The sequence below is a fragment of the Bos indicus x Bos taurus genome, chromosome 10, assembly GCF_003369695.1.
Source record: "Bos indicus x Bos taurus breed Angus x Brahman F1 hybrid chromosome 10, Bos_hybrid_MaternalHap_v2.0, whole genome shotgun sequence".
NCBI classification, from domain to species: domain Eukaryota; kingdom Metazoa; phylum Chordata; class Mammalia; order Artiodactyla; family Bovidae; genus Bos; species Bos indicus x Bos taurus.
The window spans coordinates 102,627,861-102,916,218 of NC_040085.1; the positions used below are offsets into that span (position 1 = coordinate 102,627,861).

Sequence of the window (288,358 nt, forward strand, 5' to 3'; positions counted from 1 at the left end):
GGTGTGTGCTGTGTGCTCAGGCTGTGATAAGCACTTCGGGCCCAGAGGAAGAGTCCTAAAGTGTAGTTTTGTCCTCTCGGCACTTGGGGGTCTCCCTGGGAGAGAAAAGCAGGATTCAGAGGCAAGTAGAACATCTGGCCAATTGCACCTGCAGACCGGAACTGGTGGCTTGCAGAATGCTTCGGCGGCAAGACAGCCCAGCAGGAGGTAGTGAGAGCCTGTGGATGCTTCCTGGAGGCGGGAGATTCCAAACCCATTCTGAGGAACAGAAAGGCCTTCTGGAGAGAGGCAGGGAGGACATTCCAGTTCAGGCCAGGGCACAAGCAAAGCTCTCGAAGTGTCAGGAGTTCCTCCTGAGATATGAGGGGATAGCGTGGGGGGACTTGCTGCAGACTCAGGTGTGAAGTCTCGCTCTTGAAGTGTCAGGAGTTCCTCCTGAGATATGAGGGGATAGCGCAGGGGGACTTGCTGCAGACAGCTGCCATCCCAGAGCAGCGCCAGGGGCAGCCCTGGGCGGGCTGCACAGTGCTCCTGATGCTGGCTCTGCCCCTTCCGGGGAGCGGTGGGCTCTCCTCTGTTCCTCTCTGTCCGTGCCTTGGGTCCTCCATGGCCCATTCAGGGACGGCATAACAACCTTCACAGTCCACCTGAAATCCTGCCTTCCCTCTGCCATAGTTTGATTCTACAAAAGAAACTAAACATCAGAAATATGCCCATCATGAGTAGGGGTTAGTGGTGCTAAGTGTTAAAAAAAATTCCCTGGAAACACCAGCCATGTCCGTTCCCAGGAACCGTCAAGACTCCCAGCTTCCAACCGGGAGACAGAAAGTCAAAGCAGAAGGAGATTCTCCTTGGTCACTGCTTAACTTTCTAGAAGGAGCTGATACCTTGGACCAGACTCAGGTGTGAAGTCTCGTACCACCCAGCTCTGCTCGGGGCCCACAGATCCACGGGGAGAAAGAACCCCCATGGCTTCTGATGATAAGGTTTTCCCTCCTGGGAGAAGTTTCCCCAGATTAGGCTACATTTTAGTTTAGTTTTGACTGAGACCACATCTCCCCATGTGGACTGGTCTTCCCTATGCCAGGAGTGACACTTGAGGCTCCAAAAGTTCCAGCAACAGCTGGAAAACAGATGTTTTCTCCAACCTAAGTCCCAGCAAAGTTTCACAATAAGAAAGACGTTTCTGGTTAGGGTGGAACCGCGAGCAATACAGATTAAAATACTAAAGTGGGACAATGTTCATTGTTTATGGACATATCTGTCCTCTGTTGCTATTTTTGGGCCAACAGAACCTATTGTTGCCTATCAAAGCACCCCCAAACCTGGTGGCTTCAGCTGTAATTCTCATAATCTACAGAGGCTGGGCTCAGCGGCGTGGTTCCTCTGCTGCACATGGTGTCTCCTGGGCTAGCCCACCAAGCTGGTATCTCCCGTCTGGAGTGTCCACTGACATGGCTGGGACCAGCCTCACATTCCTCTCTCTAGGAAGCCTCTCCAGCAGTGGAGGCCAGAATTCTTTTAAGAGTAGCTCAGGCCTCCATGGGAGACATTCCAGGAGAACAAACCCTAATGCATAAGCACGTGTCCAGCCTCTGCTTGCATCACACCTCCTAACGTCCCACTAGCAACAGGAGTCACGTGGCCCAGACCCGCCTCACGGTGGAGGGGCTCGGGGTGAGCACTGGGAAGCTTGCTTTAGAGTCGGCACGTAGCAGTGGACCCCAGCCCTCCTCGGACACGACGGGCCAACAAACAGCAGCTGCACCAGGTCGACCTCCACCCACTGGAGCCCGGAGGAGGGGGGCCAAGCGAACAGCGTTGCTCCTTACTGGCCGCCTCTGGGGGCAGATCGTCCGACCTCTCTAAGCCTCCCCTGCTAGAAAGTAACCACAGAACCTTGCCCATGGAGCTGATGTGGTGCTGGACCCACTTACCGCCACCTAGGCAGATTCTCCATGAGGAAAGTGGCTGTTTCTGTGGGCCAGCGAGAGCTCTCCAGCTTGGGACTATGTCTCCCAAGGGTTTAAATCAAATTAGGAATGTTTAAAGGCTTTTGCTTCTTCCATTTTTCTCTCTCTCATTATTAAATTAAAAAAAAAAAGGAAAACATTGCTCTTTGGGTAAAAGGACCCAGAGGACTCATTTCATTCCTCTCTGCAAAGAAAAGGCTGTCATGACCTTAGATGGAGCCCGAGAGGGCAGACCTGAGCACCCCTGCCTCGCGTGTCCACGGCTCCTCCAAAAGGGCATCGCGGAGACCTCTGTTCCATGTCCTGTTACTGACGGGGACGACGCAGGGACTTGCTGTGACTGGCAGTCGAGGTGAACAGAACCAAAACACCAAGCCTTCAGAAATTCACTTAATTAAAAAGGAAACAGAGAAGCTTTGTGTGCATTTATTTACCTCATGATTTATGGTAGTCATCCAGTTTGCTCTGGAAACAGGCTTCAGAGGTAAGAAAGGGGTGGCTAGGGGCTGGGAGGCCTCCAGGCTGGCTGAATTCCCTTCCACTCACTCTAGATTATTTTTGGAACATGCTGGGCTTGCTCGAGCCATGCAGCCAGCTTCCTTGGGCTTTCAGCAGCAGGGGGTGTCCTTGTCCTCCTTTGGAAAGTCTAGCATTGGCAGGCACTGCAGGCTTTGAAGTAATGAGTTCCAGGCAGTCAGTGGGAGCCAGTCCCAGACTCTCCCTGCAGAGGACTGCATCTGCCTCATGACTCCATCCCCGAGGAGGAAGGTGCCCGAGGTGGTGGTGGACCCGTGTGTGTGTGTGTGGCGGGGGGGGGGGGTGGGGGGGGTGGGGTGGGCGGCGCGTGCCCACAGCCCAGCGGTGACCTGCGAGGGACTCAGGGGTCACCTGTCTGAGGCATGACCCTCCACATACCAGCTGTGTGACCCTGGGAGAGTCCCTCCATCTCTCTGAGCCTTACTCGCTTCTTGTATAAAGTACAGATGAGTCCACACATAAATTTCTTAACACAGAGAGTCTGGCATATACTAAGCATTCAGAAAATAGTAACTGATAGATTCTACTGCAAAAAGAAATGTCCACACGTTGATAGAGCAAGTCGGGCATTTAGGAGATTTGTCACCAAGATTATCTCTCCAAGAGTACAATTATGTTTTTCTTTGGGGTGATCTTTTTAAACGAAATAGCCTTTTTTGAGAAACGTAACTTTTCTTGTTTGTTTTTCCTCCAGTTACAGATTGATACTTGTTTATTGCATAATTTTTAGCATATTAAGGAAAGCACAAAAAAGAAAATTAAAATCACCCACAATCTTGTCAGTGGAGATAACCGTGATGAACATGAAGATGTATTTCCTTCCAGTTCTTTCTCTTATCTTTAAAAAGGAGAATATGCTGAGACTACTATTTTCTTAGCTAGTAATATTCCTTTAATGATACATCCCAAACTTCTTTTAATATCATTAAATATTTCTACTGTACCTTGAAAATGTGCGAGTTGCTCAGTCGTGTCTGACTCTGTGCAACCCTATGGGCTGTAGCCTGCCAGGCTTCTCTGTCCATGGGATTCTCCAGGCAAGAATACTGGAGTGGATAGCCATTTTGTTCTTCAGGGGATCTTCCCAACCCAGGGATCAAACCCAGGTCTCCCGCATTGCAGGCGGTTCTTTACCGCCTTAGCCACCAGGGACGCTGCTTCTGTGCCCTATTTTATTGTATTGGCCATGCCATGTGGCAGGTGGGATCTTAGTTCCCTGAGTAGGGATTGAACCTGCACCCCCTGCACTGGACCCACTGGACCCCCAGGGAAATCCCTATATACTAATTTTAAATGTCTTCACAAGATTTGCTGAATGAATCTAACTCCAACCCCTACTTTCTGAAGCCCTGTGTGTTGGGTAATTTATGTATAGGAAAGGACTCACGGAGTTCTCTTTGAGGTAGGTATGATTACTGCCATCTAATCCATGGCAAAACCAAGCCCAGGGTCATTATACTGGTCAGAGGCAGAACTGGGATTCAAACCCAGTTTGTTTGCCTCCAGAACCAAAGGACTTCCCATTCCAGAGATGGGCTGGTTGTCCCCAGAGGAGAATGTGGCCTGCACGTGGTAGGCATGGCGGGGCGATCTTCCCCTAAGACTGTCTCTTTGGAGGGAGTCAAGGCTTCACGAGCCCGCTCAGTTAAGAACCTGCCTAGACAAAAAATGTGAACCATCTCTTTCCCAGAAAGGATACCCAAATGGGCAAAAAAAAAAAAAAAAACATACAAAAAGGCACTCATTTGCATTACTCATCAGGGCAATGCAAATTAAAATCGCCATTTGATGCCACCGGGAAGGCTGGAATGAAAAAGGCAGGCAATACTAAGTGTTGAAGAGGATACGGAGCAACCAGGAACTCACACGCCCCTGGTGGGAATGTCAATCAGTAAAACCGAGACAGGCTGGGACCTGGGACCCTGTGCTGGAGTGCTGGACTGCTTCAGATCAGATCAGTCACTCAGTCGTGTCCGACTCTTTGCGACCCCATGAATCGCAGCACGCCAGGCCTCCCTGTCCATCATCAACTCCTGGAGTTCACTCAGACTCACATCCATAGAGTCAGTGATGCCATCCAGCCATCTCATCCTCTCTCGTCCCCTTCTCCTCTTGCCCCCAATCCCTCCCAGCATCAGTCTTTTCCAATGAGTCAACTGTTCGCATGAGGTGGCCGAAGTACTGGAGTTTCAGCTTTAGCATCATTCCTTCCAAAGAAATCCCAGGGCTGACCTCCTTCAGAATGGACTGGTTGGATCTCCTTGCAGTCCAAGGGACTCTCAAGAGTCTTCTCCAACACCACAGTTCAAAAGCATGAGTTCTTCGGCGCTCAGCCTTCTTCACAGTCCAACTCTCACATCCATACATGACCACAGGAAAAACCATAGCCTTGACTAGACGGACCTTTGTGGGCAAAGTAATGTCTCTGCTTCTGAATATGCTGTCTAGGTTGGTCATAACTTTTCTTCCAAGGAGTAAGCATCTTTTAATTTCATGGCTGCAATCACCATCTGTAGTGATTTTGGAGCCCCGAAAAATAAAGTCTGACACTGTTTCCCCATCTATTTCCCGTGAAGTGATGGGACCGGATGCCATGATCTTCGTCTTCCGAATGTTGAGCTTTAAGCCAACTTTTGGACTCTCCAATTTCACTTTCATCAAGAGGCTTTTTAGTTCCTCTTCGCTTTCTGCCATAAGGGTGGTGTCATCTGCATATCCGAGGTTATTGATATTTCTCCTAGCAATCTTGATTCCAGCTTGTGTTTCTTCCAGTCCAGCGCTTCTCATGATGTACTCTGCATATAAGTTAACTAAAGAGGGTGACAATATACAGCCTTGATGTACTCATTTTCCTATTTGGAACCAGTTTGTTGTTCCATGTCCAGTTCTAACTGTTGCTTCCTGACCTGCATAGAAATTTCTCAAGAGGCAGGTCAGGTGGTCTGATATTCCCATATCTTTCAGAATTTTCCACAGTTGATTGTGATCCACACAGTCAAAGGCTTTGGCATAGTCAATAAAGCAGAAATAGATGCTTTTCTGGAACTCTCTTGCTTTTTCCATGATCCAGCGGATGTTGGCAATTTGATCTCTGGTTCCTCTGCCTTTTCTAAAACCAGCTTGAACATCAGGAAGTTCACGGTTCACGTATTGCTGAAGCCTGGCTTGGAGAATTTTGAGCATTACTTTACTAGCGTATGAGATGAGTGCAATTGTGTGGTAGTTTGAGCATTCTTTGGCATTGCCTTTCTTTGGGATTGGGATGAAAACTGACCTTTTCCAGTCCTGTGGCCACTGCTGAGTTTTCCAAATTTGCTGGCATATTGAGTGCAGCACTTTCACAGCATCATCTTTCAGGATTTGGAATAGCTCAGCTGGAATTCCATCACCTCCACTAGCTTTGTTCATAGTGCTGCTTTCTAAGGCCCACTGGACTTCACATTCCAGGATGTCTGGCTCTAGGTCAGTGATCACACCATTGTGATTATCTGGGTCGTGAAGATCTTTTTTGTACAGTTCTTCTGTGTATTCTTGCCGTCTCTTCTTAATATCTTCTGCTTCTGTTAGGTCCATACCATTTCTGTCCTTTATCGAGCCCATCTTTGCACGAAATGTTCCTTTGGTATCTCTGATTTTCTTGAAGAGATCCCTAGTCTTTCCCATTCTGTTGTTTTCCTCTATTTCTTTGCATTGATCGTTGAGGAAGGCTTTCTTATCTCTTCTTGCTATTCTTTGGAACTCTGCATTCAGATGTTTATATCTTTCCTTTTCTCCTTTGCTTTTCACTTCTCTTCTTTTCACAGCTATTTATAAGGCCTCCCCAGCCATTTTGCTTTTTTGCATTTTCCATGGGGATGTTCCTGATCCCTGTCTCCTGTACAGTGTCAGGTCTTGATCCCTGTCTCCTGTACAAAGCGCAGGTGGCTGCGACGGGCGCGCTAAGCACGGCCAAGAGGAGCCACCCCACGTCCGAGTCAGGGGCAGAAGCCGGGAGGACCCCATGCCTGAAGGGCGGCGGCCAAGAGGAGTTACCCCACATCCAAGGTCGGGGCAGCGGCCGAGAGTACCAGCCTGCGACGGCGCAGGAACGGCGGAGAGGAGCTACCCTGCCTCTGAGGTCAGGGGTGGCGACGAGAGGAGTTACCTCACATCTGAGGACAGGGGCAACGGCCGGGAGGTGCTACCCCATGCCCCTACACCCGAGGCCAAGGGCGGCGGGCGGGAGGAGCAACCCCACGTCCAAGGAGCCGTGGCTGTGCGGGTGCAGGAGGGCCTAGAGGAGCTATCCCACATTGAAGGTCAGGAAGGGCGGTGGTGAGGGGATACCCCTCGTCCAAGGTAAGGAGCAATGGCTGCGTTTTGCTGGAGCAGCCGTGAAGAGATACCCCACGCCCAAGGTAAGAGAAACCCAAGGAAGACGGTAGGTGTTGCAAGAGGGCATCAGAGGGCAAACACACTGAAACTATACTCACAGAAAACTAGTCAATCTAATCACACTAGGACCACAGCCTTGTCTAACTCAATGAGACTAAGCCATGCCCGTGGGGCAACCCAGGATGGGCAGGTCATGGTGGAGAGATCTGACAGAATGTGGTCCACTGGAGAAGGGAATGGCAAATCACTTCAGTATTCTGGCCTTGAGAACCCCATGAACAGTATGAAAAGGCAAAATGATAGGATACTGAAAGAGGAACTCCCCAGGTCAGTAGGTGCCCAATATGCTACTGGAGATCAGTGGAGAAATAACTCCAGAAAGAATGAAGGGATGGAGCCAAAGCAAAAACAATACCCAGCTGTGGATGTGACTGGTGATAGAAGCAAGGTCCGATGCTGTAAAGAGCAATATTTCATAGGAACCTGGCATGTCAGGTCCATGAATCAAGGCAAATTGGAAGTGGTCAAACAAGAGATGGCAAGAGTGAATGTCGACATTCTAGGAATCAGCGAACTGAAATGGACTGGAATGGGTGAATTTTTAACTCAGATGACCATTATATCTACTACTGCGGGCAGGAATCCCTCAGAAGAAATGGAGTGGCCATCATGGTCAACAAAAGAGTCCGAAATGCAGTACTTGGATGCAATCTCAAAAACGACAGAATGATCTCTGTTCGTTTCCAAGGCAAACCATTCAATATCACAGTAATCCAAGTCTATGCCCCAACCAGTAATGCTGAAGAAGCTGAAGTTGAACGGTTCTATGAAGACCTACAAGACCTTGTAGAACACCCAAAAAAGATGTCCTTTTCATTATAGGGGACTGGAATGCAAAAGTAGGAAGTCAAGAAACACCTGGAGTAACAGGCAAATTTGGCCTTGGAATACGGAATGAAGCAGGGCAAAGGCTAATAGAGTTCTGCCAAGAGAACGCACTGGTCATAGCAAGCACCCTCTTCCAACAACACAAGAGAAGACTCTACACTTGGACATCACCAGATGGTCAACACCAAAATCAAATTGATTATAGTCAGACAAAGATGGAGAAGCTCTCTACAGTCAGCAAAAGCAAGACAGGAGCTGACTGTGGCTCAGACCATATACTCCTTGTGGCCAAATTCAGACTTTAACTGAAGAAAGTAGCAAAAACCACTAGACCATTCAGGTATGACCTAAATCAAACCCCTTATGACGATACAGTGGAAGTGAGAAATAGATTTAAGGGGCTAGATCTAACAGATAGAGTGCCTGATGCTGGACTGCTTGCACCTGGACAAACGTCTCCTCAAGCAGCCAGATGCAAAGAAACTACATGGGACTAAAAATAACTGCGTGCATGCGCAGCTGGGGCAAATTCTGGGCAAAAAATAGAAGACGAAAAACCCAACTGCCACTTCTAAAAAGCTGGGAGCAAAAATTTTGTGTCGGGAGCAAAAGCAGGGTACTTCACATGCCCCCTGCACTCAACACCATAAAGAGGTGGGCAAAACAATGAAGCCACCGTACTGCTGACCCCTGGACACACCCCCACCCTCACCCCATACAAGGAACCAGCTCACCCGGCCTCAGGGAGCAAGCAAAGGGACCTGTTACTTGTCTTTGCTCCCTCCTGCAACCACAGGAACCCCAATACAGCTTTGCCTGAATGTCTTGGCCTGACCTCATCAATTTCTGTTGACTGGGGAAGGCCAAGAACCCTGGTCAGATCACTGCTGCTTAGCAGTATCTACTAAAGCTGAGCAAGTATATTTCTTACAACTGTAGGTGTGTGCCACACAGCACCAGGATGTGTGTGCCCAAAACTCACGTATTAAGTGTTCTCCATGGCACCATTTGTAAAAACCCTATGCTGGAAAGGATTCTGACATCCGTCAGCAATAGTTTGAGATAAAAGCAGTGAGATAAGGAGAGTGAAAAGTTGGCTTAAAGCTCAACATTCAGAAAACTAAGATCATGGCATCTGTCCCATCACTTCATGGGAAATAGGGAAGCAGTGGAAATAGTGTCAGACTTAATTTTTTGGGGGCTTCAAAATCACTGTAGATGGTGATTGCAGCCATCTTGTAAGCCAAGATGCTTACTCCTTGGAAGGAAAGTTATGACCAACCTAGATAGCATAATCAAAAGCAGAGACATTACTTTGCCCACAAAGGTCCGTCTAGTCAAGGCTATGGTTTTTCCAGTGGTCATGTATGGATATGAGAGTTGGACTGTGAAGAAAGCTGAGTGCCGAAGAATTGATGCTTTTGAACTGTGGTGTTGGAAAAGACTCGAGAGTCCCTTGGACTGCAAGATCCAACCAGTCCATCCTAAAGTAGACCAGTCCTGGTGTTCATTGGAAGGACTGATACTGAGGCTGAAACTCCAGTACTTTGGCCACCTGATGCGAAGAGTTGACTCATTGGAAAAGACCCTGATGCTGGGAAAGATTGAAGCTAACAAGAGAAGGGGACGACAGAGGATGAGAAGGTTAGATGGCATCACGGACTCGATGGACATGAGTCTGAGTAAACCCCGGGAGTTGGTGATGGACAGGGAGGCCTGGCGTGCTGCAGTCCATGGGGTTACAAACAGTTGAACACAACTGAGCAACTGAACAAGGAGTATACCACATATCAGTGGTGAACAAAGAAACGTAGCCTTAAAAGACACATACTGTATGATTCACAGGATGAAAACGCATGAAGAACAGGCAAATGTAATCTGTGGTTTTAGAAGTTATGGTAGTGGTGACTCTCATGGGGGGTGTGGAGGGTATAACTGGAAGGGACATGGCAGGGGAGGCTCTGGGATGCTGGTAATACTCTGTGTCTTGACCAGGATGCTGCTTCCACGGGTCTGTTCATCTTATGAAAGTTCATTAAGCTGTACACGTAGGTGCATTTTTCTGTGTGTATTATGCTTCAATTAAAAGTTGAATTATAAAGGCTCTACAAAAAGGAATAGACTGCATTCTTCCCTTTTCTCAGCAAACCCAAGGATCCAGCCAGCTAGTGTGGTGCTTCTGCCCAGGTCCCTTGCTCCGGGCTTTGAAAAGTTCTGCCGGGCCTCCCAGATGGCGCTAGTGGTAAAGAACCCACCTGCCATTGGAGGAGACACAGGAGACACGGGTTCAATCCCTGGGTCAGGAAGATTCCCTGGAGGGGAGCATGGTGACCCACTCCAGTATTCTTTCCTGGAGAATCCCATGGACAGAGGAGCCTAGAGGGCTACAGTCCATGGGGTCGCAAAGAGTCAGACGTGACTTAGCACGTATGCCAGGCCAACAGTGGCCCCCTGCCGCTGCGGGGCCAAAGCTAGCGAGACAAGTGGACACTGCGCACCCTGGCCACTGTTCCAGGCACCAGGTAAATCGTGTCTGATTCTTTGCAACCCCATGGACTGGAGCCCGCCAGGCTCCTCTGTCCATGATATTCTCCAGGCGAGAATACTGGAAGGGGTTTCCATGACCTCTTCCAGGGGATCTTCCAAATCTGGGGATCAAACCCGTGTCTCTTATGTCTCCTGCATCGGCAAGCAAGTTCTTTACTATTAGCGCTACCTGGGAAGCCCCTGGTATGTATATATGTGCATATATACAATGGAATATTACTCAGCATAAAAAATGAAATATTGCCATTTGCAGAAACATGGATGGACTTAGGGAATATTATAGTGAAGTAAGTCAGACACCACCCTTATGGCATAAAGTGAAGAGGAACTAAAAAGCCTCTTGATGAAAGTGAAAGTGGAGAGTGAAAAAGTTGGCTTAAAGCTCAGCATTCAGAAAACGAAGATCATGGCATCCGGTCCCATCACTTCATGGGAAATACATGGGGAAACAGTGGAAACAGTGTCAGACTTTATTTTTCTGGGCTCCAAAATCACTGCAGATGGTGATTGCAGCCATGAAATTAAAAGACGCTTACTCCTTGGAAGGAAAGTTATGACCAACCTAGACAGCATATTCAAAAGCACAGACATTACTTTGCCCACAAAGGTCCATCTAGTCAAGGCTATGGTTTTTCCAGTGGTCATGTATGGATGCGAGAGTTGGACTGTGAAGAAAGCTGAGCACTGAAGAATTGATGCTTTTGAACTGTAGTGTTGGAGAAGACTCTTGAGAGTCCCTTGGACTGCAAGGAGATCCAACCAGTCCATTCTGAAGGAGATCAGCCCTGGGATTTCTTTGGAAGGAATGATGCTAAAGCTGAAACTCCAGTACTTTGGCCACCTCATGCGAAGAGTTGACTCATTGGCAAAGACTCTGATGCTGGGAGGGATTGGGGGCAGGAGGAGAAGGGGACGCCAGAGGATGAGATGGCTGGATGGCATCACTGACTCTATGGACGTGAGTCTGAGTGAACTCCAGGAGTTGGTGATGGACAGGGAGGCCTGGCGTGCTGCGATTCATGGGGTCGAAAAGAGTCAGACACGACTGAGTGACTGAACTGAACTGAAGTCAGACAAAGACAAATACTATGTGGTATCATTTATACATGGAATCTAAAAAATAATACAAATGAATCTATATACAAAACAGACAGACTCATAGACACAGAAAGCAAACTTAGGGTTACCAAAGGGAAAGGGAAGGAGAAACAAATTAGGAGCATGGGATTAATAGATACAAACTTCTATACATCAAATAGATAAGCAACAAGGATTTACTGTATAACACAGGGAATTACATTCAATATCTTGTAATAACCTGTAACATAATATAATCTGAAAAATACATATAACTGAATCACGTTGCTGTATACCTTCAGTTCAATTCAGTTCAGTGGCTCAGTCATGTCCGACTCTTTGTGACCCCATGAATTGCAGCACGCCAGGCCTCCCTGTCCATCACCAACTCCCGGAGTTCACTCAAACTCATGTCCATTGAGTCAGTGATGCCATCCAGCCATCTCATCTCTGTTGTCCCCTTCTCTTCCTGCCCCAATCCCTCCCAGCATCAGGGTCTTTTCCAGTGAGTCAACTCTTCGCATGAGTTGGCCAAAGTATTAGAGTTTCAGTTTCAGTATCAGTCCTCCCAATGAATATCCAGGACTGATCTCCTTTAGAATGGACTGGTTGGATCTCCTTGCAGTCCAAGGGACTCTCAAGAGCCTTCTCCAACACCACAGTTCAAAAGCATCAATCCTTCGGCACTCAGCTTTCTTCACAGTCCAACTCTCACATCCATACATGACCACTGGAAAAACCATAGCCTTGACTAGACAGACCTTTGTGGGCAAAGTAATGTCTCCGCTTTCGAATATGCTGTCTAGGTTGGTCATAACTTTCCTTCCAAGGAGTACGCGTCTTTTAATTTCATGGCGGCAGTCACCATCTGCAGTGATTTTGGAGCCCAAAGAAATAAAGTCTGACACTATTTCTACTGTTTCCCCATCTATTTTCCATGAAGTGATGGGACTGATGCCATGATCTTAGCTTTCTGAATGTTGAGCTTTAAGCCAAGTTTTTCACTCTCCTATTTCACTTTCATCAAGAGGCTTTTTAGTTCCTCTTTCCTTTCTGCCATAAGGGTAGTGTCATCTGCATATCTGAGGTTAGTGATATTTCTCCCAGCAATCTTGATTCCAGCTTGTGCTTCTTCCAGCCCAGCATGTCTCATGATGTACTCTGCATATAAGTTAAATAAGCAGGGTGACAATATACAGCCTTGATGTACTCCTTTTCCTATTTGGAACCAGTCTGTTGTTCCATGTCCAGTTCTAACTGTTGCTTCCTGACCTGCATACAGGTTTCTTAAGAGGCAGGTCAGGTGGTCTGGTATTCCTATCTCTTTCAGAATTTTCCACAGTTTATTGTGATCCACACAGTCAAAGGCTTTAGCATAGTCAATAAAGCAGAAATAGATATTTTTCTGGAACTCTCTTGCTTTTTCGATGATCCAGCGGATGTTGGCAATTTGATCTCTAGTTTCTCTACCTTTTCTAAAACCAGCTTGAACATGTGGAATTTCACAGTTCAGGTACTGCTGAAGCCTGGCTTGCAGAATTTTAAGCATTAGTTTACTAGTGTGTGAGATGAGTGCAACTGTGTGGTAGTTTCAGCATTCTTTGGCATTACCTTTCTTTGGGATTGAAATGAACACTGACCTTTTCCAGTCCTGTGGCCACTGCTGAGTTTTCCAAATTTGCTGGCATATTGAGTGCAGCACTTTAACAGCATCATCTTTCAGGATTTGGAATACCTTAAACTAATGCAATGTTACGAATCAACTACACTTCAGTAAAAAAATTATTTTCATTTAGATTACTCACTTCCTAATAAAATTTTCAAATGAGTATTTTCTCAATCAACAACTATAGTAATAATATAATTGTGATCATATGGGTGTCTGAGAGATTTGTATTACTATTATTAATAATGGAGAAATTTATCAATAAATGTTAATGAAAAAAGAAAGTAAGATGGGGAAGCGTTCCAATATGTAATAGTCAAACAAAGGGTTAGAGACATGATATAGTTTGAAAAACAGGATATCCTTAGAGCTAGGGCATACGATCGGAGAAGGCAATGGCACCCCACTCCAGTACTCTTGCCTGGAAAATCCTATGGATGGAGGAGCCTGGTGGGCTGAAGTCCATGGGGTCGCTAAGAGTCGGACACGACTGAGCGACTTCACTTTCACTTTTCACTTTCACTCATTGAAGAAGGAAATGGCAACCCACTCCAGTGTTCTTGCCTGGAGAATCCCAGGGACAGCGGAGCCTGCTGGGCTGCCGTCTATGGGGTTGCATAGAGTCGGACACGACTGAAGTGACTTATCAACAAGGGCATAGGATACAGGGAAAAAATGAGGATGGAAAGGGTGGTAGATGCTGGGTTGCAGTCTTACTAAAACCACTGCCCTTTAGGTTTAAGTTTACCAATATTTTGACTCTAAGAACATCTTTTATGATGTCAGAATCTGTACAGATAGTTTATACTCATGTGATAGTAATTGTATGTTTAGTGTTCACTGATTAAGAAAATATATAATGGAAAAGGTTATGCTGCTAAGTCACTTCAGTCATGTCCGACTCTCACCAGTAATTTTAAATAAGTTTTTTTAAAATTCTAATTGGAAGCTAAGTACTTTACAATATTGTGATGGTTTTTGCCATACATTCACATGAATCAGCCATGGGTGTACATGTGTTCCCCATCCTGACCATAAATAAGTTTTTATTTTATTCAGCACCATAGCACCTCAGAAGTGGTGAGATTATACAGAAATTATTTATTCAATATATAGACAAACATTAGTGAACAAATAGATTCATTCCTGCCCCCACCACAAACTGAAAACCACTGCTACAGTAATAGCAACAGTAGTGGCAACATTATTTTTATTAATTTTTATTGGGTTATAGTTGCTTTACAAGGTTGTTAGTTTCTACTGTACAGCAGTTAACTAGCTATACATATGCATATATCCCCTTTTTTGACTTCCCTTGCATTTAAGTCACCAGAGTATCAAGTAGAGTTCCCTGTGCTCTACTGTACATTCTCATTAGTTATCTATTTTATACATACTGTCAATAATGTATGTATGTCAATCCCAATCTCCTGATTGCTCCCACCCCTCCTTTCCCTTGTGATATCCATACATTTGTTCTCTACATCTGTGTTTCTACTTCTGCTTTGCAAATAAGATCATCTATATCATTTTTCTAGATTCCTCATATATGCATTAATGTATGGTATTTGTTTTTCTCTTTCTTACTTCACTCTGTCTCTAGGTCCATCCATGTCTCTACAAAAAAATTATGGAACGGTTCACGAATTTACGTGTCATTCTTGCAGAGGCCAGGCTAATCTCTGCATTGTTCCAATTTTAGTATGTGTGTTGCCAAAGTGGGCACAGTAGTGGCTACATTTACTGAATATGTGCTAAGTGCCTGTTCTAAGCACTGCTGTATTAACTCATTTAATTCACACAATGACCATATGAGATAAACCTTATGATTACCCTATTTATAAGCTTGTTTTTGCTTCCTTATACTTTTTCTTCTTTTCTTTTACTAAAAGAGTCAGAACTACTAACCTAAACTGTCAGATCATAGACTTTCAAGAGACTTGTGATCTGTGCTGTTACTGTGTACTGTTACTTAGGTCCCAAACTTGGATGGATAGTCAGGAAGTGCAGAGCCTTGCTAGGAGTCGGAAGCTAGATGGAGCTCTAGCTCCAAGAGAATCTCTCAGGTTAAAGCTTACTCAGGAAGTACAGCAGGCTTCTTCCTTTGGTAACGCTAGCTCTCAGTGGACCAGAGAAGGCTCTCCAATGGCTTTTGTCCCAACTCCTTAGATAGTCTTTCTGTGGAATCTGTGGGAGTGAACCGGAAGAACTGGCCCTAATAACTTCAGGACAAAATCGCTGTTTTCCTCACTGGCCAGCCCCTCACCATCTCTTTTGCTATCGCTTATACTGGCGTGGTGACGCTCAGAAGGGACATCTTAGTTGCTGCTCATCCCTTTATGACTCACCACTTCTCCTGTGTTCAGGACTGTACTCAGGAATGTGCACAGGCACATGTAAGATGGACACTTCCCCTAGAAGTCCTAGCTTGGGACGGGAAAGCTACTCTGCTCTGCCCCGGGTGGCATCAGAGAAAAGGACAAATCAAACAAAGTTCTCTGTGCTAAGAAACTAGAAATCAACCTGGGATGCCATCAGGTCTACCCCGGTGCATCTCCACCCCGCCTCGGTGGTAGAACCGGGAGGGACGATTACAGTACCTGCGCCGGTAAGGTACAGACTAAGTCCGACCAGGGAAGGAAAGCTTCGGTGGAGAGTCTGTCTACATCCCCATTTAGAGCAGGGAGGGATGCCTGCAGTGGACAAAAGCCATGGCTGTGGATGCCACTTTTTTCTTCTTACAGATGGGAGCTAACAGTTCTAGAACCACTCCTTTAAAATGCATTTTAAAACACTGGGACAACTCTGATCTGCAGAATTTAAAAAGACACGCCTGATCTTCTTCTGTGACACTGAATGGCCACAGTATCCTTTGGAAGATGGGGGACACTGGCCGGTTGAAGGGTCTTAATTATGACACTGTTTTACAACTAGGGTTGTTCTACAACTACAGTTTTGTAGAAAACAAGAGAAATGGGCAGAAGTGCCCTATGTGGTGCTCTGTGAGACATGCCAGACTTGTGTCCTAAGGGTGCAGATTTGGATGTAAAAACTTCAGCTGCCTCCTGTGCTCTTACTTTGCCCCTGTATCTGGGGCTCCCAACTGAACAGGCTGAAAATCAGGGCACCCTTCTAGGAGTGGTTGCCTCAGTCTCGGTAGAATTTCAAATAGTCCCAATTGTGGTCAAGACTATCTAGAGGATCCAAAAAGTACATAGAAGCCTTTACAGGACTAACTCTATGAGTTTATTGGGAGAAATGTAATGACTCCTGACTTGAGAGCTCTAGTTTTAGGGAAGCTCCTACTTTTGAAGATGAATGGCTTGACTGTGAGACAAGGGAAAAGAGAGGACATGAAATAGCCTTCCTTCCTCCTGGGAGCCAAGCGATTCCCATAACAAGAGCCACTTTGTCAGATGTATTCTTTTGCAACCCCCATGGACTGTAGCCTGCCAGGCTCCTCTGTCCATGTAATTCTCCAGGTAAGAATATTGGCCTGGGTGGCCATTTTCTTCTTCAGGGCATCTGCTTGACCCAGGGATCCAACCTTCATCTCCTGCAATGCACAAGGATTTCTATCACTGAGCCACCTGGAAAGCACTCAATACAGCACTTATACACTGTCTTGATGACATCTGGTTTGGGCTCTTTAATAGGGAGAAGAGCTTGAAGAGGTAACCATCAAAGCAGATTATTAAAAAAGTTTTTTTTACCTGAGGGATGGGTGGAAAGAGGATTGGTTTTCCAGCTTCACCCCTGCCACTTACTAGATGTATGACTCTGGGCAAGTTACTTCCACATCTAGCAAAGAGTTAAGCACCTGATGAAAAAAGGTATGTGAATGTGAAAGTAATAACATACTTTTATATGCCAGAATCTCATATAAAAATGAAAACACTTTCTATAAAGAAAGAGTAACATCTTAAGCAGTTAACACCACTTTACAGATTAATTTTCAATTGCTAGGCTAAGCAAAGCAAGGCCAATACGCAATTGAGGAAAGGATAGGTGAATCCATTATAATCAAGGATTTCCCATTTTTGTCTTGTTTTTTTTTTTTGCCAAAGTACGGTTGTCCTTAGAGGTTGTCCTTTCTTGGATCTTATGAAACCAGAGCAAAGGACTCAAGCTTGATGTGAAGTAAATATTAATAATTTTGGTGTTTTTAGTTTTTGTATCTGTGGGAGAGAAATCATCACTCTTTGACGGTTCAATAGTTTTTCCAGTCTACTCTAGAACTATTAGGCAGGTAACTTTATTTTTTAAATGGATAGGAAGCACAGAATAATTATTCTATGACAAGTCTTCCTGCATCAGAATCATACCACTCTGATCTCAATGAAAATACCAAAGTTTTTGCATTTGGGGGGTTTTATGCTCATGTATGTTCTTGATCCTGAGGTCTGAAAAAAATAAATCAGCACCACCTTCTCCTTAAACAGGATAGAGCCAATAACTTTCATGCAAGGGCAAAGTAAATATGCAGAAAAAAACAAAAAATAGGGGCTTGTTCTGCATCCCTTTAATTAAAGCTGAACATATAGCAACAGTTAGCCTGGAAGCCTATTATAACGTAAAAAACAATGATATTAGACACCAATGATCCGAATTCAAGCCTAATTCTGGCTCAAGATACAGGACTTTGAGAAAGTTTCTAGGACACCTTTGTGTTTTCTATTCCTCATCCCTAAAACTGTGCTGCTGAGAGAATAACACGGAAAAGGGTTTCCCTTGGGACTCAAAAGATAAAGCATCTGTCTGCCAATGCAGGGGATACTGGTTCAGTCCCTGGGTCAGGAAGGTTCCCTGCAGAAGGAGATGGCAACCCACTCCCAATATTCTTGCCTGGAAAATTCCATGGACAGAGGAGCCTGGAGGGCTACAGTCCATGGGGTCCCAAAGAATGGGACATGAATTGGCGACTAAACAACAAAGCATGCAGAACCAATCTGTAAGAGAGCTATTATTTCTCTCCTAGAATGTGCTTGCTATCAGTAACAGCAAGAGTTATTATTCATTGCGAGCAGCTTCTGGACTTTCTACTTGGAAGCCTAGCTCGAGGCAAAAGCAGCGGCGAGTTTAGGGACAGTTTCTAAAAGCTCACCCTTTCTGAAGTTCTTTCCCTCAGTGTGAAAGCAGTAACCTTGGAAACCAGGCTGGCAGCACCTCTTTCAGTCAAAAAGCTTAGTTCTAGTTCTTCTTGCTTATCTCCGTAATACTTGGGACACTGCTATTTCATGGTCGTTTTCTTTTGGTGGTGGTTTTCTCTTCACAATGTCGGCACAAGAGAGAAAATCTACTGAAGCAGTACAAGAGCCTTCTTGTCGCCCCTTCTGCCCGCAACTCACCTAAGTTTTCCCTACATAGCGGTCGCAGCCTCAAACGTCCTCAAAACCGAAAACTCAGAGGGCCTTGACCATGGGTCAAGGGTACTGACCAGGTAAAAGCCGAAGGGATTCCGGTTCAACTACAAGAGCTCACCCAGACAGCCCAAACAACCACACACTTCCACAGACATAACCCTCGCGAGACAAGACTGCGGGCAGCGAGAGAAGTCCAGTTTCTCGCGAGAAGAGGAGGCGTCGACGGAAACTAGGAAATGGCTCCCTTGGCGACCCGGACAAGCCGATGGGCGGGACCAGAATTAAGCCCACCCTCTTCCGGCTTCTTTCCCCGCCTCCTAACCCTGAGGTGTCCGGCCTGCGGTGCGGGCGCCGGGTTCTCCGGGTTCCGCCCCGCTGGTGCAGGGTCTGGAGGAAAGCCTAGGGAACGCGCCTCGGCCGGCTTTGAAGGGGGGGGCGGGGAGGGGCCTGCGGCTGGCGGCCCCGCCCCCTTCTCCGGCTCGCGGGCGGGCGCGTCGGCCGGCCTCCCGCGTCCGCCGGCCCTGGGGCCGCGTCCCCCGGGCGACTCCTCAGCTGCGGCCTGAGCTTCTGCCCGCAGGTGTCGGCGCCGAGGCTCCCGGGCGCGGCCTGCTTCGGCCCCATGGTGGGCTTTGGGGCGAACCGGCGGGCCGGCCGCCTGCCCTCCCTGGTTCTGGCGGTCCTGCTGGTGGTGATCGCGGTGCTCGCCTTCAATTACTGGAGCATCTCCTCACGCCACGTCCTGCTGCAGGAGGAGGTGGCGGAGCTGCAGGGCCAGGTCCAGCGCACCGAGGTGGCCCGCGGGCGCCTGGAGAAGCGCAATTCGGACCTCCTGCTCTTGGTGGACTCGCACAAGAAACAGATTGACCAGAAGGAGGCCGATTACGGCCGCCTTAGCAGCCGGCTGCAGGCCCGGGAGGGCCTGGGGAAGAGATGCGAAGATGACAAGGTAAGCACGAAGCCGCCTCCGCCAGCCCCCATAGTTTCCTTCAGCTCCGTGGCGGGGGTGTTTGCGCGGCCGTGGCTGCCTCTGCCTTCCAGAGTCGCAGCCTTGGAGGCTCCCTTTGCCGCTAACAACCCTGTTTCTGTCAGACTTTAACTGGTTCGCCACGGCCACGTTTTCTGGTCCCTGCCAGACGAAACTGTAAGTGTTTGGTTCTCAAGGGTGGCCTCTCCGTGGATGCCGCCTTTTCCCCAAGCCGGGCTGCTGAGCTGGCAGTCGTGATGATCTGGCCGGTCTATGTGGCCGGCCGCCTTACGTCTACGGATACACAGGGCTGGAGACTGCCGGATTTGGTGTGAGCATTGTTGCCCTATCCTTTATTCCATGCTCACTGATCGTTATTAATTTCTTTATTTAAACAATGTGGCCTCCTCTAACCCATCTACTTACGGCGATCACTATATATTTTTTAAGCAGTCTAACTTCTCTTAAATCTCTATAGGGCTATGTATTAAGCAGTTAAAGAATCCGAATTACTGCCTTTTTTTGTGATCAAAATATTTTTATAGGTGGGCCGTGGAGCCATATATGAACCACACTTGTGACTTGGACATAGGTAATCCAAAATTATGTACTCAGTTTGAATTGTTAGTGAAATTAACCCAAAAGATAGACTCTAAAAATAACATTCTAAGCAACAGAATCTCATGTCATTGTCCTAATTGATCTTGAAAGGAAATAAAAGTACAATTTTGTATGCTTAACTTTTAGGGTTAGTTGTTGGAAAGCCATACTAAGTTTAAATTGTGAAAGTTTAAAGCTAGACTGTAACTAGACTGGTGCTGAGTAGTCTTTGTTCTCACCAGTATACTGGGAACTATATTATTAATTTATACCTATGCAGTTTTTGTTGATATACCAGACCTATGGAAATTTCTGGATGGGATAAGCATAATAGATACCTTTCTTTTGGACCCTCTTTTGGTAATCTTCACAGTGTTTTTGTGTGTCAGTGTGTGTTCCCATTATAAGTTTTTATTTTGTATGTCAATTATTTATAGATAATCATTATAAATTAAAATCTCCTGAGCTCCCAATTTCCTTATTGTCACCAGCCACTACTTTGTTTCTTATTTCATGAGGATTGAGGCCCACAAAAGCACTTGAGGTGAGTGCTTCTCAGTAGCCTACCCTTCACCACAGCATAGCTTCTGAGAGGAGCAACAGATCAGCAAACTTACACTACATACTCAACTCTATAGACTGAAAAGTTCTCTGGGGTGGAATAAACAGATATCCATGAAATTTTGGAGTGTTAAAAGGAGATTGTCAGACTTGAATGGTGAGGCATTACTATTCAAGTTCTCTACCATCTGGAAAGAAAGATAAGTCTTTTCTAGTGATTTATACTCTGGATTCCATTTCTTACGTCTACTGGACTGTGATTATCAGTTTCTTTCCGTAGGTTTTCGCTTTTACTTTCAACCACATGTAGGTGTTCGCTGTTCTAAAATTTTTGGTATTCTTCCATATACTCCATTCTCCCAGTCAACCAATGTCTTTGTTTTTACTTTCACTGCTAAACTCTAGTTATTGGTGGTCTGTAAATGTTTCATGCATTTCTTTTTTCATCCCCATTCTAATTTTTTTTCATTCTGTATACCATCCTTCTTTCCTCCTCTTTTCTGAAGCTATTGTCTTGAAGGTCACAAATGGCAGTCTTCCTGGTCAAATCAAAAAGCATTTTTATTCTTATTCTGTTCAATTTCTCAATAATTGATGGTCTCTAACATTTTGGGAACTGTATCCTTTCTCACTTCTTTATCATTGAATTCTCTGGATTTGCTTCCTACCTTCTTCAGCATACTTATTTTTCGCTGATTCCCCCCCCCCAAATGTCTAATAATAATAAACTATATTCTTGAGTCTTTGCTTTCCTCTTACAGCAGTATTTCTCAAGGTGGTGTTAAACAGAATACTGTCTTAGAAATTGCTCATAGATGGTCAGGACAAAAAAGGAAAACCTTCTTTTTTGGAGGAAAATGTTAAACAGTGTAAGTAGTATATCCTCCTCTTCAAATATATAATCTTGCTAGCATATAAAGGCTCTGAGAGATGTGTTAGTAAAGAAGCCTGTTTAATTTTGTTTAACTTAGTCTCTATCAGTTAATTTGATCACAGATTACTATTTTCATGGCCTACTTGTTACCATGGTACAGAAGAATGTAGGAAAGCACACTAGTTTGGAAAATGTTGCCATAGGTATCTAGATGAGCTGAAGATGAAATTTGTCTTTTAGAGGTGTTTCCTTTATTCCTGCTACTCCCTCAAGAGCTGAGAAGAGAGATTTATCATGTGTAAATGATCTAAAATCCTTCTGGATGGTGATAATGTTGGAGAAACAAATAAATTGAGAATTAAAAGTGTCTTCCTTTTAAAACTAGACCTGTTTTGATGTTTATTCATGTTAGTGCAGTCTCTTTAAGGGCACTCTGCCTTTCAGGACTTTTGCCCATAGTGCACACTGGTGCTGACCCTGCAGCAGTCATTTGTACCCCTTGGTTTGGTATACATCCTTCCTGATGACTCAGGGCTGTGTCCTGATTGGTCTGAACTGATTCCGGTAATTTCATTATTCCCAGTGCTTAGTTTAGGAAGGGGCTGGCTAGTGAATTGTGAGGGGAAGCTTCCTTGCTCCTTAAAAGAGTAGTACTTGCACCTCAGTGATATTCTTCCCCCAAATCAAAAATCTCCAGTCTAATCATAAAAAAGCATCGGACGAGCTCACATTCAGGGACATTCTACAAAGTACCTGAGCAGTACTCTTCAGAGGGTCACACTTGAAGAAGCGGTCGGTCTCTTTTGCCAGCTGTCATTGCTTCACTACGTGATACCTGAAATCAGGGTAACCAGAGTGCCAGAAAAGTTAGCTAAGAAATGGCTGAGGCACTGAAGTTGGTAGAATGGAGTGTTACAATAGTTTATTGGACTTGTTATGTGAAATAAAGAAACATTCCTGGGGCTTCCCTGCTTCCCTGGTGCCTCAGTGGTAGACAGTCTGCCTGCCAATGCAGGAGACAGGGGTTCTGTCTCCTGGGAAGACATGACCTGGGAACATCCCACATGCTTCGGAGAAACTCAGCCCGTGCAACCACAACCACTGAGCCTGTCTTCTGGAGCCCAGGAGGGGCGACTACCGAGACCACGTGCTGCAGCTGCTGAGACCTCTAGGTGCGCCCAGAGCCTGCGCTCCGCAGCGGGAGAAGCCGGCACAGTGCGAGGCCCGAGCACTGCAACGGGAAGGTGGCCCCGCCACTGGGGAAAAGCCAGAGCAGCACTGAAGACCCAGCACAGCCAAAAATAAATAGACAAAGTTTTAAAAATTCCTATTGTGTAAGCCAGTCACGTTGAGAGTTCCTTAGTTACAACCTATCTAAGGTATCCTGACTATTAAGATTCTCATTGTCACAGTCATGTCTGAGATGTAAGTTAAATCTTCTATGTCCCCAGGGCAATGTGGACAGTCACCCCACTCCAGAACTCTTGCCTGGAAAATCGCCTGGAAAATCCCATGGACGGAGGAGCCTGGTAGGCTGCAGTCCATGGGGTCACTAAGAGTTGCACACGACTGAGCGACTTCACTTTCACTTTTCATTTTCATGCATTGGAGAAGGAAATGGCAACCCACTCCGGTGTTCTTGCCTTGAGAATCCCAGGGACGGGGGAGCCTGCTGGGCTGCCGTCTATGGGGTCACACACAGTCGGACATGACTGAAGTGACTTAGCAGCAGCAGCAAGGACTTTGTCTTAAGATCAATAGTGGTGTTTGGATGCCTGACTCAGTCGGTACTTGCTTCACAGTCTTTTGGAGATCAGGATCCCTAGGTGTCATCACCTCCCTATATACATTTGCCCACTCTATGGATGTTCCCAGCCAAAACTCCCTTTGCCCTGATGAAATAGCTGCCTTAGGTATGATGTGTGTGAAGGGAATTTTGGTAAGGCAGCCTTTTTTCAAGTTCAGTTCAGTTCAGTTGCTCAGTCGTGTTTGACTCCCTGCGACCCCATGCACTGCAGCACACCAGGCCTCCCTGTCCATCACCAACTCCTGGAGCCTACTCAAACTCATGTCCATTGAGTCAGTGATGCCATCCAACCATCTTACCCTCTGTCGTCCCCTTCTCCTCCTGCCTTCAATCTTTCCTAGCATCAAGGTCTTTTCCAAATGAGTTGGTTCTTCAAATCAGGTGTTGGGATGGGACCGGATGCCATGATCTTCATTTTCTGAATGTTGAGCTTTAAGCCAACTTCTTCACTCTCCTCTTTCACTTTCATCAAGAAGCTCTTTAGTTCTTCTTTGCTTTCTGCCATAAGGGTGGTGTCATCTGCGTATCTGAGGTTATTGATTGTTCAAGTTACCCTTTTTTTTAAAAAAAGTTATTTTAGAACATTTAAGATCTATGGGATTATTGCAAAGATAGTACAGACAGTTTCTTCATATGCCACACCTAGTTTTTCCTGTTATTAAATGGCACATTTGTCATAATTAATCAACCCCTACTGATGCATTAAAAAATCATGGCATCGGGTCCCATCACTTCATGGCAAATAGATGGAGAAACAATGGAAACAGTGACAGATTTTATTTTCTTGGGCTCCAAAATCACTGCAGACAGAGACTGCAGCCATGAAATTAAAAGACGCTTATTCCTTGGAAGAAAAGCTATGAGAAACCTAAACAGCATATTAAAAAGCAGAGGCATCACTTTGCTGACAAAGGTCCATCTAGTCAAAGCTATGGTTTTTCCAGTAGTCATGTATGGATGTGAGAGTTGGACCATAAAGAAGGCTGACCGCCGAAGAATTGATGCTTTTGAACTGTGGTGCTAAAGAAGACTCTTGAGAGTCCCTTGGACTGCAAGGAGATCCAACCAGTCCATTCTGAAGGAGATCAGTCCTGAATATTTATTTGAGGGACTGATGCTGAGGCTGAAGCTCTAAATCTTTGACCACCTGATTTGAAGAGCTGACTCACTGCAGAAGACCCTGGTGCTGGGAAGTACTGAAGGCAGGAGGAGAAGGGGACGACAGAGGATGAGATGGTTGGATGGCATTGCCTATTCAATGGACATGAGTTTGAGTAAACTCTAGGAGATGGTGAAGGACAGGGGAGCCTGGTGTGCTGCAGTCCATGGGGCGGCAAAGAGTTGGACACAACCGAGTGACTGAGCAACCACAATTGATGCATTAGTAATAACTGAAGTCCATAGTTTGTATTTTCTCAGTTTTTCCCTAATGCCCTTTTTCTGTTCCAGGATCCCCTCTAAGATTCCACATTACATTTAGTTGTCATGTCTCTATAGGCTTCTTGTAGTCGTGATAGTTTTTCAGACTTCGTTTTTTATGATCTCGACAGTTTTTGCTTTTTTCCATGATTTTCATTACTTTTGGCTGTGCTGGGTCTTCGTTGTTGCATGAGCTTTTCTCCAGTCGCAGCGAATGGGGGCTTCTCTCTAACTGCAGCGCTCAGACTTCTCGTTGCAGTGGCTTCTCTTATTGTGGAGCCTGGGCTCCAGGGTGTGTGGGCTCAGCAGGTGTGGCTCCCAGGCTCTAGAGCTCAGGCTTAGTTGCTCCGTGGCATGTGGGATCTTCCCGGATCAGGGATCAGACCTATGTCTCCTGCATGGGCAGGCGGCTTCTTTACCACTGAGCCACTAGGGAAGCCCTGATCTTGGCAGTTTTGAGGATTACTGGTCAGGGTTTTGTAGAATGCCACTCTGTTGGCATTTGTTTGATGCGTTTCTCAGGATTAGACTCAGGTTATGGTTTGTGGGAGGAAGGCTGCCGAGGAAAGCGCCTTTCTCATCATATCAGGGCGTCTCTCAAAGTGACTTCCCGCTCAGTGCTGACCTTGATCGCCTGGCTTGAGGTAGTGTTTGTCAGGTCTCTTCACTGTAAAGTTACCGTAAAGGAAAAGAATGCATTTTTTTCTTCCTTTTCTGTGCTGTACTCTTTTGAAAGGAGGTTGCTATGTACAGCCAATGCTTAATGACTTGGGAGTTGTGTTCTGTCTCTTTAAGGGCAGAGTGTCTATGTAAATTACTTGCAGTTTTTCTGCATGGACCTTAGTCTTTTCTCCCTTATTTATCATTCAGTTATTTATTTATATCATATGAACTCATGGATATTTATTTTATACGTTAATTTATAATCCACTGCCACTCTTTTTATGTTGCTGCTCAGATTGTTTCAGCTTTGGCCGTTGGGAGCTGTTTCATTTACCTCGGGGCATAATACCCCATCATTGTCACAGACCCCTTCCTTAGCTTCTGTCACTACAAGATGCTCTGACTTTACTGTGTACTTCCTGCCCCAGGCCTAGAATCCTTCTCCACAGAGCCGTAGGTCCTTTTATTGGAAAATGGTGTTGGAGACCAAAGTCTAGGTGAGAGGTATACTCATTGCTACGTCAGACTAACTTTGGAAATCTTGAAATCCCTGCTCTACAGGTATCAGGAGGCTGACGTTGGATATCTTCCAATTTATCATTCTGTCCTCCCATTTTCAGTTTGTTACCGGGGCTGTTAGAACACAGAAATTCTTTTTTTTTTCCTACACTTCGAACTTTTCATTTTGTATCGAGGTATAGCCGATTAGCAGTGTTGTGACAGTTTCAGGTGAGCCGTGAAGGGACTCAGCCCTACGTACGTGTGTATCCATTCTTCCTCAAACCTCTCCTGTCCAGGCTGCCACAGAACACTGAGCAGAGTTTCCTGTACTCTACAGCAGGTCCTTGTTGGTTATCCGTTTCAAATATGGCAGTGTGTACATGTCCTTCCCAAACTCCCTCACTGTCCCTTCCCTCCAGCAAGCATAAGAACACAGAAATTCTTTAAGGGAGCCTGAAATTGTCTTTGGAAGTGAGAAACAGGCTCCACTTCTCTGGGATTCCCCCCACATTTACCTTGGTTTTTTTTTTTTTTTTTTTTAAACCTTCCTCCCTAACGGGTTTCAGTCTAGAGGGGTGTGTTAGTTGTCTACAGCTGCCGTACAAAATCCCACACACTGGCTGGGTAAAAACAGCAGAAATTCGTGTCCCGATGGTCCTGGAGTCTAGAAGTCCAAGGCTGACGTACCGGCAGGCTATTTCTTTGGAGCCTCTCTCCTTGGCTGGCGGAGGGCCACCTTCTTGCTGCCTTGTCGTCACATGCTTTCCTTCTGTGTTCCTGCCTCTCTGGGTTCTTTCTCTTATAAGGGCACCAGTAGTGTTGGGTTAGGGTGCCACCCCAATGGCCTCATTTTAACTTACTTACCTCTTTAAAGACCTTGGTTCCAAATGGGTCACATTCTGAGGTACTGGGTGTTGAGACTTCAGTGTGTGGGTTTGTGGGAACACAGTTCAGCCCATGCCAAGAGGGAATCTGACACACACGCTGCCTTTTCTTTCCCCTTTCTGTGAGAAAGACCCTTTCCCCCATTTCCTGGGTGGGGTTATTTCTCCTATCCTAACTTGAATTCTTCCTGCCTGTACCTTGTACCAGTTATGGTGGGCCAAGGCAAGCGCTTGATAAATCAGAGCTGTTTGAATATAGAAAAAGCCCTTCCCAAAACCGTTGTTTTGTTACAAATGGATTAAAAAAAAGAATCAGTTTTGAGGTTTGAAGCCGAAAATGACTGCCCTCTTTTCCCTTTACCATCCTCCTTGAGGCGGTACGTACGTCTGCTTGAACAGAGAAAAGGTCATGTACCAGAAAGGAGGGTGGGAAACATCCTGCTTTTTTCCCCCAAAATAACCTCATTGTGTGTGTATGTACACAGCGCTCATACACATACCAAATGCATATATGTAAAACCGTGGCACGGAATAAGGGTTCACTACCATGATCTCAGAGCTTCCCTGCTGGCTCAGTTGGTAAAGAATCCGCCTGCAATGCTGAGACCCTGGTTCGATTCCTGGGTGGAGAAGATCCCCTGGAGAAGGGAAAGGCTGCCCACGCCAGTATTCTGGCCTGGAGAATTCTACGGACTGTATAGTCCCTGGGGTTGAAAGAGTCGGACACGGCTGAGCGACTTGCACTCACCGTGATCTCAAGTCCTGGCTCTGCCATTTAATGTGTGTGGAACCTTGGGCAAGCCTTCGTTCCACATCTGTAAAATGAGGACAGTAATGGTCACCTCTCTCATTCTTGTGAAGTTTCAATGGATAAAGTCATTTATATGCTTTGAACATACCATATTGTTAAAAAAAAAACGTTTAGTGTTACGTTAGCTATTATTCCACAACTGCTTCCTTATTTCTGACCGGCCTTCTTTCCAGGATGGGATTCCGTCCGTGTTCCTGCTTAAGGCCCGGTCCCAGCTCCAGCCGGCCTGCCTTGCCCTTTGCCCCGCTGTCTGACTCCACCCTTGCCACCTTTCCTGGTCCTTTTCTGAACAGGCCTAGTTGACTCCTCTCATGCCTGTCTCAGCTGACTCGCCAACACCTGCCTTTTTTTTGGTGTTTAGTCACAAAGGGTCCGACTCTTTGTGACCCCATGGACTGTGGTCCACCAGGCTCCTCCATCCATAGGATTTCCCAGACAAGAATACTGGAGTGGGTTGCCATTTCCTCCTCCACTGATGCCTGCCTCTGGAATTTGAAGAGCAGCCTTGTGCAGTTTTTCTAACACTCTACACATGAATATTCCTGCCTTTGCCTTCCCCATCATAACCTGGCCAAATTCTAGCTGTCATTTAATTGCTACCTCAAATTATTCATAAACCATACAGAGCTAATGCCTCCTTTCCAGACTGTATCCCTTTCCTGCCTTCCTGGTCCCTGTAACGCTCATGCAGCCATTATTGAGACTGGGGTTAGACATTTTGGTATCATCTTTGATTCCTTGAGCATCTCAGACTCAGTGATTCAACATGCAGAGGAGATACTTGGTCAAATTGAATTTTTAAAAAAAATCACCCTGGTTGCAGAATAGAGAACTGATTGGAAAGGAAGCAGGAGCTCCCTCACCAGCCTCCTTGCTCCGAGCTCTGTTTTTTCAGTGCGTCCTGCCCTCTTGAGCAAACCAGCTCTGCCTCCTGCCTGACTTCTGGGGTAGTGGTGTCCCTCCCTGTGGCAAATCAGACCTCTGCTGTCCAGCCTTCACGGCCTCCATGGAGGCCTCTGTCGACTTTGTCCCGCTGTCTCCTGACCTGGACTGTTGCAGATGTGCTGCTTTGCTCACCTTTCTATGTCAGTCCCTGCTTCTGCACTTCTGCTCCTGTTTCCAAACTCTTAGCCTCTTGCCTCTTTTCTGTTACACCAGCCTTTCGGTACGTCGACCATGAAGCCCTCTGACTTCTGACCTGGCGCGTGCTTTTTTTATACACAGTTAACATTTATTGTTTGAAGCACTCTAAATTATAATTTTGTTTTTCATTTTTCACTGATAGCTTCCTAAATGTTAACTTTGTCTTCTCAACAAAATTTTTAAGTTACTTGAGGAAGGACCATATTTAAAATTTTTTTCCAGTGAGTTCTTGATAGTCATTAGTGCTGATACAAAGTGTTACGGGTTATAGGATTAGAGTGGACTCTAATCCAGTTTCTTATGTCCTTATAAGAAGAGGAAATTTGGATACATAGAGAGACACAGGGAAGAAGGCCCCATGTAGATGGAGGCCTTGACTAGAGTGATGCATTTATAAGCCAAGGAATGCCGAGGATTGTCAGCAGCCACGAGAAGCTAAGAAAAGGGCAAAGAAGAATCCTCCTTTAGGGCCTTCAAATAGAGAACACGGTCCTATAGACAACTCAGTTTTGGACTTCTAGACTGCAGAACTGCGAGAATATTTTTGGTTGTTTCAGTCATTGGGCCTGTGGTTTATTTTGTTGGTGTTTAGTTGCTAAGGCGTGTCCAACTCTTTTTCGACCCCAGGACTATGGACTATAGGACTGTAGTCCCCCAGGCTCCTCTGACCTTTGGTTTTCCCAGGCAAGAATACTGGTACTTTGCTATAATGGCTCTAGGAAACTGATATTGGATTCACTAAAAACTCTGGCAGACTTTTGAAGGTTATTTTATTTTTTTTTGTAGAAACTGACAAGCTGATACCGAAATGTGTGGAAATACAAATAACCTAGAATAGCCAAAACAATTTTTCAAAGAACAAAGTAGGAGAGTTTATACTCCCTGATTTCAAGGCTTGTATATAGTAATGTAATACTATATAGATACAGTAATCAAGACTGTGGAGTTATTGAAAAGAATGGGCATATAAATCACTGGGATGGAGCAGAGTCACAAATGGACCCACAGATATATGGTCGATTAATTTTTGGCAAAAGTGCCAAGGCAGTTTAATGAGGAAAGGGAAGTCTTCTCAACAAAAGATATTAAAGCAACTGGATATCTTTATGGTGGTGGGGTGGGTGGTGGTGTTATATAACTTGTGCTACTTCAGAACATAAACAAATAAAATTAACTTGGCTCATGGACCTAAACGTAAAAGGTAAAGCTATAAATTTTTTAGACGACAACACAGGAGAAAATATTTGTGACTTTGGATTTGTGTGGGTTTTTGAGGACATAAAAAGCATGAACCATAAAGAGAAAAATAGATAAATTTGACTATCGAAATTAAAAGCTTTGTTCTTCAAAAGGCACTATTTTTTTTAAAAAATGAAAGAAAAAGCAAGTCATGGGTTGGAAGACATATTTAGAAGAGATGTATCAGATAGAGAATTGTATCAGTGCAGCCCCCTGTACCAGGACCCAGCCCACCTACCAACAGGCCAGCACCAGTCCCGGAGCCCCAGCCCTGCCGAGCATCAGGCCACCACCAGCCCTAAGACCCCCAGGGCCCTACAGTCAGAGCCCCGGGAACCCTGCTCAGCCTACCAGCAGGTTATCACTAGCCCCAGGGACCTCTTGGGCCCCAGACTTACCTCCCAGCAGGCCAGCACCACCTTCAGCCCCTTAGCTAGCTACCCCGGTGTCCAGCCCCACCCAGTAGCGGGCCAGCACCAGCCCTCGGGTCCCGGGGCCCTCAGCCTCACCAACCAGGGGCCAGCAGCCTCCACACAAGGAACAGCCTGGCAACCGATGGAACTGGGGCCAGCCGCACCTGTCAGACGGCCCCCAGTAGACCACCACCACGACCCACATGGCCCGGACAGGGGGTCCCCTCGAGCACATGGCTCTGATGACCAGAGGGCAGTGTCCTGCTGGGATGCAGAGGACATCTCCAGAAGCCCACTTTTCCAAGGTTGGGAAATGAAACCAACCTACCAGATACTTAGAAATAAAAACAGTAAATTAGGCAAAATGAGGCAACAGACGAGTATCTTCCAAATGAAGGAGCAAGATAAAACCCGAAAAGAGCTCAGTGAAGTGGAGATGGGCAACCTGCCCAGTACAGGGTTCAAGGTAACGAGCATAAAGACATTCAGAGAACTCGGGAGAAGATTGAACGAGCATAGTGAGAAGCTAGAAGTTCTTAACAAAGAGTGAGAAAATATAAAAAAAGAACCAGATGAAGAATACAATAACTGAAATGAAAAACACACTAGAAGGAATCAGCAGTAGATTCGATGATACAGAGGAACGGATCTGTGAGCGGAAGGCAGAGTAGTGGGAATCACTGAAGTTGAACAGAAAAAGGGAAACACTTTAGAGAAATTTAAAGCATCATGAGAAACTAAAATTACTGCCTGCCTTGCCTGTGCCAAGAGGAGCACAAACTTCAGTCAAACGGAACGTTAATTCTCTTTCAAGGAAGCCAAAATGCGGAAACCTGTGGTCTTCATTCACAAACATCGTTCCTTGCGTAATGAAGTTACAGTTCAAGTATTTCCTGTTGTATTAGAGGACATATACCGCATCACCACATATTATGAATTGTTTCTTTCCTCTCTGGGGTGGGTGGAAGGAATCTCCTTGAATGTTCTTTTAGGTTTTTCTCTGTTTAAATTGTAACCAACATTCTTCAAGAATCAGTTTTATGATCTTCATGGAACCTCCTGAGATTACTCTGACCCTTATCGTGTGAGCAAGAAGCAGCAGAGAAATAAGGAAATAAGAAAGGAAGATGAAAGAAATGCGGGGACATGTGTCTAAGATCTTTGTAGTACAAAGTACATTGTGTGATCAATATATTTTTGTCAATTAAAATGTTCCGGTTTTACTGTAAGATCAGAGACTTCCCCGTTGTTAGGACTCCACGCTTCCGCTGAAGGGAACACAGATTCCATCCCTGGATGGGGAGCTAAGACCCCACAAGCCACTTGGCACGGCAAAAGAAAAAAAAAACTCTTCAAGGTTAACTCTTCCAGTACAGGAAATAAAGGAACTAACATTATTAAATGTCAGTCTGTAGTAGACAGGCTTTTATGTATTTCCATTAATTCTTCTCATTTTATGGTTGAAGAAACAGGGTTAGGTGAGAAAATGGCAGAATCCTAAACTCAGATCTGCTTGATTCCATAAATCCTTTCCACTAAACTGCATTGCCACACATTGTGTACCTATATATAGTTTTAAAAGATATAAAATTATATATAGAGAGCAAAATTATGTATGATTATATAAGAACAGTTATCTTGCCAACAAATCAAATAACTTTTGAGTAGTCACTGTGTGTATTAGTTTCTTAGGGCTACTGTAACAAAGAACCACAAACTGGATAGCTTAAAAACAACTTGATTGTCTTGCGGTTTTGGAGAGTAGACGTCCAGAATTAAGGTTTTGGCAAGACTGTGCTTCCACTGGAGCCTCTAGGGGAAGATTCTTCTAGCTTCTGATAACCTCAACTGTTCTTTGGCTTAAGGCAGCGTAACTTCAGTCTCTGTCACCGTCATGCATGGTTGTCTTCCCAACATGCCTGTGTATCTCCGTCTCTTCATGTGGAGTTCTCTTCCTAGCTCTGTTTTATTTTCTTACAAGGACTAGTAATTTCGAATTGATCGAGGATTGCACGTGTGTGCTCTGTGCTGAGCCACGTTGGTTGTTTGTGTTCGACTCTGAGACTCCATGGACTGTGGCCGCCAGGCTCCTCTGTCCATGGGATTCTCCAGGCAAGAGTACTGGAGTGGGCTGCCATGCCCTCCTCTGGGGATCTTCATGACCCAGGAAATGAACCCATGTTTCTTATGTCTGCCGCATTAGCAGGCAGATTCTTTATCATTAGCACCACCTGGGAAGCCCACGTTGGATTAAGGCCTACCCTGATTCAGTATGACTGCATCTTGATTACATCTGCAATGACACGATCTCCAAGTAAGGTCACAGTCACAGTATTGGGGGCGGCGGCTGTTAGGACTTCAACATAACCTTTTAGGGAATACAACTCAACCCATAATCAGTCTCTGTAAATCAATTTGGAGTGAACTGAATCTTCACCGTATTGATTATTGCAGTCCACGAACACGGAGTATCTCTGTGTTGTAGATCTTCTCTGTGTTCCTGCAGCACATTTGACACTTTTCACGGGTTCAAGACTCACATATTTTATTACATTTATTTCATGTATTTGATGCTATAAAAATGGAATTGTGCTTATTCCATTTTCCACTTCTTCTTTGCAGGTGTATAAATAGTGCTGTTAATTTTTGTATATTGATCGTTTCCCTGCTCTAGGACTTAGTTCTAGCACTAATGGCATCTCAGGAATTCTAAGGATTCTACAAAAAGCCATTAGAACTCAGTAGTAGTGGTTTTTCCAGTAGATTCTTTAAAATTATTTCGGGACAAGGTCATGTCATCTGCACATAAAAACAGTTTTCCCCCCTTTCCAGTTGGTTGCTTTTTATTTTTCTTCCCCATACTGTTCTGGCTAGGACCTCCAGTATAATGTTAAATAGAAGTAGTGAGATTGAATATCCTTGGAGAGAGAGTATTTAACAAAGTTGAACACGCATTCATGGTAAAAACTCTCAGCAAAGTAGCAATAGAAGGAAACTTCCTCATATTCATCAGAGGTCTCTATCAAAACCCCACAGCTAACATTGTATTTAATGGCAAGAGACTAAATGCTTTCTCCTACAATTGGAAACATGGAAGGACTTTAAATAGAGGAGTTACTTTAGCAGATTGAGCTTAAAACCTCTGGCTGCAGAATAGAGAAGTGATTAGAGAGGCGAAAAAGTAGATATAGGAAAAATAAATATAGGTTTTTATTTAAAAACTTTTTTTCAGTAGTACAGTTGGAGGATAATGGAGTCTTCAACTAAGCACATTGTGTAATTCTGTGCTTACCAGCCTCAGGAGGCATTTTTGTTAGTATTGATGGCTGGGGAGTGGTAATGGGTTTAGGTGTAGAGCCAGGAATGGTAGGAGCTCTGTATTGCAGAGCAGAGTCCCGACAATGAAGGGCTGCTGCTAAGTCGCTTCAGTTGTGTCCGACTCTGTGCGACCCCACAGACGGAAGCCCACGAGGCTCCCCCGTCCCTGGGATTCTCCAGGCAAGAACACTGGAGTGGGTTGCCATTTCCTTCTCCAATGCATGAAACTGAGAAGTGCAAGTGAAGTCACCCAGTCGAGCCCGACTCTCGTTGACCCCATGGACTGCAGCCTACCAGGCTCCTCCGTCCATGGGATTCTCCAGGCAAGAGTGCTGGAGTGGGGTGCCATCGCCTACTCCCAATGAAGGGCTGCTCTACTGCAAATGCTAGCGGCACCGTGATGGAGAAGCACTGGGCCGTTAAGACAGAGAAGCGGAGAGAAGTAGAATTAACAAGAGTTTGTAATGCGTTTGGTGTGTGACTGGGGAGGCAAAGATGAATCCCATGACACTGGTGATACTGATGGTGGCGCTGTGACCTGAGGTAGGAACTTGAGATTAGAAGTTAGTTTGAGAAGAGTGCAAGTTTAAGTCGAGTTTGAGGAATCTGAAATATTTAGTAGGTAGTTGAAAATGCCCTTTTGGAATTCAGTAGAAAGGACAACCTAGGAAAAGATTTTGGTTGTTGAAATCATAGGAATGGCCTAGGTTATAGAGTGAGATGAATGTGTAAGATGGAGCTTTGCAGCGTGGCAGGGCACAGCAGAGGAGAAGCAGGTTTGAATGACCGACAGCAGGAAGAGAGGAAAAGAAAAGGCTGCCTGGTGTGGTGGTGTGTCGGCCAAGGGGAAAGTTTGGAGGAAGAGTCATCAGTGTTAATTGCTGTAATTACCTACTTAGGATTACCTCTCCATAACTTGATTGTGGTCCAGATAGGGCTTATGTGTTTTGTTCATCTTTGTATTCCCACAGTTCCTGGCATGACGTTACTTAATTCTTGAGCAGAGTCCATGTTTCTTAATCCGTGTATGTTTTAAGTACCTGGTTTATGCCTGGTTAATGAATGTTGAGTGTATAACCATATCTGTACATTTATGCTGGATCTATTTTTTCATGTCTTCCAATTTTATATTGTGAATTTCTTGACTCTGAAAATAATCTAGTCTAAATTTTGTAAGCACCTAACATATTTGGTATTATGCCCTACGTGTGGACTCAGTAAATATTTGGTGATTGATTCAGCAATTTGCAGTGGCTCTTAAAGCATGTCTTTATATGTGCTGGGCTACCAGCGGTATATCCACATATCTGATTATACTACTTTTCTGGAAGACATAATTGAAATATTCTTATGTAAAGGCAGTCATTATCAACTCATTATCTTTTTGGCTTTATTGAATGTATCTCTTCCTTGAAACATGTAATAGTACATCTAGATTAGTATTTTGTTTAGTTAGAAACTCAAAAATATTTTCCTGGTTCAATAGCATTTATATGAAGAGAAGAAAACCTTAGAATTAGTTAATGGGAACATAATGAAAAAATTAATTTGTCTTATGTACTGCATATCATCAGGGACTTGTTTCATAAACTGAAAACTATTAATAACTTAAGTTCATAAAGGGTAGAACTAAATAAGTTCTTTTCCTGATACAGTGCTTTATGATTTATCAAAGTACACGGTATACATAAGTCACTTGTTTGGGAAAGTTGAGTGTTTACCATGTACTAGGTGCTAGGAATAGAAAGATAAGATTCAACGCTAATCCTCAAGGAACTTGATCTAATGGTGGAGACACACAGAGAAATGATCCACAATGTGTGATTAAATGCCACGTTAGAACTGTCTACAAAGGGATTTGAGAGTATAGAGGAACAATTGATTTAACTGCTTCAGGAGGTCAGGAAAGAAAGGACTCGCTAAAGATGAGTCCTCATGGATGAAGAGTAGCTCACCAACCAAACTTAGAAAGCAGTGAGCACAGTGAAGCCAGGAAGCTTGAAAGGGAGTTGTCCCTCCAAGGGCAGTTCAATAGGAGAGTGGAATGCCGGGTACATGCGGTGGGAAAGGAAGGGAATTTGTGGCTGCAGATAAAGCTGTTTAGGACCGGACTCTTCATTATTAATTTTTTTATTGTGGTAAAATTTACATAACATAAAATTTACTGTTTTAACCATGTTTAAGTTTACAATTTTTTGGTATTGAGTACATTCACAGTGTTGTATGACCATCACCACTATTTCCAGAACTTTTCACCATCCTAAGCAAAAATTCCTTACTCATTCAGCAATAACTGTCCACCTCTCCCAGACCCTGGTACCCTGTATTCTCGTCTTTTGTCTCCATGAATCTGTCTATTCTCGATTCTTCATGTGAGTGGAATAATACTGCATTTGTCCTTTGTGTATGGCTTATCTCACTGACATAATGCTTTCAAGGTTTATCTGCGTTGTAGCATATATCTGAACTTCATTCCTCTTTAGGACTTAATACATTCCGTTGTATGTGTATACTACATTCTCTTTATCCATTCTTCTGGCTTGAGTTGTTTCTACCTTTTAACTGCTGTGATTAATACTCCTTTGAACACTGGTATATAATTCTGTCTTTGAGTCTCTATTTTCTGTTCTTTTGGGTACATACCTAGAAGTGGAATTGCTGGCTCATATGGTAATCTTACGTTTACTTTTTTGAGGAAGCACCAAACTGTTTTCCACAGTGGCTGTACCATTTTAGACTCCTACCAGCAATGTACAGGGGTTCCAGTTTCCCTATATCCTTGTCAACACATGTTATTCAACGCCCTGTTTTGAAATGATAGCCCATCCTCATGGTATCCCATTTGTGGTTTTGATTTGCTTTTCTCTAAGAACTAATGAAGTTTAATCTGTTTTCATGTGTTTCTTGACCATTTTTATCTTCTTCCGAGAAATCTCTGTCCAAGTCCTTTGCTCATTTTTGAAGCGTTTTCTGTTGAGTTGTAGGAATTCTTTATGTAGTCTAGATAGTAAATCCTTGTCAGATAAATGACTTGAAAATATTTCCTCCCTCTGTGGGCTGTTTTCTCACTGTTGATAGTGTCCTGTGATGTACAAAAGTTTAATAAATAAAATTTAATTTATTAAATTAAACTTTAATAAAGTGTAATTTTATTTATTTATTTCTTTTGTTGCCTGTGCTTTTTGTGTCATATTTAAAAAACTGTTACCAAATCAAAGGTCATAAAGGTTTTCCCTTATGTTTTCTTCTAAGAGTTTTATAGTTTTAGCTCTTAAATTTAGGTTTTGATCTATTTGAGTTAATCTTCCTGTATTGTGCAGGGGAAGGGTCCACCTTCATTCTTTTGCTCTGTGAACGTTTTCTAGATCATTCATTAAAAAGGTTAACTATGACCAGTTGCAAAACTAATCTCTTGTTCTCTGCTGTTTATTATCCTCCACCTGAGAAGTAACTGTGGTATAGTGGAAAAAATACTGGATTGGAAATCAGAAGACCTAGGTTTTAGTTTTAACATTTGGTATGAGATCAGAGGAAAATCACTTTTAAAAAGTTTAGCTTTCCCTATAAAATGGGAAGTGCAGGCCCCGTCTGCCTTACAGTTTCATGATAAATATCAAACTAATCAGCCTTTCAGATCTATTATTCTCTATTCTTGCTGCTGTTATTTTAAGTTTTAAGAAAGATCCAGAGAAGAGCAGCTAAAATCAAGGGATGAAAGAGAGTTACTAGAGAATCAAGTAAAAAGACCTGGGGAAAACCTTGAAAGACTATATGACTAAAGAATATAAAGTAAACTTTCATACCAAGTTCTGCAAGGTAGTTTGTGCTTGTACATAATCTGCTTATAAATGACCCCTTCCTGTAGCGTGTGCTGCGCTGATGCTGTCCAGCATCTCTTACCTTAACTGCAGGGAAATAGGAAACTATTTTACAGCTTAGTGAGAAAAGTTTCGTAACGTTTTACTTCCTTAAATGGCGCCCCTCCCACAAACAAAGCACATTTTACTCCGCAAATATTGTTATGGTATCTGCCGTGCCTCCAGTTATTTATTATTTTAGATTTATTTGCCAGCAGGATGTGATGTCTGTAAAAGAATTTTTTACTTGTGATTTAAAAACCCCACATAATGTAAAATTTACATCTTAATCATTTTTAATCAAGTTTAATTAAATTTACATCATAATCATTTTAAATAGTAATGTTAGCTGGTGGCTCAGATGGTAAAGAATCCCCTGGCAATGCGTGAGACCTGGGTTCAATCCCTGGGTTGGGAAGATCCCCTGGAGAAGGGAATGGCTGCCCAGTATTCTTGCCTGGGGAATCCCATGAACAAAGACCTGGCAGGTTACAGTCCTGGGGGTTGCAAAGAGCTGGACACGACTGAGCGGCTTTCACTTTCAGTGTTAGCTGCGTGTTGTGCAACAGATCCCTAGAACTTTTTCATCTCGTAGACCTGAAATGCTATACCTACTCAACAACGTTCTCCACTTCCTTTCTTCCCAGCCCATAGAGGAAAATGAGTTGGTTTTTTTCAATATGAGAAAAACTTTAATGTAAAAGTTCCTGTAGTGGCATAAAATTAAACCACATTTAATTGCACGTAGAAAAAATTCCCTTCATTAACAGAACAAAATTCTGTTAAATTGGAACCTTAGAAAATTGAGGATGTACTCACTCTAGGTGCTAAGAACTGAAGTGAGCTTTCTAATACAGTTATTTCTGGAAAAATCCATGTCAGAGGACCAAGGACTAATTCTGTGATCAGTTTTTTTACTTGAAAATAATGAGTGTAGCTGAGATAACTTTCACAGAGAGTGAGCTCAAACCCTATTGGCCTCCTGCTAAGTAGAAGGATTACTGTTGAAAGTAAATTCTTCTGGTAGCCTATGCTGGAGACAGCCCAGATATATTCCCCTTAAATCCTCTCTTACCAGGTTTTTGCCCCTGCCCATAGCACCAGTGTCCTCTTCAAGGTACCAATGATTTCAGTGTTGTTTAATCCACTTGTTAATTCATAGTCATCACCTTACTTACCTATAAACAGCATTTGATAAGTTGGCCACTCCCTCCTCCTCTTCCTTGAATTAGGCTTTCAGGAAATCAAGCTTTTCTTCTGCATTTTATCCATTCCTTCTTTTCCATTTTTTTTATTCCTTTTTCTCCTCAAAGGAAATGCCCCAAGACTTAGTCCTGTGACATCTTCCTTATCTATACTCAGTCTCTTGGAGAGCTCCTATTGACATTTACTTAAATACTACCTATATACTATCTATTTAAAGAAGTCTGAGCACCGAAGAATTGAGGCTTTCGAACTGTGGTGCTGGAGAAGACTCTTGAGAGTCCCTTGAACTGCAAGGAGATCTAACCAGTCCATCCTAAAGGAAATCAGTCCTGAATATTCATTGGAAAGACTGATGCTGAAGCTCCAGTAGTTTGGCCCCCTGATACCATGAGCTGATTGATTGGAAAAGACCCTGATGCTGGGAGAGATTGCAGGCAGGAAGAGAAGGGGGTGACAGAGAATGAGGGTTGAATGACATCACCAAATGAGTCATGAGTTTGAGCAAACTCCAGGAGCTAGTGAGGGACAGGGAAGCCTGGCGTGCTGCAGTCCATGGGGTTACAAGGAGTTGAACACTGCTTAGCAACTAAACAACAAACTGTTCTCTTGAATTCTGGGCTTGATATCTCTAGATATCCCTTGATTTCATCTTGAACTCCCTACTCATTTTCTGTTGAGTGCAGCTGGGGTTTTGGACTTACCTGTCCAAAGCCAAAGCCCTGGTATTTCCCCAATCCCAGAACGTCTACTCATAGCCATTCCCAAAGAAGTTAGTGGTGACCCCTTCGTTTATCAGACCAGAAACTTGGGTGTTGTTCTTGACTCCTCCTTTCTCACCCCTACTTCCAGCTTATCAGCAAATTCTGTTGGCTTAGCTTCACAATCCATATATCCAGAACCCAGACAGTTCTCCTGACCCCCGTTACTACTATCTGCTGATATAAACAGACATAGGAAAGAGGAATCTAGTCATTATAGATGGTTAAAACTAACTTGACTATGTCAAAGAGACCATTTCTGATAACTGGATAGAGAAAGTGGTACCCACTTTGTGGAAGGCATTAAATCTTCAGTAGCAGAATTTTATACTCTACACACTAGGAATAATAGTATTCTGTTGTTGGATCTTGACTAGTGGAAAGACTTGATGGAAAACAAAGTTTTTCCAAAGATGTTTCTCGCTTCTGTTAGGAAATAAATAAAATTGGGAAGAGACAGATGATAGATTAGATATCTTCATTTATTTATGCAGTAATAATGCTGAGCTTATGTTCTAGTGCAGCTATATGAAAATGGTCCCTGTAGGTAGTTGGCATGAACATAGAATAAGTTAAGGGTCAGATCTGAGAGACAGGGCAGAAGAACTGGCAGACCTTGGTGATAATTTGTATTTATTTAATTGTGTTTGGCCATACCACACAGCTTATGGAATCTTAGTTCCCCATCAAGGGATCGAACATGGGCCCATGGCCGTGAAAACACTGAATCTTAACCAGGGGACCACCAGGGAATTCCCCGAACTTGGTGCTAGCTGTACCATATAGTTACAGGCACTAATGACTGGTGGACAGGATGAGAAGAGGTAAGAGGCAGGAGAGCCAAAGGACGAAGAAGCCCCTGAAAGTAATGGGAAAGTTGAGAAAGGGTGCTAACTTGTCGAGAAACTTCTGATTTTTTTTTTTTTACATTTCAAGTTTCAGAGATTAGTGAAATGTGCAAATGGAAATGCCTTTTGGGCTTGATGTTAAGAAGGAGACTTGCTCTCATACTTTCCAGTGTGGTCTGCCTTGCATTCCTTACCCACCTGTCATTCTCACCTACCCTTTCTTAGTCCTTCATCTGCACTCTCTTGTGCTCAGTCGTGTCCCACTCTTTGCGACACCATGGACTGCACCCGCCAGGCTCCTCTGTCCGTGGGATTCTCCAGGAAAGAACACTGGAGGGGGTTGCCACGCCCTCCTCCAGGGGATCTTCCTGATCCAAGGATCGAACTGAACTAGTGTCTCTTACGTCTCCTGCTTTCACAGGCGGGTTCTTTACCGCTGGTGCTCCCTGGGAAGCCCTTGGCACCCTCTGATGTGGCTTAAAATTGATATTCAGCATGCCCTTTGGGGGTCGACTGGAGGCATTGCCCCGTGTCTTTGTCATTTTAGGACCCTAGAGGATCGAGCAGCCACCATCTGAAACGTTGGTGGCTTTGGTAAAATGAGAGAGTGGTGAATTGTGCTCCCTGTAACTACTATGCCTGGAAGCGATTCCTGTCACTTTGCTCACATTTCATTACACGCTTGCAGGTTCAGTTGTGTCCGACTCTCTGTGACCCCGTGGACTTGTAGCCCGCCAGGCTCCTCTGTCCGTGGCATTCTCCAGTCAAGAATACTGGAGTGGGTTGACATCCACTGCTTCAGGGGATCTTCCGACCCAGGGATCACACCCGGATCTCTGCCTTGTGGCAGGTTCTTTACAGTCTGAGCCTCCAGGAAGGCCCTCATTGTCCCCCCTTAACCCAGTTTTGGAAGAATCGGGGAGGAGCAGTCCTACAAAGTACCTGGGATGAGAGTTAGAAATATTACCCTACATTAGTGAGACAAACAGCCTATTATTTCATTCTAACATGAACCTGACATAAGATTTCAAATCCTTGAAAGTTTATAAACTTCAAACATGTGTATTCTTGGGAGAATATATTAAAAAAAAAAAAGATTAGAACTGCCAAACTATCCTTGTTTTTCAGTTTCACCTAGAGTGCTGATCCTTTTTTCTTCCTTTCCAGAATCCTTGTTTATTCTTTCCTTTCCTCTCTATGCAGCTAAGATTCCATGGTCTATTGTTTTAGTGTCTTGCCATTTTTTTTTACATGTCTACTTCAAGTGCAGCTGGAGAAATTCTTACAACCAGACTGGTACTTATAGAAATTTATGATCCGCTACCTCAGGTGGGTTTTCAGCAGCGCCTTACAAATACGTATCTCTAGTCAACACACTCATTCCAACAACTTTCAAACTTCTGCCCTCCTCAGACCCTGCTGCTGCTGCTGTTGCTGCTAAGTCGCTTCAGTCGTGTCCGACTCTGTGTGACCCCAGAGACGGCAGCCCACCAGGCTCCCCCGTCCCTGGGATTCTCCAGGCAAGAACACTGGAGTGGGTTGCCATTTCCTTCTCCAGTGCATGAAAGTGAAAAGTGAAAGTGAAATCACTCAGTCGTGTCCGACTCTTAGCGACCCCATGGACTGCAGCCTACCAGGCTCCTCCATCCATGGGATTTTCTAGGCAAGAGTGCTGGAGTAGGGTGCCATTGCCTTCTCGGCCTCAGACCCTGAGTCTCTTTAAATTCCTCTTCTCCTTGACCTCAACAGATAATCTTGTTTCCTGCTTGACCAAGAATTGAACAGGAGCTACCACACTAACAAATCTGCAGGCATACCTACATCTCCACCCATATCTCTTTCCTCCTTGTTAGAATAAAAAAGGGTTCATTCTTCCTCCAAGACCAGCCTCTCCACCTGTTCTATGGATCCAGTCTCCTTTACATTTTTCAAAGACTCTTTTCTGTTACTAATCCGGTCTCCCTGTTACATTCAATCCTTTTATCTATACTTGTTCCTCAGCACTTAAAATATACTTGAGTCTTTCTTGCCCTCCCCAGTCACATTTCTTGAACAGAAAATTGCCTTTGCTCACATCTGCATTTTTCTCCTCCTGCTCCTAATATCTCGACGTCTTTGCCCAGCGCTGCGCTCTTGTCCCGCATGGCACAGACGCTCCTGTTTTCCTCTTCTCGGCTCTCAGTCTCCTTTGCTGGCTTCTCTCCTATTAAGTATTAAAGTTCATAGTTTTATATTTGAGATCCTCTTCTCTTATTCTGTCCTTTTCTGAAGTAATCATATCTGTGCAGAACACTTCAGTTATGCTGATGACTCCAAAATGTTTATCCTTTATCCAGACCTCTGTCCTGTTTCTTATATATTGCTGTATCTCTAGGCCTTCTACGGTGTTGTTCACTTATTAGGTGTTCAGTTAATGCTTTCCTTAAGGCTGCCTGACAGAATGAATGAATAAACAAAATTTAATGATTCTTTGTGACCAAAACCAAATCCTGCATATCCTCAGGCCTAGCACATAGTGGATGCTCAGTAAATGCTTTATAAATGACTTATCAAAAAAAGAATGAGTAAATAAAAACCTTTGTAATGATTCATTATAGCCAACCAAGACCAAAGACCTTATCTTATTCTCTTTAAAAATGTAACTTAGTATAGCTTAAACTAAAACTTGCTTCATGAGAGATTAATTCTTTAACAGATCAAGTATCAATAAAAGTTGCAGATGTGTTTGGAATGTTGACTGAATTATATGTGTGCAATGTATGAGGAATAAGAAATCAAAAGGTTATAGATACCTACTAACTATTGATCTAGTGTATATGTGGTGGTCACGAACACAGACTTTGGTTTGGGACTACTAGAAAGAGTACTCAGAACCTACTGTAGTTGTGTGACGCATCTGCGAAATGCAGAACCCACCTCAGAGGACTAACCACAATAATATTTGTATTATTGCATTTAGCTTAGCACAAGGCCTGGCACTGAATAAGTATTAAGTACTTATTATTAATAATTTTCCATTTTGATCCAGTTCATATAGGTGCCAGTCAAAGACATACTGTAGATGAGTAATTGCTGAATATGGTTATTTATCAGAATCACTTCAGCTTAAAAAAAAAAAAGATTCTGAGGCCCATCCCCAGGCTGCTGAGTCAGACTGGAGTTGGGGAGGGGAGAGAGCAGTAGGGGAGGGGAGTCACTGTATGTATTTCTTAAAGCTCCCAGGAGGTTGTTAGCGTCAGGTTTGGCAGTTATAATACTAAAGATAGAATTGTTTCTAGAAATCATCTGAGTGTGAGATATGATCAGGAAAAATGGTTCTAGTGTGAAGGAAAAGGAGCCAGAAATGACATCTCTAAAAAGCCTTTGGGATCAGTGGTCATATAGTTGAGCTGATTTGCCTAAGAACAGGTCATAATGAAAGTGAAGCAGGCACATTCATTATGCCTGTGAAACAGCTGAGCCATTTTCAAGGTCCCAGAATGAAAAGGAAAGCAGAGCAAGTGAGCTGTTAACAGCTGCCAAAATTAATTCAGAGTAGCCATGTGGGATGGGGAGGCATTAAGAGAGCTTCAGCAGGAGATGGTAGAAATATAAAGATTAAGTTTTAGGTATTGGAGGAAGAAAGGTTAGAGGGAAATAGATGAAGTAGCTGGGGTGAGCAAGAAAGACTATGAGAAAATAGGAGGAGATAATTCTTACTGGAAAAAGACATAGAGAACACATGCCTCAGAAGAAGAAGAAGAGGAAAAAGCCTTAAGAAGAATCGGGAACACATTTTGAGAGATTAACATGGAAAAGGCCAAAGGGAGCATGGATAAACGACCTGTTATAAATGCACTCCAATGCCAGACACACCAGTACTACGGAAGGAGAGAGGTGCCATGACCTAACCAAGGGAAATGCATGAGGGGGTTCAGAAGCGTTGAAGGAAGGAGAGAGGTGCCATGACCTAACCAAGGGAAATGCATGAGGGGGTTCAGAAGCGTTGAAGGAAGGAGAGAGGTGCCATGACCTAACCAAGGGAAATGCATGAGGGGGTTCAGAAGCGTTGAAGGAAGGAGAGAGGTGCCATGACCTAACCAAGGGAAATGCATGAGGGAGTTCAGAAGCGTTGAAGGAAGGACAGAGGTGCCATGACCTAACCAAGGGACATGCATGAGGGAGTTCAGAAGCGTTGAAGGAAGGAGAGAGGTGCCATGACCTAACCAAGGGAAATGCATGAGGGAGTTCAGAAGCGTTGAAGGAAGGAGAGAGGTGCCATGACCTAACCAAGGGAAATGCATGAGGGAGTTCAGAAGCGTTGAAGGAAGGAGAGAGGTGCCATGACCTAACCAAGGGACATGCATGAGGGAGTTCAGAAGCGTTGAAGGAAGGACAGAGGTGCCATGACCTAACCAAGGGAAATGCATGAGGGAGTTCAGAAGCGTTGAAGGAAGGAGAGAGGTGCCATGACCTAACCAAGGGAAATGCATGAGGGAGTTCAGAAGCGTTGAAGGAAGGAGAGAGGTGCCATGACCTAACCAAGGGAAATGCATGAGGGAGTTCAGAAGCATTGAAGGATAATTGGAATCACACAAGTAGGGATAAAGTCCAGCGCAGGGTAGGAAAGCATGTAGTGCAAAGAAACGGAACATTGAAGTCTAAGGAGGCTTTCAGCGGACACTTCCCGTTTTCACCGGGGTCGGGCCGTGCGCCAGACCTGGGCAGGGAATGCACTGCGGGACAGCTTCTGTTCTCATGGATGCTCATTTCTGATAAACCTTGAGGGCAGAAAGAGACAAAGTGACACTCTGGTTAGAGATACGACTGCCTGTGAACTGAGGGAATGCTTTGTTTTTTAAAAGACCCAATAGACCCTGAAGCCGGGCAAGGCATTTTGAGCACTGAGGGAGTTTGGAGGGTGTGTTCAAATCTGGGTTGGAGTCTATCTGACCATAGGTGTAAATTAAACAAAGAGATGGGGCTGGGTTTGTCAATATATGTGTGCATGTGTGTCTATCTACACACATCTGTCTCTCATCCCCAAAGAAATTTGAAAAAAGAAAATTATTATTTGGTGTCTTTCTTTCATATTGTAAATAACGACGTTGTGGGAAAAGTCTGAAAGTAACCAAAAAGAACCCAAGAAGCCAGACAATGAGAATCCATTTATAAAATAAGAATTAAATAATCCTTCTTAAGGTTTATACACTGTTACTGGTCTAAAATATATTTAGAAAGAAAAGTCGTCCGCTAGTACCGAAGGGATTGGTTCCAGAAGCCCCTGTGCAGAGATGGATGCTCAAATTCTTTATATAAAATGGTGGGTGCAGAGGACCATCTGTATTTTATAGCATTGCCAGGTCAACAGAATATATGGCAAAGTGAAATACCTTTTTTCCAATCATGCAGTAGTAAGAACTCAAATTAATTTCTCAACAGCTGAGAGGTTTTGATAGAATCATTTCAAAGATAAACAAATTCCTGTTGGAACGCAAGAAAATTAAAAATATGAGGAGAAATAATCAACTTCCTATTGAAGGTGAGGAGGTGGTGGAAGTATTAAGGGAAGGCTCCCCGAGGGTTAAAAACCAAAGAAGTTAAAGGACTAAAGAGACCTATCTGTAGGCAGAAATGATTAATGAAAAGCATAAAAGTAAAGAAAAACAGATTGAAGACACTGAAGGAAACATTAAAAATCAGAAACCAAGTGGGAGAAGCCTTTGTGCAGACCCAGGATAGTAGAAAACATAAGATTAAAGCTAAAATTAAGTCACTGCTTTACATGCTTGGATTTTGCAAAAACACAAAGGAGTGCACAGTAGGTAAAAAACACATTCAGATTGCCTTAAAAGGATAAGATTGGAAGTTAGAAGAATTCTTTGTCAAACTGTTTTAGGAGCTGCATAAGGATTTGGGGGGTTGCGGGGTGTATGTGGAGCAAGAGGCATCAGATGCCCATAGTAGCGCAGTGTCTAAAAATGAACAGATGGTTTAGCAGCAGACATCTAGATTCTGAAACTAAACAACATAATAAAATACTGTAGAAGGAAGAGAACTTCTGGGTTTAATGATCTACCAGAGACCTCTGAGTAGATCTTTGGCAGCTCTGTTCAAAGGCACATGGAAGGCGAGATAAGCAGCCCTATGGAACTGGTGTTAACAGGAAGTGAGACAAATTGGGAACTGGTACCTGCTGCTAATACTAAATACTGAATATAAGATTTTTGTGAGAATCCTGCTGGAAAGACTGAGAGGAACAATAGAGAACATGAGATGTGCCGTAAAGGGGGTCTGAGAAGCTAACTGGAAAATCTTTACCCGGCCAAAGAATGAGGTGGGAAATAAGTTCATTCTGTTTGAATTAAGAAAGGCTTTTGTTTAGACAAGCTGTGGTTTTCTCTTTAATTGTTCCAGAGCAGCTTTTGAAATATGAGGACTGTATATATGAGCTGTTGGGATCAGCGTCTCCATCCTCAATTAAAGATTGAAGGGAAAATTAAACTGATTAGAATAAAGTAGCACTGCTCATAATATCCTTTAGTACTTTCGTAGTCTATAGATTGAACTTCCTCTTCTCTATTAAAATTTTTTTAAGAGTTTTAGGATATAAAAGAGACAGTCCAGGAAGCTGAGGCCACTCATAGGCTAGTATTCAAAAATAGCATCTCTCTAGCTGTTTCAAGAGTAGAATTTAAAAGAGAGTACAGAGAAGCTGGAATAGCATCATAAAAATGAATAAAAAAAACAAAGTAATGAAAACTTATAAAGAAAAATAAAGGATAGCTATGTTCTTTGGAGGGGTAAAGAATGCAAAAGGAAAGTGCATCATGAAAATACAGTAATCCCCCCTTATCCACAGGAGATGTATACCTAGAACCCCCACTGTATACCTGAAACCACAGGTAGTCTAAACCCTAGACTTACTTAGGTTTTTACATACATACATACCTATGATAAATTTTAATTTCTAAATTAGGCCCAGTAAGAAATTAGCAACAGTAATAATAAAATAGAACAGTTACAACAATATCCTGAAATCAGAGTTATATGAATGTGTTCTCTCTCTCCCAGAATGTCTCTTACTTGACTCACCTTGTGATGATGTGAGATGATGAAATGCCTGTGTGATCAGATGAGATGAGATGAATGACCTAGCGTTAGGCTGCTCTTGACCTTCTGGCGATAGGTTAGGAGGAGAAGCACTTGCTTTGGGTGATCTTGGGTCGTTGAGCCGTGATGCTGTGAGTTGGCTGTTAGCAGCAGGTGATGACGATGGTTAGGGATCCCAGGCAGAACAGAGCATGTCAGCCCAAATTCCACCACGTTACTCATTCAGTTCAGTTCAGTCGCTCAGTCGTGTCCGACTCTTTGCGACCCCATGAACCACAGCACACCAGGCCTCCCTGTCCATCACCAACTCCCGGAGTTCACTCAGACTCATGTCCATCGAGTCAGTGATGCCATCCAGCCATCTCATCCTCTGTCATCCCCTTCTCCTCCTGCCCCCAATCCCTCCCAGCATCAGAGTCTTTGCCAATGAGTCAACTCTTCGCATGAGGTGGCCAAAGTACTGGAGTTTCAGCTTTAGCATCATTCTTTCCAAAGAAATCCCAGGGCTGATCTCCTTCAGAATGGACTGGTTGGATCTCCTTGCAGTCCAAGGGACTCTCAAGAGTCTTCTCCAACACCACAGTTCAGAAGCATCAATTCTTCGGCGCTCAGCGTTCTTCATAGTCCAACTCTCACATCCATACATGACCACAGGAAAAACCATAGCCTTGACTAGATGGACCTTTGTTGGCAAAGTAAAGTCTCTGCTTTTGAATATGCTATCTAGGTTGGTCATAACTTTCCTTCCAAGGAGTAAGCGTCTTTTAATTTCATGGCTACAGTCACCATCTGCAGTGATTTTGGAGCCCAAAAAATAAAGTCTGACATTGTTTCCACTGTTTCCCCATCTATTTGCCATGAAGTGATGGGACCAGATGCCATGATCTTCGTTTTCTGAATGTTGAGTTTTAAGCCAACTTTTTCACTCTCCTCTTTCACCTTCATCAAGAGGCTTTTTAGTTCCTCTTCACTTTCTGCCATAAGGGTAGTGTCATCTGCATATCTGAGGTTATTGATATTTCTCCCGGCAATCTTTAGTAAAAGGCGAAAGATTTATACGCTTTGAGGAGAAACCAGAGTATCTCTCCCGGCAGTCTTGATTCCAGCTTGTGCTTCTTCCAGTCCAGCGTTTCTCATGATGTACTCTGCATAGAAGTTAAAGAAGCAGGGTGACAATATACAGCCTTGATGTACTCCTTTTCCTCTTTGGAACCAGTCTGTTGTTCCATGTCCAGTTCTAACTGTTGCTTCCTGACCTGCATACAAATTTCTCAAGAGGCAGGTCAGGTGGTCTGGTATTCCCATCTCTCTCAGAAATTTCCACAGTTTATTGTGATCCACATAGTCAAAGGCTTTGGCATAGTCAATAAAGCAGAAATAGATGCTTTTCTGGAACTCTCTTGCTTTTTCCATGATCCAGCGGATGTTGGCAATTTGGTCTCTGGTTCCTCTGCCTTTTCTAAAACCAGCTTGAACATCAGGAAGTTCACGGTTCGCGTATTGCTGAAGGGCTGGCTTGGAGAATTTTGAGCATCACTTTACTAGCGTGTGAGATGAGTGCAATTGTGCGGTAGTTTGAGCATTCTTTGGCATTGCCTTTCTTTGGGATTGGAGTGAAAACTGACCTTTTCCAGTCCTGTGGCCACTGCTGAATTTTCCAAATTTGCTGGCACATTGAGTGGAGTCCTTTCACAGCATCATCTTTCAGGATTTGAAATAGCTCCACTGGAATTCCATCACCTCCACTAGCTTTGTTTATAGAGATGCTTTCTAAGGCCCACTTGACTTCACATTCCAGGATATCTGGCTCTAGGTGAGTGATCATACCATCGTGATTATCTGGGTCGTGAAGATCTTTTTTGTACAGTTCTGTACAGTTCTTCTGTGTATTCTTGCCACCTCTTAATATCTTCTGCTTCTGTTAGGTCCATACCATTTCTGTCCTTTATCGAGCCCATCTTTGCATGAAATGTTCCCTTGGTATCTCTAATTTTCTTAAAGAGATCTCTAGTCTTTCCCATTCTGTTGTTTTCCTCTATTTCTTTGCATTGATCACTGAGGAAGGCTTTCTTATCTCTTCTTGCTATTCTTTGGAACTCTACACTCAGATGCTTATATCTTTCCTTTTCTCCTTTGCTTTTTGCTTCTCTTCTTTTCACAGCTATTTGTAAGGCCTCCCCAGACAGCCATTTTGCTTTTTTGCATTTCTTTTCCATGGAGATGGTCTTGATCCCTGTCTCCTGTACAGTGTCACAAACCTCATTCCATAGTTCATCAGGCACTCTATCAGATCTAGTCCCTTAAATCTATTTCTCACTTCCACTGTATAATCATAAGGGATTTGATTTAGGTCATACCTGAATGGTCTAGTGGTTTTCCCTACTTTCTTCAATTTAAGAATTTGGCAATAAGGAGTTCATGATCTGAGCCACAGTCAGCTCCCGGTCTTGTTTTTGTTGACTGAATAGAGCTTCTCCATCTTTGGCTGCAAAGAATATAATCAATCTGATTTTGGTGTTGACCATCTGGTGATGTCCATGTGTAGAGTCTTCTTTTGTGTTGTTGGAAGAGGGTGTTTGCTACGACCAATGCATTTTCTTGGCAAAACTCTATTAGTCTTTGCCCTGCTTCATTCTGTATTCCAAAGCCAAATTTTCCTGTTACTCCAGGTGTTTCTTGACTTTGTACTTTTGCATTCCAGTCCCCTATAATGAAAAGGACATCTTCATAACAGCACACAACTTAAAACTTAAGAATTGTTTCTTTCCGGAATTTTCAGACCACAGTTGACTGCTGGTAACTGGAACCACAGAAAGCAAAATCACAGATTGGAGAGGGGCTACTGAAAAAGAAGTGGGAAAGAAAATAGAGGCTAATTAGAAGTTATTAGAGAGCAGTCCTTCGATCTCAGACCACACAGCTGTTGATGTCAGCTTTTCCTGCTGCCTCTTGCAGCTTTTCATCAGTGAGCTCATTCCCATGGTTTTAATTGCGATTTGTATGCTATTAACTCTCACATCAGTTCAGTTCAGTCATTCAGCCTAGTCCAACTCTTTGCGACCCCATGGACTGCAGCATGCCAGGCCTCCCTGTCCAGTCCATCACCAACTCCCGGAGTTTACTCAAACTCAGTCCATCGAGTTGGTGATGCCATCCAGCCATCTCATCCTCTGTCGTCCCCTTCTCCTCCTCCCTTCAATCTTTCCCAGCATCGGCGTCTTTTCAAATGAGTCAGCTCTTCGCATTAGGTGGCCAAAGTATTAGAGCTTCAGCTTCAGCATCAGTCCTTCCAGTGAATATTCAGGACTGATTTCCTTTAGGATGGACTGGTTGGATCTCCTTGCAGTCCTAGGAACTCTCAAGAGTCTTCTCCAACACCACAGTTCAAAAGCATCAGTTCTTCGGTGCTCAGCTTTCTTCACAGTCCAACTTTCACATCCATACATGACCACTGGAAGAACCATAGCCTTGCTAGGCGGACCTTTGTTGACAAATTAATGTCTCTGCTTTTTAATATGGTGTCTAGGTTGGTCATAGCTCTCAGATCAACTCCAAACTAGTATATCCCACTTCCTATTAAAGATCTCTTCTTAGATGTGTCACAAGTGCTTCAAATTCAGTGGGTTCGGATCTGAACAACGTCATCTCCCCATGTCTTCCTCCCATCCCAGCCTGCTTCCCCTGTGTCTCCCTGTGGTGGAGCACTGTAGTCTCACTCACCTTAGTCCCCTCACTCTAGAAACTGAAACATCACCCTAAGGCTTCCTCTTTTACTCCTCAGTCTAATCAACTGGTCAGACTATTCGTTGTTCCCCTTTAGTCTCTCTCACATGCATTTATCTCTTGTCCTCATTCTGTTAGTTCAGAGTAGGGATTGGCAAACTTTCTCTATAAAGGGCCAGCTGGTAAATACTTGGACCTCCCAGGTGGCTCAGTAGTAAAGAATCTACCTGCAACATAGGAGCTGCAGGAGACGTGGGTTTGATCCCTGGGTTGGGAAGATCCCCTGGAGAAGGGAATGGCTACCCACTCCAGTATTCTGGCCTGGAGAATTCCATGGACTGTATAGTCCATGGGGTTGCAAAGAGTCGGACGTGAATGAGTGACCAAGCATGGAATATTATTCAGCAATAAAAAGGAATGAACTATTGATGTACGCTAAGTTGCTTCAGTTGTGTCCGACTCTTTGCAACCCCATCGACTGTAGCCCACCAGGCTTCTCTGTCCATGGGGTTCTCCAGGCAAGAATACTCAAGTGAGTGGCCATCTCCTCCTCCAGGGGATCTTCCCCACCCGGGGATCGACCCCAGTCTCTTATGTCTCCTGTATTGGCAGGTAGGTCCTTTACCACTAGTGCCGCCTGGGACGCCCAGGTACATTATGCTGATTGGAAAGAGTCTCAAAAGGTCACATACCATATGATTACACTTAACATTCTTGAAATGATAAAATTACAGAGATGGAGAACAAATTAGTGGTTACCTGGGATCAGGAACAGTGTGGAAGGAGGATGGGTTTGACTGCAAAGGATAGCATGAGGGAGATATTTGTGATGATAGCATAGTTCTGTATCTTGTGTTGATGGTGTTTACATGAATCTATACGTGTGATAAGACAGCACAGAACTGTACATGTTGTATCAATGTCAATTTCCTGGTTTTGAAGTTGTGTAGTTATATAAGATGTACCCACTGGGGGAAATTGTGGGAAGGGTATATGGGACTTCTCTGTACTATCTTTGCAATTTCCTATGAACCTAAAATTATTTCAAGATGAAAAATTAAAAATTTTTTTCTTTAGAGATTTAAGTGGTATTTAGTGTAATCATTTGCCACTCATGGTACTGCATTTGATCAACTTAAATCAATCTGTGCCTTTCAAAATAATATTACTATTGAGATTGACAAGAGAACTGTTTGTAGTGATAACTTTAGTTGGATTTACAATTAGCTGAAACCTATTTAAACAAGAACTGAGACACTGTAGTTCTTTGCTTGTTATCCTAAGACATTCCTTGTCTTAGTTTTTAACTTAAGTGGTAAGGCTTAGTCTGAGTCTTTGGGTACACTTTCAGTTCCCAGAGCTCCTGTATACTGGCTTCTAGAGGACAATGACTGCAGCAGTGAGTCCTGTATAAAAATAATATCTGTCCTCTTGGGGGAGCTTGATGAACAATAAGTACTTCCGACTTGGCATTAATTCTTTTCTTAATATAGAGTTGAAAATCTTCTGGTAAGATTTTGGAAAACATCTGATTTTTTTTTTTCAAAAAAGCAATATTCACCTCAAACTTTCAAACAATGTCGTACTATATATTAAATTAAATTAATATTCTTATGCAACTTTAAAATGAATATTACAAAATCAGAACTTACAATTCTCTTTGGAAAATGTGGCATACGTAACTTAAATATTTTTCTTTTGTACTTATTATCAAGCTCAAAGTGAATATGAGGGGGAAAAGGTAAATATAAGCAAAACTACATATTCTTTAGTAAAATTAAGACAATTTTTTTTCAGGTTAAACTGCAGAACAACATATCATATCAGATGGCAGACATACATCATTTAAAGGGTAAGAAACTTACTTACAAATTAAAGTTCACTAAATGTCTAAAATCCTGAAGAGTTAAGAAATCCTCAAGTCAGATAGCTAAATGAAATAGAGTTTTGAACAAAGCTCCTCTGATGGCAAAACATGTTTCCTTTTGTCTTAAGAGATAATAAAAATTTTAATGTTGTTTTATATATAATAAGTACAAGTTAAAATTTGAGATCTGCATTTTACTCTTGTGCTGTGGACAGATTTCATACAATGAAACGTTAAAAGAATCTTTAAAGAAAACTGAGGTGTTGCTTCGGAGACTGTCAGATTACCAGGGAAAGGGTTAGGAGTGACCCCTCTGTACTGTGTCCAGCCTGCTGAAATAATCCATTCAGTTCTGGGAATGCTTTGGGCAGGTCCCCCAAGCTCAATATTGTAGATACCCGGGGAACAAAGAAGCTTGGAACAGAAGCCAGGGAGCCTGGAGGTAGATTAGATAGATGAAGAGTTTTTTTTGTTTCATTTTGATGAAGTGATTGTTGTTATTCAGTTGCTGAGTCATGTGTGACTCCTTACGACCCCATGGACTGCGGCACACCAGGCTCCTCTCTCTTCCACTGTCTCCTGGAGTTTGCTCAAAGTCATGTCCGTTGAGTCAGTGATGCTAACCATCTGCCGCCCTCTTCTCCTTTTGCCTTCAGTATTTCCCAGCATCAGGGTCTTTTCCCACTGAGTCGGCTCTTCACATCAGGTGGCCAAAGTAAGAGCTTCAGCTTCAGCATCAGTCCTTCCAGTGAATATTTGGGGTTGGTGAAGTGATAGGAGATGTCTAAAGCTCTTATGAAAAATAATAGTTAAAGAGAACAAGCTCTATACTCTGCTTGCGTTACTTCACGCTATCCCTGGCCTTTGGAATTTGAGGTCTAAGGACCATCCCTCTTTTCCCTCATACCCTTTGATTACAACACTACGTATTTTAAAACTTTGCATGAAGTTTCTCTGAATTTATCTATGTGGGTAGTACTTGCTCTCTGATTTCATAAATTTTTCTTTATAACCATTTTGAACCTCTGTAGGATTAGGTAATATATTGTTAACACTCTCTTTTAGAAGCCAACCTACGCTGGCTAATTTATGCAAGCTTTGTCCCTCACCAAGCAAAACCATTAGGGGGCAGCCTTGGTGGATTACAGCCCAAACACAGGGGCTACTCGCGTTGTGCTGTGTACGATTTTGAACAGCTCCGGTTTTCTGTGAGGAGTTCGCTTTCCGGGCGGCCACAGTTGTCGCTGTGGCGTTTGTGCCGTGCTGTCCTCTTTTTGGCTCACAGGCGTGCACGGGATGGCGCAGAAGGCGGCGCCCTGCCAGTGCTGATTCTGCTTGTCGTCAGAGTGATTTCTTACTAAATAGTAATAGACTGGGGCTTTTCCTTGTATATGTCAGAGAAAATGACAGCCCATGTTCCTGAGTAAAAATCTTTATTATACTGTGTGCATCCACAGTTGAAGTAGATCCTGAGATGTTTTGAAATTTAGGTGATAGACTTCAGCAAAGAAAAAAGATTTGATTTGAGCTCATAACTGTGCAACTCTTGGCTTTAGTGCAGTTACTGAAGCTGGGACTCTTGAAATTGAGTTTCATTAATGTGACTTTTGCACCTTAGGAACTGTTTCTACTGAAACTAACTTCTTGACAAGTTGACAGTACAATGCACATTTGCCTGTTTTCATTGACATTAATGTCAGATATATTGGAGTTAATATACATCAGATTCTTAAAAAAAAAAAAACCCTTATGGTAATTAATATTTTCTTGGAAATAAAAAGATTGGAGTTGTTTTCAGTGCCTGAGAAAGTAAATTAACATCCTAGTATACATTGACTTATTTAGACTAACTTCCCTTTTTTTATGCCTGTTACTGAAAGAAAATTTGAAATAAAAATGTTTGAAAAGTAAGAGTTTTTTTTTTTTTGGCTGTAAAAGCTCATCCTAGGCAACCCCTTTCTCAACCATATCCCTAATCTTTTGAAGTTAAATTGAGGGATTATGGCCATGCCCTCTATAGCATGCCCTGCTGTTGCTGTTATTGCTCGGCTGCACAGTTGGCCTTGGGTCTGACGCCCTCTAAGTTACGCGGAGCATTCTGCTGTGCTGACCTTGAGCAGCCTACTAGACAGAGTATCTTTGGGTTCAAATCAGCTGAAAGTAAAACTGTGATACAGAAAACTTTTATCTTTACTTTTGCTTTTTGATCTGTTTTCTACCCCACCCCACCCCCGCTCTTTTTGGCCTTGCCGTGTGGCTTGTGGGATATCAGTTTCCTGACCAGGGACTGAACCCGGCCGCAGCAGTGAAAATGTAGAACCCTAAGCACCAGACCCGCAGGCAGCTCTACTTTTACCCCTTTCAAGTCTTTAACTATTCAAAGCACCAATCAGCTCCATGCTTTATATTCCTTGCCCTGTATTCAAATAGGTTCAGTTCAGTCGCTCAGTCGTGTCCGACTCTTTGCGACCCCATGAAACGCAGCACGCCAGGCCTCCCTGTCCATCACCAACTCCCGGAGTCCACCCAAACCCATGTCCATTGAGTCGTTGATGCCATCCAACCATCTCATCCACTGTTGTCTCCTTCTCTTCCTGCCTTCAATCTTTCCCAGCATCAGGGTCTTTTCAAATGAGTCAGCTCTCTGCATCAGGTGGCCAAAGTATTGGAGTTTCAGCTTCAACATCAGTCCTTCCAATGAACACCCAGGACTGATGCCCTTCAGGATGGACTGGTTGGATCTGCTTGCAGTCCAAGGGACTCTGAAGAGTCTTATCCAACACCACAGTTCAAAAGCATCAGTTCTTCGGTGCTCAGCTTTCTTCACAGTCCAACTTTCACATGCATACATGATCACTGGAAAAACCATACCCTTAGAACCTGGTATTTTACATGCACTGAAATTCATACTGTTTTATTTTTTTGTCAATTGAATTTTAAACCTTTTATCTCCATTTAAAAATGGAAGACTTTATTTCCTGATAAAGATATTTCAAATACTGTTAGTGAGAAGCATTTTGGGGAAGCAGAGAAGCAATTTCAAATCTTGAAATCATACATGCCTTACGTTCATTCTGAAGGTAAACTTAGCTGTTTAGTGAGTTTACTGTATAGGAAAAAGAAGCCTGAAGGGGTCCTGTAGATCAGCAGTTGAGATCCATTACCCTAGTAACTGTGAGGTTATACTGGTTTGACTTTTTTTTTTTAATTGCAGTAACTTTTCAGTTCTGGAATCTTTGCTGGCTAAGTCTATCTATAAGCTACGAGACTTCTTTGTTCTTTAGAATCAACATCCATAGCTGAGGCTAGAGCTCTGCTCCCTCTTGCCCTCTGCTTCTTAGTAGGTGGGGCCAGGGAGCGGGTTACAAGCTGAATATTGTTTCATGGATACCTGGCCTCAGATTTGTTACTTTTATCTGAGGTAGGGGAAATGACTGAAAAACTACAGAGATCAGCCATGTTTGCATATTGTAGAGTTAATAGAGCAAGTAGAGAAAAGTAAAATGTGACTTGACTAAACTCATAGAAACAGGGAGTAGAATGGTGGTTACCAGGGTTTGGGAGATGTGTGGGGAAAATGAGACGTTGGCTAAAGGGTACAAACTGTTAGTTACAGGACGAGTACGGTTTGGTGATCTATGATGATTATAGTTAACAATATTGTGTTATAACAATACTGTACTATATACTTGGAAGTTGCTGAAAGAGTAGATCTTAAATGTTCTCACCACACACAAAAAAGTAGTAATTATGTGAGATAGTGGAGGTGTTGGCTAATGTGATGGTAATCATTTTACAATATGTTAGTGAATCAAATCAACATGTATGCCTTGAACTCACATAGTGTTAATATCTCAATTAAAATTTTAAAAATAATAAAAAATGTAGCTTGAATAGGCAAGCATAATTATCAACTACAAGCATTTTATGTAAATCATTTACATTTCATATTTGATTATTAATCTTATATAATAGCTATTACATGCATATTGTTAAACTTTATATACCTCATCAAGCGTTCATGTGAATTGAACATTTTTATTTGTTGTTGTTACTGTAGTTATGATTCCACAATACAAGTTATAGAGAAAAAAAATGTGCTCAGAATCCCACCAGTAAGCTTAATCACTGATAGCATTTTGATGTAATTTTATTCTTGTCTATTTTTTTACATGCATAAATTTATACTATAAATTTATGTTTATACCTGCTTTTTAAAAACTTACATCACACACAAAAAAACTTACATCACAAGGATTTCTGGGTGCCTTTAAAGTAACAAGACTAATTTGTTAAGCCTTCTGTGAAAAGCAGATGTTATAATATTGGCATATTATAGTTAGAAATTATATTTTAGTCTTAATAAGTAGATGTTGCTTACATAGAATAGACCTCTGTTCCCATTTATGAAAATTAAGACTTTCTTAATTACTGCTTTTGCGTAACTGATAAGGCTGTTGGCAAATTTTTTTATCCTCTGTCCAAGAAACTGACATTTCTCTTCCTTGGCTGAATTTTTTTTTGTAGGATTAGATGGAGTGACTCTAGAAAATGTGGGGCCAGTGATTATAGATTAAATGTTCACAAAAGAGCATCTGGCTCAGCTTTTAATTTACTATCCAGTTTGAAATTTCATATTATTCATTACAACTAAAACTTTTAGCTCTGGTCCAGAGATTATAAGCTTTGGAAATGGAATTTTGGTGTATGTGGATGTAATTCAGTAGTGGAACTAGAAGTCAGATCTAAAGAGATTGGTACCTAAGTTGAGAATCAAATGTGATTTTAAAATGAATTCTGCATCCATAGCCAACACATCTAAAAAATATGATTTCCCCCCTACTTTTTGTAAAGCAGTTAGGTTTAGAGAGATAGGCAGCTCTTCATGTTCTGTTTCCACAACTTAGCATATGGTCTATATAATGTGTAAAGATGTATAATTTTTAAATATTTCTGGTCGATGTGAAAGCCACTGAGGCTATCTTGTTTTAAAAATAAATTTTATTGTGCATACATGTGTATGAAAAGCAGTTAAATATGGTACTAGTCATGTAATTTAACTTCTTGAGAGTATGAATAAATAGAGAACTGTATATAATTTTAGAAATCCCATGCCTTCTTAACAGGAAGTAGCAGAGTACGTAAACTTCGTTCCTTTGCTTTTGTTTTGCTTCCGTTTTGTGGATAGAGCAACTTGCTGAGCTTCGTCAGGAGTTCCTTCGACAGGAAGACCAACTTCAAGACTATAGGAAGAACAATACTTACCTTGTGAAGAGGTTAGAATATGAGAGGTAAGACTGCACGCAGTAAGTATTTACGAATCTTGAATATTTGTCCAACATTCAGTCAAGTCATTTCTTCCTTTCTGGAGTCTGTTTTTCTTCTCTTCTTTCATTTTACTAAGTCTTTTAAATTCCTTTTCCAAAAAAAAAAAAGGAAAATAAATTCCTTTTCTATTGTCTTTGTCTGTGAAATCTATTTTATTTTGATAGCTTGAAGAACATGGAAATATCTCATACAAGGCACGTTGAATCTACCCCTGTAGACATTGTAAGACATTGTAGACATTGTAAGACAGAAAATCATGTAAGAAATCAGTTTTAAAGTAAAAGGTATTTTTTAGGTCTGCATACCAAAAATTAGAAAGAGTCAACATATTTTAAACTGTTTATCCATTTCTGACATCTTACTCTTGTAGGTTGTCAATATGCATCTACTACATATATGTTTTTTAATCTAATAGTGTTCAGTAATTTTCTGTGTATCTTTCGGATTAAAGATTGACATACTTAGAGGTAATAAATTATTCCAGTGTATTAGTATGCTAGAGCTTGTTTAATCTCTCCCAATTGCTGGACCACTGTAGGAGTTTTCCTTTTCTCACTGTTACGATTATCAACTATAAAAATCTTTGTGCAAAAAGGATTTTTTTTCCTCTTATGTTATTTCACTGATTATATTCTCAAATACAGAACTTCTGAGATAGAATGTTTATTGATCTTATCACATATGAAAATTGCTTTGTAAAATGACTATACTAATTTATACTGTAAATGTTTCCCTGTGGCCCCACCAACATTGACTTTTATAATTCTGACTTAATTTCACTAGTATAGGAATAAGGAAAGCACTATATATACATATAGGAAGCTTAATTTGCATTTTAAATGGTAGAAGGCAACACTTTTCTATGTATTTATTATTTGTTTCTTTTTACATGAATGATCTTTTTGTATGCTTTGCCTGCTTGTCCAGTTGAAATTCATAATTTTATCTGTTTGTGCCTTTACATTTTGTCTTGCTGGTTGCATTCTGTCTTTTTTATTAGTTTCTTCTGTTCTTGCTCTTTTTATGGTTTAGGCTTTTATTATTGTGTTGAAAGTATTGGGTTGGCTAAGAAATTAGTTCGAGTTTTTCATAACATCTTACAGAAAAACCCAAACGAACTTTTTGGATAACTCAATACTGTTTGATGACTCATCTGCTGCAACTGCTTAAAATTTCTTTTTAAAAATTCATCTTTCTAATTTCTGTTTTTTTAATTAGCTTTATCAATATTTTTATCCTCTATTAAAGATTCAGGTATTTTAAGGATTTTGACTGTGAGCTATTTTCATGTCTGCTCTTTGTCCTCTCCTATCCACTCTCCTGCTGACTGAATGCTTTATCCATATAGATGTATGTTTTCAGCTTCTAAACATCTTTGAGATCAACTCAAGATATTATAGTCTAAAAGAATGACTTTCTAATTTAGTTTTCAGTGTGGACAACAGATCAAGGAGTTAAGAGCTCAGCATGAAGAAAATATTAAAAAGTTAGCAGACCAGTTTTTGCAGGAACAAAAGGTAAATTTTAAAAATACTTAAAATATGTTCTTGTTATAAATCTTATAATTTAGAAGTTAAATTTTGTATTTTTGTTATAAAACATTATATTTTTAAGTATTTTAGCCTATGTAATTCTAAAAATGACTTCAGTGGCTTTAGTACTGAGTAAATTAAACATTTGCAAAAATATAACCTCAGCTCTTAAAACTAATTTTGAGCTATATAACTTTTGCCTGACTTTTAAAAGTAATTTTTGCTGTTTATTTCTCAGTTTGTAAGTGGATAATCATGTTACTGAAAAATCAGTTACTTCGTATTTTTTTTTTCTAATTTTATTTTATTTTTAAACTTTACATAATTGCATTAGTTTTGCCAAATATCAAAATGAATCCGCCACACTTTTGAGAAATAGGAAAAAAAATTGAGAAACTTTTACTTATCAATCTTTGTTGTTTCTAATTCCTTTCTTAAAATACAGAAATGAAATGCTAGCGACTATTTTCATATTTTGGGGGTGGCAAATTCTTTTATTAAGTCATACAGTTCCAGTAGATAAATATTATGGAAGTCCTGCTAGAAATAGAAGGAATTTGAAATTTACAAGTCATGAAGACATTCATTTTTCACACCCTGTAGTCTAGTCTGACTAGCTATAGTTTGTATACAGTCTTGTGATTTAGAGTAAAGAGAGATTGAATAGTGAAAAGTATTTTTCTTGGTCTCTGGTAGTCTCTCACCTAAAGGACTAGAAGCTCAGGAAACCAGGTTTTCGTGCTCTGTTTTTTCACCATTTTGCAACATGATATTGAGGGCATCTTTTTTTTACCCATAAAGTGAAACAGCTGCTGTCTGTCTTCAGCCTTACTTGCAGACATGGGGTAGGTTACGGGGAGATGGCAGGCACAAGTGAGCTGCCTTAGTGGGGCTGAGGCCCCGGGGCAGCCAGCAGACACTGCCGGGACCCTGCGTGCGCAGAGGGGCATAGCAGTGGTTTGGCCAAAAGTTTGTTCGCTTTTTCTGTAAGATCTTAACAGAAAAACCTGAACGAGCCTTTTGACCAACCCTATAGAACACAAATGGAGAAGGCAATGGCACCCCACTCCAGTACTCTTGCCCGGAAAATCCCATGGACAGAGGAGCCTGGTAGGCTGCAGTCCATGGGGTCGCTAAGAGTCGGACACGACTGAGCGACTTCACTTTGACTTTTCACTTTCATGCATTGGAGAAGGAAATGGCAACCCACTCCAGTGTTCTTGCCTAGAGAATTCCAGGGATGGGGGAGCCTGGTGGGCTGCCATCTATGGGGTCTCACAGAGTCGGACACAACTGAAGCGACTTAGCAGCAGGAGCAGCATAGAACACAAAAGGAAGAGGACCAGAGGCTTGCTGATGGAACTGTGGTATTATGAGCCCATCATATAAATGGGATAAGTTTGTTCTCTTCTCCCAAGAAGTGTATATATCAGCTTTTTCCTTTCTCTTGGCAAGTGTAGTTCTCTCTTTCTGCTCTTCTATTTTAGCCTATTTTTATATTGTTAATTAACTAATATCCTGTCCCATTCTTTGCCCTTATGCTGCCCTAAATGGAACAAGGTGGAGAGAAATGGAGGTGCTTAACCTTAAGTTCTCTTAAGAGAACGTCTTTCTAGGATGACACACCAGCGCCTCGTTCTGCTCCTCACCCTCAGTTCCTACCCTTCAGCTACCACGACTTGATTCTGTGAAATCTGAGTTGTTTTTCATAGGAACAAATCCATTATAAGCTATAAGAAACAAGCATAAGGTGTGTTCAGGGATTTTTTTTAACCAAGTACATGCCTGTCTTAGAAATTACTCTAAGGAGGGGGTCAGCAAACTAACTGCAACCTCCTGCCTTTTTTTTCCATACTGCCCATCGGCCAAAAAAAGTGGTTATTGCATTTTTAAAATGGTTAAAAAAATCAAAAGAATATTCTATGACATGGGAAAGCTGTAAGAAACTGAAATCTTAATGTCTAGAGATACAGTTTATTAGAACACAGCCACAGTCATTTGTTTACTGCTTTCATGCTATCACAAAGGAAGCTAAGTTGTCACAGACCAGAGGAGACTTGGGTTTCCCAGGTGGCTCAGTGGTAGAGAATCCTCCTGCCAACACAGGACGCGTGGAAGACACAGGTTCTGTCCCTGGTTTGGGAAGATCCCCTGGAGAAGGAAATGGCAGTCCACTCCAGTATACTTGCTTGGGAAATCCCCTGGACAGAGGTGCCTGGCAGGTTACAGTCCCTGGGGTCGCAAAAAGTTGGACACGACTGAGCACAGAGAAGACTTAAGAAGACCTGAGTATTTAAATGTAATGTAGTAAAAATGTAAGTAAATAAATTAATTAAATAAATGCAGTATAATATCCTGGATTGGATGCTGGAACGGAAAAAGGCCTTAATGGAAAAAGTAGTGAAATCTAAATAAAGGCTGGAGTTTAGTTAATAATGTACTAATGTTGTTTTCTTAGTTTTGCAAATGTATCATGCTAATGTGATGTTAACACTAAGGGAAATTGAGTGATTGGTAATTACTTTTCTATAAATTTAAATTATTTCAGAGTAAAAACTATATTTAAAAAAGAACTAGGTGGCCCCTTTACCAAATCAACAATATTGAATTTAGAAAGCCATCCTATTTTATTAATTGTATTTATTATTGTCCATTCACAGAAAACTATTGCATTAATAATGAATCAAAGGACAATATCTTTGCTAATTGTTTTAAACGGAGAAGTATTTTGGACGAGTAGTTTGTTGACTTTTAAGTTTTGTTTCTTTGCTTTATCCATATCATAAAGCTGTGGAGTACTTACTATGGAAGTTGCCTTATAATGTGGCATTATAGCGAAAATGCACAGAGATGCAGGATGGCTTAGGTTGTGTACCTCACAGATTTTCTCACCTTTGGCCTTTATACCGATATGTTCAGAAATTTCAGTTTATCATTTCCCACATCAGCAGTTAAGCTCTGAAAATTGGCTATAGCTTATCAAGTTCCCAAATCCTGTGGGAGTAAGAAAGATGGTTTGAATCCCTTTCCATACTTCTCCAGCTTTGTAATCTTGAACAAACTATATAACTTCTTTAAGCCTCAGTTTTATTTTGTTTTCCTTAAAACTATTCATTTATCTGTACTAGAGGACAGGCTTGAAAACAAGTTGCAAACTAGGAGACATGGCAGAAGTATTGCCTGGTACACTGGAATACCTACACTTGATGGTCAAAGTGCCCATTCTTCTTTATTATGACAAATTCTTACCGTTTGGCTCCTATGTTTCTAGAGTTCCTGTAGATCTTTTAGTACTGTTGTTTTTTTATAATGTTACCAGTGATTACATTGCATAGCGTTTTAGAGTTGGCAAAGCATTTAACGCTAATATTATTATGCATTAAATATTAATATGGCAACCCAAGCGTGTGTACTTGATTCCGTCCCTCTCCCAGTTTTCCGTGAGACAGCTCAACCAGTTAAGAGAAAACTGGGACCCACAGGATTGAATCAGGCTTAATCATAACCTGCACCCAACTCCAGTACTGTTGCCTGGAAAATCCCATGGACGGAGGAGCCTGATAGGCTGCAGTCCATGGGGTCGCGAAGAGTCGAACATGACCGACCACTTCACTTCAACTTTTCACTTTCATGCATTGGAGAAGGAAATGGCAACCCACTCCAGTGTTCTTGCCTGGAACACCCCAGGGACGGGGGAGCCTGGTGGGCTGCCGTCTATGGGGTCACACAGAGTCGGACACAACTGAAGCGACTTAGCAGCAGCAGCAGCAGCAGCAATCATAAACTGAAGATTCAGGTTTCCCAGAAGGCGATATGGTCAGGTGAGGTAGGTTACAGGGAGCACTGGCTTGTGTACTGTTCTGCCATCCTTCTGTGCTTGAGTGGCCGGTGCACCTGGCAAGACTTTGCCTGTTTTCCACCTTGCTGTTTCTGCTGGGAGAAGAACCTGCCAGTGTCGACAGCCATCGATCGCACTTGAGGGGTCCCTGGGTGCCGGCCTCCTGCTGTCTGCCCTCCTGCTTGGTTAAAACATGCCGTACAGAACCCATGCTCCCCCAGGCCTCTGCAGCCAGCGCTCAGCAAGACTCTTCTGACTGAGTCACTCCCTCAGCATAGCCAAAGGGCATTACCTCTGCCTAACATTTTAGGCCATTTGTTGTAATTAGAGACTTAAAAAAAAAAAAACTTATTCTTTGACTTCATGTTAGGTATAAAAACTGAACAAAAAAATAATATTACATCCCATATCTCTTAAGTGTTTGGAATTTGGACCCATGGTATGTATTTCAGAATATTTAGTTTATTTCAAAATATTTAGTCAAAAAAAATGAACTGTTTCAGAATATTTAGTTAATATTAACTAAATATTAACATTTAGTTAATAAAATGAACTGTTTCAAAATATTAAGTATTTGGAATTTGGACCCATGGTATGTATTTCAAAAAAAATGAACTGTTTCAGAATATTTAATTAACACAACTAATATTTAGTTGTGTCAATAGTTTAACATTTTGAGCTGAAAAATACTTACTGTTAGCAAATCTTAATCTCACAGCAAGAGGCCCACAAGTTTGAATCAAAAGGTGGAAATGAATTGGATACGGACAATCATGCAGTGCCTAAAAACATTCCAGAAGTTGCTGAGAACGGTGCAGGCAAGAATGAAGAACCCTCAAGCCATCATATTCCACATGGGAAAGGTATTACTATTATTTTGTGTTAAGAGGGGATTGACTTCTTCTCACTTTGAAGTGAACATTTTCATTCATAAAGAATATTGTTTGATTTTTCTTCCATTATGTTTAGGTATCTGTTTCAAATTTGAATCCTTTAACAGAGAAGAAAAAAATAATAAGTCTATAGAGTTATAGCTGTATCATAGAAAGATTTATAGATACTCATTCGATGTGGCCCGTTGCTTTACAAACTGATTGTTACATTCCTTCATTGTATGTAAGGAAAAATACAGAATTATGTTTTTATTACTTGAGCAGAACAAATCAAACGAGGTGGTGATGCAGGCATGCCTGGAATAGAAGAGAATGACCTTGCAAAAGCTGAAGATGTTCCTGTTGGTAAGTAAAAGTTACTAGATTTTAACTGAAGCAATCATCTTATTTTTCATGTGACTGTTGTTTTTTTGAGTAACATCTGAGAAAAGTCATATGTATCTTGGGGACCACTATTTTTAGTTAACTAACTACCTATTAATTCCCAGAATATAATTGTTTTAGATATAATTTTTATGGAAAATTTTGCTAAAGTGTATAAAATACTTGTTTTTGCCTGAAGAGTCAAACATATTTGAACTTTTTCTTGATGACTCAAGAGTTATTGCTCATGACAGTTATGCTATATGTTCAAGCTGCTTATGTTTACTAAAAGTATATGTGGTTTCTTTCCTTCAGGCTAAATGTTCCCAGGTTGTGGTGGTGTTGGTATTCTTTAATATGGCAGAATAAAACCCTTATATAGGTTTTTAGGACTTGGCATGTCTTTTCAGTTAATCACCCTACAATTTAAGTAGCTTATTCACTTTTTTCCTTCTCTTACGGCCACTTCTGCTCAGTGTATGTCTCTTCATTAGTATGTCTGCTGCTTTCTTTCTGTTTGGTCTGTGTCACTGCTGCTGCCCTAATCCCATGCAGTTTTTTCATGTCTCTCTGTTTCCTTACCATTCCTATGTTTGTTTCTTAGCTATCGTAGATACCCTTCCATGCTGACTCCAGTTTATTATGAAAAATAGGAAGTAACAGCATATCTTTGGTTCTTCTTTGCTGTTTTCATTCCTTTGCAATCTCCGTGATTATTTCTGTAGTTTTAGCTCATTGTTTGTGGCTGAAATTGCTGAGTGTCTAAGGTCCAAATGAATGAATGAATATCAACAGCACTGCAATCTAGGAACATTTAGCTTGAAAGAAATAAACTACTTATACTTTTAATAAACATAAGTAGCTTGAACACAGCATGACTATCATGAACAATAACTCTGAGCCATCAAGAAAAAGTTCAAATATGTTTGACTCTTAAGGCAAAAGCAGTTAGTCCTTTCCTTTGCATAGTTTCGCCGTCTTCTCAAATTCTTTCATATCTGTATTCTTTTGAGTTGCCAGTTCACAGTGTATTCCCTCCAAGTAAAGTTCAGGGCAAGAGCAAGAACATGAGTTGATAAATAAGGAGTAAGGATGAGCATGTTTTTTTTGTAAGGCCATGAAGTAATCCAGTGATTCTTAAAGTTGGTTCTTGAACCAGCAGTGTCAGCCTTACCCAGGAACTTATTTAATAGAAACACATATTCTTAGGTCCCATTCCAGACGGACAGCATAAGAAATTCTTGGAATGTAGCCGAACAGTCTGCATTTTAACAAGCTCTCCAGGTGGTTTTGGTCTTTGCCAATGTTTTAGAACCACTGGCTTAGATGTTAAAGAAATATTGAGGGCGAGGACCATGTATTCTTCTGAATTTTTGCAGTACTTACCCTAGTCCTAGATTCACTGAGGTTTAGGTTGATTAATCTCTTTATATTGTGCTTACTTTTTAAAAATTAAATGAAAGGTTCTTTAAATTCTATAGTGCTTTATAATTTTCATAAGTTTCACCCACATGATTGCATATAATTCCATAAAATAGCTATCTTGTCCCACCTACCCTGGTATGCCCCCTTTCTTCCCTGTCCCCACTGGTGACCACTAGAGTGTTCTCTGTATCTCTGAGTCTGCTTCTCTGCTTCTTTTTTGTTTTCGTCACTGGTTTGTTGTAATTTTTATATCCCACATGTAAGTGACATCACCCAGTATTTCTCTTTCTCTGGCTTCATTTGGTGCCCTCCAAGTCCATCCACGTTGCTGCGGATGCAAAACGTTCACTCTTTTTCACGCTGAGTAGTGTTCCTGCGTGTGTGTGTGTGTGTGTGTGTGTGTGCACGCGCGCGCTCCACATTTTCTCTGTCTGTCATCTGGTTTTGGACGCTTAGGCTGCTTCCGTATCTTGGCACTTGTGAATAATGCTGCTGTGAACGTTAGGGTGCATGTCTCTCTTCAGTCCGTGGTTCTGCTGTTTGTGTGTCTGCCCTGGAGTGCGCTGCTGGGTCGCCTGCGAGCTCTGCTCTTGGTGTTGAGAAGCCGCCACTGTTTCCCACGTGGCTGCGCCAGTTTATGTTCCCACCAAAGTGCACCAGTGGGTTAGTTTTTCTTTATCTTTGATTTTCTGTAATTTGAAAATGATGTGCTGTGAAGTAGTCTTTTTGTTTGTGTGTTTGGGCATTTATCTTGCTCTGTGTTCTCTGAGCTTCCTGGATCTGTAGTTTCGTGTTTGACATTAATTTGGCAGAAATTCTGTCATTATATGTCAGATATTTCTTCTGTTCTTTTCTCTCTTCTCCTTCTGGTATTCTCGTTACACTTTTTATAGTTGTCTTAGGTATTTGGTTCTGTTTTTTTCCAGTCTTTGTCCTGTTTGCTTTTCTGTTTTTGAGGATGCTATCAATAAATCCTTTAACTCAGAGCTTCTTTCCTCAGTTTTGTCCAGTCTACTAATAATCCCATCAGAGGCATTCTTCATCTCTGTTACAGTGTTTTTGATCTCTAGTATTTCTTTTTTATTCTTTCTAGGATTTCTATCTCTGTACTTTGATTGCCCATCTATTCTTGCTTGCTGTCTACTTTATCTGATGGAGTTCTTAGCGTCGTACTTGCAGTTCTTTTGCGTTCCCGGGCTGATAGCCCCGCCATTCCTGCCATGTCTGTTCTGAAGCTCGCAGAGCGTTCCGTGCCTTTCAGTGTGCCTTGTGGGTTTTCTTGATGCCTCAGCGTGGCACACACGCCAGGGGCGCAGCCCTGCTGGTGAGCTGTGGGGAGGGGACGCTCTCTCTTGTTCTGCGGTTGGCTCTCAGCCTTTCAGTGAGCCTGTGCCTCTGGATTCTGAACTTCACAAGGGCTTCTCAGTTTTTTCCTTCCCCTCTCAGGTGGGACAGGGTGGCTCGAGGGAGCTAGAGTTGGGTATTTTCCTTCGGTAGGTCACTTAGACTCTGATAATGCCCTAGCAAGTTAGGTGCTGTTTAATTGGTTTCTGCAAAGAGCAGACTTTATTAGGAACAGAATGCTTTGTTTCCTTTTGCCCTCCCCCAACCCTCAGGGGGTTTTCTCCACTATTTACCTGGGAATCTACTTGAACTCCTGGAGTAAATTCCCTAACTTTGTGGGAGCCCCCTATGTGACTGGGCCCCCTAGAGTTTTAACTCTGAGCTATCCATACTGAACCTCTGGCAATTAACCAGGTACAGTTCAGATTTCCCTGCCCTGACACTGGCTTCTGTGGCGGTTTCTGTTCACTAGTCTCTCCTGTAAGCCAAGACTCCCTGTATTTGCCTGTCTCTCTTATATGATGGTTGCAATTTGCCCTGTGTCTTCCTCTTTCTTATGGACCCAGAAGAGCTGTTGATTTTTCCGCCTGTTTTAGCTGTTTCCTTGTTGTTAGGCTAGAGTGGCAACTTCTAAGCTCCGTATATGCAGACCCAGGAACCAGAAGTCTTCTGGATTAATTTTGAATCTCTGGACTGTTGGTGCTTTTACAGAAGTATTTTGAGTATAAAGACTATTTTAATACAGTCACTGGTGAAAAGAAACTCTGAGCCGTACAGTCCGTCAGAGCAAACACAAAGGAAAGCTGTGCTGTGTCTTTGTGCCTTGAGCGTGCAGTATGCTCATGCCTTGCACATCCAAGGTCCCAATGAATGTGTATGGTTGAATTTCCAGAATATGCTTAGCGGCGGGGCAGTGGTCTCTAGAGTCAAACTGCTGGCTTCAAACCCTTGGCTCTGTATTTTCAAAGGCATGTGACCATTTATTTGCCCTTATCCTTATCAGTGAGATAGGATGGTAACAGTTTCAACCTCACAGGGTGGATGTGAGGTTTAAATGCAAAGCACCACAAGAGGCTTGGTGGTAAAGAATCCCCCTGCCAAGCAGGAGACAAAGGTTCGATCCCTTGATTGGGAAGATCCCCTGCATAAGGAAATGGCAATCCACTCCAGTACTTTTGCCTGGGAAATCCCATAGACAGAGGAGGCTGGCGGCTACAGTCCATGGGGTTGCAGGGAGTCAGACACGACTGAGCAACTAAACCACCGCCACCAAGAGTAGTGCCTGGTGTGCAGCCTGTGCTGCATTTATCAGTCCCAACCGCCACTGTTATGGCCCCGAGTGTTTATATCATTAGAAACATATTTTTATCTCCTTGTCACTCCTTTTATTGAGTATTGTCTTTTCTCCCTGAAGTAATCTATGTAATAATTCTTTACACCAGTACAAGTTCTGGTGTGTATGTGGAGTCCCTAAAGACTACAGAGCAGTAACCCCACAGAGGGAAGTGGAGAAAAGAGCATATCCTTGTAAATTAAAAGCCGACTCTTAGGTGTGGGTGGCGGTTTTGTTCACGACAGCCAGGGCTGCACTAGAGACCACAGCAGAGCACTGCTGAGCCGCCCTAAGATGCAGCTCTGCAGCGGCCCCGGGGGTGTCGCACACGCCTGTGCTCAGCGTGATGCCTGCTGCTTCAGCCTCTCAGCTTCCAGAGGCAGGGAGCCAGATCTTAATGGGCTTGGTTTGTTTTTCATGTTGGTTTGGAGCTAGTCACAAGATTTTACAGGAGTCTTGTAGTTTAGATTTAGAAACGTTTCAAACATACAGAAAAGCATAGAGAATAATATAATGAATAGTCAAGGATCTACTGCCTCTAAAAATTAAAAAACAAAAAAATGATGTAACATCTTGCCACATTTGTTTCAGATATTTCTGTTATTGGTATTATTGTTAAAGGAAAAAGACATAAGCGATAAATTGAAGCCTCCCTTTGTCCCCTCCAGATCCCAATCCTGTCTCTTTTCCCCAGATACACTATGATATCCATTTCCCAGATATCTATTCTCCAGACACACTATATACATAGAAGATATACTATGCTGAGATTTGTCATTTCAGTTCAGTTCAGTCGCTCAGTCGTGTCCGACTCTTTGCGACCCCATGAATTGCAGCACGCTAGGCCTCCCTGTCCATCACCAACTCCCGGAGTTCACTGAGACTCACGTCCATCAAGTCAGTGATGCCATCCAGCCATCTCATCCTCTGTCGTCCCCTTCTCCTCCTACCCCCAATCCCTCCCAGCATCAGAGTCTTTTCCAATGAGTCAACTCTTCGCATGAGGTGGCCAAAGTCCTGGAGTTTCAGCTTTAGCATCGTTCCTTCCAAAGAAATCCCAGGGCTGATCTCCTTCAGAATGAACTGGTTGGATCTCCTTGCAGTCCAAGGGACTCTCAAAGAGTCTTCTCCAACACCACAGTTCAGAAGCATCAATTCTTTGGCGCTCAGCTTTCTTCATAGTCCAGCTCTCACATCCATACATGACCACTGGAAAAACCATAGCCTTGACTAGACTTTAGGTAGAGCTACTCTATTTAAAAAATAAGTGATTTTCTAGAACAGAAGACTTCTACCTTGGCCATATACTGGAATCATGGTAAGGTAAAAAAAAAGTAATGACCCATGTCTGAGTCCCACTCCAGAGACATTTATTGTGATCTGATGTGAGATGCAGCTTCATAAGTGACTGTATTGTGTAGCCAACCTAGAAGACTGCTGGTCTCAGAGGATTCTCTAGATGTGCACTGCCCAATACACTAGCCGCTGATCACATGTACCTGTTTAAATTCAGTAAACTGAGTAACGGGCTTCCCTGGTGGCTCAGGGGTTAAAGTGTCTGCCCACAATGCGGGAGACCCGGGTTCGATCCCTGGGTTGGGAAGAGCTGCTGGAGAAGATAGCAGAAATGGCAACCCACTCCAAGATTCTTGCCTGGAGAATCCCATGGACAGAGAAGCCTGGTGGGCTACAGTCCATGGGGTCGCAAAGAGTCAGACACGACTGAATGTGTTTTAGTTTACTTACACTGAGTGAAACTACACTTCCACTTCCTCGGTCATACTAGCCACGCGTCAAGTAGTTAGCAGTCGCCGTGGCTCCTGGCTATTGTATCAGCGTGGGTATGGGACATTTCCATCACTGCAGAAAATCCTGTTGGTTAGTGCTGATCGAAACTGGTAATTGGGTTTGTTTCTGTGGAAGAAGACTGAGGGCAGCGATAGAAAGGTGTCTTTCCCTTACATAACCTTTTGAAAACGTTTTGAATGTTGGTTTCAAAATTTCATAAGGTAATTTTATAAAATATGTATTTAAAAAATAAATATTTTTAGAATATTAAAAAGAGAGCATGAAAAAAAAAGAGATCATTACAGTGATGTTTGAGAGGAGAAGAAGGGCAGGTAAGTGTTGAATTTGTTATTTGAGGACACGGCCTTTGACTCTGAGCTGTGATCTCTACTTTGTTTTTTTTTTTTTTTCTTTTTTTCTCTGTGCTATTCTTTGGAACTCGGCCTTCCCCTTCTTTGTTTTTCTCTTCTCAGCTATTTGCAAGGCTGGGAGATACCCTTGGTCTATGTTCCACACGACTAAGGGAGCCTAAGAGAAGTTTCAGTGCCCTTGTTGTAAAGTTAGTAATAATATTGATAGTTGTACATTTTTCTGTTATGTTACAGAGAATACATATTCTCGTGTTCTGTTTTGTGAGTGGGAAACTGTGGTCATGGAATTTGTGAGGAAAAGCTTACATTCGTGGTAGTACATGAGGGGCAGTATACATACATATTCATATTCATCCTGGGTTTTATATATATACACACACACACATACACATATATACGGATATGTTTATATAGACATGCATTTAAATAGTTGAGACCAAAACAGGGCTAAATTAGGGATTTTTGCAAATACTTTCTTGATCCTCACAACTGCCCTGGGAGAGAGTATTGCTTCTTTATTGTAACTGCAATATACTTGATTTATAGTGTTAATTTCTGCAATACAGCAAAGTGATTCAGTTATACACATATGTATTATTTTCCATTATGTTTTATCAGAGGATATTTTTTTTTTTTAATTTTTTATTCCTTTATTTCTCATGTGTTCCCCATCCTGAACCCTCCTCCCTCCTCCCTCTCCATACCATCCCTCTGGGTTGTCCCAGTGCACCAGCCCCAAGCATCCAGCATCATGCATTGAACCTGGACTGGCATCTCGTTTCATACATGACATTTCACATGTTTCAATGCCATTCTCCCAAATCTTCCCACCCTCTCCCTCTCCCACAGAGTCCATAAGCCTGTTCTATACATCAGTGTCTCTTTTGCTGTCTCGTATACAGGGTTATCGTTACCATCTTTCTAAATTCCATATATATGCGTTAGTATACTGTATTGGTGTTTTTCCTTCTGGCTTACTTCACTCTGTATAATAGGCTCCAGTTTCATCCACCTCATTAGAACTGATTCAAATGTATTCTTTTTAATGGCTGAGTAATACTCCATTGTGTATATGTACCACAGCTTTCTTATCCATTCATCTGCTGATGGACATCTAGGTTGCTTCCATGTCCTGGCTATTATAAACAGTGCTGCAATGAACATTGGGGTACACGTGTCTCTTTCCCTTCTGGTTTCCTCAGTGTGTATGCCCAGCAGTGGGATTGCTGGATCATAAGGCAGTTCTATTTCCAGTTTTTTAAGGAATCTCCACACTGTTCTCCATAGTGGCTGTACTAGTTTGCATTCCCACCAACAGTGTAAGAGGGTTCCCTTTTCTCCACACCCTCTCCAGCATTTATTATTTGTAGACTTTTGGATCGCAGCCATTCTGACTGGTGTGAAATGGTATCTCATAGTGGTTTTGATTTGCATTTCTCTGATAATGAGTGATGTTGAGCATCTTTTCATGTGTTTGTTAGCCATCTGTATGTCTTCTTTGGAGAAATGTCTATTTAGATCTTTGGCCCATTTTTTGATTGGGTCATTTATTTTTCTGGAGTTGAGCTGTAGGAGTTGCTTGTATATTTTTGAGATTAGTTGTTTGTCAGTTGCTTCATTTGCTATTATTTTCTCCCATTCTGAAGGCTGTCTTTTCACCTTGCTAATAGTTTCCTTTGATGTGCAGAAGCTTTTAAGTTTAATTAGGTCCCATTTGTTTATTTTTGCTTTTATTTCCAATATTCTGGGAGGTGGGTCATAGAGGATCCTGCTGTGATGTATGTCAGAGAGTGTTTTGCCTATGTTCTCCTCTAGGAGTTTTATAGTTTCTGGTCTTACGTTGAGATCTTTAATCCATTTTGAGTTTATTTTTGTATATGGTGTTAGAAAGTGTTCTAGTTTCATTCTTTTACAAGTGGTTGACCAGATTTCCCAGCACCACTTGTTAAAGAGATTGTCTTTAATCCATTGTATATTCTTGCCTCCTTTGTCAAAGATAAGGTGTCCATATGTGCGTGGATTTATCTCTGGGCTTTCTATTTTGTTCCATTGATCTATATTTCTGTCTTTGTGCCAATACCATACTGTCTTGATAACTGTGGCTTTGTAGTAGAGCCTGAAGTCAGGTAGGTTGATTCCTCCAGTTCCATTTTTCTTTCTCAAGATCGCTTTGGCTATTCGAGGTTTTTTGTATTTCCATACAAATTGTGAAATTATTTGTTCTAGCTCTGTGAAGAATACTGTTGGTAGCTTGATAGGGATTGCATTGAATCTATAAATTGCTTTGGGTAGTATACTCATTTTCACTATATTGATTCTTCCAATCCATGAACATGGTATATTTCTCCATCTATTAGTGTCCTCTTTGATTTCTTTTACCAGTGTTTTATAGTTTTCTATATATAGGTCTTTAGTTTCTTTAGGTAGATATATTCCTAAGTATTTTATTCTTTCCGTTGCAATGGTGAATGGAATTGTTTCCTTAATTTCTCTTTCTGTTTTCTCATTATTAGTGTATAGGAATGCAAGGGATTTCTGTGTGTTGATTTTATATCCTGCAACTTTACTGTAATCATTGATTAGTTCTAGTAATTTTCTGGTGGAGTCTTTAGGGTTTTCTATGTAGAGGATCATGTCATCTGCAAATAGTGAGAGTTTTACTTCTTCTTTGATCTCTACTTTGAAAGTAGGACTTGTAGCATCTCATTTGAATGTGTCTGATGCTCAGTGAAGACCCTGCACTGTGGCTGGCTCAGAGATCCGGTTGGCTCCAAGCACTCCTTGACCTCTGTTAGTTTTTGTTCAGCTCTCAACCATGCAGCAGGCACTGTATGTTAGGTCTGATAGAGTTTCACACTGTGTAGTCACGGCCCAGGCCTTGGTCAGAGACCCAAGGGGAGTATCCCTGCAGATTTCTGTCCCTGTCTCACCGCTCACCACTCCTTTTTCTATAGTGTTTTGTCCTACAAATTCCAGCCACCTCAGCAACCCAGTTTGCCTCCTCTACTGACTGAGACTGTTCACCTCATGTATACCCCTTCTTTCAAGGATTGGTTTTATGCTGCTGGTTGTCCAGTGCCTGAAAACAGTAGGCTTATCTATTTTGTCTATATTAAGAATTGTTCAGGATGTGAGAGAGGATAAGTCCAATACTAGTTATTATGTCACGGGTAGCAGTAGAAATTCATATTCAGTTCAATTCAGTCGCTCAGTCGTGTCCGACTCTTTGCGACCCCATGAACCGCAGCACACCAGGCCTCCCTGTCCATCACCAACTTCCGGAGTCCACCCAAACCTACGTCCATTGAGTCAGTGATGGCATCCAACCATCTCATCCTCTGTCGTCCCCTTCTCCTCCTGCCCTCAATCTTTCCCAGCATCAGGGTCTTTTCCAATGAGTCAGCTCTTCCCATCAGGTAGCCAAAGTATTGGAGTTTCAGCTTCAACATCAGTCCTTCCAATGAACACCCAGGACTGATCTCCTTTAGGATGGACTGGTTGGCTCTCCTTGCAGTCCACGGGACTCTCAAGAGCCTTCTCCAACACTACAGTTCAAAAGCATCAATTCTTCTGCACTCAGCTGTCTTTATAGTCCAACTCTCACATCCATACATGACCATAGCCTTGACTAGATGGACCTTTGTTGACAACGTGATGTCTCTGCTTTTTAATATGCTGTCTAGGTTGGTCATAACTTTCCTTCCAAGGAGTAAGCATCTTTTAATTTCATGGCCACAGTCACCATCTGCAGTGATTTTGGAGTCCAAAAAAATAAAGTCTGACACTGTTTCCACTGTTTCCCCATCTATTTGCCATGAATTGATGGGACTGGATGCCATGATCTTCGTTTTCTGAATGTTGAGCTTTAAGCCAACTTTTTCACTGTCCTTTTTCACTTTCATCAAGAGGCTATTTAGTTCCTCTTCACTTCCTGCCATAAGGGTGGTGTCATCTGCATATCTGAGGTTATTGATATTTCTCCCGGCAGTCTTGATTCCAGCTTGTGCTTCTTCCAGCCCAGCATTCCTCATGATGTACTCTGTATAGAAGTTAAATAAGCAGGGTGACAATTTACAGCCTTGACGTACTCCTTTTCCTATTTGGAACCAGTTTGTTGTTCTATGTCCAGTTCTAACTGTTGCTTCCTGACCTGCATACAGGTTTCTCAAGAGGCAGGTCAGGTGGTCTGGTATTCCCATCTCTTTCAGAATTTTCCATAGTTTATGGTGATCCACACAGTCTAAGGCTTTGGCATAGTCAATAAAGCAGAAATAGATGTTTTTCTGGAACTGTCTTCCTTTTTCCATGATCCAGTGGATGTTGGCAATTTGATCTCTGGTTCCTCTGCTTTTCTAAAACCAGCTTGAACATCTGGAAGTTCACAGTTCATGTATTGCTGAAGCCTGGCTTGGAGAATTTTAAGCATTACCTTACTAGTGTGTAAGATGAGTGCAATTGTGTGGTAGTTTGAGCACTCTTTGGCATTGCCTTTCTTTGGGATTGGAATGAAAACTGACCTTTTCCAGTCCTGTGGCCACTGCTGAGTTTTCCAAATTTGCTGGCATATTGAGTGTAGCACTTGCACAGCATCATTTTTCAGGATTTGAAATGGCTCTACTGGAATTCCGTCACCTCCACTAGCTTTGTTCGTAGTGATGATTCCTAAGGCTCACTTGACTTCACATTCCAGGATGTCTGGCTCTAGGTCAGTGATCACACCATCGTGATTATCTGGGTCATGAAGATCTTTTTTGTACAATTCTTCTGTGTATTCTTGCCACCTCTTCTTAATATCGTCTGCTTCTGTTAGGTCCATACCATTTCTGTCCTTTACTGTGCTCATCTTTGCATGAAATGTTCCCTTGGTATATCTAATTTTCCTGAAGAGATCTCTAGTCTTTCCCATTCTGTTGTTTTCCTCTATTTCTTTGCATTGATTGCTGAGGAAGGCTTTCTTATCTCTCCTTGCTATTCTTTGGAACTCTGCATTCAAATGGGTATATCTTTCCTTTTCTCTTTTGCTTTTTGCTTTTCTTTTCACAGCTATTTGTAAGGCTTCCTCAGACAGCCATTTTGCTTTTTTGCATCTATTTTTCTTGGGACTGGTCTTGATCCTTGTCTCCTGTACAATGTCATGAACCTCCATCCATAGTTCATCAGACACTCTGTCTGTTAGATCTAGCCCCTTAAATCTATTTCTCCCTTCCACTGTATCGTCATAAGGGGTTTGATTTAGGTCATACCTGAATGGTCTAGTGGTTTTTGCTACTTTCTTCAGTTAAAGTCTGAATTTGGCGATAAGGAGTTCATGATCTGAGCCACAGTCAGCTCCTGGTCTTGTTTTTGCTGACTGTAGAGAGCTTCTCCATCTTTGTCTGACTATAATCAATTTGATTTCGGTGTTGACCATCTGGTGATGTCCAAGTGTAGAGTCTTCTCTTGTGTTGTTGGAAGAGGGTGCTTGCTATGACCAGTGTGTTCTCTTGGCAGAACTCTATTAGCCTTTGCCCTGCTTCATTCTGTAGTCCAAGGCCAAATTTGCCTGTTACTCCAGGTGTTTCTTGACTTCCTACTTTTGCATTCCAGTCCCCTATAATGAAAAGGACATCTCTTTTGGGTGTTAGTTCTAAAAAGTCTTGTAGGTCTTCGTAGAGCTGTTCAACTTCAGCTTCTTCAGCGTTACTGGTCGGGGCATAGACTTGGATTACTGTGATATTGAATGATTTGCCTTGGAAACGAACAGAGATCATTCTGTCGTTTTTGAGATTGAAATTCATATTACTTTTTAAAATTGTATAAATGGATTTTTCAATGTGAAAGAATTTCAGTTCATAGGCCAGGTCTGCAGAGCCTTATGAGAACATCATTTTATTAGTCTCTGTAGACATGTACGTATGTTTCTTAGAGGGCTGAGATGGCCTCACTGGCCAATATTTCAGCAGTTACAGGCATGTTATATCTGTTCATGTACAGAGAACAAGATAAGGATGTTACATCAGTGTTTTGTATTTAATGTTCATGCTTCAGAATTACTATTTTAATGGGTAATTATTGATCAGAGTTTCTTGAAGTTCCAAAAACGTTACTATAAGTAAACATTCATCAAGATTCCTAAGTGTATGCAAGCTATGTAATCAGCAGGTCAATAATTTGGTTAGGGATGATAGTTTTACATTTAAATGTTTTTGTTTCCTTCAACTTGAATCTCGAATTCTTTTTTTCATTTTAATGATAAAGCTTAACTTTGACAACTCTAAATACTTAGTATATGTTGAACACCTATTTTCTAGGCATCTGTCATAATATACTAGCAAATACTCTGACTTATCCTTCACTTTAATCATGTAGGGCAAATAGCATTATTCCTTTTTTTCAGATGAAACCTCAAGCTTTAAGAAACTAGGCACTTGAGTCTTACAGTTAATAAATTATAGAGCCATGATTTGAACCCTGGTCTAACTCCAGAGCCCATGCTTTTTATGCTGTCTTTTATTCTCTTAGTTGTGCAACAGAACCACCTTTGGAACAATTAATAGATACGACTTCCTGGGTACCATCCCTGTATTCAGTATATTCAGGGTTGTTGTATTAGTTACTCAGTCATGTCCAACTCTTTTGCGACTCCATGGACTGTAGCCCACCAGGCTCCTCTGTCCATGGGATTTCCCAGGCAAGAATCCTGGAGGGGGTTGCCATTTCCTTCTCCAGGGGATCTTCCCAACCCAGGGATCCAACTCGCGTCTTCTGCACTGGTAGGCAGATTCTCTGCCCCTGAGCCGCGGGGACGCCCGTGTCAGGGTGATCGCTGTAACACTGTGGTGTTGCTAGAGCTGAGCTCCACTGCCTCCTAGCGCCCTTCCTCCTGCGGAGTCACAGGCACTGGCCTGTGAAGCCTGTCAGTCAGGAGACGAGAAAGATTGTTGCTCTGCCATTGAAATAAGAAAATGAGAGTGAAAAGCAAAGCCAGTTTCTTTTTGACTCTCCCAGTAGAGGCTGCAGCTGAGAGCTAGCAGAGAAGTCGAGGAGGATTAACCCTAAACTTCCTGTTAATTTTTTTTTCCTATTCCTATTTGGGCTTCCCTGGTGGCTCAGAGGTTAAAGTGTCTGCCTGCAATGTGGGAGACCTGGGTTCGATCCCTGGGTTGGGAAGATCCCCTGGAGAAGGAAATGGCAACTCACTCCAGGATTCTTGCCTGGAGAACCCCATGGACAGAGAAGCCTGGTGGGCTACAGTCCATGGGGTTGCAAAGAGTCAGACACAACTGAGCGACTTCACTTACTTACTTGGTAAGCTTATCAGCCAGGTTCTCCAGAAATGACTGCTTTGAATTTTTAAGTCAAGTAGGAGGTGTGTCTCATCTCTGCTGTCCTGAGTTTCCGTCCCTCATCTGTGAAAGGCACTACCTGCCTCACGTGGCTCTGAGAGCGACATGAGATTAGAGCCTGATTCACACTAAGCTTTCAGAAAATGGGAGCTACTCTTGTCATAAGTAGTAGTGCTGTTGCTTCCCTTGAAATTGCCATTTCATCCCAGCCCTCAGTCCCTGCTCCCCTATCTGACGTTTGTTTACTGTTCTGGGCTCTGATGCGGGCCCTGCTCTCCTCTCTGCCTTCGTTGCTGTGCTTTCCTCTCAGGGCTTTCCCTGCGTTTCCTCAGAGCTGCTGCACATGCTTCTGTCTCAGGACCTCTGTACTTGCTGATCTCTGCTTGAGATAGTCTTCACATTTCACTCCCACCTCTGCCCAAAGAGGTCTTCAGAAATGCCTCCCCTGACCAAGCATCTAAAATAGAACATCCACTACTCTTTTTTAAAAAATTAATGAATTTATTTTAATTGGAGGCTAATTACTTTACCGTATTGTGGTGGTTTTTGCTGTACGTTGATGTGAATCACCCACAGGTGCATGTGTCCCCCGTCCTGAACGCCCCTCCTCCCCCCCGCACCCCGTCTTGCGATTGTCCAGAGCGCCGGTTTTGAGCGTCCTGCTTCAGGCATAGAACTTGCACTGGTCATCGATTTTGCACATGGTAATATACATGTTTCGGTGCTTTCTCTCAGATCATCGCACCGTCGCCGTCTCCCACAGAGTCCAGAAGTCTGTTCTTTGCATCTGTGTGTCTTTTGCTGCCTTGCATGTAGGGTCGTCATTACATATCCCTTTATCACATGTCCCTATTTTACTTCATGCATAACATTTTTACTCTGACATTTGCATTATCTATTGCTATAGATACTTATTAATTCATTTGTTGTTTTATAACTTGGTCTGTTTTGTCTACCACTAAGTCATTCCAGCTCTTCTACAACCCCATGGACTGTAGCCAGCCAGGGTCCTCTGTCCATGGGATTTCCCAGGCAAGAATACTGAAGTGGGTTGCCATTTCCTTCTCCAGGGGATCTTCCTAACCCAGGGATTGAACCTGCATCTTCTGCATTGGTAGGGGGATTCTTTACCACTGAGCCACCAGGGAGACCCTGCATATAGTAGACACTTAATAACTATTGTTGAATGATTGAATTTCCAAATCAATAGCTCTCCTTTATTAAAAAAAATACAAAACCCAGTATCATAGTGGTAGGATAAAAGCTATCTGCTCTAGGGGCTTTGTATCCTGTCTTTATGGTTAAACAAGTTTTATCATTTTTATGTTGTTCAGTCACTCAGTCATGTCTGACTCTTTGTGACCCCATGGACTGCAGCATGCCAGGCTCCCCTCCCTTCACCATCTCCTGGAGTTTGCTTAAACTCATCTCCACTGAGTCGGTGATGCCATCCAACCATCTCATCCTCTGTTGTCCCCTTCTCGTCCTGCCTTCAATCTTTCCCAGCATCAGGGTCTTTTGCAGTGAGTCAGCTCTTCAAATCAGGTGGTCAAAATATTAGAACTTCAGCCTCAGCATCAGTCCCTCCAATAAATATTCAGGACTGATTTCCTTTAGGATGGACTGGTTTGATCTCCCTTCAGTCCAAGGGACTCTCAAGAGTCTTTTCCAACACCACAGTTCAAAAGCATCAGTTCTTTGGTGCTCAGTCTTCTTTATAGTCCAACTTTCACATCCATACGTGACTACTGGAAAAACCATAGCTTTGACTAGACGGACCTTTGTGGGCAGAGTAATGCCTCTGCTTTTGAATACGCTATGTAGGTTGGTCATAGCTTTCCTTCCAAGGAGTAAGCGTCCTAGTCCATGGCTGCGTCACCGTCTGCAGTGACTTTGGAGCCCAGAAGTAGTTTGTCACCATTTCCACTGTTTCCTCCTCTCTTTGCCATGAAGTGAAGGGACTGGATGCCATGATCTTAGTTCTTTGCATGTTGAGTATTAAGCCAACTGTTTCCACTCTCCTCTTTCACTTTCATCAAGAGGCTGTTTAGTTCCTCTTTGCTTCTGTTTATCTTTGGTAATCTTCCTTGATAATGGTCTTCTCAGTGATGTATATTTAGCAGTGTAGTAATGGCATTACCTGGTGGCAGCAGTGCTCTCTTGCCTTCTGTATTTTCCCCTGGCTCTTTGTGGTCCCCTGTGGAGAGGTCCTGGGTAAAATATATCGTAATATATGAAGTGAAGTAAAAGTTGCTCAGTTGTGTCTGACTCTGCCACCCCATACCATACAGTCCTTGGAATTCTCCAGGCCAGAATACTGGAGTGGGTAGCCGTTCCCTTCTCCAAGGATCGTAATGTACAAATAACTTTAATATTATATGTAATTCTTTTCAGTCTTTCAATGTCTGATTTTTTCCCCATACTTTAGCTCACATTTATTTCAAGCTCACATTTATTTAGTTTTTCTTAATTTTTTAAAGAAGTGCACATAGTCATCAACCTAGTGCTTAGTGGGAGTGAACTCGCTCAGTCGTGTCTGACTCTTTGTGACCCCATGGACCATAGCCTACCAGGCTTCTCCATCCATGGGATTTTCCAAGCAAGAATACCAGAGTGGGTTGCCATTTCCTTCTCCAGGGGATCTTCCCAATCCAGGGGTTGAACCTGGGTCTCCTGTATTGCAGGCAGACGCTTTATCCTCTGAGCCACCAGGGAAGCTAAGAATTTACTCTATCTAGTTACAAGAATGCTCACCATAAAATACAAGAATGCTCACCATAAAATTATTTATCATGATAAATTTAAAACCATATAAATGTTACAGATAAGCTTATTAGGTCATTAAATGTGTTCTATCCATAAAATGTGGTATATAGTCCTGAAAAAAATGATGTTGACTAGTTTTAATTAACGTATAACTATGCTTGCTTTTGGCCGTACTGTGTAGCATGTGGGATCTTAGTTCCCCAACCAGGGACTGAACCTGGGCCCTCGGCAGTGAAAGTGTGGAGTCCTGGCTACTGGGCTGCCAGGGAATTCCCAATATATCTATGATTTTTTTTTTTCATGAAAAAAAGCAGGTTACAAGGGAGCAAGTACAATAGAATCTCATTTTTGTGATTACAATTAGATACTTGTATATGTGTAGAAAAAATATCTGAAACTCTATACAAAACTGCAGAGCAAGATTAGTAGTCCAGGTCCACTAGTAATTTTTTGGATCTTCACTTTTTTTTGGTACCACTAACTGTAGCTATTAGTTCTGGCTCCTGGGAAAGCCTCTATCTTGTCTTGGGTGTAAATAAATCACCTTTCCCCTAAAAAAAGCAAGACTAGAGTGTTTTTTTGAAGGAACTTTTCTAGGAGAGCAAAAAAAGTCAAAGCAAAAGCATAGAACCCAAAGTATTTACAGAACGCACATTACTTTTTCCTCAGTAGTAAAAAGTCTGTCCACCAATTAGCTTACTGATGCAGATGGCCCTGTGAAGTACTGTGGCAATCCTTGACCCAGATCTTTCAAGTCAAACCTGTGAAGTTGGAAGTTTTGATTCAGTACTATGATACCATTTAGGAATGTTATAGAAGAAATTGAGATGGCACAGAAAAATATGTATAAAATATTAAACAACCCAATTATAAAATAGTATATTTAATAGTATCATAATTTTAAGGTATATTGTGTAATGTACAGGAAAAAACAAAACAGATAATCTTGAAAGGGTAGCAGTGCTTATCTTTAAGTGGGGGAATTGCAGCTCATTTTACATCTCTTCCTGCTTCTCTACTTTTCTGAACTTTTATGGAAATGTAGTATTCGCATCACACTCACAAGGCTCCATAGGACCACAGTTGTGTCCTTGAACTCCTCGTCGATGGAGCCACCCTGCCCGGGATTGTGTGCTGCCTACACTCTGGTCGTGTGAACCCTCCGATAGAGGGCCGTGGATAAAGAGAACTCAGGGACTTGAGCATGGGGTAGGGGTGTCCTGAGCTAGTCCCCCACGGATACCGAGGGATGACTGTGTGGTTTCTAGTACAGACAAGCCATGTTTTAGTGTGCTTAGCTTTACTGCACTTCACAGATTGTTTTTTTTACAAATTGATTGTTTGTGGCAACCCTGTGTCAAGCAAATCTGTGAGTGCCATTTTCCCGACAGCATTTGCTCACTTCATGTCTCTGTGTCGCATTTTGGTACCTCTTGCAATATTTCAAACCCTGTACCAGCAAAAAGATTACAACTTGCTCAAGGCTCAGGTAACGGTTAATGTTTTTTAGCAATGAAGTGTTTTAAAATTAAGGTGTGTAAATAAATAAATTAAAAAAAAAATGCCAACAAAAATAAATAAAATTAAGGTGTGTACATTGATTTTTTTAGACATAACACAACTGAACATTTAATAGACTACTGTATCATGTAAACATAGCTTTTATACGTCCTAGGAAACCAAAAAACTGCATGTGACTCGCTTTATTGCTGTAATCGCTTTATTGCAGTGGTGTGGAGGTGAACAGGCAGTACCTGCAGATACGCCTGTCTATCGGTTCTGAACACTGGCGGATGGGGATGGTGTATAAAGGCTGGGTTTTGTTTTTGGGCTGCGCTGCACCGCAGAGTTGCCCAACCAGGTATCAAATCCATATGTAAAGGCTCTTTTTAATCCCGCTCTTTCTACCTATGTAAATTTGCGTAGTTTCTCCTCCAAATAGTCAGCTTGCTCTTGAGCAGGAGGGATTATTGCATAACCTAAGAACATGTAACATGTATGATCACTTCTTGTTTAATCTTGAAAGTACCTCTTTTGTCTTTGGTTTATATAGTACTGAGGCCAGCTGGGGTCCAGCACTGATCGACAGATTTGCAGATTGTGACTGACTCCTCCTCCCAGTATATCTACTAGATGCTTAGTGTCCTCAGAGGCAGTTAGCAAGTCAAAATTGTGTTGTTAGGCCTTCAAAGTACTGCTCTTTAAAGGTGTCAGCTGCTCAGTTGCCTTATGTACAGATGTGGGTGTTGAGCATTGCAGCTGGGAATACAAACAAGGAAAGGGCAGCCAGTGAGATACAGAAAACCTCAGCTTTCTGTAACTTTGAATGGGTTGCTGTATTAGGGTGCATTTTAAGCTTCTTGGGCCCTTAAATTTGGAAATCTATATAATAATAAATACACAATAAATAATGAAAAAAATGATGAAATACAGTCACTGAAACAAACTTTGAGGATTATAAAAATAACCCAAGCATACTAGATGGGATTGACAAGGCGGTGGTGTATTAACAAATAATGTCCAAATTGCAGTTGCTTAAAGCAATAAAGTTTTGTTTATGTAAATGTTCACTTTGCGGTCTGATGCAGGTTGGATGACTCTCGTTGCAGCTCTCCTCCAAGCTATGTCTCCTTACATTATTTGATGCCACCATTTTCATAGGTAGCCTCCAAATTTGTGGCAGAAGGGAAGAGAGATTGTAGTTGATTTGCACAGGAGATTTTATTGGCACACTTAGAAGAGGCACATTCAATTTCACTTACATTCTCATGACTGGAACCCAGTTTCATGGCCTGTAACCATAAGGAAGGCTAATCTTCCTCTATGCCTAGGAAAAATATAATGAAATAGGGTCATGAAGCATCGTATCTGCCACACCAAAGTTTTAGAAGAATAAAATGGGCCATAACTGTATCTTATAGATCAGTTCAGTTCAGTCTCTCAGTCGTGTCCAACTCTTTGCGATCCCATGGACTGCAGCACGCCAGAACTCCCTGTCCATCACCAGCTCCCGGAGTTTACCCAAACTAATGTCCATTGAGTCGGTGATGCCATCCAACCATCTCATCCTCTGTCATCCCCTTCTCTTCCCACCTTCAGTCTTCCCCAGCATTGGTGTCTTTTCCAATGAGTCAGTTCTTCGCATCAGGTGGCCAAAGTATTGGAGTTTTGGCTTCAACATCAGTTACTCCAATAAACATTTTGGACTGATTTCCTTTAGGATTGACTGGTTTGATCTCCTTGCAGTCCAAGGGACTCTCAAGAGTCTTCTCCAGCACCACAGTTCAAAAGCATCAATTCTTCGGCACACAGCCTTCTTTATGGTCTAACTCTCACATCCATACATGACTACTGGAAAAACCATAGCTTTGACTAGACAGAGCTTTGTCGGCAAAGTAATGTCTCTGCTTTTTAATATGCTGTCTAGGTTGGTCATAACTTTCCTTCCAAGGAGTAAGCATCTTTTAATTTCATGGCTGCAGTCACCATCTGCAGTGATTTTGGAGCCCAAGAAAATAAAGTCTGTCACTGTTTCCACTGTTTCCCCATCTGTTTTCCATCAAGTGATGGGACCAGATGCCATGATCTTAGTTTTCTGAATGTTGAGTTTTAAGCCAACTTTTTCACTCTCCTCTTTCACTTTAATCAAGAGGCTCTATTTCTTCGCTTTCTGCTATAAGGGTGGTGTCATCTGCATATCTGAGGTTATTGATATTTCTCCCAACAGTCTTGATTCCAGCTTGTGCTTCATCAAGCCCAGCATTTCACATGATGTACTCAGCATATAAGTTAAATAAGCAGGCTGACAATATACAGCCTTGACGTACTCCTTTCCCAATTTGGAACCAGTCTGTTGTTCCATGTCCAGTTCTAATTGTTGCTTCTTGAACTGCATACAGCTTTCTCAGGAGGCAGGTCAGGTGGTCTGGTACTCCCATCTCTTTCAGAATTTTCCACAGTTTATTGTGATCCACACAGTCAAAGGCTTTGGTGTAGTCAATAAGCAGAAGTAGATGGTTTTTTGGAACTCTCTTGCTTTCTCAATGATCCAACAGATGTTGGCAATTTGGTCTCTTGTTCCTCTGCCTTTCCTAAGTCCAGCTTGAACATCTGGGTGTTCATAGATGACTTTCAGTTCTCCCCTCTTTATCTGTTTCCCTTCTCTGTAGTTTTCATCTTGTTCTCTGCCTTTCTGTCACATTAAGCTGCCCAAGGTTGTGGTGCAATGAGTGAAAATTAACCTGTTTGCCTGTTGCCTTCATTTCTTACAGGAGAAGAGAATCCCAACAAGTTTTCACTATATCTGAAGAGACTCATTTATTTATTCATTCATCAAATTTTAATTGAGCTCCTGTTATATGCCAGGCACTATTCTAGGTATTGAGAAGGTAGTGGTGAACAAGACAGATTTCCTGTCTTGTATTCTGGTCAGATTTATTGATCACCAAAATCTGTTATGGATGGTACAATATTCCAATTAGTAACCATAAATTGTTAATATACCAACTATAAGGATTACAAAATTAGAATAAGCATCATAGGATTAATGCAGTGTAAATACATTCATGGTGGTTGGTTTTATAAACCATAATATTACTGGGGATAATATGGATCTCTTTTTTTTTTTTTCTTTTAGCTTTAAAGAAACCCCCTGTTTCCTTTTCTCAATATGAAAGTCATCAAGTAATCTCCCATCTTCCAACTGGACAACCTCTCTCCCCAAATATGGTTCCAGGTATGAAGTCTTATTCTTAAAATTCCATTTGAAAATCAGTGTACTGGTTACATATTGTTATATAGGGAATAAAACATGTCATTCAGGAGCACAGTGAAGTATCATTCATTCTTCTAGTTAACATTATGTATTGTCAAATGACTGATAAAAGCTCAGGGAGAAATCATTATAAAATTAACTTTGTCTAATGGACTATTAAGAGCAGAAGAGTTGTCTGTCCTGCCGCTCTGGACTGCCTTCCCTTTCAACACTCCTGGTGTGCGTGCATGTACCTTCTTCAGAATGTGTTCAAGTGTGTCTCCCAGAGGCCTTCTAAAGTTAAGAGATCCATCTATATTCAGCTCCCTACTCTCTACTTTTCTATTTGTTTTCTACTGAATACTTAGTTTTACAGGAATGTTCCCCTAAAATGAGAATTGATATGAATAAAATTCATTGTAATAAAGATCTAAATCAATTATTTGATGAGTTAAAAAGAGAAGTGAAGGAAAGAAAAGATATATCCAGGAGATACTAATAAGAATCAGGAGTGTGTCACTGTGTAGATGAAAATGGCTTTGAGAATAGAAGTTCTAAAAGCCTTATGGATTTTGGAGATTTCTGACAGCTATTTGGAATTTGGAGGGAAGATACAGATATCGCTGCCTTTCCGTTGGTCCCTGAGGTCTCAGAGAGTGAGTGACTGAGAAACAATGTATACAGTTGGCGAATGAGTTTATAATCAGCACTAAAGATATCTACCTGGGAATGGTCAGTAAACATCACACAACTAAAATCACATTGGTTATAAGCTTTGATTAAAGAAATAAAATAAAGCTTAAAAAAAAAAAACCTACCTGCTAACCCAGTATCAGATAACAGTGTGTCTTACTTTTCTCAAGTAGGTCTTATGAAATTTTTATGCAAAATATGACCTTAATTTGATTATTTTTGCCTTAGATTCTCATATAAACCACAATGGAAACTCTAGAACTTCAAAACAGAATCCTTCCAATCCTCTCCAGCGTTTAATTCCAGGCCCTAACTTGGAGAATGAACCCAGAATTCAAGCAGAAGTTCTAAAGCAGGCTACTAAGGATCGAGCTGGTGATTTCCATAAATTGAAGCAAAGTAAGAATCAGTTGATAAGTATTATGCTGAAAAGATTTCTTTAAATATATTTATTTACAAGGCTCAATTTGCATCTTCATTATTATAATCTCTAACAAATGAATATATAGTAAAGTTTTACACATATAAAGAGAAAGTATAATGGTGGTAAAATTTTAAAGAAAAGTAGATTTTACATATTCTAAAGAACACATTCAAAAGCTTCTTTTGTTCTCCATTAAAAATAAATTTAGGTGAGTTGATTTTTTAAAATGCTATCAGTTCTTACGAATGTTAAAATTTTTTGAGAAGTGAGAAAAGATAATATTTTGTTAAACTAGTAAATGAAACTTTGATTAGAAGAGAGGGAAGATCAAGATTTGAAAAATGGGTTCTGGAAGTAATAAAGACTGCGCGGTAGAAGGCTCAGTGCTGCTTGCTTTTCCGTTCCTTCCAGTTGCAATTTGCTTCATTTAGGTTTTAGGAGGGAATTGAAAAAAAAATGGAACAGATTCATAGTACTGGGTAATAAGGTTTGACTGCTTAATTGTTTCAGAGATATTGATTATGATAAGTGGAAATACCTGTTTATTTGCATAACCCTCTAATTGGTAGATTTTCAAGTTGTAGAAGAAAACATTTTGGTAGTTGACAGAATTAGGAACTGGCCGGCTCTCCTAAACTGTACTTTGCACTGCCTCTGCTGTTTAAACCTCCCTGCCTCAACTCCTGAACACACAGAATGTCTGGGAGCTCCACTTTGCTTTTGTTTACTTGTAAGGACGGCTTCCATGGCAGCAGCTCTTCAGAGCAGCGTTTAGGCGTTTACTCGTGCACGGGTTGTTTGTATGGTGAGATCTGCACAGTGTTATATTTTAAAATCGGTCTTATGACAATTATTCGTATTTCTGCATCTATATGAACATATAGTTTATTTACATTTAATTGATTTTCCTTCCTTGATGTTTTAAAGCCTATCCGTGTACCTTGACTTAAATACTATGTAAAACTGTTTGTGTTTACAAGGATATGGCTAATACTTTAAATACAGTGAAAAAATATTTCCTCCAAATCTTGTTGGAGGATTGGCTTCAAAACTTTTTAGCTCAACAAAAAGATGTGTATGGTAAGGTCAGAATCTTACTAAGATAAAATATCTTAATTTGATCACTTAAGATTTTCTTCTACTTACAGTTTATTCTGTAAAAATTGTTATCACTCTCTTACCTCCCAACCAGTCTTTGGGTAGATGTGACTGGAAAATTACTACTTTCTACAAGTTTTTTTCTTGGCCATGTTATGTGGCATGCAGGTTCCTAGTTCGCCGAACAGGGATCAAACCCATGCCCATCCCATGCCCCCTGCAGTGGAAGCACAGAGTCCTAACCTCTGGACTGCCAGGGAATTCCCTACAATTCCTTTTTAAAAGAGTTTTAAAATCTTATTCTGAATTCTTTTCAATATATACACAGAGAGTTGAAATCAGTGTGAGCACTGTTTTGTGATTTACTTTGACATTATTTCTTACATGTGTTTTAACTTATTAAATGGTTATGTAGTTGTCATTAAAATATATATATACACATACATATACACATAAAGATATATACATATATTCCATTGTATTTAGGTAATAATAATAGTTCATCTAGCTCTGCTCTTTAATTGATTTTTAAATTAGTTCGTAGTGTCTGACGTTAGCAGTCATGACTATGATTATCTTTTATTTCAAATTATTTCCTGCTTCTACTCTGAGTGTTCTTTTATAAGTATAATCTCCTGACTGAATTTGCAAAGTACTTGACTAACTTTATAGCTCCTGTTACAAATTGCCAGATTTTTCTCTAGAACAGTTTCACAGTGTCACTAGAGATGTTTACCCAGGTAATCACGATGGTGTGATCACTGACCTAGAGCCAGACATCCTGGAATGTGAAGTCAAGTGGGCCTTAGAAAGCATCACTACGAACAAAGCTAGTGGAGGTGATGGAATTCCAGTTGAGCTATTCCAAATCCTGAAAGATGATGCTGTGAAAGTGCTGCACTCAATATGCCAGCAAATCTGGAAAACTCAGCAATGGCCACAGGACTGGAAAAAGTCAGTTTTCATTCCAATCCCAAAGAAAGGCAATGCCAAAGAATGCTCAAACTACCACACAATTGCACTCATCTCACATGCTAGTAAAGTAAAGCTCAAAATTCTCCAAGCCAGGCTTCAGCAATACATGAACCATGAACTTCCTGATGTTCAAGCTGGTTTTAGAAAAGGCAGAGGAACCAGAGATCAAATTGCCAACATCCACTGGATCATGGAAAAAGCAAGAGTTCCAGAAAAACATCTATTTCTGCTTTATTGACTATGTCAAAGCCTTTGACTGTGTGGATCACAATAAACTGTGGGAAATTCTGAAAGAGATGGGAATACCAGACCACCTGACCTGCCTCTTGAGAAATTTGTATGCAGGTCAGGAAGCAACAGTTAGAACTGGACATGGAACAACAGACTGGTTCCAAATAGGAAAAGAAGTACGTCAAGGCTGTATATTGTCACCCTGTTTATTTAACTTATATGCAGAGTACATCATGAGAAGCGCTGGACTGGAAGAAACACAAGCTGGAATCAAGATTTCCGGGAGAAATATCAATAACCTCAGATATGCAGATGACACCACCCTTATGGCAGAAAGTGAAGAGGAACTAAAAAGCCTCTTGATGAAAGTGAGAGCGGAGAGTGAAAAAGTTGGCTTTCATTCAGAAAACGAAGATCATGGCATCCAGTCCCACCACTTCATGGGAAATAGATGGGGAAACAGTGGAAACAGTGTCAGACTTTATTTTTCTGGGCTCCAAAACCACTGCAGATGGTGACTGCAGCCATGAAATTAACAGGCGCTTACTCCTTGGAAGGAAAGTTATGACCAACCTAGATAGCACATTCAAAAGCAGAGACATTACTTTGCCAACAAAGGTCCGTCTAGTCAAGGCTATGGTTTTTCCTGTGGTCATGTATGGATGTGAGAGTTGGACTGTGAAGAAGGCTGAGCGCCGAAGAATTGATGCTTTTGAACTGTGGTGTTGGAGAAGACTCTTGAGAGTCCCTTGGACTGCAAGGAGATCCAACCAGTCCATTCTGAAGGAGATCAGCCCTGGGATTTCTTTGGAAGGAACGATGCTAAAGCTGAAACTCCATTACTTTGGCCACCTCATGAGAAGAGTTGACTCATTGGAAAAGACTCTGATGCTGGGAGGGATTGGGGGCAGGAGGAGAAGGGGACGCCAGAGGATGAGATGGCTGGATGGCATCACTGACTCGATGGACACGAGTCTGAGTGAACTCCGGGAGTTGGTGATGGACAGGGAGGCCTGGTGTGCTGCGATTCATGGGGTCACAAAGAGTCGGACACGACTGAGCAACTGATCTGATTTGAAAATTCACCAGAGTGCACAATTCAGTGGTATTTAGTACAGTCGTAAAGTTGTACAGTCATCATGACTGCTTTCTAGTTCCAGAAAGTGCTCATTGATACAGAAGAGAGCCTGCGCCCATTACACAGTCACTCCCCATTTGCTGACACCCACCGTCCTTGGCAACAACTGACCTTATTTCTGACTATGGATTCACCTATCCTGGATATTTCATGTAAATGCAGTCATGAAGTATGTAGCCTTTTTTGTCTGGCTTCTTTTTCTGAGCATAATGTTTTCCAGGCTCAGTCACGTGATCCTTTGTCCCTCTGACGGCTGGCTGTCGTCAGTTGTATGAATGCAGTCTGTTTGTCCCTCAGCCATAGATGGCATTTGGATCGTTCCCACGTTTTGGCTGTTGTGACTAGTGTTGCTCTGAACATTTATTTACAAGTTTTTCTTGAATACTCGTTTTCCATTTCTTAAAGTGTTGTTATATACATAGGTGTAGAATCGCTGGGTTATCAGTAATTCTATGCTGAGCTTTATGAGGAACTGCCAGACTGTTTTCCACGGCAGCTGCACCATTTTACAGTTCCTCAGCAATGCTCGAGAGGTCCAGTTTCTCGACATCCTTGTCAGCTCTTAATATTTTCCATTATCGTTGTTTTCACGTTGCCATCCTAGCATGTGTGAAGTCGTATCTCACTGTGACCTTCCTTTGCATTTCCCTAGTGACTGATGACAGTGATCATCTTTTCATATATTTGTTGGCCATTTGTATATCCTATTTGGAGAAATGTCTATTCAAGTCCTTTTTAAAATTGGGTTGTTTTCTTTGCTGTTGAGTTTTAAGCATTATTTATATGTTCTGGATACTAGATCCTTTATCAGATATATGATTTGCAAATGCTTTTGCCCATTCTAGTGTTTGCCTTTTCACACTTTGATAGTCCTGCAATGCACGAAGTGTTAATTTTGATGGAGTCCAATACATCTATTTTTCTTTTGTGGTTCATGCTTTTGGTGTCGTGTCTAAGAAATCTTTGCCAAATCACAGGTCATGTTTTCTTCTAAGGACTGTATAGTTTTTGGTCTTTTTTTTGACTTGAGGTACAGTTGACTTACCATGTTCTGTTAGTTTCAGGTGTACAACGTGATGACTCAGCGTTTGTACACATTGCAAAACGGTCACCACAGCACTGGTTTCCGCTTTCATATGTAGGTTTTTTGGTGTATTTTAAGTTAATGTTTATATATGGCGTGAGGTAAGGATCCAATTATACTCTGTATACAGGTATCCCAGCACTATTTGTTGAAGAGACCGTCTTTCTCCATTGAGCAGTCTTGGCATTCTTGTCAAAACTCAGCTGATGACACATGTGTGGGTTTGTTCTGGACTTGCAGTTCCGTCCCACTGATCCCGGCTGCCAGCACACTGTTGTGATCACTGTCACTTTGTAGCAAGTTTTGCAATTGGGAAGTGTGAGTTTTCCAACTTTGCCCTTCGTTATAAGATTATTCTGACTTTTGGAATCTCTGACAATCCCATCTGAATTTTAGGATCTGCTTGTTTATTTCTACTAAAGAGACAGTTAGGATTTTAATAGGAATTGTATGAAATCTGTAGATTGCTTTGGGGAGGATTGTCTTCTGAACAATATTAGGTCTATTAATCCATGAAGATACGATGTCTTTCCATTAATTTAGGGTATCTTAATTTTTTTCAGCAATTTTTGTAGTTTTCAGTGACAAATCTTGTGCCTCCTTGGTTAAATTTATTCCTAAGCATTGTATTCTTTTTTATGTTACTGTAAATCAAGTTCTCCTCTTAATTTCCTTTTCAGATTGTTTATTGTTAATGCATAGAAATATGACTGATTTTTTTTTTCCTTTGGCTTTTGGTTTTAAAATTTTTAATGCAAATTTCTAAGAATATGCTAATATTTGGGTTCATTTCAAAGATTTAGAATGTATTTTATTTTCACTCTTTTAGAATAATAGGTATGAATTATTGTTTTTAAATATACTATTAAAAAAATTTTTTTTAATTTAATATACTATAAAATATACCTATGTCATATATATTAATGTATATAAACATACTTATTAGCATATATAAAGATACTTAAGTCAATATTTTGAATATGATTCAAAAATTTTATGGGTATTTTACATCAAATACACTTTTTCTTTTTGCTTTTGTCCTGCGTTCAGCCATTTCTCCTATGTCCCCACCGCAGCCTCTGCCAACTATCAATCTGTTCTTTGTATTATGATTTTTATTTTTGTTTGTTTTACTTTTTTTTTTAGATTCTACGTAGAAGAAAGATTATATGGTACTTAGTGATTATATATGGTACTTACTGAGATTATATGGTACTTACTCTCGCCTGGAAAATCCCATGGATGGAGGCGCCTGGTGGGCTGCAGTCCATGGGGTCGCTGAGGGTTGGACACGACTGAGCGACTTCACTTTGACTTTTCACTTTCACGCATTGGAGAAGGAAATGGCAACCCATTCCAGTGCTCTTGCCTGGAGAATCCCAGGGACGGGGAGCCTGGCGGCTGCCGTCTGTGGGGTCACACAGAGTCGGACTCGACTGAGTGACTCAGCAGCAGCAGCAGCAGCGCTGATTGACTTGGCATAATGCCATCAAGCTTCAATCATGTTGCAGATGACAGGATTTCATTCTTTCTTATGGCTGAATAATACTTCATCACACATATATACCACACTCTCTTTATCCATTCATTCACCCATGGACGCTTGGGTTGTCCCCGTGTCTTGGCTCTTGTAAATAATGCTAATGCAGCATGGAGGTACTTGTATCTTTTCAAGTTTGTGTTTTCATTTTCTTCAGATAAATACCCAAAATGGAATTGCTGGATCATAGAATATTTTTTTAATTTTTGGGAACCTCCGTAATGTTTTCTATGAAGCCACAGGGGTAGCACTAGTTCACTTTCCCACCAGGAGTGCTTAGGGTTCCCTTTCCTCCACATTTCTCCAATTATGACTGATTTTTGTTTGTTGATCTTGTATCCTACAACTTAGCTGAATTTAACACAGCAGGTTTTTATTTGTGTATATTCAAGCATATCCATCTTGACTTATGAGAATCATTTCTTTTATAGAAAATCATCTATCTTATTTGGCCATATGTATACTACTAAATTTTCACTTTTTTTTTTTTTTTAACCACTAGTGGATTATTTGATCTCTTTGGAATATGCTGTGCTGTGGTAAGTCGCTTCGGTGTCTTGACTGTTTGTGACCCCCCAGGCTCTTCTGTCCAGGCAAGAACACTGGAGTGGGTTGCCGTGCCCTCCTCCAGGGGATCTGCCCCGCCCAGAGATCACACCCGCGTCTCTAATGTCTCCCGCTTTGGCAGGGAGCAGCTTTACCACTGGCGCCACCTGGGAAGCCTGAGCTTGTGTCTAGCACTCGGAAACAGATGGTCTGAGAAGATGCAGGCACTGACAAGCAAAAGACTTTATTGGAAAGAGGAGCTCAAGCAGAGAGCAGCAGGGTAAGGGAGCCCAGGAGAAGTGCTCTGCCACGTGGTTCTTAGTCTCAGGTTTTAGGTGGTACTGTTAGCTTTCTAGTTATTTCTGGCTGATGATCTTGCCCATGCCCATATTTGGTCTGATCCAGGGCCTTTCCTGATGGCGCGTGCATCTTTCAGTCAAGCTGGTTTCTAGCAGGAGGGTTTCTGGAAGGTTGGCAGGACATATTATAAACTGGTTGTCACCTCCCTTCTCTTGGCCGCTCCCCAAATCTTCCGGTTAGTCTTCGGTTATTGGACCTTCTGGTGGTGAGACTGCTCGTGCCAGCTGTTATCACCATGCCTGGCCACGGTGGGTGGTTTTGGTGAACGGTTTCCTAACAGACCATTCAGTTCAGTTCAGTGGCTCAGTCGTGTCTGATTCTTTGCGACCCCATGAATCGAAGCACGCCAGGCCTCCCTGTCCATCACCAACTCCCAGAGTTCACTCAGACTCATGTCCATCAAGTCAGTGATGCCATTCAACCATCTCATCCTCTGTCGTCCCCTTCTCCTCCTGCCCTCAATCTTTCCCAGCATCAGGGTCTTTTCAGATGAGTCAGCTCTTCACATCAGGTGGCCAAAGTATTAAGGAAATTCAGCATGTATTTGTTAAAAACAGCAAGCTCTAAGCAAACTAGGATTAGAAGGTAATTTCCTTAATCTGATAGAGTATCTGCCAAGATCCTGTCACAAACATCATACTTCAGGGTGAATTGTCAGAAACTTTCCTCTGAAATCCAGAAGACTAGGATAACCACTGTCGTCACTTCTGTCCAGCTTTTCACAGTAGGTCCTGCTCAACAAAACAAAGTACAAGAAAGGAAAATAAACAGTACAGAGATGAGAAAGGAAGAAATAAAACCGATAAGCCAATATTAAGATGATTTTATATGTAGAAAATTCAAAAACAGTATGTAAACTATTAAATATATTTAGCAAAGTTATTAGATAGGGGATTAAAAGTTAATTGCATTTTTATATGTCAGCAGTAAACATATAAAATGAAAATTTTAAAAAGAAACTTTTTAAGATTTTTGTAAGTTATTTTTTAAAAAAATTTCCACCTAACAAAAACAAACGTTCACCATAAATCACTTTGTCGGGATGAATTTGTCCAATCACACTGGAATAGCATGGCTCGAGGGCTCAGAAGGGATCTCCCAGAGTCAAGGCGAGAACCAGTGCTGAAGACAGGACTTTCTCTGGAATGTACCATGAGATAGGTATAGGAAGCCCCTTAAAATCTCTGACTTCACAGGTCTTCCATAATTATTCCCAATTTGCTTATCCAAACTTCCTCTACTTTCTAATTTAAATCCAGTCAAATTAGTCTCTTTACTGTCTCTTGAATACTCTGTCTTCATTCTTCCTTATTTGAATGCTCCTTTCTTTCTTTCTGTCACAGTATAATATATTTGCCTCTTTCGAGGTGAACATGATAACCATTACACTACAGAAACCTGATTGCCTCTTTTTTTGAAACCTTCCTTTCTAGCTCTTAACTCACATTGATTTCTTCTTGTATAACTTTTTGTAAGTATATTGCCCGATAACTATATAATTTATACATTTATACAAATTAATACATTTATATGGAGAAGGCAGTGGCATCCCACTCCAGTATTCTTGCCTGGAGAATCCCACGGACAGAGGAGCCTGGTAGGCTATAGTCCATGGGGCGGCTAAAAGTCGGACACGACTGAGCGACTTCACTTTCACTTGACTGGCAAGTAGCGAGTTTATGCCCTTAACTCTGTTTTTTTTCCCTCTCTTGTTGTTTATCATACTGTATATATGATAACATGAATTACTATTGTGGTCATACATTCTTGTTATTAATTTTCTTATTATCTCTTGAGTGTTACTGTAGTTGTATGAAAATTTTATGAGTGAATTCAAGCTAGTCAGAACATCAAACACCTTTAAAATAAAAAGAGAGAAGAGACTTTGTGAATTGTCCTGTTGGAATATTATAATAGGAGCAGGTTGACCAATTCTTTGATTAATATGCCATGTTTGATAATATTAGTTAAATTAATCTTATTTTGCAATAACCTTTTAGACTAATTTTTGGTCTCTATTTCATAATTCTGATTAAAAAATGAAAATATTTTCTTGGAGGAAACCTTGAGAAACTCACTTGGTAACTACCAGGTTAAAATGTTTATGTATTTAAAACAGCAATTTCACATTACATAAAGATGATTTAAGTGCTCCAGGCATTTTGTCCATAATATTACATATTAAGAAAAACAAAATATAGTTTTCTGTAAATCTCTCTTTTTTCCTTCTTAGGTTGGCATCTTTTATTTTATCATTAGAGAAAGAGATAATAATAGATACCAGATTTTTCTTTTTTGCATCACTTCCATTAGAAGACAGGTTGTCTTTCTCACAAAGAGCGTCGTTTCTCACGGTACTCTTTTTTCCTTCTTAACTCTTGTATATCCATCTATTTTCTCTCCCTCTCTTTTGATCAGTGTACGTGTTTTTTGTATATGCCCAGCTCTATTCTGGAATAGATTTAAGATGATCGTCTGTGCCCTCCTGGTAGCCCCCTTTACTTCAGTTTCCTGCTGTAAACTGCTCCCCTCAAAAACCTATGAGTATGATTTGTTCTTTAACTGTGTTTAGTTAAAAGAAAAATTGACTCTTTTTATTTGCTGTATAGCTGTTACAGTATTATATTATTTTCACATGTACAACATGCTAATCCAAAATTTTTATAGATTATACTCCATTTGAAATTCTCATAAAACGTTGGCTGTATCCCCTGTGGCGGACAGCATGCCCTCGTGGCGTATTCACTGCACTCGTGACAGTCCGTACTTCTTAGTCCCTGTCTTGTACTCCCCTCCGCGCTGCCCCCCTGGCGGCCACTCATTTGCTCTCTGTGTCTGTGCGTCTGTTTCTGTTCTCTCATATTCTTTAGTTTGTTCTGATTCCTAGATTCCACATATAAGTGATAACACAGAGTATGTATCTTTCTCTGACTTATTTCACGAAGCACAATGTCCTCCAGGGCCATCCATGTTGTCGCAAATGGCAAAAATCCCTTCCTTTTTATAGTTAAGTATATATCTTATATATACACCACATCTGCTTTATCCATTTATCCTTTGACGGACACTTAGGTTGCTTCCATATCATGACTACTGTAAATAATACTGCTATGAACATTAGGCTCCATATATCTTTTTGACTCAGTGTTTGCGTTTTCCTCAGATACACACCCAAGAGTGAAACTGCTGGATCATGTGGCCATTCTGTTTTTAGTTGCTTATGGAACTTCCATGGTGGCTGCACCAATCTACAGTCCCATCAGCAGTGTGCAAGGATCCCTTTTTCTCCACACCCTTTCCAGCCTTTATTATTTATAGGCTTCTTATGATAGCCATTCTGATCAGTGTGAGATGACACCTCATTGTGGTTTTGATTTGCATTTCCCTAATTAGCATTGTTGAGCATCTCTTCATGTGCCTGTTGGCCATCTGTATGTGTTCAGAAAAATGTTTATTCAGTTCATTTTTTAATCAGGTTGTTTGTGGTTTTGATATTGAGTTATAGAAGCTGTTTACGTATTTTGGATATTTTCTGATTGACTCTCTATTCAGCAGTTAGAAATATATTGGCCTGATGACATGGTGAGCCATCTGTGGAATTGACCAATACCTCCATAATTCTTTCTGTTTGAACTTAACCTTACTTTCCAAGCAGAGGAAGTTTGTCTCATTGCAATGTGAATTTTAAAAATATAATTCCCCCAATTTTAAACCTATCACAGAGTTTTTATAATTTCTAAAAATCTTAAATCATCAGTAAGTTAATGATATCCATATTTTGGGGATTGGAATAAAATTTACTTTTATGCTACTTAAATTTAATGTCAGAGTTTAACTTGTGTTTGGGAGTCAGATCTTAGTTTGCATAACATTTTTATTTTTGATGTCCATTTATTGAATAGCTTTTTACAGTACATGTTATATCTATTGCTCTTCTTGATTCTAGTTACTATGAATGTGTGCAATATAATAGCCTTGTGTAGGTCAACTTTTCTAAGTTTCCTCTGTCATTGACTTTTAGAAGTCTGGTTTGGGAGATGAGAAAGAATAAATCAGAATTACTTGGGATGTTTTTCAAAACACACACTACTAGGGATTCTGATAATTTACTCTTTGCCGTACCTCCTTGGAAACCCATGGCTATGGTGAATCATGGTCACTGAAGAAACTTAAGATAGCCCACCAGTATGTTAGTTTGTCTTATTTTCCAAAAAGAAACTGCATGGTTTCTACAAGCCTACATGGTACTCATTTATTCTGATAAGAAAAGTTATCAAAATTATTCCTGGAAAGTAATATTTTATAAAACAATAAATGACTACAGGTTTCATATATGTATATCTACTCATAAAATTTTTGATTCTCCTCCTAAAGTGTTAAGTTAGACAAATACTTCTATCAGAAAAGTTGTTGGTTATTAGGAAAATAGTTTTGAAAATTGTGCCCTTTTCTTTAAGAAAACATTCAAACCTTAAGTAGCAAGTACTGAAATTAATACACAGGAGAAATTCTCAAAATTATTTTCGGTCTTCATTCTTATTTCCTTTTATCTTAAATAACCTTCAGAAAATGTATCTTTTTTTTATAACCAGTATCCTGAAAGTTGCCAGGTTTCACTTGTCTGCTTTCTGATCTACCTCCAATATAGGTCCCTTCTTTTCTTCTCTCTTCACTCTTGATTTAATCCTCTGCCTACTTCACAGGCCGATTCTTTGATGAGAATGAATCCCCTGTTGATCCGCAGCATGGCTCTAAACTGGCGGATTATAATGGGGATGATGGTAACGTAGGTGAGTATGAGGCAGACAAGCAGGCCGAGCTGGCTTACAATGAGGAAGAAGATGGTGATGGCGGAGAGGAAGACGTGCAAGGTGAGCGTGGGCCTGGCCTCCGTGCCGTGACCGTGACACCCACCTCCTCAAGTTTTTGGTTGAATTTGTGTAGAATTTTCCCCACTTATTAGCAGTACGATCTTCATACAGAGAGGTATTCTGTGCAGTTTTTCAATTCTGTTTTGAAAACCATTTTGTGATAGTTGTATTTACAGATCTTTAAACAGATCATTTTAATTGTTTTCATTTTTAGTTATTATGTTACATGTTTTAGTGACTACAGTTAATTTGAAACTCAAACACTTCAGAAATTTTAGCACTAAATTAATTGTTTAAACTGTCTCTAGACTTTACCTAAGGCAAATACTCCCAGAAGATAATTCTATTCCCATTTCTCATCTGAAAACATTTCATCATTCTAGGTACAGATTTTGACCAGACAGCCACAAAGGGAATGGTCTCTTCCACACTGAAGATAAGATTATTTCACTAATGATTCAGCAGAGGAAGTCTGTTTTTAAAATTTTTCTGAGAGGTTTAAGGTTTATCCTTAACAGTTTTGTGAAGATTTGTCTGTTTTATGTTTAATACACAGATTCAACATATTTTCCCTGTTAACTGTGTTCCTTCTGAGTTTTTAACTTAGTGAAAGTTCAGAACCCACGTGTGTGCATGCACCCTACCCGTGCATGCGTATCAGAGTATGTTGCTTTATTGCAAGTTCTTAGGCCTGCTTTCTGCCTGCTTATCATTTAGTAGTATTTCTGGAGCTTTTTCTCTTTATAAAAATTATGAACTTAATGTGTGATGTATTCAATTTTATAATACATTGCATGAAGTATTTTTCAATGTAACCTGTCTTGATTTCTTTCATAACTTTTTAAAGTAATTAAATTTTATTTCGGTTTCTGACAAGAATTATCTCTGTAAAACTCAAGAAAATATAGTTGTCCTAGAATGTTACATTTTTGATAGAAAAAGGGGAACTAGTGACTCTGACTTCCACCTAGGCATTATTTTGATAGTACATTCTAGTGTTAGAAGAATGGTTATTGGGAATAGAAAGAGATTTATAGTTGTATAAGGATATATTAATGAGAACTTCTCAAACACTTTTTGGTATCATTGAGAAAATTGTACTCATCCATTTTTCTAGTCTCATCCATTTTTCATGAATCTTACCATTTCTTTCTCATTGCTTTTGTAATTTGTTTGGATTATATTTATTTGCAATTATTATAATGTTGTTTTACGGCTTTCTCATGCATGTATATCGTAATCACCAATTAGACTGTAAGCTCTTGGAGGGCAGGAATTTTGATTTATTTTTCCTTCTATTTTGTTTGCATCATTTTCTACCTTCATTTTCACACCACCCCTGCCCCCCCCCAATAGCCCTTAGCATCCACAGGACCCTTGGTAAATATTGTTAACTGATCATTTTGTGCCTGTCCCATTGAGCGTTTATTCTTACAACTGTGACTAGGTTAATAACCCATTAACTTCTGGTCTTATAATCTTGCTTGGTTTAAGCTTTAAACATTCTCTATTTTTCTTTCATAGAAGCTTCTGTCATCTCATTGGGTAATTCTGACGTTTTTATTAGTGCAATTTATTTCAATGATAATTGGAAATCATCTCTTACATTTTGGCTGCCTAAGGTTGAGGGCTTTTTGCTGCTGACGGCCGCAGGACTCTCGTTGGCCGCTTTCCTGCCTTCTGTGCGCGCTGCGCTTGTCCCCAGTGCCTCCCTGCTCTCCTGCCTCCCACCGCTGCTCCTCACGGCCGCTTCCACGTTAGCTGCCGGCCCTCGTGGCACCCCTGCCTTTCCCTTCACCACAAAACCAGTCCACTGATTCTAGTGCACACGAGGAGACGACCTGAGGTGATACCGCAGTTACGTAGGGAGGGGATGGTGGTTTCAGGGGCTTGCTCGTCTGCACGTGAATGTTACTTGAGCAGGGGGTTGCCATTTGGCTTTTTTTACCCCGTTTTGAGGTTCACTAGATGAGAGCCGCAGCAGCATAGGGCAGCTTCCCAGGGACCCTTTACCACAGGGACAGAGATTTGCAGGACATCTGCTCCAGCAAACAGAGGGAGAAGTTTGTGTGAACTGACTAAAAAGGAATATACTGGAAACCCAGATCATTTAAAATGTTTCAGAGATTCTTGAGATACAGTATTAACTGTCTAAAACGTGGGGAGGGAAAATTATGGTTCTTCTCTGGCTTATCAACAGTATGTACTTCAAATGATTATTATTACAGTAGTTAAAAGAATTATTCATAGATTCTATGTAGAAATAATAGTTGGGTTCCCAGGTCAGGCTGCACGTGAAGCCAAAGCAGGCAGTAGACGGAAAAAACGATTAGCCGCAGGGCCAGGAGCCAGGCCGCTGCTCCTTCCGGTATTTTGTACCCTCTCGGCCACCGTTTCTTCATCCGCAGTGTAAGGGTGTTGAACTAAAATAAACAGATGGTCCTTCTCAGTTCTAAAATGTTGTGGTCACATTCACGGTGGAATCACAATATACAAGTGTTAGGGACAAACGTGTTTCATATTTCAGCATACCTAAAACAACATCTTTCCCCAAACCCTGGAAAGAAAGTGGAAACTATGCCACCACCAAAACTCTGCAGGCAGAGATGTCACAAATTGAAGCTTGCACTTTATTTTTTTGACTTCATGGAAGTTTATTTCTAGAAGTAGGTGTTCCAGAGCAGATGTGGTGCTCCTCAGTGTTAAAGTTCCTGATTCCTTCCATCTGCCACTTCTTCTTCTTTTTTTTTTTTGATTAGCTTTATTTATTTATTTTTACTTTATAATATTGTATTGGTTTTGCCATACATCAACATGAATCCGCCATGGATGTACACATGTTCCCCATCCTGAACCCCCCTCCCACCTCCCTCCCGGTACCATCCCTCTGGGTCATCCCAGTGCACCAGCCCGGAGCATCCTGTATCATGCATCAAACCTGGACTGGCGATTCATTTCATATATTATACATGTTTCAATGCCATTCTCCCAAATCATCCCACCCTCTCCCTCTCCCACAGAGTCCATAGGGGTCTGCTCTATTCTCCATAGGATTAGGAGCAGGGGTTCTTTGTTTTGTTTTTCCTCAAGCTGTTGTTGAGTCCCTTGTATTTGAGATTCTACCTGTGGGACTAAGGTTCTAGCTTCAGCTAAGGACACCGACTTTGGTCTCTGAAATTCTTAATTATGAAATGCAGGCTTTGACAGCATCTCTAGCTCAGCTGGTAAAGAATCATCCTGCAGTGCAGGAGACCTGGGTTTGATCCCTGGATTGGGAAGATTCCCTGGAGAAGGGTTAGGCTACCCACGCCAGTATTCTTGGGCTTCCCTTGTGGCTCAACTGGTAAAGAATCCGCCTGCAGTGCAGGAGACCTGGGTTCGATCCCTTGGTTGGGAAGACCCCTGGAGAAGGGAATGGCTACCCACTCCAGTATTCTGGCCTGGAGAATTCCATGGACTGTATAGTCCATGGGAGTCGCAAAGAGTCAGACACGACTGAGCGGCCTTCACTTTCAGTAAGTCCAGATTTCTCACTGATGCCTGTTTATGCACGTTGGTCATTTGGGTCAGTCCTGCCTGCAGTGTTTCCTGCAGAATTAAGTGCAGCCTGTTTTTCCTGTATTTACAGTCCTGGTTTGATTTTTAATTCCTGGTTTTCTGAAACATCCTGACTGAGAGAAATATTTTTTAATTTACAGTGCTATAAACATTTTTTCCCAATGAAACAACAATGAAAAAGTTAACTACAAGATGAAATCTGGAAACACTACACATCTGATGGATGTATCTTTTTTTAAGTCATTTTTGATTATAATAAGGATATGGATGTTTACAAATTCCGTGTACTCTTATCTTTAACCCTATAGAAGCTCCATGTTTGCCAAATAGAAGATGGAGCGCATATCACTGAGTATAATCCATGGAGGGGAGTCTAGCATAGGGCCCAAATCCCTGGATTCTGGAGCCAGACTGCTTCTGAACTGCAGCTCCGCCACTTACTAGCTGTGTGACCTTGTGAATTACCTATACTTTCGTGCCTCAGAATCCTCAACTGTAAGACAGGGATAAATATAGTTACCTAACTCAACAATTGTTATGTGGATTATATGATTTAAATATTTATTCAGCACTTAGAATAGGATCTTTCATACTGTAAGTACTATATAAGTGTTTGTTGAATAAAATAATTAAAAAAAAAATAAAGCAATTACAGAATTTTTTCCCCTGGTTTGCATGCTTTACAGGATAATTGCACTTTGGCCTGTGCATTAACCTGTACATTTTAATGGAGACTCACTGCCTATTTCCCCAAGGCATTCTTGCTTGGTAGAGCTTGCTTTTTGGAGGTGGTCCTTTCTTGACTCAAGAGCGAGTTTAGAAATTATTTGATAAATTATAAATATCTTTATATTTAATAGTCATTTTATGTTGCTGAGTTATTTACAGATTTTGCTGCTTTATAAAATGAAATAAAATATTAGACCATATAATTATATATAGTGGCTGTTCTCCTATATCAGATTTGGCTAGGTAATTTCATTGTGTTTATAGATAAATGCAAAGAAGTTGTTGGTAGAACTTGAATTCTGGTTAGAACAGCTACACTGGGAGTGGGCTCTAGCTCATGCAGATGATACACAGTGTAAGAAAAAGGCAAGCAGAAGTACTATGAAAAGCAGTGTGAAGACCCCGTATTAAAATTTGCTGTAAAGCATAAATTGGTAAAACCAACAGATTCCTCCTTGAGTTTACACAGGACTTGCAGAAGTAAAGGCTGCCTTCCTATCCATTAATATACTTTGAAGTAGGAAAAATAGTTGTTATCCCTATTCTACCAAGAAGGTAATTAGAAGTCTAAAGAGGTTTAGGAACAAGATCAAGTTTGTTAAATGCCTCAGCCAGGACTAGAATTCAGTTTTTCTATTCCCATAACTTTGCTCTTGTTTTCTCTTTACAATTATTTATTTTAAAGTCTCAAAGGTAATCTCATTTTTCCTTTTCACAATTTTCCTGTTAATTTGCTAGAAATTCTCCTTTATATAGTAGCTTTTCCCACTGCTCTGTGGTGATTGTCTTCGTCTAGTTACTAAAGTCCTGAAAGATGTGTTTATAGCCACGTAGCGAGTTCCCATAACATGGGTCCTAAGGAGAGCTTTCCATAGAGGTGCCTGTGATTATTTCCCTTTCAAAACCAAGATAATTTCTTAAAGTACAAAGAGTTCTTTAATAAGAGAGTGATTAGTATATTTTTAAAATACAAATGTGATTATGGATATAATTTCAGCCTTTGCAAATAACAGATTTGGGGTTATCATTCCTATTGAATTACAGTATTAAAAATATGAGATCAATTTGCACTTCTAAAAGAGAATTTCTATAAATTTAACAGGAAAGTTATTGAAGGGTAAGAGAAAGCTGGTTTGTTTGGCATTGTTAATGACTAACTGTAAAGAAGAAATAAGAACATGTCATTATGGGAAGTTAATACATAGCACATGCACTACTTGGGGAGCAGGAAATGGCACCCACTCCAGTGTTCTTGCCTGGAGAGTCCCATGGACAGAGGCGCCTGGGGGCTGCAGTGCATGAGGTCGCAGAGTCGGACCCGACCGAGCAGTCACTGCTTGGCACACTACTTGGCACATTACATGCATAGCTCCTACACCTCATGGCATCTTTCCGGAGCAAAGCGTTGCCACAGATGATGCTGGAGAAGCTGAGAGGAGAGGACCTGTCAAACCGCAAAGAACAGAGTGGAGACAGCTACAGTGTACACATGAATTTGGAATCCAACATATAACCTTCTTTAAATTTTTATTTCCCAGTTATGATAGTAATACTTTCAGTCTGTCAAAAACTAACCTATTGGGTAATTGTAACTGAACCAAAAGGTAATGAAAGTTATTTTTAAGGCTGTGGAGGAGCCAAAAGATGTCATTAAAAACCATGTACTAAAAAATATAGAGCCTCTTAAGCTCTAATTAAAATACTAATTTTAATACTCTGAGCAGTCTTATTTCAAAACCTGAAGATAGAAATAACTGTAAAACTAGAAGGAAGAATTGTTATTGCTAGTTAAGCTGAGAGTAGTGACGTGATAGGTGATAGCCAAGGACCCAGAAAAACCTGACAATAGCCAAATAAGTCAAACTCTGAAGCACTATATGAAGTCGTTTAATATAGCTACTAAAAGTGACTTTGAGGATGTTAGTGTCTAGTGATATTGTATAATAGTTTTTTCTCTCTTTTTTGGTCAAGAAAAGTTTTTTTTTTAGTTAATATACTCCATTTTGCAAGTTGCTGGTAAGCTATTTGCAGAAGAGCAAAGGAATTCACTAAAATATTAAATACGGGGGTTATGAGTAACTTTAATTTTCCTCTTATTTTCTAATTTTTACATGATGGTTATGGATTAATTGTATTATTAGAAAAAATGTTTGTTTTTTAAAGGTATGAAAGTGTATAAAGAACAATTTCCATCAAAGCGTTAAAGGACCGGCTTCCATCTACATGCGAATAATACCTCCATATAGAAGGATCAGCTCCTCAGTGCTTACGGGACCCTACAGCTTTGCTCACTGTCCAGCTCTGCTTCTTTCTTTCATCCTCTTTCTTCTTTCCCCATCTTTCTTTCTTCCTTTCTCTCTGTCCCCTTCCCCTCTTTTCCCTTCCTTTCTTCCCTTCCTTTGCTTTTTTCTTCTCTATCATCAAAAGATTTGTTAAAATTAAGTGATCTTCTAAAACAGTTACAGACTTTTCACTCATTAACCAAGCATCTTAAGAAACAGAACACTATTTCCAGGTGTAAGATAAGGAGTAGACTGAAGGGAAAAAAAAGATATTTGATTGGATTTTTGCAAGTGATTTTAAAAATAATATTCTTGATACCTGATTGTTTTCCTTATAGACGATGAAGAACGAGAACTTCAAATGGATCCTGCAGACTATGGAAAGCAACGTTTCAATGATGCCCTTTAAGCCGTGAAGGAAAACTTCAGATAACCTAAAGTGCTGTAAAATGGAACCATTTCTACTTTGTTGATTTTGACTTTTGTTGTAAAGATCAGTTGTATCAGTTGTAAAGATACATTGAGATAGATTTAAGGAAAAATTTAATGACAGAATGTACCCATGTACATATGTGAACTTTTCATATTGTATTATTAAAGCAGAGACTTCTGGGGTTATGTTACAGTTGAGCCAAAAACAAAGTAAGAAAAACTTTAATCCTTGCATTTAAAGCAAACTAATGTATATTTTACATTTTATTGAGCCTAATTCTTTCCACAAAGAGACAAACAGGAAAAATGGTTGTACAGTTTATATGTTGCACATAGCAGAACCACAGTGAGAACAATTATTCAGCTGAAAACCTTTTTATACACGAGTACATTCTTGTTAGCCCAACAGGTGTTCTGTTCTGTCCACTCTTTACTCACGCTGTTCAAGGAGTTATACCTAGAATAGTTTCATGAAAGAGAGGGGCACCTGCAGCCAAACTCTGGGCAGCGACGTGCAAAATCACCCCTCCTGTTCTTACTCCACGTGAGTGCCAGTGCGTGTGGTAGACAAGCTTTCAGCTGAGGCCTGATGTGAGCGGAGAAAACCTGCAAAGACGTAACAGTATTTATGAGTTATACTTACCTTACTTCATGAAATTGTGAAATGCATGATTGATGACCTATTTTCTATTTTTATTTTTTCACATAATATCAATACTGTTTAACTGTAACTGTTACTGGCTAAAATTTTTATATTTTCAGAGTTAAAGTTGATGAAGATATTAATGATTTAAATGCCAGATTCCGAAATAGGCTAAATCAACCTTGAAATGAATTTTCAGTCAGTATTTCAAAGCTTCTCTGGTAGTTTTAGTGACCTTATTTGACTAGACTTTTTCAGAAGTATTAAATAAGCGGTTTTAACAGGTTTTTATTAATGCACAGATAAACAGAAGTACAGTGAGGTCTACAGCCATTTTATTAAAATAGCTGAAAAGTTTGTAATGAAGATGAAGAATCTTTCTATCTACTTAATATGTTAGTTAAGAGCCCATAAACCTCATATTTGCTAGACTTAAAAATTATTTTAAATGCATTTGTCTTTTTTGACACCCTTCAGTAGAATATGTAAGCTAGCTAATCCTTATTTTCTGATTGAAAGCACTTTTAAATCTTATCCCCCACCCCCTAAATAAAAGGTTTTGATCATGAGAATTTAAACTTGTTAACTGTTTTTCAGAAGGGCTACTGTTAATTGCAGGTGAACGTGAGATGCTTTTCTTTTACCCCCTGTAACTCAGGTTCTAGTCAGAATTCAAACTTACAGAGGTTAAATAAAAAGGTTGTTCACTTATTGGAGGTGTAAAAATTATTAGATCTCTGTTTAAAATTATTTAGCAACCAAGAAAAGATGTAGTGATTTACTAAAATTGTTTTTTCTACCCTATCAAAGTAAGTAATTCATGCTTTTGCTGTGAGTAGTCAGGCCTATAATGATAGTTTACAGCATTTTTTAAAATGGAATTAAAGGGAAGTGATGTGTACCTTTTGGAAGTTAGGGTGGGAAGACGAATCTGAAACATATTCCTAGTAACACTTTATATTTAAACACTGTAAAACCTTCACAAATGAAAACCGTGAACTTCCTGCCTTAGCTCCTTTGTCATAGAAATAGTCACTTGGTCGTATGGTGGCTGTTACTCACACAGCAAAACGCCTTCAATCAGCAGTCTAGACATTTTATAAACGGAGAAATCTTGGATCAATTGATATTTCTGACTGTATTAACATTTTAGTGCTATAAAATACTATGTGAATCTCTTAAAATTCTGACATTCTACAGTCTGTATTAGACATCCTGGTTTTATAATGTTTTACTTCTGCCTTACAGTTTATGTTTTTTAAATGTATTTTTGCCCTGAATTCAGTGTTAATTTGATGGAAACTCTGCTTTTAAAATCATCACTTACTGGGTTCTAATAAATTAAAAATTAAACTTGTTTTTTCCATTTTTCTGATTCTTATTCATATACAACACATTAATTCCATTATAAATTAAACAAAAGTTCCAAGGCCTATAAAGTTCCAGACAATCAGATTCTCATGTACCTGAAACAGTGCAGCTGTGAGGCTAGAGTCTCATGAGCAAGGATCATAGAAATGAGGCTAAAAGTAGTATGGAAGGGGTAAGATAGGGAGAACCGCGTAAGTTCGGGTTATTTGCTGCTGCTGCTGCTGCTGCTAAGTCACTTCAGTCGTGTCCGGCTCTGTGCGACCCCGGAGACGGCAGCCCACCAGGCTCCCCCGTCCCTGGGATTCTCCAGGCAAGAACACTGGAGTGGGTTGCCATTTCCTTCTCCACTGCATGAAAGGGAGAAGTGAAAGTGAAGTCGCTCAGTCGTGTCCGACTCTTCGTGACCCCATGGACTGCAGCCTACCAGACTCCTCCATCCATGGGATTTTCCAGCCAAGAGTACTGGAGTGGGGTGCCATTGCCTTCTCCGGGGTTATTTGCTACTGTCCCAATAAAGAGAAAATGCAGATATAAAATATACATGAAAAAAATGGTTCCAGAGAAAATGTGAATATGACTTGCAAAGTCATTTCTCAAACATATCCCTTTATTTAAAAGTCTTAAGATTATATGCTTTTTTGACTTCTCATTTGTATCATCTTAGAACGAAATTTGCTAGAATATGAGGGTAGAGAATTAAAAAAAAAAACAACCCAACATATTTATGAGGCAGACAGTCACTTCCCACAATGGCTGACCTTGGAAACGTCTCTCACATATTTTACCATACGCTCCAATAAGACAATGTGACATGAATTCATTTTCAAAGTTTAGGTTATTGAGTCTTAACATCACATGTGGGCCATTAACATTCAATTCTAATTGGACTACATCTAATTGCTTTTAAAAGGTACCCCTCGCTAAGGGTTCTAGATGAAAATTAGACCAACTATCCCAGAAAAAAAGATGGGGCTGGAGGGGGAAATGCATACAGGGTAAACTCCTCCTGGCTTGAGGACAGCTGAAACGGGGCCTTGAATGCTGGCAGCTCTCCACTCTGATTGCTGCTGCTCTCCACTTGTTCGTCATTCTCTCAGGCCAGCTCCACCCCAAAGCTCCAACCAAGATTTCCAGTAGGCCAGGGTTTCTGTTTTGCCCCCTGAGAGACGCTGCTCCTCCTTCCTTAGATCCACATCAAAAACTCTGAGGGAAGGCCGACTTCTGCTTCTGGCTATGATTTAGTAACTTACCTAGCCCTCCTGGATTAGTAGCAACTATAAAATTGGACAAGATATTGATACATTAAGCACCTGTTTTCAGGTAGCACAAAACTGAAACTTCTCAGAGAGGGGAAACTTGAGCACTTGAGCCCCACAGTCAGCCTGCTCCCTGAGGTGTAAAGAGGCTGAGTGCAAGCCAAGATGGAGATCACGTGGGGAGCAGCTGAGATGCTGGAATCTGTGGGGTGGGGCGTCAGAGAAGGAAGCTATTTAGAGAGGTGGCCTCAGAAATCCATAAAGGGGTCCCCACAAGTCCATGCCTGAGGACAGGGTATATAACCACAGCAAGACCACCGGATACTTAACCGAACAGCAGTTGCGACACCGATGAGAACGGAACAGAGATACCCAGGTCAAGCAGTGCTGGCAGAAAAACAGTGCTGAGGGACCCTGGGTGTCTGGGCCTCCGAAGGTGGAACACTCCTTAACAACAGTGTAGCCAGCTAAAACACTAGAAAGACTGTACTTCAGGAGTATGAAGACCATACCCCGGAGTGACACCTACTGTAGACGGCCCTAACATGCTCTGACTCGAATGGCAGGGGAGTCAGAGTGTGGAGACCCGAGTCCTCCTTGCTTTCCACAGATATGAGCTAATGGAGCACAAAGCCAAGCCTACACTAGTGTAAGGTGACCGCCCAGGAACTGACGTGCTGGCTAGAGTAAGAATCATCAATTTTCAGGAGGTGACAGAATTCAGAATCTCTACAAGAGATACACAGTACTCAGTATTCAATTTAAAAAATTACTGGATATACAAAGACAAAAGAAATTGTGGTCCATAGTTGGAAAAATTGAGATGGTCTCTTTTACTGTTGTTATATTGTTATTTGCTAATGCAGGTGTTAAAAATATGTTCAAAGATTAAATGAAAATATGAGTGAACAGGGAATCTTAGCACAGAAACAAAAGCTATAAAAACCTAATGATAGAGCCTATTAGAGTGAAGTCGGAAAGGGAAAAACTATCGTATATTAACGCATATATATGGACTCTAGAAAGACGGCACTGATGAACCTATCTGCAGGGCAGCGCTGGAGACGGCAGACAGAGACCAGACTTGTGGACACAGGGCGAGAAGGAGAGGGTGGGATGAACGCAGTGAGCAACATGGAAACATGCACATTACCATATGTAATATTAGAGAGCCAGTGGAGACTTGCTCTGTGACAGAGTTCAGCCCGGTACTCCGTGACAACCTAGAAGGGTGGGGTGGGCTGGGAGGTGGGACAGAGGCTCAGGGAGGAGGCAACACAATGTATTATACCTGTGGCTGATTCATGTGGGCAGAAAGCAACACAATAATGTAAAGCAATTATCCTCAAATTAAAAATAAATACGTTTAAATAAACACCTAATGAGAATTCTAGAATTGCAAAGTGCAATAACTGAAATGAAAAATCACTGGATGGGTTAAATAGCAGATCGGAGGTGGCAGCAGAATGAACTTGAAGACATACACATGTAGTTTTCTGTATTTGGAAATGGAGGGCTGAAATGCTGAGACCCTGAAATGTGAATTTGGAATTCATTCTTCAAATGTTTATTAAGTCCTCAAGATGCTGTCCACCCCACTCCTTAACACATAAGCCTAAAGAATCCATCATGAAAGAACACGGATCGTTCTTTCAACTCCTTCCTGAGTAGAGAACTGTTTTGAGTACTAGGGATACAACAGCAACAGCTGCTGCCTTCATGGAACTTGCGCGGCAGAGGAAGCAATAACTATTTTCTATACTCAGTGATAAATGCTATGAGAAAAATTAGATCTGAATAAATAAATGTTGATGGAAGATGGAATAGGATACAATAAATGTTGTATCCTATTTCAAATAGGATAACCACGGAGGGCCTTTCTGAAGATGCAGTGTGAGAACAAGCCCTGTGAATATCCTGTGCAACACTATTTAATAGAAATATAATGCAAGCTACCTGTGTAACTTAAAGATTTTCTAGTAGCCTCCTTTAAAAAATAGGTGAGAGAATTCCCTGGCAGTGGTTAGGACTCCATGCCTTCACTGCCAAGGGCCCAGGTTTGATCCCTGGTCAGGAAACTTAAGATCCCACAAGCTGCATGAAACTGTCAAAAAAAAAAAAAGAAAGTGAAATTCTGATATTTAACCAATATGTCAAAAATATTACCATTTCAACATGTAATCAGTAGAGAATGTTGAGATGTTTTATATTCTTTTGTACTAAATCTGAAATCTAGCATATATTTTATATTTACAGTACATCTCGTTTTGGACACTAAATTGTCACTGGAAATATTTGATTGGTATTTAGAGTTTATAAAACTTATAGTTGAATGAGTGTATCTATGTATTCATGCCCAAGCATACTTACAGTAGACTTTACTTTTTAGGGAACTTTCAGGTCAATAGCAAAATTGAATACAACATAGCAGAGACCCAATATACCCTATTCCCACACACATACACAGACACACACACACAGTTTTCCTCACCATCAACACCCTGCACCAGTGCAGAATTGTTGCAATTGATAAACCAACACTGATGCATAATTATTAACTAAAGTCCTGAGTTTATGTTAGGATTCGCACTTTGTATTGTAAATTCTGAGTTTGGACAAATGTATAATGATATGTAGTCAAAACTACAGTATCATATAGAATAAACTCACAGCTCTAAAAATCCCTATGTTGCACTTATTCTTCCCTTACCCCTAAACTCCTGGAAATCACATATCTTTTTTACTGTCTCCAAAGTTTCGAGTTTTCCGTAATGTCATATAATTGGAATCATACAGTATATAGCCTTTTCAGATTGGTTTCTTTAACTTAGTAATATGCATTAAGATTCCCCCAAACCTTTCCAGGTATATCCAGTGGATCATTGAAAAAGCAAGAAAGTTCCAGAAAAACATCTATTTCTGTTTTATTGACTACACCAAAGCCTTTGACTGTGTGGATCACAATGAACTGTGGAAAATTCTGAAAGAGATGGGAATACCAGACCACCTGACCTGCCTCTTGAGAAATCTGTATGCAGGTCAGGAAGCAACAGTTAGAACTGGACATGGAACAACAGACTGGTTCCAAATAGAAAAAGGAGTACGTTAAGGCTGTATATTGTCACCGTGCTTCTTTAACTTCTATGCAGAGTACATCATGAGAAACGCTGGGCTGGAAGAAGCACAAGCTGGAATCAAGATTGCCGGCAGAAATATTAATAACCTCATATATGCAGATGACACCACCATTATGGCAGAAAGTGAAGAACTAAACAGCCTCTTGATGAAAGTGAAAGAGAAGAGTGAAAAAGTTGGCTTAAAGCTCAACATTCAGAAAACAAAGGTCATAGCATCTGGTCCCATAACTTCGTGGCAAATAGATGGGGAAACAGTGGCAGACTTTATTTTCTTGGGCTCCAAAATCACTGCAGAAGGTGACTGCAGCCATGAAATTAAGACACTTACTCCTTGGAAGGAAAGTTATGACCAACCTAGATAGCATACTAAAAAGCTGAGACATTACTTTGCCAACAAAGGTCTGTCTAGTCAAGGCTATGGTTTTTCCAGTAGTCACGAATGGATGTGAGAGTTGGACCATAAAACTGAGCGCCGAAGAATTGATGCTTTTGAACTGTGGTGTTGGAGAAGACTCTTGAGAGTCCCTTGGACTGCAAGGAGATCCAACCAGTCCATCCTAAAGGAGATCAGTCCTGAATGTTCATTGGAAGGACTGATGTTGAAGCTGAAACTTCAATACTTTGGCCTGATGTGAAGGGCTGACTCATTTGAAAAGACTGTGATGCTGGGAAAGATTGAAGGCAGGAGGAGAAGGGGATGACAGAGGATGAGATGGTTGGATGGCATCACTGACTCGATGGACATGAGTTTGAGTAAACTCCGGGAGTTGGTGATGGACAGGGAGGCCTGGCGTGCTGCAGTCCATGGGGTCGCAAAGAGTCGGACACGACTTAACTGAACTGAAACCTTTTCAGGGATTCCCCGGTGGCTCAAACGGTAAGAATTCACCTATAGTGCAGTAGACCTGGGTTTGATTGCTGGGTTGGGAAGATCCCCTGGACGAGGGCATGGCAAACCACTCCAGTATTGTAGCCTGGAGAATCCTCATGGCCAGAGGAGCCTGGTGGGCTACAGTGCATGGTGTCACAAAGAGTCAGACAAGACTGAGCAACTAAGCATATATCTTTTCATGGCTTGATTCCATTTTATGGATGTACCACAGTTTTTTTTATACATTTACCTACTGAAGGACATCTAGGTTGCCCCAAGTTTTGGCAATTAAGAATAAAGCTAGTATAAACATTTGTGAGCAGGTATTTGTGTGGACACATGTTTTTAGCTCCTTGTAGTAAAAATCATAAAATTCACTGTTATACGCTCACACTTAAGGGGGCTTAAAATGTGTAACTCAGGACTTCCTTGGTGGTCCAAGGAAGTCTTAACCTTGGTGGTTAAGAATCCGCTTATCGATGCAGGGGACATGGGTTCAATTCCTGGTCAAGGAACAAAGATCCTGCATGCACGTTGATCAACTAAACCCAAGCGCCTCAACTACTGAACCTGCGTGCCACAACGCAGGCTAGAGTCTGTCGCAGCAGTGAAAGATCCCGCGTGATGCAACAAAGATTCCATGTGCTGCAACTAAGATGCAATGCAGCCAAACAAATATATTTTAAAAAGGTAAATATATATTCCATATACTCTGGAATAAGGGATCTACTGAAAGACTGTTGAAGATTCAAGATACTTGTATTACATAACTTAGTGAACATGTCAGTTTATTGTTTTCATATAACATAGTTTTGAAGAGTTTAAACAGTATACACGCCACTGGCTTTCTCCATTTTTTCCCCTGTGGCTAATGCTGTGCATCTAAATATACTTCACATTTTTTAAAAGTCCAAAATTTTAAACTTTTATTCTAAAATCTTCACCAGTATTGGTATTGAAGCTTAATCACATTGACAACTACCACTTAAGGAGAAAGAAAAACACCATAATCTCATTTGATCTTTAAATATTCCAGAAAAAGGACCAGTAGAAAGAGACCACTGTATGTAAATGATGTTGAAATGTTAACATAAGTTAACAAATAAATTATAAAACTGATCGTTAAATAAATTGCAAAAGTATTTAGGTTTACTACCATCAACCTTTCTAACCTTAACATCTAAACAATAGTAATACTGCCACAGAACACAGTAGGATATGGTATAGTGAGTAGGAGGAGGACATGGATCCTCATGGTATTTCTTATTAGCTGACTGCACTCATCTTTGGATATGGTGTCTGTTTTTCCCTTTCTCTTCCTTGCTTTAAAAAAAAATTTCAGTGTTTTCAACTAAAGAATGGAGGGACTAATATCACCTGCCTATCTCTGCTGGGAGAATCAAAATGCATATACAAAACTTTGTAAATACCATATAGTATCAATATTTAAGTTTTAAGAGTGAAGATATGAAATAATTACTACTTGAAATTGTTTCAGAAATATTTCCAATTCTAACTCGGTGTAATAGTTATTTTATTAATCAATTGGGGTAATTGCTTATATTCTGTTGCTTTTCATGTACACACTAGATAATCAACAACTATTTGTTGATTTTCAATTCGTTTTTCAGGAATCTGTTATATTGCGGAGTATTACCAGTTCTGCACGCTGTATACCACCGCTCTCAATAAACGTCGCATTCAGAGCATTCTGGTACCGGGAAGATTTAGGATCCAAATGAATCCTGAGTTCTAACAGACATGATCTGTAGAATCTAAGGCTTTCAGAAGACAACCCACCTGCTCCACACTTTGAAACAGCACCAACCAGATTCACAAAGTTCTCTGCCTACCTCTCACCATCTTCCCGGCAACTCCTGTATCCCTGTGGCATAGAACAACCTCCCCAAGTGCTCAATGCGACCGCGTCTTTCGACTTTTCCATCTCGTTTCCTTTACTTAGGTATTCTTCCTTCGTTACATCGGCTCTTCACGTGTCACTCAGACGTCGTCTTAAAACCTTTCCAGACCTCCTACCCCGTGTCTCCCCCGTGCTCTTACGGCACCCGTCAAGAACTCATTGTGGTCATTTTTTCACAACGCATCTCAATTCTGTTTCCTTGTCGGTCTTCTTCAACAGACTGTGAACTCTCGAAGTGCCTGCCTTGTTCTCTGTCGCATCCCTTGCGTCTGGTACGGTGCTAACAAATGAAGAGTTTACAGGACATATTTCTTGACGGAATAACGACAGCGACCCGGAGTTTTACGCACAGACCATGCTCCTCCCGTCAGCACGCTTGGTTTCCTGCCTCTCCACTGGAACTGGACGCCCCGGACGGGTCCATGCTCAGCCGCGAGTCTGTCAGCCCTCTGACTCGGGCCCGCGGTAGGAGGAGGCCCTTTATCAGAACGGCCCGACACGCGAGGCGTGGGTTCACGTGACCCCCGAACGACGGCTGCGCCCTCGAGGCGGCGCGCGGGAAAAGAAGACCTTCCGGGACCGGCCGGACGCGGCCCCGCAGCGGTCCGCGCCCCGCCTCCCCGCGCGCCGGGCCGGCCCCGCCCGCCGCGGCCCGGGACTGCGCCTCAGCCGCCAGGGGGCGCAGCCCGAGCCCCGCCCCCGAGCCGAGCGCCCCCCCGCTGCGCTGAGGCAGTTCCGTTAGCCGCGGGGGGGAACCGTCCTCGGGTCCCCGCCTCTCCACTCCCTACTCCCCCTGCGACCGCCGCTACGGAGGCCCCTCACGCTCAAACATCCCGCGCTCCGGCGGAGCCCGGCGGATTTTGTCCTTGTGGCTGCATCCGGCCCCAAGGCCCTGCCGTCTGTTTTCGTCAGGAACTCGGGCTCCTGAGTTTCTTCCGGCCGCAGGAACTCTAGCGCTCTTTACGGAAGTAAAGTTGTTTCTTGGTTTTTTTTTTTTTTTCCGGCTGTTTTTTTTTTTTTTTTGCCGCCGGAGCCGCCCGCATTCCTTCCCTCCCTCCGCGCGGGGTCGCGGCGGGAGGGGGAGCGGGGAGGCAGGGCGCCTGCGCGGGGCAGCCGCGTTCCATCCGGGTCCCCGTCCGTGCGGTGCCGCAGGTCGGTAGGCGGGAAATGGCGACTGGCTGAAGGAGCTGGTTCTGTTGCTGCTGCGGGCGAAGCGGGAAAGACACCACACGCTGCGCAGCCGGGGCCGGCGCCGGAGCCCGAGGACACTTCTCTGTCGTCACAGTTAGGTAATCCCCCTCGCCCAGACGCTGCCGCTGCGCCCTGCCGTAGTCCGCCGCCTCTTCGGGGCCGTCTGCCGGGCTCTCCTCCCCTTCGCGCCCGGGCTCGCCAGCGGCTCCGGCGCCTGGGTAGGCATGCCCCGTGGGCGCGCGTCCGACCGCGGTGTGGAGCCGCTCGCCTCTTCACTCCCCCGGGAACGGAGCGGAGCTCACTTCCCGCCAGCTTCAGCTCTCAGGCTGCGGCCTGTGTTGTGATTTCTGGGGTTGGATTTCACTTTGCTCCCCCCCGCACACACATCCCGATCTCACGTCTCTAGTCCCCAGACCTGCGGTCCCTCCCGGGTATCGGCTTGGATCTGCTTATCTAACCTGGACCCGTCTGATGTTCTCGTTATTTCATTCTTTACGGTAGGGTGCCTTTAGAGGGGGCGTTGCTCTCTCTCTCAGTTTTTAGATTCACCTTGTGAGGACCTGGAAGAAGTGATTTCACGAAGCACTGTTTGTCTGCTGTTAAAATGGGGAGTTGACATTGTTACTTTTTGAAATCCAGAGTGAAGGCCTCTGGTTTCTATAGTGGTCAGTTAAGGGTGAATCTTAGTGTACGGAGCATTCTATGCTTTCTTTGGGTAGTAAATGCCTGTGTAGATACTTACTTTTGCACTCTTGACTAGAATTCCGTGATGAATAATTGCATAAGTCGGTCGTGTTTATTTACTTCTCACTCTTGTCGTGGCTGGATGTATGAAGGATGTTAGGTACTTTAGAGTACCTTAGGGAAACCTACCAAGATACTGCTCGTAAACTGCACTAAGATCTTGAGATGTACTTAGTAGATGTTCCTCCAAGGCAGGGATTTACCTTTCCAATGCTAATAAGACAATACCAAGATTACTGCCCAACGTATGTATACAATTAGTGACTTCAAAGATAGGTTATCTTCGTAATTTTCAGGTTGTAGGTTTCTTTATATACCGTCTTCCCGTTCTTTGCCAAGTTTTCGTTTGCTGTCCAGCTGTTAACGCTTACAAAGCAAGGAAATGGCTAGTTAAAGCTACTTTTATTCCTTCTTGTTATTTTCCACATTGCAAATCAGTTGTCCCTAAAGAGAAATAATAGGAGGCTGTTGGTGTTTCTCAGAATTGTTTTTCAATCTTGTTTAATTTGGGGCCTTTGTAATTTTTTTAACTAGTCAAATTAAGTTTTAAAAATGTGGTTTACATTACACATCATTTGATATTTGTAACTCAAAGGCTTTCAGCTCTCTAGGTTCAAAGATTCACTATTGTTTGCATATTAGAATTGAATTTCATTAATAAGCAGGAACACACAAATGGTATTATAATTGTCATTTGGTAGATTTCCTCCCAAGGTCATAAAGAAAGTCAAGGTAAAATGTAGCTCCTAGGTGAAGCAGTCTTTTAGGATTGAGTTGAACTTCATGCTTACCTTCAAAGCAAAAAGAATAGGGGGTGGGAAGTGGAGGTGAGGGCAATTGGATGGTTGCTTAGTCGGTTTGTTTAAACAGTAGGGCCAGATATGTCACTTAAAAGGATATAAAATAAATTATTGGTTTAGTGTAGATTTTATCTGGTCACTTTAGTGACCTTTATTGTAGTTTATAAAGCATTAATGTTTTCAATAAAGTTTGTTTTACAGATAGGTGAGTGTGAGTTGTGTGTACACTTTGTCTTCAAGAACTCTTCCAAATTGTTCTAGCTCTTCATTCATTCAATTCTTTTAATAATCTTTTCAGTATAGGTTGAAAGGCTGTGAAAGTTCTTAAGCGGTGTAGTCCTTAACCTTTGTGGGCTTGAAACTGTACAGAAATTCTAAATAGGATTGCATAGAAAAACCAAATAGGATCGGTTTTAATATTTGTTTATAATACAATGTTCATAGTATTCTACATAGTGTCTCTTGGACATTCCACCTGAGCTAGTAATGCTACTCTTTTTTTCGTGGTTAAGAAATTCAGAATTAGGGGTGTTTTATCTTTCCTCAATTCATCTAGCTGATCCAGTGTTTGAGATTTTAGGTCAAGAGGATTCTTCATGAGATTATTATACAGCAGAATCCATCCAAGGCCGGTTTTTAAAAAAACCTTCGATCTGTTGTTCAGAAAGGATGTTCTAGACTCTAGACTTGTAACTGTAGGATTAATTGCAGATTGAATGAACTGGTATAAGATTACCTCATTCATAGAGTTTTGGATTAATGTGATAGAGAAAAAAGTGGTTTGTCAGAATTGGGAATAAACCGTATCTAATTATATTTGTAATTTACCAAATTGTTGTGAATGCATAAACTAGAAAAGACACTTTAGTCATAAATACCAGGTGTGCTGAGAAGACCTCGTATATGATATGCTCTAAGTAATTCTTTTGGGTGCTTACCTGACAATTTTAACTGGATTGACTGCAGGGGTCATTTGCTCTTTGAAGATGAGAAGATTTAACAGAGGTGGGACTTAAGATGAATCCATCTAGCTTTTAGTTTCCACTTTACATTTGCTATGACATATCTATGCCAGACATACATTCACTACTGGTGTATGCCCACATTCGTTTTTACTTGCACAGCTAGACTCTGTGGTTGACTGTGAGGTTTAACTTGAGAATAGCCAATGCCAAACTCTGTGTCTCTCCTTTGTGGTACGGAATTCTTTCTACAGTGTTTTGTTTAAAATTACAAATTCTCTGGAAGAGATGCTTTATAAACTATTGCCTTTTATTGACAGTATTAGCACAGATTAGTTATCAAAGAAATTTGCTGATACCACAAACAGTCGAGGATTCAGAGGCAATGGAACATAGAAGTAAGCTGTGATCAGGAAAGGTGTAGTGTGTAGGAACATTAAGGAAGACGGCCGTGGTGGAAGTAGGGTGATAGTGAGAAACTTGGGCTTCTTGGGGTCTTTTGAAAATCTTGTGAGTCTGATAGTAATGAGTGAGACTAAGTGTGGTCCCAGGAAGAATTGTGAGACCTTAAGGACAAGCATGGATTATAGATTTGGCTGGCCCTTTTATTTACATCTGCAGGTCCCCCATTTATTATGGTATTTTTAGAAAAGGATGGAGGAAAACACTAAAATACCATTGGAAAAAAATTAGTGTTGTAAAACATTTACATTAAAAAGTCTTTAATGTAACTTTAAAATAAGGTCACAGTAGACCATTTAACTCTATTAGTGACCCCATGTTTTGTGGTAATTGTAGGCTCTCCTGTTTTCATTTCGAGAAATTATAGAAAAGGAAGTTTATCTAGGTAAAACATGAATCATCAACTGTGCTTTGACTTTAGGTTCTAGCAGTCAGGTTTTCATAATAGCATAATAATCATAGAACAAGGAAATGTGTTTATTACTTGGATTAAAGAAACATAAAATTGTACTAGTAGAAGGCATTTGAATACTTCAGAAATAATTGGGATTATATTTAGTAATAGTGGCTTATATATGGTTTAGGAAGAATATTTTCTTTGGAATAAATACTTCTATATGGAGAAATTGAAAACTAAAAAAGCAGAGCCATTGCTAAAAATAAATAAGAAAGGGAGATTAAGAATCTGTTAGTATCATAACATGACATTTTAAGTTTCTCATGTTGACCAGTTACTGTTTAAGTAGAAATTTAAAATACATTTTGTTAAAAGAGTGTAATATTTGTTAAAAATATACAGAACCAGTAAGTATCTTTTCAGTTGAGAAAAACTATGATTATATGTTTCAGTAATAATTGCTTTCTTCCTGATGTTCCCCAAATATGTATGATTATTCTATTGAGTTGAAAATGATTAACTTCTTACTGACCTTACAAGTACCTGCTTTAGTGTATTTTGTTAAATAAGGTAATTATAAAATATAATCCTTTAGTTTTCTGATGTACTGATAAAAATTGTTTGAAAAATATAATCACACTGCAAACTCTCATGCTTTTCCCCCTCATTTGTAATATTTGTTGTTCAGTTGCCAGGTTGTGTCCCGCTCTTTGCGACCCCATGGGTCACAGCACGCCGTGTTCACCTGCCCTTTACTGTCTCCTGGAGTTTGCTCAGATTCATGTTCATTGAGTCAGTGATGCTGTCTAACCATCTCATCCTCTGCCACCCTCTTCTCCTTCTGCCTTTAATCTTTCCCGTTTTGTTTTATCCTGTTTTTTAGTAGTAGCAAACAAGAGGATATTTTCCGTAGAGAATTATGATCATACCTCATCTTTGACTAGTAATTTTTATAAAAATTCGCTCTTCTTAAAACTTTAAAATTACGTATATTATTTTTGACTGTGCTGGGCCCTTGTTGAAGATGCAGGCGTTTTCTAGTTGGGGTGAGCGGGGCTACTCTCTAGCTGCGGTCCACGGGCTTCTCATCGTGGTGGCTTCTCTCGTTGTGGAGCCTGGGCTCTTGGGTGACGGGCTCAGTAGTGGGGCCCATGGGCTTAGCTGCCCCACAGCATGTGGGGTCTTCCCAGGCCAGGAATTGAACCTGGATCTCCTGCATTGGCAGGTGAGCCACCAGGGAAGTTTTAACTTTTTGTCTTCAGTTTATCTCAGTCATAAAGATTAATTTTTCTTTGGTAGGTAGTAATATGAATAGTAGGAAATTATTTCAGGTACTCAAAGATTTTTAGTTAAAAACTAATTTTCGTATTTGCTAACGTCTCATTGATTCTTTTCTTACTATCAAATTACTGTGGTCTGAGAGTTTCATATTTCTACTGACCTGAGTGTAAGTTGAATATAAGTTTAAAACTGTCTTTAAATAGAAGTTTTTATTAAAAAAGTATAAATAGTTGTATCCCTCTCCTTGCACAGTTTTGGTGAGAACTACTTAAAAAGTACTTGTAGGAAAATTTTGCCAAAATTGACTTTACTTTGTAACTCTCCAAAATTTTCTTTGTTAATGTATCCAGTAAGTGCATTGTAACTTGCATGCATACAGGTAACTCTAGTAAATTTAAAACATTATATATGTTGGAATATATGTATATTCCATAGAAAGGATAGAAATATGATGAAAAGTAATAGACTGGAGTGACAGATTTCCCATGTGCTTTTCTCATGAGTATTGTAGTACTCAGTTCTTAGGAATTCATAATTTTGTATCTTTCCTAGAATAGCACATCTTGTTGTAAAGTTTCACTGGTATGAATTCTTTTCATGCTGTGTAACGGAACGCTCTGTTTACAACATGTGTAAGTTATGTTGCAGGTAGTTAAAATTACAACAGTCTTCAAATTGCTATTCCTTAAAGCTTAGGTGAAAGAAGTACCAGTCTGTCCTCAGCAGAAGTACATGCTGTCTCATTTTGTACATAACAAATACTGATTTTTGCCCTAATGGTATTTCTGTGGAGTATATACAAAGTTTTAAGTTGGGGTCCTGAAATAGTGTTACTTTAAAAATCATTTTCCCTTTTCATCACCTTGTCCTCTCTCCCCAGCTTTGTAAAAAGTTATTGATTTCAGTTGCGCTGGGCCTTCGTGGCTGTGCCGGGGCTTTCTGCAGTTGCTGTTGAGGTGCCTGGGCTTCCTACTGTGATGGCTTCTCTGGCTGCAGAACGTGGCTCTAGACGCACGGGCTTCAGTCATTGGGACACACGGGTCCCCAGTTGTGGCCCATGGGCTTAGTTGCTCTGTAGCATGTGGAACCTTCCCGGACCAGGGATCGAACCTGTATCCCCTGCATTGGCAGGCAGATTCTTACCCACTGTACCACCAGGGAAGCCCCAGTCGTATTTTAAAACACATATGTCAGTGGCTGTGCCTTAGTGATCAACAAACTGAATAATGCCATCTAAAAAAGTCAGGTCAGGGACTTCCCTGGTGGTCCAGTGGTTAGGCATCTGCCTTCCAGTGCAGGAGGCTCAGGCTCCATCCCTGGTTGGGCAGCTAAGATCCCACTTGCCGCCAGTAACTAAGCCTGTATCCAGTGGCGAAAGGTCCCATGTGCCACCATGAACACCCAACACAGCCCAAAATAAATAAATGTTTTAAAAAATAGTTTATATTTTCATTGAGCATTTACTCATCAATAATCGAACAACCCATATGTTTTGTTTCTGTAGAAAAATTGATCATGGTTTTAGAGAAAGCATTTTTAAAAAATTTTGGTTGTTCATTGAAGAAAACTTTAAAGAGTCTTAATTTCATCAACCTAACTCAGCAGCTCCTTTATTTTTTGTACATTTCCCCGAGTTTTTCAGCTTTTTATTATGTTTTTTATTTAGTAGTTTTTGAAGAATTCTATAATGTTATATAGTTTTAAAACAGAAAATTACATATCAAGTAATAATAACCTAAAAAGACCACTTTATCACACACTTTGTTGGGAAGGGCTCAATGAAAAGAATCTCCCTGTTGAAGTTGATGATTCATATAATACTTCTTAATCTTCCTGCTCTGGTTGACTTTTGACTTTTGTTGGATGATAAGTGGGAGAGACTAAGAAATCTCTTCCTTCTGTAAAATCTTTTAAGGAAGGGCTTGGGACGGTAGTGGAGAATAAAAGTGGACAGTTGTAGTATCTGAACCTGTTAATTTAAGATTATACAACTGGAAGAGACAGTGAAAACAGATGCTGATATTTTTGTCATGGGGTGTAACTAAGGCAGTGATTTTTTTTTTTAGCATTTTCTTTCTCAAGTGTAAATTGAGTAGTGCTACTGTTTGTAATAGAGTAGCTAGAGGAGACCAAAGGGGTCATCTAGTCTTTGTTTCCTTAATGATGAACCATCTGAAGACTTTTTAAGGTGTAGTAAATGTTTGTCTTAATTAGGGTGCTTCTAGATGAGTTGTATGTGATAGAAGAATAAAAACAGCTCAGATTAATGACTCATCTCTTGTTTTGATAGATGTTTTTTAAGGTAAAATTTACATGTAGTAAATGCCATAGATATGATGTTCAATAACTTCTTTTGCTGTTGAGGAGATGAAATGATTGCTAGAATGATTACATGTCTTAATCAATGTCTAATCAGTGTTACAGCTAACATGGTAGATTCAGGACTGATGCCTACCAGTCCAGGGGCTATTCCTCTAGTAACTCACTCAGGAGCCTACTTCAGAACTTTGCAATTATATAAGTAATTTTAAGTATATGTAAGCAGTTTATAGGTTACATATACCTATATTTTATGGGGAAACCCAAAACTGTTGCCTTTAACATTTGATTTATGGTCTTTTTAATAGTTTTCTTTTTTATATCTTTTGGCCCACTTTTGTTTCCCTTTTCTTTTATTCAGCAAAAATTTGTTTGAAAGAACACACATTAGGTTAGCGTTAGATAATTTGTTAAGAATCCTTCGAATACAATATACTATTTTGTTGTTGATAGAAATTTGTGTAGTTAAGACCTCTGTAGCAAATTATCAACTGAGATTATGCTCATATCATTATTGTAATCTTGTTCACACAAGACTATTTGCAACCATAATTGTTGGCATCCAGTATTGCTTGGGGTCAGGGATATTGTTGGCATCCAGTATTGCTTGGGGTCAGGGATTTTAAGAGGAAGGAAATCTTATGAGGAAGGGATATTTTTAGTTTTATTTGTAGACCTTTTTGTGAGCAAGAATTGATTACTGCAGTGAGGATTTTGTGTTTCGGTGATACAGTTTTTTCTCCAATCTGTAGTCTGTTTGAGGGAAATGAAAAAAAATTACAATTCAAGTCAACAGAGATTGCGCTGTTATGTTTGCCAGGTGGTTGGAGTTTTAAGATCTCTGCCTTCAGCTCTCTTACGATCGAGTGCAGTCAAAGATGCATAAACAGATTATTTTAATACGATGTTTTAAGAGCTACGGATAGATAGTCGCAGGTTTATACTGGCATGCGCGTGTGGGAGTGGTTACTTATTGGGGTGTATGATACTTGGGCTGAGCTGTAAATGATGAGGATAAGAATCAGCTGAAAGGAGGGAATGTGAAGTAAGAGAAGGAGAAGTAGGATGCAGCAGCCTGTGCAGGACACTTATCACTGGATCAAAGGGGGAGGCGGCGGACGGCAGTGAAGGAAGGTGTGGAGAGGTAGCTCTCGGAGGGCTTTACATATATTGCTAGGGTTCAGTCTTTATTTTGAAGGGAATTGGTGGGCAGGAACAGGCAGATTTGTGGAGTGCAGAGGATGGATTTAAAGCGGACAGACAGAAATATTTTAGAGGTAGAATCCTCAGGATTTGGTGACTGACTGTAGGGGACAAGGGAGAGAAGAATGATGAAGTGTTTAGGATGACTTCTGGCTTGATTGATTAGGCAGATAACTTGTGATCAAGAATAGAGTAGGGGCTTCCCTGGTGGACCAGTGGTAAAGACTGTGTTTCCAATGCAGGGGGTGTGGGTTTGATCCCACGTGTCACACAGTGCGGCAGAAAAAAACCAAGAATAGAGTAGCAAAAATACAAAAGGAATAGGGCTGAGATAGGAAAGGGGAATTAAGCTTTCGGTAAGTTGAATTTGAGGTGCAGAGTGGAAGTGTTGAGAAGGCTGTTAGATGAGAGTCTGAAATTTTAAAGATGATGGAGAAGCTAGAAGAAGAATTAATGATGCAATTTGGAAGAGCCCCCACCCCCACCCCCAAAGACTGCAAATACTTAGAAAGCAGACTTAATTGCCTTGTTTTAGATTGCCGAACAATCAACTTTTTCTATTCCTGAAATGAGATCTGGTTCAAATGTTGAAAAGTGGGAATGTTTTCTATTCTATACTTTTCCCTCCAGTGTCATGAATCCTTAAGCTTGAAATGTTGTTCCACTCCGTGCTATATTTGTTTTGTGATATAATCTACTTAAATTTTATCTGTTTCAGTGGTAGATTTATTTTCCCGATCTACTCATTTAAAAATCCTAAAAAGTAAGTGCTGCATTCAGTATGTAAGCAAATTTGGAAAACTGAGCAGTGACCACGGGATTGGAAAAGGTCAAGTTCTCGTTTCAATCCCGAAGAAAGGCAATGCCAAAGAATGCTCAGATTACTGTATACTTGCATTCATTTCATATACTAGCGAGGTAGTGCTCAACATCCTTCAAGCTAGGCTTCAGCACTTTGTGAACCAAGAACTTCCAGATGTACAAGCTGGATTTAGAAAAGGCAGAGCAACCAGAAATCAAATTGCCAACATTTGTTGGATCATAGAGAAAGCAAGAGAATTCTAGAAAAACATCTACTTCTGCTTCATTGACTGAGCTAAAACTTGACTGCGTGGATCACAACAGACTGAAATACTCTTAAAAGAGATGGGATACCAGACCACCTTGTCTGTCTTCTGAGAAACCTATGTGCAGGTCAAGAGTAACACCTAGAATCAGACAGAACAACAGCCAAGTTCAAAATTGGGAAAGGAGTGTGACAAGACTGTATATTGTCACCCTGTTTATTTAACTTATATGTAGAGTACATCATACGAAATTCCGGGCTGGATGAAGCACAAGCTGGAATCAAGATTACTGGGAGAAATAATCTAAAACCTCAGATATGCAGATGATACTACTGTAATGGCAGAAAGTGAAATAGAACTAAAGAGCCTCTTGATGAGGCTGAAAGAGGAGAGTGAAAAAGCTGGCTTGAAACTCAACACTCAAAAAAATAAGATCATGGTATCTAGTCCCATCACTTCATGGCAAATAGATGGAGAAAAAATGCAAACAGTGACAGACTTTATTTTCTTGGGCTCCGGAATCACTGTGGATGGTGACTGCAGCCATGAAATTCAAAGACACTTGCTCTTTGGAAGGAAAGCTATGACAAACCTAGACAGCGTATCACTTTGCCAAAAAAGGTCCATATAGTCAAAGCTATGGTTTTTCCAGTAGTCATTTACAGATTTGAGAGTTGGACCATAAAGAAAGCTGAGTGCTGAAGAATTGATGCTTTCGAATTGTGATGCTGGCGAAGACTTTTGAGAGTCCCCTGGACAGCAAGGAGATCAACCAGTCAATCCTAAAGGAACTCAACCTGGAATATTCGTTGAAAGGACTGATGCTGAAACTGCAGTACTTTGGCCAGCTGATGCTAAGAGCTGGATCGTTGGAAAAGACCCTGATGCTGAGAAGGGTTGAGGGCAGGAGGAGAAGGGGACGACAGAGGATGAGATGGTTGGATGGCATCATCGACACAATGGACATGAGTTTGAGCAAACTCTGGCATGTGGTGAAGGACAGGGAAGCCTGGTGTGTTGCAGTCCATGGGGTCGCAAAGAGTTGGGCACAACTTACCCTTGAACAACAGCTTATTTTCCAGTCTTGTATTATTTCATAATTGCTGAGAATGGAGAATTTAACTTAGTGACGGAACTCTAAAGTGCTTAGAAGACAGTTAATTTGTAATGTAAATGGTAGAATTACCAACATCAGGCTGTATATGTATGTGTAGAACTTTTTTAAGTGAAGGTAATGAAGTTGGATTATTGCAGATACTATGTAGGTAATTTCTGGCAGTACTTGGCGCAATTAATATGTATGGTCTTTGGTTATGATGAGGAAATGTCGGCCTCTTAAAATAAGTTGGAAACTTCCCTTCTCTTTTCTGGAGGAGTTTTGTTTATTAGATTTGGGTTTTGCTGGGGTTAGTGTGGGGGAATTGGTTTGTTTGGGTTTTTGTTTGTGTTTTTTTTTTTTAATTTTTTGGTAGAATTCTTCAGTGAAGTTGAAGTCAACCAGAGTTCTTAACCTTTCCCAATTGATAGAAATTGGCCAGAGGCCAAGTAAGAAACTCAGGCAAGGCTTTATTGGGGCCCTGCTGCAACAGATGGGAGTGAGACCAGGGAACAGGTTCCCTTGTTGGCTTGCTCCCTGTGGGGAAGCGGGCTTGTTCCTTGTACGGGGTGAGTGCGGGGTGTGTCCAGGGCCAGAGGGGTGGCTTAGGAGGTTTGCCCACCCCTCAGGCGGTGTTGAGTGCAGAGGGCATGTTTAGTGCCTTGCCTTTCCTCCCGACTCCCTGCTTTTGTTCCAGGCTCTTCAAAAGTGGCTTTTGGGGTTTTTTGGTCTCTTTGTATCTTTTGTCCAGAATTCGCCCCAACTGCTCAGGCAGGTAGTTATTTTTAGTCCCATAGAGTTTCTTTGTGATTTTGTTGCTAGAAGAGAGGTTTGTCCAGGTGCAAGCTTTGCAGTACTACAGCAAAAGGGTCCTGGGTCCCAGCCTGTCAGAGCCGTCTGGGTCTGGAACTTTTTTTTGTTTTGAGACTTTCTCTGCAATTTCAGTTTTTTAAAATATGGGCTGATCAGGTTACCTTTGAGCTTTGGTGGTACTTTTTTTTTTTTAGAGGTTTGAGCATTCCATCTGAATTGCTGAATGTGTGGCATAAAATTGTAGTAGTCGTGGTGCTCACTAAACTACTCTCAGTATTGGTAATTTGTGTGTTCTCTCTTTTTTTCCCCATTCTTGCTAGAGGTTTATCAATTTATTGATTAAAAAAAAACAACAACCAACTTTTGGTTTTACTGAGTTTTCTGTTTTTAACTTCATTGATTTTCTATTGCTTTTTGACGGTGGTATTTTCTTCTTTTTGAGTGTGTGTTCTGCAGTATTTTATTGAATTCTGAATATTATAAATAGGACAGTAAAGACTGACTAGTGTTTATACCTGGAAAGTTGCATATCCTGTGGCATAGTCTAGGGGGTTTCATTAGGCTGAGTTTTGGTTTTGTTGTTTCATAGGATACCTCAAGTGCACCGTTGGCTTCAGATTTCTCCAGTGTTACTTTGTGCTTGAGCTAGAAGTGGAGGTATGAGAAAGTGTTCCTCAGTTTTCCCAATTGACTCTCGGATTTTGGCTTTCCCTGTGTGCCTGTAGCTCTGTGGAATCGAAGCGCCCCTAACCCTTTCCCAGAGGTAAGTGCAGTTGGTGCTTGTTACACGGTGCTGGAGTCCGGAAGTCCTTTGTCCTCATCCAGTCTCAGTCCTGGATAGGCTCTGTATGTCTGGGCGTCAGAGCTGGTGGGCTTTCAGTGATGTTGCCCTGGTATGCCAAACTGGGCCTTGTATCTTTACACATCTTGTTTGGAAAAACCTGCCTTAGGTGGTCTGAGATCCGGGCCCGAGACCTGCCCCTGCAGTCGTGCAGAGGGATCAGTAGAGGGCTTTGCTTACACTCTGCCCCATCCTAGTGGGGCACTGCCCCTGCTGCTCCTCCTCCTGCCTTCCAGTGTTTGTTCCTTAGAGAAGGAGGGTCTGGTAGGGCGCCCCCGGCTGCTCCAGGCTTCAGCTCTCTCCAGCCTCGTGCGCCCCCATGGGGAGCACTGCTGGTGGTCTCTGGCGGAGGGCCTGAAGACGGGCCTGGGTTCCCATCGCGTCTGCTGCTCCCAGGAGCGCCATAGGCCTGTGCTGGCCTGCACTTCGCGTTTAGTAGTTTGTGTTAACAATCGAGATGAATTCTTTTTACCTGCTTTTATAGCACCACTGTCTCTCTGCTTGCTCTGCCACAGGTAAGCCAGTGCTTATATCCTGTCTCCTGGAAAGGGCTTGTCTTGTCTTGTATCTTTGTTTGGTTGGCCTGGGTCCTCAGCTCTCTCTCTTCAAGAAAAGTTTAATTCTGTAGTTTTTGTTATGCTGGTAGTGGCATTTTCCCCAGCTTTTTCCTTTCCATAGGCAGAACCCTATTAATGCATAAAAATGAATCTTTAGGTGAAACTCCAATTACTAGTCAGGGGAGCTCTCTTTTCTGGAAGCTGTAGTTTGTAACTCCAGGACTTCTTAGGTCTCAAGTTGCTTGGGATAACTCCCTTGCTTTCTCTTTGGTTTGGACCAAAGGAAAGGGTTCAAACTGGGTAAACTGGCACTAGAGAAAGAGATCAATTTCTTAACTGGCCCTAGGTTACTTTTTTTCACCTAGACACTGATTCCCCCAAAACTGTCTTGTGGTCAGCACCTCCTCTGTAGTTTCCCTTATCTTTTCCCAGAACCCCTCTTTCTCTTAACCTGCTTAACCCTTTGTTTGCGGTAAAATCACCCATTGTGAATAACTGTTAGAAAAAGAGCAGAAGTAAAAAATAAAACAGGATATAGCAAATTGAAAAATTTGATAATTTTTTAATTAATTAAAATTTTTGTTAATGATAGACTGTTTTTACATTGCTGGTTATTTTTATTGAAATTATCTGAAGAGTAACACACTTTTGCCATTGTCTCCATCTTATTTTCTTTCTGTCATAAAATGGAAATAATGAAAAAAATGAAATGGAAATAATGAGTACTACTTTTTAAAGGACAGCTATTCATTATATATCACTTTAACCTTTTCTGTAGCTGAAGCAGTTACTTTATGTTTGGAAAGAATAGGTTGATGGTTGGGTCTTCCGAAGTCAGCCTACCAGAAAACTAACACAGTAGTTTTTACACAGTGCTTTGGTTGTGTGTAATATTTGGTTGGATTATGTTTCTGTATTCAGATAAGCATTGACATTTAAACCTTTATTTTAAAGTATTAAATACAGTTCTGTTATTTTGGGGAGTTGGGGGAAAATATTGCAAATATCTAAACTCAAAATTAGGCCTTAATTGGCAAACTAAAAACGATAATATAATTTTTAAACTTTGTGTTTAAAACAGGGAAAATTATGGCTAACCAAATTGCTAGAGTTAAATTCTTAGACATTTATTAAATGAGGAGAGTGACAGTACATATTTGCAGGATTTACTCAGTTTAAAAATGGTTTTTTGTTTAGAGTTCATTTAATATTCTTAGTATTTGCATTATTATGCAGTAAACTCTGTCTCTTTCAGCATTCTAGCAGATTCTAGATTACCTTTAGACAGGAATGCTACCTAAGAGGTTTCTGCTTTGGTTGGGACGGTTGAACCAAAGGTTTTTTCAACCTTAGTATTTTAGATTCTTAGGAAAAAAATGAGAAAAGAGCATCCATAGGCATTTTAAAAAATGTGAAATGTTGGTAACCTATAAATAGAATTAAAATGTTTAGTTTTATTAGTTATGATTATTTAAAATATTTTTACTTTTAATAAGCCAACATTTTGAAAATTAAAAATAAATTCTGATGTTTATTTAGTCAGATTCTTTATATCCTGCTGGTTGAAACCATCTTTCCAAAAAATACTTTGTTAGATTTTCCAGGCAAGAGTACTAGAGTGGGTTGCCATTCCCTTCTCCAGGGGATCTTCCCGACCCAGGGATTGAACCCGGGTCTCCCACATTGTAGGCAGATGCTTTACCATCTGCACCACCAGGGAAGTCTAGTATTTCTAGAAGTGCTACCAAATGTTAACAATTTTTGACCTAATGAATTCCCTTCTAAGAAATTAAGAATCAGATATTTGGACTGAAATTTGTATATAAGGTTATTACATTTGAAGTGATATTAGTGAGTAATTATGAACAGTTTAATTTTCTGACAGGTCAGTGGCCATATAAATTGTAGAACATTTATCTGAATGTTGGAATATTATGTGGCCATTAAAAATTATGTTCTCAGATTTTTCAGAGAATATTAGTAGGGAGTTAACAGAATAAAATGGAGGAGGAAATGGCAACCCACCCCAGTATTCTTGTCTGGAAAATTCCATGGGGTTGCAAAGAGTTGTACACTACTGAGCTACTGAGCAATAGTATAAAAGGGGAAGAAATAGGTCAGGTCATAACTGTAGTATAACTGTATTGATTAAAATATTTATATGTGTTTAAACAGTCAGTAATGCATATCCACATTTCAGTCATCTCTGGACTGAGGAATTATGTGAGTTCTTTTCGTATTTTTGTGCTTTTAAAGACTTCTAACAACATATGTTTTAGATAAAAAATATGTCCAGTTGAAATAGAGAATATTTTAAACTTGTAAGGGATCAAGAGTGAATTTTGTCTTTCATACACTAAATACTTATCCATTCCTTGGATTGTTGTAAGCCTGGCATATAATACATATTCACGGCTTCCCCCTCCCCCCCAAGTTTGGGTTATTTTTTTCCTGTTGCTTTGCATGTCTCATACTTTTTTGTTGAAAACCAGTCCCTTAGATAACAGATAGCCACTCTGGATTCAGAATTTTTTCCCTGAAGGTTGGTTGTTTTGTAATTCCCATAGGCAAAATCTGTGGAATATGCCTTCCTGCAGGATATAGCTACTGATGACTTTGCTTAGTTTGTTGGTTGGTGTTGTTTTGTTTTGTTTTGTTTTAATTTTTGTTTTAATTTTGAAGCTTTACTAAGGCACACCCTGGTGTCTGCATTGCCTTATGGTAAGCTAATGATTGAACAAATATCATGCCTAAACATCTTGCGCAGTAATGCTTCTGTCTCTTACCTGTGGACTCGTGTGCGGTGCACATTCAAAGTTCAGGCCTTTTGCAGGCCTTTTCAAGCTTTTATTCTCACCGGTTCACTTTGTATCTCCTGTGTTCTTCCATGCAGCTGCAGAGTTGGCCAGGAGAGTGTGGGAGCTTGTGCCTCTGTAGTTGCTGCTGTGTGTGTATGCTGCCTCTGCCAGGAATATTGTCCCAGCAGCCCCAGAGCTCAAGGATGGGGAAGTCTCGGTCCTCCTAGCTCTGCCACAGAAGTTATCACTTAGACCAGGATTGTCACTTACACTGATGCTACCACCAGAATGTGGTCATTGTCCAACTGCTCTCAATCATGTGAGCCTTTTTTTATGGTAACCTCAAAGCTACCAGTCATTTCAGCCTGCCAGACTTTGGGTGCTTGCGGATGGGTGTAGAATGGAGCAGCCCCGAACAAGAATGACACAGGCTCTCAATGTTTTGTTTTGTTTTCAGACACTTCAGTGTTTTTACTAATAGTTGAATGTTTTTTAAAGTACTCTCAGATTGTTGTTTGCTTTTGGTTGATTTCCATAGTGCTGATATGGTATGAACAGTATGATATGCTATGAACAGTATGAAAAGGCAAAAAGATAGGACGCTGAAAGATGAACTCCCCAGGTCTACTACTGTGGGAAAGAATCCCTTAGAAGAAATGGAGTAGCCATCGTAATCAACAGAAGAGTCCGAAATGCAGTACTTGGATGCAATCTCAAAAATGACAGAATGATCTCTGTTCGTTTCCAAGGCAAACCATATCATGATAATCCAAGTCTGTGCCCTGACAGTAATGCTGAAGAAGCTGAAGTTGAACGGTTTTATGAAGACTTACAAGACCTTCTAGAACTAACACCCAAAAAAGATGTCCGTTTCATTATGGGGGACTGGAATGCAAAGGTAGGAAATCAAGAAACACCTGGAGTAACAGGCAAATTTGGCCTTGGAGTACAGAATGAAGCAGGGCAAAGGCTAACAGAGTTTTGCCAAGAGAAGGCACTGGTCATAGCGAACACCTTCTTCCAACAAAACAAGACTCTACACATGGACATCACCAGATGGTCAACACTGAAATCAGATTGATTATATTCTTTGAAGCCAAAGATGGAGAAGCTCTATACAGTCAGGAAAATCAAGACTGGGAGCTGACTGTGGCTCAGATCGTGAACTCCTTATTGCCAAATTCAGACTTTAATTGAAGGAAGTAGGGAAAACCACGAGACCATTCAGGTATGATCTGAATCAGATCCCTTGTGATTATACAGTGGAAGTGAGAAATAGATTTAAGGGACTAGATCTGATAGAGTGCCTGATGAACTATGGACTGAGGTTGGTGACACTGTACAGGAGACAGGGATCAAAACCATCCCCAAGAAAAAGAAATGCAAAACCCAAATGGCTGTCTGAGGAGGCCTTACAAATAACTGTGAAAAGGAGAGAAGTGAAAAGCAAAAGAGAAAAGGAAGGATACGGTCATTTGAATGCAGAGTTTTGAAGAATAGCAAGGAGAGATAAGAAAGCCTTCCTCAGCGATCAATCGAAAGAAATAGAGGACAACAAAATGGGAAAGAATAGAGATCTCTTCAAGAAAATTAGGGATACCAAGGGAACATTTCATGCAAAGATGGGCTCAGTAAAGGGCAGAAATCGTACGGACCTAACAGAAGCAGAAGGTACTAAGAAGTGGCAAGAATACACAGAAGAACTATACAAAAAAGATCTTCACGACCAAGATAATCACGATGGTGTGATCACTCACCTAGAGCCAGACAACCTGGAATGTGAAGTCAGGTGGGCCTTAGAAAGCACCAGTATGAACTAAGCTAGTGGAGATGATGGAATTCCAGCTGAGCTATTTCAAATCCTGAAAGATGATGCTGTGAAAGTGCTGCACTCAATATGCCAGCAAATCTGGAAAACAGCAATGGCCACAGGACTGGAAAAGGTCAGTTTTCGTTCCAATCCCAAAGAAAGGCAATGCCAAAGAATGCTCAAACTATTGCATAATTGCACTCATCTCACACGCTAGTAAAGTAATGCTCAAAATTCTCCAAGCCAGGCTTCAATAATATGTGAACTGTGGACTTCCAGATGTTCAAGCTGGTTTTAGAAAAGCAGAGGAACCAGAGATCAAATTGCAAACATCCGCTGGATCATGGAAAAAGGAAGAGAGTTCCAGAAAAACATCTATTTCTGCTTTGTTGACTATGCTAAAGCCTTTGACTGTGTGGATCACAATAAACTGTGGAAAACAATGAAAGAGATGAGACTACCAGACCACCTGACCTGCCTCTTGAGAAACCTATATGCAGATCAGGAAGCAACAGTTAGAACTGGACATGGAACAACAGACTGGTTCCAAATAGGAAAAGGAGTATGTCAAGGCTGTATATTGCCACCCTACTTATTTAACTTAAATGCAGAGTACATCATGAGAAACACTGGGCTGGAAGAAACACAAGCTGGAATCAAGATTGCTGGAAGAGATATCAGTAACGTCAGATATGCAGATGACACCATCCTTATGGCAGAAAATGAAGAAGAACTAAAGAGCCTCTTGATGAAAGTGAAAGAAGAGAGGGAAAAAGTTGGCTTAAAGCTCAACATTTAGAAAACTAAGATCATGGCATCTGGTCCCATCATTTCATGGCAAATAGATGAGGAAAATAGTGGAAACAGCGACAGACTTTTTTTTTTTTTTTTTTTGGCTCCAGAATCACTGCAGATGGTGATTGCAGCCATGAAATTAAAAGACGGTTACTCCTTGGAAGGAAAATTATGACCTATCTGGACAGCATATTAAAAAGCAGAGACATTACTTTGCCAACAAAGGTCCATATAGTCAGGGCTATGGTTTTTCCAAGTAGTCATGTATGGATGTGAGAGTTGGACTGTGAAGAAAGCTGACCGCCGAAGAATTGATGCTTTTGAACTGTGGTGTTGGAGAAGACTCTTGAGAGTCCCTTGGACTGCAAGGAGATCCAACCAGTCCATCCTAAAGGAGATCAGTCCTGGGTGTTCATTGGAAGGACTAATATTGAAGCTGAAACTCCCAATACTGTGGCCACCTGATGCGAAGAGCTGACTCATCCGAAAAGACCCTAATTCTGGGAAGGATTAAAGGCAGGCAGAGAAGGGGACGACAGAGGATGAGATTGTTGGATGGCATCACCGACTCAATGGACATGAGTTTGGGTGAACTGCGGGAGTTGGTGATGGACAGGGAGGCCTGGCGTGCTGCGGTCCATGTGGTTGCAAAGGGTCGGACACGACTGCGCGACTGAAGTGAACTGCTAACGGTGGTTTTTGTCGTTTGTCGAGTTGTACTGTTGCTTTTTGAGGACAGGGTTTGTTGGCGTCCTCACTGGTCGTGGTCAGGCTCTGATGGGGCTGTATTCTGGCTCTCCATCCTGCTTCCCTGTTGTTTTGCTCAATGCCGTGTCTTGGCTCTCAGGAACCTGGTAGATGACAGATGTGGGCTTAGAAACGGAAATATTAATAAATTACTCCCACAGTAGTTTCAGAGGAGCAGTACCAGTACTGGAAGATTTGAAGATAATATGTATGACTACCGAAGCACTATATACCTTTTTCTTGGCAGTGCTCTCCCCACTCTTGCCTACTTTCTTTCTGTTTTGGCCGTGCTGGGTGGCACGTGGGATCCTGGTTTCCCTACCATGGATCAAATCGGTGCCCCTTGCAGTGGAAGTGTGAAGTCCTAACTACCGGGGAAGTCTCTCCCTCACTTGTAAAAGGTTGAGTGAATCTACATTTATATAGAATATAGCTATTACATGATAACTGTTTGTAGCTATATGTTTTATGTTTGACAATCACCATTGGTTCTAAAGGAATACCTGTAGTCAATTTGGTTTTCTGAAATGCTCATTTAAGTTTTTCAGGAAGGATTCCCTGAGCACAGTATTCACCGAATTCTTACACATTGGTAATAGTTTGTCCATAGCCGTTATTTTTGCAAGTTATTTCTGTTGGATATAAAATCTTTGGTTTGTATGTTCTTCCCTTGATTATTTTATTTTAAATATATTACTCCATTTTTCATCTGGCGTGAACCATTGCTATTGAAAAATTTAGAATAGTCTAATTGGGTTATAAAGTCACTTAGTGCATGTCTGCAGACTACTGCCCGTGGACTGACTGCTTCTAAACACTTGTTTGTTTGCTTTGTACACAACTGTGTCCATTCATTTGCATGTTGTCTTAGGCTGCTTTTGCTATACTGTGCCATAGACGGTACAGAAACCAGTGAGCATGGTGGCCGACAGTGATGTCAGAATTTCATTTTCTTTGAATGATTCTGGACTTAAGATAGGTTCATTCATAGATATTTTTGAAAATATTTTTAAAAATTTAAATCAAATACAAACAGCTTTCTTTGTGAAAAATTCCCCTATGCATTTGCTATATGGGAATTTTCCTTTTCTAAGGAGTGCTGTGCTGAAGAACAAAAAATTAAACTTTTTACACTGTAGAGTTTTTAGTAATACATGCCTTGAGTAAATCCCTTAGAAGTTCATATTGACTCTTTAGGAAAAAAGGCAGTATTTATTTTATTTGGGGATGACAGCTTAAAAACTGAGCACCATTTGGTGATGAAAAACAATGGAAAGATATTTTAGTACTCTTCTGGTGAAGCCTTTGAGTTTGGGTTTTTGGTTGAAATAGATTTTGTGTGTGTGCGTGTGTGCACTTTCTGTATTTTAAAAAAGGGAGGCATCCTAACTCTTCTTCTGTGGACATTGTGTTGGGTTATTAAAGACATCACTTCAGCTTCCTCATTTGTCTGTAAGACCCTGCTCTTTGCCAAGAATTCCTGTACCTTTAGGAGTTTAGCGTGCCTAACAGGTCAGACCTTTCTGGGACTGTGCTCACTGCTGTGAGTAGTTGTATGTCCTCTGCACTTTACAGCCTTTTCTAAATCCATTTCCATTTTGAGCGTCAAGATGAATGTATTCAATATACAGGGGAAAAAATAGTTAAGGGGCTATAGTTTAGTGATGATTGAAGTAGGATTAGAAGTAACATCTCTTGATTCTTAGTATAGTAGTTTTCACTCTTTTCTCAGTTGTCTCTTTAACAGATTCTAATTCGGGGAATATTCTCAACTACTGAGTCTTGGGACAACTTTGCCAGTCATTACTTTTCTCACCAGTAAAATGAGAGTTCAGACTGATGCCCTCGTCTTTTCTTTGTGGTGCTAGCTTTTTCCTTTGTACGTGTCACTGGCGCAGTAGGTTCACAGTGTTCCCGGTGCGCAGCTGGTGATTCAGGTACACATGTATATTATTTTCCATTATAAGTTGTTACAAGATTCGTCCCTTAGACATGCACTCTCTAATATGATAGCCACTAGGCACAGGTGGCTATTTAAAATTAAATTAATAAAAACTAAGTGAAATTAAAAATTCAATTCCTCAGTCACACTAATTACATGTTAAGCACTTGGTTTCCACCCACGTCTAGTGGCTGCCGTATGGGACAGTGCAGACACAGAGTATTTCCATTGTTGCAGAAAGTTCTATTGGATAATGCTGTGCCTGGATGTTTTCCGTTCGGATTTGCCGCTGAAGCAGTGATAGCCATCTGAAAAACACTGAAAGGGGCTAGGAATTGCAAGTGCAAATGGAGATAACCTGAGATTTTGAAAGGTTGGCTTCCTGATAAGTTGGTAAAGAATCTGCCTGCAATGCAGGAGACCCCAGTTCAATTCCTGGGTCAGGAAGATCTGCTGGAGAAGGGATAGGCTACGCACTCCAGTATTCTTGGGCTTCCGTTGTGGATCAGCTGGTAAAGAATCAGTCTGCAGTGCAGGAGACCTGGGTTCGATCTCTGGGTTGGGAAGATCCCCCGGAGAAGGGAAAGGCTACCCAAGCCAGTATTCTGGCCTGGAGAATTCCATGGACTGTATAGTCCATTGGGTCACAAAGAGTCAGACACGACTGAGCGACTTTTACTTCACTTCACAAGATACTGACTGTAGTTCCCTGTGGTGTACAATAAACCTTTGTTGCTTGATGCATATCTGTTTTTTTTTTAAATTAGAAGTTTAGCATTCTATTCATACTAAATCAAACAAGTGGAATCAAAATGTCATAAAGTTTTAGTTAGGCAAAAATTCGTAAGTTTCTAAAATACATGTGTTGTATATACTATTTATATATATCTGTGCAAAGCTTTTCTACTATGCTTGATAAAGGTTGAGAAGGAACATCAAAAAAAAAAAAAGAGATGGAAAAATTGGAAAACATAAACTAAGTGAAATGGGAACTGCTGCTGCTGCTAAGTCGCTTCAGTCGTGTCTGACTCTGTGCAGCCCCATAGACGGCAGCCCACCAGGCTCCCCCGTCCCTGGGATTCTCCCGGCAAGAGCACTGGAGTGGGTTGCCATTTCCTTCTCCAGTGCATGAAAGTGAAAAGTGAAAGTGAAGTCACTTAGTCGTGTCCGACTCTTAGCGACCCCATGGACTGCAGCCTACCAGGCTCCTCCGTCCATGGGATTTTCCAGGCAAGAGTACTGGAGTGGGGTGCCATTGCCTTCTCCGAAATGGGAACACTGAGTATGAAATAGGGAAAGGGAAACAGGCCAGATCAAAGATCATCATATAGTCCAGGTGCTTTAAACACGGCTGCTCGTTAGAAGCATGTCCGGAGCTCTGGAGGAAAAAATCAATACTTGGGCATTTGTATTTTTCAAAAAATGTCAAGATAATTCTGATATGCATCTGGATTTTAAAAAGTGATTACAGGTGTTTCTATTAAATAGTAGTTCTGGATGATACAGAGTTCTATCATTGTTCTGTTGACCAATCATGATGCAGTAGTATTAAGTGAGTAATAGTTACATAATCACGATAGTAAAAGATATTTGTCAGTTTTCACAATCAACAGCCTGACAAAAAATAAAAATTACAATTGCAAGCCATAATGGGAACATGATTAACAGTATAAAATAATTACAAACAATGGGGGGAGGGGTCAAGCAGAGTGACGTGGTGAGTGGAAGTGCATGCATGCACATGTTTTCATCTCCCAGCCAGCCTCTGTCTTTTGGTTGGTTTATTTGATCCTATTACAGTTTTCTTAATTGTTTTGGGTTTATTTTCTGTAGGTAGGTCTTTTCCTTCGCTTGTTTCCTGTCTAGAGACGTTCCTTTAGCGTTTGCTATAAAGGTGGTTTGATGGTGCTGAATTCTCTTAGCTTTTGCTTGACTGGAAAGCTTTTGATTTCTCCATCAAATCTGAGTCTTGCTGGGTAGAGTATTCTTGGCTATAGGTTCTTCCCTTTCATCACTTTAAATATATCATGCCATTCCCTTCTGGCTTGTAGAGTTACTGTTGAAAAATCAGCTAATAGCCTCATGGGAGTTCCCTTGTATGTTATTTGTCGTTTTTCCATTGTTATTTTTAGTATTTTATCTCTGTCTTTAACTTTTGTCAGTTTGGTTATTATGCATCTTGTTGTGTTTCTTCTTGGGTTTATCCTGCCTGGGACTCTGTGCTTCCTGAACTTGGTTGACTATTTCCTTTCCCATGTTAGGGAAGTTTTTAGCTATTATCTCTTTAGGTGTTTTCTCAGGTCCTTTCTCTCTCTCTCCTCCTTCTGGGACCCTGTGATGTGAATGTTGTTGTGTTGAACGTTGTTCTAGAGGTCTGTTAGGCTGTCTTCTTTTTTTGCCGCCTTCTTCCTATATTATGTTGTGTGGCGGTGGTTTCCACTTTTCTGTCCTGCAGTCATTTACCTGTTCTTCTGCCTCAGTTATCCTGTTCCTTCTAGGGTACTGTTCACTTCTGTTCTTTGGTTCTTGCTGGTCTTTGGTAAATATTTCTTGCATCTTCTCCATTGTTTTCCCAAGATCCTGGATCATCTTCACTATGATTATTCTGAATTCTTTTTCTGGAAAGTTGCATATCTCCACTTCATTTAGATTTTCTGGGGTTTTATCTTGTCCTTTCATCTGGGACATAACTTTCTGCTTTTTCTTCCTAATTAAATTTCGATAATGTGGTTTCTGTTTAAGCCACTGTGGGACTGTGGTTCTTACTTCTTCTAATGGAGAAGATGCAGAGGCAGGAACTGGTGGTGGGAAAAACTGGGTCTTGCTCTGGTGGGCAGGGCCTTGCTCAGTAAAACTTTAACCCAGTTATCTGCCGATGGGTGGGGTTTCACTCCCTCCCTGGTAGTCGTTTGGCCCTGGGTTCTACAGGCTCTGTGGTAGGGTTAATGGGGACTTCCAAGAGGGTTTATGCCGAGGGGGCCTGCCCCACCTGCTGCCGCCAGCACCCCATCTCTGTGCTGAGCCCCTGCCGACCTCCACACCCACAGGAGACTCTTCAATGCCAGTTGGTGTCTCTGCTCTGTCTCCTGTGGGGTCCTGCTCCTTTCCTCTGGGTCTTGGTGTGTGCAGGAGTGTTTGTGCCCTCCAAGACTGCAGCTTCTGTTTCCCCCAGTCCTGTGGAAGTCCTGTAAACAAATCCTGCTGGCCTTCAAGGCCAGATTCCCTGGGGATTCTCAGTCCCTTTGTCGGATCCCCAGGCTGGGAAGCCTGACGTGGGGTTCAGAACCTTTACAACAGTGGGAGAACTTCTTTGGTATTACTGTTCTCCAGTTTGTGGGTCACCCAGCCGGTGGGCATGGGATTTGATTTTATTGTGATTGTGCCCCTCCCGTCATCTCACTGAGGCTGCTTCTTTGTCTTTGGACGTGGGGTGTCTTTTTCTGGTGGGTTCCAGTGTCCTCCTGTCCTTGGTTGTTCAGCGGCTAGTTGGAGTTTTGTGCTCTCGCAGAAGATGAGCACCATCCTTCTACTCCGGCAGCTTGAGCCAGATGAGTTTGGTTTTTAAAGGATCGACACATGTGGTAAGATCAAATCCTGTAAAATGATTGACTCAATCTTGCCACACTTTTGTACTTGTTGATTATTAGAATTGTGTTCTTGGAACTAATTCATTCAATGACTTAAGGGTTTTTTCCACTACATTGTGATCTCCTGAGGGTAAAAACCTTCTCTCTCTTGTTTTACCAGGTACTTACTTACCCAGTAAATACTTGTTGAACTAATGAGTGATTAAATGAATGATAGTGTCAGCAAGGATGGAGGCACTACAGTATTCTGAAAGGGACGTGCACACTCTATTAGATCACAGGGTGTAATATTTCAGAAGTTGTGGGAAGGTTATTTGGGAGAATGTAATAAAATTCAAAGCACTATGCCTTTCAGTTAAAAAGTTAGTTTCTTGGGAATTCTCTGGTGCTCTAGAGGTTAGGACTCTGCACTGTCCGTGCTGAGGGCCTGGTTTTGATCCCCATCAGGGAAACTAAGATTCTACAAACCTAGGTAAACTGGGCACACGTGGGTACACTAGGCTTAATTTTAATAACCTGATTATTTTTCTTTTATAGTTTTACATGTGGCACCCATAAAAGATGAGGCTGAGAACACGGAAGGCTTCTCAGCAATCAAATCAAATCCAAACACAACGCACTGCCAGAGCAAAGAGGAAATACTCAGAAGTTGATGACAGCCTGCCTTCAGGAGGAGAAAAACCACCGAAGAATGAAACCGGCTTGTTGTCTTCAATTAAAAAATTCATTAAAGGAAGCACACCCAAGGTAATGGTTTTACCTGATAATTATATCATTAAAAAGGAAACTTAGATTGTGTTCTTTAAGCTTATGAAGATGAGAAATCTAATATTGCTAGAGCCCCATTTAACGAAGTGTGTCTCCATTTTGGTGTTGAGTATTTACATGTAAAATATTTAATGGTTGGTCAAGAAAACAGTATTCTACTTAACTGATCCTGTTAGCCTTCTGTTTTTTCAGCTTAGTATTTTGGGAAGTAAAAGAAATTTTTTCTTAGTCATTTATTTGAGTTATTTCTTTTTTATTCATTTCAAACATAAGTTAAAGTTTCTTGTTAATATTGATACGTTGTCTAATTAGGAAGATGATTTATCTGAATTCTAACCGTTGTACAATGAAAATGTCGTATTCATTGAAGGGAGAACAAAGTTATTAAAGAAAGAATGGGGAATTCCCTGGGGGTCCATGGTCAAGACTTGGCACTCCCACTGCCGTGGGCCTGGATTCAGTTTCTGGTCAGGGAACTAAGACCCCACTGGCCATGTGGCAAAAGAAAGAAAGAAGGGGCACTAACCAGGAGGCATGAGCTCTAGATTCATACTTCCTCCTGTGGACCAACTTGAATTCTGAGGAAAGTCATTTTCCCCTCTTAGCCTCAAGAAGACAGTAAAATGGGACTCATACTAACTGCCTTGTCTGCCTCAGAGTTGTTTTCAGATTAGATGGCAAACAGGTGGAAAAGCAGTTTGAGAAGTTCTAATGTACTCTGTAAATAATAGTGTTATCATTCATTTTTCGTTGATTTTATTATCACTGTTGACTACTGTTGTGTTCTTACTTCGGATTATTATATATAATAAGTTGCTTATAGTGTAAATTTGTCACTTTGGTAGAAAAGTAAAGTGTTATTTTTTCGTAATGATGGATTTCTTTTGCTAATTTTAAGTATAATTTTTAAAAGTTTCTATGAGTTAATTTACATAGGCCTATAAATATTGTAGTATTATTGTATAAAAAAGATGAAATTCCTTCCAGAAACAAGAATTCTTGAATCTTTAAGTTTCTGTTGGGTTGTCCTTAGCCCTGTTGATGAGAACATCACTGTGTCAAGTTCATTCTCTGAACAGCTCTGAATATTGTGAAGTTCTTCCTCATCTTGAAGAAAGTATACCTACCCTTTCCTTGCCTCACATGTTCTTTTTCTCCTTGTGCAAGTGCAAACACTCAGTCACCGTCCTGGCTAAATAGTTCTAGTTTTCATTATATGGCATTATATGATAATAGGTTAGCATCTTGGTCAGCTTTTTCTTGGTTACCTTGTTCCTGAAAGGTAACAACCAGAAATGAAAATAGGTTTTTGGGTTTTTTTTCTTCCCTGTGTCTTCTGACTTCTGTTCATGTTAGTCATGCTTTCTTTTTTTTTTTTTTTTCATTTAGTAGTTTTCGTTCTTTGTTGGTCAGCAGATTTTTGCCCATGTCAGTTAATGTTTATTCAGGGTTGTCGGTTATTTTTTTTTAAGCAAAAAACTAAAATTTTGTTATTAATGCCTATCCATTAGTGGATTAGGCCAATAAAAACCTGTTTGCAAGCTAATATCTTATTCATTAATTAATATTTTTGAGCAAGGTTTTCACCACAGCTATAAATTCATTTAATTCATCCCAGATTTCATTCTTATATTCAGTAAGATTATTGTGATAATTAGGATTTGAATGCCTTACTGAAATCAGAGTATACTGTTTCTTTTCCTGTCTACTGTCCTTTTGTTAGAAGTAAATTAAAAGATGATTTTGTCATTTATTATCCTAATGATGTTATGCTGTTGTGTTGCTTATTTGCTAAGTTGTGTTGACTCTTTGCAACCCCATGGACTGTAGCCCGCCAGACTTTGTGTCCCTGGGATTTCCCGGCAGGAATACTGGAGCAGGTTGCCATTTCCTTTTACGTGGGATCATCCCAACCTTGGGATTGAACCTGCACCTCTTGCATTGGCAGGGAGACTTTTTACCAGTGAGCCACCTGGGAAGCTTATACTGGCTTCTAATTGTTAATTCTTTCTTATCTAAATTGTTATTAAACCATCTTCTTAATAATGCATTATTCTTAATAATAGGTTTTACTATGTATTTATGTTAATAGTACACTAATACACACCTCTTAAATGAACAATATATGTTTATTAAATTATCTAAGTATTCTAATGACCTTTATATCAAGTTAGAGCTAGAATACAGATTAAAACTTATTAGCAAAATGTTAATAAAAATGGATCAGTGATACTAAACTGGAAAGAATACCAGCAGCCGTTGAAACTAGAAGTTGAGTTCAGTTCAGTCGCTCAGTTGTGTCCGACTCTTTACGACGCCATGGACTGCAGCACGCCAGGCCTCCCTGTCCATCACCAACTCCCGGAATTTACCCAGACTCATGTCCATTGAGTCGGTGATGCCATCCAACCATCTCATCCTTTGCCGTGCCCTTCTCCTCCTGCCTTCAGTCTTTCCAAGCATCAGGGTCTTTTCAAATGAGTCAGCTCCTTGCATCAGGTGGCCAAAGTATTGGAGTTTCAACTTCAACATCAGTCCTTCAATGAACACCCAGGACTGATCTCCTTTAGAATGGACTGGTTAGATCTCTTGCAGTCCAAGGGACTCCCAAGAGTCTTCTCCAACACAACAGTTCAAAAGCATCAATTCTTTGGCACTCAGCTTTCTTTATAGTCCAACTCTCACATCCATACACGACTACTGGAAAAACCATAAGCTTGACTAGACGGACCTTTGTTGGCAAAGTAATGTCTCTGCTTTTTAATATGCTGTCTAGGTTGGTCATAACTTTCCTTCCAAGGAGTAAGCATCTTTTAATTTCACAGCTGCAGTCACCATCTGTAGTGATTTTGGAGCCCCCAGAAATAAAGTCAGCCACTGTTTCCACTGTTTCCCCATCTGTTTGCCATGAAGTGATGGGACTGGATGCCATGATCTTAGTTTTCTGAATGTTGAGCTTTAAGCCAACTTTTTCACTCTCCTCTTTCACTTTCATCAAGAGGCTTTTTAGTTCCTCTTCACTTTCTGCCATAGAGTGGTGTCATCTGCATATCTGAGGTTATTGATATTTCTCCTGGCAACCTTGATTCCAACTTGTGCTTCTTCCAGCCCAGTGTTTCTCATGATGTGCTCTGCATATAAGTTAAATAAGCAGGGTAACAATCTACAGCCTTGATGTACTCCTTTTCCTATTTGGAACCAATGTGTTGTTCCATGTCCAGTTTCAACTGTTACTTCAAACTAGAAATCATAACAGTAAAGAAGAGCAGAAAGCCTAGTTGATATTCAGAGACCAAGTTTCAAAAAGCCAGAGTCATAAGACAAGCATGAGAGCAATATCAGACACCTGAGAAAGAAGACAGCTCAAAAGAGAAAGCAAGACCTGTCTATAAAGTTCCATTTTAACCATATACTTTTAAAAGTTCAAAAGAAGAGAAAGAAAAGGAACCAAAGAAGCCAGTGGCTGCATAAGAAATTTTCTAACTAACTTGGATTTAAAAAAGACCCTTGTAGAAATAAGAGTAGTCTGTCACCCAGTCAGAAAAACTGAAGACAGAGGATGATGATTCATGAAAAAATACTAGGGTAAAGGTTTTTCCTAGACAAAATAAGCTTCAACTTTGATAGAATATAAATAAATGACCAAGTCAGGAGCATAGAAAGACTCAATTCTTTGTTTCTTTCATCAAGAAAATTTTCAGTCCTTACATAAAGTAGGTCATGCTATGAAGATACCATGTGACTGCTTTGAGACAGTCGAATTGTACCTGGGTTAGATCCCAGCTTGTCCCTTGTTGGAGAGGCAGTCGTGCACAGCAGTCACGGGCTCAGGGTCTGAAACCAGGCGCATCAGTTTCAGTGCCAGTGTTGCTGGTGAAAGCTGTGTAACCCTGGCCGAGTTATTTAACTCTCCTGTGCTTATTTAACTGAGTTATTTAACTCTCAGTTTCCTCTCCTGTAATACAGAGATGCTAGTAACAACGTCATGTGGTTTGAAAGCTTAAGTGTTTGTAAGAGCGTGTTAACTGGAAGCGCTGAGAATGACACGGGGCACACAGCAGTGCCCAGCGACGGGTGATTGACTGTGATACTTGCTTTTAATTTTTCTAATCTTGGACAAGCTATTTATTATAGTCATTATTGTTATAATTAACATTGTAAGTTGTCTAAATTCATTGAGCCTAAGTTTTTTTTTAATCTGTAAAATACCAAATGATGGTTGTAAAGTACCTGATACTCAATAAACACTAGCTGCCAACCCCTACCCAAATTTTGAAAAAGACAACACCACTGTATTTAAGATACTGAGATAAAAGATAGCATTTTAAACACTACTTTAGATCCCTTATACTTACATGTCAGTTTTAGAATTAGCTTGTCTATTTCTCCAAAGAAAACCTACTGGGATTATAATACTGTATCACATGTATATATCATTTGGTGAGACTGTACGTCTTAGCTGTATTGAGTCTGCCAGTTCGTGATCATGATAAATCTCAGTGTTAATATAAGTGTTTTTAATTTTTTTGTGCTAATGTGAGGGTGTTACACATACTAATTAGTTCTGTTCTCAGGTATTTGATGTTTTATGGTGCTGTTTTAAATGATATAATACATTTAAAGTTTTTACTTTGTTTGTTGTAATATATATAAATATAATTAATTTTTCTGTGTTGACTGGGATACTGTGTAAAATTGCTAGGTTTACTTAATCATTCTAGTCTTTAAGATTTCATAGGGTTTTATACATATATAATCATATTATATACCAGATATGATTTCCTTTTCTGATTTCTAGACCTTGTATTTCTTTTTCTTCATTATTGCATTGGTTAGGACCTCTAGGACATTTAGTCGAAGTGGTAAAAGCAAACATTTGTCTTGTTACTGGTCTTAGGGGAAGAGAGTTTGTTTACATTAGGTATGTATGTCTGTCATAGTTATCTTCTGTCTGTTTGAGGAAGTTCCCTTCTGTTCCTAGTTTGCTGTAAGATTTTATTATATTGGATTGAGATGTTCTCCAGATTTTGCTCTTTTAATGTGGAGTAGGACATGAATTTTTTTAACTGAAAATTAAACTTGTATGGCTGGATACAGTTTGCTGCCGTGTTTTGTTGTTGTTCTTAAAGATGTTTTGTGTCTGTGCTCATGAGGGTTTGGTCTGTAGTTTTGATTTGTAATACTTTTGAGATTCTGAGGGTCAGAGTTATGCATCAGATCATGACCCAGGAACTGTCCGTCTGCTTCTCTGTTTCTGAAAGAGCTTGTAGTGACGGAGTATTATCTCAACCTTAAATTATTAGTAGAATTCAGTGGTGAATTCTGGAGAGGGATTTTTGGAATGTGACTTGGATTTCTTTGTGTGATAACTTTTTACTATAAATTTGATTTCTTTAATACATATGAACTTCTTTAGCTTCTCTATTTCTGTTTGAATTTTGGTCATACGTGTTTTCCAGGGAATTTGTCTATTCGTTGAAGTTGTCAAGTTATTAGATATAAAGTCTTTGCAGTATTTCTCTATTAACCTAATAGTCTCTGTAGGATCTATAATGATGTTCTTCTTTTCACTCCTGATGTGAACAATTTATTTTTGTTTTGATCCCTTTGCAACTGGAGCTTTATCAGTTCTATTACTTTTTCAAAGAACCAACATCTGCCTTTGTACATTTTCTCTTTTCTTTCCACTGTCTATTTGATTTCTACTTGTTATTTTTAATATTTCTTTCTACTTTATGTTTGGTTTACTCTTACTTTTCCAGCTTATACAAGCGAGAACTTAGATTAGGAATTAGTAAACTTTTTCTGTAAATATTTCAGATAAGTAATATTTAAGTCTTTGCAGACTGTCTTGTCTGAAATTGCAGTTACTACTCGACTCTCCCATTGTAGATAATGCATAAATGAATGAGTATGACTTTGGTTGTTGATATTTGATTTTCATGCAATTTTCATGAGTCATAAAATAGTGTCATTTGTTTGATTCCCACCTCCCCCTACCACCATATTAAAATATAAAAACTACTTTTGGTTTGCTGGTCATACAAAAACAATGTGTTAGGCTTGGCGTTTGTACTGTAGTTTCCCAGCCCCTTGCTTAGATCAGTAATACTACACTTCAGTTTTTTTCTAATTCAAATACTTACAGCTATGCAGTTTCAAAATACTGCTTTCCCATACATTCTGACTGTATTTTTATTACCTTTTGGTTCATGGATTATTTAGAAATACGTTATTTAGTTGTCAGATCAGATATTTGGGCATTTATTAGATGTCTTTTAATTGTTTATATCTAATTTAATATTATTGTGACCTAAGAACATATACTGTATGACTTCACTTCTTTGGTGTCTTTTGATATTTTTTAACATATGGACTATTTTGGTAAATGTCCCATGTGTTTGAAAAAAATATGCACATTCTGGAATTGATTAGTACAGTTCTGTAAATATCAGTTAATCAGATAGTTTGATAGTATTCAAATACTCTGTGTCTTCTTTTAAGTCTCCGTCTCTTAATTATGAACTCTCCACCTTCCGTTCTGTCAGCTCTCACTGCGTGTGTTGTGAAGCTCTCTTGTTAGGGGCGTACACGTTTGTGAGTGTTGGGTGTAAGTTTCCACCACTGTGAAATGTCTCTTATCTCTGGTGCTACTGTTTGCCTTGAGATTTACTTGGCCTGATATTGATAAAACCACACAGCTTTCTTTCTTATCATTTGCCTGATACACCTTTCCCCACCCTATGTGTTTGTATTTAAATTGGCTTGTTTAGTCTGTTTACATTTAATGTAGTTATTAATAGTGAGTGATAGTGAAGTCGCTCAGTCGTGTCCGACTCTTTGTGACCCCATGGACAGTAGCCAACCAATCTCCTCCGTCCATGGGATTTTCCAGGCACGAATACTGGAGTGGGGTGCCATTTCCTTCTCCAGGGGATCTTCCTGACCCAGGGATCGAACCCGGGTCTCCCGCACTGTAGGCAGACGCTTTAGTTTCCCATCCTGTAATTTATTCTGTATTTATCCCATTTGTTATTTTTTACTCTGTTTCATCTTGCCTTCTTTTTGATGAACTAGTTATCTTTAGGATTCTACCTTAAAAAAAAAAAAAGAATTGTACTTTATCTCTGTTGACTTTTTAACAATTAATTTTATGGGGTATAATGAAACATAGTAAGACACACTGATTTAAATTATATGTTTTCATGAATTTTAACAGAATTATACACCCATGACTAAAAAGTATCCTTGGAGTATTGCAGACCATCTCAGCATCATCCTAGACAACCATTGATCTTCTGTTATTATAGATTGTATAAGTCTTCCCTAAAGTTACTGTGCATATAACATGTCTTGCTTCCTTCATTCATCGTAAAGTTTTTAGATTCATTTGTGTTCCTGCATGTATCTGTAATTGACCCCTTCTCTCTCCTGTGCCCCAAACACTATTCTATTGTGTGAGTATACCACGTACCACAGGACTTCCCAGGTGGTGCTAGTGGTAAAGAGCCTTCCTGCTAATGCAGTAGACATTCTGCAAGTTCAGTCCCTGGGTCGGGAAGATCCCCTGGAGGAGGGCATGGCAACCCACTCCGGTGTTCTTGCCTGGAGAATCCCGTGGACAGGGGACCCTGGCCGGCTGCCGTCCATAGGATCGCAAAGCGACGGACACGACTGAAGTGACTTGGCACGCACGCACCACATACCGTGACTTGTTAGCCACTTGAGATATTTCTGGGTTTTGGCTGTTGTGAACGAAGTTGCTGTGAATGTTTCTGTTTTGAATCCTTGTGTGGACATTTGTTTATGTTAAACCTGGGTGAATAACTAAGATTGATATTGTTGGATTATATGATAGATACATATAGTGTAACATTATGGAGATATGATTTACATGGCGTAAAACTCGCCCAATTCAGTAGGCTTTAATATATGCACAGAGTTATGCAGTCATTACCACAGTTAATTTTAAACCACTTATATCCTCCCCTAAAGAAACTCTGTACCCTTTGACTGCCACTTGGCAGCTTTCCCTTCCAGGTCAAATTTTCTCCCCATTTATTGGGAGTGAATTTTTACATTTTGTCTTGTGAATTCATTAGTGGTCTCTCTTAAGCAAGTGGTTCTTAAACTTTTTGAACCTAGAATCCTTTACCATCTTATAAATTATTAGAAACCCTAAAGAACTTTTTGTTTATGGGGATAATATCTATCTATATCTCATTAGATACTAACTGAGGAATTTTGAAAATATCAAAATTTTAATTCTAAACCCATTACATGTTGATGTTGGTACAATTAATATTTTAACTATTTGCTAAAGAAAAAGGGAATTAGTGGGAAACAGGACAATATTTACAGTTTTATAAACCCCTTTTTCCTTTAACATTTTCTCTCTTTTAAAGTTTATTTTTGGCTGTGCTGGCTCGTTATGGCCATGCAGGGGCCTCCTCCGGCTGCGACGGGTGGGCCACCCTCCAGTTGTGTGGGCTTCTCACTGCAGGGCTTCCTCTGTTGAGGAGCACAGACTCCAGGCTCAGGCGCGAGGGCTTCAGTAGTCGCCCTTTGTGGGCTGTAGGGCTCGGGCTCATCAGCTGTGGTGCTTTTGCAACCAGGGATCGAACCGGTGTCCCTCGCATTGCAAGGCAGGTTTCTTAACCGCTGGACCACCAAGGGAGCCCCGTAGACCTCTTTAACGGTCGCTTCACAGAGCGTAGTTTGTGGTTATCATTGACACACAAAAAGAAAATTACACATGTATTTAGAAAACGAAAGAGTCTTTTAATATACTTTTTAGATAATTGCAGATTTTATACCAAAACTTGACAAGTGGTGTGGTATCTTAAGTTCTTGTTCCAATATTGACTTTGAAAGAAAGCTCGACAGTGATCTTTTTATTGGTCTGTCTTGTACTTGCAATGAATCTTTTTACCTACATCTGATTTTGTAACATCATGTACTGTTTTTTTGGTTGGGAAAATAATGGTTTGCTTTATTATGTAAATCTTCCACATATGTATCCATATTGACATATTTCATTATTTATTTAATGTTTAGAAATCACATTTCTGAACAACCCCACTGATCTCAATAGAACAATATTGGGAAACTCTTGAGTCTTACAATGCGTTGTCCAGGTTTCCTAAAATCCCAGTTTTTAGCTGAATGCTCAAATTTTATTGTTCGCAACAAAATGTGTTAGTTTTTTCTTGAGTTGCTTTGTTCATTTTTCAGAAAATAAACTGCTTCAAGTGAAGATAGTTTTCTATCAGAAAAAGTGATCTACACTTGATCTTAGCCAAAAGGCCGAGAAGTGATCAAAAAAAGTGATCTAATTCAGCTTACAACTCAACAGTCAGTCAGATGCTTTTCCTCAAGACGACTGTGGAAGCACAGTGTGCAGCAGAAGCGTTTGTGTGCTTCCCATCTTGTCATGTAGGATTTAACACGTATTTAAGGGTTGAGATTTAATTAATTTTACAGCTTCATCAGGGACATTCTTAAGTATAGCTGACTTTTTTCCCCCATGCAAGTGCATGGCTGTGAAAAATACAATAACTTTGGATGTCCACGTTTTGATTTGTGCTAAGGTGGCAGTAATCATAAACCTTTTTTTTTTATTTTGCATCACAAAATAGTCATCACAGACATTGACACAGTTGTTCCAGGATAAACTGAGATGCAAAAAATTAATTCACTTGTGTTTGTTACCGTGCATTCATGGTAAAGAAGATCTTTGATGATTAGTTGATACTAGTATCAGATATGGAGAAGGCAATGGCACCCCACTCCAGCACTCTTGCCTGGAAAATCCCATGGATTGAGGAGCCTGGTGCGCTGCAGTCCACGGGGTCGCGAAGGGTCGGACAAGACTGAGCGACTTCCCTTTCACTTTTCTTTTTTTTAAAAATAATTTTTTTTTCCCTTTCACTTTTCACTTTCCTGCATTGGAGAAGGAAATGGCAACCCACTCCAGTGTTCTTGCCTGGAGAATCCCAGGGACCGGGGAGCCTCGTGGGCTGCCGTCTGTGGGGTCGCACAGTCGGACACGACTGAAGCAGCAGACAAGTACAAGTCACATACCAGTGTTAGCTCATTTTCTGTGTTCACAGTTAAGTCTCCCAGTGATTTACTTTATCACTAGAAAGTGGAAACGTCTGTTTCTTTCTTTCTTTCTTGCCTGCTAGTCTGTCTGTCTATGTTTGATGGTGCTGCGCGCAGGCTTTCTCTGGTTGTGGCAGGAGGGGCCAGTCTCTGTTGCAGCTCTTGGGCTTCTCGTTGCGGTGGCTTCTCCTCTTGTAGAGCACAGGCTGTAGAGCTCAGTTGTTGTGGCCGAGGAGATTAGTTGCTCCACGGCACATGGGATCTTCCCGGATCAGTATCGAACCAGTTTCCTGCACTGGCAGATGGACTCCTAATCACTGGACCACCAGGAAAGCCTCTGCTTGTTTCTTTTACTGACTTAGTAGGTTTTCAGCACTAACTACTGTGTAAGAGTTTGTAAGTCTCTCATAAGTATATACCTTTTTTCAGCCAAAGCAATATAACCAACTTTGTTTCTGAGACACCTCATTGGGTTTTGCAATTTAAGTTGGAAAGGCTATAACTATTTTGGCTTTTAAAGATTTCATCCTGTACATCTAAAATAGTTTCTTTTTTAAAAACTGAATGATTGTTCTCAAACGACAGTGCAACTGAATTGGCACTATAATTCTATTTGAATATGTTCTGTTGCATAAGACAATTTTGAAGCCAAAGGGACACTAACTTTATCTTATTTTCATTTGTGATTTACAGTTGTATTTAGTTCCCTTGGAGTGCATTTCCTCCTTTCATGGGCTATAGAAGTTTATGTCAGTTTCATCACTAAGAGTGGTGGATTGAAATCACAGATCGCCCAGCTCCCTTTTTCAACCCAGTAATCCATTCTTAATTATAAATTATAAATTTTATTTAAAGAATTACTAAATTCTAAAATAACTTTAGAGTAAATTTTGAAGACCAAATTTAATAATATTGCAAAGCAATGAGAGTACCTTTATTGTGTTTCCATATATATATGTAGAGAGAGAGAGAAGCAGCTCGGAGACTTGAGAATACTTTATTGGATTATAATGAGGCTGCAGAGATTGTAGCAGGTATCAGTGTTGAAGACAGCTGGAAAGACCGTATTAGAACTATTGAACACAAAGATCTTTTGAATTTACTCATGTTTGCCTTAGTGGTATCCATTCCTTATTGCAGATTTAGAATCCCATCTGGTATTATTTCTTTTATGCCTAGATAACTTCATTTGTTATTTCTTACCAGCTAAAAATGAATTCTGTCAGCTTTACTCAGAATGTCTTTAAAGTGAACAATTTTTAAAATTTATATCTCTTACCAGTTTTTACTGTCGTGTATATGTTCTGAGCCTGTAGCCATTACACGTGATCTCTAACCCTCGTTCATCTTGCACAGGTCCTGTGTGCGTTCAGCGTGTTTAATGCTTTCCCCAGTCCTCTGGTTGTTGTCTGTAGTCATTTTTTGGTAGATGCCACATGAAGCAGACACAGAAACAATGTTCTGAGTTCTGTGCTTTAAAACCACTTTTACTGCATATGATATCCTTGTCTCACAGTTTCTCTTCTTGATTTTTAAAAGTGTTATTCCATTTTCTTCCAGCATTAAATGCACTGCTTTCAAAGTTTGATGACAGTCTAATTTTCTCTTTTTAAACGAACACTTTTCCTTGTTCTCCAAAGGATTTTTTCTTTAACTTGTGGTAAGTTTAGGGCCTGTCTTGTCGATTTTCTGGGTTTACGGCTGTGGTCCAGCGGCGCACTCTCAGAGCCCCGCAGCCCAGTGCTTAGGTGAGAACTGAGCCCTCCCTGCCGTGAGCCCGATCCAGTCCCTGGTGGGGACTTCGAGGACTGTGAAGCTGAGTCACACAGACCAAAAAAAAAAGGCCCGTGTACTCTTTGAGTATGTAATTTCAGATGTTTCATTTGAGGAAAACTTCATGATGCTCATTCTTCCGCCTTGTTCTTGGCTCTGGCTTCCTGCTCAGGGACCACTTACTGTTTTCTGTCTGTCGGATCTTCCTCAGTATTTGTTACATTTTGATGTCTTAACCTCCCCTCCCCTCTATTTTACCGTCTAATTCTCATAAAGGCACATAGTCTATCCTATTTACTAACTTTTATGTCTATCCTAGTCTTTATTTCTAAAATATTTTTCTCTTTTATTTCTATTTTGTTCTGTCTTTTCATTAGTGAGTTTTTTCTAACTCTGATGTATGTGTCATATCCCTTTCTTAATGTTATTTGTCTTTTTTGAAATAAAGATCTAATTTTAATCTGTTCTCTTAATGCATTTTGGGGGGAGTTTGCACCACAGGGCTCTTAGTTTCTTGACCAGGGATCAGCCCCCCACCCCTTACAGTGGAAACATGCAATCTTAACCACTGGACAGCCAGGGAAGGCTCTCTCACGCATATTTTTCCGAGATGCTTTCTTTTACTTCTCCTGTGTTTTATTATGGGCTTCCCAGGTACCTCAGTGGTAAAGAATCTGCCTGCAAATGCAGGAGACACAGGTTGGATCCCTGGGTTGGGAAGGTCCCTGGAGAAGGAAATGGCAACCCACTCCAGTATTCTTGCCTGGGAAATCCCATGGACAGAGGAGTCTGGCAGCTACAGTCCATGGAGTTGCAAAAGAGAAGGACAGACTTAGCTACTAAGCAACATTTTATTACAATGATTTTGTGTGGAATTTGAGATCTATGCTTTCTTTTCTCTCATTCTTACATGAGTTTTTCTAAATTTTTAGAAGATTGTATGGTTCGGGGTATCTTTTCTAATCAATTTTGTTGTTTTTGAATAGTGTTAAAAATACAATGATTGCGTTTCGAGTTTTGCTATATGTTTATTCCTGTTTATTTTTGTTTAGTTGATAAGTTGTGTCTGACTCTTTTGCAACCCCATGGACTGTAGCCTGCCAGGCTCCTCTGTCCATGGAATGCTCCAGGCAAGAATACTGGAGTGGGTTGCCATTTCCTTTTCCAGGGGATCTTCCTGACCCAGGGATTGAACCTGAGTCTCTTGCTTGGCAGGTGGAGTCTTTACCACTGAGCCACCTAGGAAGCCTTCTTTATCCCTATTCATTGTTTATCTGGAACTTTTCTTTGCTTTTCTGTTGTGCCTTTTTTTGCAATGAAATTTCGATTCCATTCCTAGCAGTTTCCCTTCATATGCAGCTCTGTTCTGAAGAGAGCTGTAGTTGGTCGGTGTCAAGAGTTCCTAGGAGCTACGCTGCTCCCATTTCAGTTGTGGATCCCTTTGCTATTGGATTGAGCAGCAGTGTCCTCTGCCCCGTTTCATCTGCTGTCGTCAGACTGGCCTGCCGTGCTCTCCACTGAATACCTACCGTGTTGGCAGTTTGGGGTGGCTTCTCCTGGCCTCAGATGGGTCCCGTTCTGTGTTGCTTTGCTTTGCTTTCTCCAGCACTGATAAAGATGATTCCTTCAGTATTACAGCTGTTGGTTTGTCCTCATCTGCTTGGAGTTGGGGGAGAAACCTTGTTTCCTGGTTTTGTTATAAATGTGCTCTTGGGTTTTTGTTGCTTCTTTAGTTCTCTGTATTTCCTTTGGGATTCAGAGATTTAAGAATGCTACCTTCCCAAGCTTTCCCCTTAAAAGCATGTCTTAGAGGCAGCTTTGAAAAATGAAGATTCCAGAAAAGACATCATAGGGTTATTAAAAAATTTTTAAATAACCTGTACAGTAATGTAGAAATGTTATTTTTCCTAGTTCCTCTTCTAAAACGCATCCTATATCCAAAAATGCCCCCAAATTATATACATGAGTGTTTAAAAAAGATGAGGATTTGGTGACAAATTTCAGAATTGAAGCTTCATCAGACATTTAAATGCTTTATTCTGAAGAATAGAATATTATTGTCAGTGACTGCAGAAGTTTAACCCTGATCTTAATAGTTTTCTATTTCTCTTTAGAGATGTAAACTGAAGTATTTGAATGTATTCTCAACTGACCACAGTATAGCTGTTTCTGCTGTGTGTGTGGTACCTCCACACTAACAGTTAGCTTATGTGCTGTTGTTTAGTCACTCAGTCGTGTCCGGCTCTTTTGCAACCCCATGGACTGTAGCCCACCAGGCTCCTCTGTCCGTGGGATTTCCCAGGCAAGAATCCTGGAGTGAGTTGCCATTTCCTTCTCCAGGGGATCTTCCCGACCCAGGGATCGAACTCTCATCTCCTTCGTTGCAGGTGGATTCTTTACCACTGAGCTGCCGGGGATGTCTGTTAGCTCTTATACGTTAATGTTGATTTATATTGTTAAATAGGGAGATAGTTTCAATATAACATGAGTGGGTTTTCGTTTATGTATGATTTTTTCTAAACTGGACAAGGGAATCCTGTATAATGGTGGTGGAATTTTATCCTACACACAGTTTTTAATTAAAACTAGTGACCTGTATCAGGGACTCTCTCCTGGAGATGTAGCCCCCTGGTCTGTCATGGACTCCTGTCCTCATCTGGCAGTTTGCATTTCCTTTCGTGTCCGTGTTTGCAGTCTTCCTGCCTTAAAGCTCCACTTTTCAGCTCCCATAAACCTTTGTTTTTACTTCTGTTTTAAATCCCTTTTATTAAACTCTGAGGTAGCATTTTAGCTGCTCTTAGCTGCTCACCTGGGGCGTGCAGGTCATTTCTGGAAGTCCCCATCATTGGTTTTCTTAGTGCTGTGGTTACAGATTTACAGGGGCTTTGGCTGATCTGCCTCCCATGTACCCTTCTCTACCCTCGTGGACCCATTTTTCCCCATAAACCTTGTTATTTTCAGGGTTGCAGAGTGAAAATTTTCCAGGAATGCATGTATGTATTTACATTATAGCAGATGTACTAAGAGACTTCTTCAAGAAAATGCTGGAGCTTAGAGTAGTAAGTGTAATAAGGCTTTGCAGCATTATTTCTGTTCTTGAGGACTTTATGATAAGAGCCCCTCTGTAATGAAGACCCAGTGTTTCGGATTCGAGGCTTCCTGGTCGTCATTTTTAAGTGCAGGGGAATAGTAAACAGTAGAGGAATTACATTGTGGGTCACTGACACAGTATTTTGTGCTAAGGAGATTGTCTTGGTGAACTTACCTAAAATTAGAGAAACTGGTGAGAAAAGTAAAATTCTATATTGAGTGATATTTGCAGTATTATCTTTTTTCATTTTGATCCAGATAGGGAATTGTGGAATTGTAATTTTGGCTATTTGCAATACCAAAGTTTGTTTCGGAGACAGTAAAATAATATTCAACTTTTAGAAAATGCACAATAGTATATTATTATTTGCTGTGGAAAAATCTAATCCTTAACAGAAGATTTCAGGTACTTTCATTGAAACAGCAAGAAATTATAGGCCAGTATTACAGTAATGTAAGAAAATTGCTCATGTAGGAGATGACTGGAAGAATTGTACTAATGACAAAAAAATGGAGGTACAGATGGAAAAAATTCAGGTTATTGCATGGAGTATACTATTTTAGTTGGTAATACAGATCTTCCTTAATTTATGGTGGGGTTATGTCCTGATAAACCCATTGTAAATTGAAAATGTAAGCTGAAAACGCACTTAGTACACTTAACCTACCTGACATCCGGAGAAGGCGATGGCACCCACTCCAGTGTTCTTGCCTGGAAAATCCATGGACGGAGGAGCCAGGTAGGCTGCAGTCCATGGGGTTGCTAAGAGTCGGACACGACTGAGTGACTTCACTTTCACTTTTCACCTTCATGCATTGGAGAAGGAAATGGCAACCCACTCCAGTGTTCTTGCCTGGAGAATCCCAGGGACAGGGGAGCCTGGTGGGCTGATGTCTGTGGGGTTGCACAGAGTCGGACACGACTGAAGCGACTTAGCAGCAGCTGCCTGACATCATAGCTTATCCTAGCCTACCTTTAACATGCTTGTAACACTTTTTAAGTTTTGAATATCTTATTTGACTTACTGAATACTGTACTGAAAGTGAAAATGGCTGTATGGATACAGAATGTTGTGAGTGATCGTGATCAAGTGGCTGGCTATAGCCCAGCATCACATGAGAGCGGAGTGCCTGCATGTTGCTGGTCAGGGGAAAAAACAGACTCCAAAACAGACTCCGGGGGAAAAAACAGACTCCAAAGCACAGTTGCTTTCACATTCTGACTTGTAAAAGTCAGAAAATCTTTAAGTCAAACTATCATAACTCTGTGGAGAAGACTCTTGAGAGTCCCTTGGACTGCAAGGAGATCCAACCAGTCCATTCTGAAGGAGATCAGCCCTTGGATTTCTTTGGAAGGACTGATGCTAAAGCTGAAACTCCAGTACTTTGGCCACCTCATGCGAAGAGTTGACTCATTGGAAAAGACTCTGATGCTGGGGGGGATTGGGGGCAGGAGGAGAAGGGGACGACAGAGGGTGAGATATGGCTGGATGGCATCACTGACTCGATGGACGTGAGTCTGAGTGAACTCTGGGAGGCCTGGCGTGCTGCGATTCATGGGGTCCCAAAGAGTCGGACACGACTGAGCGACTGATCTGATCGTAACTCTGTATTACAAAATAGTGTAAACTGGTAATGTAGATTTGCCCCCCACATAAGGAAACTAATAGAGAACTTTGTTAAAGAATAGACTCCTTAGTGTTGATTGGGACCTTTTGAAGATTGAGGTTGGCATTAGATGGATAGCGGTGGACAAGCCCTGTTATTTTTATGTCATTTTTGGTTATATGTAATATGCCAGCAGATTCCCGTGGGGTTCACTCGAGGAAATGACCCCTGTTCTTGTGAGTAATTGTGAGGTGTTTGTGTAGTATAATGACATTAATGAATACTTTCATGACTCTTGTCAGATTTTTTTCTGTTTTCTTCTGTTGTTAGATATTTCTGTTTGTTTCTCCTTGATACGAAGAAAAGAGAATAAAGCTTTTACAACATATTTTATCTTCTTAAAAATCTGAGAGAAGTGACATATATTAGTTTCAGGCATATAGCCTGACTCAGTATTTTTATATATTGCAAAATGATCACCACAATAAGTCGAATTAATATCTGTCACCATTCTTGGTTACAGAATTTTTCTTGTGATCAAAACTTTGAAGCTTTACTCTTTTTTTTTTAATTTATTTTATCTTATTTTTTAACTTTACACCATGGTGTTGTAACGGCAGCTTTCACGTGTGCAGTGCAGTGTGCACGCGTGGTCGCCATGCTGTGCGCTGTGTCACGGTGACTCGCAGTATTTTATCACCCTCTGTACCCTTTGATGATACTTGTCATCCACTTCCTTCATCCCCATCCCCCTGCCTCTGGCAACCACCAGTCTGCCCTCTGTGAGCTTGGTGTTTTTCATTTGTTCTTGGTTTTTAATTCCACATGTAAGTGAGATCATATGGTATAAGTCTTTCTCTGTCTGACTTTTTTTACTTAATGAAATGCCTGTTAGGTTCATCCATGTTGTCACTAGTGACAGGAGTTCAGTTTTTTATGGCTGAATAATCCGTTGTTTGTGTACATGCATCTATATTCACTGCATTATCTCTAATAGCCAAGATATGGACACAACCTAAGTGTCCATCAGTTGATAACAGATAACATTGGCTGTTGTAAATAATGTAGTGAACACATTTTATCATTTTAAAAGTGTGTGACATGTAGAGAATTCCCTGGTGGCCCAGTGGTTAGGACTTGGCGCTTGCATCACTGTGGCCTAGGTTCAGTTCCTGATTGGGGAACTAAGATCCAGTAAGTTGCATAGAGTGGCCCCCAAAAATGTGACTTATCCAGCAGAATGACTCTGTTCAATGCATGTTTTTTCCTCTTATATCTTAAGGAAGAGAGAGAAAATCCTTCAAAACGGAGTAGAATTGAACGTGATATAGATAATAATTTGATCACATCAACACCAAGAGCAGGAGAAAAGCCTAACAAACAGATATCTCGAGTAAGACGGAAAAGTCAAGTAAATGGAGGTTTGTTAATGTTTACCTGTTGCTTTTAAGCAGAGATCACTTGATATGTTTTTTCTCTGTTTTAAAAAAATCTACTTTGAGCCATTTCTGCCTTTTTATAATCTTTGTATTAAGTATGAATAGCATGAAGTAAATAGAAATTTACCTTCCTAATGTATACATCTGCTTTGATGAGCTAAAGTGACAGTTAAAGGCAGAGCAACTAGCTTTATACTGTTTGGCAGGAAAATATATATGAAATTTCTTAAAGCAGTAATAATTTTTATTATGAATAATAATATATATGAATAATATATGTTATATATAATATGTTATGAATGATATAATAAATTTTTTGAAATGTGTATAAAGAATTTGTTTCTGGATTATGAAATTTTAAAGCTCAGAGGCGGCTTGGAGCTCTCAGGTCAGTGTTTCTCAAGTAGGGGTGTCTCTGTTCGCCAATGGACATTTTTCAGTGTCTGGAGGCCTTTTGGTTTGCCGCAGCCTGTGGAGAGGTTGCTTCTTGCATCTAGCAGGTAAAGGTCAGGATACTGTTAAACATCATGCAGTGCACAGGACATCCCATAACACAGAATTACCCAGCCCAGAGCCAGTAGTGTTACTGTTTATAAACCCTCTTCTAGGTCAGTACCTTTGAGGAGCTGACAAGCTCCTCAGCATCAAAAAGGAGTGGAACAAGATGGACAAGCAGAGAAAGCGTGAATAGCACTTTAGAGCATGGAGTGCTGCCTTTTAACCAATGCAATTTTAAACACAACAGTAGTAATAATTCCTCAGTCTCTTTCCTCGTTTTTTTATGATTTTTTTTTCTCAACTTCTTTCCTCTTAATGCAGTGATTTATCTCTAGAATTGACCATCAGGGAGAAAAGGGATACACAAGTTAACAGTTCTCTAGCAAAGAAAGAAGAAAAGAAATGTGGTAAAGTTGTGGAGGGTTGAGGATGATTTATTTAAACATTTCCAACTTACGTTTTCCCAAAACCCATTAAATTTTTTATTTATAAGAAACTTAGGGAAAACACTGGCTGTTCTTCCTAAGTACTCTGAAATGGTGCTGCAGTATCCATAAGTAACATTTGACACTGCTGTATGTGTAGTCTTTTTCAGTAAAACTGGTTGCCTCTATTTTTTAGCTGTTATTTGTTAGACATAGAGGGTAAATTTTGTGAAGTAGACAGCATCCCAAAATGTAAATAAGCCAAGGCAGAATCTTACATTTATGTTTTTCATAGTGTAACTTGCTTGCTTTACTTACAAAGAGTTTATTTCATTTTCTTTTAAACAATGTTGAATTTAAGACTTCCAGACTATATAATTCCAGATATAAATCTGCTTTGTAAAAACTCAGTAAATTTAGCATTTACAAAGCATTATAAATAAACTTATTATAAAGATCATTTGATTTGCAAGTGACTTAACTCAAGATTTCTTTAAACAATAAGGTTTTAAAAATTAATGTTAATCAATTTTCATTATTTTGAGGGAAAAAGTTTCTTAATGGTTTAGAACACATTTGTGAAAGTTATGTTTTCTAGATTGCAACTTTTTTCTTTTGTTTCTTTCTTAGAAGCTGGTAGTTATGAAATGACAAACCAACATGTAAAACAAAATGGAAAATTGGAAGATAACCCTTCCTCTGGCAGTCCTCCAAGGACTACATTGTTGGGGACCATATTTTCTCCTGTCTTCAACTTTTTTTCACCAGCAAATAAAAATGGTAAATATAAATCATTAACCATAATTTGGGCTTAAAAATTGTTTTCCTGGTTTTTTAAAAGGTCTATTTTTTTTTTTTTTTTGGCATATTTTTGTTAGCATCTTATGTTTGTTTTCAGCTTCATTAAAAATACAGAGTTTCTAAAATGTACTTTATTTTTTGTAGTGACTGAAATAAATGTAGGTTATGTTTAATTTTGTGTAAGTTAATGAGCTCTGCTTTAACTAGCTGAAAAGCTAGATGATAAACTTAGGGCTGAATGGAAAGTATTATTTTTTATGTGTTGGAATGACTTTTACATCTTTAGAGTGTGTACAGGAGAGAACTGAGAAGCATTTTCTGTATTCTAGAGATCAGTAAAGTAGAATTTGTTGAATATTTTAAGTGCATTGAGACCAGGTTATTTTTTGTAATACAATTTATTTTTATTATCCTTTGCTTGGTTTTTTTCCCACCTCTAAGAATCCTCAGTTTAGACAAACAGTAAAACTACCCTAATTCAAATGAATTTAAGATTTCCATTGTATAATGCCTTGGCAAAAAAATGGCCTTCTCAACATATTTTTCAAATATTTTCTGATGTCCTATCTTTTCTAATATTAGTATTTAATTTCATACATGAAATTATTTGAGGGTAAGAGGTAGTGTCTTTATTTTTGCATCTACCATGTTGTTTGATGTATTATTCGGCTCATGGGAAATAGCCATTAAATACTTGTTGCCTGATTATTTAAATTCTAATTTGAATTATGTTTCTGGATGATAAAGCAGTTTTTAAAAGGCACAGTGTACACTATAAAATCAAGATACTGTACGGGCATAAAAATGTATTAGCACGTTAAAGGACTGTGAAGTCTTAGACTAGAAACAAAACAAAAAACTACATTTAGGGACTTCCCTGGCAGTCCAGTGGTATGATTCTATGCTTCTGAAGCAGAGGACATGGGTTTGATCTCTGGTTGGGAAACTAAAATTCCACATACCTCACGGTGCAGCCAAAAGAAAAAAACCACCCCCCAAAAAACCCTACCTTTAAATTTAACCCAATATACCCTAGACATTTCTTTTCAAAATTTATTTATAATTGTATTGTTGCCTATCCCAGGCTGGGTCTAGTGCCTGAGAAATCTGTCAGATTGATTGAAGAGGGATTTCTATGGTGAATGACAGTGGAAAGACAAGGAAGCAAGGACAGAGGCTGCTGGCATGAGAGTGGTTTAAATGATGCAGCATGAAGGCTAACTAGGTGAGGCAGGTGGGGAGGAAGCCACTGAGAGGTGCGTTTGGATAAAGAGACTGGTTTTTATCAGACATGAAGATCACATGTAATAGAAATACATGAGAGAGACGCTAATTAGAAGATTAGGAGGTTGTTGTAGGAGATTAATTATTTGAATTTTAGGTTTCAGAGGGGAATGGTTTCTCAGTGATAGTGTCCAGGCTGTGGCCATGGTAGTAACTACTAAAGAGCATCACAAGGGTAGATAGAGCCGAAGAGGGCAAGACCTTTGAGGTTGGTTATTGGATGAGTCGCTGACATCTCCTATAACAACAACTCTATAGGTATTTAATAGAGCAGTAAACTTGTAGCTAGGTGTTAGATTGCTCTGTGATTAAGAGGATGCTGGCAGTAGGTGGTAGGTGACAGCACCGGGGATAAGAGAAGAATTGGGTAGTCAGGTGACATCAGTCTCAGAGGAGCAAACATTTTTACACATTAGGGAAAAACCAGTGATCTGGCAGCAGCAATGGAGGTAGATGAATTCTGATTGAGTAACAAGTATGAGACAGCACACAGCTTTCAGGGAAGGGTAATAGGAAGAGAGACTTTTTTTTTGAAAGAGGTTAAAATTAAGGCAGTGGAGGGAGAAAGAATATTCTTTGAGAAAGTTGAGAGTTACTGGAGGTTCATTTTGTTGTTGAAAATGATATTTGGAGGATTCCAGAAAGAAATGGAGAGTTGGGGTTGGTCAGTCCATAGTGGGAGAAAGACTGGGCAGCAGGTTCATCTCAGTGATGGATGAATGTAACGAGGAAATTGACTTCTTTGTTAACGAGGTGGAATCTTGTTGAGAAATTGTTCCTGTACCTTGGAATAAAAAGCTTCTTATGGTTACGGAAACAGTTGACTCATTTTTAGAGAACTATCTCTAGTTTTAAAAAATCAGAAGCTGTTTGAGGATAGTGGAAAAGTGTGTATGTGTGTATTGCCCAACATGTAGTAGGCCCTTAATAAACAACACTTACTTTAATGAAAAGAAGTTCTGTGGTCAGCAATACTGTATTACACTTGACCCTTGAACAACATGGGTTTGAACTGTATAGGTCCACTTATACAAGGATTGTTTTCAATATAAATACTACAGTAGTACACAGTCTGGTTGGTTGAACCTGAGGATTTGGAACTGTGGATGCACAGGGCTCACTGTAAAATTATTCTCAGGTTTCTGACTGCATGGGGTTCAGTGCCTCCAGCCCCCGTGTTGTTCAGAAGTCAACAGTATATATTGATACTTCAAAGTTGCTAAGAGACTAGATCGTAAATGTTCTCACCACAAAAAAGAAATAATTATGTGGCAGGATAGAGGTTTTAGCTAATGCTCAGTTGGTAATCACATTTCATTATATAAAGTTAATTATATCAATAAAATATTTTAAAGTTCTGAATTGACTCATTTAACTATACATGGGTATTTCTAAGCTATTTGAAATAGCTTAAGCTACTCTTAAGAAAAACCGTTCACAAATACCACTCTAGCTTATAATAGTCTTTATTCCTTATTGTTTGAAATGTCCAGTGAAGACTCACTGAATAATGGTGTCCTTGGCTTTGTTTCTGTTCCAGTTAGTTTTTCTAAATATTGATGAATTTTTATTTTTATTAAATATATCTGACATAAAACATTGTGAAAATTTCAAGTTGTACAATGTGTTGATCTTACAATTTATATATTGTCCTGTGATCATCAGCTGATTACACAATCAGCTAGCTTAAAACTCAACATTCAGAAAACTAAGATCATGGCATCCAGTCCCATCACTTCATGGCAAATAGATGGGGAAACAATGGAAACAGTGAGAGACTTTATTTTGGGGGGCTCCCAAATCACTGCAGATGGTGACTGTAGCCATAAAATTAAAAGACGCTTGCTCCTTGGAAGAAAAGCTATGACTAACCTTAGATAGCATATTAAAAGGCAGAGATATTACTTTGCTGATAAAGATCCATCTAGTCAAGGCTATGGTTTTTCCAGTAGTCATGTATGGATGTGAGAGTTGGACCATAAAGCTGAGCGCCGAAGAATTGATGCTTTTGAACTGTGGTGTTGGAGACTTGAGAGTCCCTTGGACTGCAAGGAGATCCAACCAGTCCATCCTAAAGGAGACCAGTCCTGGCTGTTCATTGGAAGGACTGATGTTGAAGCTGAAACTCCAGTACTTTGGCCACCTGATGTGAAGAGTTGACTCATTGGGAAAGACCCTGATGCTGAGAAAGATTGAGGGCAGGAGGAGAAGGGGACGACAGAGAATGAGATGGTTGGATGGCATCACCGACTCGATGGACATGAGTTTGGGTAAACTCCAGGAGCTGGTGATGGACAGGGAGGCCTGGCGTGCTGCGGTTCATGGGGTCACAAAGAGTCGGACACGACTGAGCAACTGAACTGAACTGTGATCATCATAGTGATGATTAGCATGTGCTATTATATTATATAATTATTTTTTTTAGTGGTTGGATTAATTGACTTCTAATCTCTTAGCAGGTTTGATGATTTCAGTAGTGTTGTCTATATTCACTATACTGTGCATTTGTCTCTAAAGCTTATTTATTACTCATTTTAAATTTGTCTCTGTCTTTCCTCTCCCACTATGAGCTGTTAAGTAATGATTAATGTACACTGAATCATAATTTCAGGAACATCAGGATCCGATTCCCCAGGACAGGCTGTGGAAGCTGAGGAGATAGTAAAGCAGCTTGATATGGAACAGGTGGATGAGATCACTACCAGTACTACTACATCAGCTAATGGAGCAGCTTACTCAAATCAAGCGGTTCAAGTGAGGCCATCAATAAATAATGGTTTAGAAGAAGCAGAGGAAACAGTTAATCGTGATATACCACCCCTTACAGGTGAAAAATATTTTTTTTCTTATACATTTTCATAAATAGTTTGTAAAAATGCAGTACTTCATATTTTTCTTAAATAGGCAGATTAAATGCATAAATTTTTCTTCCTTGAAATTAATAAAATTAAAATTGGAAATAAAGCGTTTCCTCCCAAATCTAGTCATTTTGAAATTGAATTTTTTTAAAGGTTATTTTACCATTTTAGTCACTTACAGTTTAATTATTTGTACCAATCTAAATCTAACACAGCTAACAAAATAATATGCTTACATTTATGAACATATTTATTAGAAATGCATGAGTTTTACTTAAGATCTGAAGTTCCTGTGTAGAGGTAATCTCATACCTTCAGATTTGTTTCATATATGGATAACATCCCCAAAGAAGAAACTTCTGTTCTCGGGTCTTTCTGTATACAGACTTTGCAGCCCAGTCTGGATGCCTTGAAAGGCCTACCATAACTGGTAGGTCCCTGAGCCAGTTGGAAATATAGAACCATGTGGGGTCAGCATATATTACCTAACTTAAGAGTAATACTGAACTTAACAAGCAAATCAGCATGAATTATGCACATAATTTATTCCTGGGTGGATAAGACTTGTAGATGACCTTAATGTTGACCCGTCATTTAATGCTGATTGCTTTCCCCCGTGTTACAGGCTTGTGAATGATAAGATACAGACTGAAGCCAAGGCTCTTGACTTTTTGTTTGACATTTTTCTGTTTTTGTGGTTCTTTATTAACCTTTGTACTTATTTTTTCTGACAACTATGGCGACAAAAGGGATTTCTAAAACTTTAGTTTCTAGTGGAGAATAGTAAGATTTACTCCATTTCCCATTCATTATTTGTTCCTTTAACACTTGTATAATTGAACACCTGCTTTTTGTGATGGACACTGTTTATAAAGATGAATAAGATATGCTCATTGACCCTGAAGAGTATATGATTTAATAGATGAGCCAGGTATACACAAAAATTACTACACAGTGTGATGAGTGCTGTTACAAATAAATGAGCGAAATGTGGAGGTGGCATGTTGCAGTTCCTTTGGGAGGATTAGGAGAGGAAAACAAGTGAAAGTCCTGCTGACCTTAAAAGATGAGCATGAGTGGCAGAAGCGTGGCTTTCCCTCAGCTTCAGGAAGGTCGCCAAAGAGAGCAAGAAGGAAGGAGGCTGGCTGCACCGTTTACGTAGCTGTGTGACTTTAGATAACCTGAGCTCTCTGAGGTGGTTTTATTAGCTTTAAAATGGCAATAATAATTTAGAGCTTTGGAGACTGAGATGAAATGTGAAAAATGCTTTAGCATGAGGTGTTTGAATACTGTGAATCCTCCCTCTCCCCCTTTTTCTGCGGGTAATAAGGACGTGAAGCAGTGAAGTGGCAGAAGGTGTGTTCTCCTTTTTGTCCCTTTGTGCTCATGAACCATTAACTGGCATAAAGTTGTTGGAGGTGAACAAAATTCTGCCTTACATCTGTTGTCATTTATTGAGCATACACACTGTATTGACTCTGAGAAGGTATTAATACATGAAAATAGTTTAAAAAAAAAAAAAAAGTTTTTGTCCTGAAAGGCTATTATCCACCAGTATTCCATTCCTGGGGCTTCCCTCATAGCTCAGTCGGTTAAGAATCTGCCTGTGATGCAGGCGACCCAGGTTAATTCCTAGGTCGGTAAGATCCCCTGGAGAAGGAAATGACAACCACTCCACTATTCTTGCCTGGAGAATCCCATGGACAGAGGAGCCTAGCAGGCTACATGCAGTCTATGGGGTCGCAAGAGTCGGACACAACTTAGTGACTCAACCACCACCATTCCATCCCTGTAGGTAGCTCACAGCAATTTCTGTTTCGGCCCATTAGTTCTTTCAGGCTATTGTAATAACAGACTACCATTAGACTAGGTGACATATAAACAACAAATATATCTCATAGTTCAGGAGTTTAGGAAATCTAAGACCAAAACCCCAACAGATTCAGTGTCTGGTAAAGATCTGCTTTCTGGTTCATAGACAGCCGTCTTCTTGCTGTGTCCTCATCTGCCAGAAGCTGTGTGAGCTCTTTGGGGTGTCTCTTTTTAAGGTCATTGATCTCGTCCATGAGGGCTCCACTCTCATGACCTAATGACTTCCCAAAGACTCCATCTCCAGACACCATCACTTTGAGGATTAGATTTCAGTACATGAATTTTGGGGAAACAAAAACACTCAGTCTCTAGCCCACCTTAAACTTTCATCTTTGAGACATTACCTGTTTAGCTTGTAGGTCATCTTTGTCCTCTCATTGAATTTAAGTTATAAATATTAGAAAATTCTCAACGTAATTTCTGAAGCTCTATCAATTGGTTGCATTTTATAGAATTTTTCCTTGATTATTTTTAAATTACTTGTAAGTGAGAAGTGAAATAATGGGTCATCTAAAGCGCTGATTTCTATGTAGAGCATTGTTTCCTAACCCTTGAGATCCTGTATAAATCTTTAGGAGTTTGTGGACCTCTTTAAAGACTGTTCATGGATCTTAAGTTGAAACTACCTTCGAGTCTTTTTTCAGCACACACATACACATATTAATGTTTAATTTTTGGCTGTGTCAGTTCTTAGTTGCGGCACACAGGCTTAATAGTTGCAAGATGTTAGTTCCCTGACCAGGGATTGAACCTGTATTTCCTGCATTGAAAAGCAGATTCTTAACCCCTGCACCACCAGGGAAATCCCAGCATATATACTGACTGCCTGTATGTACAGTGTACTTTGTGAAGTATTACTGCTATAAGAGCACCATGAAATTCTTCTTATACATACAAACATCATTCAGTTAGAAATGGAAATTTTGTGGCATGTAGTTTCCTAATAATAAGTAGTAAATTTTCTCTTAGTTGTTAGGGATTTAAATTTTGTTAGCCATGATACAGCTTGCCACTTTGTCTGTAATGGTATTTTTTTCCTTTGGATCCAGAGTTAGATCTCTGTGTTAATCAAGTTACTTTTAAATTATTAATAATAATTTGTTATAATTTGTAATAATGATTACATAATAATAATTATAATTTATTAGATATTATTTGTATATTATATTTATATAATATATATTATTGTATATTGCATAATAATAATGTATGTTTGTAATAATAATTACAAATTATTTCTGTCTTATCTTTAACCTAAAATGCACAGGGCTTCAGGACAATCTTAATAAAAGCAGTAAATATGTATACTTCATGGAATCATTGAGTAAAAGCATCATTTTGTTTTTCTCTTTATTAAATAGCACCAGTAACACCAGATAGTGGATATTCATCCGCCCACGCAGAGGCCACCTATGAAGAAGACTGGGAAGTATTTGACCCGTGAGTTTTTTTTTTTTCCTTTTCCTCTTGGGACGGAAAGAAAGTACATGTGTACAGGGGTGGCTGAATGGTATAGTGCAAGGAGCATCTTACCTGTAGGTATTAATACTTCTACTGAGTTACTGAAATACTAATTTTCAGTTTTACTTACATGTTTTATAATTTTGGTTTACTAGGTTAAATATGTATTATTTAATTAAAACTTAAAGATGGGCTGAGTTTAATAAGATGTTTTATATTTACAAAAAATATAAATGTTGACATTTTCTTAAAATTTGATTTATAGCTATTATTTCATCAAACATGTTCCACCACTGACAGAAGAACAACTAAATAGGAAGCCCGCTCTTCCATTGAAGACAAGAAGCACACCAGAATTCTCCCTAGTTTTAGACTTGGTAAGTATATTGTTTCTAGAGTTAGGAAAAATAAAGGAGTTAAATTCTTATTAAAAAATATTAGCCAAAATATCTAAAAGAATCCAAGAGAGTGAGCCACCTCACACACACATTGACTGTAGTAGCTTGTCTTAGGTGCTCTGAAATGGTTTTCCTTTAAGCGCCATCTAATGCCAGGGCCTCCTCCCATTGCACTGGTATCCAGTACCTTTTGAAAATAAATTAGGCTTCTTTTTTTCTCTCCCCACACTGTTGCTACTTTGCTATTTAAATTCAATTATTTTTCCAACACTCCTATACCTTTTGTTTTGTTTTTTAATCTTCCAGTTAATTATAATTTCATGCCTAGATTTCAGTTTAGGGAGACCACAGTCATGTCCCTCTGAGGACCTGGGTCTTGATGAGTTAACCTTATGCAAGACCATACTCCTTTTCCTGTTTTGTTTTTTTTTTTGCATATTATCTCATACCAATAACTTCATTAATAGACTTCTTGGTGTGATTTTAAATTTATATTTTAGGGTACCAAGAGAGCTTTGAAAACTGAATATCTCTTACCTTTTCCTAACCAAATTTAATATATAGTCACCATTATTTACATCTGCCAGCAATTTCTTGATATTAGCAATTCATTAAGTAGTGTTGGAAAACATTTTACTATTTAGTCTTTGTTACTAGTAACCTATAATTGGAGATGTAGTTTAGTTCTCATTAATTTGTTTCTTATCTTATGAAAAGGTTATTCTTTTAAATCTTGACTAACATGGACAGTTCTGAGAGTTCAGCACCTTAGCCTTTGCCTAGCCAAAGAGAGAAGCTAGGTATCCAGAAGTCCTAAGTATTTAATGTGTATTAGAGGATTAAGTAGGAAAAAAGAAAGAAAAGTATTGAAACTGAGTGTGAGTAATTAAGATTTGATATGCAAGTTAGTGGAGAAACTGAAAAAGATTTTGCTAGATTTTTATGTTAGTAGTTGATATCATGATAGCAAGCTTGGCCGTAATATTTTTAAACCAATATGAAGGGTAAAAAGAGAAGGAAAGATAAGAATTGGTGAGCATAAATGAGTAATTTTACAGAAGTATATAAAGAAGAATGATCAAAATTTAGATAGGCTATAGATGAAGTAGTAGAATTAGTTATGATTCAATTATAGGAAAGAGAATACCTTTTTAAAAGATACTAAGAATATCTTAATTTGTGTATTCTAATATGCTATTAAAAGAAAATGAGGCATATCTAGAGTATTTTTTGCTCTTTGCCTCCACCGAGTTTAACTTTAGGTTCAAAGAAACACTGCAGCTAATAAAACATGGAATTCATAAGGTGTGAACATTTGTATTTCATTTTAATTCATTTTAAGCATAAAGTGTTGTCAGTTTCTGCAAGTGGAAGCCCTCTTGTTTTTCCTTCAGGATTTGAGAAATACAGATATTTACACATACCTTAGATGAATGATCCTCACTTTCGTTTCCTCACAATGAGAAAAGAGGGTAAAGATGAGAAGTCTTGATTAACCGCTAATTTAGTTTACAGATAAGGAGCTATAGATATATATTTTTAAATAATTAGATGCTAAACTTCTATTGCTGAGTTGTAAAAATAATAATAAGAAGAAAGTACATATGTGGTTTAACAGAAAGTGGGCAATTGCAGGACTGAGAACAGTGATTCTCAGACTCGCCCTATCACCCTAACCCCTGAAAGATTTACTGGAGCACAGACTGCTGAGCTCCGCTCTCTGCTCCTTGCTGAATTTGAGTTATCAGAAGAGCTGGGGATCTTTCATTTCTCATTGGCGGTCCCCAGATAACACCGATGCCACATGCTGTCCTAGTGGCCACCACCGGAGAACCAGTGGCTTAGAAAACCCAGCCCCTGACTACTGTGCCATGCACGCACAGGAAGGTGTTATAAACATGAAAGTCATGTATTAAAGGATGCTTTAATAAATGTTTTTGGTGATCATGAATACATACAATTATCATTTGAAATATCTCAGTATCTTAGTTCATTCAATATGTGCTTTTTATTTTAAGGATGAAACACTAGTACACTGTAGTTTAAATGAGCTAGAAGATGCAGCACTTACTTTTCCAGTCCTTTTCCAAGATGTCATTTATCAGGTAATTAAAACTTTTTAACTTGAATTTTGGCCTGTTAGATATTCTGAATCAAGAAATCCTTTGTAAATATATATATATATATATATATTTTTTTTTTTTTTTTTTTTTGCTAAAGTTTAAAGTGTTTATTCCCAATGGATTTCATCTCTATTTTAATGATTTAGTAACACAAGGTAGCATGGTGCTAAAGGACTACATTTAAACATTGTTACCAGAAAAATGTGAACTTTTTCTACCCCATTGATTTCTACTAGTTTCATAACCTGTTTGCCAGCAGGTGGAGGCAGGAACACTGACACCTTAGGGCTCCAGGAACTGTGCAAGGTTAACATCTGACATTATTGTTGTTTTTCCAAAACGCAGTTCATATGAAGAAAGCTTCCTTGTTGGTCATTTTTATTGCCTTTTGTAGTAATGTGGTCTGTAGGTTGCAGTGTAGTAAATCTAGTTTATTTTAATTTGGAATTCCAGGACACTCTTCCAGTTACTCCTAGTTACTCTGCTTTTACTTTAAAAAATTAGAGTGTATCTCCCTCATTTGTGTCGATGGACAGGAAACAGTGCAGAGTACAAATATCAGTTACAAATATCACTGCGAATTACCTGTTGACCATAGTTCTTACTTTGTTAGAGATTTTCCTATCATAAAATTTGAATTAAGATGTGTGAATACATTTTGAAAACTACAAAGCACCTTTCTGTCCTGGGCGTTGTTACCAGCATTGCCTTGTATCCCAGTTTTTGAAAGGTTGGCAGAGGGTCCAGAACCTTGTTGTCTGTCAGATAGAAGCCCACCCAAGGGCTAACTGAGTGAAGTCACAGCACGTTTACAAGGAGCGGTGAGGAGGTGCTTACGGTTGCTTATGTGCTCTTAATAGGCGGGATATTGTTGTAGAGTTCTTGGCACGTGATAGTTATTAGATCTTAGGAATCATAAGATTTTAGAGTTAGTTTGTGGTTCAGGATCTACTTTACAGTTAGTCATAAGAGGATTTATTTAAGCGGTTATTGTCAGTTCTAGTTTAACCTAGAGAGGAATTGTAGGTATGGTAATACCTGGATTGTATTTATTTCCCTTTTATGTAAACTGATTTTAGTTCTGATATATGATCAGAGGATGAACAAAGTATACATAAAAATAAGGAATTTTAAGATTTGTAATAACTGGATGTTATTTAAGGTAAATCTTTTTCTTAAGACATTTTCTGCCAAATAGGTTGTTCTTGTTTAGTGTACTTCAAAGACAGGAATCTTGTGGCAAATATAAATAGTATAGCATTATGTTCTCTGTTTTTAGCTTGATAACCTTGTTTTTATGTTCAAAATTGCCCTTAAAAACAATGGCTTTCAATCTTTGAGTTTGGAAAAGAAAGCTATTACTGAAAAATACAAATTATTTTGATGTGATTTCTTAAGCTTTCCAGATTTGAAATTTATTTCTTACAGTTGGTTTGTCTGTTTGCATAATTTTTAGTAGTGAAATAAAAAACTTGAAGAGTGGATAAGTTTGATTTTTCTTTCACGAGGATTTCTTTTCAGTGTGACCATAAAGTTGAATTTTTTTCTTACTGCTTTCACCATTTCTTCTTTAGTTCTCTTCTATGTAAAATCCTTATTATTTCATGTGGATCCGGATAGTTGTCTTATTTTGAATAAAAGGCTTTTAGCAGTGCATATAATACTTTAAAAATAATCTTCATATGTACTGCATCTACCTCTGTGGAATTCAAAGAACTCCTTCTTATATACCTGAGTTCTGCTTTCTGAAACAGGAAAACTAAATGGTCTAGCCTAAGTCAGGAAAAATGAGCAGGAAGTTTAAATCTAAGTTACAGAGATGACTGCATTTTAATATGATTTAGTTACTACATCATGTACAGAATTTAGTTCCCTTTCAGTAAGTTGTTGAGGATGTCCATAGTTATATTAGGTTTCTGGTGTTGGCATAGCCATTCTGTCTACTTTTTAAAAATAACTTTGTGGAAATCTTGGGTTAGGGTTCCCCCAGTTTTCAGACCAGCAAGCTCCCTTTAAACAGGGAATGATGTCTTTTAAACTTTCAGTGGTGTTGTCTCCATCTACTGGCAAAGAAGACATATACACAAGGGTCTGGGATGATCTAAGAGATTTTGGAGAAACCACAGTATTAGGTAAGATGGAACTTACATGTTTAACAACTGCAGTGTAATGTGGCCCGCTTAAAGGGAGACATCTGTAAAAGACTGTATATACTCTTAAAAAATAATTGGTTGAGATTTAAATTCACAACATAAAATTAACCATTTTTAAGGGAACAGTTTAATGGCATTTATCTGTATACTCTTGGATATGTCAGTTCCATAGCATTTACATATATATGCTTTAAAATAAAATGGTAATGTTAAGATAGGATCAGAATTCTTCATCTGAATCAAAGCCAGATAAAGTGTCCTCTTGGGACTTCTGTTACTTTTGCTTTCTTTTTATGGTAAGTTTGTTGAGGTAGAACTGTATCTAATTTTAATTCTGTTTGCTGTTCTCTTTCAGAACAATTTAAAATGTAATTTGTCTTCTGTATGTTTTAATAATTGTCTGTATCAGGAGTTGGCAAACTTTTTCCTATAAAGGGCCAGTTGTTGCTATTTTAGGTTTGCAGTCTGTGTCACAACTGCTTTTTCTGCCATTGTAGCATGAAGGTGGTCATAGATGGCGCATAATGAATAAGCCTGACTGCATTCCAGTAAAACTTTACTTAACAAAAATAAGTGATGATCTGGATTTGGCTCAAAGGCCATAGTTTGCTGACCCTTGGTCTAATAATTATGAGAGTATATGCAGTAAATTTATATATTCAAATTCTAAATGGAAGTAAGTAATCAGATGTTCATCAAAATTCTTGTTAATATATAGAGAGATTTAGAATTAGATCCACTATACCCTGATGACAGGCTTTCTAAGGTTTTTGCAGATGAAAGTTTGAGGGAAATTTTAAGGTGGTCACTACTCAATGTTTAAAGATTGCCTTGCTTCTTTTGATTGATAAGTAGGGATCAGCTTAGTTAATGCAAGACTTAGAACAATGAAGACTTAGATTATTCAAGCCTCAATTTAGTACCTGGAGTGTATTTGAATTTCCATTTCTCTAGGGGATAAACCTAAAAGATCCAACTCAAATGAAAATTTTGATATATGTTACCACTGACACTATATAGATTAGACAGATTATAGTTTGTGAAAAAGTCATTTGAAAGAGTAACTGAGTGTTTAAAATGAGGGTGTGGCATTCACTAAGGCAAAGTTGATAGATTTTTTTGTTTGAATGTATTTTTTCTTTTCCCTTAATTGATAGTTTTTCCATGAATTGTTTTACAGTTAGATACTGGAAAACATATTTATTCGTAGAATGGTACAAATGCATTTGCTATCTGGAAAACCAAGTGCATGATCAGTTCCAATGCACATGTTTTCATTTTTATATTTAGCTTATATTGACACATTGTCAGGAAATCCGTCTCGTGGTGTTACTCAGTTAAGAGGTCTCCACTGTATTTAGTTTCTGTTCCTGCAGATCCACCAATTCAAGACTCTAGGTCATCTCACTCCCTCTTCCATCCAGAAGATGACTTCTATCCACAAGCAGGACTGAATCAAAAGACAGATTTTTCACTTAGCTCTTGAGCTGAACCACCTCCTCAATGACCTTCCTCTGTCTCCATCAAGAACTGGAGCTCAGTTTTTTGAAGATGTAATAGAGCTACCCAGCCCAAACGTGGCTAATTGAAGACAAAAAGAAGATGCCTCATATGTTTCACCACAGTGCCACCAAACGTAACTGTGTTGTCCAACTCCTCATTCTGTAAAGTATGGCAGGGGCATCTGATTTTTGACTCTGTTCACCAATAAGACTTTAGCCAGTCAGTGGCTTTCTGAAGATCAGTAAAATCAACAAACTTTGGGTCAGCTGTCCAGAAATCAGATTGTGGTAAGCACTCAAGGAGAGATAGGATCCTATAGGGAGCTACTTGCTAAAGTATGCTTTGTTTTAATAGTAGAGGTTGCTTTTATGGGAAGCGTTGGGGGGAAAGGTGGGTGGGAAACCCCATGTTTAGCAAAGCTCAGCCTCTTCCTCTTTATTGTAGTTTGTTTTCTGGGAGGCTTACAGCCTAGGATAATTTTTGTAAGGATTTCAAATATTTTATACTACAGAAAAATAGAAGTAGAAGGTCGGTGGCATCTATCTCTTTTCTGCAATCTTTCCTAGAAAAGTCAGCATTTTTGCTTGATGAAGAAAAAAAGCAATTATTTAAATGAAGAGTTCTGTTAGTAGATACTTAATCAAACTTTTCCTCCCCTCATGCTCTGACTTAAATTGATACTAAACAGGAGGCATTTTGTTTTGACATTCATAAAGCATAATTTTATTATCTAAAAGTAGTATGTATACTTGTTCCTTAAAACATCCGGGACCATGGACACAGTATTGAGGATGAAAGTAATATTTTATATCTGATAGGGAATAATATTTTTGATAATGAGTTGTAAGTCAGCATTTAAAATAATTTTTCCATCCTTATTAGTAAGTATAGTCAGTCATTGGTACTAATTTTTTCATCATGGCTTTTGTATTCTTTATAAATGTATCTTAAAATTAGAAGTAGTTCATTTAAAAATACACAGAAAATTCTTATTCAGTAGCTGAAAATATTTTGCAGGTTTAGGAGAGGTGACAGTTGACTATTAAACATATTAAATTGGAGACTTAAGAATTTAGAATTTGGTTTTGAAGGCTATGTGGGCTTTTGGGTTTTTTTTTTTTTTTTGCTTTTAAAGTCAGTAAACTTGATTTTAAGAAACACATTAAACCTTATATATATATATATACATACACACATATGTGTACATACATACTCAAATTGAAAAATTGTGTGTGTGTGTGTGTGTGTGTATGTAAATGGCCATGACTTGTGTGTGTGTGTGTGTGTAAATGGCCATGACTTGAAAAGTATGCTTCATTGCTAATTTTTAATATACCTTCTGTATGAATACATGAAACATTTTATCCCGTTTGGACTCCATAAGAAAATATCTTTTCAAATTTATTTCTATTTAATACAGTGTAAGATTTTACAGAAGGTTTTAGTTTGAGAGTTTCATTTGTGTTGGTTATGATGTTTCAGTATTTACCTATTCATTCTCAGATTGATCCACCTGCAGATACTATCCCCAGCAGCAGTCTGCCTTTTATTGAAACTGTGTGAAGCAAAAGATGACTTTTAAATCACCTATGGATTATGAAGTTGAGGCCTCCTGCACAGGGTGTATCTGAGCAACCCTCTTTCTATGGGAAAGATTTGGGTTTTGTCTCTATGATCTGGTATTGATGCAAAGACAATGTTAACCAAGTTAAATAATTAGTAATCCGTTGACTTACTTTACTTCTTCTACAAGTGAAGATAGAGCTTTCTCTTTGAGTGTGGTTGCCCGGTCCTACCCCCATAAAATCCTGCTCTTTCCAGGTGTTCTCCTTATGGCTGATAACTTAAATAATCACATGGATAGTAATAATTCCTATTGAGGGTCTTGATGTGCTGGTAGTGTTCTAGGTGCTTTATATGTATTAACTTATTTACTACAGTAACCTTATGTAGGTACTGTTATTATACCGATTTTATAGATGAAGAAACTGAGGTGTACAGAAGGTTTGAAAAAATTGGCAGAGCCTCTTACATCCCTGTGGTGTACATTGGTGTATGTGTGCTGAACTCGACCTTCTTCAGTGTTCTTGGTTTTCTGTTGTTTAAATAAGTAGCATCCACCAACCATCTTTTTATTTAAAGGTGCCATACTCTTAAGTGGGTGAATACCACCGAATTTGATCTTTTCTTTTCCTTCCTGCAACAGTGTAGCAATAAGTTCAAAGGATTTCATGGAAAAAATATTAAAAGATACTTTTTTTCAAAATATATTAGGGTCATATTATCTGTGCTTAAAACTAGAAGTATTTTTCCTAAAAAGATCTACATGTAAGAATTTTTTTTCCAGTTTTGCCTGCAAATTGAGATTGTTGGGTGTCCCCTTGCTTTTTTTGGTCATGCTCATAAAGTCACCTAGATAACTAAGATAATAGTTTAGTTACAGAAATCAGTATATATAACTGACATTGCACACGTAGACATAAATTTGAGTTTAGATAGACTTTCACAAAATATAGTCAATTTGTGACTGGATAGCTATTTTAATGACTTTTTATTAAATCTATTTCTGTTAACCATTTATAACCTATTAGCATCGTCTTCAGAGAAGGCAGTGGCACCCCACTCCAGTACTCTTGCCTGGAAAATCCCATGGACGGAGGAGCCTGGTGGGCTGCAGTCCATGGGGTCATGACTGAGCAACTTCACTTTCACTTTTCACTTTCCTGCATTGGAGAAGGAAATGGCAACCCTCTCCAGTGTTCTTGCCTGGAAAATCCCATGGACGGAGGAGCCTGGTGGGCTGCAGTCCATGGGGTCATGACTGAGCAACTTCACTTTCACTTTTCACTTTCCTGCATTGGAGAAGGAAATGGCAACCCTCTCCAGTGTTCTTGCCTGGAGAATCCCAGGGACGGGGGAGCCTGGTGGGCTGCCGTCTATGGGGTCGCACAGTCAGACACGACTGAAGCGACATAGCAGCAACAGCAGCAGCAGCATCTTGTATGCACAGTTACAGAACATTCTCTTGTCTTAGTACTAAAGAAAGTATAGGCTGACTGTCAGATATCATCTAAGTTTTGGTAAAATCAGTTCACAATATATCACACAAGATTAGTTATCATTATTTTTACAGATATTATTCTAGTAGATTTTGTTGTAAAAGTTTACAGCGTGAACATATAATGAAATAAGTGAGGGGAATTAAGAGGTACAAACTTCCAGTTCCAAAATAAATTGAGTCATGAGTAAGAAATGTACAAAAGTTCTGTATAATAAACATTTCATAGCATGAACATCTCTGGGTAGTGGGCAGTCTTATTTCAGACATGTCTTTGTGTGTGCTGTTCTTATATCATAATTGTTCACTATTATAGCATTATGCATTAAGACTTTGACTTTTTCAAAATATATTTGGTTTAGTGATTAAAACTATTTGTTCTGTACCTAGAATAATTGCTGTATAGTTAAAGGAGCATATATACACCAGCCTGAAATGAAACTTACGGCATAGTCTTACATTTGGGTGACTAAATGACTTTGAAGAGTTGCAAGTGTAAAGGAGGATGATTTCTGAAATACTAAGTAGTGGAAGAATGTAGAAAATAGGAAGTAAGTAACTCGGGACGGGAATCTTTGTTAGGAGACGGTTAGGAGAAGAAAAGGGCATCTGTGGAATTGATTCTGAAGCCTTCAGAGGCGTGTCCGTGTATCTGTATGGTTGTGTCTCTGACCTAACACAGTAGAGGGTGTAGTCTGTTGATTGTGCATCCCGTACAGCTCTTCTGCTCTCCTGCTGGACAGTGCTTAGTGCTTCTTGACTTCTGTATATTTCTGCTTCAGTATATCCATCCGAATGACTTAGGTCCTGCTGGCCTTGTGACTCTGTTTCTATTTTTCTCCCTGAGATGTTTGCCTTTTCACAAGTGACAGAGCCTCGCGTGGTCCCATCCCATTCCTGCTCGCTGCTGCTGTGTTCCTTTCAGCACCTTTTCCCTAACTGTCTGTTTCTGCTTATGTCTTTTAATCCGGAAACACCTTCCTGTGTTTCAAATAGTGAGTCTGCTCTGAGAGTAGGAACATCTACAGTGAACAGTTTCTATTCTTGTGCTAAGAAAACACTCTTGTGCTCTGTTCCCCCATCTCAGCGCTGCCTTCATCCCCAGTAAACAGGCACATTTTGAAAGTAATGTCAGATTCTAAGATGTGTGTTACATTTCTCAGCATAGTCAGCGTCGTAGAATCATAGTGAAGCCACAGTTTTGCCTAATCCCCAAGTGCAAGCAGTGGGACACGTCCCCTTTGAACCGTGGCCACTGACTGTGCTTAGATAATGCTGTTTAAATGGAAGTGTTCCTCTACAGTGGAAGTATTTTAGGTTTCAGAGGAGACAAACCCCAAATTGTAGAGGCCCTGCTTATTTTAATTTATAGTATGAGCAAGTGATAGGGATATTGAAAGCAAATGGAAGCATTTATACACATGCAGAAATGAAGTATTTTTGGTTGTTAAGTGCATTTAACTGCTTCTTAGCAGCAAACAGAGGTCTCTGATGGTTCATGGTTTATCATCTTCCATGAGATAAGGTTGACTGAAAAAAAGTATCGACTGAATTGATAGTTTTTCCCTTAACCATTACAAATATATTTTGAAGTGTTCCATAATGAATAAAAATTGATTTTGTCAGTTAAGGTAGTAATATATCTGAATCTGTCAGTTACTTGGATTATCAAATAAAGTGTGTTGAAAACTACCCAACTATACCAAATATTTTAGGATGCAAATGTTAAAATTTATTAGAAGTGCAAATCTAGTTAAAATTTTTGTATCTCATCCTAAAGGATAGGGATTGGATACTAATGATTTTTTTATTTGCTAGTGGTGGGAGTGTGTGACTGACTTCATTTTTGATTAGTCAAAGCTACTGAGATCAGCTGCCTTGTAACAGGATTAGAAATGAGTAAATCTTGATTATGCTGGGCTCCCCTGGTAACTCAGACTGCAGAAGAATATAAAGAATATAAGAATCTGCCTGCAGTGCAGTAGACATGAGTTCAGTCTCTGGGTCAGGAAGATCCCCTGGAGAAGGGAATGGCAACCCACTCCAGTATTCTTGCCTGGAGAATCCCACGGACAGAGGAGGCTGGTGGGCTACAGTCCATGGGTCACAAGGGTCAGACACGACTGAGTGACTGACACACACTTTGACTTACTATTCTAGCCTGTAAGTGGGAATAGGGTGATATTATTAACATTAATAGTTGTTTGGGATTTGTCTTCCACAGTGATCAGTTCTGAAGGAGATTCAGTGGTTGGCCTTCGAGTCTGTAGTTGTGTAGTTGTCCTGTAGTGTGTGGTCTTGCCTTTCCTTCTCAGTTTTGTTTATATTGCTTAAGGCAGTTTTATTTGCCTAAGTCTGTTTATTATTAAATTTATTTGACAGATTTTTTATCACATATTTACTATATATTTGGCTTTCTGTTACACTGTTTGGGCTTTAGAAATTACAAAGACTGTTAGTACATAGTCCCTTCCCTCTAAAGTCCTTTGCCTGATTTCCCTGTTCTGCTCTGAAACATTCCCAGAACTAGATTTTTATCATAAGGTCATTTTTGTTGAGATGTGTACTGATGACACAGTTAAATGCAGTGAAGCCTAAGTTTTGACCATGTTGCCACCACAGCCACTGCGCCCAGGGAATCTGGCGCGAGGGTGTGTTTGTCTTTCGTGCTTTTTTTACTTTAACAATCACCTTTGAGTGAAGTACAAACTTTTCTTTGTAAAAACTTTTTGTCACAAAATAAATATAATTTAAAGGAGTTAAAGTCTTTTGTAAATCAGTTTTTAGTGCTTGTTCATGACATATTTCTGTGCTTCTTGAGTATATTACAAGAGCTGCGTTAAATATAGGCAGAAAGACAGACAGAAGTAAGACAATAATATGTTTAGAGTCAGTTCTTTGGTTACTGTAGTCTGTCCTGATATTGTCAGTTGGTTTTGATAACTGGTGTGTTTGATTATTATATTTTCAATCTCAAGTAGCCCAGTAGTGCTAATTTAGATACCACATCTGAATCAGTAAGTGTAGAACAAGCTTGATTTCTGAAACATTCTTGTTAGTTAAACCCACCAATCCAGACATCTCCTTCTTAAACATTATTTACCTTAATAGAAATTGAAAATAAAGGTATTCTTAAGCAAGTGAGAAGAAATTCTGAGTGATCATTGAGGAAGGTCATTGAGACAGGTCAGCTAGAGGTGGACACACAGCCTGCCTCATAATTGGATGGATGCTCCCTGGCTGGAAGATGGAGCTGATTGGTGGATCAGAGTCTCAGAGGGCAAACTGCCATTCTTAGTTTAACTGTTCATTAAAATTACATTCCATGAAGGTCTATTATATGCTGCTATTTGAGTATGAAAAAGTGAAATGATCACCAGCAATTACTATTATCCTACCAAAAGATTGTTTTGGTATGCGAAATATATTTGGTCAAGTGGTACTTAGTAAATTTTTTTATTCATATGAACTTTTAAATTGTATTCAAAGTTAGAGCATACCTTATAAATAAGTTTTTTCTGTTTCATATTTTTATTTTCTGAAGCCCATCTTTGTGTTTTTTTCAGGTTTACGTGAGATTAAGACCATTCTTCAGGGAGTTCCTGGAACGAATGTCTCAGATGTATGAGGTAAACATACTTAAGTTAATTATTTAAGTATTTTTATTTTATTCAATACAGTACCCATTTAGATCATGTATAATGATTACTTCTTTTCCCCTGAATTTGTAGATCATTCTTTTTACTGCTTCTAAGAAGGTGTATGCAGACAAGTTACTGAACATACTAGACCCTAAAAAGCAACTGGTCAGGTAAATTTAATTAAGAAATAGTGGAAATGTCTGTCACACTGAACTATGAAATTACTATGATTCTATTTAATTTTGATGGCCATTTTTAGTTGGCTGCATTTATAGAGATTTGTTGTGTTAAATGGTGAAAATAAGTGATTTTTTTTCTTTTAAGCCCCCAAACTCTTTAAGAGTTCCTAATTAAACTCCAGACAGACGTTCTTTAATGGATACAAAGATCAAATGTGTTTATTCACTTGTACATATGTATCCTCACTTTGGGATTGGGGGGAAACTGAGGGGATGTGGAATTTTTCACTGTGCATGATGTTTTCACTTAATGCCTCTGAGATAATGCATGTTATGTCATCTTTTTAATGACATAGAAATGAAAGTTAATTTTAACAAAAAAGATCAAATTAAACTCTTGGTTTTTTTTCAAGAGCAAATTTATCTTCCATGGAAAGGAAATGTTACTTGAGTCTAATTGGAAATTGCAGTTGGTTTAGTCACTCAGGTGATTCTGATCTGGACTCAGTTCCTTGTGTGTGTGTCCTAAGCCAGCAGATGCAGTGTATTACTGGTTAGGTGGGCGTGTTTTCAGTTATTTAACACAATTTGAAAATTAGTTTCATTACTTCTGTCAACTGAAGTGAGATACCAAGACTCCTCAGTCTTGCTGCATCCTCTGAAGTATAGGAGTTAATCTTTGAGTTTTGATCAAGAGCTGAATGAGAGATGCAGGAAAAGCCTCCCGAAAGCTTTGGTAGCTGGGTGTTCATTTTCTTAAATATTTCCTCACATATTGTCTTAGAGTGGAAAATCCTAAACTTAATTTCTACTGTCAGTAGTACCTTTATTATTGAGTGGTTTCAACTATAGTGAAAGGCTTTTCCTAATGCCCACATTTAGGAGACTTTTCCCTCTTTTTTTTTAAAAAAATTTAAAGTATCAAAATTTGTCGTTTAGTCAGTTTCCATTTTATCTTCCATATAAACAAGCTTCAGACACACAAAAGAAAATGGTATTTTATTTTCATAAAAGTATATTATAATTTATGCTCATTTTACCTGATAATAAAAGCATACAAGTGATTTTGCTCTGATGACCTCACTCCTGAAGATTTCCATTTAGCTCCTCCAGTGCTCCAGGAACAGTGAGCAGCATAGCCCTTCTCTTGTGGAGCTTTCATTTTACTAGGGGACAAATCACAGTCATGCAGTTGTGATGTTACAAGTTAAAAGCCTTCTTTTAAACTAGTTTTATAGAACCTACGCCTTTGGGAGTTTAAATTTGTTTCATCGAGTTGTATTTTGAAAAACTTAAAACAGGAAAAGCTTCTTGAACTGTGTATTGAACGCACTAAGAGTGCTATAGGGCGCCACCTGTGTTGGTGACAGAGTCGATTCAGAAAGTCCCAGGAGTCTGAATGCTAATTCGATGACTAGCAAAAGTAATTTCTTTTTAAAATTGCAAATACTAGCTACTAACCCTCAGATTGGAGAAGGCAATGGCAACCCACTCCAGTACCCTTGCCTGGAAAATCCATGGACGGAGGAGCCTGGTGGGCTGCAGTCCGTGGGGTCACTAAGAGTTGGACACGACTGGGCGACTTCACTTTCACTTTTCACTTTCATGCACTGGAGAAGGAAATGGCAACCCACTCCAATGTTCTCGCCTGGGGAATCCCAGGGACGGGGGAGCCTGGTGGGCTGCCATCTGTGAGGTCGCCCAGAGTCGGACACGACTGAGGCAACTTAGCAGCAGCAACCCTCAGATTCCTGCTAACTGGGAGGAGTTTATAATTAAAATAACCATTAGTCTCCATATATATACTCAGCTAGCTGTCCCCTGTGTCTGGTGAATTGCTGCTATTGGAGAAGTTATCAGTGTGACTTGGAGGTACCCACTGTACCTGCCTCCAATTTCCTCTTATCTGGATGTTTATACAGATAAAATGTAGGATCTTATTTAGGTCCAACCAGGACTTAAATTCTTTTGTCTAGCCTTATATTTTCAAAGTAGGACTGTCTTTAAACCTTTCAGACGTAGATAATCATTAGAAAAAACTGTTTATAGTATTATGTTTTGTCTGGTTTTAAGATTCTTCCTCTTTTCCATTACCATTGGCACCGATTAAAATACCAGTTACTGGTTGTTCTTAGACCTATGACAGATTTTGTTGGTAGAAAATGCTGCTTTCTTAAAATCTGAGAATTAAAAATATTATGAATGCGTAAGTCCTAGCTCCTTAAAAATTGTATAGTGGGATTAAGACACAAGGAAGCCAAACTACCAAATTATTAATGTATGCAAGTAGTGTGTTTCAGGATAATCTGTACCAGTTATTAGTAATATTCAGAAACTAATATATTTTGAGTGCTAGAGATTATATAAATATTACAAGTATATAAATATTACAAAACTTAATAGCTTTCGTTTTAAAATGATATAACTTTTTCAGTTTTCACTGGTGAAAGATCAATTTTGTTACACTTAAATCTGAATTCATCCTTTCATTCAATCCTTGTTTTTCCAAATCACGCACACAGTTAAAGCACGGGTGTTTGGGAAAAGTTGAAATGATGGAATGTTTTGGCCTCTGCACCTTTCCTCAAAATCTATAAGAGAAACTGAAAACTTTTTTTTTAATGCCAACACAGAAGCATCCCTTCTCATGTTTTCTATTCTGGCATGTGCAGGGCTAGGGAGGCGGTGTGGTCTTCTGGTTAGAGCAAAGGACTGGGAGCCGGGAGGACCCTGGGTCCCATTGCGGGGCTAACCGCTGACTTACTGTGTGACCTTGGGCAAGTCACTTGACCTCCTTGTGCCTCAGTCAACCATCTGGAAAATTGGTTAAAAAGCAGGACCTCGATGACAACCAGATGCTGCATCTGAACTGAGCTCTCCTGGGTAAATAAATTACAAAAACAATTTACAGAGTTTTTCATCCCTCTTTATCATTTAATATAAAATTTTGGGATAAACCAAAGTTCTTTAAGACATGGTAATACTTGGTTGTAAGGTTTCAATAATTGCTAAGAGTTTTTTATAAGACCGTAGCCCAAAGCCTAGGCCCACACTTGTAATTGAATTTCCTTTGTGAGAGAAAATGACAAGGCTTAATTGTAAAGCCTGTGGTGTGTGCATTGTATATGTTTCAGTATGTGTTGTGCTTTTTACAGATACTTTATCTTTTAGTTAACTTGTTTTTACTTTTATGTTTAGGCACCGGCTTTTCCGTGAACATTGTGTTTGTGTACAAGGAAACTATATAAAGGACTTAAATATCCTTGGAAGAGATCTTTCAAAAACTATAATAATTGACAACTCACCGCAAGCCTTTGCATATCAGGTAGGAAGAAGGCTGCTAAACAAACTCAGACGAACGCTGCCAGACAGTGTGATGGGGCAGCAGGGTTTTCACTGGCGGGATTTCCCTGTTTAGTGTCATCTTAGAATTAGAGGTGCCAAATTAGTATATTCCTTGTGGAAATTTTTCTTTTAAATGAAGTACAACATACATGTAGATTTGAAATAGTAAAACCCTAAGAAGGGGCTGTAAGATACATACCATTTGATAGCATCCTTCTTGTTGTTGTTTAGTTGCTAAATCGTGTCTCTTTTGCAACCCTATGGACTGTAGCCCACCAGGCTCCTCTGTCCATGGGATTTTCTAGGCAGGAATAATGGAGCGGGTTGCCATTTCCTCCTCCAGGGGATGTTCCCAGCCCAGGGTTTGAACCCATGTCTCCTGCGTTGCAGGCAGACTCTTCACCACTGGGCCACTGGGGAAGCCCCAATAGCATTCTTAGCCGTTGTTAAATCAGTAATTTTAATTGTAAATAATTTGAGAATTACACCGTGTTCTTCTGGTCTGTGTAATTTGACCTTTTGAAATCTTAGACTATTTTGTCAATATATTTGTACCCTTAGACATATAAATTCAACTCTAGTTGAGTCTGTGGCATCCAGTGTTGAGGATTTGGCACTTTCACTGCTGAGGGCCTGGGTTCCACCCCTGGTCAGGGAGCTAGGCTCTCATAGGCCATGCAGCGCGGCATAAACAGATAGATACATACGTAGAGAGAGAGACGGGCCATCTTTGCCAGATGGATTTTACATTGAGTATTATGTTCATGAGATACGACTGAGATTTTCGTCAGAATAAATCAGTGCAGAATTGGGATGTGGAAAGGGGGTTGGGTATAGATGAAACAAGACTTGCCCTCAACTTCTGTGTTTCAAAGTGTCCATAATAAAACATAAAAGAGAATAAATACAAGGGGGGAAGATGGCATATGGTATTGAAATACGTTCAGTTTAAGTCACTACTTTTCATTTCCTTGCATTTTAAATGTTTTTAAGAATTGGTTTGTAAATAAAATAATTTCAGTTACCCTCCATCTTAAACACAGTGTTCTGTGTAAATATTAAAAGATATGATATCCTAGAGAATATTTACTATAAAACAAATACGGTTTGTAGTTTTGTTTTTAGATTTCAACGGAATACCATTGAGTTGGTTTGTTGTGTCCCTGCTGCGTTTCAGGTTGTCTTGTGTGGGAGTAAAACAGTGATCAGGACACAGTCGCGCATATGCCTCTCTCTGTTTAAAATGGCAGTATTCCAAAAATAAATAAATAAAATGGCAGTATTTCTTTATTCAAAATGCCTAGCATCGACTAATATTTCTCTAATGAGTAATGTTTTTAGTTATGTTAACGCAAAACTTATTTTAATGAATATTTCTTGTTAAATTTTATATACACTAAGAATTACTCTGAAAAACCAGTTAGGTTTCAGTTTATTCCTTCACATCTGTGTCTGGCACTATTAAGATGCCAAAGACTGTGACAGGCATAAACTCTGATGGCATTCCTTTTTTAAAGGAACTTAAAGGATTAATATTTACTAAAATCTGTTATTTCTTTTTATAGCTTTTCCAACTTAGGCAAACTGTAAATGAAAAGAAGAGTTAATTCCTTATTTATCATTTTAGCTATCTAATGGAATCCCTATAGAAAGCTGGTTTATGGATAAAAATGACAATGAACTGCTAAAATTGATCCCATTTCTGGAGAAGCTAGTAGAACTGGTAAGTATATCTTTTCATTTATCTTTTTGTTAGGTTTTTTTGTTGCTTTAACTCTATTGAAATACTGATGTTTTAAGTAAATATGGTGAGAGATTAGGGCAGAAGTTGAAAAAGATTATACCTTATAAATTATGTTTATCAGTATTTAAAATTGTACGCATCGTTTAATCTCACCGACCTTCCTGCGGCAAGTCACTAGCTGGCTGTGTTCAATCCGTTTTGAGTTCAGGTCTAGAGCTGATGCTTATGGTACCGAAATTTTATTCTGGGAATTTTTTCTGCTATATCCATGGATTAAATTTAAAACTACTGTGTAAAGTAGACTTCAGTGGCTAAATGCTTTGTCTGTCTTTTGGTTTGATCTTTTCCTGCATCACTGTTCTTTCAAAATTGATGCGTTAATGACGAGCTTTTCTTTTGCGTCTAAATTTAAGTTTACTTCTATGTAGTGTCTTTGCATTTGGCAAAAATAATAATAATGATGTAAATTATGAAATAAATAGCCATAGTTTCCCTGCAAAGTCAGAATGTTCATAATGCTGTGAGCATCGTGTCTTTTAAGTTTCGTGGCTTTTAAAATGTCTGTCTCCAACAGAATGAAGACGTTCGACCGCACATCAGAGACCGGTTTCGCTTGCATGACTTGCTGCCCCCCGATTAAGTACAAAGACTTGTCAGATCACTGAAGGGGGAGAGGATGCAGGACCCTTTTGGACTAAGACAAAAACATTGCCATTACTGTTGAAATTTTGCATTTTTGTACCCCGTCTTGCTTTTCTTATCTTGGTGCCCAATAATAATCAAGGGTTACAGAAAGAGACTTTCTCTCAGATTGAACACACACAGTAGGTAGGCGAAAACAGAGGCGTCTTTAGAACTAGTGCAACTCCAGTGAGATTTTTTATGTACAGGACATCTGCAGTTTATAAAGAATTCTGTTTCTGCCACCAGCAGTTTGACCTGTAGTCACACAGGATTTTATGATAATAACAGAGATGAAAATGGACTTTTATTTTCTCTCTGTTTGGTGCTCTAAGTGGGTTTGTAGCCACTTTTCTGTTACTTTAAAATTCTCATTTCAACAGGAATGGCCAGTAAAAGTTGTTTTATTTTTCCTGTTAAGGTTTATAACCTTTTTACATTTTTGACCTGTATTATTAATAGATTAGAATTTCATTATGCATTCCTTTTAGTTGAGGCGCTTCATAGTTTTCTGGAAATAGTAAATTTTTAGTTTTTTATTATACATTTGAATGGCCGTTTTCCTGCTTTGTCTGCCTGCATATTGTATATTTGTTTAAAAATACCCTCTACTTTTAGTCCATGTAAGTTTCATTTAGAGAGAACATGCATTTATATTTTGTTTCTGTAATATTCTACTGTAGGTGAAATCTTTTCAAAATTCAAGAGACTGGGTAGATAAGAATATATGAATGACTTAATATTCAAAAGATGTAGACCATTGTGATGGCATGTGTTCCGAGTGGTACTATCTCGCAGTGGCACACAGACGTGATGGATAAAGGTATACCTCAGACCTCACTGTGCTCACCAGTCTTTGAGGAGGATGGATTGGGCCACCTGTCGGGCTTGATTTGGTTACTGATGCCTTTGGTTTTCTCCAGGAATGAAGTGTTCAGCACAGTGATTCAGTATTTTTAGTTACTTTGCATGGGCTGGTAGTACCTCTGTTATGCTCTCGGTCACAATCAGTTTAAGCTCCGTGTAACAGTCTTGGTACCTCGCAGCAGCTGTGCATAACCCTGTGTGCAGTAGACTCCCGGGCCACCAGTGCAGTCAGTACGCTCTCATAGTGGTTTTCTATGCTATATGGAAATAGTCTTCAAGCCTTGGTTCTCTGATGCAGCTACCACAAGAGGTTGATATTTTTATAGTGGCGTGTAATCTCTTTTTCGGGAGGCTTTTTATGGAGGTAGAATTTGTAAAAGTTAGTATGCTTTGCCTCTCAACTGCATTAACATGCCACAGGCTCAGACTGTTTTTGTGTAAAGGATGTCAAAGAACGGCACTTTTTCTAAAGAGAAGTTTGATATTTTGTATGCTTGTTAAGAAAGTACAGTATTGGAAATTAAAGGTGGACAACTGATAATTGAGGAGTATGTCACTTAATTTTTTATGTATATTACCTGTTTACTTGTACAACTTATTGTACAAATTACATGCAGCTTCATTTTCAAATGAATCCTTAAAATAAGGAAATCTTTTTAGGAAAACATTTAATTTTTGTATTTTTGATTTTAAAGGCATGAGTTATGTCAATTTTCAGTGTATTAATGAAGATTTTAACTTTTCATCAGGTTGAGTGTTTTCTTACTATATTATCTGTTGTGTATGTAGTTAGCATATTGTGTCACTGAACTGTTTAAAAATCTAGCATGTAGAGCAAGCCTGTTTTGTGGAAAATCCTTATTCATTAAAAAAAATAATCATGGCAGATTTTCTGCAAAAAAAAAAAAAATTTGCAATTCAGAATATTGGGGGTTTTTTTGTTTGTTTTTAATTTAAAGAAAGGTATTTTGCTTGCAGGAAAAAACAATACAGATTCATTTTAATGAGAATCTTTGAAATGTATTTATCTTTAGGGCATCTGGGCATCTTTATGCTGTTTGTCTCCTGTCTTTCTTGAAATAAAATGTACATACGTTACCTTTACATATGCTCTTGCTCAAAATTGTGAACCTGGTTACATTTCTCCTTGCTCCCTTTTTATGTTCAAACAGCAAAACCTATATAAGATCTAAACTTTCAGCTTACATTATAATTGCTGAAAGCTTGACCAATTAAGTACATATACTCTGTGGGCTTTCCCAGAACTAGAGGGGAAATGGAAGCACCTGTATAAAGCATTGTGCTGACAGGCACTTTAAAAACTACTTCAACCACCTTTTATTGGTAAAGCTGCTTTTGATCCCCTGCTGGAGAGTTCCTTTAAGTCAACTGACAAATGAATCAAGCCTAACAAGATTCTGTAAAGAAATAAGCTAAGGGAAAATTTCCTATGGCCTGAGAAAATTTCTTGATAGCAATTTAATATATTTTTTTCATTATTTGATTTGAGTAATTTTAAATTTGTTATTAATACAAAATTTAGAATAAGTTAGAGACTGTTATCCAGCTTCCTTCCTCTTTAACATGTTTTATTAGTCCTTCTTTCCTTTATCTGTTGGTAGATGTTATCTTAAACATTTCCGTTTAGTTAAATGGAGGTGTTTATGAATTGATGTGCCCAGCCCCTTCAGTTCACACAGGAAACGTGAACTCTTAGAAACTGACCATAGTAAATGCAGGAGAGATGGGTACCTGATAATGACACAGAAAAAGTGACCTATATACACATTACAACTCTGAAGTACATACTATAATTGTGATATTTCCAGTGGTAAATGTCTGACTTTTAAAGACATTCTTTTAAATATTTGTATTATTGTTAGGATGTTTTAATCAGTTGTGTTTTTTAACGCCATGTAATATATGTAGCCCTGATCAGATTTATAGCACCGTATTTCTCCTTGGGTCTTAAAGTTGACAACAATTTAAAAGCATAAATTGTTTTATATTAGCTAGTATGTATATTTATTTACCCAATGGCTTTATCTTATTTCCCAGAATTTGGAGGGGGATTTGTTGAAAGCATTGTAACTTCTATAAATGGCTATTTTCTTGTAACTGTTAGTGAAAATGGATGTGTATATTGTTTTTTTATATTTCTCTGGTTTTCCTGGTTTGTTTGTTTTGGGGGTTTTGGGGGGGATGGTTAAACATAGAATCATTTTTTTTAAAAAAGGTTATCTTTGGCCAATGACTTTTTCAATTAGATATTTCTTTCATTTAACCATCTAAAGAAGTTTGTTTTTCATTGTTTTGTTCAGTCAACTTCCCTGAAAAACAGAGACTTCATCTCATCAATGAAGAACGCATTTCATTATTCCTACAAATCTTTACAGCAAGCACAGACTTCTTCATAAGGACCAGATCTTTTGCACGTCTTCTGTCAGTCACACAAAGCTGAGATGTACAGGACACTGGCGCCTCCTTTACCTGCACTGACACGGTGGTGTTACGTACTGCATCGTTAGCTAGTTAGGGCTTTCTGACCCGGATTCTCTCTGTCTTCCTAGGTATTTATTTGTTGTCTCTTTTAATCTCTTGTGTATCTAAATTAACTTAGTGTTAATAGTCACCCACCGAATAACTATGCCAAGCAACTAGGAAAGAATGTTTATTTTATTTCCCCTTATAGGGGAAGAGTGGACTGGGAACAAAAGTGTATGGGCCAAAAGGCCTTAGGTTGTCATTCATCCACTTTCTTATTCCTCTCATGAAGCTGTTTTTGAGTATAATATTTTTTTCAGTGCTTATGTGCTTGATTATGTCATTATTTTTCATGTCTTCCCCTGAGTTAAAAGCCTACTAGGAACCTGTATAAAATAGAATTTGAAATTTCAGAATAAGAACCACAGAACTCGGTACGTTATATCTAAATGCTACGTAAATTATAATTGGAATCCACGTCTCAACTCACTAGGATACATTTTTATAAAATGTTTCTCTGTATCTTGAATTAAAATTACTTGACCAGAGGCAGAATTCGAGGGTTGTAATGCATTTTGAGGAATTTTTAAAAAGGAGAGTTGAGAGCAAGAGGGTTATACTCACTTTATGGTTTTGATATCAGTGTTTTAAAATACATCAGTGGCTCCCGAACCTGATTGCTCCTTTGTGTCACTCCGTGGAGCTTTTGAAATACAGCTTCCTGAGGCCTTCACCTCTGCAGAATTGTCTGAGTCTAGAGTGGGGCCTGAGAAGTCCGTGCTTTTTAAAAGCTCTCCAAATGATTCTAATAGATTTGGGCAATCACTGCTCACTGTGACAGTGGTTTGAGAGTAGGCAACAAAATAAAGTTTACCAGATATTTCTTTGTGGTGGAGTTTACCAGATTTCACGGAACTTATTCAGGATACTTGGAGGAATAAAGAAGATTGAGGCTACTGCTCATTATCATTGTCTTTCATACTTTTTAAGAGTTTGCGTTTCTAGCACTTGAAGTAGTTGATCATATACACAGCTGAAGGACATATCCCTGAATGAGACCATTATATATATTAACTGTAAAATATTTCACTATTTTTTTATTTTATAAATCTTTGTAGAAATGAGCAATGAAATATACTTTCATCTTTTGAAATGGGATTTTCAAGGCGGTGTCCTTTTGGCATTAAGGTCGGGGGGAGTTAGTATTCTCTCTGCCTTTTTCCACATGAATTGATATAAATCATGGACATTTAAAACACTCGATTTAATTTCTACATATTTACTATGCAGTATAGCCGTGAACAAGTAATGTAGATTTAGTTTTCTCATCTTCAAATGCCCTGATCACCCTACCTCACAGGGTTGTTGTGGGGATAAATAAAACTTTTATGGAAGCACTTTTCTTTGGTGATATTTTATCAGCCACTAGAAACTATAATCTCTAACAACTTACATTTGTATAGTGCTTTGTTTACACAGCTTTTTCACATTGCTTTCCCTTCGGGTGGGTGGCCTCTAAGGAACAGAGTGGGTTGGATACATGTATATATGTGGCTTGGTCCCTTTGCTGTTCACCTGAAACTCAACAACACTGCTAGTCAGCTGTACCCCAGTACAAAATAAAAAGTTTGTGGGGGTGGGGTCACATGAGCAGTAAACAGTCTGGAAAGAGCTGGAGCAGTGCTGATGGGGAGGCCAGCCATGAGTGTTACGGATACGTTTGATGGAAGTGACGCTGAGTGTGAAGGAAGAAACGGATGCTGAGGAAATTAAAGAACGATTATTAAATGGTTTGAGAAATCTGGTAAGTAATTGGGGTAGCAGGCTCATATAAATGACTTGCAAAGTTAGCATTCTCTTAGTGAACCAAATGAACTAGAGCTTTTTTTAGTAGCTCATATAATGAGCTTTAATATATTTGATGTATGACAACCCTTGAAGGTACCTTTGACTAGACTTGCCGATGCCGGTAAAGGTAATGTAAAAACACTGCCTTACTGTGCCAGGCTCTGGATGGCAGAAGAAAGCAAGCCTGACACTGCTCTCAAGCTGGAACAGTCCAGCAGTGGAGACTGACATTGTTGAGAATAGGGATGTGAAGGAAAAGACACTTGGAGAGCACCAACAGCACAATCTGAAGTCAGGCTTCGATTGGCTGAAGTATCTGTGCAACATTTATGGAATGTTAAGCCAAGCTTGGTTGGGGTCAGGGTAAGTTAAGCAAGGGAGTGTATCAGGGTTGTTTTAGAAAGACCACTGGTGATTGAATAGGGAATAGATTGAATGGGTGACCAGTTAGAAGAAGAAATACAGGTGCTGACCAAATTCTCCATGCAACCAATTTCCTTTCTCCTTGATAAATGGTTAATGTATTGGGTGCTAGCACCATAAATGGATAATCTGAGCCCAGAGATTGGTAAAGTTCTAGAAGGAGTATGCATTGTACAGGTTAATGATGAAAGGCACTCTGATTTTATATCACTGTATAAGAAGTACAGAAAAGGTGTAGGAGCTGAAAGGAGACATGCTGTCGTTGATTTCATGTTATGGGAAGGCTCTTTAGGGAAGGAGGGTAAAAATGGAGGAAGTCATTAGTTTCTACCTCGAATCAGTGATTTTGGTATTTTATAAATTTTTTTAAGGCGGGGCACACAGCGTGTGTTGTCTTAGTTCCCTGACCAGGGGTTGAGCCCAAGCCTCCTGCATTAGAAGTGTGGAGTCTTAACCACTGGGACTACCAGGGAAGTCCCTATAAATGAGTTTTAACTTGGTGCACTAATTTCTAGGCTCAATTTCATTCATTTACCTTCTTATGAAACTAAATCACAATCAGATGGCTGCTTGGTAAGGGTAGAACTAAGGAGAATCCTAATGGCTAATACCAAGGTGACTGGACGCTCTCATCTTCATCTCTACTGGGCATCTGCCAGAAGTCTGCAGGGCAGCTTAGCCTTATTTCTGGGGACTGTGAAAATCGTAGTTTTTGGTCTCCCATCCCCTATATCTCACCTTAATTCTGTTAACATTGAAGATACATTGTCTTAGAACATCTTCAAGCAAGTTAATACAGATGACTACATTACCACTTCAGAAATGATGGTGCTTTCCTGAGTCTTCACCTTGGTGTATTTGATTGAATCTGCCACCGTTTTAGCCAATTATTTACTATTTTCTAGTTCAGGTCATGCTACACTGTGTGGGCTGACTAGTAATACAATATAAAAGCAGCTTTCTTTGGGACCCAGCTCTATTAATTTTCTTTTGAGGCTACCTTTCGTGAGGAAAAGCAATGGCCTGATGGGTGCATTTTTGAGAAAAATGCCTAGAAGTTTATTCATGCTGTCGTTCCGAGGCCTGGCGTGCTGTGATTCATGGGGTCGCAAAGAGTCAGACACGACTGAGTGACTGAACTAAACTGAACTGATGTGCCAAACAGACTTTTAAGTATGGCAGACCTGAGCTTCTCAAGATCTCTCACCTGCAGATAGACTGCTAGGATGTACCTGGTAAAAATGTTAGCTGAGGCCAATAATGGAATTGACTGGAAAGATACTGGAATATGTCATGGCATTTAAGGAAGAGCTGGACAACTGGACCTCCAGGGGAGGCGAGGAATTGAGGTGGCGTGGGCAATCACCACTTCAGCAGGAGGTCTTTCCCTCAGGCTGTTGTCATCTGCCACCAACTCCCAGGCCTGAGAGTCTTGAGTTCCAAATTCTAAAGTTCTAGGAAACTATATTTACCTCAAGACTTAAGCTTAAGATCTCTCTCACAGGTCTGTGGGCTGACTGGGCTCAACTGACAGCTCCTGCCTGGGGTCTTCTGCAGCAGCTTGTGCTCAGTCGTATCTCTTGTGACCCCATGGGCTATAGCCCGCCAGGCTCCTCTGTCTATGAGATTCTCCAGGCAAGAATACTGGAGTAGGTTGCCATTTCCTCCTCCAGGGGACCTGCTCGCCCCAGGGATTGAACCCTTGTCTCCTGCATCTCAGACAGATTCTTTACTGTTGAGCCACCAGGGAGGCCCAGGGGTCTTCTGTGATTGCATTCAAATGATAGTGGTGGATTGGGAATTCCCTGGTGATCCCCTGGTTAGGATTCTGAGCTTCCACTGGAGGGGTATCAAGTTCAGTTTCTCATCAGGGACCTAACATCCTACAAGCTGCACGGCCAAAACAAACGGTGCTTGTGGATGGGATCACTTGACAGCTCAGCTAGGCTGGACATCCAGTATGGCTTCTCTGCTCCCATGTTTGACATCTCTGTTGAGACAATCTGAAACAGCCAGGCGCTGGCTGAGTATTTCTCTCTCCTTAAAACAGGTTCAGACCACTCCAGTTCCAAATGTACACTACACATTTCTACTTGGATGCCTCAAAGGATTGTCAAGATCTGTGTGGCCCAAAACTATCCTCATTCTTTAATGTTGAGAACCACACCATTCAGGCATTTTCAGAAATATTTATGGAGCATTTACTACATGCCAGGCACTGTGAATACAGTAGCAAAGAACACAGACAAGATGCCTGTGCTCCAAACAGATATTAAATAGGGAAACAAGATCATTAGAAATTGTGATAAATGCTATGACAAAAACAGAGTGACGAGATGAGTAACTGGGGAGGCCCCTTGCTGGAGAGAGATCAGGGAAGAACTTTCTGCAAAGGTAACAGAGCTTCAAAGGAGGAAGGAAAGCCAACTGTATAAAGGTGTAGAAAAAGCATTGTAGGCAGAATATAGCAAGTACAAAGTCCAAAAACAGGACAAGGCTTAGTAGCCTTAGAGGGCCAGTAGCAATGATGTTAGTGAGAGAGAATGGCATAGGGGGCTTGGTGGGAGGCAGGAGTCAGACTATGCAGAGCCTTGTAGGCCTTCATAAGGAGGTGAATTCAAACCCCAAGCAAACACCAAGAAGCCACTAAAGGGATTTCAACGGGGAGGAAGGGGTACGATGTTTGATTTTTAAAATAAACTGCCCGGTATGTAGTGAATGGGCTGTGGAGAGGGAAGAGCAGAAGACGGAAAACCCACTGGAAGCAGATTATAGGAGAAGAGTCTAGAGAAAGCTTGGACTATGGTGGTAGCAAGAGACATGGGGGTAATTAAATGGGTTCAAGATTAATAGTGGAAGCAAATCGCAGACCTTGGTGATGGACTGAATTTAAGAGGTAAGTGGAAAAAAAAAAAAAAAGGTAAGGGGGAGGAGGAATGCAAGGATAGCTCCCAGGTTTTTGACTTGAGTACCTCTAGGTGGGTGTCACTTCCACTCCTCCAGTCTCCAAAAGCATCATCCTCTACTGATTCCTTCCCCTCCTCCTCCATATCCAGTTTGTCACTGTATTAATCGGGTTCATTCAGAGAAACAGAACCAACAGGATGTGTCTCTATGGAGAGAACATTTTAAGAAACTGGCTCACAGGGAATTCCTGGCGGTGCAGTGGTTAGCATGCCCAGCTTTCACTGCTGAGGGCTCAGATCAATCCCTGGTTGGGGGCATTAAGATGGTGCAAATTGTGGGGTGTGGCAAAAAAAAAAAAATCAGAGAAATTAGCTCACGTAATTGTGGGAGCTGGCAAGTCTCAATTCTGCACAGAAGGTCCACAGGCTGGAGCCCCCAGGAAGAGCTGATGCTGCAGAGTCCAAACGCAGTCTGCAGGCAGAATTCCTTTTTCCTCAGTGTTTCCTCAATGCCTTCAATTGATTGGATAAAACCCATCCACCTTATGGAGGGTAACCTGTTTTACTCAAAGTTTGTTGATTTAAAGGTTCAGTCAGCCCAGTCAGTCATGTCCGACTCTGCAACCCCGTGGACCGCAGCACGCCAGGCTTCCCTGTCCAGCACCAACTCCTGGAGCCCACTCAAACTCATGTCCATTGAGTCAGTGATGCCATCCAACCATCTTATTCTCTGATTTAAAGGTAATTACAAACAAAAAATACATTCACAGCAATAATTAGACTAGTGTTTGACCAAAAACTGAGTACCCAGCCAAAGTGACACATAAAATTAATCATCACAGCCACTAAATCCTGTTGGTTCTGACAGTTAACTACCTTCCAGATTGCTTCCTGCCTCTCAGTTGCCATTGTCTTACTTTAGGGTTGTATTCTCAATTCATAAAATATTTACTTATATGGTAGATACTGTGCTGAATGCTGGAGATATAACTGTGAATGAAAGATTGTGTCTTAGGGACCTTACATTCTAGTCTTTGCCCTCTGTCTTGCCTCCTTTAGTCCCTCTTTATAAACGGAAGGCTGCGGAGCATTGCCTCTCACACCTTAACATAGTCATCTGGGACCGGGTCAGAGAGCTTTCAGGTGTTGCTGATCAAGAACAAACTTTGAGTAAGTGGACTGTGGAATATTTTTTGGAAGACTATTAAATGAAAAGATACACAGGAAATGGGGAACAATGGTTGCCACTAGAAAAAGACACAACGGCTGATGATTGTATATACCTTTCTACAACTTGAATGTTGTACCAAGGAGGTGTTACATATTCAAAAACAAACTAGGAAACAGCAGAAACAAAACAAAAAATATCTGAAACTGCACGCCTCTGAAAATCCTGCAGTGGAGCCCAAAGGCCAAAAGGACAGAGTGCAGCTTAGCCCATCTTCAGTCCCTCAGTCGTGTCCGACTCTTTGCAAATCCAAGAACAGCAGCACGCCAGGCCTCCCTGTCCATCACCAACTCCCAGTGTTTACTCAAACTCACGTCCATTGAGTCGGTGATGCCATCCAACCATCTCATTCTCTGTCGTCCCCTTCTCCTCTCGCCTTCAATCTTTCCCAGCATCAGGGTCTTTTTCAATGAGTCAGTTCATTCCATCAGGTGGTCAAAGTATTGGAGGAGCTTGAGCTTCAGTCCTTCAATGAATATTCAGGACTGACTTCCTTTAGGATGCACTGGTTGGATCTCCTTGCTGTCCAAAGGACTCTCAGGAGTCTTCTCCAACACCACAGTTGAAAAGCATCATTTCTTTGGCCTTCACATTTCCTTATAGTCCCAACTTTCACATCCATACATGACTACTGGAAAAACCATAGCCTTGACTAGATGGGCCTTTGTTGGCAAAGTAACGCACATGCTTTTTAATATGCTGCCTAGGTTGGTCATAACTTTCCTTCCAAGGAGTAAGCGTCTTTTAATTTAATGGCTGCAGTCACCACCCACAATGATTTTGGAGCCAAAAAAATCACTGCTGCTGTTTCCACTGTTTCCCCATCTATTTGCCATGAAGCGATGGGACCGGATGCCATGATCTTAACTTTTCTGAATGCTGGGCTTTAAGCCAACTTTTTAACTCTCCTCTTTCACTTTCATCAAGAGGCTCTTTAGTTCATCTTCGCTTTCTGCCATAAGGCAGGTATCATCTGTATATCTGATGTTACTGCTATTTCTCCCAGCAATCTTGATTCCAGCTTGTGCTTCATCCAGCACAGCATTTCTCATGATGTACTCTGCATATAAGTTAAATAAGTTAACTTACTTAAATAATAGTCATTTATTTAATATATTTATATTTAAATACATTGAGTTAAATATAGTCTTGACGTACTCCTTTTCCTATTTGGAACCAGTCTGTTGTTCCATGTCCGGTTCTAACTGTTGCTTGCTGACCTGCATACAGGTTTCTCAAGAGGCAGGTCAGGTGGTCTAGTATTCCCATCTCTTGAAGAATTTTCCAGTTTGTGTTGATCCATACAGTCAAAGCCTTTGTCATAAGTCAATAAAGCAGAAATAGATATTTTACTGGAACTCTCGCTTTTTTGATGATATGGCAGATGTTGGCAATTTGATCTCTGGTTCCTCTGCCTTTTCTAAAACCAGCTTGAACATCTGGAAGTTCATGGTTCACGTACTGTTGAGCCTGGCTTGGAGAATTTTGAGCATTACTTGCATGTGAGATGAATGCAATTGTGCAGCAGTTTGAGCATTCTTTGGCATTGCCTTTCTTTGGGATTGGAATGAAAACTGACTTCTTCCAGTCCTGTGGCCACTGCTGGGTTTTCCAAATTTGCTGGAGTATTGAGTGCAGCACTTTCACAGCATCATCTTTCAGGATTTGAAATAGCTCAATTGGAATTCCATCACCTCCACTAGCTTTGTTCATAGTGGTGCTTCCTAAGGCTCACTTGACTTCACATTCCAGGATGTCTGGCTCTAGGTGAGTGATCACACCATGGTGATTATCTGGGTCATGAAGATCTTTTTTGTACAGTTCCTCTGTGTATCCTTGCCACCTCTTAATATCTTCTGCTTCTTTTAAGTCCGTACCATTTCTGTCCTTTATTGAGCCCATCTTTGCATGAAATGTTCCCTTGGTATGTCTAATTTTCTTGAAGAGATTTCTAGTCTTTCCCATTCTGTTGTTTTCCTCTATTTCTTTGCATTGATCACTAAGGAAGGCTTTTTTATATCTCCTTGCTATTCTTTGGAACTCTGCATTCAAATTTCTTTTCTCCTTTGCTTTTTGCTTCTTTTCTTTTCACAGCTATTTGTAAGGCCTGCTCAGCCAGCGATTTTGCTTTTTTGCATTTCTTTTTCTTGGGGATGGCCTTGATCCCTGTCTCCTCTACAATGTCACGAACCTCTGCCCATAGTTCATCAGGCACTGTATCAGATTTAGTTCCTTAAATCTATTTCTCACTTCCACTGTATAATTGTAAGGGATTTGATTTAGGTCATACCTGAATGGTCTAGTGGTTTTCCCTACTTTCTTCGATTTAAGTCTGAATTTGGCAATAGGGAGCTCATGATTTGAGCCACAGTCAGCTCCTGGTCTTGTTTTTGCTGACTGTATAGAGCTTCTCCATCTTTGGCTGCAGAGAATATAATCAATCTGATTTTGGTGTTGACCATCTGGTGATGTCCATGTGTAGAGTCTTCTCTTGTGTTGTTGGAAGAGAGTGTTTGCTACAACCAGTGTGTTCTCTTGGGAAAACTCTGTTAGCCTTTGCCCTGCTTCCTCCTGTACTCCAAGGCCAAATTTGCCTGTTACTCCAGGTGTTTCTTGACTTCGTACTTTTGCATTCCAGTCCCCTATAATGAAAAGCACATGTATTTTGGGTGTTAGTTCTAGGTCTTGTAGGTCTTCATCAGTTCAGTTCAGTTGCTCAGTCGTGTCTGACTCTTTGTGACCCCATGAATTGCAGCATGCCAGGCCTCCCTGTCCATCATCAACTCCTGGAGTTCACGCAAACTCATGTCCATCAAGTCAGTGATGGCATCCAGCCATCTCACCCTCTGTCGTCCCCTTCTTCTCCTTCCCCCAAATCCCTCCCAGCATCAGAGTGTTTTCCAATGAGTCAATTCTTCGCGTGAGGTGGCCAAAGTATTGGAGTTTCAGCTTCAGCATCAGTTCTTCCAAAGAACACCCAGGACTGGTCTCTTTTAGAATGGACTGGTTGGATCTCCTTGCAGTCCAAGGGACTCTTAAGAGTCTTCTCCAACACCACAGTTCAAAAGCATCAATTCTTCGGCGCTCAGCTTTCTTCACAGTCCAACTCTCACATCCATACATGACCACTGGAAAAACCATAGCTTTGACTAGACGGACCTTTGTTGGCAAAGTAACGTCTCTGCTTTTTAATATGCTATCTGGGTTGGTCATAACTTCCCTTCCAAGGAGTAAGCGCCTTTTAATTTCATGGCTGCAATCACCATCTGCAGTGATTTTGGAGCCCCCCAAAATAAAGTCTGACACTGTTTCCCCATGTATTTGCCATGAAGTGATGGGACCAGATGCCATGATCTTAGTTTTCTGAATGTTGAGCTTTAAGCCAACTTTTTCCACTCTCGTCTTTCACTTTCATCAAGATGCTTAGTTCCTCTTCACTTTCTGCCATAAAGGTGGTGTTATCTGCATAGAACCGTTCAACTTCAGCTTCTTCAGCATTACTGTGCTTCCCTGATAGCCCGTCTTAAGCCCTTTATTAGAATCACTTTACCTGTTCAGCTTATCTCCAGTAGCCAGTCATATCAGGGACTACCTGCGTACTTTCTACCGGAAACGCTCTAGAGCAAATTTCACTGGGTCTTTAAAACTCCTTACTGCAGCGCTCACTTTCTGGAAACCTTTCAAATACCCTACCGCTCCCCTCCGCGGTTAACGTTAACCTTTTGCATTTAACCTCACAACGCTTCTTTTTGTTGCAGTCATTGCACTGTATCGAAATCATTTACATGTCTGTTTTTACTGCTTGATTGTGCGCTTAAGGGTAAGGCTAGAGCAGATAAGTTTAGCTGAGTTCCTAAATCATTCTGCGAAAGAATGAATCGTGTACTGGGTTCAGGGGGCTCACAGAAGGGAAGGTCCTCGGGCCCCGGGGTTCCCTTCGATCCCTTCGTGACGCACTGCCGGCAGACGTGCCGGGAGCTCAATCTGAGCTGTTCGGCTGGGAGACTGCCAGGAACTCGGTGCTCTCCTCTCGCTTCTCCTGGCGCCCTGCGCCCTTCGGGTTCCAGAGGCCCATTCGCCCAGCACGCCATAGCGCGCCCCGGGGACGTGGAGGCCAGTCCGCCGCCCACAGCCGGGCGCGGCGTGCGGACTGTCTGCCGCTGTCACCCGCGCCTGGGGACGGGGTCCACGCGAGCAGAGGGCGCGCCGCGCCGCTTGGGGCGGGCGCAGGGTGGCCTGGGAGGACGGGAGAGGGCAGGCGACAGCTAAGCGCCAGACAGGGCGCCGCCACGGTCCCCGCCCTCCCTGTTCCTTCCCGGGGCGCGCGACGTGGGCCAGCCCTCCCCTCCCGCTGCCACTGGCCCACTGGGCCCCTCAGGCGCCGAGTGGAGCGCGGAAGAACCCGCGCGCCCGTCGCGCCCCACGCCCCTTCCGGCCGCGCCCCACGCCCCTTCCGGCCGCCAGGGGGCGGGGCCTCAGCGTTGAGTCAGCCGCGGTCCCAGCGTTCCCCGCGCGGGCGACGAGCGCGGATCCGGTGACTCACCTCCGCCGCGCTAACTCTCCCCGGTCTTCCCTCACACACGCTCACGCCCGGCTCGATATGGCGGCGGCGGCGGCGGCTGGGGACTCCGACTCCTGGGGTGAGGAGAAGCTCGGGGGTCGGGCCGGGACGGCCCGGCGCTGGCCCCAGACTGTCATTAACGCGACTCTCTTCCCGCAGACGCGGACACGTTCTCAGTGGAAGACCCGGTGCGGAAGGTGGGGGGCGGCGGCACTGCCGGCGGGGACCGCTGGGAGGGCGAGGACGAGGACGAGGACGTCAAGGTGGGTCCGCGCGGGGTGGGCCGGGGTGCCCGCCTTGGGGCGGAAGGTCCGACGCGGGGCCCGGGGCGCCGCCCGGGCCTGCGTGGGGACGCGAGCGCAGGGCCCGGCGGTGCCCTGTTCCCCCGGTCCGCCGGCCACAGGGCCGGAGGCGGGCTGCGTGGTCTGCCGAGCCTGCCTGGCGAGTGGCGGGCCCCAGCCCGTCTTAGAGGGTCCGCGCCTGCCCGGACCCCCCGCCAGCCGGCGGCAGGCGGTGACAGCCGCGGCTGGGCCGGCCCACGTGCGCACTGCGCGGGGCTGAGACCGGGAGGCGAGAGCGCGGCCCCTGGCTCTTCCCAGATGGGGCGTCTCGTAACGCGTCCCTCGTGCTGGTAGCTCGTCTGCAGCCCTAAAGGGAGGGTAAGGTGGGGCCCTTGCTCATCCCACATGGGGCGTTTCCTAACACTCAAGCCTTTTTGAGCTTAGGCGTCCCTCGGGCTGGTAGCTCGTCTCCAGCCCCAAAGGCCCGCTGGTAGAGTCTGTTAGAGCTTTTAAATGTGTGAAATATTGTGGTGTAGTTTCAGCCACCTTTTTTCCCCACACACAAGTGAAATAATTTTTAGACCCCATTTTTAGACCCTCTTCTCCCTACGTGTGGTAAAAAGATGAATTGAGGACTGAGATAGCTACCTTAGTGGTCAGAAACCTGGCTAGTCTACACAGCGACTTGAAAAATGGGGCGCTGATAGAGTGGGTTATTCATCTACACGGGAACCCGTAAGGGTTGTGGTTGGAGAAGGCGAGCGAGCCCGCTGTGTTGTGTTTTTCCTGTGCCTTCTATACTTCGCTTGTTTGTGAGACCTCCTGGGGACTCGTGGCTGCGGATGACAGTATGTGCGTTTGTTTTCGTTTTTCTAGTAGTTACAAATCTCTCAAGTGCAGAGTGTTAGGATTCTCATTAACGAAGTTCTCAAAATCTTTATTTCCGTGAAGATAAAATTTAATATGAGTTGGAAAATGGTTTTCTGTGGTTTTGATTCATTTAGTGAATGGTTTATTCTACTGACTTCTACACCCAGCTCATGATAACAAACCTACAAATCTTTCCGCTTGAGATAAAAAAAATTTAAGCTAGATAATCGTTAGGAACTTCGTGTCCATACTGCTTTTGTTTAGATTTTACTTTTGTCTGATGAGGTGGATGTCCAATTCATTGAACAGCCTGAGGTTCAGGGATGATGTGAGCTTTTCAGACCTTGGGGTTAATTAATAAGCAACACCATTGTGAAGATATTTACGTTTTTGTTTCATTTAAATGTTGTGTAGACATGGGAATGGATTGTGTTATCACCCTCATTGCAGAATATTAGTCACCTCCCTGCACTGTGGCAGGTTTTGTGTTTTGAGCCTTTAGTTCAGATTTGTCCTTTGACTGCTATGCATAGTAGATTCAGGAGTTAAGACATCTGTTAGGAAAATTGGAAATAAGGGAGAAGAGACTAGGGAATCAGGAATTACCAGAAAATGAAGTTTGAATGAAGTAGTCTAGACTGATATGAAGAAGCCCGACTGAAATTATTGTATAAGTGGTGTCTATCCTGATAAATAGAATTCTAACCACTTGTAACTAATTTTGGAGGTTTAGGAGTTGTAAATCTTACTTAAAGGTAAATGTTACATAAAGGTTATCTTGTCTCTCCAGTGCATAATTTGTTTGTATTTATACAAATAGCCTATTTCTTTTACTTAAACTTTGAAGTTGATCTTTGAGTAGTAGGAAGCTGAACTTACCCATTTTATTTCCATGTTGAAATGTTGCTTTATTTCTGTTGAGTTTCTCAGAGATTTCCAAGATAAGGTGTTCCTAGAGTAGTTTGGTTCCTAGCAGTTTAGAATCAGCAGACCTGGATCTATGTTGTTGTCTTGACCATTCCTATTTGTGAACATAAACCAGTTTTGTAATCACCCCCCTCCCCCATTTCCCAATCTTGGCATTACAGAAGCTATCTCAGGCATTATTTTGCACTTTAAACAAGTTAATATATTAAGCATTAAGCAGAGTTGTCTGACACTTGGTAGGCACTGGGTAAATGTTAATTCTCTCTTGCTTCTAGATGTAGTCTTAATTTTTCTGGCTAGTGGAAAATACGCTTAGGCTATTTAGATCGTGTATCTGGGGTCATTTTTGTGCCACATTTTGTGCTTTCTTTAGCTCAGTAGGAGTAAGTTCTCTCCACAATGGGTGTTTATTGTGTATTTTTTGGTTTGAATGGAATGACCATGGTTGTCAGGCAAGTTTTTGCTTGCTCAGAATCTAGAGTTGAAATTTGTCACCTTGAATGGTAATGAGCAGGTTTTCCCTGCTTTCTGAAACTAGAGCATTCCTGTCAAACTTTTCCTAAGCTGAAAGAAGCAGTTACTTCAGGACGCGTCTTGCTAACGAATGCACAGCGTCAGTCAAGGTAACGCACAGATGCTCACAGACACAGGTCAGAGCTCCGGCAGCTTGGTGCTTAGACTCTGAGCAGCTTGGTGGAGAATGAACTTGGCCTTGATGGTGCCACTCTTGCTGCTTAGGGTACTCACTGCCACTGTAACAGCTCAGTGCAAAAACAGATGCTATTTTCACTTGTCATAACATTGTAAATTGTTTTTGGATTTCACTTAGCGAACACAGGTACTAAGGTACTTTGTTAGAAAAAGTGAAGTGTCATAAAGTGAACTTTCAAAAAGTAAGGAGTACATTAATACCAAATTTCTGAATTCTCACATTCTAATGCTGAGCCTTTGTAGCAGTTGTTAGCAGGGTTTAGTTTTCATGAGACTGAATAATCACAGTCCTTAAAGAATACAGTATGTGAATTTTTGAAAAGTCCTTCAAAAGTAAGGTAGGTGGAAGCAGTAAGTTCTTAAGTCTGTGTCAGCATGTAGTGTTTAACCTTTGAGAGTGTAGGCTTGATGTCATTTGTAACATCCTGAGAAATGAAAGGAACACCAAGGTCTTTTATTACAGGGACTTGCTCCACTAGGTGAATGTCTTTCAGTAGACATAGCATTTTGCTGCCCTTGACTTTTCAAATAGCAGTCTGATAGTGGCAGAAGTGGATTTAGGTGAAATTAGAATTGTTCCTATTCACTGGGCGGGGAGGGGAAGGCTGTGCTTCTTCCCAGTTTAAAAGGTGAGAACCAGGGAGCATGCTTTCCTCTCACATGAGCTTTATTTCCCCTTTCTACCCTATCCTGCTATCAGCGCAGAGGCAGGGAGGAATTGTCTGCTTGGCATATATCTAGACTCCTTCTCCATTTCTGGAATGATGTGTAGGCTGTGTTGATCATTTTTTCTGCTTGCTGTGAGTACCTACCCACTGCAAGCAGGAACAATACAACTTTTACTCCATTTTACTAGACTCCCATCATTTCACTAAAACAGATAGAAGCTAGATTTATTCAAAAGGTGTAGAGTTTGTTTTGAGAAAACTTCTGGCTGTAATTAAGCGTCTCACACATTTGCTTCTATAATGTTATTACAAAATGTCTTTAAAAGACCCTAGAGAACTGGATTAGTTGAAAACTGCATGCCTTATTATGCCCATTCAGCTGTCTGTTAGGATCGTATCCCAGTTAATAGTTTAAATATACCAGAGTAAGGACATTTTTGAAGTATTGGAAACAGCACTTCTGAAGTAGAGGATTATATTTCAAAGACATGGGAGATTGTTGGGAAGTTTTCAGAAGGTAGGCATTTTGCTAGGAAATGGATATCTGGAAGGTGTGTGTGTGTGCATGTGTGTGTCTTATGAAAAACTCTAAACATATACAGAAGTGGGAAGAAAAGTTTAATAATTATTAACCCATGTCCAACCTTCTATTTTCTATATTCTGTCTTCCTGCTCTCCTTACCCAGCCAGATTATTTTGAAGAAAATATCAGTTGTATCATTTTAATACCCTGACAATTTTTTATAAACTAGTAAGTTTTAAGTTGGGAAGTGTGTTTGTTGCTGAAAAATATTTACCTAATATATTTGCTGTCCTGGACCATTGAGAATAAACAGGCCATTTGTTCATGTTCAGTGTCTTGTTCTTGATCTAGCTTAGCCAGGAATTTGAAGTAGAATTGATTGATAACACTTCCAAATATGAGACAGGTCGGTATTGAGATGGAATTCAGCAGAGTGCTGAGCCATAGTAGTGTGTTAAAAGCTTAATGAATTAAGTGAAGTAGAATTTATTGAGAGAGATACCCTGGCTTTCAGAGACAAGCAAGTAGTGAGGTGATGGAAGAACATTTGAGCTTATTTTAAAAACTAAGCTTTGCTGTCAGGTCTAGCCATGGCAGGAGCTCACTACAGAGTTCTGAGGTTTCTCAGAACAGAATTGGTACAGCTTACAGAATACCCAGTAAAAGACTCTTTTGCTTCAAGAGATTATGCTTTATCTAAACCAAACTATTGTGCTTAAGAAGAAACGGAGGGGGTATATATATTAGTTAATGGGCTTCTGCTGTGGGGCAGAAGAGTTTTCCTGCTCATTGAAGCTGCTTCTGTTGGATGATCTATAAATACACTTGCTCAAGTTGGAAGCAGTTTCAGCCCTAAACATGTTCTCCTATTGCACGTGACAGTCTGTAGTTGTACATTATAAGATGACAGACTAGCCAACTACTGGCTGCATCATTAGAAATAAAAAGAAGCCAGGGTTTAAGTTCTTTCTGTTATGTTTTCAATTCTTAGTTGTATTTAGTTGGGAAGCAGGTTTTAAACTTGAAAAACACCCCTTTTTTAGAGAAATGGCTCAAATGATGCTGGGTGTTTATCTGAAGAACGTAAGTATAGATAAGCAGGTAGTTAATAAACAGCTTCTCTTCTGAGGAAGTTGGCCATTTTAGAAGAGCCTGGTTAATATTGGAGATATTAATACTTTAAATACTTGGAAATACTTTTGGAGGTAAAAGAAATACTTTTGGATATTGTAGTTGAAAGATTTATTGACTACCAGTGATAATTGGCTAAAGAATTTAATTGGATATTGATAGGTAACTCTTGAACCAAAAACAACCATTAATTTTAGCTGTTTCTCTAGGAACCCTTCTTGTATTTTATCTGAATTCTTTGTCAGCATTTACAAAGTCTTGATGTTTAGGGAAAATTGGGAAGTTTTAAACATTCTACTTTTACGCATTTACTTTTATAACTAAGGATGCAAAAACTGTCGTAAGTTCATGGGGAAAGCTTTGGGGATTACATTTGTTCAGAAGTGTGACCAGTCTGTTTTTTCTGACGTCACTGTGCTCCCCTCTGGAGGAGCTTATCCTCAGTATAGGAGTGACTGCCCCTATAAGAAAGGAGCAGGCTCATCCTCAGTACAGGAGTGACTGCCCCTGTAAGAAAGGAGCAGGCTCATCCTCAGTACAGGAGTGACTGCCCCTGTAAGAAAGGAGCAGGCTCATCCTCAGTACAGGAGTGACTGCCCCTATAAGAAAGGAGCAGGCTCATCCTCAGTACAGGAGTGACTGCCCCTATAAGAAAGGAGCAGGCTCATCCTCAGTACAGGAGTGACTGCCCCTATAAGAAAGGAGCAGGCTCATCCTCTGTACAGGAGTGACTGCCCCTGTAAGAAAGGAGCATCTTCTTCCCAGCGCTGTGGGGTGAGGCGCCTTCATGGTCCGTTTATGAGCTGAGGAGCGGATGTCGTAGTTGTTTCCAGGACTTGGAGACGGGAGCCACTGTTTTTGAAACCGTTTCTGTGCTGAAAATCCGGGTGGCCTCATTACACTTGCACTGAAGGGACAGTGTGACAGCCGTCTGGAGTAAGGTTATTCTTCGATAGCGAAACCAGGGGCGGGGTAGAGGCGGGATGCAAAGTCAGGGTGGATGCGACCCTGGACAGGCGGTGACCTGGGGGGTGAGGTGTTACTGGTACAGGGGACTGAGGAACGTCAGCACTGAACAAAAACCCTGCCGCGTTGTGCTGTTTCTCTGTGGGGGTTACTGGGATGGGGCTGCTCATTTTCAGCTATGCCTCTCTCCTCTTGAGCTCCTGCTCCCAGAGGCTGCTAGACTCATTTGTTAAAATTAGTAGAATCCATCACAGGCAATTTGAGATGAATATCTGACATAGTTGCAGCTGGGCGTATCTTAGTACGTACCATAACCCTTCTCTTTGATATGGGATTCCCTGCAATTCCAGGGGACTCCATTCCAGGACTAATTGAAAGAACACATTTTGATGTGGAGGGACCTAGTTCCCAGACATTTATACTTCAGATTCAGGTAAGAAATGATGTTTAGTATGACACTGTAAAGAAATGTCCTGTTCAAAACAGGTTCCTTCGTTAGTTTTCCAGATTGTGTGATAGTTATCTCTGGGCCTTTGTGTCCGTGTATTACAGTGGGGATAACACTACTTGACTTGCAGGACTTTTGTGAGGGTTAACTGTGTTACCATATGTAAAGTCCTTTGGGGACCTTCCTGGCAGTCCAGTGGTTGGGACTCACTGCCACGGGCCCAGGTTCAATCCCTGGTCAGGGAACTAAAATTCCACAAACTGTGCAGTGTGGCCAAAGAATTAAAAACAAAATTAAACATAAAGTCTTTAGCACAGAGCTTAGTGTAGAGCAAGCACTTAGTAAATGCAGTCTATTGTCGTCGCTGCTGTTATCGTCACTGTTATTAGTAGGGAGTTACAAACATCCCCTAGAAGTCAGCAGGTAGCTCTTTTATCTAAGAACCATATAAGTAGCATACCACTCACAAACCCAGCTTTCTTACGTTCTCTGAAGATTAAAATGACAAAAACTTCTAGTAGTAGTCAACTTTTAGTGTTAGCTCTCTGGTTCCTTTTGTGCAATGCTGTATTGATGCAAGCACTTAAGCAAACCGGGAGGGTGATACGAACATTTACCGTCTAATTTCTAACTCTTAGATGTTCAAAAAGTGACTAGCTGGTTTGCTTTCGTTGTGTTTGTTAACTATGAACTATGGGTTAAATTGCAAAGGTAAAGTGATTATAAAAATACTTCTCGTCAAAGTTCTTCCCACTCCATGGCAGCCTTGATCAGGATGTTTTATTTCTTTGGATTTAGATTTTTATTAAGAATCAACGCTTGGTTAATTTACAGACACCTAGCCTGATTCAGATTTATGGCCTCTTGGTTTATAAGCCAGAAGCTTGCTGTCGCAGCTGTGGCATATTCGTCAGCCCTGCCCCTCCGGCCTCGCCAGGGCCTCCTGCCTTGCCCGTCATCCTCTGGCTAAGCTTCAGGTGGCGTGTCCTAGGGCGCCTGGTGGTGGTTGAGACAGGGGTCAGGTTACCTGTAGGTTAAAGCCCTATTTAAACACAGGACTGTGTCTTTCTCTGTTGAACTTAACCCTTCTAAATTCTGTGGACCCTTTAAAAATTGTTTGATAATTGTTTAATGTTTAGCTCAGGGACTGTGTGCTAGGCATAGAGAAGAGAGGCTGCAGAGCCACCTTGAAGTGCCCGCCCAAGTTAGGGAGTTGGTTCCATGAAGCTGTGGATCAGCTCTTGACTCCTCTGTTGTACTGAGCTTAACTCTTTTTTCTTTTTTTTAAATTTAATTTTAAAAAATTGGGCTTAAATCTTTATAAAGATTTAATTCATTAGCCAGGGTTATGTTGTGTGAAATGTTGCTTGAAATAATTAAAACCATTAGCCAGAATGTTGGCTGCTTTTACATTTGGGAAAGTAAGTGTAAAGACAGCTCAAATTTTCTTTTAAAACTACTGTGAATTATTTAAGAGAGGCCATTAGTTTTGGCTTGGTGGTCTTGTGTTTTAATTGTTAATGGAGAAGCTTTTTTGTGGAGTTAGACAAGTTGATATAAAAGTTCATATGGAGAAACAAGTGTGCAAGAATGGCCAGGAAAACACTAAAAAACCTGAAAAGGGGGAATTAGCCCCAGCTTACATTAAAAACATACTATAAAGCCTCTAATTAAAACAGTACATACTAGTACATGAAGAGACAACAAACCAGTGGGATAGAATAGAAAGCAGAAATAGAGCAAGTGTCTAGGAAAACAGTATATGGTAAATCACGGGGCAAAGATGGGCTTTTTAAAAAATTGAAGTATAGTTGATTTGCAGTATTATAGGTTTCAGGTGTACAGTGTCAGTCACTTCTGTTGTGTCCGACTCTTTACGACCCCATGGACTGCAGCATGCCAGGCCTCCCTGTCCATCAACAACTCCTGAAGCTTACTCAAACTCATGTCCATCTAGTTGGTGATGCCATCCAACCACCTCATCCTCTGTCATCCCCTTGTCCTCCCGCCTTCAATCTTTCCCAGCATCAGGGTCTTTTCTAATGAGTCAGTTCTTCGCGTCAGGTGGACAAAGTATTAGAGGAGCTTCAGATTCAATCCTTCCAGTGAATATTCAGGACTGATTTCCTTTAAGATTAACTGGTTGGATCTCCTTGCAGTCCAAGGGACTCTCAAGAGTCTTCTCCAACACCACAGTTCAAAAGCATCAGTTCTTCGGTGCTCAGCTTTCTTTGTGGTCCAACTCTCACATCCATACATGACTACTGGAAAAACCATAGCTTTGACTAGACGGACCTTTGTTGGCAAAATAATATCTCTGCTTTTTAATATGCTGTCTAGGTTGGTCATAGCTTTTCTTCCAAGGAGCAAGTGTCTTTTAATTTCATGGCTGCAATCACCATCTGCTGTGATTTTGGAGCCCAAGAAAATAAAGTCTGTCACTGTTTCCATTGTTTCCTCATATGTTTTCCATGAAGTGATGGGACTGGATGCCGTGGTCTTAGTTTTTTGAATGTTGAGTTTTAAGCCAGCTTTTTCACTCTCCTCTTTGACTTTCATCAAGAGGCTCACTTTCTGCCATAAGTGTGGTGTCATCTGCATATCTGAGGTTATTGATATTTCTCCCGGCAGTCTTGATTCCAGCTTGTGCTTCATCAAGTCCAGCATTTCTCGTGATGTACTCTGCATATAAGTTAAATAAACAGGGTGACAATATACAACGTTGACGTATTGCTTTCCCAATTTGGAACCAACATAGTGGTTCACAGTTTTTAAAGATAATACTCCATTTATAGTTATTATAGGATATTAGAAAGGTGGACTTTTCAACAGATGGTGCTTTGACAACTGGGTAACTATTTGGGAAAATATAAAATTAGATCCGCACTCAGATCCATCGTAGAGAAGAAAACATTCCAAAGGATCAGAGATCTAAATGAAAAAACAATGGGGGCATACATCTTCTAGAGAAAACTCCTTGCTTTAAGAAAAGACTTTCTAATTGACTTGGAATTCAGAGCAGTAAAAGAAAAGTTAAAATTTTACTCCGTAAATGTGGTGGGGTACATAACACTTCGTGGGGAAACACTGTAGGCATTTCCGTTAAGAGAAGAACAAGGACTTGATCCCCATTTTCTCTGCCACTGTTCTTTCATACTGTACTAGAGGTTTTGCCAGTGCGATTAGATAAGATAAATCAGTTGTGGAGCCACACAGATTGGTGAAGGAGGAGTAAAGCTGTCTCACCTGCAGATGATGTGGTAGTATACCTGGAAGACCACCGAGACTCAGTGATGGAACTAACTTAAGTGATAAACGTAATTGGTAAGGTACCTGGGTTTCAAAGTGGTGCAGTGGTAAAGCATCTATCTGCCTGCTGATGCAGGAGACACAAGAGACGTGAGTTTCATCCCTGGGTTGGGAAAATCTCCTGGAGTAGGAAATGGCAACCTGCTCCAGTATTCTTGATGGAAAATTCCATGGACAGAGGAGCCTGGTGGGCTGCAGTCCGTGGGGTCACAGAGAGTCGGACACGGCTGAGCACAACATATATGTATTTACGTTTATACAGTAGCAGGATATAAAGTTTACATGCAAACCCTGTAGCTTTCGTATGATACAACCACCAGTCAGAGGACAGAAAATGGAAAAAAAATGTTTACAGTGGCAACAGGGAAGACAAAATACTTAGGAACAAACCTAATGAGAAATATGCAAAACCTTTTAAGAGAAACTTTAAAAAATTCTTTGAAAGATACAGAGGTAGGCTTGAACAAATGAAAAGATAGCCCTTTTTCTTGGCTAGGGCAGTTCAACATTGTGTCAGTTCTCCCAAAATTATAAATTTAATGTAACACCAAAAAAGAAAAAGAAAAAAAAAACCCAGCGAACTTTTTTCTCTGGTGTTAGAATAATAAAGATCACAGGGAAGAGTAAGCATGTAAGAAGTATTAATGGAGTTTTCTTTTGTTTAGGATAACTGGGATGATGATGATGATGAGAAAAAAGAAGCAGCAGAAGTAAAACCAGGTGATCCATTGGGTTTCCTCAGTTTTGGGGTTTAGATCTTACTCTGATGCTTATGTTAAGACAACTAACAAAATGCTGCAAACTTGGAAATTTTGGTTATTTTTAGAAACCAAACATCCTTCTGTTTCATTCTCTTCTCCCTGCATCTCTTTTCTCTTTCACTCTTTAAAATGTAAACAGATTAGAGGATGAGGCATCACAGTTGAATGGTCTAAGTCCCACCTAAAGGACTGTGGGGAAACATGAAAGGAAGTGTTTGGATCTTAGGGGTGAGATTAGAGAGGAGAAAGAAGTCCCAGAACTTTTCTGTTCTTATTTGCCAGAAAATCACCATCTAAATTGGAGCTGGGAGAGGTTTGATCTCTTGAAGTATATAAGTGTCATGTCTGTCTCATTCATAAACTAGAAAATATTTAAGATTAACTATGATTAAAACATTTCTTTACTTTCAGAAGTAAAAATTTCAGAAAAGAAAAAAATAGCAGAGAAAATAAAAGAGAAAGAACGGCAGCAGAAGAAAAGGCAAGAAGAAATTAAAAAGAGAGTAAGTCCTGTTTATTTTCCAAAGTACAGAATCCTCGCATCAGCAGTGGTGCAGAACCTTAGCAAGCAGCAGATGCTACCTGGGTGTGTAAAGGGCTTTGTAAAGGCTATGCATGGATATCATCAGATAAGGTGATCCCAAACACATGGAATTTGTGGTTTTTGCAAAAAACAAACCGAGAAGCATTATGTGTTAGATGCCTTTCAGGTTTTCACAGACACTTTAAGGCGGCAGGACTGTCTTGTGCCCACAGTCAGGGCTTTTGTCAGTGTCTTGCAGCTCTCTCTAGCTTAGTCTTTTTTTTTTTTTGCAGTGTACATTTTGAGTAAATATAAAAAGCATCCATTTCTCTGCCATGTACTATATAAATGTTGTTTTTGATTATTTGGAGCAAGATCAGGAATTTTGTGTTCATTTACTTTTTGAATAGAAAACACATTTACATGATTCAGAAATCAAAATGGTATTAAGAGGGGCTCCCAACTCTTCACAGATTTGTTCTCTTTCCCTTTATAAGTAAATACTAGTGTATTTGCTTATACACTGGTGTATTAAATACTGTATTTACTTAAATATTTACTTAAGTATTTACTTAAATACTGGTGTATTACGATGTCTCCAAGGTGACTTTATATATTTGTATACAACTATATGGTCATATTCCACCCATTTTTTATTTTCACCTTGGCTTTAGTTAATAATCATGGAAATCTTACCATAGATCATACATAGCAAGCTTTCTTATTTTATTTTTAACCTGGTGAAACAACTCCACAGTGAAAGTGCCTAACCACTGGACCACCAGGGAATTCCCTTGACTTTTTATTAAGAGAAATTTCAAGAAAATAGCATAATGGGTCATATACAAATCACCTAAATTTACCAGTTGTTAATATTTTGCCAACTTGCTTCATCTGTTTTTTTTTTTTTTTTTTTTTTTGCTAAAATATAATCCAATAAATAACAAACATTCTGCATTTTTCCTTTAAATACTTCAGTATGCATTTCTGAAAAAGCAAAGCTATGTCTCATATAATTACGCTCCTAATGTAAGTCATTTTTAAACATCGTCTACATTCAGTTTATGTGCATCTAATTGTCCCAGAATATCCCAGCATATGCTTTGTTCAGGCAAGCACCTTGCATCACATCAGGTCATATAATGTCTGTACTATTATTAGTGATGCTAAAATTGATTACTGAGTCAAGTTGATGACAACCTGGCCCTTCTCCTGTAACATTACAGATTCCTTTTTACTGCTGGCCCAGTTTTAGGAGTGTCACTGGTGATCATTGCCTAATTATTTCTTTAGGTGTCAGAAAGGTGATACTTCATTCTATGACTTCCATTTTCTTATTGGCTGACTTTTTCCCCTTTTTTTTCTGTTTGGTTACTTTGGATATGGTTTGTACTAGAAAGCATAAAAGCTTAATTCATTTAATTACTAATTTTCAGAGTAAGGGAGTGTGGTTAACTTTAAGTGGTGAAAAATGAAGGATTTTGTAGGTTTCAGTTTTTTCTTTTTGAGTAAATTTATGGACTTACAGGTCTTTATGAATTTCATTTAGATATAGCGATTATTTTTTTTAATGCTTAATTTGTCCCAGCGTTGGACAGTGGGGTCCCTCTAAGTTGTTCTGTCTTCCTCTGTTTCACAGAGCCCTGCTAGTCTGTGAAAGGTCCCTGGTTCTGTGGCACAATAAGCTCCTCTAGTGAACTCTCTTAGGCCTGGAATCAGCTGCTGTGATTCCTTCTTAGTAGCAAATTATCATGGCCAACAGTATGTGAGAATGTTTGTTTCCCCCCAGTCAGGAACGTTTTAGATGCTTTTTAGTAACTTGTGTTTGTATATCTGAGATCACTTACATGCATGTTTATCTGTTCAGAACAAGGAATGGATTCTTACAGCTCAAAGAAGTTGGTCATTGAAGTTTAGCATTATACTTACTTTATTGTATCTTGATATTAGTCTCCAAAGTAAAGAAACCTTACACTCAGTGCATTAATTTTATCTCAGGTGAAGTGTTGTTAAAACATACTCAGTTTTGATGCAGGAAACAAGGGTGTTCAGGTCAGTCAGTACAGTGGAGATGGTCCCCTTTTTCTGAAAAATCTTCTCCATGAGAAACAAAATGTGACCTGTCTCAGAAGTGGCCTTTTGAATTAAAATCTTCAAACTGCACAGGTACGGAGATTTATGAATGGCACAAATTCCCTTCACCTTTTCCCCACTATTATCAAAGGTATCTCCTGTTAGTAACATATTCGTTATAGAAACTTATGATGGCATATAGAAGGGATATAAATTAGACTATTAATTGTCCTGTCAAAGAAGTGGAATAAAAAGATAAGGGGGAAATGTTTTTCTAATTCTTTGAAAAAAATTTTTTTGTATGTCTGTATAATATTTATTATGGATGTGCCATATACTTGAACCATTCTGTTGTGGAACATTTAGATCATCTCTACATTTATTTGATATTATTATGAATAATACCCCATTTGACCTCCTTTTGGTTAAATATTTGTGTGCATCTTTGGTTTCTTAAGAGGAATATCTAAAAGTGGAATTATTTTATTAAAGCATATAATAATGTTTTTAAAACTTGATAAATATTACCACAGTTACTCTAGAAAAGATTTTTCAGTATACAGTTTTAGTCAGAATCTAAGAAAGCTATTTTCAACTTGTCTGCAGTCTCAATTCCTTAATTAAAAAAAAATCACCATGAAATAAACCCAGTCGTCAAATCTTAACTCTGTGACATTACCACCTGTGTTAACCTTCTGTTACCATGGGCAGGCTGCTTAATCTGTGACTCGGGTTTTTTTCCTATAACATTAGGATATCTAAAAGAATTTACTGTAGAAATACAGTAAACACTATGAATGTTTATTATTTATATATGTCTAGAAAAAAATTATATACAGGATAGATATGTACTGCGTTCATTATAACCAGCTATTTTCAAACTTCATTTTAGTTAGAAGAACCTGAAGAACCTAAAGTGCTAACAGCAGAAGAACAATTAGCAGATAAACTTCGGCTTAAGAAATTACAGGAAGAGTCTGACCTTGAATTAGCAAAAGAAACTTTTGGTAAGTGGGGGTGTGGTAACAGTGTAGTATTGAAGTTGTAAGTGAATACTGTGGAGGTCTTAGTAGTTTGAAAATTCAGAAAACATCTTTCTTGAAGAAACATGATAATTTAGGTATTAGAACTTAATCACTTTTGTTTGTATTTGAGGTTTCATTACTTAATGTAGAGTGAGATACATGCTCAGATTTTTGAATAATTTGAGTATTGTATAAAAGATGATTAAGTTATTGAACCCAAATAAAGTATACTGCTGATTTAAGTATATGTATCCGCTGGATGAAATTTGGGTGAAATGTGAGTCTGTAACTTTCTGAGATTTAAGCGTTTGACTGTAGGCGTGTCACTGTCTTAAAGTCTCATAGGGTTTAGGCAAGAGCGTGCTGGCCTTGGTGAGGCTGAGGCTCTGCCCCTTCTTGGCCTTCACCGTGCCCTACCCTCGGAGGACTTCCACTCCCAAGTCCCGTGCCTGCTGCTGTGGTTAGGGTAGTGTAAAAGGTATGTTCAGGATTCTGTAAATTTAAGTTTAGAGAGTTCCAGGGGGAGTTACATGGCACAGAGGATGAAGATTCAAAGTCAGAGAAAATAGTTAAAAGTTCTCATTTTATTTACTTGCTGTCTCTGCTTATTGAGTACTTTTTCAGAGTAGAATATCCTGTTGAAACAGTTAAATAACCTTGAAATGAAACCTAGAAGGATCTAGTTATTTTGATCTCTCCCCCGGTCCCTTCTTTAAAATGGACCAAGCAGGCTGACTGTAGTGATCACTCTCCTTTTCACTGGAAGTGTGAGCTAACTTCTTAGTGAGTCTTCAGCAATCTCAAGAGTTGCCGTGGATGCTTCTGTGTACTGGCAAGCGCTTGACATGTCTCCACCACTCTCATCGCATTACAGAGGGCACGTGCCCATTATCCTGTCTTCATAGGATGGTAAAAGCCACCCCTGTGTTTATTAAAGAGAAGGGTTTATGTGGTAATAAATTCTAAGATGGGACACACAGTTACAGATTAAAAGCAAAAACATGTATTCATGCGGTGATCATTTGGTTAATAGGGTTTCAATGTTGTGTTTCTAATACTAAAGTACTGGATCGGTGTGAACAAGTAATGACTTGATTATAGAGGAATAGGTGACGCTGGTGTTAAAAAGAACTGGCCTGCCAGTGCAGTAGACGGAAGAGATGCAGGTTTGACCCCTGGTGGGGAGGATCCCCTGGGGTAGGAAATATCAACCCACTCCAGTCTTTCTTAGAAAATGCGCCATGTTCATGAGGCTGCAGAGAGCTGGACGCGACTGAGCACATACAGCGCACACACAGAAGCGTCTGTCTTGCAGCCTAGAACCCTTGAAAGCTAGATTAAAGTTTCTGTTGGGATTTAGCACATGGTTTACTCCTACGTAGCTTCTGTGGTTAGCTGGATACTTGGACAGGAACCATCTTTGTTGGCTTTTTTCCCTTTGTCTTCAGTCTTTGCTGTAGGCTGTTCTTGGACAAGTGCTTTTAGAGCTTCCCTTTTGTGCCAGGGACTCCTTTGGGCCAAGTGAAGGCTATGGTCCCCTTCTTAACATACTGTTTTTAAATGCATAAAGTACAGAGGATTTTACTTACAAAGGAAACCTATTTATTTTGGAATAGGTATCAAAATACTGAATAACCTGTGACACAGTAATTATGTACAGACCACTTGGATTCTGTCCAAAGAGTTCAGTCGACTCAGGTTGGGAACCTCTGTTTTAGAATGAAATAATAGGGTTATTAGGTATGATAGGCTTCTTTCTAAATTTTAAAAAATCTGATAGTTTGCGTGTCCCCTTTCTCCTACAGGTGTTAATAATACAGTTTATGGAATAGACGCTATGAACCCATCCTCAAGAGATGACTTCACAGAGTTTGGAAAGTTACTAAAAGATAAAATTACACAATATGAAAAGTCACTATATTATGCCAATTTTTTGGAAGCCTTAGTTCGAGATGTTTGTATTTCATGTAAGTAATTCTCATCTCTGACCCCTGTGGATGGATTTAAGTAGGGGATGTTCTAATACACTGAAGATTTGCTTTTTAGCAGGTAGCTTAGGAATGTTGTTCTGCAAATACACATTAAGTGGTCTTTTGAGGACGCTTTCTGAGTGTTTTTACAGTGGCTTCCCAGAGAGACATCTGTGCTTGTTGGCACAACAGCTAATAAAAGACTAGCTTCTTGTTTTATATTGAAGGGAGGTAAGGAAGTATCTTTTGGGGAAAAGCATACAGAATTTTACAACTGAGACCACAGATGAGTGTCTTTTCACTTTATAAATGAGGAAGCCAGCTGCAAGAGCTGCCACGCAGTCTCTGGGTCCGTGGGTTTCGTTTCATGCTCCCAGAAGAGTCATGCGTTTCAGGGGCATGGGGTATGGGGACGGCAGCCAGTGGTGGTACAGCACCAAGGTGGGAGGGCCTAGTTTTGCTAGTCTTTGCTATTTTTAAGACCGAGAACGAAATTCTTCACAGAAATTTTAAAGTGGATTTTCTTTGGGAAATGATTACTAAGTGGAAGGTTCTAAACTTGGTCAGTGATATGCCCATAGTTGTCATTTTATTTTGTACACACTATTTGTTCTGTTTCAGAGGTGCTAACCAAAATTGAACACTTTTTTTGGTAGCTAAAAACTCGTGTCTGTTTCCAGCTTTATATTTTAATGGGGTGGAAGGATGCGTTGGCCAAGTTTATTTCCTGGTAGGGCAGGCACTTGGGACTCCTGAGATACCTACTGTTTTCATTTTCATTCTTGTGCTAGAAAATGGAGACCTCAGGGGTCGGGGAGTTGTCGTCTGTGGCTTTGAGGATTGGCCTTCCATACTGATTCAGATTCTCCCCTCTGAAAACTAAGGATATGTAATTTCCATAAGGCATGGTTATTCTGTGTGTTTAGACTGGATACGGAAGAATGGTAGGGAGCACTGTGAGCTGTAGATGTTTCCAGTTTCTGGTTAAACAGTGGTGTCTTGGCGACTATAGATCATTATAAAGTTTTGTTGCTGGGTTTGCAGTTTTAAACAGTTCTGGTTTGTGAGCCTAGCCATAGACTTAAGATTCTCTATCATGTTAGGAGAAATTAACAGCCTTTTACAAAGTTACTGAAGTTAATGATGGACAAATTAGATTTCTCATGACACCGTGAAGAATGTGTATTTTGCTTTTTTACTTATTCTCTAAAATTCTTAAAAATTATTTTTTTTTTAGTGGAAATTGATGACTTGAAAAAGATTACCAATTCATTGACTGTACTCTGCAGTGAAAAACAGAAGCAAGAAAAGGTAAGAGCGAGTTGGGTGGGAAATGTGTGTTACACGCATACTGGGGTGTAGACATGGTATTTTCACCAAGGCTGGTTAGGAGAAGTCAAGAGCTCACTAATACCATTTATACTGGAATAGGACAGGGGTGTAAGTGCCATTGTCATCCTTCTGTTTGTAGACATGTTCATGTTTTTCTAAAGTAGTAATAGAAATTACCCTGGCTTAGTTCTGGAATCTCAGAGAACTCGGTTTTTCTGGAACCAGAGTTTTTTTTTTTGACTCTGAGGGTTGCTGTACCTAATACAGATGCCCATAGTAGATAAAGTCTTAAGATCTAACTCTCTCTTATCTTCAGCAGAGCAAAGCCAAAAAGAAGAAGAAAGGTGTGGTTCCCGGAGGGGGACTAAAGGCCACCATGAAAGACGACCTGGCGGACTACGGGGGTTACGACGGCGGATACGCACAGGACTACGAGGACTTCATGTGACGCTTATCTTCTCCTGGCGTCTTCTTTCTGTTGCCCACAATCCCTTCAACATGTAGCACAACTTCCTTTCTTTTCAGTTCTGCCAAATGCTACAATCAGAAGTGCAGTATCTTTTGTGCTGGTTATTTAATCCCTTGACACTTAGGTGCTAATGTGCAAATGAGGGAACTTGGATCTTGTTGCCAAGGGGTTAAAATTGGGAATCTCTGTTGCTACTAAATCATAGTTTTAAAAAACAAACCTAATAATGTTGTCATTGTTGCTATCTGATTCCATAGCAGCAGTCACTAAATTGGAAACAAAGGTTGCAACATGACAAAAAAAATTGTGTAGTATTTACCAGCACCGTTCAGTAATACAGCCTTAACCATACCTCCTTGAACTACTTCATAACTTGTCGAGAAAAGCGGTCTGCTGCAAGGGCATGTGGTGTGCACCTAGTATTAAAATTGCTTTGTCTTAAGATTGAGCGTGAGGATATTAAAAATACAGTGTGGAGAAGACTGCTGATCTCAGCGAAGATACGGCGGCTGCAGAGCACTAGTTTGATAATTAAATGACCAAAACCCTCCAACTTTGAAGCTGAAGAAGGTAAACCTCTCCATCGTTGCAGTACGAGTTGTGGAATCTCTATAGACTGTATAGTCTCTATTTATCGGGCTGTTCTACTGACGGAGCTTCAGATGGGGGAGGGAAACTCCTCACCTGTTTTATTTGCCTGATGTAAGTGTCTGAGAAACAAATCTTCCTTTGTTCTCCAAGACTGCAGTGGAACAACTTTTAACAGGGTTTTGGCATTTCCTTTCCTTTATAAAACATGCTCAGCAAATTGCACCAGTTAACTACAGTTTGGTAAATTGTTATGTTAACAATTATGACATCTGCAATGTTTTATAAAGCAACTAATTTAATAAAGTCACTATTGTGAGGACTTAAATTTTGTGTTACCTCCCAAGAGATATTTTTGGAGAGTATAGAACAAAGCTCTTGGGACGAGAGTTCTATATACTGAGAAAGCTTTGTAGGTGCTTGATGAGTAGGTGCAGTTCTAGAAGAAAAGTGATTTGCAAAGTCCTTAACAGTGTCACTCTAGAGCAACAAAGGGACGGAGCTGCAGTCCTCTTATTTATTTGGAGAAATTATTTGGTTGCTTAGATACTAAGGCCTAATTAAATACCTAGAAGTATTTATTTTGGAGTAACTGAGCTTGTAACTCAGGTGATGGCTGTATGCAGAGACTGGGTGATCTTCTCTATTATATATATTCTGGTTATCAGTTTAACCAAATCTGTGCTTAGAGACTTTGTTGGAAACTGCCATGGAATCAAAAATAGGGACAGTGCAAGTATTTTAAATTTCTCTTACATAGGAGTAGGAGTCTCAATCAGAGCTCTGTAGACCACCAAGTGGAGACAGGGCCATCCAGTGACTTGAGGAATTTACAGAATGGACTCTACAGCAATAACTACAGCCAATAAAGACTGCTTCAAGGCAGCCAAGGGCTAAGGTTTCCTTAGCAGTAGTAATGACATACACTGAATTTAAAATCTATTTTATTATAGAGATCAGTTTCTAACAAATGGAAATGTATCATCTGTTCCTCAACTGTGTAAATAATATTAAATTCCTTTGAAACTGGAATCTACAGGCACAGCTATTCTTTACTAAATACTGTATCAGCTCCTAAAGTAAAACTATCCTGAGGAAGATGGAACTTTTTTCCTTAATACCAATATATATATATTGGTATGTACAGAAAATGATAATATAGATGCATGATCATTTTCGAAAAGGAATTTCCTTGTCAAAATTTCTCCTTCTTTTACCCACTATTCACAAAGGACTGGTATGGTCAGTCCTGGTGTTGACATCAAAGATCCCCAGTGCATCTCTCTCTATACTGACCACAAACATCTGTCAGTACCTTGTTTCAGCACAAGACGACAGGCACTTAGGAATCCCTGGCAGCAGCCGTCCTCACGTGTCACCTGAATCCACCTAACTGGCCAGCATGTCCTTTAGACAGCAGCCGGTCTGAGGGTCCTTCAGAAGCACATTTACAACATCGTAAAGTTTGTGTTCGTATGCCAGCTTGTAATACAAGTAGATGTCTTCACAATATGTGAGTAACTTCTTCAGGTTTTTCAGAACAAATTCTGTAGGCTGATGATGTTTACATCTAAAGAGGGAAGCAAGAATGTACAGGTTTAAGATACTGTATCTTGAGCGAGGGCTATCAGCTCTGATGCTTAACCGCTATCTATAGACAAGAACCTGCTTGACTCTAGGAAATCAGACTAGTAATTAGGGTACAGTATAGCCCTTGCTGTCAGTGCTTGATAACAATGAAATTTCATTAAAAACAAGTATCTCAATGCTGGCCTTAATTTCCTGTTCCAAAGGGATCTTCTGATATTTAGTGTTTTTGGCACCTCAGGCCAGCTGAGTAGTTCTCCCATTTTGGGTACAGAGCATCATAAGCAAGCTGTTCTCATTCGTCTGCATAAATCTGTTAAAAGATCTTATCCCTCTGGATATTCCTGACATCTCTTTGCCATCTTGAGCCAAGGGGTTAGTTAGACATATTATACCTATCCTTAGGTATAAAATTCTTACCCATGCCTGACATCAAAGCAGAGGCATTTTAGTACTTACTTTATTGAAATCTCTTCAAATACACTGGGTCTTAATAACCTTTGCTGCTTAAATTCTTCCAAGTAATTAAAGTCTCCTTTAAGAATCACTTGTTGATAGAGAATTTCAGCCCAGTCAGGAACAAAGTCATAGGCCTCTGCCACAATGGAAGCCTGAAAAGGGTGGAGGGGAAGAAGGGAGGGGAGGACACCACTGGAGGCAAACGAGCCCAGAGAGCAGCGCGACACTGCACTCGGAGCAGGTGTGGCCGCCAGCGACGACGACAAAGGCTGTCTACCAGGGTTGGTGGGAAGGTTGATATTACCCTTCCCCTGACACCCCAGATACGTTTTTTCAGTGTTTCTAATCTTCACAATGACTTAAAAGAACTGCTGATAAAGAGTATTTTTCTCACTCAGCTCTGTTCAGTGAAAGGGCTGATTCCCTGATAACTATCCCTCCTTGTTAAAGGGCTGGAACCAGCCTCCCCGAAGCCCTGGCTTTTTATGCTAACCCAGAAGTGCATGCATTCTGGAAAACGTTGGGTTCAGAGGTGCTCATGGGACCACGAGCAGGGATGTTCCCCTGAACCTCAACTGTCAAAGTGCAAAGGCTTAACGGTGTGGAGAAAGGGGACAGCATGCTGTCTCGCTGGTCTCCAGCCTCTGCCCAGATAGCATGCTGGTGAGAAGCACCATTGTGCAAAGGCAGCTGGGTGGGTCAGACAGCGGAGACAGGGCTGGCCGACCTGAGCCCTTCAGGGAAGGGCCCTGTGACAGGGACACCAGCAGAGACGAGGCCGGCAGTACTGGTGGGGCTTCGCGCTCACCTGGTAGAACCGAGGCAGCGCCATGATACAGTCCATCAGCCTGTGGCGGCTCAGGTTGATGAGCATCGTGTTTTGGCCAGTGTTCAGAAAGTGAATCTGCAGCGTTATCAACTTGGTGAGCCGGTGACAGTGCAGGGCCTGGCGCACGCAGGAGTCCTGAGGGTAAGGGTGGAGGTAGGCACAGATAACGACTTTGTGACGTCTCCCCTACGACCCCTCCAGCAGCGGAACAAATTTACTCCTCCTGCAACACCAAGCCCCAAGGCTCCCAATTACCTTGGCATAACTCTCTGCTGCGTCCAGCATCAGAGTCAGGGCCTTCAGCAGCAGCTGCTTCAGTCGCTGCCCATCCTTGACACAGTCCTCTGCAGGGAGTGGAGCAAATGTGCTTGTGTCTGGCTCCCAGAGCAGGCTACTCTCTCCCCACTCAGCAGCAGCGTGGGCTAGAGACAGCCCAGCTCGCACCCACAGGGAGGGAGGTATGTCTCACTCAGGTGAAGTGAGACTCGCGCACTCCCTCCCTCTACACGCCAGACTGGGATTCACTGCCTGGTCTAGTTCACTCCTCTCTGAAACATCCTGGCAGGCGTCCACAGCCTCAGCATACAATGGTTCCTGACAGATGACACCTCTGGACGCACGGGCTATAAGAGGGGTAAATGCCTTCCAACCCTCCTTCCACCTCCTTTCTGCCCCGCTGGGACCCACTGGATGAATGTCAAGAGGCTGAGGTGGGTGTTAGTCTGCTGGTTTCTTGGCGTTCTTAGCCCTGAGACCCTTCCCTGGCCAGCAGCACTGCCCTGGGGGTGCTGCTGTGACCTCTGCTTACCCCAGGGCTGAGACTCGATCAGTTTCAGTTGGATGCAGGCAGCTGCCTCGTGGTTTTCGCCGATCTCGCGGCACATGCTGAAGCACAGCGCGATCATGTTGTGCTTCTCGCTGTCCCCAGGGCGGCAGCGCTTGATGTAGTCCAGCAGGGCCGTCTTCAGGGTGCCACTCTGCCCAGAAAAAAAGGGATACCAAGGTCTCAACCAGGCACTGCAGAGCAGGGAGGACTGACCTAGTCCTTTGCTTCTGAAAGTTCCTCAAAAAACTCCCAAGGAAAGGGAAAAGAAAGCCACAAATGAAGACAGATGTTTATGCTATCCTGAACATAAGCAAACGGGCAGATCCTCTCTGCCGGCTGGGAGTGTGAACCGTAAGCCCCGTCAGAGGAAAAGCCTTAACAACATGTATACATGCATGAGCCTTCACAATTCCACTCTAAATTCTGTCCCTCAAGAAGTAAGCAGAGGAAAGTGCTAAGATGGATATAACAAGGATATATGATACCAAACAATTAGAAATGATCCAGGTGGCCAAAAAAGGCTAATGTAGCCATTAAAACCAACGTTGACTTGAAAACTGAGAAATGCAGGCTATCCCCTATCTGCACAGCATGACACAAGTCTAGTAAAAAATGTAGACATGTACACATGTATACACGCATGTAAACACACGTGTATACATGCTTGTGGGTACATGTGCAAAGGGCCTGTACCAGACTGTCAGCGGTGACTGTCTACAGCAGCTAGACACACAAGGCTTTCTCCGTGTTCTGTTTCCCAAGTGTTTTTTTTCTTTTTAATACGGAATACTTCACAAATTTCTGTGTCATCCTTGTGCAGGGGCCATGCTAATCTCTATCATTCTAGTTTTTAGTATATGTGCTGCTGAAGTAAGCAAATGTCTTAAATATGCATTACTTTCATAATTGGAAACAAAAAGAGTGCTTCAATGCAGAAACAAAAATGCCTCAAAAACAATTTTTAAAGTCCTGAAAGGTATCCCTTGCTCCTTTCCTTATTAACTGGACTGGTTTGTCCTGAAACCAGCCCAACACTGAGGAGAGTTTTTCTGCTTCTCTTAATGCTTCTTGTTAACTGAGAAAAGCAGGCTACTTCCTACCCGCACAACACATAGAAAAATATGTCTCTCAATCCTGCTCGGCCGGCCCAAGTTCTCAGATAACAAAAGTGCACCTAGGTTTTAAATTTTTTGGCCCTGCTACACAGCATGCGGGATCTTAGTTCCCTAATCTGGGATCAAACCCGTGCCCCCCTGTATGGGAAGCAGTGTCCTAAACCACTGCACTCCCCGGGAAGTGAAATGGGTGGAAACAATAATCAGCCAATGAGAGACTTGGAAACAGGTTCTCAGAGTGTATGCCTGGTGACATGCCTCAGACACACAGCTTGTCTAAGGACAGACAAGAACCCAGAGGCCCAAGGTCTGGTGAGTCAGGGCTTTGCTTCCCAGCCTCCTTCCTGGTCATCGTTAGCAGCTCTACAGCTTTCTAGGCCCAGAGCTTGGCACCCATGTCTGAACAGCTCTGAGGAACACTTTTTCATGGTCCCTTGAAAACTCTTCACTCTAAGGGCCCAAGCAGGTCAATCCAGGGAGGGAGGGGTTTTGCGCCTGCCAAAGCAGGCCTTGGGACAGTAAGTGAGGAGACTTGTTCTTCATTATTCTGCATCTATCAGCTGCATCTGTGACCTGGCTGGAGCTCTGGAACCTTAAGCTACTGGTTTTGGTGTATGTCTGAGGGAGGTCCTTAGTTCTCATCTTCCATATCCCAGAAGTCCACCCTGATTGGGATTACTTCTGAGAAAACCTGAGACTCCCGAGTGTCAGTAGAACAGCAGCTCAAAAACACTGTACACCTACAGGGTCCAGCTTCTTCCTCATGAGCACTTCAAAGTAGTGCTTTTTATGCAGCAAATCAAATATGTATGTCATCTCATTGTACCTTCCGATGCCAGTGAGGAGGCGCACCTGCAGAGAGAGAAGGCAGCTTGCATCAGCACTGCTTGGAGTTCTCTGAGCCAGACCCCCTCCTCAACAGCTTGGCTGCTTTCACATCCCAGGCTCCGGCAGGAAGCAGGGTTAATGGCCAGGCTGCCAGGCTTCCCTCCTCTCCTCCTGCCTGTCTCCCCGCCCCTCCGGGTCCCACGTTGGCTGTCCTCTCCTCTGCTGTCTAAACATGACTATCGTACGGTAAAGGACCATCCTCCTGGGCAGGCACCCTTCTGTCCCCATACTCCTAATTACAGCACCCAACGGCTTGCTCAGACACTTGGATCAGTTTCAAGCCTACAGAATTTGCAGAAGTATGGGAAGCTTGACTTGTCAGCTCCTTTCAGTTCACATACAAGAGGCGGGTCTGAACCTTGTTTTGCAGGGAAAATGATTGCTGTCTTAGCCCTCTGGAAAAGGGAACAACCTGGGGTGAATGGGTGCGACAGCCTGGAGCATGGCAGCGATCCTCTCTGATTTCTGTTCCTTTGGCGCTGTCTCGGATTCTGACAGAAACCAAAACCTGAAGCAGAAGGTTGAGCTGCCCAGCCAGCTACCAAGTAGGTAGCGGTATCGGGACGGGCAGATTCCCTAAGAGACATCAGCTCAGAGACGGCCTCCAGCCCACCTGCCTGTCAAAGGTGGTTTCAGGATGGGGGCAAGGGTCAGGGGTGACTTACCACCAGCCCGTACTCCTCACTGGGGGCCAAGTGGTTGTCGGTGAGCAGCCGGGCGGCCTGCAGGACACGCATGATGCCCTCCATGTGGCATGTCAGTGTGAAGCAGTGATGAGCCAGGATCAGCAGCTCTGTGGCTGGGTAGGGTGGGCACATGTTAAGACAGGACTGTCCACTCCGGCTACCCGGTGTCTTGCTCTGCGCCTGGCCGGAGGGTGATGGGGCCTTCTGGAGAAGGCACTCTCAGCAGTCCTGAGATCCCTGGCCGCACCAGTTCTAGCTCTGGGACAGCCCCTTGACGAAGTCCGTCTTTCTCTCAGTGATAGCACAGGGTTAACTCTCCTCAAAGACGGCGCACATACAGTGACAGCGCTTCTAAAAGGCTAAAACAGTGACGACAAAGACGCCTAGCTTTCTAAAGATGGAGAGACTTCCTGCACACACACTGATGGAGTGCCTGCCAACGTGAGTCTGAGGGCACGCTCTGCAGCCCAGTGGGGCATCAGGGCCTCATCAAGTGCTATCTGATGCTTGGTCCTTCTATGGATTTTCCGATTAAGATTTGATGACACAAATTTAAAACGACTACACACAATCACTATGAACACAATTAAAAGGGAAAGAGGAAAGTATCTGTGGTGCTGGAAGCCAGAAGAGGGGTTCCCAGCCTTACACACACTGTGCCAAGTGTGCACAGGGCCCACGCCCCCGGGGCGCTCCCCAGACCTGCTCACTCCTAGTCCTTCAGGCCCTGGTCTGCACATTTCCTCTCCAAACCCTTCTTGACGCCATTGGTCTGCTTACTGTGTACAACACCCCTAGTCTGCGAGCTCCGGGACTGCTGTTTAACTTGTCCACCATAGTCCTGGTTTTTAGAGTAACTGGCACACAGTCAGTACTCAGTAGATATTCCTGAACTGGACTGACAGGAGCTGCAGAATTTGTACTTGTTTTCTGGTTGTCCGTACGGCTTGCAGGATCTTAGCTCCCTGACTGAACCTGGGCCTACGGCAGTGAAAGCAAATTCCCTGGTCTGCCAGGGAATTCCCAGGTTATTTTAAAAATAAAACTGTTCAACCTCTTAAAATCTCACTTGTTCACTAAACATCAGTAAGATGCCTTTTTTTGTGCGTCTATCAGATTTGCAGAGTATAACGTTTCCTGGTGGCTCAGACGTAAAGAATCTGCCTAAGATACAGGAGACCCAGGTTCCGTCCCTGGGTTGGGAAGATCTCCTGGAGAAGCGGTGGCAACCCACTCCAGTGTTCTTGCCTGGAGAATCCCGTGGACAGAGGAGCCTGGAGGGCTACAGTCCATGGGCTCATCAATTGTCGAACATGACTGAGTGACTAACACTTTCCCTTTCAATGCATCCCAGAAAATGATACTCTCAAACACTGCTTAAGAGGGAGAAGTGAATTTTTCTTTTCTGAAGTAAATTTGGCAATATATATATTTTATGTGTATATATACACATACATTATATATTATATATATGTGTATAGACATTACTTTGCCACCAAAGGTCTGTCTAGTCAAAGCTATGGTTTATCCAGTGGTCGTGTATGGGTGTGAGGGTTGGACTATAAAGAAAGCTACTGCTGCCGAGTCGCTCCAGTCGTGTCCGACTCTGTGAGACACCATAGTTGGCAGCCCACCAGGCTCCTCTGTCCCTGGGATTCTCCAAGCAAGAGCACTGGAATGGGTTGCCATTTCCTTCTCCAATGCATGAAAGTGAAAAGTGAAAGTGAAGTCGCTCAGTCGTGCCCAACTCTTAGCGACCCCATGGACTGCAGCCTACCAGGCTTCTCCGTCCATGGGATTTTCCAGGCAAGAGTACTGGAGTGGGTTGCCATTGAAGAATTGATGCTTTTGAACTGTGGTGTTGAAGACTCTTGAGAGTCCCTTGGACTGCAAGGAGATCCAACCAGTCCGTCCTAAAGGAGATCAGTCCTGGGTGTTCACTGGAAGGACTGATGCTGAAGCTGAAACTCCAATACTTTGGCCACCTGATGCGAAGAGCTGACTTAATGGAAAAGATCCTGAAGCTGAGAGGGATTGGGGCAGGAGGAGAAGGGGGTGACAGAGGATGAGATGGCTGGATGGCATCACTGACATGAGTTTCAGTAAACTCCGGGAGTTGGTGACGGACAGGGAGGCCTGGCGTGCTGCAGTCCATGGGGTCACAAAGAGCCGGACATGATTGAGCAAGTGAACTGAAAGCGTTAAAAACGGCATACTCCTGAATCAGGAATTTTTCTTACAGAAGTAATCATGGATGTGCACACAGACTGCCTGTGAGCAGGTCTGTCACAGTGTTTAAACCAGCAGAAGCTATTATAAGCAATCTGCAGGTCCTGTAATAGGGTATACCTTTTAAAATTACATGTAAGAGAAATACTGTGTAACCATTAAAAATTACGTAGAATAGTCAGTGTCATGGAAAGATATTAATGATAGCATATTCATAATTATAAGTAGTATCCACAGTATAATGCCATAAAAAAAAAAGAAAACCTATGGACTTGCACAGAAAAAGATGAGAGGGACACACACTACTGAATGAGCCCAACGACACTGAGAGTGAGCAGGCTGTGAGATCACGCAGCAGTGTTCAAACCTCAGGGATCGAACCTGAGTCTCTTGCACCTCCTGCATTGGCAAGTGGATTCTTTACCATCTGAGTCACCAGAGAAGCCCCCAGATGACAATTCAGGTGCTACAAAATGAGATCCGTGTGTGGATGCCAGGCTGTGAGATCACACAGCAGTGTTCAAGTGGCAGCTGTGTCACATAATAGGTTAGAAATTAATCAACTTCTCTAAAGCTTCAGTTTCCTTCTTCTAAAATGGCGACACTAGCAGCCATTTTGCAGGGTAATGTAAGAATAAAATAAGCTAAATATACCAAATGGGAAAAGGTTACTTTTTGGTGTGATTTTAAATTTTGAGCTGCATTTCCATATGTATTTTCTAACTTTTCTTCACTGAACTTATGGCTTTCTACTAAGAACTTATAAACAATAGTGGAGGAGGAGGGATCCAGACAAGGAACAAGGATCCAAACAGAAGACTTCTCAGTGACCTGCTCGGGCCCAAAACATTTAAGAAGATGGCCAAAAACTCACTGCAAGACAGCTCCCCGTGCGGAACAGAGGAAATCTTCTCCAACAGCTTCATGCCCACCAAGGTGCGGTCTTGACACAAAGCAGTCAGCTGAAGAAACGTCTGGCTCTCCTCTGCTGGGGCGAACACCTGCCTGTGTCCTGTATCGGAAGATGTGGAGAAAGGTGCTAGTTTGACCGTGTGAGACATCAGAGGAAGACAGGAGCCCCAGGGCAGGAGGCCACGCCGAGGGAGCTCCCCGGGCAGCTGCCCTCCAGTGCTGCAGGCGAGACGCCCTCGTGCAGGACAGCAAGGGCTCATCAGCTCAGAGAAGGGCACTGTCACTCTAAATATAACCCTAAAGCAATGAACAAAAAGCAACAGCAGGGAAATTAATGCAGGGCCTCCCTGGCGTCCAGCAGTTAAGAAGCCACCTCGCATTGCAGCAGACGCTGGTCTGACCCCTGGTCCTGGGAGACCCCATGTGCCACGGGGCAGGTAAGCCTGTGCACGCATCACAGCTGCCAAGTCATGAGCTCCAACTACGGAGCCCACGTGCAGCGATACTGAAGCCCATGCGCCCAGAGCCCATGTTCCGCAACAAGAGAAAAGCCACCACAAAGAGAAGCCCGTGCCGTCCAACTAGAGGAGACCTCGCGCTCTGAAGCCCGCACGCAGCAATGAAGACCCAACACGGCCAAAAATAAACAAGTAAATAAATAGTTTTAAAGGAGAAAATAAATGTAGTGTGTTTCAAGTGCAACCTGGCATACAGGACAGCATACAAGATATACATGAACATAAATCAATTCCTGAATGTGGGGAGCTGGAGAGTGTGGTCTGAAAGGCCAGGGAGGCCTGGGAGTAGGGCACCTGTTCCCTCCGACGGTGTCAGCAGCTCCCGGGTCACCTCTTCAGCCACAAGTTCAGCCACTGTGTCTGGCCTGAGGCCCTGGGTGCTGATGAAGGCTTGAGCTCGCTTGCATCGATTAGGCTGCTGAGAAGCCAAGATGGCCCGGAGCACGGCCTCACCATCCTGGGCAGCGACGTCTGCGTAGGAACAGCCCAGCTCCTGAGAGGGAGGCAGAGCCAATCCACGCCATCATGAGGAGCCAGGCAAAAGGCAGCAGAACACCACCCTTCCCAAAATCTGATGTGGACCGACACCGTGGTTTTCTGAGCTTCAAGATCCCTCACCCTGAGCAGGAAGCTTACGAGAAGGAAACCTGTTTTTCGAGTCCCTTCTATCACTTTGCCAATGAGCTGAATCCAAGCAAGAGAAAGGTTTGTCTTCAGAAATCATCAGGTGACTTACTCTCTCTCACTGAATATTGAGCTTTTCAAATGTCATGAAGCCTAAATAAAAGGCAGAGCCCTTCTTCACTGTTCCCATGGCAGCAGGAAATCTTAATTTCCAAAGACGTCTCTGCGCTTTGTCCAAGGCAGGGCTTTCAGCACTCGGCTAGCTTCTCTCGCGGTCTTCCACTCCATTTCGAATCAAATCTTTTTCTCCCCCAATCAGCACAAAGCCAAAACAATTGCTGGCTGCTTTGGCTCCTGTCTTTACATTCAAGTTTATTTTAAAAACTTGAAATTTTGGGCTCTGTCCCATGTGGCGAGCTCCCCTCTGTGGTTCAGGGGGTGGACTTACAGGGGCCAGCACTCTGACAAGAGCTCTCCCTCCAGGTCAGGGTCAGCACTGACAAGCTGACTGGGCAACGTCCCAACTGCCCCCCACCCCCCCGAGGCAGCTCCCCGTGGAGGCCCCGCTGGCGCGCACCTTGGCGAGCTCATAGAGACAGAGGACCTGCCGGCAGTAGTTCTTCCCGCGGAGGCACTTGCTTGTCAGAGTTTCCAGGTTCGTCACCACTTCGTCCGCGGGGGGCAGCATCACTAACGACCAACTGTCCAGACTGGAAGCTGGAAGCAAACACAGGTCTGTGGGGGGCTTTCAAGGCCTCTCCTTGGCCCCCACGACTCTGCCTCTCTGCTCACAGCTTCCTTCACTGCGCCCCACTGACTCCCCCGGGGCTGGGACCACTTCTAACAGGGCTCACGCCCCACTTACCTTCTGTCATTGCCTTCTTCCAGGAAACCCCAGCCCAGGATACTTTGAAGGTCTCATAGGCTAAAAAAGACTCAAAGCCACCTAACACACATACTAAAGACCATCAAAGATGCCTGCCAAACTCTCCCCCACACACATTCCCTCCCACTTTCCCCTTCTATCAGCTCAGTCACAGGTCTACCTGACTGTATCTCAGAACATCTCTGTGGTCACTGCCTGGCGTCCAGCCTTCACCCCATGCATCTAAGAGCTGCTCCCGTCTCCTGCTGCCAGTCTCCCCCCTCCCAGTTCAGCCTCGCAAACTTGGTGTCCTTTGTGTTATAAAATGCAGATCAAAAAAATCAAGGATCATCTGATAGATCTCTTAAAGGCACAGTAACAGTAAAAGCCATTCCTGGTTTCTCTTTAAAATAAAAATAATTTAAAAAAAGCTCTTAGCCTACAATAAAACTTCAGTTTAATAAAGGGTTTCCAATTAGGGGAAAAAAGTAGGAAAGAATATTTACATGACACTGTTCCTAATAGCAAAAACAAAACTGAAAAATTTCAAGTATGTATCAGTGAACCATTGTTAAAAAATCATATACATTCATACAGTACTCTGCGGCCACCAGCACGCACGTCCGCACGCGTGCAAGCCCACACACAGAGAACAACGCACACCGCGCAGGGACAAGATGCTGCTCTGGGGAAGTCGGTGGGGGCGGTGTTGAATGGGTAAATAACTTTCACTTCTCTACTTTATGACTTCTGTATTGTGTGATTTGTTACATTAAGAATACAATACTTTTGCATTTAAGATATTTTTAAAAAATATACAAGAATACAATACTTTTGCATTTAAGATATTTTTTTTAAAAAAATATACTTTAAACACAAAAAAATAAAAAGCAACTCAGACCATGTTATTTCCCTACTTAAAATCCTTCATTAGGGTGTCCATTTCTAGGTCTCTCCCACTGAACTCAACATACAGCCTAGATCCAGGGCACGGAGCCTCTATGAAGACTCTGGCGAGTCGACAGGAGCAGGAGGGCTGACTATAACCTGTGCTTCCACTGTCTCCCTGCTAGTAACCTCCAGACTGAATGCAGCGCTGCCGAAAACCCAGAACCCATCACTGCGGCTCACAGAGAGAAAGAGCACTTCAGGAGACGTCCTCTAGAACAGGCTCAAGGAGTGGGAACTCCCAGGAGCACCCATCATCTCTGGGCTCTAAGCAACCCCTTAGCTGTGGTGGGCAGGCTGCAGCGGCAGCTGGCAAGAGCCAAAATTCAGAAAGGGACCTTCTTTTCACAACAGAAGTGCTCGGTCCTAAGCAGGCAGAGTGAATCCCTGCTCTTTTTTCGCATTAGCCTGTTGGCTGGCCCAAGACGCAGGCAGTTAGGTAAGTGTATGACAGAATGGGGCAACTGGGAACTCCAGCTTTGGCCAGAAGACTGAAGAGGGGAGCCGCAGGCAACCAGCAAGTGCCCGGGAGAAAGACTGAGGAACGCAACACAATAAAGCTGTTCATAAACATCAGGGGTCACCCATTCCTGGCTCTGCATTATGCATCTGGTCCTGACCAACAAAGACTCGGAGGAGTGAATCAACAGACAGATCACTACTCAGGCTGCAGACCGAGCACAGGATGGCACGCACAGGATGGATCTGAATAGCACCACAAAGAAACTGAAAATGGATGTTAGAACCACAGCCCACAAAAAGTGGGTTGGCACTTGTAGTTTGAACCTAGCCAGGTCAACTGCCTGCTATAAATATATCAACATTCTTCATAGGATTTAAACAAGATCCAATATCTCATAACATACTACTCAAAATGTCCAAGATACAACACAAAATTATTCAGCATACAAAAATACAGGACAAGCACAACTCATGTAAGAAAAGAAATGCTGAAACTCAGTACTAAAATGACGTGACTGCTGAAATTACCTGAAAGACTTTAAAACCGCTACTACAAATGTTCCAACAAGCAGTTACGAATGCTCACAACTTAAACAGAAAAACAAAGTCTTAGCAAAGAAATAAAAGGTATAAGGAATAAAAAGGAAATTTTAGAACTGAAATTTAAAAATCACAGAAATAAAAACTAACAGAATAGAAATGCCAGAGTCAGTGAAAATGAAGACAGACGAATAGAGAAAGAAAAATTGAAAAAGCTGAACAAAGCCTTGGGGACTTTTGAGACAGTAACATTCTAAGAGTCATGTCACTGGAGTCCCAGGAGGAGAGCAGTATGAGTATGGTGCTGAATAAAAACTTTTTAAAAACGATGTCCGAAAACTACCTAAATTTGATAAACCTACATGCTTAAGAAGCTCAAACAGCATAACCCACACCACCTCCTGGCCAAAAATCAAACTGCTGAAAAGACAGAAAAAAAAAAGTCTTGAGAGCCACAAGAGAAAAATATATCGTCTATAGGGGAACAACAATTCAGATGACTGCAGATTATTTATCAAATACCACACGGGTCAAAAAGAAGTGGCAGAACACTTCAGTGTGGAAAGAAAAGAGTAAATGTTCTATATCCAGCAAAAACCAGCCTTCAGGAACTGAAGGTGTAACAGAGACGTTCTCAGATGAACAAAAACTGATGAAGTGAAAACACTGAAACAATCTGCTTCTAACAGACAACTCTCAAAAAGTTACTACAGGCAGTCCTTCAAACAGATGGGAAAAGGAGCCAGAAGGAAACACGGCACATCGGAAATGAAGGAAGAGCAACAAAAACTGTAAATATCTGAACTCCCCTGGCAGTCCAGCAGGGACTCTGTACTTCCAATGCAGAAGGGCACAAGTTCAATCCCTGGTCAGGAAACTAAGCTCCCATATGCCATGCAGTATGGCCAAAAGATTAAGAAATTAAAAAAAAAAAAGAAAAAAAAAGACTAAATATCTGAGTAAATATACTAATAATAAACTCTCAAGTCTGTTAAAACATTTTTCAGTTGAAAACAAAAAAATTAGCACTGTTTGATGATATTTTCAATGTACATACGAGTTACATAATAAGGCAACCTGGACATAAAGGGAGAGAAGTAAAGTGACCCACAAGGTTTCTAACCTGCAGTTGAGGTGAGAAAACATGATTTTAAGTAGACTGTGAAAAGTTACAAATGTTTAATGCAACCCTTAAAGCAACCAATTAAAAAAAAACAACTATGCAAAGCTATATAGTCAAAATCCCAAATTAAAATGGAAGACTAAAAACTGTTAAAATAACCCAAAGGCAAGAAAAGAAGGTTTCCTCAAAAAACACAAACTACCAAAACCCACCCAAGATAAAAAAAAAATAATAATAACCTGATTAGTCATATAACTGTGAAATAAATTAAATTTGTAGTTAAAAATCTTCCAAAACAAAAATCTCCAGGTTTAGATGGTTTTACTGCTAAATTCTATTGAACATTTGAAGAAGAAATAACACCAATTCCATACAAAGTTTTCTAGAAAACAGAAGAGGAGGGAAACTTTCCAACTCATGAAACTGGCATTCAGTTCAGTCACTCAGTCGTGTCCGACTCTTTGCGACCCCATGAATCGCGGCACGCCAGGCCTCCCTGTCCATCACCAACTCCTGGAGCTCACTCAGACTCACGTCCATCGAGTCGGTGATGCCATCCAGCCATTACTCTGATGCAAAAACCAAAGAGAGTATGAAAAAGGAGAGTACAGATCAATATTCTTCTTGCACATAAATGTAAACATTCTCAACAAAGTAAGCTGATTCCAGTAATATATCAAAAAGAATAATGTACCCTAACCAAGTGAGCTTTTCCCTAGGAATACAAAAAGCTGGTTCAGTATTTTAAAAAATCAATTAATGTAATCTACTGTATTACTGGGGCCTCCCAGGTGCTGCCAGTGATGAAGAATCTGCCTGCCAAGGCAGGAGATGTGAGACATGGATGGTTTCAATCCCTGGGTCAGGAAGATCCCCTGGAGGAGGACACGGCAACCCACTCCAGTATTCTTGGCTGAAGAATCCCCATGAACAGAAGAGCCTGGTAAGCTACAGTCCCTAGGGCTGCAAAGAGTCGGACAGGACTGAAGTGACTTATCACACACACGCACTGTACTACTAGTCTAGAGAAGAAGAAATCACAATCATACCAATGGATGAAGGAAAAAAAGACAAAATTCAACAATGATTCATGATAAAAACTCTCAGCAAATTAGGAATAGAACTCCCTCAACACGACAAAGGTATCTTCAAAAATCTTAATCTAATACTTAATGATGAAAGGCTAAACGCCTCCTCCTTAAGACCAGTAACAAGGCAAGGATGGAAGTCCTTGCTAGTACAATAAATCAAGAATAATTAATAAGGTAAAGAGATTGGAAAGAAGGAAATAGAACCGCCTCTGTTTGCAGATATGACTGTCTCCATAGAAAATCCCAAGGAATCTACAAGAAAACTCTTAGGATAAGTGACTTTAGCAAGATCACAGAATTTAAGCTTAATGTAAAAAATCACCCATAATTCTAAATGTGATCAAGTACAATTGGAAACATGATTATTTACATAGAGTAAATTTCAGTGAATTAATTGTAAATCAGATAGATTCCCTCTAATCTTGCTACATAGCTAATTAAAGATACAGGTGTTTCTACTTCATTGAGTAGTTAATTACCTAGTTTATGGATTACCCTTAACTTTGTGTAACTGGTGTGTCAAAAGTCTCTTTCTACCTGGAGAGAATGCCAAATGGCACCTCACAGGAGGCAGCAGCATGACCTTCACTTACTGCTCTGGACTTTCCTTAGGGGGATACCAGCTTCCTCTTCTTCCTCAGGAAGCTCAGTACTTCGTAAGAGCGCGAGGATCTCCGGGTGCAGGTCGTCCACACTAGCCTCCCCTGAAGCCAGAGCTCTGCAGTGCAACACCAAGGCGACGTCTTGGTGATAGAAACGAAAATACCGGCACGCTCGGCTTGCTTCGTGCACACAGCCGTCATCCAGCAGGCGCCCGATCAAACAGTTAAGGGATGCCTGCTCCTTCCAGTTCAGTTCATTGTCACAAATATCTCTGGATGGAAAGCCAGTAAGTTCTAAGTATTTTGATGTGTTCAGAACAGCCAAGTTAGAGAATGAAAACTCACTGGCTAAGCCATCAAAGGAAAGTTCACCTCCAGCTGAGGCCTGCTGAGGCGCTCTGGGCCCTCCTTCCTCCTGGCTCCCCCTGAGGGTGTGCTGGGCGACACGGCAGAGCCAGATCTGCTTCTCCAGGCCCTCCAGGTCCTCCAAAGGCACAGGGTCCTCCCGGGCGAGCCAGTGCCCTGCCAGCGTGAGCAGCAGGTGGCGCTCCTCGGCGCTGCTGGGACCCCCTGCAGCGGGGCACTCACCTGCCCACAGGGCCTGGGCTGAGAAAAAAGAAGAAGCTGCTCTGCTGGAAACGGAATTTTTCTTAAAATTCTCATGACATTTTTTCCAGAAGTCAATTCGTGCTTGTTTCAGGGACCACTGGTCAATGTGCTTTAAGGTCTGCATTTCCTGTGTTATCTGTGAAATTGAGCAAAGCAATTCTTAGCTTTTCCTAGATAAAGAAGTATCATAAATGTTAATGCTCCCTACTTGTAAGAATCCAAATCAAACTAGAGAACATGGGACTTGGCTACAGATGATCCTGGAAGTTTTACATGGAAAGTTAAAATATGAAAAACAATTCTAAACTTATCTAATTGAATGAAGTTCAAGAGGAAGCCACACTATATTTAATTCTATTCAATATAGTTGAAGCATGTCCTGTAAGCTAACTTTATATTAAAGCAAACATTCCTTAAAAATGGGCACTGCAGGCTCATCCATTTCTGAAAGTAATCTGTGTGTCAAAAGTGAAAAACTATAATCTCTGATAAGTCACATATTTCACTGAATTCTCCAAATAATGCTGGTTCAAAAAGCTCAGTTTTTAAAAAACTTAAAAGACTAATGATACCTCTTCAATTACCAAGTCGTCCACAGGTAACTCAGCTAGTTCTGCTACCCTCCTGGCCAAAGCAAAGTGTCCGTCTGTCTCCAGTTTTTCCAAAACTGACCTACATTCACGCTGAAAATTCTCAAGGCTGTAGCTAGTAATGATTGCACGATTAATGGCTATGGGTGTATCCTTCAAAATCTGACTAAGGACACACAGCTTCTTCACATCTGGACCTGTGCCAAACAGAAGCAGATATAAGCATTAAAATAAAATGAAATATTAAAAAATAGAAGCAAAATACCGATATGGCCATTTCAAGAGCAACTAAATATGAGGGGAGAATGTGTATATTTAACCTAATACTGTGCTTAAAGGGAAAACAACAACCTATTTCTCCACTCTGCTTGGCTGGCAGAGGAAGCCAAAGGCAGCTCCTATGTAGTAAGAACTATTAGAGATTAGCACATGCACTCTACCTTTACACACCAGGCAGAAGCTGGTGGCCTACTTTGTAGTAGCAACTCAGTTAACCTTGGGAAGATTTGGCCTTTCAGGTTAGTTCCATCTTTTCCCAGATTTTTCTACCTTAAATCTCTTTTTATGATTGTTCACTCATTCATTTACGTTAAGCATCACGTGGATCAACATACATAACCTGCAGGACAGCTTGACAATAGCCAGAACTCTAATGTGGTTCCCTGGCATTCAGAACGGAGCACCGTGTGCTCTCCCAGACATCTGCCTAATGCAGTCCACCAAGGAGACCCAGCTAAGCAATTCGTGACGTCCCCAGGAAATGTTAATCCAACGATAATTGACTTACAACATTACGTCAGTTTCAGGTGTACAACACAGTGATTCGTTATTTTTTTTAACCTTTATTATTTAAATTCTTTTATTTAGTTAGTTATTTTTGGCTGTGCTGTATCTCTGTTGCCACATGGGTTCTTCTCTAATTGTGGCAAGCAGGGTCTTCTCTTGGTTGCGGGGTGCAGGCTTCCCCTGAGGTGGCTTCTCTGTTACATGAGTGGATGCTTTAGGGTATGCGGGCTTCAGAAGCTGTGGCACGTGGGCTCTGGAGCACAGGCTCAACAGTCGTGGCACACGGGCTTAGCTGCTCTCCAGCATGTGGGATCTTCCTGGATCAGGGATCGAACCCATGTCTCCTGCATTGGCAGGTGGATTCTTAACCAGTGAGTCACCAGGGAAGCCCCTGACATTTCTGAACATTACAAAATAATTACCATGATACATCCAGTAACTATCTGCCACCACACAAAGTTATTACACGTTTAGTGACTATATTCCCTAGGCTGTCCAGTGCCTCCTGTGGCTCATTTCCTTTATAACTGGAGTGTGTGCCTCTCAGTCCTCTTCTTACTCTGCCCATCCCCTCACCCTCCTCCCTCCGGCAACTACCAGTCTGTTCTTGGCACCTGTGAGTCTGCTTCTGTTTTGTTCTGCTTGTCCATTCACTCTTTAGACTCCACATGTAAGTGAAATGATACAATATTTATCTGCCCTAGAAATTCTTATCCTGAGTAACACTAGGAATTCTCTGCCAATAATTTATGTGGTTCGGTTTGTGCCTACTCTCAGATAGAGTAACACAGAGCCTCCGTCTGCCCTGTGATAAAGAAGGGGCATGTAAACCATTCCACAGGGCCTGCTCCCCCTGTCACCTGCTGGGCTGTGCTGGGATGTAGCTAATTCCAGGGACGGAGACACCTTGTGTAATAACCACCAGTATGGGTGTGCTGGCTTTCTATGCTGGCATGATATATAATGTAAGTTAAAAAAAAAAAAAACATATTTCTTTTCTCTAAGCACATACATGGTATACACATAAAAATATTATATAAAAACAATGTAATTATGTGAATAAGACATTATGGTAATGGTTAACAACACAGACAATCTTTGTAATCTTTTAAGATATGGTACTTTGGCAAGAAAACAGGAAATTCATTTCTGAAAAAATTAAAGTTACTATAGACCAATGACAATATACTAAAAGGATCTACACAGTAACTGACAAGTAGCTCGTATATAATACATGTTGGAAACACCCCCTCTTTCCTTCAAGCTCGCACAGCCTACAAGACTGGCACGAAGCCCAGGTATTCTAGCACTGTTCTGTGCAAATGCGAGCTTCCGGTTGAACATCTGTGAGTTTAAATGTGATAAAATAACCAACCCTGGGAGTGGAAAAATACTAGGATCTAGTGTAAAAGAGTAACATTACCGCTCAACAAAAACTTGAAATTCTCAAAAAGTAGAAAAGAAAATAAGGGAATACTAGTTTCATTCAATCAGCAATAAGCTTAGAGACTGCCAATGTCTAGAGGAATCTGCAAAAAATCAGCACAATTTGTCTCTTAAAACCTTCAAAATGATTTAGGCATCCCTGAAACAAGTTGGTGACCTTGAGCAACGACGACACATTAAGGTCACTTGTCAGAGAAAAGAGAAGCAGTGACAGGGCAGGCCGGCGGCGGGGAAGCCTGGCTGTTGGCCCAGAATCCGGAGAGTCGCGTTAGCTGCGTCCCGCCCTGTTGTGCTGTTTTAAATGCTTTAACCTTGGGTGAAGTTTCCTGTCACCTCTTCTTCACACCACGTTCTTGCCTACAATGTTTTAGATCACATGCGTTTTAACTTCCTGAATGCTCTTCTAAACTATGTTCAAGATTAAGTATGCTAACTTCTAGCAGCAAGTTAAATGCAAGGACTGGCTTACCATCAGAGAAGAGATGCTCTATTCCAACAAACAGCTGTAAGAGCCTCCCCAGCTCATACTGGGTGCTACACTGCTGCAGCATGAGCTTCAAAAGAAAACACACGTGTTCCTTCAGCCATGGCGCAGGGATGGCAGCGGGGACCCTTGTGGCTGCTGTCTCAAGCTATGAAAAAGAAGAGAGGGGTAGGGAAAGTGGTTTCACAGGAACAGCAAATCAAAATCTCCCAAACTTGGGAATGTCTAAAAAAGCCAAGGTCCCATCAAAGGCATCTCCCATCACAAAGGAGGATGCTTCCTTCAGGTCCTTTTCAGACAGCAGTAACTGGTGTAGCAAATATAAACCCTCTTTGCCAGCTTTGCAGTTTGTCTTTTTTGTGGGAAATTCCGGTGTAGAGAGCTATGTGTGTGAAAGTTTAAAAAGGCAGAGAGAACTAAAGATTGAATAGAGTGAAGCAATGCAAACACCCCCAAGATAGAGACTGCCAAACTTATAGCCCTGCGCGTGACTGAAATTAACCAGACATGCTTCACTTGGCAGCTTCTTCCTTCAGAGAGGGTCTAAGCCTGCCTTGGAGTCCAGAAGATTTGAAATTCACATGTGAAGACCTCTTAAAGAGACTTGCTTAACATTTCTGAGCTGGCTGTACTGGTGTGCTTATAGTTTATACTTTCATTACAGAAGAATCTCAATTACTAATTGAGATTACTAAGCCTGAGTTTTTGTCATTTCAATCAAATGCTACAAGTGTTAACAGGAAGATGACCCCAAGCAGCAGCTACACTAGGCCTGAATCAGAGTATTACTTCTTCGTCTTTATTTCCTTGATTCCCTACCTCTATTGCTCTAAGAAGAGGGTCTACAGCAGACAGATGATGGAACTGGTTAAACGAAGAAACATATGGAAGTAAAGAGCTGAGGCAAAGACGGAACAGCTGCACTCAGCCTTAGTAGCAGCTGAGGCAGGAGCAGACAGGCAAGAGGAAGAGTATACCCTGGAGGAGCAAAGGGTAAAACGCAAAACTAGGAAACTCCTAGGAGTTAACATGGGAGGAAACATAGATGACCTTGCGTGTGGTGATGCCTTTTCAAGATAAAATATCGAAGAAATAATCCATGAAAGGAATAACTGATAAGCTGGACTTCAATAAAATTACAAACCTCTGCCCTACAAAAGACAGTGTCAAGAGAATCAGATGACAAGCCGCAGCCTGGAAAACACATGTGCAACATACACATTTGATTTTAAGGTACTGTTACCCAAAATACACAAAGAGCTCTTCAAACTAAACAAGGAGAAAATAAACAACACTATTTAAAACAAATAGGCTAAAGACCTTAATAGACACCTGACCAAAAACATACACAAATGGCTAATAAGCATATGAGAAAAAGATCCATACCATACATCATCAGGGAAATGCAAAATGAGACGACAATGAGATACCACAACATACCTATTAGCATGGCCAAGGTCTGGACTCTGACAAGACCAGAGGTTAGCAAGGACATGGAGACTCAGGAGCTCACTTGCATTGCTGGTGGGAACGCACAACAGCACAGCTGTTTTGGAAGACAGTTTGGTGGCCTCTCCCCAAACTAAACACACTCTGACCACATGACCCGAGTATTCCTTAGTATTCTCCCAAATGAGCTGAAAACTTAACGTCCACACAAAAACCTGCAGGTGCATGTTTAGAGCAGTTTTTGGCTTCGTAACTGCTAAAACTTGGAAGCAACCAAGATGTCCTGCAGTGGGTGAATGGACTGGCATATCCAGACAACGTGGTATTATTCTACACTAAAAAGAAATGATCTATCAAGCCATGAAAAAGACATAAAAGAAACTTAAATGTGTGTTACACATTTAGAAGGCAATCTAAAAAGTCTACATTCTGTATTACAATTTACCATATTCTGGAAAAGGCCAAACTGTGCAGACAGTAAAAGCAACAGTGGTTATCAATGACTGGGGCGGGGAGGGACGGACAGGCCGCACAGAGGACTTTCAGGGCAGTGAAAACACGCTGTCCACACTGCAATCATGGGCTGAAGTCATACACACTTGTGGAAATACATACCCAAAGAAGGTACAGCAAGAGTGAACCCTAAGGTAAACTGTGGGCTGGGGTGACTAGGATGTGTCATCGTAGGTTTATCCCTGGTAACACATCATTCTGGCGAGTGGTACAGATAACAGGGGAGGCCACGCCTGTGTGGGAGCAGGAGGTACATGGGAAATCTCTGTACATTCCTCTCAATTCTGTTGTGGACCAAAACTGCTCTAAAAAATAAATTCCTTTTTAAAAAACTGTACACGTCTGTGTGTAGAACAGCAGATTTAAAACACCAGAATTCTGTCTCGTCACCTAGACGACAATTACTTCGCAGAATCTGTGCAACATGGAACTCTTTTGGAACGCTGGGGTCTGCTAAAGCCTTACAACTTCCAGAGGAAAACTAGCAACATAAACTGTGGATAATTTTGGTCCATTTCAGGCCCCAGCGCAGTGGCAGCTATCTCCTTCTCCCTCCTAGCCACCTGGAAGGCAGCCTGCACGTGTTCCTGGAGCAGTTTACACGCCCCTGGTGTCGAGGAGACAGCAGGGGTGGCATAAAGAACCTTGGGTCTTTCAAAGATACGAGCTCTGTTTGCTGCTTCTGACCACAGTGCAAATAGAGAGGCAGGCAGACACTGATATTTCACCTCCCCTACTGTTGCAAGCAGACTGGTTCCAAATAGGAAAAGGAGTACATCAAGGCTATATATTGTCACCCTGCTTATTTACCTTCTATGCAGAGTACATCATGAGAAACGCTGGACTGGAGAAAGCACAAGCTGGAATCAAGATTGCTGGGAGAAATATCAATAACCTCAGATATGCAGACGACACCACCCTTATGGCAGAAACCAAAGAACTAAAGAGCCTCTTGATGAGTGAAAAAGTTGGTTTGAAGCTCAACATTCAGAAAACTAAGATCATCTGGTCCCATCACTTCATGGCAAATACATGGGGAAACGGTGGAAGACTATTTTTTTGGGCTCCAAAATCACGGCAGATGATGACTGCAGCCATGAAATTAAAAGACACTTACTCCTTGGAAGGAAAGTTATGACCAACCTACAGACAACGTATTGAAAAGCAGAGACATTACTCTGTCAACAAAGGTCCATATAGTCAAGGTTATGGTTTTTCCAGTGGTCACGTATGGATGTGAGAGTTGGACTATAAAGAAAGCTGAGTGCCGAAGAATTGATGCTTTTGAACTGTGGTGTTGGAGAAGACTCTTGAGAGTCCCTTGGACTGCAAGGAGATCCAACCAGTCCATCCTAAAGGAGATCAGTCCTGGGCCTTCATTGGAAGGACTGATGCTGAAGCTGAAACTCCAATACTTTGGCCACCTGATGCGAAGAGTTGACTCATTTGAAAAGACCCTGATGCTGGGAAAGATTGAGGGCAGGAGGAGAAGGGGACGACAGAAGATGAAATGGTTAGATGGCATCACCAACTCAATGGACGTGGATTTGGGCAGACTCCCGGAGTTGGTGATGGACAGGGAGGTCTGGCATGCTGTGGTACATGGGGTCGCAAAGAGTTGGACACGACTGAGTGACTGAACTGAACTGATTGCTGTTGCAAGCTCTACTCCCTTCAACTGAAGTGACTTCCAGGGGATTTAAAAGGCTGGTGCCCTTTTCAACCCCCTCTTCTTTTTTGCTTTTTCCGTTGGGAGCCAGACATTAAAGATTAGGACATTAAAGGGACAGTCCAGTGGTTAAGATTTTATACTTCCACTGCAGGGGTCAGGGGTTCAATCCCTGGTTGGGGAATTAAACCTGTGGCTGATTGATGTAGATGTATGGCAGAAATCAACACAACAATAAATTAATAAATCAATTTTAAAAATACATTAGATGTCTTACTTAAAAAAAAAGAAAAAAGAATATGGTATCTGGCAAAACTCCCCTTCAGAAGTGACGGAGAAATCAGGATATTCCCAGATTAAAAAAGCTGGGAAATCTGGGCCTACTAGGCCTGCATTGCAGGAAGTGTTCAAGGGAGTCCTGCAAGGTAAAATAAAAGGACACTAGACACTACCTCGAAGCCATGTGGAGAAACTAAGAGCTCAGTAAAAGCAAATAAATGGCCAGTTATAAAAGCCAGTATTGTGGCAGCAATAGCTTTTTGTTTTCTATATAGTTTAAGAGACCAATACATTTAAAGCAAAAAGAACAATTATTAGTTTACCCTAATATTACTGTAACTTTGACCTGTAATTCCAAATCTTGTTTTCTTTATAATTTAAGAGACTAATGCTTTGAAAAGAAATATTAGTTTATGTTTCCAGGCACATAATGTTTAAGATGTAGTTTTGTGACATCAACAACCAACAGGAGTGGGGTCAGTGCTGTAAAGTAGCAGTTTGTCCGCTACTAAAGTTAAACCTCTATAAAATTCAAGTTAAAGTGTTGTAACTTTGGGATGTTAAGTGTAACTTCCATGGTAACAACTAAGAAAACAGCTATAGAATAGACACAAACTGAAATGAGAAAGAAATGTAAACATTTTACTACACAAAGAAATCAACTAAACACAAAAAAGGACACTAATGCAAGAGATGAGGGACACAAAAGCTGTAAGTTATACAGAAAACAAATCGCACAACAATAGAAGTCCTTCGTTATCAGTAATTACTTCATATGTAAACAGATTAAACTCTCCAACTAAAAGACAGAGATTGGCAGATGGATGAAAACATGCAATCCAACTTATGTTGTCTCAGTTCAGTTTAGTTTAGTGGCTCAGTCGTGTCCGACTCTTTGTGACTCCATGAATCGCAGCACGCCAGGCCTCCCTGTCCATCACCAACTCCTGGAGTTCACCCAAACTCATGTGCATCGAGTTGGTGATGCCATCCAGCCGTCTCATCCTCTGTCGTCCCCTTCTTCTCCTGCCCCCAATCCTTCCCAGCATCAGGGTCTTTTCCAATGAGTCAACTCTTCGCATCACGTGGCCAAAGTATTGGAGTTTCAGCCTCAGCATCAGTTCTTTCAATGAATACCCAGGACTAATCTCCTTTAGGATGGACAGGTTGGATCTCCTTGCAGTCCAAGGGACTCTCAAGAGTCTTCTCCAACACCACAGTTCAAAAGCATCAATGCTTTGGTGCTCAGCCTTCTTCACAGTCCAACTCTCACATCCATACATGACCACTGGAAAAACCATAGCCTTGACTAGAGAGACCTTTGTTGTTAAAGTAATATCTCTGCTTTTGAATATGCTATCTAGGTTGGTCATAACTTTCCTTCCAAGGAGTCAAGCGTCTTTTAATTTCATGGCTGCAGTCACCATCTGCAGTGATTTTGGAGCCTAAAAAAATAAAGTCTGACACTGTTTCCCCATCTATTTGCCATGAAGTGGTGGGACCAGATGCCATGATCTTAGTTTTCTGAATGTTGAGCTTCAAGCCAACTTTTTCACTCTCCTCTTTCACTTTCATCAAGAGGCTTTTTAGTTCCTCTTCACTTTCTGCCATAAGGGTGGTGTCATCTGCATATCTGAGGTTATTGATATTTCTCCCGGCAATCTTTAGTAAAAGGCGAAAGATTTATACGCTTTGAGGAGAAACCAGAGTATCTCTCCCGGCAGTCCTGATTCCAGCTTGTGCTTCTTCCAGTCCAGCATTTCTCTGCACAGAAGTTAAATAAGCAGGGTGACAATATACAGCCTTGACGTACTCCTTTTCCTATTTGGAACTGGTCTGTTGTTCCACGTCCAGGTCCAGTGCTGTAAAGAGCAATACTGCATGGGAACCTGGCATGTCAGGTCCATGAATCAAGGCAAATTTCAAGTGGTCAAACAGGAGACGGCAAGAGTGAATGTCGACATTCTAGTAATCAGTGAACTAAAATGGACTGGAATGGGTGAATTTAATTCAGATGACCATTATTCTACTACTGTGGGCAAGAATCCCTTAGAAGAAGTGGAGTAGCCATCATGGTCAACAAAAGAGTCTGATATGCAGTACTTAAATGCAATCTCAAAAACGACAGAATGATCTCTGTTCGTTTCCAAGGCAAACCATTCACGGTAATCCAAGCCTATGCTCTAAGCAGTAACGCTGAAGAAGCTAAAGTAGAATGGTTCTATGAAGACCTACAAGACCTTTTGGAAAGAACACCCCAAAAAGATGTCCTTTTCATTATAGGGGACTGGAATGCAAAAGCAGGAAGTCAAGAAACACCTGGAGTAACAGGCAAATTTGGCCTTGGAATATGGAATGAGGCAGGGCAAAGACTAATAGAGTTTTGCCAAGAGAACGCACTGGTCATAGCAAACACCCTCTTCCAACAAGACAGGAGAAGACACATGGACATCACCAGATGGTCAACACCAAAATCAGACTTATTATTTTCTCTGCAGCCAAAGATGGAGAAGCTCTATACAGTCAGCAAAAACAAGACCCGGAGCTGACTGTGGCTCAGATCATGAACTCCTTATTGCCAAATTCAGACTTAAATTGAAGACAGTAGGGAAAACCACTCGGAGCAGGCAATGGCACCCCACTCCAGTACTCTTGCCTGGCAAATCCCATGGATGGAGGAGCCTGGAAGGCTGCAGTCCATGGGGTCGCTGAGGGTCAGACACGTCTGAGCGACTTCACTTTTACTTTTCACTTTCATGCATTGAAGAAAGAAATGGCAACCCACTCCAGTGTTCTTGCCTGGAGAATCCCAGGGACGGGGAGCCTGGTGGGCTGCCATCCATGGGGTCGCACAGAGTCAGACATGACTGAAGTGACTTAGCAGCAGCAGCAGCAGCAGCAGGAAAAACCACTAGACCATTCAGGTATGACCTAAATCAAATCCCTAATGATTATACAGTGGAAGTGAGAAATAGATTTAAGGGACTAGAACTGACAGATTGCCTGATGAACTATGGATGGAGGTTCGTGACATTGTACAGGAGACAGGGATCAAGACCATCCCCAAGAAAAGAAATGCAAAGGAGAAAAGGAAAGATATTCCCATTTGAATGCAGAGTTCCAAAATATACCAAGGAGAGATAAGAAAGCCTTCTTCAGCAATAAATGCAAAGAAATAGAGGAAAACAACAGAATGGGAAAGACTAGAGATCTCTTCAAGATGGGCTCGATAAAGGACAGAAATGGTATATTGTCTACAAGAGTTTAATTTGAGATCCAAAGACACAGGCTGAAAGTGAAAAGATGGAAAAAGGTATTCTGTGTAAATAGTAAACAACCAAGAGAAAGCAGAGGTGGCTGTACTAATATCAGACCAAACAGACCTTAGGTTAAAAAGGTCAAAAGAACCAGAAAAGGACAATGTGCACTTGCAAGCCATTCAGTACAGCAAGAAAACATAACAATTATAAACATTTACACATCCAATAACAGAGCATCAAAATACACGAAGCAAAAACTGATAGAACTGAAGGAAAAACAGACGGTTCCACAATAATCGTGGGAGACCTCAATACTGGCATACTTCATTTACTGTGCTGTGCTTTACAGGGCTGTGCAGATACTGCATTTTTACAAATTGAAGGGTTATGGCGACTCTAAGCTGAGCGAGTCTGTTAGCGTCATTTTCCCAAAAGCACTAGTTTACTTTTTAATCTCAGTGATGTCTTGGTAATTCTCACAGTATTTCAAACTTTTTAATTATTATAATATTCACTATAGTGATCTTTGATATTACTATTACAAAAGGGTTATTACTCAGTGAAAGCTCAGATAATGGTTAGAATTTTTTAGCAATAAACTTTTAAAATTAAGGTCTGTAAATATATATGAAACTGTAGTGAAAGTGTTAGTCACTCAGTCATGTCCAACTCTTTGTGACCCCATGGACTACAGCCCAGCAGGCTCCTCTGTCCATGGAATTCTCCAGGCAAGAGTAGTGGAGTGGGTGAACTCCCACTCCCTCCTCCAGGGGATCTTCCCAATGCAGACATGACTCCACTGCAGACTCAGCAAGCGACACTGCGGTGTAAACGTAACTGCACAAGAAAAGAAAAGCACCTGCGACGCACTTTGCTACGTGCACGTCACTGCTGTTGTCTGGAACTTAACCTGCAGCATCTCCACGGCGCCTGTGCTCTGCTGACAGTAATGAACAGAACAAGCTGGCAGGAGACAAGGAAGGAAACAGAGGACTCCACATAAAACCAACTAGATCTAACAGACATCCACAGAATACTCTATCCAACAACAATAAAAAACACATTCTTCTCAAGTCCACATGGCATATCTTTCAGGAGAGAACTTATGTTAAACTGTAATTAAGTCTCAATAGATTTTAAAATTGGAGAAGGAAATGGCAACCCACTCCAGTGTTCTTGCCTGGAGAATCCCAGGGACGGGGGAGCCTGGTGGGCTGCCGTCTACAGGGTCGCACAGAGTTGGACACGACTGAAGCGACTTAGCAGCAGCAGCAGCAGATTTTAAAAGACAGATATCATATGAAGTATCTTCTCTGACAACAATGGGATGATTTATAAGTCAGTAACAGAAGGAAAACTGGAACACTCACAAAATTATGAAAATTAAACAACTTTTAAAGAAAGAAGACTCAAATTACCAAATCAGCAATAAAAGTGGGGACATTACTACCTATTCTACAGAAAGAGTTATAAGAGAGTACTATGAACAATTGTACGGCAATAAATTGGATAACCGAGATGAAATGGACAAATTCCTAGAAACACAAAACCTACCAAGAATAAATCACAAAGAATTAGATAATCTGACCAAATCTCCTAGTAAGGAGATTTAATCAGTAGTCAAAATCTCCCAACCAAAACCAATTTCTAACAAAGCAAAGTCATGGACCTAATGGGTTTACTGGTGAATTCTACCAAACATTTAAAGAAGAATTGATACCAGTCCTCCTCAAACTTTTTCAAAAAACTAGAGAAAACACTTCTCAACTTAGTCTATGAAACCAGTATAAACTTGATACCAAAGACAGATAAAGACACTAAAAGAAAACTACAGACTAATCTCCCTTATAAACACCGATGCAAAAATCCTTAATACAAGGCTGGCAAAATGAATTCAGCAGCATATTAAAAGGACTGTATACCACAGCCAAATAGAATTTATTTCTGGAATGCAAGAATGGTTCAACATACAAAATTCAATGTACATATCACAGTTTTCAACAGAATGAAGGAAAAAAAAAACACATGATCATCTCAATTGATGCAGAAAAGGCATCTGACAAAATTAAAACACCACTGCATGATAAGAAAACACTCAACAAACGAGGCACAGAAGGAAACGACCTCCACATAATAAAAACCTCACGTGAGGGCTTCCCTGGTGGTCCAGTGGTTGAGAATCTGCTTGCCAAAGCAAGAGACACAGGTCCCATCCCTGGTCCAGGAAGATCCCACATGCCAGGGAATAACTAAGCCCGGGCACCACAGCCACCAATCCACATGCTGCAACTATGGACGCCCACGGCCCCTACAGCCTGTCCTCCGCAAGGAGAAGCCCACACCCCACAGACAGACAGCAGGCCCTGCTGTCCGCAACTAGAGAAAGCTCACGTGCAGCACCAAAGACCTAGCACAGCCAAAAACACATAAGTAAAACTTAAAAAAACCCAAAAAACCCTCACGTGAAAAAGCCACAACAAACGTCATCCTCCGTGGTGCAAGACTGAAAGCATTCCTCTAAGATGAAGAACAAGACAAGGATGCCTGCTTCCACCCTTTCTAGTCAACACATTTCGGTAAGTTCTAGCCAGAGGGTTTAGGCAAGAAAAGGAAATCAAAGGCATACAAGAAGAAATAAAACTATCTCTGTTTGCAGGTATGATCTTACATAGAAAATCCTCAAGATTCTACCATAAAACTTAACAGTAAATGAGCAAAGTTGCAGGATACAAAGTCAACACCAAAAAATCAGCTACATTTCTATATACAAATAGTGAGCAATCTGAAAAGGAAATTATAAAATCTTTCCATTTCCAATAGCATCAAAAATAGGACTTTCCTTCTGGTCCAGTGGTTAAGATTTCCACTGTAGAGGGTGTGGGTCCAATCCCTTGTCAGGGAACTAAGATTCCACATGCCACATGGCACAGCCAAAAATAAAGAATAAAAGTACTCAGGAATTAAACTTAACCAATGAGGTAAAAGATCTGTACAATGAAAACCACAAAACACCACTGAAAGTAATTAAAGACATAAATAAATGGAAATACATTCTATGGTTATAAATTGTAGGTCTACCATAGTTAAAATATTATTACTATCCCCAAAATCTACAAATTCAATGCAATTCCTATCAAGATCCCCAAGACATTTTTTTAACAGAAAATTCTAAAATCATATGGAATCTCAAGGGACCCTGAATAGCCAAAACAATCATGAAAAAAAACTTTAAACACACAATGGAGAAGGCAATGGCAACCCACTCCAGTGTTCTTGCCTGGAGAATCCCAGGGACGGCAGAGCCTGGTGGGCTGCCGTCTACGGGGTTCTGCACAGAGTCGGACACGACTGAAGCGACTTAGCAGCAGCAGCAGCAGCAGAGCACTCTTCCTGATTTCAAAACGTACTACAAAACTACTATACTAACCAAAATAGCCAAACCAAGACATATAAGCCAATGGTTTAAAATGGAAAGTCCAGAAATAAGCCCTCACATACACGGTCCAATTATTTTTGACAAGGATGCCAAGACCATTTAAGAAGAAAGAACAGTCTTTTCAACAAAAGGTGTTGGGAAAGCTGGGTATCCACAAGCAAAATAAGGAAGTTGGACCCTAACCCATACACAAAAATTCACTTGAAACAGACCAAGGACCTAAATATGTAACATCTAAAAAATTATAACTCTTGGAAGAAAACATAAGAGCTTCACAACACTGGATTTGGCAGTAATTTCTTGGCTAGGATACCACATGCACAGGTAACAACAACAAAAAACCATGCAAACTGGACTTCATGAAAATTTAAGCAATTTTGTGTATCAAAAGACATGGTCAACAGAGTAAAAAGGCTACCCACAAAAAGGGAGAAAATATTTGCAAATCATATGTATGCTATGGGATCAGTATCAGAATATGTAGAGAATTCCTAAAACTCAACAACCAAAACACAATTGAAATAAAAAAATGGGCAAAGGACTTGAACAGATGTTTCTTCCAAGAAGATATATAAGTGGCCAATAAGCACATGAAAAGATGTTCAGCATCACTAATCATTAGGGGAATGCTAGTCAAAAATACAACGAGACAGCATTCTCACACCAGTTAGGATGACAGCTATCAAAAAAATAGAAAGCAACAAGTGTTTAAGAGTATGTGGAAAACCGGAAGCCTGTGTACTGTTGGTGGCAATGGTACAGCTGCTATTGAAAATAGTAGGGCAGTTTCTCAAAATACCAAAAATAGAATTCCCATTATCATCCAGCAATTACACTTCTAGGTAGATACCCAAACAAATTGAAAGCAAAGTCTCAAGACATTTGTACAACATGTTCGTGGCAGTATTAGTTGCAATAGCTAAAACATAAGACGTTACCCAAATGTCTACTGATAGATGAATAGATTGGTATATAAATACAATGGAATTGTATTTAGCACCAAAAAGGAAGGACATTCTGACACATGCTACAACATAGATGAATCTTGAGGATATTATGTTTAGTGAAATAAGCAAGTCACAAGAAGAAAAGTACTATATGATTCCACTGCCATGAGGGACGCAGTCAAAATCATAAACACAGAAAGTAGAATGGTGATTGACAGGGGCTAGTGGTAGGGGAGACTGAGGAATTATTGTTTAATGGCTATAAAATTTCAGTTTTGCAAGATGAAAAAAGCTATAGGATGGATGGTTGTGGTGATGGTTGTACAATAATGTGAATGTAGTTAATGCCACTGAACTATACACTTAAAATCAGTTAAAATGAAAAATGTTATATGCATTTTATCACAATTTAAAAAAATAATTAAAAAAAAAAAGAAGTTACCTGGTATGGCTCCAGTCGTGGAGAGTGACAGACCAAGGAAATGAATGTCTCTATTTTCTATAATTTAGGAACCTCAGGGGTATTTGAATAACCGATTCAATATTTTCAAATAATAAAACTTTAAAGAAGTTTCACTATAGTTAAGATGAACATGATTGGGAGGAAAATTTTATACTAAGATTCCATTGTGATATATTTGTTGGGTAAAATCAGTATATGGTTTTGTCTCATTTATCATAGAGCTCTTTTAGGATAGAGGGCAAAAGTGCTAAAACTCCAAGCAGGACCAAGGCATATTTCTTTTCCTTTTTTCTACGTTCCTCTTTTTTCCATAGGGTTACTCAGTTCCACATGCTAAACAGGCCCGAAACAAGCACCAGAATAGGTAAAGCCTGAAATTAACCATAAGGTTCAGCATCATTTGGACAGAAACCACAAGTATTGATGGAAAAAGCCATTATTTTCTGTCATAGTGAACAAAAGCAGTATCAAAGCCCCTTCACACTCAAAGTTGTTTTTGGATTGGCAAAACACAGCCCATGTAACCACCACACTCCTCTGTAGCATCCACAGCAGACACCATTAATTCCTTTTCCACTGAGGTTGGCTACGGCGTCAGTGGTCAGAGGTCACTGATCAGAGGTCACTGATCAGAGGTCATTAGCACACTGGATGAAACCTCCCTGTCATCCATGGCAACTGATCTGCTATAAGCAAGGTCACTGCGACTCCTGTCCTGCCTCTCCATCTCTGGAGTGGTATAAATGATTCAGTATGAATCATGCCATGTTAACAGCTATTCACCTGTTGTCATATCCTGACTCTGAGTAGACAAGAGGCCACTTTAGTCAATTTCAGATCAGCGAGAAAGATTACTATAATTCCAACTTACAGTTTCAAGGCTCTGCTGGAACTCCACAAGTTTAGCTTCAGCCTCCTTATAATTCTTGAAGAACATACAGAGTTCATACATCTCCATCATCAACAGGAGTGGGGAATCCTTTGAGGAAGAGTTTGAATGAAGTTACAAAATCCTGAAATTTAATACTATTTTCTCAATGAATAATGCCAACACAAGAGAGGTTACAGTAAAACAAAACTATTAATAAAGCTTCATAGTAAAGTGAAATCATCTATGTTAAAAAGAACAGAAATTAAATTTATATTTCCTTCTGGAAAAAAGACCTCAGGCCAGGCACACCTACTCAACAGCCCATTTTCTGTCTGTCCTGTGCCTGGTCCACTACACACGAGCAGCGGACGCTCCACTGGACGCAGCTGAGACACCGTGGCCAGCGCACACTCCTGGGTGATGGGCTCCACTGACCTGCTGAACTACTGCTCGTCTGTGGCACCAGTCAACACAATTTCATCACTTCAATGGGAGCTTTCTGTTCAGAGGATAGGAGTTTTTGAATTGGAGAGTATGGATCTGAACCGTAAGTAAACAACTTACTAAAGCATTTTGAGACCCCGGGCATGTTTCTTAAGCTCTGTGAGCCTTGGTATATCATTGTGTAAAATGAGGATAATATTACTTCATAACATCCTTATAAAATACTACTTTACACAGGATTATTGTAAGAATCAACTAAAATGATATATATAAAGCACTTTGCTAAATAAGTGACAGTTCTAGTATCACTATCTATTGTTGGCTTGGAAAAAAAATCCCAGTGACAGGAATAATTGAAAAAGCCAATGGTGGATATTCTGAAGTAAGGCCTTTAGACTGAGGAAAGAAATGAACTAACACTACCTTAAAGAAAAGCTGGAAACCTCTGATGAGAGTCCTGATCTTCTGCCTTGTTAGCAATGTCCTCCAGATGACGGAGAGGTCCTCCAGGCCCCAGACGTGGCCCTCCGCTGAGTCCTGAAGGGGTCCCACTGCTTCAGCTGCAACGTGGGGCTCCACAGAGGCGATGATCCAGACACAGAGACAAGAGAGAGCACTGGCATCCTGCCAGCGGAAAAAACTCTTCAAAGTAAGGAACGACTACACATGGCCTGCCTGACTGAGGAAGCTTCCAGCAATGCTACAACTACAGATGGGTATTTCCTGTTGAGAACAAGTCACCTCACTAAATTGGTTAAGATGACTTGAAAAGCCTTCAGACATGAAACAAACTCTAATGAACAACCAAGGGACTATTATAAGCTGTCCTGCAGAGTACAGTAGACCAAAAGGCCAAAAGCCTGAGGGGATCTATGTGGAGGTCAGGGAAGTACTGAGTGTAAGAAAACAAGCCTGTTCTCCATAGAACTGCTGACCAAGGGACTGTTCCGAGCATCCCCCGTCCTGCTCAAGAGGAGAGCAGAGGAGGTCGGCCCACCAAAGCACCCTTCTCTGTGACTGCCAGCCCGGAGCCAGGGCTCTGACCACTTCAGTTACTGAACGTTAAGGCACAAGGAAGCGCACGAGACGGCCCAGGGCCTAAGCGGGAGAAGCACAGGTGTCAGGGACCTGCAAACCCACGCTGGAGCCTCACTGCCCTCGCCTCACAGCCTCCCTGACGTCAGCCTTCTCTGTCTTCTTTCAGCTTTTTCTACTGCCCTCTTGAGTCCTTAATTTAGGCTTTCTGAGATCCTCACCTGGAGACATGAGGCCAGGACACTGAGGATTGGGGCCTTTTGTCTCACTGCTTCTCCCAGGAGCCAGCACCAGGAGTCTGGCACCTCTGAACACTGAAGCAGAATCTGAAAGAAATCTGTCATCTCTTCTTTGTGTCTCTGGAGTTCCTGTGAGGACCTGTTGCAGACTTGGTCACTGTCCATTCTGGAGTTGGACACTGAGGGCAAGTTCTCAAAAGCCAGTCTTAAGTGGTCCTGAAGAACAGGGCTGAAATACTGGAGAAGATATTTCACCTAAAAACATATTAGACGATGATCAAAAAAGACAACCAAATTCCAATTTCAGCTGGAGCTAAAAATATTGGACAAAGAGGCAAACTTGTTCTTTCTCACCCTGAACTGTCAGAAGTGACCACTGTATGTCAGAAGTGACCATACAATTTTAAAGTCATTTGTTATGTCTAAGTGAGTTTCCAGATTCAATCTAGAGTCACACAAACTCTTCTTTCAGCTCTTTGGTAGTAATGACTAGTCCTTTGTCTGAAGCCAACCCACAGAAATCTCAGTAAAAATAGTCACCATAGCAAACAAAAGCTTATGATATACAACAGAAAGAACACTGTCTTCTGAGAAGTGGTCCAATTTCGTCTTCTTTAATAACCAGGAACAATCGGTGGCTTACCTCCTCTGGATGGTGATTATGGAGCTGGCTATGAATAATAAACTGTAACCAGTCATTTGCTCTGGCACATTCTCTAAGGTAAGATGTGCTCGGTTTTATATTGTGGAGCCTGCAGAACTGTACCACTAATGCCCACTGGCTGCTGGATTCACTGGATAACCTGTAATTGGGAGTGGATATGGGGGTAAGAGGGAAAGAACTTGTTAAAATACAGCTTTGAGCTAGAAACTTAGCAAAAAATAAATTTAACTACAGTATATTCTCTAAAATGCCTTTCAACAAACACCAAATATTTATTAGAAGGCTTTGAAAAAAGAACTTTCATCCGTAATGCTCAACAGCTTTCTCAGCATACTGGCAAAATTCCTTTCCCACCCCCCACCGCCCCACACCAGTACCAACCAAGTGTCTGTCAAACCAGCTATGTAATGTAGCATCTTTAGGAGAACTGAGAAAACAGTCCCTCGAGAAACTGAGTGCCTGATTCTCTTGCATGATTCTCTTTAAGTGTCAGAGGGAGGCCGGACAGGCACCTGGGCTTCCTCGCTAAGGGGAGGGTACCTGCTGAGCACACAGTCTGTGAAGGGAGGGACAGGAGAATGGTGCACCCCCAGGGCTGGGGTGGCAGGGTCAACCCCAGTGGACAGCAGAGAGGAAAGATGACGTCAATGTGTAAAGAGAGGGGTTTCTGTGGAAAGACAGTCACCTCACCTTCCATTATCAGTTGACATATATTAGCAAGAAAAAAAAATCAAGGACATCACTTAGAGTCAACTTTTGTGAGACCCATCCTGCACCCGATTCCGACATGTTAACAGTGGAGATGTCTCAGACCAGCAGGGCCCTGGCAGAGGCAAAGCTCCTCTCCACCTCTTGGGAACCCTCTCTAAAGAAGGAATCATTATCTTCATTCTCCTTTTACTGATGGCAAGATGCATTAAAGTACGCTAAGTACTCCATGAGGACGAAGATAAGGTCTAGGGGGACTGGCAGAAACATCTGAGAGAAGAAACACTAGGCAAACACAGACTGGAATGGTCAGGTTTCCTGAAAAAGAGGTGAGGGTTGCAGCTCACAAACCTCTGTATTTGCTGCTGCTGAATGTTGCTCCATATGCCTTCTTCTAAGAGAACAAGTAACTCTTCGATGGTTGCCCTTTCACCCAGAGCAAGTTTAGACAGTTTTTCAGCTATAAGAAATTTAAACAACAAAATATGGTCAAGAGAAAAGTACGGTCAGGAAGTGGGCATTTCTTCTTTTTTTGGCCACAATGCATGGCTTGGAGAATCTTAGTTCCTCATAGAGGGATCAAACCTGGGCCACTGCAGTGAAATCAGTGTCCCAACCACTGGACTGTCAGGGAATTCCCAGGGCATTTCTACTTGAAGAGTGTGGCCCAGAGACATTTCAGAAACCCATTAAAGGGCCCAAAGAAATGAGATAAAGTACAAACATTCTGCAGAAAAAGGATGAAGCAGAAGATAATTGTTTCTTCCCCAACCACTCACAATTCAATGCTTTACACCTATTTGTCTCTTGTCCTTTAAACAAAACAAACGACATAAAGGTGCTATACTTAGAGACTCTCTGATAGAGTTGTATGGAGCATCTTCATTTCCACACTTGTAGTTCAAAATTATATTGGCCACTTTCATATCAACTCTGAGCTTGAGGCTGTCGAGACCAAGCAATTCTAAGAAGCATACACAGGCGGCTCCTATCGAAGATATGTGGAAACAGGAGAGCCCTAAAACATAGGCTTCATGGCCGACTTGCTGGATCCTGAGAAAGAAAGGGATCAAAAATCACATCAACACGTGAAACGTTTTTCTCACCAGAAAAAGCAGATGGAATTACATCAGTGATACTTGTGGACTTTGTGATTTCCTCCCCCGTCCCCCCACTGCTGTTTTTCACCCCCTGTACTCATCCACTTAGGTTCTTGGTAGCTTTTAGTTGTCTTCTGGCTCCATAGCCCCCTATTCCTTTATATTTCACCTTTGCCTAAAACACCTATTCATAGTTCAAGTAATTTTTGCTTCCAACTTCATTCAGGGGAACATGGAATAGAATTTATGAGAAACTGTCAACCTGTGATCTTATTAATTTTAAGTATGTACACAAACTACCCTTCCCTGGTGGCTCAGACAGTAAAGCGTCTGCCTGCAATGCGGGAGACCTGGGTTCTATTCCTGGGTCGGGAAGATCCCCTGGAGAAGGAAACAGCAATCCACTCCAGCACTCTTGCTTGGAAAATTCCATGGATGGAGGAGCCTGATAGGCTACAGTCCATGGGGTCGCAAAGAGTCGGACACGACTGAGCGACTTCACTTTCACACAAAATACCAAGAAAATTAATGGCACCTAAAGTGTGACATCATAAAGCTCAAGCATTTTAAAGGACTCATATATGTTCTTTTATATGAATAGAAAAATTCAGAGGAAAGATACACAAGAAGTTAACCATGCTTATTTTTACTATGTACAATAGAATTGAAGCTGAGAGACAAAACATTTTTTTTCACTTTTCATCCTCTGATTTACTTGAATATTTTACCATAAAGTTGCATTAGTTACCTATAAAATAAACTAAGATATTAAGTCTGAATTTAGCTGCTGATTATATCAAGTACTCCTCCCAATTCTGTGCTTTACAAAAGTGAATTATAAAAGACCAAGATTTTAAATACAGAATTCACATCTAATTATAGAATTCCCTCTTTGAAACTGCTAACATTTGGCAAGCTCCTGGTTCAATTTTTAAAGACATGATTCTAAGATATATTTATGATATTTAAAAATATATTTTAATCTTTTTCCTATTCACAAAGTAAGATTAAGTGCCAGACTCCTAGGGTATACAGAAAAGTACAAATGAAAAATAAAACGACCAACTGTGGTATGTTTCCAGTAGGTTTTTATAAATGCATGTATAAAAATACACAAATATGCTTTTTATTAAGAGTATAAATTATATTTTAAATACTCACAGCTGCTTGGGGGTCTTGCTCTTGGTTAATTCCTGAACCAGAAAAGTACCAAATGCAAATGATGGCCGCCCATGATGTAAATAATAAGCAAAATTCAGACGTTCTACTACAGCGTATTTATTAACCAGGTCAGGGCTAGAGAAATGTGGGAGCTGACTCGCTGCATCTGGGGGAAAGTGAAGCAATATTAATCCTCTGCACCTCACCATGATTAACTTCAGATCGGCATGTGGAAAACTTAACTTGGCAACGGTGAAAGAAAACTGGTCGCGATCATCACTTTGTACCACTGTGTATCACTGTGAACCACCAAAATGTAATAATTTTATTTTAATGTGGAGCAGTAGCCCTCATTTTACACAAAAATGTGTACCTCAGAAGCCACATAAAAACGTATGTTTTAAACCTACTGAACTTGTTATTTTAGATGCTATAATTCTGTATTTGATGATTCTTTAAGTTCACATTGGCAATAACCCTTTAACTACAAAATCTGTTAATAATCGGCACACAGAGCTTTTTAATTCATTCACACAGCTCATTACACGGTGAATGCCTTTGTATCATATTTATATGAATCCTCTATTCAACAAGACCAATGCATTGTACCTTTTCCAAAATACTGAGAATATTCTTTTCTCCACATTAATACCCTAATAATCTTTTATTATAGCTACTTTTGCTTCTCATGTTGCATTCATGAGCACCTTATTATCTACATCAAACCATCTTTCTAAGACCAGCAGAGTGTTTCAAAGTTCCTCTGTGCCCATAGAAAAAGCAGAAAAAAACACTTTTTCTCTTTTTAGAGAAATATGAAGTCAAAAGATATAATTGTTCCTATCAAGCCCTAACCTTTAATTGCTTCTTAACCACTAAAGACCTATTTTAAAAAGGAGATAAAACATTTTGAACTGTAAGGAACCATTTCTGGAAAACAGTGCATCTGCTCTTATTTTCATAGTTCAAAGCTGAAGTAAAATTATATCCTCCCATGCAATTCCAAAGGAATTTTTACATTCTGACTAGGTTCTTAATTAAAAAAAGATTTGAAGACTTTAGAGGAGCCCGTCATCTTACAAAGCTATTCCTTAAAATTACACCTCCCTCGAGATTAAAAAACTGTCACGTCTTATCTGTATTCTTTGTAAGAGCAGATTGATTTTGATAACTTAAAATTGCATGTAGAACCATTCATTCATCCATTATTTACAGAGTTCACATAAAGCCAAATGAACAAATCTGAGTCTTTGTTTTTTTTTTGGTCACATAGCACAGCATGTGGGATCTTAGTTCCCTGACTAGGGATTGAACCCGTGCCTCTTGCAGTGGAAGTGTGGAGTCTTAACCACTGAACCACAAGCAAGTCCCCAAACTTGAGTTTTTATTCAAATAAGACCCTAATTTTTTTAGTGGTTTGGGGGGCCAGTATAGAGGTTTTGTATAAGGGAAAATTTTCTCTAACCTGCTGCAAAAGCCAAATTACCATGCAGTTGCCTTATGGTCATTTTCCGTGGTAAAACCGTATGAAAAAAGAAGCACCCATTCTAGTTAAATACAACCCTCCAATTTAAAACATCTGTATTACATCTTCATAATAATGATTTCATTTGTGTTTTATTTCTTCAAATATGTTTTAAATTTCTAAAAACAAGGCAGGGAACAGGTCTTCGCTTCCTTTCAGTTCCCCTAGTATACCTGGTCGAGTGCTCCATATTCACCAGGACTTCAGGACTCCGGCTAACGAGTGGAGTTGGAGCCATCAGAACCGCACAGGGGATTCTGCCTACTCTCCAGTAACCTCACAGAGATTAGAATGAGTATTTTCACTTGAAAATGCAGTAAGCACTACCTCATCCTGCACTGAACAAACACCAACTGAATATCTCCTACAGGCCCAGCACTGTGCTAGACACCAGGTAAATTCAATATACCGAAATTTGAACTTATAGAACTGACATGTTAGAAAATGCACTTTTATGTACATCAGTAAATATTTATAGGGTATGTATTATGTGAAAAGTATGGATTTGAATCCTACTTTACAGTAATACAGGCAGAGGCACCACAGGTAATATGATATTAAAAGCTAACTCAAAATGAGTAAGTAAAAAAGAAACAGAAAAAGCAGAGTTTAGGAATGGCACACAAAAAAATGAGGGAAATGTTTACGGTCTAGAGAGGATGGCAGTGTGTGCACACCTGGTGCTCACCATCTAAGGCTTTTTAAATGAGTCTTGTGACGCGTGAGGAAGGCACTGTCACTCACCTTATTTCATGGAAAACTGACGAGAGGTTAAATCAGTTGCCCAAGGTCATACAGCTATTACATGGCAGAGCCAAGACCTGTCTAATGTTAAAAACACCTACGCTTTTAACCTTTATAATATTAATACTATACTGCAAGTGAACATGGATTTTTGGAAAGGGAAAAATTTAAGCAGAAGGTCTATATTACATTTTCCAGCAAGTACAGCACTAGTGACCTCATGACTTTTAACTCAAAGTATGTTTTCAATTCAGTATCTATAAAAAACTAAAATGAGGTATCAACTCACTCTGGTCAGAAAGGCCATCATCAAATAATAAATGCTGGAGAGGGTGTAGAGAAAAAGGAATCCTCCTACCCAGTTGGTGAGAAAGTAAACTGGAACAGCCACTATGCAGAACGATATGGAGGCTACTTAAGAAAACTAAAAACAGACTTCCCACAAGATCAGTAACCCTATTCCTGGGCATGTATCTGGAGAAAACTAATTCAAAACGATCATGCACCCTGATGTCCACTGCAGCAGCACTATGTACAACATGGAGGCAACCTTCATGTCCATCAACAAGTGGCTGGATAAAGAAGATGTGATATACACACACACATATATACACAAACACTCTCACACAGCAGAAAATATATATGTTTATGTATACATACACATAATGGAAGATGTGAGATATATATATGTATATATACACACACACACACACACACACACATACATACAATGGAATACTACTCAGCCATAAAAATAATGAAATAATGCCATCTGCAGCAGGAACATGGATGGACCTAGAGGTTATCATACTAAGTGATATAAGCCAGACAAAGACAAATATCATACCACTTAGATGTAGAATCTAAAAAAATGATACAAATGAACTTATTTACAAAACAGAAAGAGACTGACAGACATAGAAAACAAACTTACAGTTACCAAAGGGGAAAAGGGTAGGGAGGGATAAATTAGGTTGGGATTAACATATACTGCTGCTGCTGCTAAGTCGCTTCAATCGTGTCCGACTCAGTGCGACCCCATAGACGGCAGCCCACCAGGCTCCCCCGTCCCTGGGATTCTCCAGGCAAGAACACTGGAGTGGGTTGCCATTTCCTTCTCCAGTGCATGAAAGTGAAAAGTGAAAGTGAAGTCGCTCTGTCGTGTCCGACTCTAGCGACCTGTGGACTGCAGCCTACCAGGCTCCTTCCATGGGATTTTCCAGGCAAAAGTACTGGAGTGGGGTGCCATAAAACAGATAACCAATAATGACCTACTGTATAGCACAGGGCACTGCACTTAATATTTTGTAATAACCTATAAGGGAAAAGAATCTGAAAAAGAATATATAACTGAATCACAGTGCTGTACAGCTGAAACTAAAACGATACTGTAAATCAACTATACTTCAATTAAAAAAAAGCACAACAGTTTTTTTTTTAAGTTTCTATTTTTAAGATAGAAAGTATGAGGGAGAAAACTAGATTGGCTTTACATAAATGATCCTCTACTGTCAACACTGCTGAAATGCTTCTAAAGCAAGAAGAATCCATAATGACTTACCTCCTATAGCCAATGTGTTGGCAGACTGCCAGCCAAACAATCTGCTAGGATCAAAGGGCAACAATGACTGAAAAAGGGGAGAGGTCAAATCAGAGTTAAAAGGTAACTGATTCTAAAGTAAACTAAATCATATGCAAGAGCTTCACTTTCTGTCTGCTTCCCCTTCCACAGCAATTAAAAACTTCTCATCTTTCTAGATATAAATTCTTTGAAAACAGCTACAAACAAAAAAGAGGGTATGAGACATTTTTCTACTTTAATAAAAACAGAACTGGCTATGTTTCTTTTAAAGACTCTCTTCATTTCAAACTATGTCTGCAAAGTTTACTGTCTTTTGGTAGAACCAGCAACAATTACAACGTAAAAATGGGCTTTGTAAATGCTTTGGAATCAAAGGCAAGAGGACTAAGCGGCTAGAAAACGCTACCATAAATACAAGGTGTGCTGCAGCAGGTCGGGAAACAGACAGCTGGGTCACGGGCTACAGCAATGTGAGGACCAAAGCAGCAATACCACCACCAAAGAAAAACAGCAGACTAAGGCCAGGTCAGTCAGAGATCTGAGAGCAGGGAGCACTGGCTGTTTGAAATGTGCAGGCCAAAGGTTTAGCAGACAGTAAACAGACTGCGGGAAGGAGACAGAGAACCATACAGGAGACAACAGAACTATCAGGTCCAGATTTGGGTGGCGGGGAAAAGAGCAGCTTTAATTTTATTTACGTATGTGTGTGTGTATTAGATTATTTATTTAAGTATACTTTAATTCATTCATTCATTTATTCTAGGGCTCCCAATGAGGGATTAAACCTGGGCCATGGCAGTGAACGTGCCAAGTCCTAACCACTGGACCACCAGGGAATTCCAAAGCAGCTTTAACTTTAAATGAAGGGAGAGTCTTACGGTCTAGTGAAGAGGGAATACTTTCCCTAAAACAACAGGACTAACAAACTGCTTCAACCTAAAAACAGAACAAACAACAACTGGAAACCACTTCCGTTTTAGGCTGATGGGATCCACTTTATGTAGTAAAACATGTATTTTTTATGTTTTATGTAATCCACTTATATCTATGTAATCCATTTATCTCATTTCTGCAATGAGATGGGGAACACATGTATAATTTTTTTTAAATTAAAATTGAATAAAAAAAATAAATAAATAAAAGAAAAAAAGAAGCTTGTGATAAATATAAATCTAGCTGACTGCTTCCTTCTTCAAGAAAGTTTTGCTACATTAAAAACACACCAAAAAACACCTCTGACACATATCAGCAACAAGTAGTTCACAGACTCATGTATGCCTGGGGACCACCACATTTTTAGTAGCACAGGTCTGTAAAATTTTCACATTAGAGTAAGAGGTTTTATATTTTTATAGGATTATAGGGTTTACGTTTAACTGAAGACACTATGAGAATATCTGTACTCAGGAAAAAAAGCAAAAGCCTTCTAAAGTGAGAAATGATCAAAAGAAAGTGTTCTTTTTTTAAAAAAAAAAGTATTTAATTTTTAATTAAAGGATAACTGCTTTTCAAAATTTTGTTGTTTTCTGTCAAGAAAGTGTTCTTAATTGAGGATCCCTCAATAGGTTTCAGGGAACATAAGCAAAATTATATGCAATTTTTCTGGGTACAGGGTTTGTAGTTCTCTCACATTCTTCAAGAAGTCTTTGTCCTGAAAAAGGTGACTTAAATGAACAGCCCTATTCACTGAGAAGAAATAGAAGTTTATCAGTGGTAGCATGAAGCAGCTTTCAATGAGAGTAGCAGACCAGTACGCTGGCCAAGTGCCTGTCTGCCCTCCCACCCAATTCCACCTTTCCTGTGCTCTGCCCTTAACCGGACAACTGCATTTCCCAAACTCACCTGAGCTTTGGCTACCAGACACATTTAGCCATGAGAGAGAAAAGGTGGGAAGAGAGGAGAAACTGAGATGCTTTCCCCTTCTGTGTTTTCTGGAGGATCTCCTACAAGGTTCCAGCCTACACTCTCTTCCAAGCCCCCAGTAGGCAGCCTGGTTCTGAGCGTGTCTCTCAGAGAGGCTCCATTGCTGGGTTCAGTAACACCCCTTTCTGGCAGCCTTAGGGGTGTTGATGACATCCATCTTTGTCAGTTTTGAGGTTGCCTCATCATTACACACTTGGCTTCTCTCTTCTGCTATCATTCGGTATAAGTAATTTCCTACATTAAATGGCCTACACGTGGAAGACTCCGGCTTCCCAGGTAGTACAGTAGTCAAGAACCTGCCTGCCAATGCAGGAGACACAGGTTTGATCCCTGGGTTGGGAAGATCCTCTGGAGAAGGGAATGGCAACCCACTCCAGTATTCTTGCCTGGAGAATCCCATGGACAAAGGAGCCTGGTGGGCTATAGTTCACGGGGGTCACAGTCGAAAATGACTGAGCGTGCACACGTTACCTTACTTGGAAGACCCAGAATGGTCTCTCTTTTCCACTCTGGCTGATAATGTCTCGGTACTATACCTGAATGAGGTGGTAGAGTGTAATGTCGGGAGGCAGGACACTAGGGGCGGTGTACTGTGGGAACAGAGCAGCTTTAAGCTTTGGGTAAGGAGTTAATGCCATCTTCAGTAGCTGGGGATCTACTTTCTTCAGAGAGTTCTCATTTTCTCCATTCTGAACAACCTAAATAAAAAGACAGATAATGTGATACAGAATAATGTTTTTCTCTTTTCCAAATTTAAGTCCTTTTTTCATAAGATGCAAGGAGTAACAGGCCAACAGCTCTAGCTCTGACTTAAGACAAACTAGCTGTTTGGCCCTGGGCTGGATACTTAGTATCAGGCAGGCTTCAGTTTCTTCAACTAAAAAATTAGAAGGTTCAGCTAGGCCAGTGGCTTTCAAACTGCATAAGGAAAATCTGTTTGAAAACAGGCTCTGTTACAATATTTAAAATTTTAAAACATTAAATATTTAATTGTATATTAAATAGTAAATATTTTAAAAGAAAAAAACCTACTAGACTAGATGACTCTTAGGTTCTTTCTCTCAGGTCTCAAGTTATTCTATGGCTAACTTCTAACAGTGATTAAAAACAGAGGAGTAAGTAACCATGAAGTTAAGATATACTGCAACATCTAAAACAGGTGGAATTAAATTAAGCTAGCATCCCAGAGACGGGGGAGCCTGGAGGGCTGCCGTCTCTGGGGTCGCAGAGTCGGACACGACTGAAGCGACTCAGCAGCAGCAGCAGCATCCTTAAGTTCCCTCTAACCAGCCATGCTACACTTTCAAAACTGCAGAGATGGGCAAATTTTCACTGGGTTCCTCAAAAAAGTTTCTAAGGGTAGCTAAAAATTATGATTTCCTTTTTAGCTCTCAAAGAGGTCAAATAATAGAGAATAATTCCCAAGCCACAGATTCAAAGTATACTTACTCCAAGGAGCAATTAGATCTTGATTCCATCCTAAAAACAAACCTGGGCTATCAGAGAGCAAATAAAGGGGGAAAAAAATCTCTACACAACATTCAGTTGCCCCTTGTATCCACAGGGGATTTGTTTCAAGACCCTTACAGATAACCAAAATGTGAGGACCTCAGGAAATGGCGAACCACTCCAGTGTTCCTGCCTGGAGAATCCCAGGGACGGGGGAGCCTGGTGGGCCGCCATCTATGGGGCCGCACAGAGTCGGACACGACTGAAGTGACTTAGCAGCAGCAGCAAGTCCTTCAAATAAAATGCTGTAGTACAGTCGCCCCCTCCATACCTGTGGATGCAGAACCCCTGGATATGGAGGGCTGACTGTATTGATCTCCTTTCAACTTAAGAGGATATGACATAAAGCTTAAAAATTCACTGTTGTTTTATACTCTTTAATGAAATACTGGTACGTGGTTACATTTTAAATCAACTGAGATCTAGAAGATCCACAGTATTTCTGCTAAACTTATAATCAGTCCTATATTGCTATAACATGTAAAAGTGCTGTCCATACCTGGCTGACGCCCCCAGGGGCATACATTGTGGTAGCAAGGGCTAGGAGGGTATGTCCTTCCAATAGCATACTGCTGACACTGGCCTGGTTGCTGGGAATCAGTATCTGAGCATTTGCAAGGCTAGCCTGGAAGATCAGTCTGGGATCTGAAAAATAAGAAAGTACATTTTTCTCCTTGAGAGAGAAATACTAAACTAAGAATTATATGGGCTTCCCTGGTGGCTCAGATGATAGAGAATCCGCCTGCAATGTGTGAGACCTGGGTTCAATCCCTGAGTTAGGAAGATCCTTTGGAAAAGGAAATGGTAACCCACTCCAGTATTCTTGCCTGGAGAATTCCATAAACAGAGGAGCCTGGAGGGCTACAATCCATGGGGATGCAAAGAGTAGGACATGACTCAGTGACTCAAACACACATAAGAATTATATAATTCTAAGAAAGAAAATGAATTTTTAGCTCTACCCACAGTAAGGACTTTCCAAACGTAAAAGCAATAGGAAATCAGATTACAAAGGGAAAGAAAAATAGATGTCTACATAAAAATAAAAACTTCTATTCGGGGAATGGAAACAAGGAAAACTGAAAGGTAGTAATGAACAAGGGGAAAAATAAACAAAAACAACAACCTAACAATTAATGTCTTCAACAAAGAGCTCATACGAAAGCCCAAAATACTGATTCTAACAGATAAATGGACAGAATAACTATTTTACAAAGCAGAAAATATAAATGCCTGACACATAAAAATATATAATTCATTAGCAATAAAAATGCAAATTAAAACAGGAGTCAGATACCACATATCACCTATCTACTTCTTAAATAAAGCCTGAGTCTAGATTATGGTCAAATATTTGTCTACAGTTATATGACTTATTTAAAGAGTTTACAACTTAAATTCCATTCAAAAGACTGGTTATTTATCTAAAGCAATTTCTGTTTTAACATAGGACACCCATACCTGTTAAATTACTGGAAACTTGTCGACACTGAACTAAAAATTCAAACCAAGGGTGAGCTTCATGTAATTCTTTTTTTCCCAAAAAAGGACAATTTGGAGGACTAAGTCTGTATATAAAACAAACACACAAAATATCTGATTAACATAAAGGGTAAGACAGACAATTACAACCATGTTTGCTCAGGTAATATCTAGCATTAAAAAAAAAAAAAGAACTTTGCACTTAAAAAAGTAAACACTGAATACTCCCAGTCTTATAGTATGTTTTTCATATGCCTTACATATGATCTGGGAATAAAGAAAATTTTAGAGACAGAGATAATATCACTTAAAGTGTTTCCTACAATGACGAAATTTTACCAACTCTGTGTAAGATTATCAGAATACCTTTGTGCTTTAAGATCTTTCTCAAGCTTAAGAGATTTTTTGGAAATTTTTATATAACTACAAGAGAAGATGAGACTAAGCAGTTAAGGGTCATAACAGGGCCTCTGAAAATATGGCTTTTAAACCCTCACTTGCCAGTAGTTTTGGGGGAAATATTTCTGTGTTCAAGTAAGCCTTAATGATATGAACAAGAAATACATCCTTTGCTTGAATTCCTAGCCTATACTACATAAAATAAATAAAAATGTTCTCATTCGCAGATGAATGTGGGTTCTGGAATCAAATATAACTAAATCTAACTTTACCATTTACTAGCTGTGCACCTTAAACAAGGCACTGGGTCCCTCTCAAAGCCCGTTTCGTCATCTGTGAAATGGAGGTGTGAATAACCACCTCAGGGAGTTTCTGAAGATTAAACGAGATGATGCACATAAAGCATTAAGAACAGTACCAGATACACTGTCTAAGTGCTCACTCACGGTCACAAGTCGTAAGTTGCTCAGTCGTGTCCGACTCTGCGACCCCATGGGCTGTAACCTACTAGGCTCCTCCTTCCATGGGATTTTCCAGGCAAGAATACTGGAGTGGTTTGCCATTTCCTTCTCCAGGACATGTTCCCAACCCAGGGACTGAACCTGGGTCTCCTGCATTGTAGCCAGATGCTTTACCATCTGAGCTACCGCTATTATTATTACTGACCCAACAGCAAATAACACTGGCCACAGATACAATTCCACCAGTTGATCTTAGGTAAGTATATATACTGATGTCTGACTATCTAAATATAAACTTTAGAGCATGTCTAAGATGTGGATCACAATAAACTGTGGAAAATTCTGAAAGAGATGGGAATACCAGACCACCTGACCTGCCTGCCTCTTGAGAAATCTGTATGCAGGTCAGGAAGCAATAGTTAGAACTGGACATGGAACAGCAGACTGGCTCCAAATAGGAGGAGTATACCAAGGCTGTATATTGTCACCCTGCTTATTTAACTTATATGCAGAGTACATCATGAGAAACGCTGGGCTGGAGGAAGCACAAGCTGGAATCAAGATTGCCGGGAGAAATATCAATAACCTCAGATATGCAGATGACACCACCCTTATGGCAGAAAGTGAAGAGGAACTAAAAAGCCTCTTGATGAAAGTCAAAGAGGAGAGTGAAAAAGTTGGCTTAAAGCTCAACATTCAGAAAACGAAGATCATGGCATCCGGTCCCAACACTTCATGGGAAATAGATGTGGAAACAGTGGAAACAGTGTCAGACTTTATTTTTCGGGGCTCCAAAATGACTGCAGATGGTGACTGCAGCCATGAAATTAAAAGACGCTTACTCCTTGGAAGGAAAGTTATGACCAAGATAGCATATTGAAAAGCAGAGACATTACTTTGCCAACAAAGGTCCGTCTAGTCAAGGCTATGGTTTTTCCAGTAGTCATGTATGGATGTGAGAGTTGGACTGTGAAGAAGGCTGAGCACCGAAGAACTGACGCTTTTGAACTGTGGTGTTGCAGAAGACTCTTGAGAGTCCCTTGGACTGCAAGGAGATCCAGCCAGTCCATTCTGAAGGAGATCAACCCTGGGATTTCTTTGGAGGGAATGATGCTGAAGCTGAAACTCCAGTACTTTGGCCACCTCATGCGAAGAGTTGACTCCCTGGAAAAAGACTCTGATGCTGGGAGGGATTGGGGGCAGGAGGAGAAGGGGACGACAGAGGATGAGATGGCTGGATGGCATCACTGACTCAATGGACGTGAGTCTGAGTGAACTCCGGGAGTTGGTGATGGACAGGGAGGCCTGGCGTGCTGTGATTCATGGGGTCGCGAAGAGTCGGAGACGAATGAGAGACTGAACTGAACTGAACTGAAGATACCTTGCAGTGGCTATAAAGTCAAAGTTCTTAGCATTTGTTTGGTATGAAAGTCCAAGTTAACCTTTAGAATCTTCCCTCCCTTTAAACTGTTAAAGCATTAAATATTAATAAATTAATAAATATTAATAAATTAGTAAATGTTAATAATATATATCTAATTATTTAAAAGGTTAATATTGATATTACATAATTAACATCTAAAAAACACACGATAAGCATTTAGTTGAATGGAGTATAAACTGAAAGATGTTACCAAATGTTAGAGTGGGGGGAACTACTTCAAAAAGATCAGTATTGCTCACATGAATGCTTAGTATTTTCCTAAAAGTCATGTTCAGACGTAATATGGAAAGAGGGAACATGAAGGCTTCGTTCTTAGTACTCACTTGTAATGGTCAAGATAGACATAAAGAAGATACTGTAGACTGTGTTCCAAACAATAGAGAATGAAGTGAGAGTGGAAATCCCATCCTTCTTTGGACCTATAGTTCTGAACAGCGAGGGCATCCTGCATGACACCCCCAACACGGTTTAGTCTGACAAGGAAGAGTTCAAAGTCTTCTAACTCAGATGTAAGAAAAATTCCATTCCTATTGGGAAGGTTTAAATAAAACATGGCAAGTTAAAAAGTTGCTACATTCAGAGCAGACCAGACCATCTCCATTGCTAAGTAATCTCAACTAGTTAAAAACTAGTATTTACAAATAAGACTGCCAATTCTTACCCCATAAATATGTTCTGAAACATGTCTTTTGCTAGTTTCCAATAAAGGTTTCTGCACCACTATAGTATTTTAAGGTAGTAATCAGAGTCTCCAATTATCTTAAATATTTCAGAAACCTAAACTAAATTACTCCCGTTTGTTTTTGACTAGAACTGTACAACCCACTGTGGCTCTTGAAGCTAGATGCTTTATACACTGAGGAATTCACCAAAATATACAGACAAAATCATTAAGAGATTAAAAGCATAATAAAGAGTAACTTAAACAGACCAACTATTAAAGAACAGAAATTTGCATTTAAATATCTCTGTAAGTTTACTGTTAATACATCATGAAAGGCAAAGTTTTAGTCGCTCAGTCGTGTCTGACTCTTTGTGACCCCATGGACTGTAGCCTGCCAGGCTCCTCTGTCCATGGAATTCTCCAGGCAAGAATACTGGAATGGGTAGTCATTCCCTTCTCCAGGGGATCTTCCTGACCCAGGGAGCAAACCTGGATCTCTTGCATTCAGGCAGATTCTTTACCATCTGAGACACCAGAGAAGTCCATACGTACCATTAAAAGAGTACAAAAAGAAAGTATTATGTGCAGTTTAGAGAAACACCACATAGCCACCACCTACATTATAGGACGCTGTACCTGGAAGTCCTTGGAGTGCTCCTCCCCTTTCACACGAGCTTTTCTGCCGCAGAGGTAACCACTATCCGGATTATCATGATAACTGTTTCCCTACTTTCATTCACCAACATGGTTTTACTACCCACGTGTGTAGCCTGAAATATTAATAATATTTGGTTCTGGCTATTTCAAACGTGACATATATGAATGGAACATCCTGGACACGCTGTTGCCTTGTTTCTCCCACTTAACATTGTGTGATTTATCATGTTGATACTACAGCTGTAGCATGTTTTCATTGTTAAGTTTCACTTGTATAGTTCTCACTGTTCCACTGTATGATTATCCCACATTTTATTTTTCTATTCTACCTTTGATAGTCATTGTCCCTAGATTTTTTGTAAAATAAATTTCCCTTTCTGTGACTATAAATAAGAAGGAGCATCTTCTCAAATGTTTACTGGTCATGCATGCTTCCTCTTTTGTGAACTATCTGTGTGCTGGTATCTTTCCCCTCCAGATCCAAGCTCTACTCTCCTGCTGTGTGTCCCCAGAGGCTCGCTCACCTGTGTGGGACGGTCTACAAGAGTCCTGTGCCCTCAGGCTTCTGCTTTGCTTTGTCTTGACCTACGAAGATCCCCGTTAGGAGACAAGAATCGAGAAAAAGGGAGGATGGGGATGCCTTGGCGCACTCTGTGCCGTGTGGCAGCAGGCTGGCTAACGCTGTCCACTGAGGGACACAAGTCCCACCAGGCAGCTCCCCTGGTTTCAGGGAGTGTCGTCTCCCTTTGCCCCACACCAAGCCTCTTAGAAAGCACCCCCTAATTCCATGGTCATGAAGACAGCCTTCTCTATCTTCTAAAAGCATTATGATTTTACATTTAAGTTTTAAAAACTACCTGGAGGGCTCCCTAGTGGTCTAGTGGTTACGAATCTCCATGCCAGTGCGGGCGATGTGAGTTCGATCCCTGGGTCAGGAAGATCCCTTGGAGAAGGAAATGGCAACCCACTCCAGTGTTCTTGCCTGGGAAATCCCACGGACAGAGGAGCCTGGTGGCCTACAGTCCATGGGGTCGCAAAGAATTGGCTACGACTTAGCAACTAAACATCAACAACAGTTACAATACCTGGCCAGCTTATCTAAAATTTCATTTCTCATGTAGTTGTTGCAACAAGTATTCTGATCAACAACATCAACAGTCAGAGGTGGCCATTTATTCTGCTCAAGTGAAGCATAACTACTCTGGGTCTGAAATTCTCCAATCCACAGGATAATGCTGGGCCAATCATGGCGTGCTGTGAGGTATCTCCAGAGGCCTTCAGGAGAATACGAGTTATATCCTAAGTAAGAACAAAATTCATTTTAAAATAGCAATGAATGATGATTACTGACATAAAACTCAACACTAATTGAGCAAACATGATGATCTGGGCAAATACTTAACATAAAAGAAGAATCACTCAGGCCCTCTGCTCCTTTTCCTAGTTCCCTCTTTTGTGCTGTTCGTTTGCTAACGGATAGGTCAGCAGGAGGAAGAGCTAAATGTTGCCTCCTGTTACTACAGTGGTTAAATGAAGCTTGGGAATTACCTGTGTGTTTCATTTATCTTGTCAGCCTTCTTTTTCCCTTTTCTTTTCCTTAGTATAAACAAAAACTTCAGCTGTAATAATAAACGTGAATTTGACACCCTATGAACTACCTCTGTTTACCATTGTTAAGTTATTCCCCAGAGCCCCGGTATGATACAGATTCTCAGTTTACACAAAGAGAAACCAAAGACTATTTTGAAAAACAAAGAACGTCATGGAACCTAGGAAGAGAACTCTTAGCCTTGAAATTTCATATTCATGAACCAGATGATTTTTCTCTTTCACAATCACATTATAAATCCCTTACAAAAACCTCAAGACAAGAAAAAGCTCTCAATATAAAGACTTGCATTCTAAAGCAACTGAGTATTTTTCCCCAAAATGAATTTGAAAATGAAGACACACCAAAATATTCAAATACCAATGCCTAATTTAATCTTCATTCATTCTTTTAGGCTCTTTCACACTTGCCTTCTGGATTTATCCAGGGGAGAAGGATGGATTCTTGTGTTGGCTGATTCCACCACTGAGCCCAATTTAACACAATCCTATGATCTTGCTTGTTAAGTTTATCTTTATGATCATATTTTAGGAATGAGTCCAAAACAGACTTGTGCTTGGAAAAATCTTGTTCCTTTATCCAATACCTAAAAGTGTGATAGGAAATTTTTAAATTTTGGAGGGAAAGGCATCATTCCTTTTTCTCTGCTCAAGAAGTTCTACTCTTTAGGGGAACACAGAATTCAATACTCTTAACTTTGTATTTATTATCTTAGAATATTCTTATATGTACATATTGATCTGACAGGGGATTCCTCAGGCCCTTCTGGATGATACAAGTTTAATTTTCATAGGGAATATGAGCTCAATTCCACATAAGAAGTCCAAGATAACAATTAAAAACTAAGCCTTGTCTATGGTGTTCTTCCTATGTAATAAAAACGGGGCTAATGAGACTACCTGGGTAAAGACTGGATCTGTATATTTTCTTGTAAATGTCCTGAATAAAACTTCTCAACTTGATGCACAAAGTCTACAGTCCTTTTCTCTTTTTCAGAAAAATAATTTTTTTCTTTAAAAATTTCAACCTTGAACAAAAAGCAATTAAAGAAAAAAATCACAAAGAATCAAGAACATTTGCAAAACAAATTCCATGAGATTAAATGCCACTTAAGAATTATATTTTGAATTTCTGAGGCAATGTATGTATTCACACAAATTTTCCGTTAACACAAACGCAAAATGTTCATTTAAATAAAGACAAGGAGTTGTGATACTTTTATTTTACTAGGTATTAGCTGAATGTTAGAGTAATTTGTTTTGAAGTTTCACCAACATTTACTAGAAAACATAAACTACTTGGTCTCACCTTTACCTACCAGAAAGTCCCGTACGCTTTTATCAGCTGTATAGAAGCATATCTTGAGCAACTGGTCTTTTACATTAAAGCCCTGAAATAAACAGAAAATCAAGAAAACTTACATTTTGTAATGGAGCTATTTGAACCTAAATATATGTTCAATACAGAAGTACTCTATTACAGAAATGTGCCCTGTTAGAATTCCACCACTTTCCTGCTCTTGTAAATGTTCATTTTCTACATTTATCAAAATATTTGCAGACTATCTCTAAATCCTTAAGGTGATTTGATTTGCCAGAATGCCAAAGGCAGCACACAGAACAATTTAAGGTAAGGCCCGGCTACCACAGGACCAGAACTACAGGTCTCTGCTATTACGATCCACTTGAAGACAACCGTCAACGCACGTAACAAACCTGACACAGTTTCACCCCTCTGAACTTCCAGAGAATTACCACGGGCAAGACCTCAACCATGCAGATGAGGACCATATCTGCATGGTCCAGGAACCCCATCTCCAGGACATTCCTTTCTCAAGTGAAGTAAAACCATGGAGCACTGAGCAAAGGTATACGCCACTTGAAAGCGCCAATGGCGACATAAGAGAGAACATAGAGAATGTCCCCCAACAAATAATGAGGTCCTCTGCACACTATGAAATGTGTGAAACCTTTTATGAGAAACACCGTTTCCCCTTCTAACCAAAGTACCAAATCTAATAGAGAACAAATGGTGGAAATTCTAACCAAGAATCTCTTCCAGAAAGGTCTTGGCACTAAAGGTTTCTCAGTACTGTTGTCATGATTTCCCAGGAAAAGCCACACACACTTCTCAGTCCTGTGACATGACTACGAATACAAAGCAGTTTTCCTAACAGCCAGACACTGTACTAAACACAGAAGAGAATTTCTTTCATTAGCAACTTTATGATCGGACAAACAAATTTTGCCACTTACCATATTCTTCAAAAGCTCAGAGGCTTCCTCCATGTTGTTCTTTTTCAAACTGTCAAAGACCAAATCTAGGCCTATTCTAATCAACTCCTCAAGTCTTTGAGCAGAATGACTGTTAATCCTGAAGAAAGTTTGTGCCTCTGGTATTTTGTTGTTTAAAATGGCATTGGCAATAACTTCCTAGGAAAAGGAAGAAAAACATCTGCCTTTTGAGTTCCTTTTTATTACCTTAATATGTTTATCAACAAGGGACTTATGTATTTACTGACTACCTCAATAAGAGAATTTTACTGAAAATCTACTACTAGATTTGGGGCTTGGAAGGGGATATGAATTGACCAAAATACAGACTCTGCTCTCCAGGAGCTTTTAGACTAGTGGAAGAAATGCAAATAAAGCACAGATTATAGTACTGCATGATAAGGGGGATGATACAGGTATTTCCAGGGTTCTAGAGAGGAGAGTTCAGAAGAGGAATATCTAAATAAGAGAAATGAATAAAAAAGAAAAGGGTTCCTAGTAGAGCTGACCGATGAAGTAAAAGTTTTAAAGACAAGTAAGTGTGATATATGTTTAATGAGAAAAGAACATGACTTCCAAAAACAGAGAATATTTAATATGCAGAGGCATAAGGGCAAGAAACAGTATCAAGCCTTCAGAGAACTCGAAAGTACTTAATGTAACTAGAGAAAAGGCTGAAGAGAGTAGCAAATGCAACATGAAAGAAAAGTAGAATCTCCATCATAATGGCATGGTGTGTGTGACATGGGTTTTATCCTGAAACTTATGCAGAGCCACTGAAGGATCTTAAAAGCTAGGATGATAAAATCATACAGATGTATTTGGAAGATACATATATTTTAGAAAGGACACACACACATTGGCACACACACACTGGCATGCATGTTTTTGGAGACAGAGTCCACAGCTTTCATCGAAGTGGACTGTAACCTCCCCCCAAATTAAAAATCAGTGATTATGAGTAAAAAGAGCAGAAGGCCATAGATGAAACCTTGGAACACATTGAAAATGGGAAAAACGAGAAATGAAACCAGTGAAGGAGACTGGAAGAGAGAACCCTAAGAGAGTGGAAGGAAAATTAAGTAATTTTTGGTTAGAGAATGAGAGACAGCAAGCGCAGTCACACCAGGCGCTTCCCCGCCCTTGTACCCTGAGAGGCACAACCTCAACCGCAGTGCTTTCACACCCTATCAGTGTGGACCATCGGGGTTAGGCTACTCTGGCCTTGGACTTTTCAATGCCAACATCTTCCAAGAGATTAGAAGAATTCTTCCACTCCCTAGTCAAAAAGAGGGCATCACAGTTTGGTTGTATAAACTTCTACTATAAAAAGAAAGCCAAGTTGATGAGTATAGAAAATCTAACTGGCAAAATATCTTAACTAGAATCTGAGATAGGAATTGAACTGAATATACTTCCAACTATATAATGTCATAACTTTCCTAAGATTGAATCACCAGCAGCAATGTGATTCATTCAAACGTCAGGCAGAACGGACAAGTCCAAAGTACCATGTCCTAGATATTGAAGGAGTGCTAGTTCACGATGGGTTTGGGGTTGGGTGTTTCTCACTGGATCCAAATGGGCAGATCTGGCATAAAGAAAGTGCCTATCTGTATTCTGAATTAAATAAATGAAACTTGTAAACATGTATTTGAAGTTGTACTCAGAGATCCAAAAATCTATAAAACCTAAAAGCCTTTCCAAAGACTCTGAATCACAAATATACAGATTCTAGGGATTTCCCTGGCGGTTCAGTGGTCAAGACTCTGAGCTTTTACTGTTGGGGGTGGGAAGGGGGCAGGATTGATCCTGGGGTGAGGAACTAAGATCCTGCATGCTACAAGTGTGGCCAAAAAAAAAGAAGGAAAATTAATACTATCACATGTTACAATATGGATGAACCAACAAGTATACAGATTTTAAATTCTATTTCTTCTATCATTTTCTCAGATTCTCTGAATCTGAAAAATAGAAGAAGTGATTATTACTCATATTTACCTCAACACTGAGTTTCTCCCATATATTGCTCTCCTTTACTTTGGGGACATTTTCATTTACATCATATTCATCTATAGCATCTGTTAGCTTCCAGGGAAACTTTATCATGAAGGTTCGAAGTTCATCAATGTAGCTGGTCAAAATGTCCACTCCTTTCTGTAGATGTTCATCTAGCTCTATGGAAAACACCAATGTGCCAATTTCATACATAAAGAGTATGAGTGTGTGTGTGTGTGTGAGAGCAGAGAGAGAGAAATAATTCACCATGAGCTATATAACCATAATGAAGTTTACAAAATGGCAGAATTCAAACAGTGTTTTCAGATCAAACAAAAAAATCTGATCTTTTTTCCTATTTACAAGTATCCCCATGTTTTAATATAACCCCCTTCAAAATGATTAGTTCTTCCTGCCAAATTTCCCAGGATTAGAACCCATTTCACTCACTCAATTACACACTGAACTTAGCAAATGGCACTCCGCTGGCTTACGCCCTTTCGTGCAATAGGATCACTTACATCTCTGTCCTGACATAAGGGTAGGATAATTGTCCCTTTATTTCCTGCTTTCTTACCTTCAATGTGAATAAAAAGCTCCTTTATTTGTTTGTTAAGAAAAGATAGTGTAAGGTTAAGTAACTGTTCTGAAAAGTGTTTGCTTTGGGTCTCAGAATCATTTTCTCTAATTGCTGAGCAAAGTAAATCCAATGCTGGTGTCAGCTCTTCCACATCTGAGGAAAAACCAAAGAAAGGACTATGAAGACCACCAGGACACTCCCAATAAAATTAACCTATCCAAAAATACTATGCTCCAATACCTTAAAACATAAGACAAAGACCAATGTCTTACTCTCAAAAAGCTCACAAAACTTTCATGAAGTCTTACTTCCTGCAAACTTCAGGGACTCTATTTATCACTAGTCATTATTTACTGGTATTACTAGTAACTAGGATTTTGATGACCACCTACTCTATTTTAAATACTGTACTTGGTGTTTTATAAATGCTATCTCACTTATTCCATTTAATGACCAGAGAGGTAGGTATTACATCCCTCTTTCCACAGATGAAGACACTGAGGTTTCAAGAGGATAAGTAACTTGTCCAAGCTAATCTGAGCATGAGTGGCACAGAACAAATCTGAATGTAAATCTGCTGATTCCAAAACCATTCTCTTAAACATACAGGTGAAGGCAAGGATGGAGGCCCCTGAATCTTCTGTTTGCCAGCTGCAAATAAAATGCTGCCTGCTCATTCCAGCATCGGCCCCACCTCTAGAACTGCGTCTGTGTGAGAATGATGGAAAACATGGGTTTTACCAAAAGAGCAGGAAAAGCTAATCCTATGCTTATTTCCAGATCTATCCCCACCTTTTAGGGCAGAGCAGTGCAGGTGTGAGTGGAGGGAAGAGTAATCACTGACCACCAAACAGCAGAAGGGAGTAACGACCATACAGTTGCTACTGGAGTTCCCCTCAACACCACAAACCAGGCTTTTCTCTATAAATTTAAGCAGACTTTAAGAAAAAAAAAAAAAAGTGCAGCATAAAAAAAAGTTAGCAGTTCAAGAGGGAGGAGGGCAAACTGCACTCAAAACAAGAGAATGTCAATTCACACTGCAAGTGAGAACCAATATTACCCTGACTGAAAGGGTAGGCTGCTCTTTTCTCCACTAAAAAAGAGTATAAACTGGTAGAAATTAATCCCAATAATTGTACATATGTGAAATTATACAAACACATAGCATTTATAGCACATTGCCAACAATAGCAAAAATTAGAATCAACCTAAATGTGCAACAGGAGTTTGGTTGGGGAAACTATGGCACAGCCCATATAATGAAATTCTGTGCCACCATAAATAGTACACCTATTGTTATCAAGGAAGATGTCTGTAATACATTATCAAGTGGAAAAAAAGCAAATTATAAAACTTTATGTACATGGGAAAATACATTTTTTACCCTATCCCTCCAAAGAGAGGACTTGCAACGACTATCTGGCTGAAGAATAAAAGCAGAGCTCCTGTTTATTAACAATGAAAGCCAAAGTCTTAAAAAGAAGAGTTGGTAACGTAGCAAAAGCAAAGTCAGGATGAAAACTAAGCCAGCTGCACTGTCACTATATACCTCAGACAGCTGCAGGAGTGGGGAATTTCACAAATGAATTTTATTTTCTTTTGAATAAAATGCTCTTAAATTTCAAGGATCATCTCTTCCTTGCATACTAAAAATACAAAGCACAGTACAGCATATGAATAATTAATATTCAAAGTATAATGAGAGCATTTACAGATTCTTACAATTCTCTCAAGAGTCCAGAAAGGAGACAAAACATTGTGACTGAGTCCTGGCTAGTAAATAAGTCATCAGAAAACATAACAATAATTTGAAAGTGATTAAAAAGGAAAAATGATAAATACAAATGTAGAAGCCTTCATTCCACTTACGTTTTAAATATAAATGGGATGCAAAGTGATCAAACTGATCAGGTACAGAAGATTTTGAGGATGGAGTCAAAAGATTTTCTTTGCTCTTTAAAAAGAAATCTACTGTGTCCAGCTGACGATTTTCTATTCCTGCCTGAAATGGGAGGAGATCGGGAAAAAATTACAATACGAAAAAAAAAGTTGGGATACAAGTTTTTTAAAACTTTACAATTTAATGCACTAACAGAGATACAAGGCTATCTTTATCTTGTAGGAGTACCTGAGTTCTAGTGCAGATTCTGACGACGACTGTGTAATCTAGGGCAAGTCTCTGTAACTTTTTGGAGCAACAGTCTCTGCTTCAGCAGAAACAGGAGGTTAGAAAAGAAAACACTTCTAGCTCTGTGCGTGCTGAATGCTAAGCCGCTTCAGTCACGTCCAACTCTTTGCAACCCAATGGGCTATAGCCTACCAGGAGAATCCATGGGATTCTCCAGAAAAGAATATTGGAGTAAATCGCCCGCCGCTCCTCCAGGGTATCTTCCCACCCATTTTGTAATTCTAAAACCATTCAAAGCTACGTACCTGGGGATCACCCTCACAGTTAAGTTACAATCTATTTGAGTTAAAATATTATAGCAGATTAATACAAAGTTAAACTGAAAAAGCAGGCTAAATACAGACTTCTGTTTCTAACTAGGAATCTGAGGAAACTGTTCTATAAAGAACACTTAAAAATCATAGATTTAAAATTATATATACAGTTGACCCTTGAACAACTAGGGGGTTAGGGACGCTGACCCTCCTACACAGTGGAAAACCCATGTATGACTCTACAGCCCTCCCCCTGAATAAGAGGTTTCACACCCATGTATTCAACCTGCCTTGGATTGCGTAGTACTGTGGTACTCACTACTGAAAAAAATCCCGGTACAGGTGGACCCGTGCAGCTCAAATCCATGCTGTTCAAGGGTCAATGATGGTGCGTGTGTGTGTGTGTGTGTGTGTGTGTGTGTGTGTGTGTTTATATCTTTAAATGCTCAGTTGAACTGAAAAGAAAGTGAGAAAAATCCTCAGAATTAAAAATAAATTTCTGATGGCCTGAAGCAGGGGTTGAAAAATAGGACGAACCAACCAAATTCAGTTCCTGCCTGTCTTTGTTTTATAGGAACACAGCCACATCCATCCACTTACACACTGTCAATGGCTACAATGGCACATCTGAGTAGTTATAACAGAAACCTGCCTGGGGTCTCTGGCCCTGGACAGAAGTTTGCCACGCTGAGGCTAAAGCACTGCACTGAAGAAATCACCTGGAGAGCCTGTTCAAACGTGGGCCGCTGAGTCCAGTCCCCAGAGATTCTGATTTCCTAAGTCTGGGGTGGAGCCTGAAAATCTGCATCTCTAATAAATCTCCAGAAGATGTGATGCTGCTGGTCTGGGGGCAACACTGAGAATCCAAGGGGTGAGTTCTGGGTACGAGGCCAGGCAGGCTGGGTGGGAAGTACTGGTGAAAGTTATGTGCGGAGGAAAAGAAAAGAAGAAAGAGACTTCCCTGAGGGAGACAAGAAACAGACCCTGACTTCACACTACACAGTGAAAGGAAGAACTAAACTGTGTGTGCTTAAGGAAGAATACGGCTGCCAACAGTTACCAAGTTTGCAATTTTCAAATAGTTCAGCAAAAGTAAGTAACATACAGTCAGAACAACCGTGGCAAACTGTTTTGTCAGTCACTCAGTGTCCCGACTCTGTGTGACCCCATGGACTGTAGCCTGGCAAGCCCCTCTGTCCACGGGATTCTCCAGGCAAGGATACTAGAGTGGACTGCCATTTCCTTCTCCAGTGGCAAAAGGTTAACAGTTGGTAAACAGAAAAGAGATAAATGGATTTTCATTTTATAACTTTTACAATTGTTCTATACATTTGAAAAGTTTCAAAATAACATATTTAAAAATAATGACCAAATAGTAATTCTAGAAATAATAAATAAATAAAAATTGAAACTAGATACTCAGCGGATATATTGAATACCAGATTAGACCTACCTGAAAAGAGAAATAGTGAGCTGAATTACCCAAAGACTCAAAGAGATTAAGATAAACTGAGCCAAGTATGAAAATTCTAACTACTTCTGATGAAAGAACACTGTGACAACTGGAAAATGCACATTCAACTTTCACAAGGAACATTTATGAAAACTGAGTGTTTAGTAGGCTATACCTGAGTCTCAACAAAGTAACTCCTTTGTATGCTGTGGGAGATTAAGGCCAAAACAATGCTGTAATACCACCTAATCCTAATTAAACTTACTACATGGACACACAACGTCTAAGGGCAGAGGCTCTGCAGTCACACTGCTTGGGTTCAAACCCTGGCACTACCAGTTACAATCCAAGTACATCTGAATTAGGATTCCTAACCTCTATGTTCCCTCAACTGTAAAATGGAAATAATAATAGTTTTTATCTATAGGTAAGAAAATGAGCTAGCACCTGATTATTAACATTAATATTTAGAAAAAATAACTATAGGAAATAACCCAAGAGTAAACATGATTACTTTGGGATAACAGATTTATAAGAGACTAATTTTTTTTTTCCCATTCTTAAATTCTCTATAATAAATATTTTGTAGTACATGAAGATACGTCTTTCAATAAACGGTAGTGGTCACTGAAAATCTACATCCAGTTTTGGGTCCTTTCCCCTTACCATATATAAAAATTAATCAAAATACATCAAAGAATCAGATGAAAAAACAAACAATAAAACTCATAACTTTATAAAAGTAAATTTTCATGACCTCACAGAATAGGCATTGGTTACTTAAGATATGACACCAAAAGCACAAGTAACTGAAAAACAAAACTCCCTAAAACAGGTAAACTAACTTCATCAAAATTACATACTTATGTTTCAAAGGACACCATCAAAAACGCTGGAAGTAAAACCCATAGAATAGGATAAAATATCTGTAGGTCAGACATCTCATAAGGGTCTAGTATCTAGAATATGTAAAGAACCCTTAGAACACAACAATAAAGACAAATCACTCAATTACAAAATGAACAAAGGATTTAAGTAGACATTTCTCCAAAGAGACATATAATACAAACGGCCAAAAAGCACATGAAAACTGATCAACACACTAGTCATTAGGAAAACGCAAGTATAAACTACAATGAGATAACACGTCATGTTGCCTTCACAGTCACTAGGATGGTTATGATACAACAAAACTGGACAAAACAAGTGGATCTGGAGCTATCGGAACTCCTTTACCTTACTCTGGGAATGTTCAATAGTGCAGCCACTGGGGAAAACAGTTTGGTGGTTCTTCAAAAAGTTAAGTAACTTGCTAACTCTACTACCAGGAGAAACGAAAAAATAACAGTGATAACAAAAACTAGTACACCACTTTTCATAGTAGAAGAATTCTTAATAGCAAAAAAGGAAAAACCACCTGAATGTCTATTGATGATGAATGGATTAAAAATATGTGCTATATCCACATAATGCAAAGCTACTCAGAGTCCTGACATATGCTACAGGGATGGACTCTGAAGACAAGCGAAGTGAAAGAAGCCATCCCCAAAGGCCAACAGACAGAGCAGATCAGTGTGTGGAAATGAGGGTGTGTACAGAGTCGGGAGTGACTGCTACTGGGGTGAAAAAAGTGAGACAGTGAAAACACCAGACAGAGCGGATGGTTGTACAAGTCTGAACATCCTAAAAACCCCTCGTAAGTGAATGATACTCCTACCCATAGACAGGTGAATGTTATGGTATGTGAATTATATCTCAATAAACCTGCCACTAAAAGATGAGTCTGGTATGTAACTTTATTAACTTCTAGTTTTCAACCTTTCCATGTGGTATAGTAGAAAGTGCCCCGAGTTTGATTCTGGCTCCTGCCATATTAGTACAGCTATGGACCACGCAATGGTTTTGAGTTTTTCATCAGTAAAATGACATGAATACAAACTTACCAACTGTCACCTGTGGTTATTTTAGCACAATTTAGAGGATGCACAGAGAGTGTGAACTACATTGTTGCTGCTTAGTCCCTAAAGTCCTGTCTGACTCTTGCAACTCCATGGACTGTAGCCCACCAGGCTCCTCTATCCATAGGCTTTCCCAGACAATACTGGAGTGGGTGAACTAAAAAATGCTGTATAAATTCAGGTATGTCACTACAACAGCAGGATAAGAGTGGTGGGGAAGATAAAGCAGGAATGAGTGCTCACTCCTGCTTGAGCTTCCCATGGCTTGATTCCACTGCATTTATTCTCATTAGCTTATTGTTGCCTCCATCTTTTGTAACTTTTTCTTTCTTTAGTTCAGTTCAATTCAGTTGCTCAGTCATGTCCCACTCTTCGTGACCCCATGGACTGCAGCACGCCAGGTCTTCCTGTCTATCACCAACTCCTGGAGTTTCCCCAAATTCATGTCCATTGAGTTGGTGATGCCATCCAACCATCCCATCCTCTGTCGTCCCCTTCTCCTCACGCCTTCAATCTTTCCCAGCATCAGGGTCTTTTCAAATGAGTCAGTTCTTCGCATCAGGTGGCCAAAGTATCCGAGTTTCAGCTTCAGCTTCAGTCCTTCCAATGAATATTCAGGACTGATCTCCTTTAGGATGGACTGGTTGGATATCCTTGCAGTCCAAGGGACTCTCAAGAGTCTTCTCCAACACCACAGTTCAAAAGAATCAATTCTTCAGTGCTCAGCTGTCTTTACAGTCCAACTCTCACATCCATACATGACCACTGGAAAAACCATAGCCTTGACTAGACAGACCATTGTTGGCAAAGTAACGTCTCTGCTTTTTCATATACCATCTAGGTTGGTCATTCCTTTCCCTCCAAGGAGCAAGCGTCTTTTAATTTCATGGCTGCAGTCACCATCTGCAGTGATTTTGGAGCCCCAAAAAATAAAGTCTGACACTGTTGCCTATGAAGTGATGGGACCAGATGCCATGATCTTTGTTTTCTTAATGTTGAGTTTTAAGCCACCTTTTTCACTCTCCTCTTTCATCAAGAGGCTCTTTAGTTCTTCTTCACTTTCTGCCATAAGGGTGGTGTCATCTGCATATCTGAGGTTATTGATATTTCTCCCGGCAATCTAGATTCCAGCTTGTGCTTCTTCCAGCCCAGCGTTTCTCATGATGTACTCTGCATATAAATTAAATAAGCAGGATGACAATGTACAGCCTTGATGTACTCCGTTCTCTATCTGGAACCAGTCTATTGTTCCATGTCCAGTTCTAACTGTTGCTTCCTGACCTGCATACAAGTTTCTCAAGAGGCAGGTCAGGTGGTCTGGTATTCCCATCTCTTTCAGAATTTTCCAGTTTATTATGATCCACACAGTCAAAGGTTTTGGCATAGTCAATAAAGCAGAAATAGATGTTTTTCTGGAACTCTCTTGCTTTTTCCATGATCCAGTGGATGTTGGCAATTTGATCTCTGGTTCCTCTGCCTTTTCTAAAACCAGTTTGAACATCTGCAAGTTCACGGTTCATTACTGAAGCCTAGCTTGGAGAATTTTGAGCATTACTTTACTAGCGTGTGAGATGTGTGGTAGCAATTGTGCAGTAGCAATTGTGCGGTAGTTGGAGCACTCTTTGGCATTGCCTTTCTTTGGGATTGGAATGAAAACTGACCTTTTCCAGTCCTGTGGCCACTGCTGAGTTTTCCAAATTTGCTGGCATATTGAGTGCAGTGCTTTCACAGCATCATCTTTTAGGATTTGAAATAGCTCAACTGGAATTCCATCACTTCCACTAGCTTTATTTGTAGAGATGCTTCCTAAGGCCCACTTGACTTCACATTCCAGGATGTCTGGCTCTAGATGAGTGATCATACCATCTTGATTATCTAGGTAGTGAATATGTTTTTGTACAGTTCTTCTGTGTATTCTTGCCATCTCTTCTTAATATCTTCGGCTTCTGTCAGGTCCATACCATTTCTGTCCTTTATTGTGCCCATCTTTGCATGAAATGTTCCTTTGGTATTTCCCATTCTGCTGTTTTCCTTTTTCTTTGCACTGATCACTAAGGAAGGCTTTCTTATCTCTCTCCTTGCTATTCTTTGGAAATATCTTTCCTTTTCTCCTTTGCTTTTCACTTCTCTTCTTTTCACAGGTATTTGTAAGGCGTCCTCAGACAGCCATTTTGCTTTTTTGCATTTCTTTTTCTTGGGGATGGTCTTGATCCCTGACTCCTATACAACACCATGAGCCTCTGTCCACAGTTCATCAGGCACTCTGTCTTCAGATCTATTCCCTTGAATCTATTTGTCACTTCCACTATATAATTGTAGGGGTTTGATTTAGGTCATACCTGAATGGTCTAATGGTTTTCCCTACTTTCTTCTATTTAAGTCTGAATTTGGCAATAAGGGGTTCATGATCTGAGCCACAGTCAGATTTCTTTCTTAAATAGTGTTCATTATGTTACTTCAAAGCCAAAAAGGGTAAATTGCTAAGCAGAATTAGGGTAATGAAACAGCCAAAACTAGGCAAATGGATGGGTAAAGGCAATGCATCTTTTGTTGCTAGGTTGCATATTATCTCCCAACTCTTTGGCCATATAAGAGTAAACAACAGAAAATAATCGAACATCATCATACTACAGACACTAAATTCTGTTACCTCTAGTGCATGTATGGGGATGGAACACCGCCCCCAACCATTGAGATGACAAAGAGAGTCCACAGTACTGGCACTTCCGTGGATCATCAGCCTATTTAAAAATTCCTCTTGAGTCAAACCAAACAAAATCAGAGAGAGTCCACTTTCTACAAGACAAAAAGTCAGCTTTAATAAATTATTAGGACTTAGGTTTTAGTGTTATGACAGGAATTAATTTCTAACTACTCAATACTTCAGTACTGTAATTACTAATGTTTATTGGGTACTGGTAACTAATGACCTCAATTAATACATTCATCATAATTTTTCAAAGAATAATTTCAATTTTCAAAACAGTAAACACGAGACAAATTCTCATAAGAACAATGAATCCTATGAAATAGCACTAAACCTACTTTGTACAATCTTGCACAATCAATACTGTCTTAACTGTATCCTGTATAATCTTGTATAATTGCATTTTGTATAATGTAAAAAATTGTATCTTGCACAATCAATACCTGGAACCTCTACCAAAATAAAGCAATTAATAGCACACTCTGATACACAGAAATACGTGATTACCAAAATTGAGATACTGAAGAAGAAACACACAGTTCAATCAGAACACTCAGTAGCTTTACAGGAAATTATGGGATAAATGCTGAATCAACATATATCTGACACACCAAACCCAAATACCTATGGGAGCCAAGCAGGTGGGGAGAGAGGTACAAGAAAACGTAACCTAAAAAAAAAAAAAAAAAAAATTGAAAAACAAAACCAAAACAAAACAACCTGAAAGGAACTGGCCCATCTAAGGCCACTGAAATTTGGCTTCAATCCATAAATTGGAGGAGGGATGAAGGCCAGTAGGCCAAATCTTTTAATTTTTCAGTAACAACTAAACTGCCAGATTGTGTGAAATCCTCTAATTTTACATGCTTATAATAAATAAAATGTCTTTTAAAAGCCTGGACTTTCCTGGTGGCTCAGATGGTAAAACATCTGCCTACAATGTGGAATATCCATGTTCGATTCTTGGGTTGGGAAGATCCTCTGGAGAAGGAAATGGCAACCCACTCCAGTACTCTTGCTTAAAAAATCATGTGGAGAGAGGAGCCTGGTAGGCTACAGTCCATGGAGTCACAAAGAGTCGGACATGACTGCACAACTAAACTTTCAAAAACTTTTTAGAAGTTTAGGTAGTGCAGGCCAAACAAAATAAATCTGAGTTCATACACAGTCCATGAGCTACGAGCTTGCAACCTCTGCCTACACAGACTGAAGTCCTGTGAAAGACTTGCTAGGTTAAAAACCAACCTTCCTTAAACTCTTTCTGACTTAGTATCCTAAGCATTTAGCTGAGCAGAATTAATCTTAACTAAAAATCAAACACATAGACAACAGTACTAAGAGTAACACCGAATTTTCTCCATCAAAGCCTAGGCTTAGAGGTGCGAGCAGGCACCACCACCACTCAGGCAGCAGAAGTAAAACTGGCATTAGGACAGCCCTCCGCGTGGATTTCAACCTGTTACAAGATGTCCTTACCTGTCAAGACGAGGCACAGCTGCTGGACTCCACCACTGTCTACAGGAATACATTTTTTGCCCAGTGAAAAACACTGCGTGCTCTGGGTTTCCAAGTCCCACAGGACAATGGTCCAGCCTGTGCTTTCCCCTGCCCAAGTAAACAGTGCAGTGAAGCCTGTCACAGACACACAAGTAAGCTCAAGGGGCTCCTCCTGTTCCCTGATGTGCATCCTTTTCCACACTCTTCCTGGATCACTGGTCCTGGCAGGGCCTTTCTGTGGAAAATTACATGGGCTACATGTCACATCCTGTGGAATGAAGGCCCAGTCTGACACACTGGTACTGCGGTTACCAGATTCAGGGGACTCCAGATGCGAAATATCCTGGAACCACGGAGCACAGCAGGAACCTCCCAGCTTGGAGCTCTTTATTGTTTCATTCAATGATGACAGCTGGGCTTTCCAAGACCTGGGAGATAGGACAGAACTCATGTCTGTGACAGTGGAAGGCAGTAAGTGAGGCACTAAACCAAGCAAAGATGCACTTAGGGAAGTAAAAGTATCTGCTCTGTAAAGACTTAAGTGAAAAGGTACAGTGTCAGCCTCACACACACACAAAAATGAAAATAATAAAGTAAATCTAAAAAGGAGGTTTCGGTACCTATCAATTCGGAAGGAAAACTTGGTCAGTTTCATGTTGTAGTCAGAATTAACAGGATCATCTTCATCTATC

General features: G+C 40.7%; 4 protein-coding genes, 2 long non-coding RNA genes, 2 other non-coding genes and 2 pseudogenes across 15 annotated transcripts in view; 3 read left to right on the forward strand and 7 right to left on the reverse strand.

Annotated features, from left to right (window-relative positions):
• Positions 1–478: 478 nt before the first annotated feature.
• LOC113899273 lies at positions 479–18,786 on the reverse strand. Of its 3 annotated transcripts, none has more exons than XR_003512888.1 (3): positions 18,167–18,786; positions 16,776–16,882; positions 479–682 (listed from the first exon to the last, which is right to left on the reverse strand). It is a non-coding gene; the product is annotated as an uncharacterized LOC113899273 (long non-coding RNA). The 3 variants fall into 3 exon arrangements; XR_003512887.1 differs by lacking the exon at positions 479–682 and adding an exon at positions 13,101–13,137; XR_003512886.1 differs by lacking the exon at positions 479–682 and adding an exon at positions 16,579–16,618 and having other exon boundaries at positions 18,167–18,694.
• Positions 14,687–14,788, reverse strand: LOC113900520. Its single transcript, XR_003513161.1, has one exon. It is a non-coding gene; the product is annotated as a U6 spliceosomal RNA (small nuclear RNA).
• A 96-nt stretch (positions 18,787–18,882) lies between the features above and the next one.
• Positions 18,883–107,995, forward strand: CASC4 (cancer susceptibility 4). Of its 2 annotated transcripts, XM_027552734.1 has the most exons (10): positions 18,896–19,371; positions 52,904–52,958; positions 58,162–58,264; positions 59,728–59,818; positions 64,390–64,534; positions 64,829–64,909; positions 85,916–86,014; positions 86,954–87,124; positions 98,825–98,992; positions 105,900–107,995. In XM_027552734.1, exons 1-10 carry the CDS (start codon positions 19,045–19,047, stop codon positions 105,968–105,970), a joined length of 1,311 nt encoding a protein of 436 aa, XP_027408535.1. In that variant the 5' UTR covers positions 18,896–19,044; the 3' UTR covers positions 105,971–107,995. The 2 variants fall into 2 exon arrangements, with proteins under 2 accessions (XP_027408536.1, XP_027408535.1); XM_027552735.1 differs by lacking the exon at positions 98,825–98,992 and having other exon boundaries at positions 18,883–19,371.
• LOC113900565 lies at positions 48,392–48,459 on the reverse strand (annotated as a pseudogene).
• LOC113899271 lies at positions 106,223–115,796 on the reverse strand. The gene is made up of 2 exons (XR_003512885.1): positions 115,125–115,796; positions 106,223–106,599 (listed from the first exon to the last, which is right to left on the reverse strand). It is a non-coding gene; the product is annotated as an uncharacterized LOC113899271 (long non-coding RNA).
• A 470-nt stretch (positions 115,797–116,266) lies between these two features.
• On the forward strand, positions 116,267–190,283 carry CTDSPL2 (CTD small phosphatase like 2). 3 transcript variants are annotated; one of them, XM_027552738.1, is made up of 13 exons: positions 116,267–116,481; positions 141,142–141,351; positions 159,230–159,368; positions 160,943–161,089; positions 165,006–165,221; positions 168,486–168,564; positions 168,851–168,962; positions 171,002–171,088; positions 181,387–181,449; positions 181,552–181,631; positions 184,839–184,965; positions 186,613–186,708; positions 187,304–190,283. In XM_027552738.1, exons 2-13 carry the CDS (start codon positions 141,166–141,168, stop codon positions 187,367–187,369), a joined length of 1,398 nt encoding a protein of 465 aa, XP_027408539.1. In that variant the 5' UTR covers positions 116,267–116,481; positions 141,142–141,165; the 3' UTR covers positions 187,370–190,283. The 3 variants fall into 3 exon arrangements, with proteins under 3 accessions (XP_027408539.1, XP_027408537.1, XP_027408538.1); XM_027552736.1 differs by having other exon boundaries at positions 116,269–116,481; positions 160,940–161,089; XM_027552737.1 differs by having other exon boundaries at positions 116,269–116,476; positions 160,940–161,089.
• A 5,085-nt stretch (positions 190,284–195,368) lies between these two features.
• Positions 195,369–220,624, forward strand: EIF3J (eukaryotic translation initiation factor 3 subunit J). Its single transcript, XM_027552889.1, has 11 exons — positions 195,369–195,426; positions 196,998–197,108; positions 200,925–200,986; positions 201,260–201,806; positions 201,887–201,990; positions 212,227–212,281; positions 212,734–212,825; positions 215,811–215,925; positions 217,749–217,910; positions 219,151–219,224; positions 219,562–220,624. Exons 1-11 carry the CDS (start codon positions 195,369–195,371, stop codon positions 219,691–219,693), a joined length of 1,512 nt encoding a protein of 503 aa, XP_027408690.1. The 3' UTR covers positions 219,694–220,624.
• A 605-nt stretch (positions 220,625–221,229) lies between these two features.
• Positions 221,230–288,358, reverse strand: part of SPG11 (SPG11, spatacsin vesicle trafficking associated) — a 76,584-nt gene continuing 9,455 nt past the window's right edge. The window contains exons 5-40 of one of the 3 annotated variants that reach the window (XM_027552739.1): positions 288,287–288,358; positions 287,646–288,094; positions 286,113–286,258; positions 279,479–279,611; positions 277,607–277,762; positions 277,033–277,208; positions 275,014–275,190; positions 274,077–274,148; positions 273,658–273,785; positions 273,169–273,344; positions 272,235–272,448; positions 270,152–270,355; positions 267,504–267,610; positions 266,542–266,687; positions 265,070–265,231; positions 262,590–262,656; positions 258,760–258,925; positions 257,346–257,551; positions 256,850–256,958; positions 255,770–255,929; positions 255,109–255,381; positions 254,276–254,476; positions 253,409–253,516; positions 240,507–240,669; positions 237,788–238,002; positions 236,598–237,351; positions 231,553–231,692; positions 230,646–230,844; positions 229,796–229,933; positions 226,672–226,805; positions 225,863–225,970; positions 223,986–224,154; positions 223,433–223,521; positions 223,157–223,312; positions 222,349–222,500; positions 221,230–221,872 (exon numbers count right to left, since the gene is read on the reverse strand). The exon at positions 288,287–288,358 is cut by the window's right edge and continues 66 nt beyond it. In XM_027552739.1, the coding sequence (XP_027408540.1) occupies positions 221,692–221,872; positions 222,349–222,500; positions 223,157–223,312; positions 223,433–223,521; positions 223,986–224,154; positions 225,863–225,970; positions 226,672–226,805; positions 229,796–229,933; positions 230,646–230,844; positions 231,553–231,692; positions 236,598–237,351; positions 237,788–238,002; positions 240,507–240,669; positions 253,409–253,516; positions 254,276–254,476; positions 255,109–255,381; positions 255,770–255,929; positions 256,850–256,958; positions 257,346–257,551; positions 258,760–258,925; positions 262,590–262,656; positions 265,070–265,231; positions 266,542–266,687; positions 267,504–267,610; positions 270,152–270,355; positions 272,235–272,448; positions 273,169–273,344; positions 273,658–273,785; positions 274,077–274,148; positions 275,014–275,190; positions 277,033–277,208; positions 277,607–277,762; positions 279,479–279,611; positions 286,113–286,258; positions 287,646–288,094; positions 288,287–288,358 (6,406 nt within the window). In that variant the 3' untranslated portion in view covers positions 221,230–221,691. Of the gene's footprint in view, positions 221,873–222,348; positions 222,501–223,156; positions 223,313–223,432; positions 223,522–223,985; positions 224,155–225,862; positions 225,971–226,671; positions 226,806–229,795; positions 229,934–230,645; positions 230,845–231,552; positions 231,693–236,597; positions 237,352–237,787; positions 238,003–240,506; positions 240,670–253,408; positions 253,517–254,275; positions 254,477–255,108; positions 255,382–255,769; positions 255,930–256,849; positions 256,959–257,345; positions 257,552–258,759; positions 258,926–262,589; positions 262,657–265,069; positions 265,232–266,541; positions 266,688–267,503; positions 267,611–270,151; positions 270,356–272,234; positions 272,449–273,168; positions 273,345–273,657; positions 273,786–274,076; positions 274,149–275,013; positions 275,191–277,032; positions 277,209–277,606; positions 277,763–279,478; positions 279,612–286,112; positions 286,259–287,645; positions 288,095–288,286 lie in introns of those variants that run through there. The other 2 variants (XM_027552740.1, XM_027552741.1) reach the window with 2 other exon arrangements.
• On the reverse strand, positions 224,779–224,881 carry LOC113900518. The gene has a single exon (XR_003513160.1). It is a non-coding gene; the product is annotated as a U6 spliceosomal RNA (small nuclear RNA).
• On the reverse strand, positions 246,070–246,137 carry LOC113900566 (annotated as a pseudogene).

What these genes read in the sequence shown, in the direction of transcription:
- CASC4 (XM_027552734.1), top strand. Translation starts at nt 19,045, where the DNA reads ATGGTGGGCTTTGGGGCGAACCGGCGGGCCGGCCGCCTGCCCTCCCTG. An exon ending in AGACATACATCATTTAAAGG is followed by an intron (nt 52,959 to 58,161) that starts GTAAGAAACTTA and finishes TTTTGTGGATAG; the next exon opens with AGCAACTTGCTGAGCTTCGT. An exon ending in TCATATTCCACATGGGAAAG is followed by an intron (nt 64,535 to 64,828) that starts GTATTACTATTA and finishes TTACTTGAGCAG; the next exon opens with AACAAATCAAACGAGGTGGT.
- CTDSPL2 (XM_027552736.1), top strand. Translation starts at nt 141,166, where the DNA reads ATGAGGCTGAGAACACGGAAGGCTTCTCAGCAATCAAATCAAATCCAA. An exon ending in TCCAAGATGTCATTTATCAG is followed by an intron (nt 171,089 to 181,386) that starts GTAATTAAAACT and finishes TGTTTTTTTCAG; the next exon opens with GTTTACGTGAGATTAAGACC. An exon ending in GAATGTCTCAGATGTATGAG is followed by an intron (nt 181,450 to 181,551) that starts GTAAACATACTT and finishes CTGAATTTGTAG; the next exon opens with ATCATTCTTTTTACTGCTTC.
- EIF3J (XM_027552889.1), top strand. Translation starts at nt 195,369, where the DNA reads ATGAGTAACTGGGGAGGCCCCTTGCTGGAGAGAGATCAGGGAAGAACT. An exon ending in ACGAGGACGAGGACGTCAAG is followed by an intron (nt 201,991 to 212,226) that starts GTGGGTCCGCGC and finishes TCTTTTGTTTAG; the next exon opens with GATAACTGGGATGATGATGA. An exon ending in AAAAACAGAAGCAAGAAAAG is followed by an intron (nt 219,225 to 219,561) that starts GTAAGAGCGAGT and finishes TCTTATCTTCAG; the next exon opens with CAGAGCAAAGCCAAAAAGAA.